Source organism: Notothenia rossii, assembly GCF_949606895.1.
Source record: "Notothenia rossii genome assembly, chromosome: 4".
NCBI lineage: Eukaryota > Metazoa > Chordata > Actinopteri > Perciformes > Nototheniidae > Notothenia > Notothenia rossii.
This window is the reverse complement of record NC_136902.1, coordinates 21,358,237-21,620,861: the sequence shown is the minus strand read 5'-3', so window position 1 is coordinate 21,620,861 and position 262,625 is coordinate 21,358,237. Positions and strand designations below refer to the sequence as shown.

Below are 262,625 nucleotides of genomic sequence, written 5' to 3'. Positions count from 1 at the left end.
GTTCCCTTAAATAGTTTCTACTTTTTACATTCTTTCTTTCTTTCAAAGCATATTTTTAGCTGCTATTGAGGAAACTGAGGTCATCTACTCAGTTGTTAACTGTGACTTTGCAATTAGCAACTTAGGGTTATAGTGTAAAATTAAAAACATACACATTGTGAATATCTTGTACTTTTCCTAGCATTTTTCCTCACATTTTTTAAATAGGGATTCATTTTGAGATACTTTTCAGATCAAGACATAATGACTTACAGTCTTTTCTTTCATCAAAAGGCTTTGCATTCTTCTCATTTCTTTTACTGGCACGAATGGGCTTCCATAACATTTGAACCAAAATAGAAACAAGTAAATGATGTGCTATCTAGGATTGAATTCTAATTTTGTGTGGAGAGGCTTGGAAACAGCAGGTTTACCATCATATTGGAACATAACATCTACAGAAACTATTTGAACATTTCACTTTAAAATAAATGACATTTCTTGAGGAGGTGTGCTGTGTATTTAGAGGCTGGAATCATGAGTCGAGCCTTTCTAAGACTCATTGCTACATGCCTGCTTTTAATTTGATGTTTTTAAACTGCACTCAAGTCATTTTGGAAAAGCACAGCAGTGACACATACGCCTGCAATTATGCTGTTATGTAAAGTTTGCTTTGAAGCTTGTTTTCCTTTAAAACAATGTCTATGTTTCTTATAAGGAAACCATCATTTGTACTTCTTGTAAGCAGCCCTTAATTGCACAGGGAGTGGTTGGGAGGGTATATTTATGTTTTATAATCTTTACAGTTATAACGCCACAGATGGATTTTTCAAGTATTCTTACATAAACTGAGGTGACATTTAAAATCAAGTACTTCATCTGAAATAGGACCGGGATTGGATTTACTCTCTGTGGGTCAAGAATGCGTTGAGGTTTGTGATGATCAGTCACAGCTCTACGGTCTAAACATGTCATTTTCCTTTTATTGTATTCTGCCTTTAGCAACATAAACCAACCAAAACGTTTTTCAACTCCCATGCTGACATAAAATCCCCAGTTTTTATGTGCGTGAATGTATTTGTATGATCACTTGTGGAAGCAGTCAATCAAATTACCATACAGTGAACCTGGGATGTTTGGGGCCCCTTGGCAGTTGCACACTCACATTCTATTCCAGGTTTAAGTTTGATATTCTAGTACTTTTTCCACCTTTGCTTGCTCTGGCGTTAGCTTTTAAAATACTTATTCAAATTCAAAGGCTTTATTGTCAGATGCACAGATGCTACAGTGTAGAAATGTCAATAAAGATCCACCAACATTGCATTAAATATAAGTTTACTCTCCTGTTTATTGTTCTTAACACTTATTTTACACATACAAATTGTCAGTAATAATAATAATAAACAATAAAATATTTGGTCGAGGTTTGCGTAGTTTTTAAAGAAACATGACCTTTGACCAATTCCACATAAATATTTATAACATAAAATAAAAACATACACAGATAAGGAAGAGAAATGGAAGGAAAAAACAACAGTGTAAACATAGAAATGTCTAAATAACTGGGTATCTATACATTTTCTCCAAAATAAAGATCAAGCATCCTTCTGGCCTGGAGCAGTCCAAAGTATATTAAGCATAACTAAAATTCCATCAGAGTTTTAAACCTACAGTAAAGTGTACCCCATGTTTGGCTCATTACCTGATGTAATATGATCTAAATATAAATATTCCTATATTTCTTATCTTTATAAATTGGAAGTTTACAAATAGCAAGACCTATTATTTTTTCTTTAGTAAATAAAAGAGATAAGATGATTTATGAAATATTTACCTATAAACTCTTTACCATCTGCAGTCCCTGTGCAGGAACACAACAACAAACAACAGAACAATCAGCACTAAAAACAAAGTGTTATTAGTCAAATGTGTGTTTCTGCCAGTCAGACACCAGGGGGAGCAACAGTTTCGGTGTGTGTGTTTTCCGGGATGCAGTTGAATTAACGTACAGGCGAGGTAAAGGCAGTCACGTGACAGCGGCTCGCTGCCGTCAGTGAGTTTTTCCCATTATGGCGGAGGGGCCAGCCGCACGGATGGACTGTCTCTCCCACTCTGAGGCTTGTTTTGTGTCTTGAGGGAGGGCGTTTTATATTTTTAATTTTTCTACACTTTACCTTCCTCTTTCACTGCACTGCACTCTGTGTGTTTATCGGCGGAATGATGGCGGACCGCAGCGTGAATGTGTCCGCCCTGCCGAAAGAGGCTCGGGACCAGCTGGCGGAGTTGGACCTGGAGCTGTCTGAAGGTAAAGCAGGGTGGGGGGATCCTTTAGCATTATTACAAGCTAGCTGTGTTTCTAAGGTGTCTGGGCTTACCAGCATCGATTAAACGGGTAATTTTCCAGTCTTTTGTTCCACTTTCCGTGTATAACACATTGAATGAGGGCTCACTGGAGCTAGCTTATTTGTGCTAATGAAGGATGTGGACACGCGAGCTAGCAGTTCTTGACAAGCAGCACGAGAGGGAAGAGAAAGGCTCCATCCATTTTTCCTCGTGCCTGCTATCTCAACCCGTATAGTGGTCAACATAGAGCTAAGCTGTCGATTCAAAGATATTTTCAATTGTCATGTCTCATCATTTTGCTGTGTGATTGAATGTCAAAGCCGTGTGTGTGTGTGTGTGTGTGTGTGTGTGTGTGTGTGTGTGTGTGTGTGTGTGTGTGTGTGTGTGTGTGTGTGTGTGTGTGTGTGTGTGTGTGTGTGTGTGTGTGTGTGTGTGTGTGTGTGTGTGTGTCTGACTAGGGTGGCCAGAGGTATGGTCTGGCTATCAGAGCTTGACCCTCTCATCTTTAGTTATACTTCTTCATATGGTAGGAATTTGATTTTTCTGTTCCCACATGGCTTCACATCATTAGGTCGCCCTGTGCTTCTTCTTGCCATCTGCGTTCAGGTTTCAGCTGAAAAAAGCAGTAAAACTGTGAGTCACTGTGACTAGCGTTGACATGTAATGACACGGCCTACAGTCATCCTCCTGTGTCATAGGAAGACACAGACTTACACATTAGTGTTAGTAATTAACAAACGTAGTGTATGACCTCAGTGACCAACAAGATGCACATACAGAGCCTACCACCTGTGTAAACCTGCTATTACTGCAATTATAGGTTTAACTGTGTGCCTTGCTCATCAAGGGTTTCACTACCCACAATCTTGTGGTGAAATGTTGTGAGATCTGTGTCAGGTGAATGCTATGTGTGTCCTACTCATCACTAGTTCTATGAAAATACAACATTATCTTGATTCTCAGGACAACCATATACTGGTGTCAGAAAGTTTATACAATTCAGGTGTATGCAATGATATCATGTGCCTATTTTACATAGCTATTCTTTGTATAATAATACAAATATACCTTCTCTAGTTCACTTTAAAGTGCCACATTCTCATGTTTGGAACTGTTTAAATGTTAGGAAGTAGGTGCGCTAATACAGAAATGTTGATGCAGACGTGCTATTGAAAAATAATAATAATAGTGTATCTGAAAGCCAATGATATGTATCACTGTTTTTATTTGCATTAATGATATTTGATCCTTGAACATTGTATTGATCCTAATCGATTGGTATCGTTACACCTTAACTGTTGTAAATGTAGGTGGGTGATAGATTTGTAAATATTTCATTGATTGTATTTCACTAATATCTCCACCATTTATTCATCCAAAAGCAAAGTACAAATCACCCCCTCCCCCAGAGCAGCTGTTAGCTCCTGTCCTCTCCACACACATTGAAACACACTGTCACACACTGTCACATCCCAGTGAAAGTCCCCCCCTTGTCCTGCCTCACGCACCTGGGAGACGTTCTCCAGCTGAGGTGACTGACTCTGTCGTCCATTGTGGGCAGTGACCACTCTATCTATCCATGCTGAGATTCTAGGTGGTGTGATATTGACTGACACTGATTACCTGTATTTGTTATGACTACTCTTAATACAGATGCAGGTCAACCATTTCAGTCGCTCTAGTAATACAAACGTATTGCGATATTAGCATATACCCCATCGTTCCAAAACAATCAATATGAATATTGTATTGTGATAAAATAAATTTATACCCCTATAAAATCACCTTGGCAATATAGTTTGTATGCACGTGACACTTATATTACTTCATATTCCAATAAAGAAGAACTCATTAACAACCTAATTACTGTTAATCTATATGGAGTGGGACTGTTGACACATTATAAGAGCTCGTATCAGCCAGTGTTGAAAGTAGGTTGATATATTTGTGAATCTGATGGTATGCCAAGAGCAGACTGACCTCTAAGGTTAATGTGTTGTCTATTGTGTTGGCCTAGAAAGAAATATGTTTGCTGAGATTTTGCCATTTTTTTTATAAATAATTTATACTCTGGTAACTATCCCCTTCAGCATTTTTTCGGCATATTATGGCCAATGTTATAAATCAATGATTAGGACTGTTCTAAAGCAATATGACTTTGCTTCACTGGGATGGAGTCATCTTCTTTTAAGATTTCAGATATTTATATGCTGAATTAGCCAGAAAAATACATTTCTTTCAGATTTTTTTTAAAGGTCACCTAGTATGCAAAATCCACTTCTCCATGTCTTCTATACATAAACATGTGTCCCCTCTGTGTAAAGAGATTCTGAAAGTTTCAGGAAAAAAGATTCTCTCTCCTTTTGTCCTGATCCATTTATATAAAAACCTGTCTGAAAATGAGCTTTTGGCCACTTTATGATGTCATACTGATTTTTTGGCTTGTAACCAGTAGCCAATCACCAACCAAGGTAACCCCCCCCGTACCTTATCACCTGAATCTCCTCCTAGAGCACCATTGTGTTCTTTTAACCAAATATCTCTCAGAGGGGCGTGGGGAGGGGCTCCTTATTTTCATCTAAAGTAACAGACAGAGAATCAGAACTTTGGAAACAGGGCTGAGACAGAGGGGTTTATGGGATGCAACAATGCATGATCTGTTTGGTGTTTGGAGCCAAACACTCCAGAGACATGTTTAGTATATATCTGAGACCTATTATATATTGATGAAAAACAGTATAATAGGGAACCTTTTTTAAATGAGAAATGTCTCAATTAATTTTCTAAGGAAATATATGACATGTGGTGGTGATGGATTACAGTGAAAAAAAAATCACCTTTATTTCTGGTCACTTTCCTGTGGTAATACTTTGAACAAGAACTGTTCTGATGTCTCTTCCTTGTTTGTGCACTCACGTGCTTGTGAGTAACATGCTTGTTGTGAGGCTTTAAACTTGCACAAAAAAAAATCATATTCAAATGATCCTGGCGGCCATGTTTACTCATTGTCTTCCACATATTGGTTAGCTGGGAACATAGCTGGTGGATCTCACGTAGCTAGCTCCTTCATGACTGGATGCTTGCGGCATGTCATCACTTTCTAGGCTGTTTTTCTTTAGTCCATAACAAGCATTCCTCTGAAGTGAAAATGCCTGTTCCTGCGTTGCTCGGATAAGAAAACAGGCCTGATAAATGGCCTCTTAAAAATCAGCCCGGTTCTTGTAGCCCCCTGTGACCGTGGGACACAATGAGGACCATTCAGCGGGTCTGAGCCGCCGAGACCAGGAGTTCTGCTGCAATTTAGGCCATTCAGCTGAACCCTGCCTTTGTGTGCACGTTGGAATGAGCTGCCTGCATAGGAAGAGCAGGGAGGGGCTGTTGACTGGTTGCACTTGAGAAGATGACGTGTTGTGTGCACTGCTTAGGGGAGGGGTCCATCTCTCAGCTGAGCCGGGGGTACGAGGTCATGTCTGCTTCTTCCCAGGAACTGGCCTACCTGGCTGTCATCCCCCGCCGCCTGTCAAGTACTTTGTACAGAAGTTGTTAAACAAACCAAAATTCCACAAGGATTCTGTCTTCACCCGTGAGTTAGTAGCTGGGGTTCCAGGCCAAAGTGGCATTTTTGACATTGAAATACAAATGGAAATTATTTGCATAACTTCCCTGTCTTAAGTTTTGAAAAGGGTGCACTCACCTGACTTTTTCAGACCTATACTGATGCCTTGGATCCTAGTATCGACCAATACCGAGTACTGACCCAATACTACTGTTTAATTAATGATTTAGTCATTTTGATCCCAGGCTTTGAAAGAGTATCTGAGGGACTAAACCTCTGTGGACTTAAAAAAAAGAAACTTTAAGACAGATCTTTTTAGTCTGGCTTTTACTTTACATGCTCTACTGTGTTTATGTGCGATCACTCAGTATGTGCAGACTGAGAGCTCAGATGATTGCCAGTTGCTTCCTCTCAAGGCCAATCATACAGTTAAGCATCCATCCAGCATTCAGATGCAGCCGAAGCAGGCTCTGTTTTCACATGAGATTGAGGGGCCCTCAACAGGGATGACAGCACTGATATGGACCAGGTCTATATCAGCCGTCCATCTTCTTGACCCCAGCCATCAGTGACAGCGTGTAGGGCAAAGCCTGATGGATCCTTGTGTAAGACTCTCCTCCTGATCGCTGTGGAAAGGGATCAGTACTCTCTGTGCTATGTTTGAACAAGATACTCAGCAAACTGTTGTTTTTGTTAAAAGTCAGGAAAAGTGCTTATTTTGAGTCAAATCAGAGACGTGTGATAGACTTCCTCAAACTCAGACTCATGTGATGCAGAGCTCTTGTTTACAAGGTGGAGGTCTGCACTCACCAAAAGAGGAATTAGTGCTTTACACACTGATTGTGAATCTGAAATCTCTATCCAGTTTCACAGCTTTTTACTCCCTCAGGCCCGACGCAGCGTGCTTTGGTAACACCTTTACCAAATGTTACAGCACTGCAAATACGATTAGGCAATATGTTCAAAATGATCCCAGCTTCATCCCATCAGTATGCTAATAATAATTAGAATTTTTAAACACCATTTAGAGCAAAAAGGTTTTACTTCACTGGACAATTAACAGTCTTGAAACAGGGGACGATAAAATGCATTATATATCCTCCTCAGCCAAAGCAAATTGGGAACATCGCAATGACGTCTTCATACTGTGAATCTATAGTGATTCTTATGCAACACAATGCTATCATGTGCGACATAGCAGCAACTGTGGGCCATCATACGTCAGCGTTCTGTAACAATATCATTTTTGTGAAGATGGATTGTAAACCTTTAAACCTTCCACCATCATTTCTCACTAGAGCAGGGCTATTCAATTACACATTCAGTTGGGCCAGATTTTATATATCAAAATTCAGCTGGGCCAGACATTCAGCGGCCTGTAAAAGGCGGGTAGTGACACATTTTAAACCAACACATATTACTGCGATGAAAAACATGCAATTTGTATTCATTGTTCATCTAACAAAGGTACGTCAAAAAGTGCATAAAAACAAAACAAATTAGCATTCATTTAACAGAATCTGAAAAAAGTGCACATTTGTAGCATTACATTTGTTTGCTTTAGAAGTCAAATATTCAGGTTATTTTCTTTTAACCAGGCACATCACGAAGTGCATTTACTGAATACAATAAAGCAGTCTTAATGAATGTCCTCACATACAAAAAAAACAGCTAAAGAGCATTTGACCCAGACACATTACAAAGTGCATTTAAATGAATACAGAAAGAACCGTCAAACCCTTCAGTGCACAAACCCATAACAAGGGATACGGGTAACTATATGAATGAATACTACACTACACGCCTACTATAGTAAACTAGGTGCTCACTATCACCTCATTTGTGATTTGTCATCGCTGACTTTCTCAATGGGAGAAGGGACATTTTTACTTTTGAACAAGAGCAGTGATTTTTGGCTCATAGGATGTCAATGCAATCCTAAGACATTGGACCTTGTGCTGTCAGTCAGGGAGCAGCGAGTGCTACTTTTGATTGAGTCATGTGTGAAAAGCTTGATTCACATGTGTATGTTGATCCAAACATACTGAGCACACAGATCGCTACTTTCTGAACGTTAGGGAATGTTTGCTGTTTTTTGACATCGCTCCAAAACTTCGCTGGCCCGTTAGTGCGCTGCATGTCAATAAGTTCCAGTGTATATTTCCCCTTGTCCATGCAGGGGAGGGGACCACTTCCTTTGCTCTGGTTGATACGTCCCCCTCTATTGCAACAGTGAAGGGGTTTCTGGCAAAGCCCATCATCACCTCTGTGGGCAGAGCAAGTCCATCCAATCGACCGGCAAAGTTCTCTTTCAACCTCGCAATGAAATCTGTCATCACATCCGTGATTTGTGCCGGAGAGGTGATGTGTTCGGGGAGCGTCGGAAAATGCAGCATCCGACCCGTGCTCAAGTCGGTCGCGAAAAGGTCCAGCTTGACTTGGATCTGCTCCACAAGATCAATGACCGTTTTGTCTCTGTTTCCGCTTCAGAGTTGAGAGAGACATGTTTTAGAGTTGCTATCATAGGACCACCGTTACTAGCACCACAAGATGCACTTTCAAAAAACGTGCTGCGTTGTGGTTTCGTTGTTTCTATGCAAGGCGGAGTGTTGCGTTCATGGTCTGTACTAGTGTAGGAATTTGGCTACGGGAGTCTGGGCCACTCGGGAGTTGGTTCTGGGCCGCATCCGGCCCGCGGGCCGCCAGTTGAATAGGCCTGCACTAGAGTCTAATAGCTTTTCATATGTATTGTATTTCTCTTGTTAGATATCTGGGTAGTATATGCTTCTGTTTCGTGCTCAATAGGTCAGAATCTAAAATGCACAGATCATCTTCCTCGTAGCTGCGGAGCCAAGGCCTCCGGTCCGAGCAGATGGTTGGGTACTCTTGGCAAAGGTCTCTATGCGTGTTTGTGTGTCACATAGTATGTTTGCACGCACAATTGTGTGTGTGTGTCATAATACTGTTTTACTGTGAATAGTTAATGATGGCTGAAGTCCTGTTTCCTCTTCCAGACCTGTACTGTAGTAGGCTGAATTATTCACACGCTCTCATTAAATATCAGGACTTCCTCACGTAAGGGTGGAGGTGTGTGTTGTTGTTTGTGTGCTTGACTTCTTTACACTACCCAGGTAGAATTTGAGGCATGCATCGGGAAAGAAAGACAACCTTTTGAATTAATGCAGGAGGTTTTGACGTCCCACTCATCAAACCTACAGACCTGCACATGTAGAAGATGCTCGACTTGTTGAGCAAGATCACATTTGATGTCAGGTAGGGCTGGGCGATATGTCAACAATGGTAGTTGATTAATAGTCCATAAAAAACATTCACATTGTTATTTAAGTGTTATGTATTCCAGTACATCTGACAAAACAACACTATCACAATTCCCATGCAAGACAGATGACTGCATTTTGTCAACAATAAAACAACGTCATCATATTGTCACAATATTTGCCCCCAGCGTGAGGACTCATCCTCAGTGTTACTCTGTTATTAAAGTTGACTCATGTAAGTTATGAAATAATGGAACAGTGTCTGTAGTGTCATAACGGGCCTTGCTTGAAGCATCCTCTCTTCTGAAGTGCCCTTGAGCAGGACTCTGAAATGCTGCTGACCTTGTGATCTGACCTTCCTCTGGAGGTGGGCAAGTTAATGGAGAATTTTCCTACAGTTTACAAATAGAAGTGAACCATCACATCACAATAAACTACAGCTGCAACGATTAGTTGACTAATCGATTAGTTGCCATTCAGAAAAATAATCGATAACTATTCTGATAAACGATATATCCTTATAATATTGTTAATCCAAAAATGGCAGGAAATGCAGTTTCAGGTATTCAAATATGGAGTTATTTTTACTTTCTCGGTTTTAATAGACTTCTTCTTACATTTTCTAAACCAAACAAATCATTTTAAATGTCATTATGTTCTTAAGCAAAAACCCATCAGTATCCAGGCCTGTTTCCTGCCTGTTGTAAATCTGAGTCACTGCAATAAGGCGCGTCCTCCTTCGGGGCACATCCATCCACCTCGAAGTGAGAGAACCTGTTTTAACCTCCTGCCTCCCCGGGCTGTTAACTGATTTGAAAGCAAACTGTGACTCAGAAGTTTGGTACATCAGACCCCTTTCTCCCAGTCTGTACAACTCCCATCTTCCTTAATCCCCCGCTCTGTTGAACAACCTGTAATCTCAATGGGACTGACGCCACATTTTGAACGTTCTGAAGTTGCATTGCACAATCCATGTGGCTTTTTGAGCCTGCGGTCATTCAGTCGGGCTGTGTCACACCATTAAGCTCACTGATTCTCACGATGATTTATAGCTTGTTGGCTGAACAATGAACTGACTGATTGCAACACAAAAATATAGCCTTGTTGTGTCTCTTGCTGTTGTCAGACTCAGTCGGAGCTGATGCTGCCCCTCCGATGTATCGCCAGGCTATATCCACTGGCCGGCGAGCCATGTGACTGGGCTAATGCTGAAGAATGCTCTTGTGAATATAAATAGACCTGGCTGGCAAGACACATTTGCTTTCATGCCTGAGGAGGAGAAAACAAGCATCTCTTTGACACAAAAGCTCCCCCATTATTGCATCGGAGGCCACCCTCTAAAAGTCCAAGAGTCAGTCCTAATTTTGTTTATATCAGCCAGGAGCAAATACTTCCATCCAACCAACTAGCTGGCTGGCTGCTACATGTGGGTCACTGTTATGCCCATGGGTGGTGTGTGAAATACTGCAGCCTGTTGAGAGCTGCCCTTCTCAGCCTGCTGTCTGACCCATGGAGAAAGATGCTATAGGTATGCTAATTGTTAAAGCATCATACCAGTACATTTTTGGGGTTTTATGCAACCTACAAATTGTGCATACTTCAAAATGATTGGTGAATAAACGATGCTTTTAGAGTGATTTCCCGTCTTACAGGCAACTATTGATTTAACTTCATTATCAAGTACTTAATCAGAGTTAATACTGCGCCTTGGCACACTGGAAAAACTAGCCAACAAGCATCTTTACAGGAAAGTTCGACTGATAATGTCTTTAATGTTGTTGAGCAGTTCAGACATGTACCTGTCAACATAATGCGTCTTAGACTGCCTTAAGACTTGGAGGCTTGAGGTATTTCTGATATTTGAAAGATATCGTTTTGTATACATTTATATTAACAATGGATAAAAAAATCTTGCTTCCACGTCATTTTTTAATGCAAAAAGGGATGATTTTGGTAACTATGATCAGGTACTTACTCTTGAAATGACCGTAGCTCTGACCATAAAGCAGCTCTTTGTTGTTTCCCATGTCATTCACAGACCCTGTCTCTCTCATTGTCTCTGACCCTCACTCTCCCTTCAGCTGATGGACCACAGCTGATCATTACAGCCTTTTGAAGAGGGTGTGTGGAGCACAGGGTATTTTCTCGGCAACTGGTCAGTTTCTATATATGAAATGGCAGGCCTGCGTCACAGGAAGGGCTGATGGGAAACCACAGCTCAGGGGCACAGCAGTCCTGCTCTATATGTACAATGAAAGTTTCCAAAAGGTCACCTGCTTTCTTTGTCAGTGACTCGTTGGGTTGGTGTATTATGTTTTTGGAGTCATGCCTTCCATTTGATTAGGTCTCTATTAATTCTCGTGCGGTGCCAAAGGGTTATCGGAATATACCAGTGAGTAGAAGTCCTCAGGAAGCCCCTCTACAGGCCGATGTGTATCTCCCCTCTTGGCCCCTCAGAGCACATTGTGCTGCAGCTTGGCCTGTAGTCATGGACCCCTTCAATTCAACTCCTCAGAGAAAGAGGTAAAACAAAGGCTGTGAACACACATTGGCTTGGTGGGGCTTCAACCTCTTAATCTTTCAACAGTCGATAGTTCACATGCACTGTTGTATGTAATGCATTTGTACAGTCATGGTCTTTAATGGAAGCATTAGGGTTAATACTTTTGCACTCTTTAGTGTCGTTTCCTGGAGATTTCCTTTTTTTGTTTGAAGTTGTTTGCGGTTAAACCCTGATATGTGTTGCTTTAACTATTTGTATCAGTGCACTAGATGTTACAATGCTACAGTGAATTGGACTCATTAGATGGTTTGTGGAAGATAAGCCACATGTCAGTGTGAGTAGTGACAGCATGTCATCACAGTATTTCTCACACTGCTGTCAGTGGGAGGCCCTCATCCTACAGCAGCTTAGTGTCATTCTCCAGTGACGACACGCAGTGAGTCGGCTGTTATTGTGAACAAATAAGCACTAAAGCTATATCTTAAGATTATCCAACTAAACTGTTCTACACTATATGGCCTGTAGATAGTATTGTGAAATAGCAAAGAAAATATGTGGTATCATCTATTTAGAAAGTCAAGCCCGGCTCTGCAAATGTCCATACTAAGAGAGGCAGGTGTTTGTTGATAGTTTGTAATTGTGATTTTCAGGTAGTTCTTTAACATCTACCTACATTAGTAAATATTAAAGGTCACCTATTATGCAAAATCCACTTATCCATGTCTTTTATTCATAAACATGTATCCCCTCTGCGTAAAGAGATTCTGAAAGTTTCAGGAAAAAAGATTCTCTCTCTTTTTGTCCTGATCCATTTATATAAAACCTGTCTGAAAATGAGCTGATCAGATTTTGGCCACTTTATGATGTCATAATGATTTTTTGGCTTGTGTAACCATTAACCCCCCCCCCCATCACCTGAATCTCCTCCTAGAGCACCATTGTGTTCTTATAACCTCAGAGGGGCGTGGGGAGTGACTCATTATTTTCATCTAAAGTAACAGACCCAGAATCAGCACTTTTGAAACAGGGCTAAAACAGAGGCGTATGAGACATGGCTAGAATGGGTGATCTGTTTGATATTTCGAGTCAAACACTTCAGAGACGTGTTTTTTATATATCTGAGACCTATAATATATTGATGAAAAACAGTATAATAGGGGACCTTTAAGACTTTTAAGCTGTGTCAGGATCAAACCAGGTTTCATTGCTGCGCTGTCAAGTCTGTCATCTCTTCCTTAGTCACTGCACTGTCATCTAACCCCCTACCTATCTGTGTACCATTGAGTAGCACTCACCTCACCACTACGGCCGTCTGACCTTGCACTTCAATGTGAATGGAAATGTTTCTGCTGACACAAAGGTTCTTGTATGTAGAGATCTACAGGCATTAATACAGCCTATTCTCCCCTCATTGCTTTTTATTTGACACATTCCTCTAGTGTGGCCCCTTGTTGAACATCCCCACACATTCACAGCGCGTCGATGGATTCCCAGCGTGATGACAGGCGGTGTCATGACTGTGAGCAGTGGGTGGTGGGTGGTCAGGACCATGAACTGTCCGCAGAGGGGAGCGTAGGCAATAAGGCCGCTCAACACCTCGGGATGAGAGTGATTCTTAAGGCTACTCCAGCCACCTTATGAGCTCATAATATTGATTAAATAAAATCCACTGCCTGGTTAACGCTTCTCCTTCCACACTAATGTCCTCTTTTAACTCACAATCCAAAAGCAATAAGGCAGAGTCAGGGAGCATATTATTGGTACATTTGTCTTCTAGAGATGGGAGGATGTTACAAAGCCAAGCACAGTTCAAACGCTACGGGTTGGGATGAGTTTTTTGGGCTCCAGATGACGCTTCAATTGATGTACCAGTGTCAGTGAACCTCAGGTCAGGCAGCCCCCTCACTCCTGACTCCTGTGAGAATGTCTTAACTACAACATCACAGCAGTGACACTGGATACCTCTGGCTCACTTTCACCGCTCCGTACACACTTCTTACAACCCGGTGTATCATGCAGAATTCAGGCAAGGATGCTTTTCTTTAGAGGACTGTTATTGTTCCTTACAGAGGTTGAAATTAAATCAGTCAACCTACTGACCTGGTTTCACTGCCCTTATATTTGGAATAAATGAGCTGGAGGAGAAGCCACGAAACTACTCACAAATCAGTTTATACAGCAGAACAGGCCTCTTTCAGTGCAGTTTGTCATAGTATAACAACACAGGTGTTACTGATAATGATGACTGCTTAATTCAAGTGTCCCAGTGAGCCATGATTGACAGTCAGCCAATATAAAGAATACCAACATTTCTTCATTTTAAGATAGCAACACATTATTCAATCTTGAATGTTATATTTCAAGAAGGTTGAATGATTTTTTTACATATAAACAAATATATTTGTAGATGTTCTTACTGGCTTTTTTGGCAACTTGCAGACCTTTTTTAGACAGCGGACATTTAGCATAAAACCCAGGTGTTACATTAACAATGACTCAGTTTTATTATGTGCCTCAGTGACACCTGGAGCTGATTGACTGTAAATGAAATGCAGCCACTAGAGCACAGGTGTTATTAATCACATTAATACACCTGTGCTTCAACCTCTATGACAAGGCAAAATGTCTCCTATGAAAATTGGTTATTAATAATGCACACACTGGTGTGATAGCCCCATGTCAATATAATTTAGTTTAGCATTTTGTGCATTAGCTGGTTGGTTATCCAGGACAGTGGCAGTTAGTAGCTAGATAATCTGGCCAGATATCAACATGAGACTTGATCTCACCTCAACTGAAACGCCTGTTAGTAAACGGCACAGTGCTGTTACAGTGTGCTTAAAGGCAGCTTGACTGGAGAATAAACTACATTAACCTTTAACTGTTACTAACACACAACCCACATGTGGCTGTCTGACGTCAGTTTGTGACTCAGCAATAAAACATCTACAGTCGTTCACCAATCTTATCTCTTTGAAGTAATGTGCTATGAGTTTTTAAAGCAGATTGAGTTTAACCAGCAAGATTATACAACTCTTATTGTCTTCAGGCAAATACTGTAGATTAACAGAAGCTCAGATAAGAGACAAGTGTCATCTTTTGATGGAATTTAAGTTGAGAAATCAGTGATTTGGCTTTTGTAAGAAAAAATAAAGAATTGTTTTCTCGACTTTTTGGTCTGAGTGCTTTTGGCTTCCTCACGCTGTAACGTTGCCCAGCTCAGAACTTCTCTCTCAGCTTGCCCAAGAGTGCCGTCTCTGCCAATATAAAATGCTCTGGGTAATAGAAGTAATGGAGGAAGTAGGGCAATACCCACTCTGCACTCAAACTGAATATGAATGCTTTAAAAGCTTGGAAGGAGCATTAGTTTGATTTCTTTGGCAAAAACAACTTCAGGATGCTGACTCTCCAGTCTGATTGATACATGTTTCTTTAAAACCGTAGTGGGAATAATCTTTTTATGTTGAGCCCAGTAGAGCCAACACAATCGAGCTGAAGTGGTTTTACCCCGACAGGAAAGTCTGATCTGAAGAAATGATTTGGTCTTTGAGTCAGGGAGGAGGGAATGTAAAACCGGCCAACTTATGTTTGTGCTTGTGAATTTGAATGTGTGTCCTTTACAACTATGAAGGTCCTTGAATGTGAGGAGAAAGCCCTTTTCCTCAGCTTACATGACCTAACATGACGTGATGTGTATCATGTACACTGTGCGTTGCTTCGTTTTAAAATGTTTCGCTCTAGTCTCCTATAAACCCCACGTGCTGCGGTCGTACCAACGCCACATGGTTTCATTTTCAGTTTTTAATAATGGTCACACCTTTTCAACATCCTCTGTGCTGTTCACTCCCTAAAGTCATTACCTTCTGTTATTAGAAAACACAGGTGTTACACCTCTTTCGTCGCCGGAAGACAAAAATAGATTTGTACCGATCTCTGCTAACACGCATATCTCAGTGTGCTTATTCTTCTCTTTTGAATTATTGAGCTTTTCTACAAGAATATGCCTCAAGGAGCTGCCACACCAAGCTAGAGAAGAAACACATAGACATGATTCAGAATGCCAAATAATTACTCATCGTTATACTACAAATGATTAAATACCACAAACAGCCTTCTGATATCAGCATATGTCATAGTTTCTGATAAGGAAGAGAAGAACTAGTTGTCTCTTTCCTGAAGTACTTTGAACTGTACTGAATGGTAGTGTGGAATCAACCGGGACCGTCACTACCTCTTCTTATCAGGTATTCTTCAGAAAAATGACTTGTACTTATTTTTGATAACCTCCTGATCCCTAATATTCATAGTGCCCCCTTTGAATCTATAATCTTTTAGCTTCAACATTTGAATTAAACATACTCCTTCCTAGCCTAATCAAGCACTTTCATTTTGTGACTGGAATAATTGAAAAACCTTATGCGTCTGGTTTTGCGTACATTTTTCCACCATTAAAGAACTATTAAAGTGATGAAGGATAACTAACTCAGTTAACTGTCAACACCTGCTGGCTCCACGAGCCCAAAACGTATCTCTGTCTCAATGGAGATTCTGTCGGGAGAGATGACAACCCCCCCCCCCCTTTTTCTCAGCTGGCCGGCAGATTTCTTCGTCCGTCCAGTGATCACTTCATCCCCCCCGTCTGCCGGAAAGCCCCACAAGACCCCCAGGTCCCACAGGGATCGTAGGCCTGCTTCTTTTGGAGTGGAAAACATTGGTCCTGGAGTTAAGAGGCCTTTGTAAAAATATTACAATCTTTTCCCAGACGTGAACCAAAAACCCAGCGAGTGAGCAGTACTGCACATTTCAACTAATTATGATTCAGATGCTGACACTGAGAAAAAAGTACCCGCAGAATTTCTCATAGTCCTAAGGGTGTGAATGCTTATTCAGTTTTCTGGGGATTGTTGTTCTACCTTAACCAACCTAAAACAGATAAGTCCTAATATGTTCCACAAGGAATGAATGACTTAGTTAAGTTAAGTTAAGATAAGTCTATAGATTCTCTGTATTTTTTTTTGTTACTGTTAGGAGACAATTTACCTACATTTTCTTTTTTAATTAAAGGTGGGGTAGGTAAGTTTGAGAACCCGGCTCGAGTGCGCTAGAATTTGAAAATACACAACCGGAAAAAATCGGCCACTTCCTTACATCCCGGGGCCGGGCCGGCTAAAATGATTGGTTGTGCTTTTTACAGTACTACGGCTTCCACAGATTACATTTTTTTATGGATTTTTTTGTCAAAGCACTTAAGATATTCATTGCTATCGGGATGTTAAGAGCATCCCATGGAATATAACAAAATATAGTATATTTATTAACTCTGTGCGGTCTTCATCTAAAAGCCCAAATAAAATATTAAAGGGTGTAAATGTAAATTCAATATTTGCCGCCAAATAATTTGCAAAACATTATGATTTGTGGAAACATTTTCATTATTAAGATTTTATTTTATTTTAACCTCTTTTCCTTTCTCTTTCTTGATCCTCCTTAGCAACCGTCATTACAGTCCTTGACAGCGGTCTGTTCTACTGGATTTACAGCGTGTCACATGTTCTGAATTGACCAATCAGAACTTTATTTAGCCTCCGTATTGTTTATGGTTGAATGTGGGCCGCAAAACATTTTGTGATTCTTCAGTGGGCCCTGAGTTGAAAAAGGTTGGGAACCGCTGGACATTGATAAGCAGCATATTTAAATACCCTAAATGATGATCAGAATCGTTGCCATTTATTTTTCCGTGTCTTGACTAATTGTTTCGGCTTGATTATCAAATTGAAAGTACGAGTATGGGAATGAAAATCCAGACTGTCGATTTACTACATTTCTTCTTGCCTAACTGCTTTGGTTATAGAGCATGAGCTATGCAAATAAGCTTCTTACATCTCCTTTAACTAACGACCAGGTGCCAATAAATGGTCTTAGTGTCAGGCTCATTCATTTGCATTTCTTGCTGAGTGCTATTTACCTATGTTCTCGACACAATCTGCCTGTTGTTTTTGGGTTTCTGCTCTATAAATAAGATCCTGTGGGTGACGTGAGTTCCTCTCTCAGCCCCTGTGTTTATGTCTGTATTTACATGTAAATGTGCAATACTGTGGCTGTTTGTGTGAGTATTTCTGTTTGTGGTTGTGCTCTGTGTGTCACCGTCCTCGCTGTCATCTGCTCACCAAGACCCTATGGGAGACTAGCTTTCTTTTGTCTTCTATTTCTCGTGAGCTTGAGTTATAACAGTGTTGCATTTTTGCTTCTCTTTTAAAACAAACCTCTGATAAACAAAGAGGTCTCTGTGCAGATCAAACCAGTATCGCCGGCTTTGAGCCCAAAAATGACCTCACCTACGGATTTGGATTTTTTTTTTCATCCATCCTTTTAACAGGTCCACAAAAATGTCCAGACAGAGCTATGTAATCTGTTCGGTTAGATGTAATCTCAGATTACAGATTAGGGTAGAGCCCAAAATGTTGACGCTGGATAACTCTCACACACTGTAAAAGGAAGGTTTTATTCACCACATTCGGTGTAATGTAGGTAGTTTACCTCAGTGTCTGTTTCTAAACAGTCATGTGTTTGTCAGTAACCTGTGTGTGCATGCAGAGAGGAACTGATACTGTGAGACAAGAGGAAATTGTGGGTGAAAGAAACTTACATGTTGCTTCCTCCCAGAGCTGGATGTCACCAGGCTAATCTGCCCACAGTAATTACAGAGCTCTAACAGTGGGGGGGATAAATACGTCTGTGTGTGTGTGTGTGTGAGGGGGTGGCAGTGGCCTGTACAAAAAGTATTGATGTGTTTACAGCATCAACAGAAAAATGACACAAACCATATTTAATGAGAATATCACTGTTGCCACATCCTCCATAGAGAAGTGACTCAATGTCTTTTGTCCATACACGATCTTAGTGCTGCGTGTAGATGGGTTGGTTCGGAGGTTAATCAGCTGATTTCTAGCCATGAAGCGCCAACCCCCATCACATGGACGTAACACAAGTGTCGTACCTCTGCAGTGGACTGACTTTGATCTGATAGTTCCTGTGTATGTCGACCACAGCCCGATTCTTCTGGTTGCTCGTTTCCACTATTAGCTCATCATTCTGACTAAAGCGTGGTTAGTGCTCGCCGCAGTCTCCCCGGCGCGAGGGTGCACAAGGCAAAAGTGACGTTATAACGTATTGTGTGTAAAGTGCAAGGCTCTGCAAGCTTTTGAGACGCTTGGTGACGCACCGCTGAAGTTTAAGAACAAGGTTTACTCTGCTCGCTTTTCAGAAATGACTGCCACAATAACTTACTGCTGAAAGAAGTGAAATTAACTTTCACTATTTAATACGTCTCAGGAAAAAACTGCCAATTAGTTTTTTAAGGCTTCAGAAAGCAACAATCTTAAAATCTACATTTAAGTAAAAATGTTGTCAGCCGAATCAAATTGTTAACGGGGTATTCAACCTTTCAACCTTCATTTCATTTCAATTTTATTTGCAAAAATGTGCCTTATATATAATGTAAACATGGCGGTAGCACTAATTGACTTCTTACTTCTTCACAAAATGTTTTCTTTGTACGCCACCTGCCTTTTCAGAGAGAACTGCAATGGACAACGCCTTGACCTTAAATTCCTTTTTCTATACTCCTGGCTTGTAGAGTGTGAACAAGCTTCATCAGAGGAAACATTAGCCCCGACTGTTTTCATCATCTGGGCCCTGGGTAGCTGGCAGAAACATGTTTTCATCCTGCCATATTCATCTACTACCCAGGATGCTTTCTTTAAACTTCAAATACAACTGAAGGCACTTTCATTCTTACTTTGTCAAACTGCCAGAGGGTTTTTCATTAAGTAGAAGTGATCTGACCACAAAACAGATGGAAAACGTTGGCACTAAAAGAGCTTCACTGGGCCTTTCAGGAAGAGGAGCATTTTGTAAATTGAAAATTGTTTCCACTAGCCAAGTAATATCAGTTAAGTAAAAGGTGCGTCGCTGTGTAAAAGTAGCAGCAGCAGGTGGTTCTCTGATGAAGGAATTGCCGCAGAGCACACCGGCTTTGTTGTTGGAGTTTTATGTAGACGTCTAAGCAAAGTGCTGTTTGCCGATAGTGGCAGCTTGAATTAAACTCTTTCTAACTCTCATAATAACGTTACCCATTGAATGCAGTCTTGCATAATGCTTAAGGTGCTTCAGGTGAGGATTTGTCCCAGTTTATCTGAGTTCATTGTATTGTCCCCCCCCCACACAGCATGTGCTTATAATCACACCCTGAGCATTTCATTCCCAGCGCTCTCTGACTGCGCGGTGTTTATTACTCATCATTCATTCACCATTGATGTGGCATTAGTGCTACTCTTAACATTTGTTTGAGGAGGCCAATTATTAAGTCTATTGTTAATAATGACCCTGAAAAATACATTTCAAGTGATTCAGATACAGTCAGTCAATCAGATGATTCAACATATCAGCAGCTTGGAAAGAACCCATGGAAAGGACTATCACGATATGAAGTGGCCTTGAAGTACTCCTGCATTTGGACTGCTCATATCTTTCTTGGATTCATTTCACATAAGCCACAATTCTGAGTGTAATGCACGACTAATACTACAGACCAATCAGCACCAGTTTACTCGATCTCCGTAAATCTGGAAAATGAATCTTTCAAAGGCAAAGTTTTCTCTTTTTAGAACAAACATCAAGCTGCATATAAACTTAAATCACACCATGACGAGGATAGCTGTAATTCATTTTAGATTCGAACCAGAGTTTGTCATTTGAAGAAACATTATGATATGTATGTGATGGCTTTAACCATAATGCAGTGCACACTGTTGCACAAACTAGGGATGTCCCGATCACCTTTTTTTGCTTCCGATCATTTCATTTTGACAATCTGCCGATACCGATTTTTCCCGATCCGACCTTTATGCAATGCATTAAGAGAAAAAAAAGGTGTTCTTTCCACCACGCGGAACCTCTGCCTTGCAAACATTGCATCTGGTTGTTACACTGCCTTTGGCTTTCAATTTTATAGTACTTCCAAACTCCTGACATTTTTTCTCTGTCCCGACTCCCGAGTCACCAGCCTCTTGTTAGCTTACTGCTACTATTGGACACTGCGCCCTGCCCACTCTGTTGCCAGATTTGAGAGAAATAAGCAACCAGGTCTATGAAAACAAGCCCAAAAAAAGCAACACATACATGATGTTGTGTAATTTTAAACCAAAACTAAGGCCTCAGGATGACTTTAAGATGTGAACATGGTCATTTTTGTTTTGTAACATTAAATAAAATAATAAAAAATATTTTATAAAAAAATAATAATAATTCACGTGATCAGATCGGGACATCTCTAGCACAAACACAAAAGGCTCTTATGTGCCAGTGCAGATTACAAACTAAAGTGGTTCACTAATGCCGGGATGCACAACTTCTACAGTAAAATCCCTTCATGTCAGAACGTGGCTCGCTGTTATTATTGGTTTAAGTGGGAATGCTGTTTATGTGTGTGTGTATCCCCTCTGTGACCCTGTGTGTCAGCTGTGAGAGGATCAGCCCTCCGTCTGACTCGACCTGAGGTCAGAGGTCAACAGCAGCAGTTTAAAGGAAAAGTCGACTTCACTTGAATGAGCTCTTCAGTATTGGCCTGTTTACACACAGACGAACTGTAAAACCCCTAGATGACAGGAGGGAGGATTATGACAGTCGCTTAAAGATGACCTCAGTCACTGGATCATTCATACGTCTAAAGCCCTATTAGCACTAACCACGTCTCTGATCTTAATCCTATGCACATGGCCCAGTACCTCAATTATCTACCATATTTCACTGACACAGGAATTATTTGATTATTTCAGTCCCGTGTGAATCAGCATCTCAGGGATTTGTGGTTGAATGTGTAATATCTTTGCAAGGTGTTTTGTTTTCTCGCCTTTCCAAATTCTGGAGGCTCATCTCTCTACACAGCATGAAAACCTGTCTCTACTGTAACTTTTATGAATATGTCAATGATATGCATGGCCGACAACACACATCCTGGTTTGACACACTGACACACATCTCACAGAGAAGGCCTGTGATACAGCTCTGCTCCTGTCAGCATTCGTTGCTCTGTGTACTGTAGCACCCCTTAACCTGCACCAGCTGTGCACACACACCAATACATTCGCTTCCTGCACCTCAGGGGAGCTTTTGGCCAATGGGCTCGCTCTCCTGGCCAGTTGGCCCTCGCCGTTAGCACCGTGTTCTCCAATCAGCACATTCCTCTTTCTCTAGACAGCACATGGAGACGATTTTTTGGCAGCGCACACAGGGTGGGGTAACGCTCATATCCTGTCCCCTGACCTCAGATTACACGCACGCACGCATGCACGCACGCACGCACGCACACACACACACACACACACACACACACACACACACAGTCACTTTACTGTTTTGCTCATGCTCGCACTCAAAACACCACATTCTTGCTCTCAAAACACACAGCTTTCCCTCTGTCTTAAAGCAGCTGCTCTCTTTCAGTGCAGACCCTCGCTGTCTCTACCCACTGACAGCCACAGAGCCGCTGTGGTCGTGCCAGTCTTCGCCCGTTGTTATGCCTTCACCCTAATACAGACTCTGCTCTGTCTGCGTTAATGACCCTCCATCTTTCCATGCCTCCCTTCCTCCCTGCGGGCACCACTTGGACACCAGCACTGGGCTGGACAGAACCCAGTCTCCAACAACAATGACGTTCCAGTCCACGACAATCAATTTGCTGCTGATTGCTGCGCTTCCATGTCTGTCTGAGTGTTTATCTCCACATTAACAAGCCTGTAGCGTCCAGACGTGGAAGAAGCACTCAGATCCTTCGCTTAAGACGAAGTGACCATACAAAAAGTGTAGGAATAATCTGTTACAAGAAAAAGTCCAGCACTCAAAATCTTTTATCAATCCCAATTAAAAGTGCAACATTTTAAGCATGAAAATATATTTACATTTCCAAAAGTGTAGGCCACATCATTATGTAAACGGCTCATTTCGAGATAATGATGAATTAATGTGTTGGTAAAAGTACATACTGCTGGGTTGCTTGACTTGTACTATTAAGTAACATCATAAATAATTCGTTTTTGATTTATATTTTGAATCTGCAAAGTAACTTATAGCTTAAATTGGAAGATAAATGTATTGAAGCAAAAAGGACACAATTGGCTTACAAAATCGAGTCGCGTAGAAGTATATCGATGCATAAAATACTCAAGTAAAGTAAATATACTTAGTTATACTCATCACTGGTATCGCGCCAAACAAAAAGAGAATCGACTGTAACACATTACTGCTCTGTCTTTCATCACAAGTCCATTTCAGGCCAGTGTGTGCACCCAGGCATGAAATCACTGCCCCCCCCCCCCCCCCCCATTCAAATCTTTCTTACGCCGCAGAGAAAGACAAAGCACTCCACACTCAATCACACACCCACTCCCTCTTAAACTCCGACTTTGTTCCGCTGTTCTCCGTCCCTCTACTCCCTCTTTCTCCCCCCGTTCCTTGTGATTTCTCAGTGTTGTGAAACCTCACTTCCCTGCTTGGGAAAGGATCAGGAATAAAAGTATACAAATCCACAAACTCAACCCTTTGGGGAGCTTTCTTCTTAATTCAGTGGTTTTTCTGGCAAAACAGCGGAGTGTGTGAAAGCTTAAAGACACACAGAAACTGAGTCACACTCGGGACTCCCCACCCTGTGTCGGTTTAACCAGCCCACCTCCCTCCAATCTGCTGCTGAACTCTGTCTCCCCTGATCTCTCTCTCTCTCCTCATTTTCTCTCTACACACACACACACACACACACACACACACACACACACACACACACACACACACACACACACACACACACACACACACACACACACACACACACACACACACACACACACACACACACACACACACACACACACACACACACACACACACACACATCTTCCCACTCAAATCTGCCAGTGCCTCCTGCCATGTGTTTATCACCTCACCCCCTACAACCTCCCCCTGTCAGTCGGCTGGACGAGGGTTTCCGAGTTGTCACAGTGTGGAGGAGGGATTGAGGCTAAGCAGTCTGTTGGCACTATTGCACTTGACATAGCATTCGGTGTTATCACTGGACACGGCAGAGGGGAATAACAGAGAGTTTGCAGTACTGGGATTGTTTGTGTGTACAAGGGGAGTGTGTATGTATGTAAGTGGACTGTAAAGGGTGTGCCCTGCATGCTTGTTTGCTGCGCTGTGTGTTTTGGGGGTCCCAGTTAAACGGACTTTGCCTCTTTTGCTCTCCGACAAACTTTGTTAGCGGCCTGTGAGAGTCCGGCCAGTCCAAGGCCAAGGGGAAGGGCTGGGTGTACAGTGGGGAAAAAGAAGGGGGACTGGGACGGGGGAGATAAACTGTTGAGTCCCACTGAAATGGCTTCCTTTTTGCTCTGCTAACTATCCCTTCTTCCCGATAGCCTTCAGTGTTGCCATTGTTCCTGCCACGCTCGGTTATCTTTGGGTTTCAAATCATATTTGGGTTTCGTAGCCTGGAGGAGGCTTTTGTACACTCATCATGTTTATTCCCCGGGGCTAATGTAAGGCCAAACAATGGCGCTATCTCCTTACCTCGTTGTAAATGGACTGAGCCGTCAACATTTAGAGTTCAGTAGATTTGTTTTAAAGAGGATTATTATTATGACTCAACCCTGTGTGTGTGTGTGTGTGTGTGTGTGTGTGTGTGTGTGTGTGTGTGTGTGTGTGTGTGTGTGTGTGTGTGTGTGTGTGTGTGTGTGTGTGTGTGTGTGTGTGTGTGTGTGTGTGTGTGTGTGTGTGTGTGTGTGTGTGTGTGTGTGTGTGTGTGTGTGTGTGTGTGTGTGTGTGTGTGTGTGTACATCTGGCTCATCTGTGTGTGTGTGGTAATTATGACTAACCTAACGGTGTGGTGTCGCTGTCCTCTCTTCTAGGTGACATCACACAGAAGGGATATGAGAAGAAGAAATCCAAGCTGATGGCCTCCTGCATCCCACACATGCCGAGTAAGACAAACTCTTCTTCTGCTCTTGCTTTTCCTTATTTCACTTCTTACCTTTCTCTATTTCTTTCTTTCTTTACTTGAGTTGTTACCTCCTCTTCCAGCATTGTTGGTGCTAGTCACTCTGGCATGGGGAAACTTAAAGTAATTTCTTCAAATCTTGACTTAAGTATGCTTGATGTTTCATCTACGCAAAGATTCTTCTTCACCATCTGTACAGGGAACTAACAATAAAATAAAATATATATATATCTTCTTCAGCTCAATAAAAAGTAGCTTCACTGAGTATACAGTGTGATTGTAATTCTCTTTGTCCAAGTTGTCAAAGAGAATTTCTGGCTTTTTGTGGCCCTCTAGTGGCCAACATGCAAATTACACAATGATAACAAAGCATACAGTAACAACTTCTCTTATATCTGCACAGCTGTAGAACATCTCCAGAATAAAGTCACAGAATGAGTTAACCTTTCAACACACTTTGCTTCACACTTTACTATCAGAAGTAGGGGAGTACCAGAGTTTCACTGTACTACAGTCACCTCTGTTCTCGCTGGTAAGATGATCTGTTCACTTTTCTCGGTCAGCTGACTCACATGAGGGTGTGGTGTTTCCTCAGGAAGAAATGCACCACATTAGCATCGGCATGAAGAAATCCTTCTCGCGGAGTCACTGTAAACTCATTTAAAAAGATAGGAACATTTCACTTCCTTTCAACCTAGTTTAACCTTGGCCTGTTTGGGCTTGCGCTACCACATGACACATGTGACGTGATTACGCACACAGAGAATTGAAAAGCACTGCCGGAATCTAAATCTCATATGGATCATTTCTATATTTAGTTCTTGAATTACATTCCCATGGTTGTTAGAGGGTTCTGCTTTGTAATGGGCAGCTTGCCCTGAATGTCAAAGCTGGTTTGAAACTCCAGAGGTCACCGCCTGCTCCGGCACTCGTCCCATTGGGCCTCCTTATCCCTCTGAACCATCATCTGCACCGGGACTCTGGGAGGAGTTTACTAAAAATATATTTAGCTTGAATCTAGCCTAGTTTTATGTACTGCGTTAACAGTACAAGTCACATCAGTTGAGTACATGTCCCTAATTCACTTCATGCTCAGAGGCTCTGTAGTCAGGCTACATTTAGAGAGCATAATATAATATTAATGCCTACATATAAGCGTTATGGCATTATGTAAAGCAGGAAGCCTTATGTTTGTTTGTTTGTTTATTAATGTTGCCCTACATGTGTTTGACTTACCCGCTGTGTCCTGCAGATGTGGATCTGTCTCTGCCAGATGTACAGCTTACCCCAGGCCACAGTGCTGACCCCAGCCCCAGCCCAGAGGCCCCGGGCCCCTCCACATCTTCAGCCGCCAGACACCACCGTGCACACCGCAGTGGAGGGGCCAGGGACGACCGCTACAGATCAGGTACACAGCATACACACAGAGATACTTTAAAGAGTCATTAAACACAAGAATTAAGCAGCCTTAACAAGCGTGGCAACCCTCTATGTTTTATTCCTCTGATTCTGAATACTTCACTTGTTTCTCTCTCCGTTATCTTGGCTGTTTATGTAGACATCCACACGGAGGCTGTGCAGGCAGCCCTGGCCAAACACAAGGAGGAGAAGATGGCGCTACCCATGCCGACCAAGAGACGCTCAGCCTTTGTCCAGTCTCCCATAGAGAACTGCACACCTCCAGGTAAAAACTAGATCCACACACTGAATAGTAGTCTCTGGATCAAGACCCTGTGGCTACATCCACACTGATAGGATTTAAACAAAAAAATAAACACAACATTTAAAACGTTTATGCCTAGTGTTGACACTACTCTGGGGATTTTAAGCTGTTCAATTAATTGAATCAATCTACTCCTTCCTTCATGTGCAGGATGTCATATTTTATTTGAGCAATGTGTGTTTAGTTTTTATGCGTGTTAATATTAACAGAGATTATTTATGAAATGGTGCTTAGCGCTTGTTTGCACGGTGATCCTTTGTGTTTAATGTGGCTTTAGCCTGTATCCCAGCCTGTGCTTCTCCGTAGCTGACTCCACCTTTTTAAAGAAAGATGTCAAGCCACATTATAGCTGTATATTTTGGGGTAAAATACTTTAAAGACAACCATCTAAATATTCAAGATTTTCTCTTTCCATCAGACACATCCTCTGCATCAGAGGATGATGGCTCACTGCGCAAAAAGGCAGCTCTCAGTGCAGTGCTCGCCCAGAGCCTGCAGAGCCCCGATTACTGGATCAACCGCTCCGTACAAAGCTCCTCCACGTCCTCGTCTGCGTCCTCCACCCTCTCCCATGGAGAGCCCAAGCCCCAGCCACAGCCCCAGCCACAGCCCCAGCCCCAGCCCCAGCCCCAGCCCCAGTCCCAGTCCCAGTCCCAGTCCCAGTCCCAACCCCAAGCCCAACTTGTTGCTTCCGTGTTGGCCGATGTGCTGGCCCACACTCGCATAGGTACACATAATTAATAAACCTTTAATGTAACAAGATACATAGCAGTGACGGCTAGCTGTTGTTTCCATGTATGACCTCCTCCTTTTGTCTCTCTAGAAAACAGCGTCCCCCCAGATGTGACATCCTCCACTCCCCAGGAGAGGGGGTCCAGGGTGGACCTGCCTCCAGCCGTCAGAGGCATGAGCCGCGGACAGAGCCGCTCCAGCATGATGGATACTGCTGACGGTAGACTCACACAAGAAAAAGATGTTTACAAATACCTATATGTGGTTTGAATGTTTTAACAAGGGTTAGCATTTCCTCTAATTTGCATAGAAAATATCACAGTAGTTTTCTATTCCCTGAAATGTGTTGAATTTGATATCGGTCATCTGATGATGGATCTTGAGATTGGGAGGTCAAACCATTTGCATGTGCTAATCATGGCAGTTGAGTGACGTTCTCTGTTTTGCATTGACCCTATGGTTCACAGCATTGCAGTGACGAAGCTGATTAGAGTGCTTTCAAATCAATAAACCATCAGGCCATGTTCACCCAGAATCATCTTCAACATATCCTCATTCCACTGTGTGGTGAACGCCGCTAATCCCAGATATCTGTGTTCTTTCTTTTGGGTCCATTAATCCTGTCCCTGTGTTGACTTTCATTTAAAAAAGGAAAAAGAAAAGGTAATATAAACTAAATCGGGGGAAAGGGTGGGATGCTGAAGAGCCCCAAATCAGCTTGCTTTCCAGCCTGGTGTCTTTCTCTCTGTCTCTATGTTTGTCTCGTGTCTTAGGCTTAGACATAGAGAACCTCCTTGTATATAGTAGATTTTCCTAAATATTGTCCAATCTGTGTCCTACCAATTTCCCTCGACTCCTTCCTGCTGCTGATTCTGATCCCGCCTGCTTGCTAGTGCCATTGTTTCTGCCTGTGTGAGAGTGTGCGATATATGACATTAGCATTTGTGTTACAATAGAATTGCGTGTGTGGGTGTGTCCTTGTGTTATTTTGGTTGATTGTTTCCATGTGTTTGTGACAGTGGCTGTTGTCTTGGTGTTTGTGCAGGCGTGCCTGTCAACAGCAGAGTGTCCACTAAGATCCAGCAGCTGTTGAACACACTCAAACGGCCGAAGAGACCACCACTCAGCGAATTCTTCCTCGATGACTCTGAGGAAATTGTAGAAGGTGAGATAACAAGTGTGCATTCATTTTGTCAACAACAAATGGGTTGAACTGAAATCACCCGAGGAACAAGCCCTCACTTTTCATTCATATATGCACATTAGTGTGTGCATTTCCCCCTTCTTCCTTTTCAAATTCAACATACCAACTTGTAATTGGATTTTGCGTGCTTGACTCTTATACAAAAGCATTCCCCCTTGCGTTACTTCCTCTAGCTTTTAAGTTGGACTTTGAATAGTTTGCAAGACTAAGGTTTTAATCTTCATGTGACTTCATGTGGTTTAACTAAAATTTATACATCGTATTTATTAACATATTTCAGGCATCTGACTAAACCTTTCTAAGAAACCTGCTGACTTCAAGATGAGGAAGTGCTTAGGACTGATTCCCACACCACTTATGCATTATTAATGGACATGAGAAAGAATTGGCTAAAACAATTATGCAATTATTATAAATATAAAAACATTAATAAACCTTTAAGGAATAAATGTCACATGCTGTCGGCTTCTCGTAATCAACTCCTGCCTCTGCTCTCCTCCGGTCCAGTGCCCCAGCCGGACCCCAACACCCCGAAGCCAGAGGGACGCCAAATCATCCCGGTGAAGGGGGAGCCCCTCGGAGTCGTTAGTAACTGGCCCCCCGCCCTGCAGGCTGCCCTGGCCCGCTGGGGGGCCACGCAGGCCAAGAGCCCCGCTCTCACTGCTCTGGACGTCACCGGCAAACCGCTCTACACTGTCACATACGGTCAGCAGCACTCACAGAAACATCTGTACAGCCCAGAGCTAACATTTATGTCATTGTGTCTGCTAAATGTAAATGTGAGATTTATGTCTTGCATATGAGCAATCATTTCTGGCTTGAGCAGATAACAGCTACATGTATGTTTCCTACTGGAGCTGCAGTGGGTTGTGGAGTTGAGCTATCCTTGATCTGTTATACAACACAGATAATAAACGACAAACAGGACGAGCTAAAACCATCAATTGCTCTTTTTATCCACAGGAAAACTATGGAGTCGCAGTCTGAAGCTGGCCTACACACTGCTGAATAAACTGGGCACCAAGACAGAACCTGTCCTACAACCTGGAGATCGGGTAAGAGTCTGTCAGTCTCCTCTCAGTTTGCAAAACGATAAAGGAACACGGAGTAATAACCTTTTCCTGATCCTCAGGTGGCCCTGGTGTATCCCAACAGCGACCCTGGTATGTTTTGGGTGGCTTTCTATGGCTGCCTGTTAGCCGAGGTCATCCCTGTGCCCATTGAGGTCCCACTGTCACGACAGGTAACAACATCAATGTTGTCAAGTGAATTCCTCTGGTTATCACAGAGAAATACCAAATCTGATTTTATTATTGATTATCTTAAGGAGCAGAACCTACTGTATGCACACCTGCAGATCAACAGAGAGGACAAAAAGGCAGAACGTTTGTAGTTGGCTGCATTTAAAATAAAATGTTGCTTCAAGTCATAATAAAGACAAGTTCTAATCAATCACGTATTTGATATAACACCATCATGGCATCATAGGCCAAGCATTTAATCCCTAAGCAATTTATAACATCATATTTTTAAAAGGTGTGTTACATTTTAAGTGAACATAGCCATAATAAAGAAAAGCTTTTATACCAGGATACATGTTTCAAAATATGGGATTTAAGTTTGAGTGTAGAATATGATGACGATGAAGATAATTAGTTGCCTTGATTGTTTGGCACTAAAACCAGATCAATTGTAACTGAGTAGCTATTTTATTTTACAAGACTACAATTCCTGATACATGTATTTGTTTCTTCTTGGTACATATAATGCCTCGTTGCTCATATCACCTTAAATACATATTTATTTATAGACCAATGTTTTGACAGCTACAGTACACAGCATGTGTGTTGTGAGTCTCATGACACTTCCCTCTGTCCACAGGACGCAGGCAGCCAGCAGATCGGCTTCCTGCTGGGCAGCTGTGGGGTCAGTCTGGCTCTGACCAGCGAGGTGTGCCTCAAAGGGCTGCCTAAGTCTCCAAACGGAGAGATCATCCAGTTCAAAGGTCAGTCTGCGCAAATACACTACTTTTAATGCTGCCTCAGTCTGTATCAGTCTTTTTGGGAGCCAGGAATATACAATGTGATATCAAATGTAGGGTCATATTGTTTAAACGGATATATCTGTAATCACTCTGCTTGTTAAGTCTGTTCACCTTTGGCCTTAAAACCAGCAGTTTGCAAAGTGAACACTGTTCATTTAGTCAGGCTTCAATTATACAAACTTTGTTTTTGCTTTCTGTGTTTATATATATATTATTATTTTTTGTTCACCAGGATGGCCAAGGATGAAATGGGTAGTGACGGACACAAAGTATCTGACCAAACCATCCAAAGACTGGCAGCCTCACATCCCCACTGCCAACACCGACACTGCCTACATAGAGGTAACCACAAAACAATTTGGTGATATCAAAAACAAAAATGGTTACATTGCGATCAACTCACAAATGCAACTCAAATATTACCTGCCAATTTTACGGCTCTTTCAGACATACAAATCTATCTATATTTAAAAAGGAATAGAGACAAATAGACAACCTGACAATAAAGGGCCAGTTTTCTCATGTTCATGTTCAAATGCTCTTTGTTTGTGTGTATGTCCCTTCCAGTACAAAGCAAGTAAGGAGGGGACAGTGATGGGAGTTGCTGTGTCGAAGATCTCCATGCTGACCCACTGTCAGGCTCTGACGCAGGCCTGTAACTACTGTGAAGGTCAGAGACTGTTACTTCTCTTACACTCACTAAACATAAACAAATGGTGAATCTTTTACCAAGTTAGCAAGTGATTTCCAAATCCTCACTTGTGTGTCTTTGTGTTTTTTCTCTTAGGGGAGACACTGGTCAATGTGTTGGACTGTAAGAAGGATATGGGCATGTGGCATGGCGTCTTAACGGTAAGATTTAGTGAATATTTTGTACGGTCTGTTGTGCTGTGCACAATGTTACAATGACACTATGTATTTGTTTTTCAGAGTGTGATGAACAGAATCCACACCATCACAGTGCCATATGCTGTCATGAAAGCATGTCCCATGTCCTGGGTGCAGAGAGTCCACCTTCACAAAGGTTCAGCCAATGTCTCTTTTATATTATTATACATTTGTAAAGTTTACATCTTATATTGCTTACGTAATTATATGTTCCGATAAAGGGTATTTTTTTTCAAACTGGCACAGACCTACAACAAGGTCAAAACCCCAATTGTGCAGGAAACTAAAAAATAATATGTGTATCTGCTCTTTGCTTTGTTCCACTCCAAAATATTAAATCCAATAAACAAATAGACATAAACAAAAACGTGACCCCCTTGATTTTAAAGTAGAAACATAATCATGGAGATGACCTACAAGACTACTAAATTGAATAGAATTGGAAAACTTGCAGCTAAAGCCATGGAAACAGTAAATGCAAAATGTGCACATAATTAATAAAACAAATACAGCTTGTAAGTGCCCCATATATGACCTCTTCCTCTTCCTCTCTGTTAGCACGTATTGCCTTGGTGAAATGCCGTGACCTCCACTGGGCCATGATGGCCCACAAGGACCAGAGGGACACCAACCTGTCCTCCATACGTATGCTTATTGTGGCTGATGGAGCGAACCCATGTGAGTCTCAAACATGGTGTCTTTGTAATGTAGAACTACTATGTTATGAACAACATGTATGACTATTTCTATCCTGTTTTGGTCATTTTATTATCCCATTATTTGTCACCAGGGTCCGTTTCGTCGTGTGACGCCTTCCTGAATGTGTTCCAGTCTCATGGTCTGAAGCCAGAGGCAATCTGTCCATGTGCCACGTCTCCTGAGGCCCTCACGGTGGCCATCCGCAGGTAACGCATCTGATACAGGGAGTTCAATGCTACTGCCTAACTAGTTTTGCCTGCAAAGAATAGTTACTTTTGTCCACAAACTTACATTTATTTAAAATAAGCACATTTAGTGATTTTTGAATGTGTTTGTTTTATATTGAAATTACGCACTTTTCTTAGTTAAAATATGTCTAGTTCAAGAATTGTAACATTATTTTTTTTATAATAATAACTGTAATTGATATAGCGCCTTTCATCAACCCAAGGTCTCTTAACAAAGAAACATATAAGGACAAGACATAGAACAGGGCAGAAATGGAAGTGTTACATTGCAGGGGGGGAGAGTGAGTTAATGTTCGAAGGCTTCGTTGAACAGATGAGATTTCAGGGTTGATTTGAAGATGTTCAGAGAAGGGGCGTTACGGATTTCAGCAGGGAGGGAGTTCCAGAGGGTGAGGGGGGCAGCGACACTGAAGGCACGGTCCCTGAAGGTGCGGAGGCGTGAATGGGGAATGGAGAGCAGGCCGGAGTCTGAGGATTGAAGGGTGCGGGACGGGATGTATGGGTGGAGGAGATCTGTGAGGTACTGAGGGAGAGGGCATGGAGGGACTTGTAGGTGAGGAGGAGGAGTTTGTAGGTGATGCAGGACTTGAGCTGGAGCCAGTGGAGGTTGAAGAGAGCAGGGGTGATGTGCTGCCAGGGCTTGGTGCGTGTGAGAACCCTGGCAGCTGAGTTCTGGATGTACTGGAGCCTGTCCAGGGTTTTGCTGGGAACCCCAGACAGGAGTCCGTTGCAATAGTCCAGGCGGGAGCTAATGAAACAGTGAATGAGCTTCTCTGCAACTGAGTTGGAGAGTGATGGCCGGAGTCTGGATATGTTTCTGAGGTGGAAGAATGCCAAGGAGTACATTCACTTAAAGCTCAAACCAAACCCAAGCATGTGGTATTCCTCACTTCTACATAGTTCAAGATGAACAATGCTGCTGCCTCGCTCTCTGAGCCGTTATGATTACCTCACACCGCCCCCTCTCTTTGTGTCTCCCCTGCAGGCCCGGTGCACGAGGCGCTCCGCTGCCAGCCAGGGCCATCCTGTCCATGGGCGGGCTGAGCCACGGGGTGATCAGAGTGAACACAGAGGACAAGAACTCGGCTCTCACTGTGCAGGATGTGGGACACATCATGCCTGGAGGTTAGCCACTAGAGTTGGTTTTAATTGGCTCTGCAGCTGCACCACTTACTTATTCCTTTATCTTTCAGGTAAACATATGTAATCTTGTGACTTGTGTGTGTGTTTCAGCTCTGATGTGCATTGTGAAACCGGACGGGCCTCCTCAGCTTTGCAAGACAGATGAAATAGGAGAAATCGTGATCAACTCTCGGGCCGGAGGCACCATGTACTACGGTCTGCCTGGGGTCACCAAGAACACATTCGAGGTCCGTCAAAGTTCAAAATGAGTGTTTAAAACACTGCCTAAATGACTCATTCCATATCTGGTCTAGTGAGGTGCTGTGGCTTATAAATAAACCTTTGGCCTGAGACAAGAAATAACCTCTTTAAAAAGTAATGTTAACACTTGAGAGTTAACTTCCTGGCTACTTGTACGGGGTGTCCCCATCCTCTTGTTGAGTGTGTGATAGCATGAGCTCCACCCTGCACATAAGCTTGTAAGCAGAAGTGAAATAAGCTGGTTTAGAAATGGTTGGATGGGAAAAGAATCACAGGTTAATATGATCTACTAGATGGAGCCACAGTCATCTTGAAACTGTTGCATTGCATTTATTCCCATATACTCCTTAAGTGTGTTCTTGTCCAGTTTTATATTTATTTAAATATGTAAAAGCAACAAACCACCTCTCAACTATACATTTACCTGCTTTCACAATGATGTTGGAATATATTTGTAATATAATGCCAGGGTGAGATGTAAACTGTTTTTCTCATATGATCTTTGCCACAATACCAGGATAATCACTTCTGCCCATTGTCCGCAGTTTCCTTTCACACATGTAGCAAATAACAGGAGATCTGTCTGAGTAAGAAGAGTTACTTCAGTTTTCTTCCATTTTCACGCCCGCCACAATAGAATCGTTTTCGAAACAGGGAAAAAAAGCAGCTTTATTCAAACACAGGATGTAAAGTTCAAATGGCGTTTACATTATCACATACATCTCCTCTGGGTAATGCTAGGATATTTACAGGGTTCCAATGCATATGATGAAGAGGATTTAGTGTGTGTATGCACTGAACTCCAACTTATTATTCCTCTGTAAATCTGCAGGTGATCCCCGTCAACCAAGCCGGAGCACCCATAGGAGAAATACCTTTCACTCGGACCGGTCTGCTTGGATTTGTTGGACCCGTAAGGCAGAAACATCCAACTTCACTAAAATACTATATAATAATTTCACTGAAAATGTTCCTTGCTGAGTGAAACCGTTTGCTCCACAGGGCAGTCTGGTGTTTGTTGTGGGGAAGTTTGAGGGGCTGCTGATGGTGAGCGGGCGACGCCACAACGCTGACGACCTTGTGGCCACCGCGCTGGCAGTGGAGCCGGTCAAAACTGTTTACAGGGGGAGGTGAGACACGGAGCGCTTCTGTGAGCCAGTGCTCTACAGGGTGCATGGACGCACATTTCTATATCATTTATTGCTAAACAGCCCCTGTACAACCCCCCCGAACGGGTTCATCTCTTTAATATTCTGCAGCCTCTCCATGTGTGCGAGTACTCATTTCTTTTTTCATTCATGCAGGATCGCTGTGTTCTCTGTGACCGTGTTCTATGATGAGAGGATAGTGATTGTGGCAGAGCAGAGGCCGGACGCTAGTGAGGAAGACAGCTTCCAGTGGATGAGTCGAGTCCTGCAGGTAAAATCACATCTGTCATGTCCCCTAGGGTATATTTTCAGATTATATTATGACTTTTTTTCTGTGACAGATTCTTCTTTTCATACTTTTAGTTATTTGTATTTCAAAGTCATGATGGGTACATTTAGAGTACAGCTTTTTGAGGGAAGGAAAAGGGTTTGAACAAAGTCTTTAAAGTTTGGAAAACATTTGGTTTTCTCTTACACCAGGCATATAGCAAAGTAGAGCAAGCAATAACGAATATCAAAACATACAATCAAAGTCAATATGAACAGCTGATTAAATGAACATGTCATTTTCTTCCCAGGCCATCGACAGCATCCACCAGGTGGGCCTGTACTGCCTGGCGCTCGTCCCGGCCAACACCCTCCCAAAGACGCCCCTCGGAGGCATCCACATCTGTGAAACCAAGCAGAACTTCCTGGAGGGAAACCTGCACCCCTGCAACATCCTGCTGTGCCCTCACACTTGCGTGACCAACATGCCCAAGCCCCGGCAGAAACAGCCAGGTAGACCGCCGTAGACCACAGCTACTGATGCTTAATACATAACATAAGACAAACACTCATTTAGTGTTGGAAGCGTTACTTAACACACTCTGATTGACTCTGTTCAGTGGACGTCGGCCCGGCTTCCATGCTGGTCGGTAACTTGGTGGCAGGGAAGCGGATCGCTCAGGCAACCGGCAGAGAGCTGGGCGTGGTGGAGGACCAGGACCTGATCCGAAAGGTACTGTTCACCACACAGACCCAGAACCACACTTTAACCACACTGACACCTGAATATCTATCAGATGATTAATAACAGTTTGTATTTCCCGAAATGTTTACATCAAGTTATATCAATCTACTGTATATCTAAGACTCCAACATTGACACCTGGATGATGAGACAGAAATGTATAAAGAATTTATACTGTTGCTATGCTCATTCAATGTTTATAACATAAGATTAGAGCTTCAGTGACTAGTAAATGAATAATCTATTTTAAAAGTATGTGTTTGTATTAGTCCTAACATAATTGTTAGCTGAATATCTTTCAGCTGTTTGTCAAAAAACAAGACATTTGATAATGTAACCTCTATGAATATCAACTAAGAAAAACATCAGCGTATGCATTTATAAGTTTCAGCCTTAGACAATATATGAAACACTTATTTTCTAATTTGACTGATGTATGAACTGTGAAGGCTCTGAATGTGTTAACCAAGTTAAACCCTGTCACATTTAGGGGAGGATTGATTCTCCTGTCTGATGCTAAATCTCTCTTGTTCTGCCTTTAACTTTGCTTGGGTTGGGCTTTAGCTCTGTATGTGGCCCGTCATGATGGTAAGGCTCTGGCCTTCCCCCCCAACCGTCTTTGCTTCTGCTGCTTCTGTCGGTCAGATGTGCTTTGCAGCCTCGACGGCCTCTCAGCCTGCAGCAGCTTTTGCCCGACGCAGAAATATGACTGTCCAGGCTGGTTCCTTAGCCAGCAGGGGTCCACACACCTCATGTAACATACAGAATAAAACAGACCCTCTGCAATCACCTTTTAAACTAGAGTTTCCAGCAGCCTACTAGTTCCCCCAAACCAAAAGCTCATCAATAAATTGAGGTGTTATTTAGACATCTTTAAAATGTTCCTCCCTAATTATTTTCAATTTGTGTTTCCACTTTAATAGACAACAGCATCGCTTCCAGTTTTCCTCAGAACATACCACTAGCTACAAATGTAGCATCTTATTCCCAACATCATGGGGAATAGCAAGATATATATTCAAACGTAATTCATTCCCAATAATGCTCAAAGTAATCGTGTCCAGAGTCTTTTCCTCTTGCACCACTCTGCGACTAAACTTAGTGCAAACAAAAACGCAATGACTAATAGTTAATAATATAATAATAATAATATTTAAATAGGCATCATTAACACATCTAAAAGTACATTGTCTCATGACTATGAAGAACTGGCAACCTGGCAATCAACATCTACTTCATAATGATAATGTAAAATGGAGACTTTGAGTAGGTAACAATCAACAGTCTCTTAACATTTGTGACCTTTTAAAGATGATGTAATTAAAATATCTTTTAATCACCCCCTAAAATAAAACGGTCAGTGTGCACCTCTGCTGGCAGTGTTCACTGTGATGCTCCATGTGTAGCATAGCCTGATGGACAGGCAGCCGGTCTGCATGATGTGACTCCTGATCAATGTTGACCTGTTGTCTGAGAGAGAGAGAGAGAGAGAGAGAGAGAGAGAGAGAGAGAGAGAGAGAGAGAGAGAGAGAGAGAGAGAGAGAGAGAGAGAGAGAGAGAGAGAGAGAGAGAGAGAGAGAGAGAGAGAGAGAGAGAGAGAGAGAGAGAGAGAGAGAGAGAGAGAGAGAGAGAAAGAGAGAGAGAGAGAGAGAGAGAGAGAGAGAGAGAGAGAGAGAGAGAGAGAGAGAGAGAGAGAGAGAGAGAGAGAGAGAGAGAGAGAGAGAGAGAGAGAGAGAGAGAGAGAGAGAGAGAGAGAGAGAGAGAGAGAGAGAGAGAGAGAGAGAGAGAGAGAGAGAGAGAGAGACACACACACACACACACACACACACACACACACACACACACACCACACACACACACACACACACACACACACACACACACACAACACACACACACACACACACACACACACACACACACACACACACACACACACACACACACACACACACACACACACACACACACACACACACACACAGAGACACAAAGGATGACTTTGGCCAGAGATTTAAACATGACAATGCTGACGCTTATATCTGTTCGTCCAGTGAGTCAATGTGTGAGCTTTATTTGTTACTTTACATGTTGCCTGATGGTCACTTGCCGTCTGCCTTAACGGCCTTCCTTTGCTTTCACGTCTTGTCTTGTTTGATCCCGTGCTCTGGCCAGTTCCTCCGTTTATTGACACTATTTGGTCTTATAATATCCGTGTTTGTGACTGGATTGTTACTTTGCTTGAGAAACATTACAATGTTTTTAAAAAAAATGCTTTTTAAAGTTGGTGTAACCCTGTGTTTAAAAGGTCCATAGCTTGTTAGTGGCTGCAGGTGCAGATGGTCTCAGCATGACCCCTACCGGGCAGAAAAAAGGAAATGGACCTGTTGTGCGCTTGGTTTTCCCTCTGTGTGAGAGGTTCAAACCCTCACAGAATATGTTTTCTCCTCTCAAAGTCTGCTGTTGTCCCTGAGAGCCGTTCTATTTTTGGCTGTTGGTTGGATGATATATGTGGACAAGCTTTTGTTTGTATCCATCTGTTGAACCATGTTTTAAATGGGTTATTATTTGCCATGGATGCAGCTTTTAAGTGTGCAATTTTATGAATGAAGTCAATCCATCATTAATGTTTTTGTGATGACACTCTTTCTTTACCAGCACCAGTTCCTGTCTGATGCTCTGCAATGGAGGGCTCAAACCGACCCAGACCATGTCCTGTATGTGCTGCTCAATGCAAAGGTAGATAAAACACACACTGGAAGTCCATAGTAACACATAAAGGGCATACTTTTCTTTATTTTCTACTGGTAGTATTGGATTTGCATGTTGTTGGGTTTAAGCTAGCTGTACTTCCTCTCTTTCCTCTGTAGGGGGTGGCGGTGTGCACAGCCACTTGTGCTCAGCTGCACAAGAGAGCAGAGAAAATCACAGCTACCCTAATGGAGAGAGGCGGCCTCAACACAGGAGACAATGTGGTGCTGCTTTATCCCCCAGGTACACACTTACTTACTTACTTACTTACTTACTTATATTACTTTTCTGAGTTATGTACTTGCATTATTCCAAATGTTTCCGCCCACTTTCAAACCTAAAGATGTCTTGTCTGTCTGTTCTCTCTGCAGGTATTGACCTGATAGCTGCCTTCTACGGCTGCCTCTATGCGGGGGTCATCCCTGTGACGGTGAGGCCGCCTCACCCACAGAACCTGGCTGCTACCCTCCCCACTGTGCGCATGATCATCGACGTGAGTGTACACCACTGATATTTCTAATTAAAGGCGTTTTAACACAATGTTTTTCAATCAAACATTACCAGAGCATTATAGAGTAATCTCCTTGAATGGAGGATTTGTTGCAGCAATGAATAAACGCCTTTGTTTGTGTGTATGGTGCACCAGGTGAGCAAAGCAGCCTGCATCCTCACCACTCAGCCTCTCATGAGGATCCTCAGGTCCAGGGAGGCTGCTGCCAGCGTCAACGTCAAGACGTGGCCCACTATCATCGATACAGGTGCTGGAGATCTATATGTTCAAATGATAACAGCTAAGAGACATTAGACATTGTGAACTTTGCTACCCTAACGATACAACTCTAGGAGTGCATGGATTAGGCAGAAAAACGTGCAACTTAGAAAAGTGTTCCCCATTTGGCCACAAGGTGTCCTGTTTGCTCCACAATAGCAAACAATAACTACAATTATGTTCCTTCTTCTCTCAGATGATCTCCCCAGAAAGCGGCCTCCACACATTTATAAACCCCCCACAGCCGAGATGCTGGCCTACCTGGACTTCAGTGTGTCCACCACAGGCATGTTGACTGGAGTCAAGGTAAAGTACTCACAGCGTTGAAGTATGACAGTATATTTTGTATTTTATTTATTACATTTTCATTTTCTAATTTATTTTTATATTTCCTTTTTTTAGTATCAGTATTGTTCTCTTTTTATTTTATTTTAATTCATTTCTATTTGTATCTCTTTATTTATGATTACTACTGTTTATCTAACAAAATATTTTCTAATTAATATTTATTGTCATTATTTCTATCGCTCAATGGGTAGAGGGATCTACTTATTCATTAACAGGAATTTGCATTGATATAACATTTTTTGAATTGATTAGATTTGTATGCCCTCAAAAAATATAAAAATATATATACGGTATATATATTCATATTTCTATATGATAACATGAAGGGACAAATCGATTGATTTGCTCCTACTTTGTCGTTTTTGTTGACAGCATAGAGCATTTTTTAATGGTTCATGTCTATTTCCTGTCAGATGTCTCACGCTGCAGTCAGCACTCTGTGTCGCTCCATCAAGCTGCAGTGTGAGCTCTACTCCTCACGCCAAATAGCCATCTGCCTCGACCCGTACTGTGGCCTGGGCTTCGTCCTGTGGTGCCTCTCCAGGTAATACACACACACACACACGCTGAATATCATATTCTATACAACATGCTGTTCCTGTAAACGTTGTTGCTGTAGCGAGTGTGTGTTTTTTGCCCAGTGTTTACTCAGGTCACCAGTCCATCCTTATTCCCCCCCTGGAGCTGGAGAGCTCGCTGCCTCTGTGGCTGAGCACGCTGAGTCAGTACAAGATCAGAGACACCTTCTGCTCCTACTCCGTCATGGAGCTCTGCACCAAAGGCCTGGGCACGCAGACAGAGATGCTGAAGGTCAGAATCACACACATACACACCCAATGATGTGGTACCCTGTCTCTACTCTACAATAACAACACTGTTACACATTGGTTGCACATGATCATATCTGCTCCCAAGGCAACCAATTAACACCCGTCTGATTTAATCAATAAAAAACAATATATAGGCCCTTTTTAAGCCTATTAGTTAGTGTGAGTCAATTCTGCTACATTGTCAAAACTTTCAGACCTTTCAAACTAAAGCATATCAATTGCTTACCTATTAAATGATCTCTAAGTTAACATCTATTTTCATAAGTCAAGTAAATTCATTTGTCATAAATCTGGTTCTTGTGGTTCAGTGTCACTCAATATCTAAAAGCACTTTGGATTAAAACGTCCACTAATGCTGAGTTCATGTTGGTGCCAGGCTCAGCCTTCACTTTACTGTTCAAAGTGTGATAACCTCTTCCTGTGTGTCTCCAGGCGCGGGGTCTGAATCTGTCGTGCGTGCGGAGCTGTGTGGTGATCGCAGAGGAGCGTCCTCGCCTCGCTCTCACGCAGTCCTTCTCCAAGCTCTTCAAAGATCTCGGCCTGTCGCCGCGTGCCGTCAGCACCGCCTTCGGCTCCAGGGTCAACCTTGCCATCTGCCTGCAGGTTGGAGTCACACGGACACACACTGAATTGTTGTTATACGTATACATTTTCCCTGTTTCATCTTGAACAATTTAAGTCATTCACTGCTTACCCTCCATTCAAATGTGTTGAGCCAAAAGGCTTCATGTTCAGATGGATTTCTTTGATGTTAGAGTATTTATTTTCCTCTCTGCTTCCTCAGGGCACTGCTGGACCAGACCCCTCCACCGTGTATGTGGACATGAAGTCTCTGCGCCACGACAGGTAAGACTGGAAACCCCTGACTGCCCCATGATCCTCTGGTGAAAACAAACATCGCTTGTTGTTCAGATCAAACAGAATGATTGACAGGTCCGTCTTTTGTCTGTGTCACTCAGGGTGAGGCTGGTGGAGCGAGGAGCGCCACAGAGTCTTCCTCTCATGGAGTCAGGCACTGTAAGTATTGATTGTTGTTAAAACCCTGATGAGTGCGAGGCTCTCACTGGCCACAGACCCACAGGAAGTAGAGGAGCTGGTTTTATCTGTGAAGCTAAAGTCCCACTTTGTGTTTCCTCTTAGATGCTTCCAGGAGTGAGGGTCATCATAGTGAACCCGGAGACCAGAGGCCCGCTGGGAGATTCACATCTCGGAGAGGTGAGTGAACAGAGAGGATCATGGGATGCTGATGTTTACGCCATTTCTCCTTTTGTTTTAATATTCCTCTTATGATTCTGCAACAAAGTGGTTCCACCCATACCGAGCTAAGTGAGCAAAGCTATTTAAACAGAATCATTCTTTTGAATTGGAGCTGCAATGATAATCTGCATCTATTCCGATCATTGATTCATCGTTAACATAATTGATCATACTTAACAAAAGCACTATGCTGTTTTTTAGCCTCTCAAATATTGAGATTCTCTGTTTTATAACACATTAAAGTGAATATCTTTGTTTCGAGCGGACAAAACAAGACACTTAAAGACTTCCCTTTGGACTTCACGGATCTAGGATTGACATTTTCACAATTTGCTGACATTTTATAAACCAAATGATTGATTGAAACTTGATTGTAAGATTATTCATAATGAAATCAAGCCCTTTTTTATTTCTCATTATTGTTAAAAATGACCTCATTCACCTTTTGTGCGGCAGATCTGGGTGAGCAGCACTCACAGTGCCAGTGGCTACTACACCATCTACGGGGAGGAGAGCCTGCAGGCGGACCACTTCAACACCAAACTCACCTTCGGGGAGCCCCACACCCTGTGGGCCAGGACGGGGTACCTGGGCTTCATCAAGAGGACGGAGCTGCTGGACGCCAGCGGAGGTGAGAGGACATTTACAAACAGCTGACCTCATTCACCACATCAACATGTATCCTTTTGTTGCCAAGCTTCTGAAACTCTTCTCTGCTGCAGATCGTCATGATGCCTTGTTCGTGGTGGGCTCTCTTGATGAAACGCTGGAGTTGAGGGGGCTGCGCTATCACCCGATCGACATCGAGACGTCTGTCTCACGAGCCCACCGCTGCATCGCAGAAAGGTGAGGCTCTTTATTGGAGATATATTTAGAATTATATATTTGCTCTTTACATCTCACTGAGAAAGACAGCATCACAATGACATAACTGGGCCATTGTAGGTGTAAAAATAAAATGACGAAACCCGGAGGATGATGTAATATTTAATAAAAACGTTGATATACTTTAAGATTCAAGTGGTAAATGAAGTATAAAATAGGATTTAGCTATAAGCTATAAGCTTTTCATACCTATTTAGAAGAAAGAAAAACACATTTTAATTTCAAATGATGTGATAGCTTTTGTAAATCAGGACTCTCAAAAGAATCGACAGATGCAATACATGTTCTGTATTTCCTTATTTAAGAGAACATTCCCATTAGCTCTTTCCATCTCAGAAAATATCAAAAGGTTTGTATCGTAAATGTATGACTTGAATCTTAGAAAATATATATTTTCTCTTCTGATAATACCCTCTTCTCACAACATTGTTTTTATTAGATGTATCTATAATATTTCTTACACACCGCTGTACGATAGCCTTTAGTTCACACACTAACAGAGGTCACATGACCCCTCTCCCCTCAGCGCTGTGTTTACGTGGACCAACCTGCTGGTGGTGGTAGCGGAGCTGAGCGGCTCGGAGCAGGAGGCCTTGGACCTGGTGCCCCTGGTCACCAACGTGGTCCTGGAGGAGCACCACCTCATCGTGGGGGTGGTGGTCATCGTGGACCCCGGGGTGATCCCCATCAACTCCAGGGGGGAGAAGCAGAGGATGCATCTGCGAGACTCCTTCCTGGCCGACCAACTGGACCCTATCTACGTGGCCTACAACATGTGATCCACCAACCGATGGAAATGTAGAAAAACTGATCCGGGCCCTGAGAACAGACGTGAGGGAGGAGGACTGGGGGGGGGTGCGTTCAGTAGCAGCCCCCATTTTAAAGCTCACACACACATTCAAAACAACAGACAATGTGGGAATGCAAATACAGCTCGAGTACTGTCAGCAGAACGTGCTTCCCTCTCAGAAACTGAAATCGATCTTCATCCCACTTCACGCAAATTCATGTTTTTTAAAGACATTTTAATTACACGCTTTCCACCAAGAGGCAAATCCTCCCCTCCTTCCATTCCTTGGTTTTATCCTGATCCATTTATCATCGTGTGCTTCTCTTGTTTTTTTGAACCCCTCGATTCTTGAGGGCAGGAACTGCTGAGAGGAGCTGGAACTTTCCCCCTCTTGCACTTTAAGTCCTCGCGCCTCTAAGTCCACTTCCTGTCTCGCCTGCCTCAAGAGACACCCCCCCCCCCATGTTTGCTGCTTTCATGAGAGCAAATCCGCATCAGTATTAAAAAGTGCCACCAGCGGGTGCAGTAAACCACCAGATGCCCCGTGGCTCTCACCGCCCATCACATACTGGGTTTTTTAGCAGACATGCTGCCGGCATTCACACGTTACAAAATGTTCTAAAACAAATACACTTGAATTGTTTGTTGGTGTGGGAAAAGAAAGACGTTCTTCTTAGACGTGCAAACCTCGATATTAGGGGTGATCTTTGACGGGCAGAAAACAAAAGGAGAAACTTTTGGTGCGAGTCGGTCCGTTAGATAGTTCTGATGATTGTGAAGTGCTTATGCATTTTTTTTAAAGCAACACTTTTCTAAAGAAGAGCTTAAGTGTGCATGCTTATTTGAAATGCAATCAATGTTAACATGCAGGTTGACAAAAGAAAACAAAACAACTGTTAGCTGTGGGCTCTGTAGGTCAGTCCTCATTAGAGTGTAATATAATAGAAAGCTCCAGAACAAAGTGGACCTTAAGTTGAGATTTTCTTCCGGTCAACAGGATAACAGCAGTTTGCGGGCCATAAGAGAGCCGCTAGCTTGCAGTCGGTGTGTAGTTTCTCGTGATAGAGCAAGGAGCATCCTTCACCACATGTTAGCGTTACAGCCGGTTACACTCATCTTCAGAAGGCAAGTCAGTGCCTTTTACTGTCTAAAAAAGAAAATATCAGAACTTTGCCTTACTAAACCTGTGGAACTTCAGTACTTTTTTATGTTGAATCCCTCATTTCTAGCAGTGCTATTAGTGTATTTAAAGGACTGTTCCAACTTTTTCACATGTGGAATCTGACGGCAGTTTATAACTCATATCATTTTTCTTCTTAGAGGAAGGGGGAGGCGCGCTTTCTTCTTGTTCTTTTTGCTGAGACGTTTGCGGTCATGCCTTTCTCATTTCATATCATGATCATTGAAACCAATTCTGAATGTCTGTAACACTGAAAAAAAACGAATTAGGAATGAACAACAATCAGTAAGCAAACCGTGATAAAAAAAGAAAAAAATGGCAGGACCCTCCTTTTATAAAAAAAATTCAAATCGAGGCAATAAATGAGGGTAAGGATGTTGTCTGTATACTGTATTTTAGAGGTCAAATATTACTGGTGTTGATGTGTACATGGATATGAACGTTGTCGAAAATACTTGACTGATCTTTCATACTTGACAGCATTTTTCTGCATTGTTAATTTAAAGGTTTCACATTGCAAGAGAGAAGAAAAGGTTTCAGCTGACTTTGGCAGGAACAATGTGCACTTTCCCAGTATCATTTGAATGTGTGTGTGCGTGCGTGCATGAGAGAATGTGTGTGTTTCCGGCTTACTCAGTGATATTTGGCTTATCTGGTGCAACAACCTTTGTTTTTTGTAACAAGAATATTGAACATTTCCTTTTTTTTTAATGTCGCCACCACTGTATTGTTTTTCATTCCAATCAAGATTGGAATCGGATATAGTTATTAGCAGTTTCTTCAATATTTTACTGATTTTTTTTGTTTACTCTTTCTAATACTTTAAAACTGCACAACTTCTGCAAACAGCTGGTTTGATTTTGAAGCAGCTTGGCATTCAGCACAAAAAACATGAACCACTTTTCATTCAGTGACGGACACTGAGGACTTGTATGCGAGCCAGTACGTGTGGCACGTTAGAATAACTCATAAATAACAAAGTGAAGCTTCTGAGCTGCTGTGTGAAAATTGCTTTGTTGCTACTGTTTAACTCCGACAAGTTTTAATAAAGTTTTATAATGTCATGTTGGCCTTCAAGCCTTTTCAATAGACATCGGTGCTATTCAATAAGGGAAGGTTGACTGGCTTCTGTCCTCCAATGTCGTAACAAACAAGGTCTCTTCCTGGATGCCCTTTATGTGTGAAAATCAGTCATTCTTTTTCCATGCCAACATCTCACTCCATTGTTCATCATCACCAGTTTTCGTTGAGATCTGATGAAAACGTTCTCAACAGGCAACAACTCAACACGAACAATGCAACCCGACATATCCACCGTTTCCATTTTAATATTTATTTCAGTTTTCAAGGTGTCGTGTTGTGAAGAATAGCGTTTCATTTCAAACCTCCAAAGTTATTCTAAGCACAAATGTACATGTGAGGTAATGAAATTAGAATCTTTCACACAAAAGAAAACTCAAGGGCCCACAATGTATACCTCAGCGACTGTCTGTTCACTATGCATCGTCGAGCTGCAGCAGAGACATTCTCAACTAGTCAATGGTGCGATAACTTCTAACAATATGTCTTACTTGACAAAAAACACTGTCACATTGTCATTGGATGTGTTTCATGTCAAATAAAAAAAAAATCCTTTGTCAGAACTTTCTGGTGCTTTCTTCTTTTTCACATCTTCTGGAAGTTTCACGAAGCAGGTGCTGTATTAAAGTGAAATAGCATCTTCCTTCCACCAGGGGGCAGGCTAATTGCTCACTTTCTGATATGCCATGCAGGCTGCTGTTGTAAATGTAAATAGACGGTCCAGCTTAATAAAAAGGATAAACACCAGCCAGAGAGATTTAACAGTACAGACTTGCATGTTAAAATAAGGTTGCTTTCATATGAATGGCTTATAGCTGACTTCTGCTTAAAGGCTTATGAACCCTCAAATCCTTTTTGAAGAAGGCCTTATTAGGAAGTGTAATGTATTAAACTACACATACATATATAAATTCATGTTAATTTTAAAGCTGAACTAACTGACTTTTTGAATTATCTTATCACACTACCACAAATATTGCCACTTAAACATTAAAGTCTTCATTTCAAACCTTAATTGACCCGATTTCTTAATTCTCGCATTCAACCTAATCAGTTCTTGATATATGGAAAGCCCTGTTCTCATGTTTTTCTTACTTATCCCCTTTTTAACTTTTTATGCAATTTAATGTAATATTTTATTCTATAATATTTTTTAATTATGTGTTTTACAAATGATTGGATAACTGTTGGTCCAGAGGGGCATTTGGTTTTCAAAACAGTAATACAGCCAATCAAAATCATCCAATAAATAAACAACGTAAATAAATACATAAAACATACAGTTACATCATAATCTCTCGTGAAACAAGAAAACATGTTTGTCACAGAACACAGTTGCCACTTCAGTAAAAGGTTGATTAAGAAATGTTGTGTTCAAGGCAATTGAGAAAGCTTGTGTAGAATAAACAGGCTGGTCATGCTAACTCATAATGATTGTAAAGTAAAAGATGTCATGAGTCAGAGAAACGTCTCATGTTCAAAATGTGAACAGTCGGATATAAAGCAGTGATGTTTATTGCTGTCAGACAGTGAGGAGCAGCATCAGAGCGACACTGAGCAGCTCTGGGATCAGTCTCATATTCAGTCTGTGTGCAGCTGATTCTGTCTGATCCTGAATCCAATCTGCAAACCTGCTGGTCCTGGCGTACACCCCCGGCTTGTGAGGGCGTCCACACTCGTGACCGAAGCTCGTCACTCCGACCACATAGAACTTGTCCTCGTCCTCACTGTAGCACTGCAGCGGCCCCCCGCTGTCCCCCTGAGGCACACACAGAGAGCAGTCATGTCTTACTGACATTAAACCTGAATGAAGTTTTGGAAATGTTTCAAAGAATAATCACCTGGCAGGCATCAGCCGCCCCGCTCTCCAGTCCAGCGCAGATCATGTTTTCAGTGATGAAGCCGCTGTACCAGCTGATCCTGTTACATGTCCTCCTGTCAATGAGCTCCACCTCCACTTCCTGCAATCTGTTCATCAGCCTGCCTGCAGTCATTAACACCAGAGACGGATGATGACACATTATTTGCACCTGGGCACATGTAGAAGGCCCCCCACTCTGTCTGACCAACATGTCATTAAGACATGCAATGGTTACGGTATATGTTACATTTTTTTGAACAAGTTACTGATTCACAAAACATCCAAACATCTGGAAATACTGCCGTGAATACAAAAATGACATATGCCTGCTGTCATCACAGGTTACTTTAATTAGATCTTGTAAGTATGGTTACTTTTACACATTTGTACTCATGCTAATCTTGAACCAGGTCTTTTGGGGAGTGCTACTGCATGTATGGTGTGGCTTCAGAGGAATTGGAATACAGTCTGATCATTTTAATAATAGTTGAGCATTACATTTTTATATTTGTATGTGTGTTTTTTTTTTAAAATGTATATGTTTCTAGTTATTGTGCTTTTTATCATGTTTTTAATTATTGTTTTATTATTGTACTCCCATTGTGTTACTTAATATTGTAGTTATTGCCTGTACAGCACTTTGGTCAGCTGAAGGTCGTTTTAAATGTGCTATATAAATAAATAAAGATTGAGATTGATAAAGTGATGTTTAGTGTCAGCTAGGTCTACAAAATTAAAAAATATTATACCGATTATGATCCGTCTGTTAAGACTGTACATCGTGAGTAAAAAACAAATCCTTTTGCAATGATTCAGGATCATCATCAGACCCTTTAAAATAACAAATTGAGTTTTTAAACCAACCTTTGAAATAGGGGCTCCCCCATCCGCTGATGAAGCAGTGGCTGAAGTTGAGGAATGACTCCTGGGCGTCGTATAGAGGGGTGCAGACCGGCTGGACGTGGTCGGTGAAGTTGAAGGGAGCGCTGAGCAGCAGGAGAGTCACATCATTGTCAGCCGTGACGTTGTTGTAGTCCTTGTGTATTCTCACTTCCCTGATGGAGCGGATCTGGGTTCCATCTCCTGGAGCAGATAACACATTAAGTCCAGCCACCACACTGAAATAACTTCTGCGGACCCTTCTGGACACAGAACAGAGACAGCAATACATGTCATTTGAAACATTTTAATGTTCATGATGCTGATGATGCTTTTCCCTTTACAAACAGAGACAGCTGTTCACTATCCCATTCTACATACATATTGTCTCTTTTTGAACAACAACTCAGAGGTGGGTCAAACTAGGCCGAATCATAGCAGCATTTCTCAAACTATAATCAAGGATGAATGTATGGGCCACTATTTCCAAGAGCCCCAAAACTGTAACTGTGCTGTTAGTTTTGTGTAATTTGGGATTTGGAAACAATCTTCTAACCGGCTAGCATAACATTAAACACAAGTAGTAATGCTTCTTCACAACCTATAAAACCTGTATTGGTGAAGCGCAAATAAAGAAAGCAAAATAGTGACATCTATAGACCCCTGCTCATACGGACCTTTGGTTGCATTCAGGACACCCTGATGGTAAATACTGATGCACCTCTCAGAATCAGAATCAGATACAGGTATATTACCAGGTACTTTGACACGTAATTAGGAACAAGGAACTTGATGTCATGGTGCATAAATAAAAGTAAAACAAAAATTAAAAACACAGACAGAGAACAATTTTAAGAAAACTATAATAACATAATAAAATAATAAAAATAATAAAAAATATAGTAGTATTTATATAGAAATAGAATGGAATAAAAATATGTGCAGTAAAAAAAAAACTGATATTGTGTACATTGTGTGCACTACACTCTGTATGATGTATGTTTGGTTTTAACTTCTGACCATTGCTATTTATAGATGTGTTGGTGTATGGCTTCTTATTTTTTCCACATATTAAATAGAATATATTCTCAAAAGCTGTGCACATACACCTTGGTCACAGATGATGTGGCCTCTTTAAATTGTTTTTTTGAGTCACATATAACATTGTTGGGTCCCGGACATCATTAAATAAAAAAAAATAAAAAAAATCTTATTTTATTGAATAGAGCTCCTTTTTGGTCAACGGTACCTGATCGAACTTTTTGAGTCAGACACCCAAAAACTGTGAATTCCTCGTTATGAATTCACTTCAGACTCAAAGTCTCCATAGTGTGTTTACATTATTTTGTGTAATCCATGGGCACACATGTAGAGTGAGTTATGTACATGTGAGTGCAGCTCAGTGAGGTGTGTCAGTTATACTCACAGGTATCTCTTGAAGCAGTGTGCTGCAGTGAGCACCAAGAGTCTGCTGATGATGGTCCCGCCGCAGTGATGCCTGGACCTGATCTGTATGCTGACCTGCCAGGGCCAAGCCCCCTCAAGTGCCTCCCAGCCACCCACTATACGAGACTCACCAGGGGGACTGACCAGGGGCCGCTGCCCACAGCCTCAAAAACACACAAAGTTTACATGTCATTTATGATTACACACTTGCTAATGGTTCTGATACAATTAGCCAAAAAACTGAAAATCAGTCCACAACTAAAGTATATTGATGATAAGAACCATTTCAATGATTTATCTAGCAAAATTAGATTTATTTGGGTTTAGACTTAACGTCGGTCTGTACAGCAGCACTGCGCTAAAACAGCTGATCACAACGTTCACACGCTTTGTGGTCACGAAGCTCTGCACTCCACTGCCCCTACTAGTATTGCTAGTTAACGTCACTTTTTTTTGGAAGACAGTTGGCACCATTTAGCTGGAGTTTTCTGTTGCATCATTTAAAAAGTAGCTAACTATTGCTGTCCTACCCAAGCTGCAACGATATATGCTAAAATGAAGAGTGATGATAGTACAAATATAGTCATAAAGATAGCAAAATGAGCCACTAATCTTAACCTACACAACAATGGGTTTTTCTACGTTACGTTTGTTAACAGCAAGCATCGCCGTAAAAGCAAAACTCCTGCCTCAAAGAAACTGAGCAAGTGAGTGTTATGTTTCTTATGAATTAAAAATGTTTTTAGTAGCTTTCAATATTATGTTAACTATTTTACCAAAAGTAAGCTACATACTGTTGATGTAAATATTACCTTCTCAGGTAGAAGAAAATCAAGTTTGTAAATGTTAGTTTATGGATCCTTTTATGGTCAACTTCACATTTGGACTTTATAGCCATTTGTCTAACAAGAGGCCTACATCTAATTGAGTATTATTGGAGTGTCTACAATAGCTAACTGTTGGCTCTTCCAATGGTCGCCCTTTCAGAAGGAGCTGACTTGTTTTCATGAAAAAGTGACATGTTATTCGTTAAAATATATTTTTGTATAGTTACTTCCACATTTCCCTCTCCTGATCCTGGCGGTACTCACTGTCCTCTGGTAAAGTTGGATAATCTAAACACAGCGTAGTCCCAAGCAGCAGCAGCAGCAGCAGCAGTAGCAGTTTGAACTCCATTTAGTTTAGTTTAACTCCTGGACACTTTTTTTTGACCACCTTCCAGCCAATGACGTCATGTGCAGGTGCGTAACGTTTTTAAATAACAACATTATTATATTAAACATTAAAATAAAATATTAAAAATAATAATAATAATATTTTGTACAATGTAGCTGAAATTATGTAACACACACACACACACACACACACACACACACACACACACACACACACACACACACACACACACACACACACACACACACATTTTTTTAATCGGTCATTTGAATAAAGTTATCACACACATAATGTAGTCCCCAACCTATCGAGAAATAATAGAGGAAAAAGGTTTTAAACTATTTTTACACACTGATTTCATGATATGTGCACTTATTTTCTTGCTTATTTAGATTATTGCATGCCATAAAATAATCTATTTATTACGTACGTATCGAGCATGTTTCACATCGAAACACTTTTATAGTTATGTTATTTGGCCTTTTATAAAATATGTTTATTAAGGCTTTCAGAGGGTCACAAGGACAAACGCCTGATAATCATCACGGCTTTACATAATGCATTTATCACCAGGCAATGTTCAATTTGCGACGTGAACACAGCTCAAAATCACCCGACTTTGAGGTCGTACAGATTCGCCATACTTTGACGTAGAAAGAAGATTACAAGTTTAACCTGCTCTCCAGACTCTCCACTTTATTGGACTGAAAGGATGTTTTGATAGATGGAACAGTTTTCCTCAAATCACAGTTTAAGTTTGGTGAACATTTCTGACTTTTTCAGATTTTATATGGGGCGGAATGTTCAGAGTGATGACATCATCAGGTTAGAGAGGCTTTAAAATCTCCTGAAAAAAACATTTTAAACCTGTTTTTAATCCCATAATATCCACACTTTTCATATAATTGTGGAGGATTTGAGTAGAAAAATGAGTCAGCGTTGTCTCGATGGCTTTAAAGGTCCCATGTCATGGCCATTTCCACTGATCATTGTTGAGGTCTACTAGAATAGATTTGCAGAGAGAATTTCGCTGCGATCCCAACTGTCTGTTACCTACGGTGGCCCTGAGAGGCCAGGGTGCGGCAAATAAAAGAACGCTGCAAATAAAAAAAACGCTGCAAATAAAAAGAAACAGAAACGGCGCGCAAATAAAAACGCCGCGATGCAAATAAAAAAGCCACAACGGGAGTGAATTACCGGGGACTATTATTGCTGATGCACATGCGTTTTTTTATGCGAGAGAAGAAGAAGTCTGGGGGATCTCCAGGAAACATCTCATGGGTAAGTTTATAATGTTAAAGTTACACAGGATGTAGATAATATCTGTTGCTGCCGTATTTATGACTTTAAATGACGTTATTTTGTGTGTGGGAGCAGATTATGTGTTTAGTGTATAATGTTAGTAGAACATAGCTACTTTTATCTACTAACGTTAGCTGTTTTCTAAACAAACGGATCTGAGCCGACCGGGACTTAAAGATGATGCTAAGACACACAAAGTAAGTTGAATATGCCTTTATTCAACAGACGAGCTCGGGTCCTCTCCTCAACATGCTCTAGAGCAGGGGTCACCAACCTTTTTGTCACCGAGGGCTACTTCAAGGGTACTGAGTAATACGAAGGGCTACTTGTTTGATACAAACTTCCTGAATAACATAATTGCACGGTTCACCTTTAATGATAATATTATTATTAATAATAATCAGAATACATATTAATTTACTGTATGTGAAGGACTGTCTGATCACATGTTAATGTTAATTATTCCTCACAATAATTATTAACAATGATTTACCATTGCTATAGCAACCCCATTGTTTTGTTATGAAAATGTATCTATATTTATACACATTCTCGCGAGATCTATCAGGGGTCGTTGTAATGCTGCGTTCACACCGGACGCGACTTCGCTCTAATCGCTCGAGTTTCACCGCTGCTGCCAGCTGTGTTTACTCGCATCATTCAAACAAGACGCGCTGGCTCGGGAGCTACAACTACAAAAATGAACATATTTTACCGTGATTAAATTGTAATACACGTTTCTAAATGATGCCGAAGTAACAACATACCTGTTAGAAAAAACCATGAATTAATGCTTGATAAGTCTGCAGACAAGACGGCAGGCGAAAAACCTTTTAAAATGCTTGTTTTCTGAATGGAGATTGGGTCGACCAGGCTAAGCTAACGTTGTATATGCTCATTCCACACTCACAACAACGGCCTACAGACATAAATAAACCAGCGACTGTATTCCCCATGACACAGACAGTCTGTGGTTTGTACTTGTTTAACTTTTGTCCAGTTTCTGAAAAGATGAGGAGCTGTGATCTCTGTTTGCTAACTGCTAACAGCTAACTGCTGATGTTTTCTGGTTGAACGTCAGTGGCAGGCTGAGATCCTCACCACTGCTGTGTGTGTGTGTGTGTGTGTGTGTGTGTGTGTGTGTGTGTGTGTGTGTGTGTGTGTGTGTGTGTGTGTGTGTGTGTGTGTGTGTGGGGGGTGATGAGGCCCATGATCGTAGCTGCTCATGCTAGCTTGTCTCAGCTAAAGGTGGAACGGAGATTTGGTGCGTGGAGTTAAACTCTGAACCTATCTGGGGGTCAGAGTTCAATTTCACGCACCAAATCTCCATTTCACTTTTCACACATATGTACATACAAAATGTGTGATTTTAAAATGTTATATTCAATATTGTCATTTTAAAAATAAAAATGTATTCATTAAGTTTTTTAGACGGAGCTCCATGGTGACTTGTGCTATTTTTAGAACATGCACGCGGGCGACCAATTTCCCCCCTGCGGGCGACTTAGTGCCCGCGGGCACCGCGTTGGCTACCCCTGCTCTAGAGGGAACAACTTTTACTGAATTAGGGCTGGGCAAGTTAACGTGTTATAATCGTTGCCCAGCCCTATATTGAATACATGCAAGTATAGATCTTCACTAACATCCTGTAGTCAATCTTGACTCCATCAACATGTCATCTAAATGTGCCTGTCTAGAGATAAATGAGGGTCTCTTATCCTGCTTAGAGATAGAGAAGGGTCTCTCTATCCTCCAAGACGTGCTTCCTTTGAGAAGTTTACTGGCTTTAAATCTTTCTTTTTAAAAAAAATGTATTTTGACATTGTAGAGGCACGGTTCAGATATTAAGTGATTGCAGCTGATATCTGCTGTTAAATTAGTGTCGGATGTTTGCAGGTAACATTACCTGCTGCAATAGCTTACCAAGTAGCTGTTACTTCATTGCAAATGAATAACATTCACATTGCTCCTTTTCCACAGGCAATGTATTGTCCATATTGTGGGACTGGTGGGTGTTTTGGGAGGTTTTGCGGCTCCTGTGGCAGCAACATTGAATGTTTGGCTCCCTTTCTCGAAGATGGTAAGCTCCTCCTTAAAAGTCAAGAATTTCACCAGTACGGTGATAATGTCTTATTTGTATATGATTTGTTGCCATTTTAATATATGCTATACACATATTATTGTCAGTCATGGCAATTTCAACATGATTTAGAACTACTGATAAAAAGAAATGCCAACAAGTACAAAAATCAGGTGAAATACCAAAGTTGAGCAATTATGTGCTCCTTCATGTGCTGAGGGTTGAGCCTTCTGATGCGTTTATGCACAAATACAGGCATTAAAAGGGTACCTTTTTGTTCGCTACCTCTAGATTGATATGTATTTTTATCCTTACCAATTATGTAAGTATCTCAATATTTTGTCCTTTGCCTGTTTATTTCTCTTAGTTTTTGCTCCTCATGTCTGGAATTGTTCACGCATTGAACATAATGAAAACATACACTTATGCATCAAACATTTCAGGTATTTTCCTCATTACTGATACATTTTCATTTTTTTCTTAATAGGTTTTTTGTTATTAAGTTTCATTCCTAATGACACTGTTGTCTTTTCCCTTCAGTCACAGAATCTAATGAAGGAATCGAGGCAGGCCTCATCCACAAGTACTTCACGGAGGGACACGCTTATGAAGTGATACTTGATTTTCTAGAAAAAAGACACAACAGAACGCTGGCTTAACAAGGACAGACTACACTCCCATTGGCACTGTACACCAAACTGTTGCACATGAACTGAGAGGCTCGGGTTGGGTTACAGAGCTATGTGGCAGACATTGCAACAAAAGTATCACCTGACAGTAAAAAGGGAGGATGTTAGACAGACGATTTCCAGACTAGATCCATCTGGTGTTCAACTTCGTTCCAGGCGAAGGTTTGTCCGAAGGGGATACGTCACAGCAGGACCAAACCAAGTGTGGCACGCTGATGGATATGATAAACTTAAACCCTTTGGTATTGCCATCAGTGGCTGCATCGACGGCTTTTCAAGGAAAGTTATGTGGCTCAGGAGTGGCAGCACTAACAACGATCCGGGCATCATTGCGCAGTATTACCTGCAGTGTGTATCGGAGTTTGGACTACTTCCAGCCCGCCTTCGCACTGACTGTGGAACTGAAAACGGCACTATGGCAGCCATTAACTGCAGATTACGATCTCAACACACAGATGATTTTGCAGGAGCCCTCAGTCACATGTATGGTACCTCAACTGCAAACCAGCGCATCGAGAGTTGGTGGTCTTTCTTCAGAAAGCAAAGGTATAGCTTTTTAAGGTCAGGTCCAAGAATGTATGTGTGTGTGTGTGTGTGTGTGTGTGTGTGTGTGTGTGTGTGTGTGTGTGTGTGTGTGTGTGTGTGTGTGTGTGTGTGTGTGTGTGTGTGTGTGTGTGTGTGTGTGTGTGTGTGTGTGTGTGTGTGTGTGCAGTACAGTACAGTACAGTACAGAGGTGCCCAAATACTTTAAATCTATCTGGATGAAAAAAATTGTGACATTACATTAGAGCTGTACACTAACATTTTCCCAAGGGAGTTTATGTGCTCCCAAATGAAATAATGTAGGAGCGCACCAAGAAATGTACAACATTTCTAGAAATATTGTGACTTTTTAGCAAAATATTGTGACTTTTTACTTGAAGTTGTCTTTTTTTCATGAAATACAAAAGTTTTGAATTCCACCATTAGGACTCAGTTCTGGATCGAGCTCTTCAGTGACCTTAGAGAGAGGCACCTCTTCAATGGGAGCCATGAGCACAAGTGTCTGCTGCGATATGTGTTTTTGGGCATCTTACAAAAAGACCTCGAAGAGTACAGACAGCTGTGGAACAACCACACCATCCGACCTGTTCGCCTGTCTCAGTGTCCATCAGGTAAACCTGATGCCATGTGATGCCTCACAGGTTTGTATTCAAATTGTTTGGTAATATTACTTTAAAATATATCTGACTTCATATAATTTGGTGTATCAGCCCAATATGACAAGTTTGTCACTTGATAAATATCGTGATTCATTTAGTCGGAAAACTCATTGTTTCAAAAATTATTTCAAGTCTTAAACGACTAAAAATGGATTCAAACACAAAACCTAAATCAGAAAATATCCAAAGCTATTCTGTCGATTTATCTTACTCAATCCCAAAAAGTACCTTGTGTTAGAAAGTGAGTAGAATGACCATATTTGACTGAAAGAGCTGCTGTCAACCTGAGATTAACTTCTCATGTCAAAGCTCTTTGTTTAGGATTTAATTAACGAAAAACTGACTCAATGGAGTTTTAGTTATAATGCTTATCTAGCATGTTTGGGGGGTTAAATGATCCATTTGTAATCACTTGACTCATTATGTTTCAATTTATGACTGGTCTTAGGTTTGGCGTAAGGGAGTGTGGATTTCCAGTGTCCTGGGAAGCCCTACACCACTTTGATAGCATCATGCAAGCATCATCCCAGTACAATTTGTGTGGTGATGAGAATCTGGAGATGCATTTTGTGGACTTGCAAAGACGGAGTGGGTTGGCTCCACCAGTGAACTGGACAGCTGCTGTTCAGAATTACATTTCCATGAAAAACATGTCTGGAGTGTAGAATACATTGGCCCACCAGCCCCCCAGAACCTTTTTTGTGTGTACAAGTTTCCAATGTAGGTTGAATATTATTTAGAATGCTGCAATTCTGAGTAGATAAGTCCAGTGAAATATTCAGCTTGTATCTTTGCATAAGTCATTAGACTGAAACCTTTCTTTGTTTAAATAAACATACAGCATATTCATGTATTTTGTAAAACATGTTTAGTGTTACATCCGTGTTATCAGTTGAATGGTCGATCGTCAGAAAATTATTTTGTTTTGAATATAAGCAGGTTCCAGCCTCTAAAATGTGAATATTTGCTGGATTAATTTGTTCTCTGGCGTGTCTGAAATCACTCTCATTCACTACTCCCTACTCCCTATATAGGGAATTCTATATAGGGAGTATTGAGTGATTTCAGACACAGCCCATAACAAATTGATGAATCAACAATAACATTCATTCATTGCATCAGTCACATATGCTACTGTTATTTCTGTTTTCACAGTGGATCTAAGAATAAAATCTTGTGAACCAGCTACAGCCGTGTCATCTTTGTAGCGAGTGTGTAACATATATGCTATACGTAGAAAAACAAGTCCTCACTGTACGTTAAAATGAAACACTTTTAAACCATTTAATGAAGAGTCATTCAGCTTTACTCTTTCACAAAGTCCATGTAAAAACATGTTGATAAAATGGCCAAAACAAAATTGGCACATTTGCACGACAAGGTGCCTTTTGCAGTCTTTATTCACTGTTTATGTAAATATTTGTAAAACATCTTAACACATGTTCTGAACTCTTGATTTAACCACGGTCTACCTTACCTACCTAACGAGAATACAATAACAATACAATACAAATGTGTGGTGTTGTTCACATGTTAGATATGAAATAGGACAAATCTGCCATGAAAAATACTCACATCTCTATTACGTCACAACATTTTGGTCTGACAGACCGCAACATTAAAACAACGGACTGTGTACTGTGTGTGGCAACAATAACTTTTACCACAAGTTATTTAATTGTTTAAAGGCACCAAAAGCCGGGAGAATTATTAATGCCAAAGTTCATGTTGGCTTTGAAGGCACCATAAGTGTCCAAAAGAGGAAGCTTTAAAATGTTGGCACAGGTATTTGCCATTGGGAATGTTGACGATGTAGAACATAGGAACTGAAGGCGTGGCAGAGGACTCATATCAGCAGGAGGCACACATGGCACACCTGTAGCGAACATTAACACCTCCTCCAAGGTCACTGAGCTGTCATTTTCTAAAAAGTAGAGAACATTGGAATCAATTGACAGTAAATACTATCTACATCAACACCAGAACTTTTTATAATCTGTGTGTATAAAAATCAGACAAGAGCAAATTGACTAACCTTCACAATCGAGAAGATAGTCTGCCCAGTAACTCATAGCTTTCTCTTCCTGAGCCCTTCTGTTGCTTCCCTGTTGACTAAATTCAGGCCGGAACAGATTTTCCATCTCTGCAGCAGACAGCTTCACATCGGCATGACAGAGAGCAGGGGTCAGGACCGTCGGATGCTGCTGCAGAGCTGTCAGAAACTGCAAACTTTCAAGTCCAGCCTTGAATCTAAAATACAATTAAAAGATGAATGCAAAGATACATGTGCATCATGTAGAAGTAAGTAAGCAAGAAAATGGGACAACAGCAACACGTTTTTCATAATTATTTTAGCAATAACAATGAAATACAAAAACCTACCTTTCGATTGCAGTGTTGTTCCTGTGGATTATGTACCACTTCAGGTAATCCTCTACAATCATTTTTATTTCTTCACATGACCTGACATGTCTGAAGCACCCAGCAGTCTGCAACATGGCACTGTTCCGTATCATCAAGTCCTGAAGGATCTCCACTGAGGGTGAATTCTGAATCTAAAAGAAGAGATAACAGAGTCCCACACATTTCAAATATGACACGTAATTATAAAAAATAGTAATGCCAGAAGTATATCTTGAAAGAATGGTTTAAGTGGACAAAGCTCTCTCTTTACCTATTCTAGAATTTCACACCCTTCTCATACCTCTTGTAGGACTTTCCCTATCTCCTCATCTGTAATGTCTCCGACAGATGCCTTGAAACTGCTCTGCCCTGAGATGTAGCTGAGAAAATTAGGACCAGGTCCAACATGCACAATGGACAAAGCAATCATCTTGCCTGCTAAATAATACTCATCCTCTCTGATAGCTGTCCAAGATAATGCAGAATAAAGAAATATTAAATCAGTTTCCATATTTGAAAACACTGCAAGGTTGAAATATGGGTTCTTTTAAAACATTATACACAAAACAGAACCTGTTGAATTGTAGACCAGGTAGCGGCTCTCCACAGGTCCATCAAATATGGGCTGTTTGTTCAGCTCTTTCATGAGAAGGGAGAGGAATTCTCTCTTGGGGCCACCTGTATCGAGACCTTCCTCAAACCTCCCTTCATCGTCAGAGAATTTCAGCAGGATGTCTTTTTTTTCTGAGAATGTTGCCCTTTTGAATCCTCTGACTGCTCCATCCCAGATGTTCGAGCGACAGATGTTAAATCTGCTGACAGCTCGATGGTCAATCTCTAGGGCCAGGTTTGCAGTTATCTCAGAAAGTGATTGCTGGTCCACCCTGTCATCAGATAAATAAATTATGACCATGTTAAATGGTACACCATAGCACACATTTTTGATCAGGAAAAATAACAACCACAGTTGAAGTAAGGGTAACTTTTCTCTTACTTTGTATCCTCTGGAATGTCATGACTGCACTCAACACTGTCTGAGTCATCCTTATCCTCTATTACAATGGGCGCATACAGCTGAGTATATTTGCTGAGAAATTGACATACACAAGTATACATTGTTTCATATAAAACATACTTGAATTGTAGAAAGGAAAGTATAATACCTATAGCACGCAGTTTCCAGCATACCTCCTGATGTTCCTGGGCCCTCTTGTGAGTCAGAAAATAAGACCTGAATCACAAACCTAAATCACAGGTAAGTTGAAGTATTTTAAATCATGGCTATCTGAGGGCTGATTTAGAAAGAAAAGACTATTCTAATGTACACAAACGTGGATCTCTGGGTCAGTCTGACACATTATTTCATGTAGTTTAAGACATTAATTGTGTGACAATATTTTCAGACAAGGCTAAATGTGAACAATAGACAATGTTTAGGAGCCACAATTACCGGAGCTGCTGAATCAGTGCCTGACTCTCCATCTGCAGGTTCCCATACCTGGAAGTAAAAAACAATATATCAGTGTGACACTTCAAATTTGACAGAACTAGAGCTTAACACATTTGAACATAAATATTGAATTCTATTATTCTGATTGATAGTGTATGTATGTGATTTGCGACATGGGGAATGATCCTTCTTACATTATTACTTTCAGTGAAAAACATACAAATTATTATGGTGTGATTTTGCAGGGATCTGCACTAAATAAAGTTGTTTTCTTAAGTTTGTAAAATATGTGTAGGCCAGGACGCTGCAACATTTACCGCAATTTAAAATGCTATTTTGGGACATGTTTCATCGTAAAAATATGCCGTCTACTGTATGTGAAATCTAGAAACATTTTCACTTCCAGATAGAATTTACAATATAAGCGATCTAGGATACAGCAAATGTAGTACTCACTAATGTATCAGCTGCATTGAATTCTGCAGAAGTTGGACTCATGATGATCACCTCTGAATCCGATGAGTTGGATTCAGAGCTGGTTTCCTGAGCTGTGAAATACAAGAACAGGTATAAGAGGATTTTAGACTACTCAGAACAACAGAGTGCTTTCCTTTACAAACAAATCAATTTAAAAAGCTCTTCTTGGTTGGTAATTCATTTCACAATTACTTACAAGATGTAAAGAAATCTTCAGCTGTACAAATGTACAGTGTGATATATTGGTAGGCCTTCCCCACTACCTCTTTGTACTCGTTTAGAGTGAAGGGTACTTCTGTTCCTGGTATATTAGTTATCTTTGTACCGTCAGGGTAGAGCAGTACGTAGAGACCGCCATGTAAATTTCTGTCGAAGGTCTTCATTTTTTGCTCAGCAGCTCTCTGCAATTCGTCCGCATCCGACTCTGGTCGCATCAAAAGGGGAAGTACTGTTCCTCTTACAGTCTTCAGTACACCATCTTTCAGCCTCATAAGGCCTACTGAAATCTACAGAGAAACAATGAAATAGGTGACTGTTAACTAGTTCAGTGACACTATAAATACATGACAGAATGGACTGTCGGCAAATTATTAGTATATCTCAGCAAAAAAATGTACCTTCTTTTGATGGTGTTTTTTTTTTCTTAAAACCTGCTCGTCTCTCCTTCTCTTTTACACTCCGGAAAGTCCGAAATAACTCCAGTGTGCTTTTTCCTGTAGCCTCTGCTTGAAATAAGAGTCCAATCAATCGTCAATGACAAAGAACAGAGAGACATATTGTGTTCTCACCCATACTCATAAGATATAGAGTGTACATTGTACATCTAAGCCTAATTAAAATTAAAAAAAAAAAAAAAATTACCTCCACTTGGGCCTGTTTTATCAACATCACACAGGAATTTGATGTCCTTGCCACATGAACAGCAAAAGGCTGATTTAGAAACCTGCTGCTGTCCACAAAAAGGACAATACATTATGACCTGCAACAAAACAAAAAAAGTATCATTAGGTTGCTTTGCGCTTCAATTGCATGAACATCTATCTATCTATCTATCTATCTATCTATCTATCTATCTATAAAGCAAGAAATGTCTGTGTGTGTGTGTGTGTCTGTGGGTCGCATATCTCTCTGACTGTTTGTCAGATCGACCTAAGCTTTCGGATATGGCTTGCGGATTGCACGATGATGTGCATCCTTCATTTAGAATTTTTTGTGATTCATTTTTCTAAACCTTTATGTTTGACGAATCTACGCGCTCCGATCGGGTACGCCCCCCGGACAACATTGCAAGCAGCAATTATGGGAGCCAAACAATCGGTCCGCTTAGTACGGGCACAAGCTCTGAACGGCCATGCCCCGAACGGGCACTGCACTAGTTTTTAAATAACACTAACACATTTGGAAAGACTAATCAGTACTACTTTCAACGCTGGCTTAATACAAGGAATATCCCAACATGGATTGCAAGTGTGTCTTAATCACGACATTCCCCACTGACAAGGGCAAGACAAGCCTCAGGCAGTTAAACACGCAAGAATACTGTGTGTGTGTGTGTGTGTGTGTGTGTGTGTGTGTGTGTGTGTGTGTGTGTGTGTGTGTGGGGTAGTCTAGATTTAAAACGGTTCAAGCTGCACGGATAAATCGAGCAGAATGTTCTACTAATATTATACACTACACACATAATCTGCTCCAACACACAAAATAACGTCATTTAAAGTCATAAATACGGCAGCGACAGATATTATCTACATCCTGTGTAACTTTAACATTATAAACTTACCCATGCAATGTTTCCTGGAGATCCCCCAGCCTTCTTCTTCGCATGTGCATCAGCAATAATAGTCCCCGGTAATTCACTTCCGTTGTATCCGTTTTATTTGCATCGCGGCGTTTTTATTTGCGTGGCGTTTCTGTTTCTTTTTATTTGCAGCGTTTTTTGTATTTGCAGCGTTCTTTTATTTGCAGCACCCTGGCCTCTCAGGGCCACCGTAGTTATCAGCCTGCAGCAGGGAGGAGAGATCAGCAGAGCTGCCTGCACTGAGTGTGTGTGTGAGGAAGTCCGTGGATTGGTCAATTTGGACCAATGAGCTTAACGTAACGGTTCCGCGGACGTAACGTAGCGGCTCCACGGATTGGTCCATTTGGTTCCGGGTAACGCATGACATCATGAGTTACCCGGAAGAATCAATGGACAGTGGCGTATCTCCAACGACGCGTTTTGGGAGGTATTTTCTGTGTTAGAGTTTTACTCGCTACAGGGTGTACTTTGAGGGTTTTGACTCTGCAGACCGTTTACATGCATAAAAAACGTCATAACACACAAGGGGACGGGTAATAACCGGAAAAGCATGACATGGGACCTTTAAGTTACCAAATGTACCTATAAATCTGGCCTAAAAGTGTCCTTGTGTGACAGAAACTCCAGTTGCCTCGCCTATAGACAAAGCAGGTCATCAGGGTAACTTTGTTGCTCGGCAGATGTCGTCATCAGAGCAGACACACCCTACCACACACACACACACACACACACACACACACACACACACACACACACACACACACACACACACACACACACACACACACACACACACACACACACACACACACACACACACACACACACACACACACACACACACACACACACACACACACACACACACACACACACACCACCTGAATCTCCTCCGAGAGCACCATTGAGTTATTTTTAACCAAATATCTCTCAGAGGGGCGTGGGGAGTGGCTCCTTATTTTCATCTAAAGTAACAGACAGATAATCAGCACTTTGGAAACAGGGCTGAAACATAGGGGATTATGGGATGCTGCAATGATCTGTTTGGTGTTTCAGCCAATCAGAGACAGGCTCTGGATATATCTGAGACCTGTGATATATTAATGAAACACAGTATAATAGGGACCTTTAAGTCCAGTTAAAAAGTATGCATGATATTTGCAGGAGTTTACATAAAGAAAAACCCTCAAACCTGATATTTATCTTATGGTATTAAGTCTTTTTAGGAACAGATTACATGAAGTATGGTTGCCCTCACACAGGTATAAAATGCGGTGTTGAGTAAAAAACACCTTGAAAACAGCGAGTCAGCAGGTTTTTTAGAGCTTGTGGTAGAACAAGTTTATTACAGTTAGGTCCAAAATTAACTTTAATAAAATCAGAAGGGTTTGGATTCTTAACTCAAGTAAAGATTGTACAACTACACTGTAAGTAAAAGTCCTGCATTGGAATTGTTACTTAAGTAAAAGTAAGTATAATGAGCTAAATGTACTAAAGGTCTGCAGACATGTTTTAAATAATAACAAAAACACCCAAAAAACTACATAATTAGAAAAATGGAATACATGTTGTTGGCCATGCTGCATTACAATGAACACACCACCACCTTAGTGTTTTACACAGGAGGAGGAGTTCATACATCTATATTTAGTTAAATAACCCTGATTTAAAATCTCATGCAGGTTGACATCCTGCAAGGTACCTTAAGTATATTTAGATTCAAGTAGTTTGTTCGAGAGATAGAAGAGTGGGGATCGTTCACAGCTGCCATTATCGTTATCGTACCTGCTGACAGAAAACCAGACAAACGAGTTCTGACTGATATCCGACTGATAGTCTGATAGTAAAGGCTGTTAAAGGTTAGCGGGCATTTAAGGACGCCTTCTGAAGGATACTCACCAGATAATGACACTGATATGTTTCATTATGGGGCAGGAAGACCCATGCGAAAGCTCCCACCACCACATAAATACAAATACAGACACTTAGTAGTAGTTGTATCTCTTTCTGTCGTAATTTCTAGTCTCTGTAGTTGTATTTTTATCATGGAGTCTCTTCCTGGTTCATGTTTCTTTGAGGGACTTTAGATGGTGACGCCCTGAGTATTAATCTATCAGGACAACATATATTATTACAGCAGCTAGGATTTAACGAGAACATACATTTCCTGCAGAACAGGTTCTCCATCAGCTTCGTACGGCACCTTGGACATCATACAAGAAGAACATCCTTTTTTAGTTTCTCCTTTATTCATTATCCAAGCATTTCATTTGATCACACATCCCATCAGTAATGTCTGTTCAATGACTATTGATCAATGATTTCATGATCACTTTCACTTTATCCACACCATAAATGTGTTTCATCTCAGCTCTTTCAAACAGAATGATACATGATTTACTTATTGATTATGATCATGACAGGAAGTAATATTATTTTAAATAAACATGTTATGATTAAATAATTGTTATAACCATCTGGATTTAATTTGTTAGTTAATTTGGGCAGCAACAATAACATTTAATCTGTCAAAGTAATACATGTGATTATAAATGTCTCTGAAGACTCGTGCATTACAAGAGAAACGACAACATGAATGAAAAGAAACATCCAGCAAATATTTAGAGCAAAGTTTACAGATGAACAAGGATCCTCCTGAGCAGTGACAGCCTCCATGGCTTAACAGACACAGGAAGGAGCCGGAAGAAAGTCCAACATCTACAGAACAACTCATGAGAAGATGTTCAAGCCCCAACCATAATGTTAGATTGACAGCTGATCTCTGCGCAGTGAAGACATGAACAATCAGCTCTGATGGACACACGGTGAGTTTAAGAAGTAGAAGAGTTCCTCCAATGACTTCAGGCTATTTGAGTTTACAAAACTCAACAGTGGCTCCACAACTAGCATAAAGACAAAATCCAGCATGTAGCGGCTGAGTGAATGTGGTCTGCACTCTGTGGAGGAGAGTCATGGTTTCAGAGACGCTGTAGAAGGACAGAACACCTGCTCTGTGTTCCATTTCATTTCATTTCATTTCAAACCTTTATTTAGACAGATTGGTCCCTTGAGATCATCGATCTCATTTACAAGGGAGACCTGCATCATTTAGTTCCACATGAAACATAAAAACAACATACAAACAACAGAGAATATCATATTTACATATTCAACATTTACAAATACCCAGAGTGTCAGAAAGCATTTCATTTAGACATGCCTTAAATACATTCAGAGAAATAAAAATGCTCAATTTCAATTTTGCCTGTAGACTGTTCCAAGCAAGTGGAGCTGCGCACATAAAAGCTGTCTTACCTAAGACAGTCCTTACTCTTGGCACATCTAACAAGACTATATCCTGTGATCGCAGACAATAGCTGCTTGCAACTTTCTGCTTTATCAATGAACAGATATAATATGGGAGTTTGCCCAACATAGCTTTATAGATAAAAGTGTACCAGTGACTGAGCCTCCGTACAGTGAGTGATGGTAAACCTGCCTTGGTATACAATGTACAGTGATGAGTAAGTGCTTTACAGTTTGTGACAAATCTCAGAGCACTATGATACGCAGCATCTAGTTTGCTCAGGTAGTTGGCAGGTGCATTCATATACATCAGATCACCATAGTCCAGCACAGGTAAAAAGGTCACAGTGACTAGCCTTTTCCTGAACTCAAGTGAGAAACAGGACTTATTCCTGAAAAAGAAACCTAGCCTAACCCTCAGTTTTTTAAGCAGGTTATTGACATGAAGTTTAAAAGAGAGACAGTCATCAAGCAAGATACCAAGGTATTTGTAACAGGCAACAACTTCAAGTTTTGTTCCTTGCGTTGATACAATATCTAAAACAGGCTCTGGTGTCTTTTTAGCTTTTGAAAAGAGCATTATCTTGGTTTTATCCACATTTAAAAGAAGCTTTAGTTCAGAGAGCTGAGTCTGAATAATGTTAAAAACAGCCTGTAATTTAACAACCGCCTCCTGAATGGAGGGACCTGCACAATACATCACGGTATCGTCCGCATAAAAATGTAAAGTAGCTTCATCCACATTTTCACCTAAACTGTTGATATATATGGAGAATAAAAGTGGACCTAAAACAGAACCTTGAAGAACACCATTAGCAATGTTTAACCACTCAGAAGACAGCCCATCAAAGTGAACACATTGGGACCTTTCAGAGAGGTAGTTCACAAACCACCCCACTGCATGGCTGGATATGCCAGTACTGAGTAGCCTCTGTTTTAAGACGCGATGATCAACGGTGTCAAACGCTTTGGAAAGGTCAATAAACAGAGCTGCACAACTCTGTTTATTATCTAGCATACTAGTAATATCATTTACCACTTTCATTGTTGCAGTGATGGTGCTATGTTTCTTCCTGAAGCCTGACTGATGTTTAGACAGGATATCATTTATACATAAAAACTCCTTTACTTGTTCACTCACAAGTCGTTCGAGCACCTTAGCCAAAACTGACAATTTAGAGATTGGCCTATAGTTATTTAAAATAGTTGCCTCCCCTCCTTTCAGTAGAGGCAGGACATAAGCAGACTTCCATACTTTAGGAATTGTATTTGTGCTGAGGGAGAGGTTAAAAAGAGAAGTAAGAGGTGGAGCAATAAAATCTGCAGCTATCTTTAAAAAGAAAGGTTCTACGTTGTCCGGGCCAGCCGGTTTCTTAGGATCTAACTTGGATAAAGCTTCATGGACAATACCAACAGTTAAAGGAGTAAAACTGAAAGGGTTTTCCAGACCACATTGTTCAGAGTCAAGGACTGGAGCGTTCACAGAAGCAGAAGCACAGTCAGTGACAGAATCAAACAGAGAGCCACAAGAGACGAAATGCTTATTAAAGCAATTTAGCATGGTGGCCCTGTCTGATATAATGCCAGATGCTGTGGTGAGGTACGGAGGTAGCTCATTTGGGATATCACCAGTGGAAATCGATTTTATGGCTTTCCAAAATTTCCTAGGATTATTCAGGTTTTCTGTGGTAACTGACAAATAGTACTTTGACTTAGCACTTTTGACATTTGAAGTAAAGCTATTCCTTAGCTGCCTAAAGCGTAGCCATTCTACCTCTGAGCCTGATTTCCTAGCCTTTGCCCAGGCATTGTTTCTCTCATGAAGGAGACTGGACAGTTCAGCAGAAAACCAGGGATTGTTTCGTCCCTTCACTCTAAATTTACGCAGAGGTGCATGTTTATCTATAATTTTTATAAAACCAAGATAAAAATAAGACCATGCAGTTTCTACATCAGCACACAGATCGATTTTTCCCCAATCAAAATCAAACAGATCATGTAAAACACCCTGCTCCACTAAGTGTTTTTTATCTCTCTTTGTGATGATGCGTGGTTTAACTTTTTGGACCTTAGTGTCCCTAATTGTGGCTACAACACAGTGGTCACTCACATCATTAGCAAATACTCCCACAGATGAGTATTTATATGGAACATTTGTTAAAATTAGATCAATTAAGGAGGATTTATTTGGGGACTTAATATTTGGGCGAGTAGGACTGTCTATAATCTGAGTAATGTTCAAAGAGGTACACAGGTTTTTAAAATCCTCTGACACAGAAGTTAACCAGTCCCAATTAAAATCACCAAGCAGCACTATTTCCTTGTAGGAAAGTTGAGATAACAGTTTTGCCAATGAAGATAAGGAGTCCTTGACAGCCGAGGGGGCCCTGTAGCAACCCACCACCATGACCTGTTGACCCTTTGTTACTTCGACATTCACAGCTAAAAATTCTAGTTGTTTACTAACAGATTTGGAAACCATTTTTGTTACACAAAACTTATTTTTCACATAAATGGCAACGCAACCACCTTTTTTAGGACGGTCAGTGCGATATACATTGTAACCATTTATGTAAATGTCAGAGGCCAAGATCGATTTGTCTAGCCACGTTTCTGATAAGACAATGACATCAGCATCAGTTGAACTCGCCCAAATACGGAAAAAATCTAATTTAGGTAACAGACTGCGCACATTTAAATGAATTAAACCTAACCCCGATCTAGAAATAAAATCAGCAGGAGTAGCTATTTGACTAAAACTACCAGGTGGACCCGGATTTGGCTGTACATTTCCTGATAGTAACAACAATAAAAATACCAAGCACCTTTTCCTCTTAATCAACACACATACATTTTCAGCTGTTCTAGAGTCACCAGCAAACTTCGCAAAAGTGAGATTAGAGTTCAAAAAACAATTCTGAAGGACCATTGTGGCAGGCATGTGAGAAAGACAGACATTTGACGAAATGAATGTCCGCGACAGTGCAACTAGCAATTGTTTGTGCAACCCATCCGAACCTGTACAGGGGATGTCCACTGCGGGCGGCAGAACAGACCCGCATCCAGCAGAATTTTCAGGATGACTAGCGGACTAGCGAACTTCTCCTTGTCCAGCACAGTCAAAAAAAGGCACAGCAGAAACACGACATTTGCCATTTTCCCAGTCCAGCTCAACAGCATCCACGATGTTCCCGAAGCAAAACCACGTCAGGACAGCAGCAAGGAAATAGGCAAGCAGCAGTGTGGCAACACTCCGGTTTCTCCGCGGTATCTCCAGACCAGGCCTACCCCGCACAGTAGCACCCAACAGGTGGGAGTAGGCCTCTAACAGCAGGTGGATAGCAGCCTTCAGCCGTGGGAACCACCACCAGCAGAAGCAGAAATGGGTGGACGGCAGGCCCTCAAACCGCGGCAGATCCTCCACAGATCAATGGCGTTAATCTTAATCTTTCAACGAGAAGAAGATTTTGAAGATCATCCATGAGTGATCTCCCACTGAAAGGTACACTCCTACTCTGGAGGACGGAGGACCTGAGAGGGGAGTGTTTATATTGTTGGAACAAAATGTAAAAATGTTTTTGTAACAATCTAACAACCCAAGATTTGTCATTGTGTCCAAATCCACTTTCCTTCCCTGCTCTGCTGATATTCTTGTATGCGACTGCTACAAACACTCTGGTCCCTCTCCACTCCAACTCCCAGTAACAACGTCCAGTCAGACTCTCTACTCAGGACCTGAGGATAAGTGAATCTGTCTGGGTGACTAGAATAAGACTGATGTTGTTTCATGAATGTTGCTTTTCTGCTCCCCTCAGAAAACAACAGCTGTGTGCATGCTGTGTTTTGATCCAGAGTGATCTCCTGTGAATATTTTAAGAATCCAGCTCTGGTGGTGGGCTCTGCTGCTGACGGTAAAACATCCACCTCAGTGGATGAGACGTGTGTCCATTCCTCTCTCAGGACGTCTTGTAGTTTGTCTCTGACTGCTGACAGGGCCGCCGTCACGTCCTCAAAGTAGCTCAGAGGACGGATGTTGATGCTGGAGGAGTGTATAGCTTCACTGAGGGCTGGCAGTGAGGAGGGGGAGCTGAGCAGAAACTGGTTGTGATCCTCTGTGTGAGACAGCAGCTTCAGCACTGCGTCTCTCCTCTTCAGCTCAGCCATCTCCTGCTCCAGCTTCTCCTGAAGCTCTCTGACTCGACTCACTTCTCTCTTCTGCTGGGATCTGAGCTGCTGCTTCACATCAGAGCTTCTTTTCTCCATGAGACGGATCAGCTCAGTGAACATCTTCTCACTGTCCTCCACTGCTTTATCAGCAGAGCCATTGACGTCCTCCACCTCCTGCTGAAGCAGCTTCACCTCCTTCTCTCTGTCCTGGATTCTCTGCTGGATGTTCTGTCGACTCCCCTCCAGCTCTCTCTGCCTCTCAAACCTCTCTGCTGCAGCTGACACCGTGTCGTGGCCTTTGTGTTCGTCCACAGAGCAGAGATAACAGATACTCTGCTGATCAGTGCGGCAGAACATCTTCTTCACCTCGTTGTGACGAGAGCAGATGTTCTCCTGGAGCTTCTTGGAGGGCTACACCAGCTTGTTTTTTTTTAATTGAGCTGTGTCATAATGAGGCTGGAGGTGTTTGTCACAATAAGAGGCCAGACAAGCGAGGCAGGCCTTACAGGCTCTCAGTTTCCTGAAATCACAGGCCACATCTTCAGCTCCAGCATAGCAGTGATCAGCAGGAGCAGGTGGGGGTCCAGTCTTCTTCAGCTCCTCCACTAAAGCTGCTAACATGGTGTGTTTCAGAAGGACAGGCCTCAGTGTGAAGCTCTGCCTGCACTGAGGTCAGCTGTGGATCTTCTTCTCATCCTCTCCGTCCCAGAAGCCTTTAATACACTTCATGCAGTAGCTGTGTCCACAGGAAGTGGTCACCGGATCCTTCAGTAGATCCAGACAGATGGGACAAGATGCACACTTGCTAGCCTGTTCCACTCTTCGTTTTACGAATGCCAAGAAGGATTCTTGTCTAGCTTCTGAAGGAAGACATGTGCTACCAAGCAAGCGTACTCGCGATTGAGAAACACCCAGAGCCTCGGTTACACTGCTCTTCATTTCAAAAGAGCTTTTAGTTGTAAAATAAGTGGGTAAACTTACAAAATCTGAAGGGGGTTAAAAACTTGTTTCCTCCACTGTCAATGTATAGAAGGCCTCTTTACCAAGCTCCAAACTAAGTTAAATATCTTAAAAAGTGTAACAAAAATATCAAAAATCTGTAAAACATGTTTTATAGCAGAATGTCTTGTGATCATCTTAAAGTTGGAATGAAGTCTCTAGCTGACAGTATGTGGAAGGAGAAGCATTTGGCACAAGGTGTAATAAAAAAAAAGGATTTGAAGGTTCCTCCCATTGAGTTAAATGTTTAAAAAAAACAGTTTAAAAAGCTGAATATTTTAAAAAGTATAACATATTTTGAAAAAGTTGAAAGTTTCCCATCATGTGCTGAAAAAGCTGAATCTTGTGATATCTGAATGGTTGCTGTAGCTGAAAGTATGGTTGCACAGCATTCCACTGAGAAACTAATGAAGTGTGCACCAAACAGCTCTCTGGTGTGATTGTGTATGAAACCTATTACCTACAGCTTCAAGTCAACATGAAGTCATGGAGCAGGCAACACAATCCAGCTCTAAAGGCATTTCTGTGGTCAATTTCTGTCACTTTGTATTCATTTTGGGAAACTTTGTACACATGTTATGTCTCTTTTTGGCTATTTGGAGTTTTTATCTTTGAAACTCTAGATATTTAGCCTCTTTGTGTTTTCTTTAATCCCTTTTGTTTGTCCCAATGTGGCCATTAATGTCTCCCTGGTTCATCAAATGGAGACGCCCTGATCAGTAAACTATGGACAACAGATTTTGATAACCCAAAAGCAGCAGGTTTTCACTGGGCATATCTAATTAAAATATAAAAGCGTTTACTGCTTAACAAAGCTCTTACACTGTCAAAAAAACACTTTTATAGTTATGTTATTTGGCCTTTTATAAAATATGTTTATTTAGGCTTTCAGACGGTCACAAGGACAAACGCCTGATTGTCATCACGGCGTTACATAATGCCTTTATCACCAGGCAAAGTTCAATTTGACAAATGTTCTCAGTCAGTTTCAGTAAATCAATAAAGTACATGAGTATCAAAAGAGTTTGATTATTCTGAAATGCAATAAAGTCCCAGTTCCTGACGCACATGCACACGCGCACACACACACACACACACACACACACACACACACACACACACACACACACACACACACACACACACACACACATAGGGGGCAGCTTTCCAGATGGGGAGCTGGCAATTTGCATATTAATTTGTTTTATTTAACAGCAGAGTGCAGGGGGAGGCAGCAATCTGAGGCAGAGGTTATTAATAAAGATAGTTTTAAAAATATGTGCATGTGAGGATAAACCGGATCACTTTTAGGTAACTAAGTGTCTTAATTAATGTATTTCCCAAAGCAAATGGTCATTTTATGTGAGGTAAACGATGCATGATTTTGGCATTTTCACATGAATTTAAACATGTGTATCACAGATTTATCTCAGTGTCTTGTGGAAGCAGTTTCTGTGCCCAATGCCTGCCAGCAAATTACATTCCTGCACTACAAACTGCACACAAAGTGAGCCGATCTGTTTTGTCAGAAAAACCTTGTGCGCATTTTCTTTCCACAATCTCACACAGGCTCATCTCCGAGCCCGGTGAGCTGTTTCTGGTGAACCACACAGTGATGTTTAGAGGCTGCAGACCTAAATGACCTTTAGGATTTCACCAAACGCACTTGCAGACACTCCCTTACATTCAGCTGAGAGTCATCAATTATGGACTGCTCGCGCTGAGGGGGGAAGATAGCGGCAACAATATGGCGACAACCGCAGTTTCTCCCCAATCTTTTCCACATCTGCACTCCTGCCACGGCTTCCCGGATTCATTGTAACGCTTACAAAGTGAGTATCCTTCATTTCTAACCATTTGAGAAGACGGTGCATATGCTGTTTGGTGAGGGGAGGTTTTTCTCGCTGTCGGTATCCTTGCGTAAATGTCGCAGAGCTGCACACTGCCCCGCATCTTTTTTTGGAGCTGGGAGAGGGTGTCTGAGCTTGGTGAGCATCTATTGGCTGGACCAGGGCACGCAAAAAGAAATGTGTCAATCAGTTTATGTCTTTCGCAAGGAATTAATCGGATTGTTGATTTCATCGAGCATCCGAGGCGTTCATTAAACCTTTGTGAGAGAAAATGTCCCGCAGGTTAGGCATCAGGTAGGGCGCCGTCTGACTGATCCAGCCCCCCAAAAAACGAAAAAGGAGATGTATTTCAAATGTTTGCCCTTTTATACCCTCCGGACTACAGGATGGGGCTCATGAATCACCATACGGCTTCGATGCTATGTGAGTAGCCTGATCGTTTCACCAGAAATACCCAACACATTTACATTCCTCCAGGTGATTTTGGTGTGGCAGCCTCCTCTGTTCTCTAATCGTTTTATTTGTTATGTTTAACGCAATATTCCAGACTGTAAGTGTGAGTGTCAAGCTGCTGTTTAGCTTCATGCACTGGGCTATCTTGTGCACAGATAGAGCCCTTATTGATTTGGCACTCGACATGGCTTCACGGGTGTGGTGCAGATCCTGCAAGGCAACGCGCAAAAAACCCCACCATATCCCCGAAAAGGAAAAAATGAATCGTGATTTGCTTGGTGTGGTTCATTGACATCAGGGACATATTGCTGTGATTTATTGTGATACATCGACATAACCCCTGTTCCTTTGACACATCCACGTTTGCGGGACATTTCAAACATACAAACCTCCCACTGCAGCAATATTGCTTTGGTTAATTTGTTTGAGAGCACCGTGTACCTTAATGCTTCTCACTTTACTATGCAATGCAATACATTTGAATGCACACAATGGCGTCCAGAGCCCTCCTTCTTATTTAACAGGTTTAGGGAACAAGTGTTCATTTGGTCTCTAAAATTAGGAACTGAGACGATACCAAAATGTGTCGGTTTTTTCTGTGGAAATTAAAAACCTGGATGTAAGCAATGTGCAACTCTCGAAACTGAGACACAAGACGAGTGTTGTCAACATGACTTAGCCTACTAACATTGGAGAGAATTGAAGGATCATCTGCAGGCCTTTTACAAGCGTCGAGGGGATAGCACAGCTAGAAAACAGAAAAACGGGTTTTCCCTGTCAGATCGGCTATGATTTTGTTCTCTCTATCAACCCTGCATGTATGCATTCGTGCATGTGTGTTTGCGCGCACCCGTGTGGTGCTGAAGCGGACAGCGCCAACAGAGCAGCTGAAGGCTCAGAGACAGTGAGGTTCCGGGGTCCATTTTAAAACAGACGTCTTGGCTCACAGGCTGAATGTTTTTATGTGTGGAGCCTTTGCTGTGTGATATCTGCTTTACACGTCGAGCATGTTTAATGATGCTGTGTTATGCAAGAGGGGAGCAGGGAAGTGACAGGCCACCAGATGGGTGGATAGTGATCTCCATATTAAGGCTGCTTTGCTTCCACGATATGATAGTGTTCTCTATATTAAGGCTGCTTTGCCTCCACCATTTAGACTGAAAAACAGCTTTGTGTGAAATGACAGTGGGATTGACGTTGAAATGTAGATGTAAAAACCCAATTATTCCAGCCATCTTCCAAATGTCTCTGTTCAGGTGTGGCTCTGTTTGTGAACTCCTCTCAGCTCCCTCGTGTTTCCTCCAGCTCTGTTTCACTTAAGTGTATTGACCCTGACATGTCCTGCAGCTCAAAACAGTTGTCATGTTACCAGCATAGCCTTTTACATTTAAGTGAGCTGCAAAAAGGCTTGAGTCATGCAGCCATTAAGTGCTCTGGATTTCCTGTTAGCGTTTTCACAGCTATTAAAAAAATAATTGGGAGTAAAATCATTAAATGGGTCTTTGTTGGGAGAGGAAAGACACAGTACTTCAGATATTAAAATGATAAGACACTCTTATTGGTGCTTACTTGGTGAGATTTCTGACAGGGAATGCAGAGCCTGCTCACCTTTAGTACCTTTTTGAAAGCTCCATTGTTGCCACTACTTTTGTGTAGATTCAGTTTTCATGTAAAATAATACTTTGTTTTAAGGTTCCAGTTTCCTCTGTTGACGTTAACTGATTATTGAACACAACTCTGTTCATGTTTACACCTCCCCTAACTGGGAAAAGGGAGGAAGATAATGAATAGCTTAATAGGTAGCTTAATATCCTTAAAAGGATATAATTACTGTGGCTTTGGCAGCCATCTGCTTTGTTTTGACTGTTCAAAATGATACCTGTGAACATATGATAAAAGGTGTTATAAAACATCAAATATAAACAGATCTATTTATATCTATAGTTATTTAAAGAGAGACATAAATACTTGTCCATAGGCAGCGAGTGTTGAAGAGGGTTGAGGTAAACATCTCTTTAGCTGCTGAACAGTCTTGTTCTCCCTAAGTGTGCATTGACAGCTGTGCAAACATTGTGTGTAATATATAGTTGCATACAATATATATAAACTACTATCATGGAGCATCAAATGCCCTGTACAATCTTGTCTCCTTGTTGTAGTCTTCTGTTTTCGGGCAAATGCTTTTATTTATTGTTAAATTGTTAAAAAAGGAAAGGGAATATTACAAATATACAAGGTTGCAAAGGATGCATCATAAGGGCAGACATTTTTGTAGTATCTTATCCAATAGTAATTTCTTCCATTCTAAAACCAGTGTACAAAAATAATAATAATTTATAGTGTTTGTTTTTGCATTTCCTCTATTTGGATCTAGTTGTTTTTAATTAATATTACATTGAACTTCCAAACAAGTGTGTTTTCATAAACATGCATGTTTGTGACCTTTAATCTATTTTGGTCCCTTATGGTTCCAAATCAAAGTGTTTAGGATTATTGCTGAAAAGTAAAATGAGCTATTTGGATAAATAACTAATAGTATCCAGTTGGACAACATCAACAAGCTCTTTACAAGGAAAGTGTTTTGAATGTTTGTCTAACCTCTCCGCTCCGTCTGCTCCACCTGCAGAGCTGCTACTGTGGATGGTACAAACCTAAAGACCAGGTAGCTGCAGGATGAAAACATGGCTGCACCCCTTATTGCACCGCCAGGACCTGATAGCTTCAAGAAGTTTACTTTGGAATCTTTGGCGATTATTGAGCTGCGCATCAATGAGGAGAAAAACAGGAAGCCTCCCAAGCAGGACAGCAGCTACCGCGACGATGATGACGAGAACAAGCCCAGACCCAACACTGACCTGGAGGCTGGGCGGAGCCTGCCCTACATCTACGGGGACATCCCTAAGGGAATGGTGGCAGTACCACTGGAGGACCTGGACCCATACTACCTGAATTCTCAGAAAGTGAGTATACCAACAAAGGCACACCAACACATGTTTAGTGATGCTGTCATTTGACATAAATGAGAGCTGATTTAGCCAAAGGATGTTTCTGAATATGGCTGGGTATCGAGCTTTATAGACCAGAAAAGTAGCATCCAAAATGTGAAAACGGTTTTAAAAACTGGCATCTGATCCGAGGTCTTCTTTCCTTATTCCTTGATCAGTTTCATTCTCAAGTATTGGTTATAGGTCCTGAAACATTGGTTTCCCAAAATGAATATTTTAAGCAATACCAGGTCTAATTCACAAAATGGTAATCGTCCCACTACCTCAGGTGCCTCTTTTTGCAAGCCAGAACATGTAGGATTACATTACATCACTGCGCATCTCTCAGTATCTCAGTCTTTTGAGGTGTTGTTATTCAGATTTGGACATTTCTGTAGCATTATTAAAATGAAACTTATTTGGTTCAAACATTCAAAGTGTGAGGTATCTTGATGGATAAGCATTACTATGAAACATTTTATGATTGAGATAATTGTTGTTTAAATGTGGTGTTTAAAAATTATTTTCCCTAAATGATCAGCATTACTCTCCGGTATTGTTGCTTACGTATACAGCATAGAAAGGACGTTGTTGTACATCAGCCGAATCCAATTATACATATTAACATCTCAGATAATTGTTAGTATGAGTGGCCTCATGACGTAGAGGTGAGTCATATGATGGCTAGAAGTTACTCAGAGGAGGAGTGACGTGTGGTTTGCGACTGTTGGCTTCCTGGTGTGCTGTGTTTACAGTGATTTGAATTTTATAATAAGAGTACAGAATATAATTATCTAATCCTCCTTGAAGATCTTTGGGGACTGTGAGAGTCCAGCTCTCGAGTCGTTGAGTGGTCCGTATCTCCGATTTGCTTGCAGGGCTTTGGGAAAAAGGTCAGAAGCAGCAACTGATGAAAGACGGTTGTTCCACATGACAGACATTCCTAATTGTTCAAAAATGAATTTGTGGCAGGAGCGAAAGGCGGCAGCAACAGTAGGGTGAGAGCAGTCTGGTTGTCTTAGAGGAGAGACGTGTCTCTCTGGGGTATCTGTCCTCCCTGACGCCGTGTGAGGACGGACAGGTGACCTTGAGAGTCCCTTAACATCCCATCATGTGTCCCTGTCAACCAGAACTGTTATAGCAGACTGCATTCATGTCAGATGGCTGTGTCTTGCTCTTGATGGAGCAATTGGCCTCTAAATACAAATGTTTAAAGACGTAACATCCATTACTCCAGGATGTTGATGAAGGGTGAAATGGAGGCTATGGAAAATTCCAAACTTTCATAGCCTTCATTTCCGCCATTTTGTAAAATACCAGCCATGTATGCACTCAAGTGTTGCTGTATTGTGTTTTACAATGTCAACATGTTACTTTAAAAAAAGCAAGAATACCTAATCATAAAATGGCTGTCTTTAAATGATTGACCTAAGGTCAGTCTAAAGCTGGTGTGTTTATAAACACACTGAAGAGTTAGGCCAAAATCCTCTACCATGGTAATTTTATTTGTTGTCTATTTATAACAAAGAATTATGTAACAAAATTGGCATTTCTATTCAAAATGGTCTCTTCAAATCAGATATCTTTTAAATACTGTTTCACTTTTGTGATGTTGTATAACTCAGTGCCTGTCCACACAGTGTTCTTTAAATATAACAAGTCCTGCCTGAACCACTCCCCCCCCTATAATATCCGTTTAGTCATCATCATTATTTTGTTTTAGACATTGTGTGTGTGCATTCAGGTGCACAGTATCTGAGTCTCAGTCTGTCTCTGTCTCATTCCTCCCTGTCTTTACACCGTGCACGCTCACTGTTATGTAACACGCCAGCCCAGTGCACAAGGATGAGACACGACTCAGATGGCACGTGGCAAACACATCGATCGATTCGAGGGACTGTTGATAAAAAAAAAAAGCATGACTGTCACAGATGCATTCCAGTCTTCAGGCTTGTTGTTGCTTCTTGTGTTTAGTTGGTTGTCCCTGAACCTGCCCTTACCAGCAGTCCTGTCAGTTCTCTTCTTCAGGCAAATCTAATTATGGCCCTCAATCTAGTCTCCCTCTTATACCAAAGGGGGCCGATGGTCCTTTGGTTCTGGCAGCTTCCAGCAGCTCTGACGTCAGATCAGGTGGTGACCTTGACGGGAGGACACTGCTCCGTATGTCACTCTCACTGAGGGCGGCGGGCCGGTTTTTGAAACATTGTTTGCAGGGAAGGGGTGAATGACTGTAAGGGAAAGCAGTTAATCTTCTGCATGTAAAATCTTAAGCTGAGGGTCCTCTTAGATGGTGTCATATTTGGGACAGAGGGCTGACAGGCTGAGCTACGTCAAGCTGGGTGTCAGTGTACAAGGCCGGGGAAACAGATCGTTTTCAAGGAGAGGGGAACGAGACATAGAGATAGGAGGGAAGGAGAGAGGAAGTGAGGACAGGGATGAAATGGGCGACATGTGCAAGGATGCATGAGCACACTTGCTCTCCTTCTTGCTGCAGCTGGGCTTTCTCAAATGTGTTTTTGCTGAGGGAAGACCTAAAGATGCAAAATCAGAAATACTACAGAGCTAATATTCTTTTTTCGAAGTCAAATCAGGCAAAGATAAAATGATTTCCCTGTACCACACCTGTGTATGTGTAATATAAGCAACATCTGTTCATTTGTTTGTGTGGAGCAAAGATAAACAATAAACAGAGACAAACAAATAAACAGCCATATTAACTCAAAAGTCACAGATGGCTTGTGAAGGACCATGGTATAAAGTAAATATATTCTTAAAGAGCACAGATTACTGTGTAAGGTAGGGCTGTACCCAAATGCTTCATTCATAACGTCGACATTCAAATTCTAAATGCTGCACTCTCTTTTCCTGCATGTGAATTTTGCATTTCTTATAACTCCTCAGAGAAAATACACCGATTAGATTTAATTAAAAAAAGACTAACTTTGGCTGCCGGATGGCTCAGTGGTTAGAGTTGGAGGCCCAATTGCAGTGTCTGTTGCCTAGTAAAACGGTTTGAATCCCGACCCACCCGAAAACATTTCATTTTTTAAGGTCATTATCCCAAGACATACAGTAAGGACATACTCTCAAGATGAATTCCAAAACCTTATTACAAAAGAGGGCATTGGACACATGCACCGTCACAGAAAATTCATGTCCTCCCACAAAGATCAGAGCTTTTCCTTTAGGAATGTAAACCTAATCTTTTGGATGTAAAATGGAACAAACTGAATATAAGCATGGTGAGGAATTCATGAGCAGGTTAGCAGATAGCATGGAGGTTGAGCCCCATGCCAATTGTGTGTGTGTGTGTGTGTGTGTGTGTGTGTGTGTGTGTGTGTGTGTGTGTGTGTGTGTGTGTGTGTGTGTGTGTGTGTGTGTGTGTGTGTGTGTGTGTGTGTGTGTGTGTGTGTGTGTGTGTGTGTGTGTGTGTGTGTGTGTGTGTGTGTGTGTGTGTGTGTGTGTGTGTGTGTGTGTGTGTGTGTGTGTGTGTGTGTGTGTGTGTGTGTGTGTGTGAAACACTAAGGTGATGGTGTGTTCATTGTAATGCAACATGGCCAACAACATGTATTCCATTTTTCTAATTATGTAGTTTTTTGGGTGTTTTTGTTATTATTTAAAACATGTCTGCAGACCTTTAGTACATTTAGCTCATTATACTTACTTTTACTTAAGTAACAATTCCAATGCAGGACTTTTACTTACAGTGTAGTTGTACAATCTTTACTTGAGTTAAGAATCCAAACCCTTCTGATTTTATTAAAGTTAATTTTGGACCTAACTGTAATAAACTTGTTCTACCACAAGCTCTAAAAAACCTGCTGACTCGCTGTTTTCAAGGTGTTTTTTACTCAACACCGCATTTTATACCTGTGTGAGGGCAACCATACTTCATGTAATCTGTTCCTAAAAAGACTTAAATAAAATAAATATCATGTTTGAGGGTTTGAGGGTTTTTCTTTATGTAAACTCCTGCAAATATCATGCATACTTTTTAACTGGACTTAAAGGTCCCTATTATACTGTGTTTCATTAATATATCACAGGTCTCAGATATATCCAGAGCCTGTCTCTGATTGGCTGAAACACCAAACAGATCATTGCAGCATCCCATAATCCCCTATGTTTCAGCCCTGTTTCCAAAGTGCTGATTATCTGTCTGTTACTTTAGATGAAAATAAGGAGCCACTCCCCACGCCCCTCTGAGAGATATTTGGTTAAAAATAACTCAATGGTGCTCTCGGAGGAGATTCAGGTGGTGTGTGTGTGTGTGTGTGTGTGTGTGTGTGTGTGTGTGTGTGTGTGTGTGTGTGTGTGTGTGTGTGTGTGTGTGTGTGTGTGTGTGTGTGTGTGTGTGTGTGTGTGTGTGTGTGTGTGTGTGTGTGTGTGTGTGTGTGTGTGTGTGTGTGTGTGTGTGTGTGTGTGTGTGTGTGTGTGTGTGTGTGTTATCCATTTACCAGAAGGGTTGAAAGAAGGGGGCTCTTTGAATGGCTGCTGTGGCCCTCACGGATGCAGCCGCCCTGCCTGATGGCTGGAGCTTCTGTGTTGAAGTGACTCTCCCCCTCTCGCTTTGCCTCCCGCCCATCACCCCTCCCACCCTGCTTCCTGCCCCTCTCCCTGGCTGTGCTGCCTCTGCGCTGCTTCTCCTCGGCCTGCTGCTGCCACAGTTGCTGCCTGCCTGCTTCATGCGCTCTCCATCTCCCTTCGCTTTCTGCCTTTCCTCTCCTCTGCTCTCCTCTTTGCTCAGCTCCAGATTATGAAATGTTCAGTAGCTTTGCAGCAGTTTAGTCATGCATAAAAAGGAAAAAGACTTCCAGTCCCTACATATATAGCAGGCATGTGTGGATGTCAACCTTGCTTGCTCTTTTTTTTAGCTTTGTGCATTCTGCTCATGTGTGTGCTTGTGCATTAGGGCTATGTGTATTTGTTATGCATATGCAAACAACATATGTGTGTAATGGCTGTCATGCTACCAATAACTGTGAGGATTCCATGTGTGTCATTCTGACTGACAATACTGGGAATGTTTACAGAACATATATATAAGATATGAACATTAGGGTGAGGCTGCGGCTCTGACCTATAATAGTATCTGGGGAGTAAGATTATCTAATCGTGTCTAACTGTGCTGGCTTGTTCCGAGTTGTCTTCAGATCTCAATCAAATTAATATCAGTGAGGTCATGTGACAGAACTGTGTCTCGTCCTCTGGGAAGTAAGGCTCTATAATCAGTGCGATGTTCCTCTGAGATTTGTATGTTTTGTGTTAACATTTTACACAAGCACCTTCTCTCTGTTAGAAGTGTGCAATTAACCTGCAGCCATGTGATCACTGTACGTCTCCCTCCCCCCCTTTTCCTCCCCCCTTGTCCTCCCCCTTCTGACTCCACTGTCTCCAGCCTTCAGCCCTTAGCCGCCAGCTCGGCAGCGCTTAATGTAGTGAGGGCTGCCTTGTTAAAAGCACAAGGGCCCATATCACTGTATGGAGTCTCATTAAAGTTTCAAGCAAAGCGCCATGTTTTATTTAATCAATTATGAGGTTATCCACAGAAAGAGGCTTGCCGGTCTTTCTGGGTTCGGCGTTTCCTTCTCTTGAAACCACCAAAGCCGTTATGTACAGGATGGTGCTGCTGGGTGACTGGGACAACATATGAACATTTGAAACATCCTGGCAGCTATTTCCACTCTGTTCCTCTGTGTTTCAGATAATTTAATGGGACAGAAAGTGCACAACTCACAAATGAACTAATGCACAAAATCTTAACATAGTGTCTATATATGTATACAAGTTATGTATGCTGAAATATATGTATGCAGAGAATATACTTGCAATAGATAAAATATGATGACATTTGTTTTTGATATGTATTTGTATGTAATTCAGTTCAGTTGGTAAATGTGTTAATCTTATATACAATGTGCATTTGGTTAATTTTTTATTTTTGTCTGATTAAGCCATTAATACTCTCTCTCCCTCTCTTTTCTTCTTTCCACAGACATTTATAGTACTAAATTCAGGGAAGACAATCTTCCGTTTTAGTGCCACATCTGCCTTGTACTTCATAAATCCTTTAAACCCGTTTAGGCGAGTAGCTATTAAAATTTTGATACATTCATATCCTTTGAAATGGTGTCTTAACAGCAGAGACAAAAGAGTTTCGTATTCAGTATTCATGATATGTTCTGTCGTTCTGCTATTGGTGTTGTCTGTGACTGTAACTTCTGGAGGGGATAGATACAACTGCTGTATGGATGGAAACTAATAGCATGTCATTATAGAAAATAGCATACAGGAAGCCATTTTATCATTGGAAGGGAAGGCTAGCACAAATGATCCTTATCAGTAAACCAGGCGGGACCTCCTTAACATCCTATTAGGATTTAGCACTGTGCCATCCATCACTGTACCCAGACCAGGTATTTGGAGGTCTTACCTGTTCTTATAAAAAGAGACAGAGCTGTCAAGTTACTCAAGAGGTGGAAGGAAGTCTGTTTTAGAAAACAAGCTGCTGCGGATTGAAGCAGAATTTCCATAAAGTGGTTCAAGTATTGATTTACCTCATCGTCAAACCATTACAACAGGCTGCTCAGACACAAGTATAAAAGAGCCCTCCCCCGACTAAGCCCTGCATTAATATGGGATACAAATGTCAGCCCCATGTAAAACAATTTAGGTAAATCTATTATTAAGAGCGACTTTTGTTTCTCCATATTATTAAATGTTAAAAATTCTCTTTAGCTCTAATGTTTGATAACTAAAAAGTTTTGTATTTCCACTATAAATGTACCATATCAATATTTCATTGGTGCGAGCACACCAAACAACCTCCTCTTAAGTGCTATAAGTAGGTGTCATGACATTAACAGTTTACAAAGAGGGCTCTTAAGCTTCAATGGACCACAGCAATCACATTAATACATACTTAAGCTACTGGCAATGTATTTCATTGTGTTTTACTTCTAAATCAAGGTTTATAATGTTATTGTTTGCCTGTTTTATCAATATTTTCCTTAACTTGACCCTCACTCTTTTCAGCATGATCATTATGTTTACTATTTTGACCAACTGTATATTCATGACCTTTAGTGATCCTCCCGAGTGGTCAAAACAAGTAGAGTAAGTACCCATTTATTATATTTGCTCCATTGTATGAATGCATGATAACTGCTAGCCCCAGTTTGTTCCCCTGTAATCTTACATTGTAGCACAGAGCTGAACATCCAATTTGACATGAAGAAATACTGAATGATCTTTGAAAAACCCAGAAGATACAAACTGGATTTGCCAAATACTATCTCTAGAGAAACTGTTATAATTGTCTGTGATATACACGTGTTAATTAAAAATGATATATTTGACAATTTACCTTACTCTAGCATCCCAAATGTATCCTGTGCCCGACGCTCCACTTTTTCATTACCTGCATGTGTCATCCGCTAATGGTGCAGAGAAGTGAGTGAGCTTTGATGCAGCCTGCTGAACTGATTCTGTCAACACGTTTTCCTTTCAGGTACACATTCACAGGAATTTATACATTTGAGTCTCTTGTAAAAATCTGCGCACGTGGATTCTGTATAGACGGGTTTACATTCCTCAGAGACCCATGGAACTGGTTGGATTTCATGGTCATTTCGATGGCGTAAGTATTTCTCTTATCATTATTATTATTAGTATTATGTTATTCTGACTTTCACTTGATGATGAAATGAAGTTACAGTATGTGAACACATATTTGCATTGTTTTGTTAAAGAGGGTGGGTTAAGAAAGTGAGTGTTCAGTGCTACAGACGATTGCTCATCCTTCTGTCTTTTCTTACTCTCTGTCTGATGATAACTCATCTTCTGTGTTTTCAACGTTGATCCGAGACCTCTCTGGTCTTTCTCTTTGGGAGTTTAAGGTTTCCATCCGACACTCTGCGGCCTCCCTGATAACAACACACCCCAGTCCCTTTCTTAGGATTTATCTTCCTCCTGTCATCTCACTCTCCCTCTCATTCACCTTTTCTCTTTCAGTCTGCAACATTCAATTTAAGGCCCCCGTCTACTGTTCATCACCCCCTATTTCTACTACAGATTTACCTGCCTCTACATTACAGTACCTCATTCATAAATACCCATTAATGATAAGCATCATGCAAATTACATCTTCATTGTTTGTAGAGCGGTCACATATGTGTCAACTTACCTTCCCACCTCATACTTTCATGTAAATAACGAGCTGTTGTTACTGTGGTTTGATCCTGCAGGTATATAACAGAGTTTGTAAACCTAGGCAATGTCTCAGCTCTGCGCACGTTCAGGGTGTTGAGGGCATTGAAAACTATTTCTGTTATTCCAGGTAAGACAGGATGGGGCGGGTGATGGTTGGGCGGGGTTGGTGTTAGGTGTGTGTGTCTTTCTTTCCTTTACCTTCCACCCTTCTCCTCAGTGGACAGGCTCTGTGAGTGGCGTCGTTTCCTCCTGGTTCGGTGGTGTTGTGCTCTTGGCGTTTGTGGTTATTGTCATCGTGTTTGTTCTGTGTGTGATCCTTCCCCTGTTTCAGATATATAACAGAGTTTGTGGACCTGGGCAATGTATCTGCGCTGAGAACATTCAGAGTTCTCCGAGCATTGAAAACTATCTCAGTCATTCCAGGTGAGACTCAGTTTAAACACTAAGGCTGATCCTCTCACCCTTTCTTTTCTACTCACTATTATTATGATTACAATTATGATTTAAGCAACAACTAAATAATTGGAGACAACCATTTTTTGATTTATTTTTCCTCCAAAATTATCAAAAATGGTACTAATACATTTTTGATAGGCTTTGCAGTCTCCTCTAGTGTCTGCACTCTCTTCTGCCCCAGTAGCATTCTCATTACGAGGCTTGTCTCCAAAGCAGCTGATGTGATTCCCTTCAGAAATAGTTTTAACCCACTCCGCTCTTACCAGCTTTAGAAAAAACCCTGCTCTGTTAAAAAGTAAATTATTGATAGAGTATTCAGACTTGATGTTGAAAACCAGGTCATTATACATGGTATATTAATCAGCTAAGAAAAGATCATGGCTTTTCAAATTTCCCAAAAATGTCTAGTTATTCTATTACAGAAGTGCAAGGAAAATTAAAACATCAATCATAGTTTGTCACATTTTTATAACTAGTGATTGAATTGGATATAAAGGATTCCATGTTTTTGGGATCAAAAACAAACTTTGTATGTTCATTTGAGAATTAGCTCTTAGGGAGATCTCACAGAATTCACCGATTATTTATGTCTGAAGACTGCCAAGCCTAGTTTGTGAACATATCTCTTATGCTGCATGATGCTTTTCAGTCACTTGCTTTTACAATATTAGCCTACTAAGAGCTTTGCTGACAAATGGCATTGAAAGTTTGATTTGCCTTCTTTCGTTTTTAGTTTGATTATTGATTTTCTTTCCTCTCTCTTTTTTACAACCTCCTTGAATGATATACCACACCGAAAAAAGAGACGTTGTGCTTACATTTTAGAGGTTGGGCACACAGATGGGATGGTCGAATGACCTCTTGACCTTTTTTGAGTGACACTGACCACACATCCATCTATCTTTTGATAGAGGATGTGGAACAGATGTCGTGTTTACTCAAAAGAACTGCTGTGAATGGCTTTTTTAAAACCGCATATTCATTTGGAAATATGAAAAAGGAAATCCTGCAAGTGCAAACAAAAAGGGATGATTTGGATTGAAATTGTATTTAAAGGAATAGTTCAACATGTGCAAAATGAAATATGCTTACTCATTTTCTGGCAGATAGATGAAAAATATTGATACCTCTCTCATGTCTAATTGGTTAATATGAAGCTACAGCACATAGCTGTTTAGCTTAGCTTAACACAAAGTGTGAAACCAGAGGGAACAGTTAACCTTTTTTTAACATTTAGTTATGAATACCTATTTTGTTTGATTTTTGCTTGACTAAAGCGCCAAATGTCAGTTTACAAGGGGTTACATGCTGGTCCATTTCTTGGCACCAAGCCATTGGGGGGGGGGGGGGGGGGGGCTCCAGAAATGTACTGGTCCACCTGTAAAACGTAGAACTGTTGTTTTCACACTTTAGTCATTGTAAAGGTTAAACAAACAAAATATAGCTTGTTAATAATTGAGCTTGAGGTGCTGATGGGTGGATTTTCATACCTTTTGGCTTAGCCAAGCTTACTGTTACAGTCCAGTCTTTGTGCTAAGCTAAGCTAACCAGCTGCTGGCTGTATCTTTATATTCAAACAGCTGGACATCAATATCAGTATCAATCCTCTCATCCAACTCTGTGCCAGAAATTGAATAAGCGTATTTCTCTAAATGTCGAACTATCCCTTTAATAATAATGAATGAAGGCCTGTAGCACTGGAGTGGGGAAAATGTAGCTCTTATAGTGTTGGTTTAATTTAGCTGAAAACAATCAAAGTGCAGTTGAGGGCATGATTTCGGAAGATGAAGATATTTTTTACCATACCCTACCTAAACTGAAATTGAAATAGTTTCTTAATGAGACTTAATGAGATAATTGTTAGACACTGCAAAGTAATTGGAGTTTTTAGTAAGATGTGTTAGCCTACATTTAGAGCATATTTAACAAACAGTGTATACAGCTGGTAAAGCCCACTGTACCTGTAGAGAACAAACAGAAAAGACGGTGCTGGTCATCCTGCTTCCATGTTTGAGGTCCTTGTGGACTCATGTGAACGCTGCCAGAGGATGCCTGCTCAAGAAGGTAAACAGCTTTTATCTTTAGTGAAGGTGTGGATGAGACACACTGCAGGGTCACGGTATGGGGATTCAGTGCTTTCCTGTTGACACCTTATACATACAGTTCAAGAAAGTGCCCACTCTGGCACTGGCATTGAATTGCTCCTGTTCAGCCTTGGAGTTTAAATGACCTGCATGTGGTTTCCAGCCCCTTGCCTGTGCCTCTGTCCTTTCATGGCCCCTCTTTGTGCTGCTGTGCTCTCCTTATGGATTTCCTCTCACTTTTCTACAGTCTTCTCCCTCTTATTCACTTTGTCCATCATTGGCAATGAAATACAAATTCCTCCCATTCAAAAACAGTCTCTCTGATATTTGATTTGACTTTTGAAAAAAATTGATGTCTGGATTAATCTGAAAAGAGTGGGAATGCTCCTAAATATTTCCTGTTTGTTTTGTTTCTAGAGATGTTATGTATGTCATCTGTCAAAGTGTATTACTAGCTAGATCTTAAAAAACAAATCTTGTCTATTTATTTGAATAAATAAAACCCCTTTTTGTTGGATGTTTAGCACAGAAAATCAATGCAATATATATTAACTGTTAGATGTATTATAACATTTTTAATTGACTTATTTAGTAACAAGATATTCATTAAATAGTTCAAAAACAATTGAATATTAAAGTACAGTCTTGCCACTCCCGGCTTTCGACCTTAATCTAGTCAAAAGCTTGATATTTCACAATGAATAAAAAGGATCTAAAAGGATTACTAGATTAGCAGTATTAGTTTAAAAAACAGAACATTTGCAATAGAAGTAGATTCTCCAAATATTGATATCTGGGGCGCTTCTTCTCCTGCATCAGCTGTTTGTTTTGCTTACTTGTGTGTAAGGCCTGAAGACCATTGTGGGCGCCCTGATCCAGTCTGTGAAGAAGCTTTCGGATGTGATGATCCTGACCGTCTTCTGCCTGAGCGTCTTTGCCCTCATCGGTCTCCAGCTCTTCATGGGAAACCTGCGCCACAAGTGTGTGTTCTGGCCAATCAACATGACCAAGAGCTTCGATTGGACGGATTACATCCTGAATGATAGTGAGTAGAGGCTAGGCTTCGCCAACGGTGAGCTGGCAGCAATCTAGGGGTATGAGTAAGCCCATATGCTACAACGACCAAACAATATGTCCTTTTGGCTGGTGACAGAACAAACAAAAATGATTGTAAATGAAACTGCACATAATTGTACATATTGTATGTATGAGCAGAAATTTGAATACATATACAGATCATTTCAGAATAAACGACTGTAGCCGCGAAGGTATGCTAGAAAAACGACTCATTATGCCTTTTTGTTTTTGCTTCAGCCAACTACTACTTCCTGCCTGGCCAGTTGGACGCTCTTCTCTGTGGGAACAGCTCCGACTCTGGGTGAGTTGCCTTCTCTGCCCTTCTCTGAATGTTGCTGGTCCTCACAGAGACCTGCTGTAGTTTCTTTATCTGCCTTAAAGGTCACCTATTATGCAAAATCCACATTTTCATGTCTTTTATAAAGAAACATGTGTCCCCTCTGTGTAAAGAGATTCTGAAAGTTTCAGGAAAAAATATTCGCTAACTTTTTGTCCTGATCCATTTATATGAAAACCTGTCTGAAAATGAGCTTTTGGTAACTTTATGATGTCATAATGTTTTTTTGGCTTGTGTAACCATTAGCCAATGATCAACCAAGGTAACCCCCCCTCCCCCCCTCACCTTATCACCTGAATCTCCTCCTAGAGCACCATTGTGTTCTTCTTAACCAAATATCTCTCAGAGGGGAGTGGGGAGTGGCTCCTTATTTTCATCTAAAGTAAAAGACAGAGAATCAGCACTTTTGAAATAGGGCTGAAACAGAGGGGATTATGGGATGCTTCAATAGAGTGCCACAGTGACGCGTCCTAAAACCCGGAAGTAAACTCCTTCCGCTTCCTTCGACAAAAAACAATTGCAATTTCTAGGACGCGTCACTGTGGCACTCTATTGGTGATCTGTTTGGTATTTAGAGCCAAACACTTCAGAGCATGTTTTGCATATATCTGAGACCTATAATATATTGATGAAAAACAGTATAATAGCGGAAGTCAGATTACATTATTAAATATACAGTGCTGACAAAAAATTTGGGCCGCGTGCCCCTCTCTCTCTTCCTCTCTCATTCTCTCTCTTTTTTCTCCCTCCGCCCCTCAGGCGCTGCCCGGAGGGCTTCACATGCTTGAAAGCTGGGAGGAATCCAAACTACGGCTACACCAGCTTTGACAGCTTCGGCTGGGCCTTCCTGGCTCTCTTCCGCCTCATGACACAGGACTTCTGGGAAAACCTTTACATGCTGGTAAAGCTGATTTGTCAACGAGTTCAGCTTGTAACATAGGCTACAGCATATACAACACATACAACTTATCAAATATTACTTTCTAGAAACAGTAAAATAACATAGTGCTGCCACAATAATTAGTCCCTTCATTAATTGGTTATCATTCTTGATAGATTTCTCAGTCATATAAATTATAAATATTGCGTCAGTGCAGCCCTGTTGGAAGCAGATATCCTGTGAGACTTTGGTGCCCCTGCAGTGAAGCCTGAAACATGCTGAGCTTCTCCACTGTTTCCTCGTTCTAGTGTGTTGTAACTCCAACTTTCAGACAGAAAATGGCGGATCATCCTGCCTTGATTCCCACTGTGACTAGGCTCATCTGCATACTGTAGCCAGGCCACTTCTTTCCTGTCTGTCAGCCTGTCCCACACAGAGCCTGTGGAGACACTCCTCCCTCCACAGGCGGAGGCTGAGTGGAAGGAAGGAGGCATGAAATATTAACGGCTCAGGATTACAGTATGGCCAAGAGGGAGATGAGATCTGATGGGAGCATTGCAGCTCATACTTCTATTTTTGCTCCCATCTTTGAAATTCAGCTTCTAGTTACAGGCTCGCACTGCTATTGTGTCCTGTGTCCTGAGATTAATGATAATGCAGCTTTGTTTAGAAAGGATGTTGAATTTTTACCTGTCAGATGTTCAGAAATGAAATGAAATTGATGTGTCAGAGCCGAGATCTTACTGTTCATACTTTAACCTGCCCACATGAGATTAGGTGATGTGTGGGACTAAAAGACAATGATTTGGACGGCTAATCGGTCTGTGCTTCTCGTTAGAAATGTTAAGTTTGTATTCACTTTCCAGAACTACATGTCAACAACATTCATAATTAATTTGTAATGGTATTTCACTTCTCTATCATAGGAGGCCCTGATGACAATAGTCTGCCTTTTTTAAAAGGACCAAAAGAGGTTATTTAGTGAGAACATAACTTTGAAATTTGAGGTCCTTCTGCCTCTTGAATACCTATGGGGAATAAAACAAAATAAGAAATACCCTTTCAAATGAAGGATGACACTATGTTCTAAAAAAACAAATTCAAGATAAACCCCAAGTAGTCTCATTTGTTCTGCTGTGCCTCTGAAGCTCAGGCTCCTCACTTCCTGTCTCCACGGGGGATAGCATCCCCTCCCATTTGAATACATAGTTTGGCTGTGTGCTGGTTGATTGAGTGTGCAGAGAAAGTAGGTCAAAATGCATATCTCATGACTCTCCCAGATGAAACCTTGGGCTCATGCTGAGAACCGGATATGAGATTATTCCTGTATATCTATTCATCAATGAATGAGATGATGGTAGAACTGATTTGAGCATGTTGGTACCTCTTCAGACATTTACATTTTTTTTGCAATTCAGCCTTTCCCCCACAAACAGCTGACTGTTTATTTCTAATGAGTCACTGTCAGAGATGTGAGCCTGACTCTTGATGTTATGTATCAGATGTCATGATGTCTCTCCCCCTCTCACCTCTGCTGCGCTGCCTCCCCACAGACGCTGAGGGCGGCAGGGAAGACCTACATGCTCTTCTTTGTGCTGGTGATCTTTGTGGGCTCGTTCTACTTGGTGAATCTGATCTTGGCTGTGGTGGCCATGGCTTACGAGGAGCAGAACCAGGCCACCATGGAAGAGGCTATTCGGAAGGAGGAGGAATTCAAGGCCATGCTGGATCAGCTCAAGAGACATCAGGAAGACGTCCAGGTCAGCCCTCCGCACGGACGGAGCACCACATTATTCCTTCCTAATGTTGTATGATTGGTGACTTCCTTGGTGTGTTTTTTTTGCAGATGGCTGCCATGGCAACCTCTGCGGGGACAGTGTCAGAGGACGCGGTAGAGGACGATGGAGGAGGGCGTCTGTCATGCAGTTCCTCTGAGATGTCAAAGCTCAGCTCCAAGAGTGCAAAAGAGCGGCGCAATCGTAAGAAGAAGTGGCGGCAGAAAGAGCAGGACAAGGAGAAAGGCGACAGCGAGAAGTTTGTCAAGTCAGAGTCGGATGACGGCAGCAAGAGGAGCCGATTCCGGTTCCCTGATAATCGCCTCGGTCGAAAGTCTTCCATTATGAACCAGGTGAGGAAAATAAGTATTAATGGCTGGATGCATTTTGATAATCCTCCAATTTAGCAGAATTTAAAGGGGTAGATTTGCATTTCTGTGTCTGACTTTTTTGTCAATATGATAAGAGAGGTTCATGGATTCTCTTGAATCACTCTGACATTTCTGTGGAGGAACAACTTTTTAGTTTTTTAAAGGTCCCATGTCATGGCCATTTCTACTGATCATAATTCCACTATTGAGGTATACTAAAATAGATTTATACTGTGCAATTTTCCAAAATCACATTGGTTTCTCATACAGCATCTCTGTATAGTATGTGTTTTCACTCTCTGTCCCAAACGGCTTGTTGGAGCTCCTGCCCCCACACACACACACACACCCGCAGCCTGGCTGGGAGTTTGTGTGTGTGCTCACATTACATTACATTACATTGCATTTAGCTGACGCTTTTATCCAAAGCGACTTACAATAAGTGCGTTCGACCAACAAAATACAAACTTGAAGAAAACAGAATCATATAAGTACATCAGGTTTCATAGAGCTAAAACATTTCAAGTGCTACTCAACTAGCTTTAGATAAGCCAGTCCTCTATTAGTATATAAGTGCTTTGTTAATAGTTCTATCGCTCGAAGTGGAGTCGAAAGAGATGAGTTTTCAGTCTGCGCTGGAAGATGTGTAAGCTTTCTGCTGTCCTGATTTCAATGGGGAGCTCATTCCACCATTTTGGAGCAAGGATAGCAAACCCACGTGTTTTTGCTGATGGGAACTTGGGTCCCCCTCGCAGTGCGGGTGCAGCGAGCTGTTTGGCTGATGCAGAGCGGCGTGCACGTGCTGGGGTGTAGTATGGTTTAACCATGTCCTGGATGTAGGAAGGGCCAGATCCATTTGCAGCATGGTACGCAAGTACCAGTGTCTTGAAGTGGATTCTAGCAGTTACCGGAAGCCAGTGAAGGGAGCGGAGGAGCGGTGTGCAGTGGGAAAATGTTGGAAGGTTGAAGACCAGACGAGCAGCTGCATTCTGGATGAGCTGCAGAGGTCGGATGGCACATGCAGGGAGACCAGCCAGGAGGGAGTTGCAGTAGTCTAGGCGTGAGATGACGAGAGCCTGGACCAGAACCTGCGCTGTTTTCTGGGTCAGCTGGGGACGTATTCTCCTGATGTTGTAAAGAGTGTATCTGCAGCAGCGGGTTGTAGCAGCGATGTTTGCAGTGAAGGATAGTTTGTTATCTAGGGTCACACCCAGATTCCTTGCAGTCTGAGTCGGGGAAACAACAGAGGTGCCGATGTTGATTGTTAGGTCAAGAGTGGGACAATCTTTTCCAGGAAGGAAAAGCAGTTCAGTCTTGTCAAGGTTGAGCTTGAGGTGGTGAGCAGACATCCACTGAGAGATGTCTGCTAGGCAAGCAGAGATGCGTGTGATGACCTGGGTCTCTGAGCGGGGAAAGGACAGAATTAATTGGGTGTCGTCAGCGTAGGAGTGGTCACATACAGACTCACAGCCGTGCCGCATCCCGCCGTCTCAGGGAGGACAAATCGGCGGAGCTGCAGCTGAGAAAAGATTGAGTGTGGCCGTAATGTAACGGCTCCACGGATTGGTCCATTTGGGTATGGGCACGTCACTGTACTCAGGAAGAAAACAATGGAAAAAGAGAAATCTCCAACGAGGCGTTCTGGGGCAGCATAGACAGGTATTTTCTGTGTTAGAGTTTTACTCGCTACAGGGTGTACTTTGAGGGTTTGTGACTCTGCAGACCGTTTACATGCATAATAATAACCGGAAAATCATGACATGGGACCTTTAAGAGGACTATAATTGACTGATTTAAGCTTAGAAATTCTACTGTAGTATCTCCATTGTTATAGGTTCGTGGCAGACATCTCACAGACACAAATCCAACATATAAAAGTGTAACTGTGCATTTCTTGATAACACGTGGGTAAACTGACCCTTTAAGCTTTTTGAGGCTCATTGATAATTACTAAATCAAACCTTAAAAACAAACATCTATAAAATCAGAGGCACATAATTAGAAGAGATGTGTTTTTTATACCCATTAATAAAATATAGATGCCAGTGAAAAAAAATATGCTTTATTAAATGTGGCTGTGTCGGTTTTGACTGTCAGGTGAGGAACTTTTCCAATTAAGAGTTCCCCTCTATTGGTCAGTACATCATGGTGTTGCATGAACTCGCATATAGAGGGGCATAAAGTGTCCAGAGATATAGAAACACATGTCCAGGTACTGAATTATTCACGGTGAACACACAAATGTTTCAAAGGGAGCAATCCTGCAGCTGTGCCTAGGCCTCACGAGGGCTCCACCCGCTCTTACTGTATGATGTGTTTTACAGTTTAGGATTACAAAATAAGATCAGGAGCACTGGCACAATGTAACAGAGGATTGTTCTAACAAAAATGGGATTCCAGTTGAGATAGCATACCCTGTGTGCACTTTTAATAATATTTGGATCAATACTAGCAGCAGCCCAGATTGATGTTGTTGTGACTCAGGTTCCTCTCTACAGTATGTTATTTCAGCTGCCTACATCTCTGTCCTGTATGTGTGACCTTGAATGTGTAGGGAATCAGTGACCTAATTATGTAATTCCCTCCATTTATTAAGTCACATGACTGCTCCGGCAGAATATGCCTCCTTCGGGAAAAGCGTCCTGGTTGCATTACATTTCTCACACCCCACAGATGTTGCTTTCATCATGACCTCCGTAACTGATGACAAACAGCAGAGGAATGACGCTGCAATCAATTGTAATTCAGAAACGCCCTCTGCTACATCAATTACACAAATGTCTCCTCTCCATGTCCTTCTTTTACCTCCAGTCCCTCCTCAGTATACCCGGCTCGCCTTTCCTGTCCCGCCACAACAGCAAGAGCAGCATCTTCAGCTTCAAGGGCCGTGGTAAGGATGTGGGCTCAGAGAACGAGTTTGCAGACGACGAGCACAGCACGGTGGAGGAGTGTGAGGAGCGCCGGGGCTCGCTGTTCAGCCCCTATCGACGGAACAGCTACAGCGGCTTCCACGGGAAGAGGAACAGCACGGTGGACTGCAACGGCGTTGTGTCGCTCATCGGCCGTGGGCCCGGTGGACGCCTTCTGCCTGAGGTGAAAATAGATAAGGCAGCTACTGACGACAGTGTAAGGAAGTCTATGAGTAGTCCTATCTAGGCATGGCTCCTCTCTCGTCCGTTTCTTTTCTTCTTGCTCTCTATCTACTAGTCTGTCATCTTTGCAAGTTCGTATGTATCTCTTGGCTAAGCGCTCGCGCCTCCCCTCCCCCTGCAGTGTATGCTGCCCTCCAACAGTAGGCAAAGGATGGAGAAATAAATACATTTGAATAGTGAATATGCTATAGCCAACCCTGTATCTGATAGGTTAGTGAAACTGGGTCTATCAGTGAATTCCAGGCAATTTTGTTGTTTGATTTGATCGATGAATGTCAATGCTTTGAATGTTGATATCAAATTATTCATATATATATACACCTTACCCACACTATTTTACAGGCACTAGTCATACAGACACGATTCGATTATTATTCTGCTCCCCATTTGACCGTAAGATTTTGGCACATATACAGAAGCCTGATTAATATTTAATGCACAAACTAAAGCTTTGTGGGATGTCATTAAGTTCCTGTTTAACACACTCTAGTAATAAGACTCGATATGTGATAACAAACAGCATATAACGATGCTCTAGTGTGTTGATGTGTTCCTCCTCCAGGCATCCTGGTCCTATGCTAGCCTGTGTGGGTAGATCTTCAGTAGGAGGCGGAGGGAACAGAGGAGACCAGCATTAAAGCAACAGACATTTTTTAACTGCTTCCCTAATACACTGTTAATATCCTAAAGCAGATACAGAAGTTACACTTACTATCCTATCAGGCCTTCCTTATTAATATGTAATTTAAGAAAGAAGGAGGGCTGCTGTCCTTGTGTGTCTTAACCTTTCTCTGTTTTCCAAAAACTCCCTGGTCAACATTAGTGAATTAGTTGTGTCTTATTCTAGTTAGCATGGTGAATCTAAACCCTAAATTAGAACAAGCATGATCAAGTAGAACAATGGCTATGGTGTCTGTAATTTCCTCTCCTTCTCTTTGACTTGGAGCATGCTCATGCATGACAACCGGATTGATCTGAACTCTTTAGAAACTATTAACAATGCTCCTCACTTGATTGTTGCAATATAAGTTGTATGGTTTCAAAGTAGGAAGATAAAGTAACATCAATTTGCAAGTCACTTAAAAAATTGCCAGATTTGGGAGACATCTTGTAAATAAATAACCTAATGATTATATTGCAATGGCAGCAAAGCCTCCATTATTGCATGACAGGACTGAAAATGCATTCATGCAGAAGCAATTCTCCTTGCACAATATTGCACAATCCATTTATGATTTAATCTGGATGAGCTAATTACATTCAAACACAATTAGGTCAAGTAGCCCTAGACCACTGCTCCCACTTTGGCTGAGACCTGCATGCCTTTACAGCATACACACATATTCCTTGAAACCAGCATTGATATAGAAAAGACTGAAACATAACCCTCACTTCAAAAATCTGATCATCTACTACTTTTTCCTGCCAATGCTGTTGCGCTTCCCTCCGCCGACCACCGGTGGTGATGTGGGATGGTGTTCATGTCCTCTCCATGGGTGCTTGATTCTTCCTCTCCCCCTGACAGCCGACCACTGAGGTTGAGGTGAAGAAGAAAATGTCGGGCTCCCTGATGGTGTCTGTGGACCAGCTCAATACCTCCTTTGGGCGGAAAGAGCGGGCCAACAGTGTCATGAGCGTCATTACCAACACACTAGTGGAGGGTACTGCCACTTTAACCCAGCTATTTAACATGCTCTCTCATTATTCTTTAACTAGGGCTGCTCTCATTGGTTGATTAGTTTGACATGAATTTCCTGCTTATCTGCTTTGCATATCCAATAGTACCAGATACATACAATGCATACAATTTCATTATCATTTTATACCATTGCATGTGTTATGCTCATGCACGCAAGTATGTTTGGTTTTGATGTGTGATCCGCGCTATGTCTTTAGAACTGGAGGAGTCTCAGCGCAAGTGTCCGCCATGCTGGTATAAGTTTGCTAACACATTCCTGATCTGGGAGTGCTCCCCCAACTGGATTAAGATCAAGGAGATTATGAACTTGATTGTCATGGACCCCTTCGTGGATTTAGCCATCACCATCTGTATCGTCCTCAACACCCTCTTCATGGCCATGGAGCACTACCCCATGACCCCCGACTTTGAACACATGCTGTCTGTAGGCAATCTGGTGAGTGGCGTCTTTTTGTTCTTTTTAAAAGGATACTATTTTTTGCAGGTTAAGAATCGCCTCTGCTTCTTCTTTGCAGCTCATAGAGATATTATTTTTGGAACTGTAATTGGCAGCTCTTTCATTGCAGATTCAGAGATGAAAGGATGGGGAAAAAAACATTCTCTACACCCTACTGTGACCTTGTATCTATGAATTTCTCATTCTTCCCATGCACATGTTCCCTGTCTACTCCTGTTATCTCTCTTTCTCTCCTCTGCTTGTGTGGAGCTTCTGTTTGCTTCAGTGGGACCAGCCTGCCTCTGCAAGTTGGCTGACTGGTGGGAGGCCTGCATTCATATTTCATGCAGCCTGATCGATGAGCTCTGAAAGAGTGCCGGAATAATGGCTTGGATAACTCGACCTGGCCATTTTAGCTATGAGCCTTTTCAAGGAACCTGATTAAACTTGAACTCTGGCACTGTGATTATTGTTTTACTTTTCAGTATCACTTTTGTTGTCTCTGTTAGAAAAATGTCACTCGTCACCGGCTTGAGCTTCAATATCAGGATACATGTATTTATTATCCTTGCAAGAATGGAAGAAGTCATCACATACAGAGCTGCTTGGGACAAAATAGTTCCCCGAATATTGTCCTTCACATGCCTTACATACAAGACAGGGTGTTACAGTGACAAGATGCAAGAATACCAGTTCAAAGCTGTGTTCTGGCCTTAGTTCAGATTAGCTAAGGCCTGCGTTAGCAATAAACACGACAGTCATGTGCCTATCTCCATAGAGGCTGAATCCTCATGTTAATCGTTGTCACATAGCTATCATATGCCTAAAACAGTGTGTCCTGACGCTCTTCTAGGTAATCATACATCCAGTTACGTACACAGAGCGTAGGGCCTTTGTTATCATGTGCTACTCTGATATTAGAAGAGTACATTCAGTATTTTCCCAACAGTCTCAAACTGAGATGTATCACAAATGACAGTAATTACAAAATTGTAGATCCATGTACAATGTGAGACAGTTATTACTCTGAACAGCATTGGGAATTAATTACAGTACGATGTATTTTATTTTTTATTTTTTTCACTGATCTGTATTAGTCCATGCCACATGAGTCAAAGCATGCACAAAAGAGTTTATGCTTAACTTGTTATTTGTTGCATTATTTCCGTAATACCAGAGAGCAAACCATTACCAGTGGGCTCCATATTGAGATCTGTGTGGAGTTAATCCCTCTGCTCTGTATTTAGAACCAATAACCTTTTAACATCCAAAATGCACAACTCACTAGTAGATATTAATAGATATCACCCACCATGCTTCAAATCCATTTTTGTTCCAATCTGTTCCCTTTCCTTCTTTCCAGGTATTCACAGGGATCTTTGCAGGAGAGATGCTTTTCAAGCTGATGGCTATGGATCCGTATTACTACTTCCAGGAGGCCTGGAACTGTTTTGACGGTTTCATTGTGACGCTGAGTTTAGTGGAGCTGGCTCTGGCCGACGTGGAAGGCTTGTCTGTGCTGCGGTCATTCCGATTGGTAAATACTCATTGTAGTTCGTTGAGTCAGCATCTTGTAAATGTTGTTGTTCAAGTTAACTTGATTTACTGTGTGTTCTTGCAGGATTCAAAGCTGTATATACTGTTTTTACTTCACAAGATTGAAGCAACAAGTAAGTTAAGCTTAAATGTTGTGACTAGATTTATTCTCCTCTTTCCATCAACCCCATTTCTAGCTGAGAGTGTTTAAGCTGGCCAAGTCATGGCCCACCCTCAACATGCTGATCAAGATCATTGGTAACTCGGTGGGAGCCTTGGGAAACTTGACTCTGGTGCTGGCCATCATCGTCTTCATCTTTGCCGTGGTGGGTATGCAGCTGTTTGGCAAGAGCTACAAAGACTGTGTGTGTAAGATCTCTATTGAATGCGAGTTGCCCCGCTGGCACATGAACGACTTCTTCCACTCCTTCCTGATTGTCTTCCGGGTGCTGTGCGGTGAATGGATTGAGACCATGTGGGACTGCATGGAGGTCGCGGGTCAGGGCATGTGTCTCCTCGTCTTCATGATGGTCATGGTCATCGGTAACCTGGTGGTAAGTGTCCATATTGGGTGTGCAGGTCTTTCTTTTGTTTTCTTAAAGGTCACCTATTATGCAAAGTCCACTTGTTCATGTCTTTTATACATAAACATGTGTCCCCTCTGTGTAAAGAGATTCTGAAAGTTTCAGGAAAAAATAATCGCTCTCTTTTGGTCCTGATCCATATAAAAACCTGTCTGAAAATTAGCTGATCAGATTTTGGCCACTTTATGATGTCATAACGATTTTTTGGCTTGTGTAGCCATTAGCCAATCAGCAACCAAGGTAACCCCGCCCACCTTATCACCTGAATCTCCTCCTAGAGCACCATTGTGTTATTTTTAACCAAATATCTCGCAGAGGGGCGTGGGGAGTGGCTCCTTATTTTCATCTAAAGTAACAGACAGAGAATCAGCACTTTTGGAACAGAGGGGTTTATGGGATGCTACAGTGCACAATCTGTTTGGTTTTTCGAGCCAAACACTTCAGAGACATGTTTTGTATATACCTATAATATATTGATGAAAAACAGTATAATATGGGACCTTTAAACCCTTTTTTCAGGGATATAATGTGGTCAGATATGTAAAACTTGGCACTCTACTTCCAGTTACTGATTCTCATCTTCTCATTTAAAGGTGTTGAACCTGTTTCTTGCCTTGCTGCTGAGCTCTTTCAGCGCTGACAACTTGGCTGCAACAGATGACGACGGTGAGCCCAACAACTTGCAGATTTCCGTAAAGCGTATCAAGATAGGCATTGCATGGTTTAAAGCAAAGATGGGCATAGTGGTGGCCAGTGTGCTGAAGAAACCACGGATGGAGGACGAGCAGAAGCCTTTGGACGACATGTATAACAAGAAGCTGAACTGCATTGCTAACCACAGCGGGGTGGACATCAACCGTGACCTGGACTACGCCAAGAATGGTAACGGCACAACCAGCGGTATAGGCAGCAGCGTTGGGAAGTACATGATCGATGACGACCACATGTCATTCATCCACAACCCGAACCTGACCGTCTGCGTGCCCATCGCTGTGGGAGAGTCTGACTTTGAGAACCTGAACACAGAGGACTTCAGCAGCGAGTCGGAGAATGAGAACAGCAAAGAGGTCAGTTCCAAGAATACATATATATTATTTAATTCCAATAGTTTCCACTGTAATTGAGGCAAGGATAAGAATACAACTACAGTAGCATTTCTAAGAATTAATTAAATCCTTAACTTTTGCTTTTAAAATAACAAAATGTAAATACTGAATGTGCCACGTGTTGTTTTTTTATTCCTCAGTTACTCTACACCGTGTAAGCTCTCAGGGCTATAAATCTATGAGTGTTGCTAAATTATCTGCAGTGTTCAGAAACTAACATAACTCCATTATTCAATAAATTCATCTAGAGTGGCTGGAGCAGGCAGGCAATGTGGATGAAATGGATATATCTGCTGACTTTGTCTTTTGACAAAATTGCATTTAGAAGAGTTTCAGAGGCGATGATCTGCCATTTGATATTCCATTTCAGTGTTCATGTGGATGATAAATGATGTTCAGGATTGTTTTATTGTCCATCTCAATATGGGAAAAACCCTCTGAGATCAAAAAGTAATCAAAGATGTTTCCGCTTTTAAGAACTCAGCTAAAAGAATTTGGAAATAAAATATAATGGACATTTCCAGTTGTGTCCAGACCGGTTTAGCTTAGATTCCTTAGCCGTGCAAGGAAACTGAAACGTTGTTCAAGTGTTTCTGTATGTGTCTGGATCTGTGTGTGTAAATGTGTGCTCACATGTCTGTGTCTCTGCAGATGGATGACACCAGTTCTTCAGAGGGCAGCACCATCGACATCAAGCCAGATGTGGTGGAAGAGGTGGTGGTGGAAACTGTGGAGGAATACTTGGATCCAGAGGCATGTTGGACAGATGGTGAGACCAGTGCTCACATGACACACATTACCCCCACAGCACAGACACTCCCGTGGGGTCATTGAGAACGATAGGGGGGGGTGATAGGGGGGGAAGGACAGTTTCATTATGAAGAGTCACTCAGCCATGAAGACTCAATCTATTTATCAGTCTGTTCGTCTATTTATTTATGACACACACTCTTATACATAACTACATAGAACTTTACATATTTTATCTCTTTATTCATAGATAAAGCTTAGTTTTTTTTGTTTAGTTTACGAAGATCATGAATATTATTTATTTTTTATAGGGGCAAGAAAACATTTTTTGATAATAATTCAGTATTGAAGATGTATATGATGCATAATAGAAATCTTAGGATATGATACCAAAACATTTGAGCTACGTAAGCTTGATTAACCAAGCCACTTATTCAACCTTCAAAACAAGAATTAGACTTAACTGCTTGAAGAGGTATAGAAAATACTTCCATTCTGAGTAAGCAGAAAAATGGTGTTCTCAAAAACCCAAATATCCATTTAAAGACTGGACTTTGAACAACATTCTAGACATAGGGCTGTAATTTATCTAACTGTATCAAATGTTGTCTTTCCTTCTGTGTGCCCCCAGGTTGTTTGGCCAAGTTTAAGTGCTGTGAGGTTGACATTTCTACGGGCTGGTGGAAAAAGTGGTGGTACCTGAGAAAAACCTGCTACCTGATAGTGGAGCACAACTGGTTTGAGACCGTCATCATCTTCATGATCCTCCTCAGTAGCGGTGCCCTGGTAAGGAGGCCTAAAGGCCTATATCTTAAAAAATTAATCAACATAAACAGTTATAAAAATGTAAGAGCGTGAATGATAAGAAACGTGTAAAAATATTATTTTAAAAAGCAATGCATTCTACACAAAGAAGTGGCTAAAATAAGAGCCACGTTAGAAATACTTAATGATATTTTATGGAAATGTTTAATTTTCTTGCAAAGTCAAATGAGATTTTTTTTCTCCATATTTGGAACAACTGAGTACATTTATAATATAAATTCAGACTTAAAATTACTAGAGTAAATGATTGAGAATATAATGGGATTTTCTGGATTTCTATCACATCTAACTGTTTATTTGTATTTTTTTGAGGGGGGTGTAATATCTACATTGAAAGCTTCCAATGTTCAATTATAAATTATTGAACTCTTACTGACACTACTGGCAGTAATACTGATAATTATGACAGCACAAATTATATTAAAATTCAAACGAAACACACATTTTACTGACGGGAGAAAACCAAAACTGTATTAAGACTGAATGAAGATGATTAATTTAAAATAGAGGTGTGTATCTTTAGTATATCGGTGGTGCGGTCAGTTTGGTTTCTCTGTCTCAGTGCTGCTGGGTTGGGGGAGGGGCCAGGAGCGCCTGTGATTAATGGGCTGTACCATTTATGAAACAGGGGTTTTATTTCTGGGGATGGAGTGGGTTCTCAAGCATGTCAAATGCTACAAAAAAAGAGCTGCAAATCTACAACAGCTGTGTAGTTTATATATCATACAGAAAATATTTATTTTGTATCCAGTAAATCAATGTTAGTGATCAGCGATGAGCAGGCTGTAGTGGTGAATACAATTTCATTAGTGGAATCATAAATCATTAGGAGTGTTTTTTCCTTTGAATCGTTTGTCATGGCTGATGCATGGATCTGTTTCTTCACAGGCTTTTGAAGATGTGTACATCGAGCAGAGGAAGACCATTCGGATCATTTTGGAGTATGCTGACAGGGTTTTCACCTACATCTTCATCCTGGAGATGTTGTTGAAATGGGTCGCCTACGGTTTTGTCAAGTATTTCACCAATGCTTGGTGTTGGCTAGACTTCTTCATTGTGGATGTAAGTCCAGCTCTTGTTTCCTTTACCTTGTGATGTAGACTTAAGTAGAAACAATTAATCGGTCCTCAACCACGCCCTGGTCCAACAGCAATACAAGATAAACAAAGTCTATTAAGCAGCAGAGCTTAGGCTAATTTATGCTGTAACAATTGGATTATAATACATGATGTTTTTATTTATTTTATTGTTGTCTGTTGGGTGTGGTTAGGTTTAATTGGTCAGTTTATTAAATGAGTACCTGCTGAATGGCATGCATTAGGTGAGTGGGGCATGTTGTCTACAATACATTCTCTCTATATTTTGATTTATTCTTGCTATTAGGACAGTGTTTTGCAAGACTCTTCTGCGGTCTGTCCATTTACAGTTCACACATGCCCAAATCACCTTTTACATTTCCATCAAGCAAACTCCCTGTTTTTCTTTCTTGGTGTATCCCTCTGAGATGCTTGAGTATGTACAACAATGGTTTCCTTGTGAATTAAAGCACTTTCTCTGGTGCGCCACAAGCAACAATCTGTCTATTTACCTTGGTGGTGCAGACACCAGTTGTACGTTTTTAGGCAGATTTAGAAGAAATTGGTAACATTTGAACAACAAGCTATTCAAGCATGAATGCTAACACCTATTAGAATCAGCAAACCAATAACTACGCTCATTGTTTATATTGAAGTCATGCTCAGAGCAATGGGACGTGCCAAAGATGTGCCTATGTGTCTTCGCCTGTGTCTCTAAACCTGTATGATGTTTGATATTTGCCTTTGTCCTCTCTCTCTGTGCACTTCTCTGCTCCTTGTGTCAGTCAAGATTGAAAGACTGAAACAGGGGAATTTCTTTAATCTATTCTTTGGTAGTTATATATATTACCAGGTTCAGTCTTGTTTACTATAAACACGACATGACCTTAAACTGTGAGCGATTTCAGTGTGGATTCAATGTGGGGAAGACATGAGGGAACCATTTTCATAGATAGAAGGGTTACACATTTGAATTTTTTTACAAAAGCTGAATAAAGGAGTAATCTGCATTGAGTGGCAGAATTTGGATAGAATAAGAATTCCCCTGATTTCTGACTTTCTCCTTGAACTAACCACCTTTCTGCAGTGTCCAGCCAATACCCGTGAATGGACTCCTATCAATGGCTAAAGGTTGCCATGTTGAACCATTAACAGCTCCTTTATCTCAGATCTCTTGCAACAAACATACATTAATGATATGCCATAAACAATATACAATTAGTTTTCTACATTCACTGTTTGTACAGCTCAAAATTACACATAATTATATTAAGACACTTCCAAAAGATTCAGTGTACAGCTATTTTTAAACCATATTTTAAAGGTAACAGTACACATAGAGTTTATCATACCACATTGTACTGATTCTGGTTGTTGCCATTGTAGCCTCCCTCCCTGTAGGTGTGTTGTGAAGCCCAACACTTGGGACGGTGCGGGGCGCCACTTTCCCCAGGTTGTGAACATGTCACAGAGAGTGGCATCCCTTCTCCCCTCCTTCCCCTCCTCCCCTCCTCCTCTCGTTCCCTCTTGAAATTGTAACCTCAGGAATGTGGTGATATTGTGCTGAGATGTAATGATGGTGGGTGACAGGCGCCCAGCGGTAAGTTTGGTCTTCACTAACGCTCCCCCTCCAAAAACAAAAGAGACTTGTTGAGTCTGGGTTGTGTTGTGGCCTGATTTTGCCTCGTGTGTTGTGGGGTGAAACCATTGCCATGGACTCAGAAAGGGGGGGCACCATCATTAGACCGGCCTGTTTTTCTCTCTGTGTGTATGCGCCCCACTCTTTGTGTGAGTGTGTTTCTCCTCATTTCCCTTTTGTTACTGCATCTTTCTGTTGCCCATCTGATTAGTCTTCCTGATTTCTTTATAAGAATGTTTTGTATATTGTTATGTTTTTATAATGTAATGTTAATAATTTTTTGAAGATGAGTTTATTAAAAACAAACACAAGGCATAGCTATTTAAGCACAACATCTGCTATTTAAAAGGAACATTATTATATATTTAATAATTACCTCACATTGTACAAACAAGTATTCATATTGTAGAGGGAATAACCCATAAGCATTTCATATTAGCTGTTTGAAGTGATGACGCAGCTAGGGTTAGTAAGTATTGTTTAATAGTGTTTATGGTGTTTTGTGTGGATGTGAGGATGATAGCTGTCATACTCCATTCATTTTTCTTTTTACTCAGATTATTATCATTGTTTTGTTGTGTTTTTCCCTTTTTTCTTTTTAGTTTGGTTTTATTTCTGTTTGGTTTGTGCTGTCGTCATCATGGGATGACAGCCCCAGATGTCATTGGCCTTGCCTTGCAGAGCTCTGTGAGAAGGACGTTGAGGTGCTGACGTCGCTTCCCTACAGCTGGCCCAGCAGGAGGCCAGAGGCCAGGCGCCCCAAAAGGGGGCTCTCCAAGGGGTCAGGCTGAAGGTGACAATTACCCCAAACACTGTAGTGTAGATCAAGGCAAAATCTTTATTTTACTGTCTCCCCAACCAGAAATTCTGTTAATTTATATAAATGGTAATGATTTAAATATTTCCCTGGTGCCAGAGAGAATCTAAATAAAGGCCCTTTCTGATGTTTGATCATGGCCCAACATGCCCATGCACAGTGAGGAGTCTGAATCCATGCTGCCACCCTTTCTGCTGTTCCCACCATCCACGATTAGTTGTTTAAAAGTTAGAGCCAGATCCATGTTGATAATGGCATCAGTCAAAATGAAGATTTTGCCCGTTACCAACCTCCCGCCGTGACTTTGGTAAGCTTTGGATGTTGTGTACTTCTTGCGGTGAGTTTGACCGGTTGATGCTGGTGGGAGGTGCTTTTCACATTTGTTCACTGTTGATATTTTTTCTTATTTGTGAGGAACTGGTACTTCCCCTGTTTCCGTCCCTCCAGCAACCAGACCCGGATTGCATTTTTTTTTTTAAAGAGCCTTAAATCATGTTCTAATTCTTGAACTAAACCATTTGTCTGTATTTGGCATAATTCGGATATAGCTACCTACTCTTGCGTTTTGCATCTAGAATAATCTGCATTCAGCCAAAGAATCCTTCATTACAAAGCCGCCCTACGCAGCCAGCAGCCTGGAACAGGGCCTTCTTAGCACACGTGAGGTGACTTCATCAATACTTTCCTGCACTTCTCATACCTCTTAAGAACCATTAGGGAAGATTATTGTCCGCAATTCCCATTGCTCATATTGCCATTTGATAACAAAACATTACTGTATGTCTAATTAGCCTAGATGAGCTTGATGGCCCAGAGCTGAAAGGGATTCATAACTGTCCAACCATAATTTCTTATTTTACATGTGTTTAGTTCTGTACATCTACTATGTTCCTGTTAATAGTGTTATATGAAGCTTTAGTAAGTGCATCTAACTAATACTAAAACTCTATGACTGGTTCTTGGGCTGCTGCCGGACGTGAGAGGGGCCGCACCAGTTTCTTTGAGGTTATGTGCTGATATTGTTAACCATTAACTGGGTGTAACTCAACTGTGTATTTCTGTCCTTTCAGTGCCATCCAGTGCTAATAACTATATCCAGTCTGCCCTTAACCTCCATCCCTGTTTCTTGTGCGTGGTTCATGTGACTGTGGCTCTCCTATTTGACTCTAAATGCTGTGTGACAATTTGATTTAATGGAAAAATGACACACTTGTACATGTTTACTTGTATTCTTTCTCTTAGGTCCCATTAGTTTGTCTTTCTTAAATTATATGGGATTTTATGCCTCAGCCCAAGAGCGACATGGAGAGACAATGTTAGAGGGGCAAGGGTAAGGCTTTCAAGTCTGTTGGGTTTTTGTCAGCTTCTAAGGGGTAACCTCTCTCCTTCCCTCCCTCCCCCACTCCTGTTCTTCTGCTCTCCCTTTCCCTTTGCTTGTATCTCTACTAAATCGTGTAGCACTCTGTTCTGCCTAATTTATCCTCTATTTGAGTCTTATGTCTCTATCTTCTCTCTTTCTCTCTCAACTTCACATTTCTTTGCAGGTACAAAGGACTTTTCACATCTCGTCTACTGCCCCAAAATAACAGAAAAAACAATCCCTATGGTGCACTGCTACTAAAAATACTACGCACATAAGTCCTTTACTAAACCTTGACCTTCTTTCTCAGTGTATATACATGTATAAATGCAATATTATACATGTATATACATGGATAGATTTATGTGTGTATGTAAAGCAACTCTCCGCCTATGCCAGGGCCGTCTCTCTTCCCTAGTGAATATTCTCACTTCTAACAGTTTGGAACCTCTTTTGCTTCTCTGTTTTTGTGTAGGTGTCTATAGTCAGCCTTGTAGCTAATGCGCTGGGCTACTCCGATCTAGGGCCCATTAAATCACTCAGGACACTAAGGGCCTTGAGACCCCTCAGAGCCTTGTCACGTTTTGAAGGGATGAGGGTAAGATCCAAAGCTAAGCAGCTGATCCTTTCGCATGCCCATTCAACAGTTTAAAGCATGCTAGAACTGAACTAAAAACGAAAAGCTATGAGGACAAAAAACTCCAAAACATTTGGGGGATTTGTTTTCAAAACCAGGAAATGAAAGCTAAGTAGTCACCTTTTCCTGCGCAATCCTATCCTGTACCATGCCTTTGTTAGAGCGAAAGAACAAGTCATGATGCAGCTGGGAGAGTAAAGTAACCGTAAAGTTGTATAGTCAGCAGAACAACATGCATTTCAATTGAATTTCTTAAAAAACAAAACAAATTACCCAAAGAGCAACATAAATATTTTTTTCACAAAGCTGCCTCATCACATAAGTGATAATCTAGATATTTTTGACTTTGTTTCTTTTTGATTGGCCAAAGGGAATACAAAATTGATCAAAGCAAACCTACATGCCATTTCATAGACCATCAAGTCAACATTTAGCTCTTCATCGGCCTGATTCTCAACCACTGCTTTCAATTTAGAACCCCCCACCTTCACCCATGCTCCCATAACCCCTTCCTTCCCTCCCGCCCTCCCTACCTGCCCTCCCCAGCTCACACCATCCCACAATGCATCTGGCATCGAGAACAACCAGCAGGAACCAGGAAGTTGTCGGACCCCAAAACCTCTGCCCAGCCTGTCACACCAAAACTCTGCATGCATTACAGAGCAGATTTACCTCTGGTTGTTTCAGCCTTCCATTCCTAAAATATCTTATTGGGTGTCTACGACTGGTGGTAGCGATGGGTTGCACCTGGTTGTTCTCACCTGTAGTCCCCCCTCTGTCTTTCAAACACTCCTGATCTTACTCTCTTACTACTCACTACTAAAGGACTGGCTACTTTTTTCTTCTAGTTTGATATTTTCCTCTTCAACATAGCCTGACATGTTCAGCATCTACCCCACCCCACTCTCCCCCCCACCTCTTCCACACCCTCTAATCCCTCCACTACTCACTTCACCTCGCCCCGGATCAGCTGGGCAGAACCGCTGGAGGGTCACCACACTCTCCTGCTTGTCCAGGATCCTTTTTGCATCAGGGACTGAGAGAGAAAGCACACACTCAGTGTTGTGGCTTTGGGAGGAATATATTTGTTAAGCTTCTGCTAGCGTCAGCACTTTGGGTCGTACCATCTGACCGACGGGTCTGCTAACAGTCCATTTCGGTGGCAGAACAGTATATTTTTGTAAACATTGTCTTTATTAAATAGTTAATTTATAATAAGATATTGTGCCTTCCCTCTGGAACGCAGGCAGAAGCTTAGCTAATATGCTAGGCTGCCATTTCACACAAGGCACTGCTGTCATGTCATGGCACCACATACCTGTTGCCTTCCTCTCCCACAGGAAGTGAAACTGGGAGGCAACAAGGGGCCCAGTATAACTCTGACTTTAAGTTCTGGGTTGATAGCTTGAGTAGTACTGCAGCGCTCGGACAACACTCTCAACCCTAGACAGACAATGTGTCGCCCCTTTTATAACGTCCCAACAATGACAGACTAGCAGGAGGAGAAGGCCTGCAGTATTATAGTGGGTGGATCTATCTTACATTTTTTATTAATCTCATTCTCACACTCTAAAATGTGTTGCCGTTGCACATGAGCAGACATCAATTTGTGTAGGCCCTGGATAGGCTTTATGGATGCTGTCATTAATTTTTTCTTTGACATTTTATAGGTTTAATTATTAATTCTGGGATGGGAAATAGACCTCCTAATTATTTTTGTCATTTTTGGGGTGGAAATAATGCCAATGCCATTGCCCATATAAATGACCCAAGTCACTGCAAGTGCATGTAGGCAGACAGGTGAGGGTGGCCCAGTCACACCAAGGGGAACAAACAAAGGACTTTGATCCTGCTGTATCAATTTTTCACTATGATGTAAATGTTCATCAATTGAGTTACCATTTTGTTTGAAAAAGGAAAATTGAAGGTCAAACCAATACTCAAATGAATAGGGAAGTACATGAATGGAGAGATGACACCGTAAGAAAGACATTCTGGAGAGTTAGAACGATGAGAACTTTTATATCCCGCTGGTTGAGTATTACGGCACGACGCATCGCACACATTGCACTGCTTAACATGCAATGATTATGGGCTGCTCTGACTATACTTTGCTCCCTCGTTCTCTTGATGCTGCTTTGTAATCTGTAAATGCATTGTACAGGAATGGCAATATCTCTAGCCATCTTTAGCCCACTGTCATTAAATCCTCCTTGTCCTGAAGACCCTCCTGATGTTAAAGTTACACCAAACTACTTTTGAAAGGATTTTGATAGTTTTATCTTTGCCAGCAATTAAATGCACAAGTCGTCATGGGGCCTTTATATAAAACCTGTAAAGCCCAATATCTTTAATGGCTTGTGGCCAACACATATTATATAGGAGGCGTGTGGTGCAGTGCATAGAGCGTTGGTGTTCGGATCAAGGGGGCACAGGTTCAAACCCCACTGCAGTCAGCATGTCGTTGTGTCCCTGGGCAAGACACTTCACCCCAAATCGCTCCTGTGTGGATTGCCCACAGTATTGAGTATGTAAGTAGCTTTGGATAAAAGCGTCTAACATGTAATGTAAATTCACAGCCATATTGTCCTTTAGATATTTGTCATTCAAACATTCAAACATTCAAATGGCTCGTCAGACGCAAAAGCAAGCAAAGCTTTAACATTAATATATGTAGCAGCTATCTCTCTATCCACACATTTCTCTATTTATTGATTTATTGATTTGAGCGGATTTTGAGATTGCACAATGCCATGTAACACGCATGTACTATAACTGCCGATGCACATTATGCATTTTTGAAAGCCATTTTCCCTCTTTCTGAGAATGCTTTCCACACAGCATGGCCTAATTCTTTTGTTTAAACACAAAGTTTTTGAAAGCGGTTCAATTTGATCTCAGCTCGAGCAAAGAGTCATTCTCTCAGCCAGTGCATTGCGAAGGAAGAAGTGATTTTTAGGTCTCTAATTGTATTTGGAACATGATTCTAAAACCACTTTCTTTTAGCATTTTGCATCAGAAACATTATTTTACAGTGTGCACGCTGTACAGCACAAATTTAAGAATCACTGTCATCACGAGTCAGCCTGTGAAGGTTGTGCACACACTGAGAGAATCGTGCTCTGCAGCTCCTCCCTCCCTGTCTGATGAGGAGGGAATATGGCTCCATAAAACGAGTCTGTCAAAGACATGCATGCTCAGCTGTCTGCCTGAGAGCTGCTGATCGGCCTGCCTAGCACTGGTAGTGAGCGGCTCAATGTGTGCTGAGCTGTTTAAAAGCTATGATAAATCTACGGTAAATCATTGGATTGGATTGCTAGAAAAGTATAGCTCTTGGGATGGTGGTGGTAATTATTATACTTCAATTTATTTTACTTTACTGCTATAGCGTTAATATATTGTTTGGTTTAGTTATTGTAAACAATCAGTACGAATTCAGTATTGAATGTCTAAGGTTGGGGTGGTAAAAATGTACACTACATAATGGTATGGCAAACCCTTGTGATTCATTTATTTATGACATTTAGGCTTTAAAAAGTACATTTGTAGAAACATCCACACATATATGTCCTCCAAATATTATAAACTGTAGTTATCACTATCATCTGCTCTCATAATTATTTCATGTTATTCTGTCAAAGACAAATTATAAAGAAGCATTTAACTTGGGTATGTATATACCTGAGTGTAGGCTTTATGTATATGTGTATATTTAAAAAAAATACTAGGATGAAATATGTGAACTGTAAGTTGCTATTATAATTAACATAACATTAACTCAATATATGTCTGTTTTTTATAAAGTATTTTAAGCAACTGTCATGCAAATGTGCTACAATACTCTTTAGTATAAAACACAGCACACTGCATATCAATGACATATATTGCAATATAATACTACTATTCTACCATCCAGAAACATAAGAGTTTTCTGAGTTGTGGCTGTATTCATGAATACACAACATGCTCCCAAATTATTATGTTTTACATACAAAGTCTACAGGCTGTACATTTTACATCATAAACATTCTTTAAAAAAATGTTAATCATAATTTTTCTTGGTGGAAGTGTAAGTGTGTGTATGTTTGTGCTTGAGTGTCCCTTAAGCACTTCTAGCCGCATGCTTCGACAGATCAAAGAGCATCCCAGTGCTGTGCAGTGCTTTTTTTTCAACTACATTAAATCCTAATAGATTTTAAAATGCTACTCCTAACATCACCTTTAACAAAGGGTTGAACAGCTTTAAGTACTCAGTGTAACGCCATAACAGTATGTAGTGTCTTGTCGGAGGAGTTGAAAGAGATGCGTTTGATTCCTGGTTCTCATGTCATATCCTGTCTTCCCTGCTCTCGTCTAGGTGGTAGTCAACGCCTTGGTGGGTGCCATCCCTTCCATTATGAATGTGTTGCTGGTTTGCCTCATCTTTTGGCTGATTTTCAGTATCATGGGGGTCAACTTGTTTGCGGGCAAGTACTACTACTGTTGGAATCTTACAGCTGAGGAGTACTTTCCCGTCGACGTGGTCAACAACAAGACCCAGTGTGAGGCCCTCATTAGTCAAAACTCTTCCGAGGTCAGGTGGAGGAACGTCAAGATCAACTTTGACAATGTGGGCGCCGGATACCTCGCCCTGCTGCAAGTGGTGAGAGAGTCACTCCTCCTGGCTTCTCTCTCTTACCCCATTTCTTATTTCTCCAACACACTTTCTTTTTCAAATTTTCCGATGCACTTTTCTGTCTTTTCTTTCTCTTCGCCTGAGTCTGTTGTTACTTTAAGTTCAGTTTGCGTTAACAGTACTCTGAGGCGTTCTGTCGTTGCTCATTTTCTATAGTGTGTTTGTTATTTCTCCATGCCCGTTTTCTTCATCTACTTGTTTCTTTTCATGCACAAGCTGTTCCACAGGACAGGCATCTTCGGTTTGAGTTTTTTTTATTACAAAATACAATATTGGGTTTCTACATATATATTAATTCCTGTATCTCTTTTGAAAGGCCACATTCAAAGGTTGGATGGACATTATGTACGCAGCTGTGGATTCGAGAAATGTATGTTCATTGCTTTTTCAATAAATATGAATGCATATTTCTCTCTCTGTATGCCATACTTTTAACGAACTTTAAGGAAGTGTTTGACATTCTTGCTGATCAAATCAGGCTTCTCATTGACTCAAGGAATTGAATAAAATTGTCCCTTCTTCCAAGGTGGAAGACCAGCCCAGCTATGAAGTCAACATCTACATGTACATCTACTTCGTCGTTTTCATCATTTTTGGCTCCTTCTTCACCCTGAACCTCTTCATTGGTGTGATCATTGACAACTTCAACCAGCAGAAGAAAAAGATAAGACCCGTTCTGTTTTAACACCATTTTTTCTTTAGGAGTTCCCATTAAAGTGTCATGAATGTGATTATAACAAAACCTTTTTTTATCCCTTTACTTTGGAGGCCAGGATATATTCATGACAGAAGAACAGAAAAAATATTACAATGCCATGAAAAAACTTGGGTCCAAAAAGCCACAGAAACCTATTCCTCGACCACAGGTAAGTAAGGGTTTTCCTCTGGGTTATTCCTTTTGTGATCAGATTACTCAATGACGATGCTTTTGGTTGAATCTTCAGTTCATTTCACTTCATCCCTCTTTGTGTCCTATGTGCTTGTAGAACCCGGTCCAAGGCATGGTATTTGACTTTGTGACACAGCAAGTCTTTGACATCTCCATCATGATCCTCATCTGCCTCAACATGGTCACCATGATGGTGGAAACTGACGATCAGTCAGATGAAACAGAGAATGTCCTCTACTGGGTCAACTTCATCTTTATTTTCGTCTTCACCACGGAGTTCCTGCTAAAGCTGTTTGCCCTTCGCCACTATTACTTCACCAATGGCTGGAATATCTTCGACGTGGTGGTTGTCATCCTGTCTATTGTTGGTGAGTAAGGAAGATGGAAGACGCAAAGCAATTCATAAGTACATTGAGAGTCTGTTGCATTCTCATCTATTTGCCTCTGCTTTTCTCCCAGGTATGTTCCTGGCTGATATCATTGAGAAGTATTTTGTGTCACCGACCCTGTTCAGGGTGATCAGGTTGGCCCGTATCGGCCGTATCCTCCGTCTGATCAAAAGTGCTAAGGGTATTCGGACTTTGCTGTTTGCTCTGATGATGTCACTGCCGGCCCTGTTCAACATTGGCCTACTGCTTTTTCTGGTCATGTTCATCTTCTCCATCTTCGGAATGTCCAACTTTGGCTACGTAAGACACGGAGCGGGAGTTGATGACTTGTACAACTTTGAGACTTTTGGCAACAGTATGATCATTCTGTTCATGATCACCACGTCAGGTGGATGGGACGGACTGCTGCTGCCGATCCTCAACTACCCACCAGACTGTGATCCACTTTTGGAGAACCCTGGTACATCCGTAAAGGGCGACTGTGGAAACCCCTCAGTGGGAATCTTCTTTTTTGTAATGTATATCATCATTTCTTTCCTGATTGTGGTCAACATGTACATTGCCATCATCCTGGAGAACTTCAGCGTAGCCACAGAGGAAAGTGCTGATCCGCTCAGTGAAGACGACTTTGAGACCTTCTACGAGATCTGGGAGAAGTTTGACCCCACTGCCTCGCAATTTATTACTTTTGCCAAGCTGGCTGACTTTGCCGACACACTTGAGCACCCACTTCGTGTGCCAAAGCCCAACGCTATAGAGCTAATTGCCATGGACCTGCCCATGGTGAGTGGCGATCGCATTCACTGCCTGGACATCCTGTTTGCCTTCACAAAGCGAGTGCTGGGTGACAGTGGAGAGTTGGACATGCTGAGGCAACAGATGGAGGAGCGTTTTGTGGCAGCCAACCCCTCGAAGGTGTCGTATGAACCCATCACCACCACGCTTCGCCGCAAACAGGAGGATGTCTCTGCCAGAATTATCCAGAATGCCTACCGCATCCACCTCATCCGGCGAGGTATCATCTTCAAGCGCCGTACTTTTTCTAACAATAAGTATGAGAATGGAGGGACCAACCAAGAGAAGAAGGAGAGCACACCATCTACAGCCTCTCTGCCTTCCTACGACAGCGTGACCAAACCTGACAAGGAGAAGCAGGACGAAAACAAGGAGGAGTGGGCCAGAAAAGAGAAGGACAAAAACCAAAAAGACGAGTGGGAATCTAAGTGTTAGGGTTCAGTGACTCTCAAAGTCCATTAAACACACCAAGACGAGATTCTGAGCCCAGACTCAACAAATGTAGAAAAAGGGATCATTTGCTAGTAAGAAAAAAAAAACGTTTACAGACTGAATACTGCCGAGGCAATGTGGTTTCTTATGTCGTCATAGACAGCTGAACCAAACACAATCAGTTTACCACGAAACTTTGCTGCATAGTGACCAAGTTCATAGAAATGAGCAACAAACACAAAATGACTTGCAGTGTGCTGGCCGATCACACTCACTTTTTGGGACCAACTGCCACGGCACAGATATGTCTGCTAGATTATCGAAGAATTGCAAATTCCCTGCCACCACCTGAGTGTGGACCCCGCAGCAACGCTCCAATGCTACGGGACTGGATACAGATCCAACTAGAACTGTGTTAGCAGTCTAAAGGAGGCTCTGTAAACCAGTGTTTCTCATCTTTACCAAGAAGAAAACAATAATCTTCCTAGAAAAAATTCAGCTAGGAAGGAAACACTAGCGAGAGTGGGGGAAACCCAGAAATGTAGACAAAGATTTTGTTTTTGTTTGTATGTGCTGAGTGAACTTCTATCTTAATATTATTTGAGCAGCAAAAAAAAACAACATTAAGCCCATGTCACTCGTCTTTTCATCTCCTGTTTGTTTTACTGACATTGAAAAAGAAATGTTCTACATGGGCTTTCACACTGACTGGGTAGGGGGTTATTAGTCATTGTTTTGACTTGAGCTGAAGGAGCCTTGCTCAGGCCGAGTTCCAGATGATTAATAATTATTGTGCTCGTTAAATGCATAGAAATGACTTGCATGAAGGTATGTTTTGATCAGGAATCATGCATGAGTAATCATAGTCCACAAGACACAAATTATCAGACCACTGCAGTGGCTAGACTTTAGTTTAAGGATGTCCACTGGGGAATTGATTATAACTTAAAAATTAGGATTTGGGATATAAAATATTGGGGGAATGATAGTCATACATTCCTGCCCTTCATTATTTTTTCTTTAATACGTGATAGATATTTACTTCAGCCCTTGATTAACAGTTCAGGTGAATGAAGAATGTAAGCCCTCAGAGGCAAAGTCTCAGTGAGATCTGCCAACAACACAAACTAGAAAATAGTTTTTTTTGCTGCTCTGAATTTTAGTAGTGTTGAAAATGTGAATATGAGGAAGCAGATAATCCTCCCGATGAGGATGCACAGATTTGGAGAGCCATGCCAGTTTCCCTGAACCAACTCTGGGGCTAACATCTCTTTGTTTACTTACATCCATCATACAGTCACTCTCCTACTTACCTGTGGTCCCTGTAACGGCAATGAGAGCAGGTGAATGTCACGCCAAGGAATCCATAGCTGGCACCAGAAAGGGTCTGGTGCTCAAGTGTCAAAAGGTATTCCCTCTACTGCTGTAGTTCCAGAAGTAGGGACAGAAATATGATTTTATTTTTTATTTCCCCTTTCGATACTGTTTTAATTGTTTTTTTTGGGCTAGTGAAAACTGAAAAACACATTTTGATAGATACATGTAAATTGGACAGTAATCTTACTGTTTCCTTCATTTCAAGTTCCTATTTTGTACTCCGTCGGACCCACATCAGAATTTTGTGGGATGTTTTAGGTAATGCTTTTCGGACAATTTGAGTTGCCAGCTTTAGATAAAAAAAAAAAGCCTTGAAGTCCTTCTCTGATGTCCTTGTGATGCAATCATTCTCAGAAAAAGGATTTGATCAGTGCGAGTAACACTGACCATCTGAAACAGCAGAGTGAGCAGAGAATTGTCACAAGGACAAGCCTTGTCGTGCCTAGCATGAATGGAAGGTGGTTTGGACTGTAGAATTAAATGGAATTTGTCTGATATTTCAGGGAGGTGGATGAGTGATAAATAACACAAACTTGGACCAATACATAAGTAGAGCCCCTCCCTTCAGGGTTTTGGACAGACTGCCATGAGGACAAGAGAGAAATGGAAGAGCTGAAGAAGTGAATATTGTTTGGTCTGAGTCAGAGTGCTGAAAGTCCCATGTTTGTCAGTGTATCATTGTGCTTTTGTGGGACCTCTTAAACACTGTGTGGTGTTGGACCCAGGCTCGCACCATCTTTTCACATACCTGCAGGCTTTTAAAGTACTATAACCCGCTTCAAAAACAACTAGCCAGAGATGGAGGTAGTAAAGCGAACACTCGCCAAGATTTAACATCAGCAGGCCTCACATCAACGCAGCTTTGTTGTATAATGAGCTTGTGGGTGTTTTTCATAAAAATAAAACCTGAGGCTTTGTCAAGTGGTAGACAAGACACAACTGCCTACTTAGGTGTTCCTGCCATTTATTTTCTACACAGGAGTGATGGTCCTATTTATAATTGGATGACTGGACATACATCTGGCATCCTTTGTCACACCACTAATGCCATTTGGTGTGTTTAACACTGCCTGTACCTGAACCCCCTGTCTTTAACAATAACTGAAGTCTGTTTACAATATGAGGTCTCCAAATCAGTTTGGCTGCTGCACACTGAAACCAAATACATTCCCAATGAGAACCACACGAGAAGTGAGTAATGTCATCCAATGTATCCACGTTCATCTTTGATGTAATGTTTTAGAATGATACATTCACACTTGAAAAAAACAAGAAAAAAACAAGCAAAAAACAAATAAAACACAAAAACCTATTATGTACAGTGCAGGCTATGATGTAAATGGCACAATCGCTGAAAAGAACAAACTTTTTGAGCGAAACTATAAATATTGTATTATATTCTTTTATTTTATCGGCATGCTTTGTTGTGTTTTTTGTAAATATGGAATAAAAAAGAATATTACTAGTAATAATCAAAAAATGAATAATAACAATAATATAGAATGGCTTCCAGCTATGCCCTTTGTCACATTTGTTACCTTTTTGGATTTTTGAGAAACTTTTCACTTTGTTGACGGAAATTGAATGAAATATAGATATTATATAATACAAAAGATATATACATGTATACATATATGTCTATATGTAGATACATAAAACAGAACAACACTGTCACATTTGATTTATGTGCAACACGTTCAGTGGATGTCTAAAAACTGGTTGTTTCCAGCACCCTTCTATGTTGGGGGATAGCTCATGTGCGATGTTACTGGAGCTGCTTGCCATGGATTGTAGCCTGATCATGATGAAAGGATAATGTTACCAGCACATTTCTCACTTACTGTCATATCTCTCCCTTTCACCGAGTATACAGGACACACCCACAGTCACGGACACTAAAACACACACTGGTGACTCCTTACTGCCAACCAATGTTACCAGTGATCTCCCTGAGACGGTACCTACACCCAGGGCCTTTTCCCATACCCACACATCAGTGCCATTACAGGTCAACATGCATACAACCATGTACTTGCTTCTCATCCTCAAATGTATTTTTGTTGAATGGTTTGTCTCTAATGTTCCACTCAATGGCATGTGCCTTTTTCTGCTTTTTCTGGAAATTTGGATGTCAATTACACACTGGAAAAAAAAAGAAACGGTCCAAACTGTGGAGGGTGGAGGTTTGGGGGTGAGCACAACATTTATCAGGGATGTCGAGTCAGAACTACTGCCGGAGGATCATCCAGAGACAACCCACTTCATCTTAATATTCAACAGTTTGTGATGTTAACAGAAAACAGCTAAATGTCCTGTTCTTAGTGCTATGTGTGTCACCCACTTGGCTTGTGAAAAAGCAGCTTGCCTTCTATATTTCCGTTGTATTTCTTCAATGTTTCTGTTTCCATCTGAAATTTATTTTTGTACCAATATTTGACAATATTCTTTTTTAGCATGGTTTATTATGGGCGTTTTTTTTCTTTTTGCTGACATTTTTAAAAGTGCTTTTCAAACTGTTGTTATCATTTGACACCGTGATAAAGGAGGATATACAGTACTGATCGTGTGTTGCATAACCACTTGGAATCATGGTAAGAATATATGAAAGATTGTCTTCATTTGAGTACAAACCTTTTTATTACCAATAAAGCAGCCTTCCAGTTACGAATCGTGTGTTGGTTTTCCTTTCTCCTTCAGGCTCTTTTCAGATTAATTGGGTCCACTTTAAGTAATGGTCACCATTTTGTGCAGATTATTTAACTTTTGTGGTGATTTATGAGGACCCAAGTGGATTGCAAAACATCCTGTGAAAGGGAGCTGAGTGGTGCTGTGGTAACGGGGTCATGAAAGGCAGCCTTTTAAGTGTAATGGACTTATTGAATTTGTTAAGAGCGCTGTGTTAACATCCCACTCACAGGCAGAAGATGGACTATAGCTCCATTTGTATGCAGCCCATCTGTACCGTGATGCTCTTGTTTGTGGTCCACCATAAAGTAAATAGCCTAGAGGTATGATATTACATTCATTGCCCTCGTAACCTCAAAACCTCACCAGATCAGGGCTGAGATGTTGGGGAATATTGATCTGTTATTGCTTCTCAGGGAGGAGAAGGGTAAGAAACCCTTTTTGGAGAGTGGGTGGAATTGTAATGTAAATGATGCATCGAGTTTTCACCAAACCCTGAATTGATGGCAAATTCTCCATGGACTACCCTTCCTTTCTCTCCTCCCTTTCCCTTTGGTCCCATTACAAAATGCTGCGTCCTTTCCTTCCCTCAAGTCACGTGGAGTCTTTTCGACTTCCCCTCCTCCCCCGCCTTTCCTCCGGCCCCCTGGATTTTTAGTATGATATTTTCAACTGTCCCTCTCTGTTATCTATCATCTACACATGTTGGCAATGGGAACATGCGCCTTATTGACAATCGACCCTCTCCCTCTCCAACTCGTGTCACTGCCTGCCATACTCCAGCATTTGAGAGTGCAGTGGGGTGGGGTGGCGAGGAGAGGAGAGGAGAGGAGAGGAGAGGAGAGGAGAAGAGAAGAGAGAGAATCGGGAAGGGAGGGGGGAGGTAAGGAAAAGAGAAGGCGAAGGGAGGTGGTGGTGCACCGCAGTGCAGATAAATTAATGCAGCAGTCGAGGCTGAGTCAGCAGCACCCTCCCAGTTTGGCCCAGTGCCTCCATCACTTTTAGCCCATGCACGGCTCCCTAAACTGCTCCTACACCCATACAAAAAATCCCACCAAAAAAAGGCATTTAATCCCAAAATTAGGCTCGTTTACGAGGAGGTAAAGTGCCGACGGGAGCAGGTGCGCTGAAAAGAAGCTGTTCGCCTCGGTGCTGGAGGTGGAGCCGGGAACAGCGAACATCCTCTGCCCGGCTCTGAGGCTCCTCGTCTGGGGTCGGATGATAAAATGACAGCGCTGTTTGTCGTGAAGCTAAACACAGCCATACAATTTGTTTTTAGTGTGAGGAGCAGCTCGACCTAATTCTAACAGCCACACCTACACTCCCCCTCAGCTCGCCTTGCTCTCATCCCCCGCCCTTCCTCTGAAGCATGTTGCCACATATTATGTGGTGGTTTCTCTGTGGGTAGATGTGAACGTGACTAAATATAACAATTAAACGTGTAACAGTATTTCCTTTGACAGGATTAGCCTTTTTTAAGGAGAGGCTTTGGCTTGTTATACGCGATATTAAACACTGAATATTATCATGTAGCCTATTACTAATGATATTGATACATCATTGACACTGTCCATCCCAATTGCAATCAAATGCTGGGAAACCTTTTGAAGCAATCTTGCTGGTAAATGTCAGACAGGCGGTAAGTGCAAGTAGCCAGCAGTAAAAGGGGGTTTTCCTACTAGGCTATATGATCCCATTTCAACCCTTGACTGAGATCAGAGGGTTGTGTGCTGTGCTTCCAGTGTTCGAATTACCCATTTGCTTTCGGGGGAGCATTTATTTGGCAATCATATAGGCAGACCTGAAAGATGTATATGTTTCCTGCATTAGATCCACATTGATTGCCAATATGCCAATAGGCCTATCTTGTTTGTTGTGCCTGGCTCTTAAGGTGCTTATAAATATTTTCCCGCAGGTTATTCTGTTGATCACTGCTGACTTTTCCCTGAATCCATTCTTGTGAAAGGTGCATGCACTCAGGTGGATTTTTTTGCGAGCGGCAGGGAGATCAATATACTTTTTGCCTCTTTGCAAATCTCACATCAACATTTTTTATTTTTGTTTGAAAAGCCATGGATACCTTGCATTCCACTCACTCCATCTTTTCTGTGTCCAGTTAAAAGGCACCGTTCACGTTGTCATTTTTAGACTCCTTCGTTTGTGAATCCAAAAGCTGCGAGTCTTGGCTGTTTTCGTTTCGCAATATTTTTTATTACAAAGCCAGAGTTAAAAAGAATATCAGTATGAAAATATCAAATACCGCGCCAGCATCTCCTGCCGTAACCATAGCAACGTAAGTAGCGTAGAATGCAGTGCCGCCACGTAGCTACAGATGCCAACACCCAGAAATATTCACAAATATAAAACAAATATTCAGAAACTGTAATGAACAGTGACTATTATTTATTTCAAGAACTTTTATTTACAGAAACTCAGCATTTCTAATCTGTGTGACACAAATATGCACGATATTTTTGGGCTCCCCCTATTTATTTCAAAGTCGGCCTTCAGGGGAGCTCCCTCCCTCTTCGGGGGAGCCGAGCTCCCTCCCTCTTCGGGGGAGCCGAGCTCCCTCCCTCTTCGGGGGAGCCGAGCTCGGCTCCCTCTTCGGGGGAGCCGAGCTCGGCTCCCTCTTCGGGGGAGCCGAGCTCCCCCCCCCCCACACTTCGAACAGTGCTTTCCTCCCTCCCCCTCTTCCCCAGGTCTCCCTTTCTCCCCAGAGAGTCAGACTGAGGAGGGAGGATGGAGCCCAAAGAGGGAGCTCTCCATCATGGCTATACAGTATGGCCAGAAGCCAAGAGCCACCACAGCTTCACCCCCATACATTACATTCCTCAATGAGGCAGACATATAACTAACCTCCCACCAATCCATTACCAGCGCACACATATACATAACAAATCCCAAGCAGTTACAACAGTTTCTCTCCAGCTATCTAAAATACACCTGCCCTACTATCCAATACAATGTTAACTCTGTTACTTACTATATTTTTCTGACAGCCTAATTGCATAACCTCATTGTGCAACAATGTAAATGTGTGTGAACAAAGTGCACGCTATATACAGCATCCACTGTAAAAGCAAACAAAGCAGATGCATGCCTTCACACCACAGTCTATGCTTCACACCCATTGCCTTTATCAGCTTGCATTGAGAGATGTTTGGCTGCTTGTTTTATTCTGATTTGCTGAACAACAGCACCCACGCCTGGTCATCCCTGTGCATGCATCAAATGTGCCATATTTTTAGACCAATCACTACTGCCTTGTCTATTCATTCATTCGGTACTAAGCTATTTAAAAGACAGTACTTATATTCAATGTCAATATAAAACACATTATTTAACCTTTTAATTATTGTCATTGTGTGCATCACAACGGCATACAGGTAAAAGCCACAACGCATTCAGAAAAAAAGTTTGAAAAAAGTTCAAAAATCAAAAGTGGCAAAAACAGAATCAGTGGTCAGTATTTCAACATGATTACAATTGAAAAAACATTAAGTCGGTCGACGTGTATTTCAAAACAAAAAGTATTCATATAAAAAACACATTACATTTTTTTCTTCAACATTTGGAAACAGCAATGTGCGAAATGCACCTTTAATTAAAAAATATATATAGCATAAATAAACTCACAACAATATTCTATGTTGGTGCAGAGGATTCATCTTCTTTCATGCAGCTGGATGATGTAAAGCAGTATCAAGCATACTGCAAATGTAATCTGAGCTGTATTAGACTTCTGCTGCAAGGCCGAGCAGTTCATTATGGCAGCTGTAAGTAAAATATAAGGAGTTGAAGTCGAGGTTACATCCAAAAAAATAATAATTACACAACCTGTGAACCGTTTTTGGATCCAAAATTATAATAATATCTTTAATCAGTCCACACAACTGGTAAAAGAGGGATTATTTTACTCTTATCACATCTCAATGATTTAAAACAGTTTTAAAGTATATTTTGGTTTAAATGTTTCTTTCAGCTCACCATTGTTTGGTGCTGCTCAGCCATTCTACAAAATTTTTCGCTTTCATTTTATCAAGGTATTGGGTCAAGTCGCTGCCGAATGTCCCATCTGAATGCCTTTTGAAGTTCCGGATGATGAGATTTTCTCCTTTTTCCATCCGATATGAATGCCATCTAAGAAAAGTGGAGTTGATTAAGGGATGTTTTTTTACTTACAGTCAATTTCAATGCTAAACATCATGTTACATTTTTCAAATACAGTAGCTTTCACAACAGACATGAAATGTATCTAGACTGTGCTGCAACTAACGATTATGTTTTATATATATAAATATATTTAATCTGCTGATGTTTTCTTTATCAATCTCTATAAATGACAATTTAATTACATTGTTTTAGATTTTTCTGTAAAATGTACTACAAAAATGTATACATTTATCAAACTGCTGCTAAAAGTCTGAAAATGCCACACAGAAAGAGACTGAATACACACCTCGACATTCTTTTTTTGTCGACAACCATCTCATCAGTGCTCGGACAGAGAAACAGGACCAGCACACACAACACTTGAAGGCTCATCCTCAGGTCGCCTGGTAAACACATGACTAAGAGCATAAACACACAGTTTATCCTGCTAAATAAGTTCATTTATAAAACCCAAGAAAATCAAAAACTCACCTTCGAGGGAATTTGATAATGTGTTCAACAAAGTACTGTCCTTGCTTGTCTCTAGAACATGCAGTGAAATAGTGATAAAGCCACAGAGAAGCCCCCCCTTGCCTTTAAACAACACCTTGAAGACACACACTTGAAGAGAGAACCAACGTTCAAGTTCTGATACCTGTCATTTTATAAAGGCAGCAGGTGTTCCAGGGACACATTTGATGACTGTTTTCCTCATTAAGGTGGTCTGGATCCGAGCATATCTGAACTATGATGACATGTGGCATGTCCCCTCAACAAAGTTCAAAGGTCAGAGCCCACTCACACCTCCAGAGAGTAGCAGGTGTGAAGAAATGTTGTTCCGGTGTATGACATCAATGATATGACTCCTAAACTGCATTATTCACTCCTCTAATATTTGAAAACCATTAAGTACATTTAGCTGTAGTCCCTTATGGACTCCATGCCAATATTTGGAGGAAAATTGAAGAAGCAGCAACGATACTCTCCAAAAGTTCTCTTATTATACAGCCATTGTTGGATGCGCAAGTGAAGGAGACAAAAGAGAAGAAAAAAAACATAAACCTTTTACTCCAGCCTCTTCTCCTCCACATATATCCTCCACTACCTTTATCCATTCAATAGTCAAGGTTTTCTGCATTCGTAAAGTCCTCTGAGACAGAAATGACCGAAGTTGTTCTGCAACATGTGACAACATCAAATTCAAACAAAACATTATATGCCCGGTCACCAAAGTAAGTTATTGCTTTGTTAATAATTGAGTCCTTCCAATATTGTCCACCATGATAAAGGACCATTATTAGGTCTTGAGCTTTGTTTGTTATCCCACAGACACTGTTGGGAACTAATCTATTTTTGCAACACACCACAAGGACACATTTAACGTTAAGTATTTAAACATTAATTTACTTTGTTTCGTTTACTTTAGTTGTTGGAGAATGTCTTATTTCGTGAAATATTTGATTGCAATGACAATGCAAGCAAATATTGCTACAGCTAGCCAAGGAAGGACTATTTACTTCGCTAAACTTGCTACAGTGAGCTAAAGTTATAGTGATATAGAGTTAATGTTAGTTGAGCTACAGTCACAGAGTAATGCGGACTATCCCTTTAGGGAGAGCGCGGAGGGACATGGAAACTATGCAGGGCCGGCCCTAGACTTTTGGAGGCCCTAAGCGAGCTTTGGCTTGGGGGCCCCCCTCACTCTAGCGTGTTCTCACTACACACAACACGGAACCAACTTTTGTCTCATGATGTTAGCATAATCACTAGGGCCGGGACTCGATTAAAAAAATTAATCTAATTAATTACAGGCTTTGTAATTAATTAATCGCAATTAATCGCATTTTTAATCACATATAAATATTTGATCTGAGAACAGTGCGAAGCAATTTTTTTCACATGGATTTTAGAATACCATTGAATAATGACTGAATACATAAGCTTAAGCAACAAAACATTGTTTATTTTTTTCAAGGTGGTTCTTAACCAAGACCAACAGAAAAGTGCAATTTTTGCCATAAAGTGTAGCAATAGCATATTTAGGAATATAGTACATTTCAGAGATTCAGGAAGCCTATAGGTAGGTAGACCTTCTGTAAACTTTAACACTTTGTTTTTTAAGTATAACACAATACTTTCAAGTACATTCAGAACATTGGAAACCCTGACTATTAGAAAACATCTCTCTGTTGCTTCAGAGGCCATAACAGACTTTGTTGATTTACCAACAGTTGATTTAAAAAATCTAATACATTTCAGTCCAACTCTCTCAATAACCTTGGCCAAAACAATAAACAGTTCAACATAAAGTGCCAGTTGCACCAACAGCATAATAAATAGTTCAACATAAAGTGTACTGTACCATTTAAAAAAAAAAAAAAAAGTGCCAGTGATTGACCTCAATCCCTCCTATTCTTCCAATATCCTGATGAAAAATAAAATCTCTCTGTTGCATAGGCCACTGTTTGATCAACACGAATTGGGTGTGGGTCCTTGTACTCCGAGTCGGGCTAACGTCCACGCTAGCTTCCACGCTAGCTGCTATAGGTTTTGCATTGAGGTGATACTTGAGGCTTGATGTGCTGCGGTGATATGCAAATTCCTTTTTGCATAATTTGCAAACAACCGTGCTCTTATCGATGCTTCCATCCGTCCGTTTTTTTTAAAACAAAATGTCCCATCCACAGGGCCAACCAAAGCGGTCTCATCAGCTTGTTCGTTCATGTTTGACTATTGTTCACTGTGGTTTGTTGTTTGAAGTCATGAACGTTAGTTGGTGCTCCAGTATAATCGGTACCGCTGAAACTCATCCAGTGAGAAACGTTCCGCGGTGCAAAAATAAGTGCGATTAAAATGCTTAAATTTTTTTAACACGTTAATTTTTGTGTAATTAATTAATCTTAATTAACGCGTTAAAGTCCCGGCCCTAATAATCACACATATTGTATAAATAAGCATGTAAACACAGTGTGGGGGGGGGGGGGGGGGGTAATTAAAGTTTAAAAGTCTAAAAAATGCTACAACTACTGCCACAAACTAGATGAATGTGAAGTATTTTGCTAAAGGAGGATGAAAGCGTAATTAAGGAGCACTATTGGAGTGACTTTGATGGTTATTGGACTCAGGATTAATTCATTTGGATTGCCGCTGTATGGAGAAATTAAAGGTCGGCGGGGAAGTGGAAACAATTCACAAAGGGATTAAACTGTTTAAAACACACGTGCTCAAAGTAAGCCGGATTTTGCCCATGTGTTTATGTGGATTCAAAAGTCGTAAATAATCTACAAAATGGAGGAGACCAATCTGATCGGAGCAACTGTGACAAATAATCCAACTGAAACCGGCATGGACAATGACAATTCTTTAAAAATGCGCTTATCCAGAAAAGCCCGGTATGGACACTTTACGGGCAGAAGAAACATTTCTATTAAAGAAAGAATTATACATTTCTGTCTTTTGCCTTTAATAGCTACTAACTTGAATTGTTATTCAAATTAATTAATCAAATATTTTTTATATTTTATTGTAATGTAGAGACAAGGCCTTGTGACAATCATGTATTACTTTAAAAAAAAAGAGAAAAAAGTCAATTATGAAAACTATGACATCAGGACACCACTTATGCGACTCTGGGATTGGTAGTCTTTCTAGTTGCGTATTTTTCATAATAGAGCTTTAGTGTCTCCCTTAGGAGAAATGTGTCTTGGGCATCGAGATAAACAAAATATTCAGGTCAATCAGTCATAGATACAGAACAGAGATCACATATCACATGGCAAAGAAACAAACATACAGGTACAGCACTTTCCTTATTGCACATACATAATCAAATATTGCACCTTCTCTACTGTATTCATACACAAATCAATATTGCACTGTCCCTATTGCACCTATGCATAGTGTCCGTCAAATTGCACATATCCCCATTTACACATAATGCACTTTCCCTATTTAACCTTCTCGATTGCACAAACTACACTGTAAACATTGCACCTCCCAACAACTCCTAACACAGCATAATCACAATTGTTTCTGACTGTTCAGCAGCTTGATTGACAGCGGAACAAAGGAAAACTTATACCTGTTCAATCTATAGTTTGTTTAATCTATACCTTCTGCCTGAGGGCAGCAACTCAAACTCTCTATACAGGATGTGTTTGGGGTCGCATGTAATTTTACGGCCTTGCTTTCTCACCATCTCCTGAAGAGAGGATGGTGGAAGCATGCCAATTATTTTTCCAGCCCTTTTTATCAAGCTCTGGAGTTGTGATTTCGATTTAACTGACAAGTTACCAAACCATGTTGTGATGCCATAACGAATAATAGACTCAATTGCTGCCCTGTAGAACATTAACATGATACATTTATCCACTCCATGAACCCTGAGCATACGCAGAAAATGCAGGCGCTGGCTTATCTTTGAGCATACCTGTCACAGTTTGTGAAGGAAGCAGGACCCAAATGCAGATATAAACTGAAAAAACTCCTTTATTTCAAGGCTATGATATAAACAATGACAAAACAGAACACTCACCGAAGAACTAGTCATGGCACAAGACGAACCGAAAACCCAGAACTTAAATACACACAAGACTAATCACACAACAAGACACAGGTGAGGAGGGAGGAGAAAACACAGGGGCCACAGGTGAACATAATCAGACAATTAGACACACCAGGGAAACTAATGACAAGAGGAAAAACACAGGGAAAAGGACCAGACAATAACCCAGAGGAAAACATGACAGGGAAAACAGCAAAAACACCCAAACCAACAAAACTATAAACGTGACATAACATGAGAATCGTGACAATACCTGATCCACCTGATGGGCCCAGCCTAACTGAGCATCAAAATAAATCCCTAAATATTTAAAACGTGAAACCTGCTCAACTCCCTCCCTGTTGATAAGGACGGGGCTGTGATCACCTGAAACTTATATTTCAACAGTTTTACGACAAACTGTGACTTTTTTTGATATGGAAATTATTTTTTAAGATTGACAACCATCATATGTGTAATTCATGGCACAATTCAAATGGGATCGAAAGATACGTTTTCTCTCGCCATTGACTTCAATACATAATTTTTACGGAATAAGGTCCCATGAGGTCCACCGGAAAGGGAGGGACTTCGCCTCTCTATTGAAATTCTGATTCCATAGATGTGTCTCCCATCCCCCAAAACCCCTGACTATTCTTTCAACTCAGTATTTACATTCTCATATTCAAAGAAAATCTGTAATATCTTTAAAAGTCCATTTCTATCAGCTGTGCACCGTTATGGTGTAAATATAACCTATCTACCAATTGGATCAAATATAAAAGTCAGCCCAATTAATGTTGATACTGCAAGGAGACGTATTGTGTGAAGAGAAATTGAAGATGTTGTGTAATTGCTGATATATTTATGATCCACGTCACGTATTCAGTTTTGGTGGCAGTTCTTCCAGTTTGTCTAGAAATCTTCTAATCAGGGCTCTATAAATAAATAACTAGGGCAGATGTGTAATATTTAATGCAGCCGAACCGTGTATTACAATGCCGTTATGTGATGACTTACAAAGAGAAAAACAAGCACACGCGGAATAAAGTATTATTTTAAGGTTTTCGGATTTCATATTGCATTAACACCATATCCCAACGTGCATTGCGGCTAAACAATCCAATCACCGAGCTTCAACCATTGCTGAAGATCTTGGGTAATCAGTTCAGTGGGTGTGTATCATGGTGTGTATCATGGATGTATAATAAGAACTGGATACAGCGTCGGAGGCAGGGTCTCGTTCTTTCCTATGAGAGCTGCTCATTGGCGCATGATGACAAAATGGCTCAACTTTTGAGAGAGCGAAATGTCACAGATTACCCGTCATGCCTAGCTTTCAAAGCAGAAGAACCCGTATGTGCGCTCACAGAGCATGCGCCCCTTAAGCCCCGCCCCCCGAGCTCCCATTCTCAGCTCAGTAGAATGGATGGAGACAGAAAATAAATCTAGATTTGGCTTTTAGTGCATTTTACAATTCTAACCTGTTAGGCCCCAAGCCTGTTTTTCAGGTTTCAGGCTCGAAAATGACATTCCCAGAACAAATGACCATATCTTCCCTTCTAAAAGGGTTAAATTAATAATCTTTTTTTTTCAAAGTAATGATAAACCTGTGAGTTGGATGGAGAGAATCAATATAGATGTTTTTTATTTTAAAGAAAATTGAGATTGAACATGGTAAAAAACTGTAAATTAGAGTGTCCGTCCCAAAAAAATGTTGTACTTATAGTGAAAAAACTAACCTTGGATGATGGGTTAGTAGACTAAAAGCTTTAGGAATCCAAAGTACAATAGATAATAAGTACCCTGTATCAAGATTGATGCAAAACAAGATATATTTAACCTTTCTAGACAGATTTAGCAAAAAAAAACCTCTTCTGGGGCCATTGGGGTGGATTTTCCATATCTCTGACCCCCCTTGTTCGATTTTGACATCTCTTCCTGACCGTTAGAGCCAATAGAATCAAAGGGAAATCATCCCATAGACTCTCATGTTAAAAAAAGGTGGCGTTTTTCCGCATGCAAGCTTCTTATCCCTGCTCTGATATCTGGAAACGGAAAAGCTGTTTTATTGCTTATGGATTATCAGAACATTTCAAAGGGGACACAGACACATTGGATTAACCTATGGATTAACTACACCATCGTTTTTATCGTTTTAATGCCATTGAAGACCAGTTTTTACCAGACAAAGACCAAGGTAAACCATGTTAGCTATTTTGGCTACCTAGCGCGACATGTTTTGATGTAGGTTTTTGTTATTTTCTCCACTAATTTGTAATCTTTGAGTGTTGAAATGGGTACCAATAGATTCTGTGTCTCCTTACGATCATAAACAATGTGTTGGATGTGCAGCTAAGATAAGTAATAAGGGTGCTAGGAGTGATTTTCAGTGCAGTAATAGGTTAGCATTTTTCGCTCGGGGCTAATTCAGAGGGTCAGTGTTAGCATTCTGAGTTTCTTTTTTTTTTTTTTAAGAAAAAGATCAGTTAAATGAGTTTTTCCCCGTTATATGGATATAAAGCATTTATAGTTTATTAAATATGAAGGTTCCTTAGACGTTGTTTCCTGCAAATGACGCGATTTCGGCCCCGGATACGGGTCCGTGGAGCTTAAGTTAAGGACCTAATGATTATAATAAGGGCTATAAAATAGTTCATTCTGGGTAGTTTATTTAGTTTAAAAAAAATTATCCACTGATTTACAGACGTTTCTTTCCCAATGTTAGTCAATGGGGAAAAGTCTTTCTGGGTCCAATGACGTCACGGACTGATACGGAAATTGTAGTATCGCCGTTTGGACCATAGATATATATATATATATATATTATATCACTGTCACTACCCGATCCGTCACCCTGCCCGATCTGTACTGCGCATGTGCGAGATTGTCCGCCATATTGGACAACTCCGGACGGCAACCCAGGAAGGACACTTGACACAGTGTCTTTTAGCAAAGCTCAAAAATAAAACGAGAGAGAGATGAGTTATTGTTATTACAACGTGACTTCACTATTATTTAACAACTCTTTTTATTGGGTTCTTTTATTTGGGGTTAAGTACATTCTCAGAATAAGTGAGAAATTAATTTAACTTCTGTTAGACAGCTATCATACTGAATAAATATTTACTGTGAATTTATGCAAAAATGTATGGCATATGGCTATGCTATCTGCACAAATGGTTAACATTGAACATTAAAAAGATCAGCCAGTTCAGGGAGAATTGAAGGAAGGCAGGCAGGCATGCAGCTTTGCATGACATTCTTCTGGACGTTTTTCATTGTGGTAATACTGAGGGTAGTCAATCCCTTTTTTGGCAAGACAGTAGTGACGGCCATCTTGGTGACGTGTGTTGTTGTGTGAGACCCTTTATATATACAGTCTATGTGCGAGACCGCGAGACCAGAGATGTAGTTCATTGAAGGAAGCAGGACCCAAATGCAGATATAAACTGAAAAAACTCCTTTATTTCAAGGCTATGATATAAACAATGACAAAACAGAACACTCACCGAAGAACTAGTCATGGCACAAGACGAACCGAAAACCCAGAACTTAAATACACACAAGACTAATCACACAACAAGACACAGGTGAGAAGGGAGGAGAAAACACAGGGGCCACAGGTGAACATAATCAGACAATTAGACACACCAGGGAAACTAATGACAAGAGGAAAAACACAGGGAAAAGGACCAGACAATAACCCAGAGGAAAACATGACAGGGAAAACAGCAAAAACACCCAAACCAACAAAACTATAAACGTGACATAACATGAGAATCGTGACAATACCTGATCCACCTGATGGGCCCAGCCTAACTGAGCATCAAAATAAATCCCTAAATATTTAAAACGTGAAACCTGCTCAACTCCCTCCCTGTTGATAAGGACGGGGCTGTGATCACCTGAAACTTATATTTCAACAGTTTTACGACAAACTGTGACTTTTTTTGATATGGAAATTATTTTTTAAGATTGACAACCATCATATGTGTAATTCATGGCACAATTCAAATGGGATCGAAAGATACGTTTTCTCTCGCCATTGACTTCAATACATAATTTTTACGGAATAAGGTCCCATGAGGTCCACCGGAAAGGGAGGGACTTCGCCTCTCTATTGAAATTCTGATTCCATAGATGTGTCTCCCATCCCCCAAAACCCCTGACTATTCTTTCAACTCAGTATTTACATTCTCATATTCAAAGAAAATCTGTAATATCTTTAAAAGTCAATTTCTATCAGCTGTGCACCGTTATGGTGTAAATATAACCTATCTACCAATTGGATCAAATATAAAAGTCAGCCCAATTAATGTTGATACTGCAAGGAGACGTATTGTGTGAAGAGAAATTGAAGATGTTGTGTAATTGCTGATATATTTATGATCCACGTCACGTATTCAGTTTTGGTGGCAGTTCTTCCAGTTTGTCTAGAAATCTTCTAATCAGGGCTCTATAAATAAATAACTAGGGCAGATGTGTAATATTTAATGCAGCCGAACCGTGTATTACAATGCCGTTATGTGATGACTTACAAAGAGAAAAACAAGCACACGCGGAATAAAGTATTATTTTAAGGTTTTCGGATTTCATATCGCATTAACACCATATCCCAACGTGCATTGCGGCTAAACAATCCAATCACCGAGCTTCAACCATTGCTGAGGATCTTGGGTAATCAGTTCAGTGGGTGTGTATCATGGTGTGTATCATGGATGTATAATAAGAACTGGATACAGCGTCGGAGGCAGGGTCTCGTTCTTTCCTATGAGAGCTGCTCATTGGCGCATGATGACAAAATGGCTCAACTTTTGAGAGAGCGAAATGTCACAGATTACCCGTCATGCCTAGCTTTCAAAGCAGAAGAACCCGTATGTGCGCTCACAGAGCATGCGCCCCTTAAGCCCCGCCCCCCGAGCTCCCATTCTCAGCTCAGTAGAATGAATGGAGACAGAAAATAAATCTAGATTTGGCTTTTAGTGCATTTTACAATTCTAACCTGTTAGGCCCCAAGCCTGTTTTTCAGGTTTCAGGCTCGAAAATGACATTCCCAGAACAAATGACCATATCTTCCCTTCTAAAAGGGTTAAATTAATAATCTTTTTTTTTCAAAGTAATGATAAACCTGTGAGTTGGATGGAGAGAATCAATATAGATGTTTTTTATTTTAAAGAAAATTGAGATTGAACATGGTAAAAAACTGTAAATTAGAGTGTCCGTCCCAAAAAAATGTTGTACTTATAGTGAAAAAACTAACCTTGGATGATGGGTTAGTAGACTAAAAGCTTTAGGAATCCAAAGTACAATAGATAATAAGTACCCTGTATCAAGATTGATGCAAAACAAGATATATTTAACCTTTCTAGACAGATTTAGCAAAAAAAAACCTCTTCTGGGGCCATTGGGGTGGATTTTCCATATCTCTGACTCCCCTTGTTCGATTTTGACATCTCTTCCTGACCGTTAGAGCCAATAGAATCAAAGGGAAATCATCCCATAGACTCTCATGTTAAAAAAAGGTGGCGTTTTTCCGCATGCAAGCTTCTTATCCCTGCTCTGATATCTGGAAACGGAAAAGCTGTTTTATTGCTTATGGATTATCAGAACATTTCAAAGGGGACACAGACACATTGGATTAACCTATGGATTAACTACACCATCGTTTTTATCGTTTTAATGCCATTGAAGACCAGTTTTTACCAGACAAAGACCAAGGTAAACCATGTTAGCTATTTTGGCTACCTAGCGCGACATGTTTTGATGTAGGTTTTTGTTATTTTCTCCACTAATTTGTAATCTTTGAGTGTTGAAGTGGGTACCAATAGATTCTGTGTCTCCTTACGATCATAAACAATGTGTTGGATGTGCAGCTAAGATAAGTAATAAGGGTGCTAGGAGTGATTTTCAGTGCAGTAATAGGTTAGCATTTTTCGCTCGGGGCTAATTCAGAGGGTCAGTGTTAGCATTCTGAGTTTCTTTTTTTTTTTTTTAAGAAAAAGATCAGTTAAATGAGTTTTTCCCCGTTATATGGATATAAAGCATTTATAGTTTATTAAATATGAAGGTTCCTTAGACGTTGTTTCCTGCAAATGACGCGATTTCGGCCCCTGATACGGGTCCGTGGAGCTTAAGTTAAGGACCTAATGATTATAATAAGGGCTATAAAATAGTTCATTCTGGGTAGTTTATTTAGTTAAAAAAAAATTATCCACTGATTTACAGACGTTTCTTTCCCAATGTTAGTCAATGGGGAAAAGTCTTTCTGGGTCCAATGACGTCACGGACTGATACGGAAATTGTAGTATCGCCGTTTGGACCATAGATATATATATATATATATTATATCACTGTCACTACCCGATCCGTCACCCTGCCCGATCTGTACTGCGCATGTGCGAGATTGTCCGCCATATTGGACAACTCCGGACGGCAACCCAGGAAGGACACTTGACACAGTGTCTTTTAGCAAAGCTCAAAAATAAAACGAGAGAGAGATGAGTTATTGTTATTACAACGTGACTTCACTATTATTTAACAACTATTTTTATTGGGTTCTTTTATTTGGGGTTAAGTACATTCTCAGAATAAGTGAGAAATTAATTTAACTTCTGTTAGACAGCTATCATACTGAATAAATATTTACTGTGAATTTATGCAAAAATGTATGGCATATGGCTATGCTATCTGCACAAATGGTTAACATTGAACATTAAAAAGATCAGCCAGTTCAGGGAGAATTGAAGGAAGGCAGGCAGGCATGCAGCTTTGCATGACATTCTTCTGGACGTTTTTCATTGTGGTAATACTGAGGGTAGTCAATCCCTTTTTTGGCAAGACAGTAGTGACGGCCATCTTGGTGACGTCTGTTGTTGTGTGAGACCCTTTATATATACAGTCTATGTGCGAGACCGCGAGACCAGAGATGTAGTTCATTGAGCGGTTTCATATAAAAAAAGTCTTTCTTCACAGTTTTACGGCAAAACATTTTTTTTTAAACTTGCAAAATTATCTTTTAAATTGACAAACATCATATGTGTAATTCGTGGCACAATTCAAACGGGATCGAAAGATAACTTTTCTCTCGCCATTGACTTCAATACATGTTTTTTCCGAAATAAGGTCCCATGGAGGTCCACCGAAAAGGGAGGGACTTCGGCTCTCAAACCCGGAAGTAAACTCCTTCCGGTTCCTTTGACAAAAACCAATGCAATTTCTCCATAGGATTTTGGAAAATAGCGTTTTATCTATCGATTAGATTTATGATTCGAAAATTATAAAAGTAGGGTTGCTTTGCTTTTAAAATCGTTCTGTGTGACACGAAAAAAAGGGGGAAATCGTGTTGGTGAATATTAATCACTAGATTAAATGTCGCGACTATAACACGAAATGCTGTGAGACTGGGTTGCCTGTAATGGATGAAAAAGCCAACACAATGGTACACACAGCAGATAAAAGAAAGGGGGATAGTTCATTATAAACGTATCTACGAGATCTAAAGACCGCATTGTGGGATCTGGGAAACTGTGGTGAACATTTTGCCTTTCTGAACTTAAAGCTAAAGCGTTTAATGAGGAATACAATAGGTTAGAGCTTTATTGTAAATAATCATTATTTGCGGCCCTATTGTGGTCCTAGCAGGTGCCTGCTAACACATGAACCAACTCGACGTGATGGATATGCAAATTGGAGTTGTTTTTAGTATTTAAATATCGTGTTGAACAAGTGTGTGACTGTGCTTGTGTTGTTGCCTTTACAACACAAATCCAAAAGGAAATCATTTTTTATTATTGTGTCCTGCATTATCTGTAGACATGGGCCTACAATACATCATACATTCATATATAAACATTTCCAGACTGACAGAACAGACAGAGAAACTCAAACGCAACTAAAGCATCTTTCACATTTAAATCTTCAGTCCATTATTGTCGACTACAAAACGTATAAATATTCAGTATATTTGCTCCTTTGTACTCAAGTAGATGTTTATACTGTTGCTGTTGTATTCTTGTTTTGGAAGGTAGGCTAATTGTTTTAACTTTAAAAAATGTTTGATGGTTACAAAATGTCTAAGTGAACGACACTAAGAGATTATATAGGCATATATTATTTTCTTGCTAAAGACAAAGAAACACCTCTTTGTTTTGGACGTGACTGTATGTATATTTGCATTTGAAGCTTTTGAAGTTTAACCCCACTCCCATGTATGAATCTATCTCTACCAACTGCATAGTTAGATAAGATAAACCCTACCCGATCGACTTTGTGTCAACAACTGCCTTGCTGATTTAAAACCGCCTGTTGAGGCATTCAAACCCATGCAATTCAGATCCTTTTTTATTTAGTAAGAAATGTCAATGTTAACACTAGCCTTCTTGCTGCTCATCCCAGTACAGTCATTTAATTTGAATGTAAACTCATAAAACAAGTATAAGTGTGCAGTACCTCTTTAGTTTAATTCCCATTTCTGTATGTAGCGTATTTCTAGGCATCGACCACTAGGTGTCAGTCTTGGTCTCCTGTTGATAAACCTCTCATTGTTTCCTCCAGTGAGCTGCTCAACCTTTTCCAGATTAAGACCTTCTTTTATAGAGTTCAAATTTGTTTAATGTCGGCTATCTTTACAATTTGTTAAGTCTTTGTCAATGATCTCAGACATATTGGTTTCAATATTTGTTCGGGAAATTAAGTTGGATTATATAAAAAATGTAGAAATACATTTTTAACATTTAATTTACTTTTATTACAAATAAAATACATACATACAGACACAAGAAATTCTGTCAATCTTGCTAGCTTTTCTATCAAATTAATGTTGGTCTCAAAGCTGAAGCATAAAAATATCTAATTTTGTGTCTTAAAAACTGAAAAAGTGAAAGGATCCTCCTTCTACTGATGTCTATTTGGACTATTAGATGCCTGTCATAGAAAGATAAAGTCGCTGAAAAGGCAAATATTTGATCGGTAAAGTCTGTTAAAGAAGCTCTGGAAGCGTGTTGGGATTGGACAGTCATAAAGTATTAATAGAGAAAATGTTGGATCCTAGGAGAAACAACCACATACCAGCCTCACAAGTCATTCTCACTATTCTCCCCCGGCATTACCCCTGGGGAGGAGGGCTATAAATGTTTGAGTCTATATTCAATATATGTTATCACTAGCAGATAGGGAGTTCTGTGCCGGGATCATATAGTCGAGGGTCATGCTTACAGGGGCTGCACTGCTGTTCTCTCCTGCAGCTGGATAACTTGGAGCTGATTGATACATTAATATTGCATTGATCCGTGACTACTCTTTCACATGGGGGCATTACTTTATACACTATGATATATACACACAAGTATTGGGGTTGGCCTAGGCCCCTTAGATCCAGGGAAGGGGATTCTTAATGCTTCATCTTACAAAGTCATTTTTGACAATTCTATGCTTCCAACTTTGTGGAAACAGTTTGGGGAAGCACCTTTTCTGTTCCAGCATGACTGTGACCCAGTGCACAAAGCAAGGTTCATAAGGCATGGTTGGATGAGTTTGGTGTGGTAGAACTTGACTGGCCCGCACAGAGCCCTGACCTCAACCCCATTGAACAGCTTTGGGATGAACTAGAACAGAGATTGTGAGCCAGTCCCTCTCGTCCAACATCAGTGTCAGACCTTACAAATGCTTTTCTGGATGAATGGACAAAAATTCCCAAAGACGAGAAGAGTGGAAGCTGGTATAGCTGCCAAGTGGGGACCAACTTCATATTAATGCTTAAGAATTTGAAATGGGATGCCATAAAAGCTCCCGTAGGTAGGTGACCCAATACTTTTTCCATATAGTGTGTATATAGACAAAAGTATTGGGACACTACTCATAATCAGTGAATTATGGTGTTTGTAATGTGTTTCTTCTCTCCTATTTGGACACTCGTCTTAATCATTGAGGTCAGGGCTCTTGCTTTGTGCACTGGGGCACAGTCATGGAACAGAAAAGGGCCAACCCCAAACCCCAGAAAACAACCCCATAGCATTATCCCTCCTCCACCAAAATGTACAGTTGGCACAATGCAGTCAGGCAGGTAACGTTCGCCTGGCATTCACCGAACCCAGACTCGTCCATCAGACTGCCAGATAGAGAAGCGTGATTCGTCACTCCACAGAACACATTTCCACTGCGCCAGAGTCCAGTGGTGCTTTACACCACTCCATCCGACGCTTGGCATTGTGCTTGGTGACGTAATTAAGGCTTGCATGCAGCTGCTCTGCCATGAAAACCCAAGCCATGAAGTTGTTTTGGTGCTGATATTAGTTCCAGAGCTGGTTTGGAACTCTGTAGTTATTGAGTCAGCAGAGCTTTGGCAACTCTTACGCACTATACGCCTCAGCACTCGGCAACTTCGCTCTGTAACTTTACGTGGTCTACCATTTCGTGGCTGAGTTGCTGTGGTTCCTAAATGTTTCCACTTTGCAATAATATCACTTACAGTTGATCGTGGAATATCCAGGAGAGAATACATTCCACAAACTGACTTGTTGCAACGGTGGCATCCTATCACAGTACCACGTTTGAATTCAGTGAGCTCTTTAGAACGACCCATTATTTCACAAATGTTTGTAAAGGCAGACCGCATGGCTCGATTTGATACATGTGGCAATGGGACTGAATGAAATACCTGAATTCAACGACAAAGAAGAGTGTCCCAATACTTTTGTCTATAGGTGAGGTTGAAATATGTAATGAGTGTATGTGAGTTTGAGGGTTATTATGGACACAAGGAAACCAATTATTTGTAGCAATTACTATTATTATAACATTTTTGCTTGGGATTTTCAAAAACTCATGAAAATTGGCACAAACATCAAAACTGCTAGAAATACAGTAATATAGATTGGGAATGCCAAAAGAGCTCCAAAGCGACACACAAACACACACCAGGTTTGGGATAAAGTTCCTTTCGATCTTTGCTAATTTTGTAAAAGGTCACCTATTATGCAAAAATATGTTATACATAAACATGTGTCCCCTCTGTGTAAAGGGATTCTGAAAGTTTCAGGAAAAAATATTTGCTCACTTTTTCTCCTGATCCATTTATATTAAAAACCTGTCTGAAAATAAGCTGATCAGATTTTGGCCACTTTATGATGTCATAACGATTTTTTGGCTTGTGTAACCATTAGCCAATAACCAACCAAGGTAACACCCGCCCACCTTATCACCTGAATCTCCTCCTATAGCACCATTGTGTTATTTTTAACCAAATATCTCTCAGAGGGGTGTTGCGTTGGGAGTGGCCGTGGTCGGTGATATCCAAAGACCCTTATATGACTGAATCAAGAAGCTTTAGGGCGTTTCATGGAATGCCCTCGATGTGGGGCGGCTGTGAATTTTGCCCTAAATATGAAAGAAAGTTGATTTTGTTTTATGTATTCCAAATTTCACTTACTGGAAAAGGGTCCAAGCTTGAATGCATCTATATGCCAACATTGGGTCGAGGGCTTTTTCAACAGTGCTGGCTGCTTTAATTTTGTGTTTGTTCCTTGATCGTACAGAACAGCATCTTTTCTTAGACTCCTTTACTCATCCTCCGTTACCCACATTAAAAAAAGATTTTTTTATTGTTTACCATGAAGGTAAAATGTTGGTATTATTCAAACTCCTAAAATGAACCTTGAACATTGATTTAAATTAATTTCCTGGAAAAATACAGTTTGACATGGTTACCAAAGTCAACGCTAAATAAAAAGCTAATAATTAAAGATGTCATTACTCATTATTCTCAGCTTCGTCTGACTGAAAAGACAAAGAATACACTCAGTGTAATGTAAGTAATGAGGGTGGATGTTACACAAGATGATAGATTAGTTTACATTGAAGACAAGCTTGCACACAGAGCTCCTCCATGGCTCGTGCTTCAGCCTGACTTTGAGGGCTACGTCTGTGAATCACAGTGGACGCTGCACATTAGACGACTTATCTGCAACAACAAACACCTTCTCTGGCGAGGCATAACAGGTCTTTGAAACGCCACAGGAGACAAAACAAAAAGACTATCACCTAAACATCACGACTGAGGGCAGTGGTCTAGCCTGAGATTTCTCCTTCCATTTATTTGGGCTGTTAATGATAGGCTATCAGATTCCTATCTCCCTTTCCTGCTCTCTCCCCTCCTCTGCTCCCTGCTATAGCCTGGAGGAGTGTTTTGGCAAGCATCTGGAGGCAGTCTGTTGAATAGGCTTCTTTCTTGTAGGGTCCTGTGCTCCAGGGAGCGCACTCAGGGCATGCACGCTCGGCCATGGTTGACAGAGAGCCGTTAGCGGGGGTGGGGAGGAGAGAGAGAGAGGAAAGGATATCTGCAAGAACGCAGCAGCTTACGATAGTTGTGAATATTTCTCTCAGTGCTTTATTTGCATCCACAAAATGTTGCCTCCAATTCTGCTTTTCCTTTCCTCCATCTCTTGCGCTCTCTTATATGTCCAAATGAGAATTACGTTTGGGAGACATGCCTGGTGGTCTTGTCATAGTGATCAGAAGAGGAGTGGTTTCTTGTTTTTTTGTATTGAACACTGAGTATGAGTAATGCTCTGCAGCATGGAGTCAGGCCTTTCCTTTATAGGGGGAATAGGTGGAGGGGGTGCATGGTGTAGCAGTCAGCTTGGGTGAATATGGTTGTGGAGCAGCTGAAGAAGTCTATTTACAGATGATTTGGAGGATATTCGTGGACAACTGTGGTCTCAAACGTCAGCCACCAAGTCTTTACTAGCCTTGTGCCATTTATTTGCAGTGGAGAATGTTTCAAGTTTCCTTTTGTATAATGTTGTCACTGAATTTCACAGATGATTTATTATATTAAATCAGTCTCTATCATTTCAGGATTTGCAAAAATCTGTTTGTCATGACAGGAGTGGCCAGAGATTTAGTTGATTCTGTGTCATTCATTCACGACACCAATTATGGCAGAAACATTTCTGTCTGTCAATCATACGTTAGATGTTCTTGTGACACTTAATTTGACTAATGTAACTTGTCCCCTCGTCATTTGTTTAGTGCACTTCCTTCACTATTGATTGTGTTGCTGTGAATCTGGGATTTCTTATGTCTGCCCTTGCTGTTTGCTGGTTCAGTTGTTGGATCAATGTGTTTGTGTCTGTGTGAGAGGCTCTGGCTCGGGCTGGAGCTGAGCTGTAGAAGGTAATGGGATTGTAAGTGTCTGGCAGTGGGGAGGAGTGGTAATGAAATGAGGGGCCAGGGCTGTCAGAGCGAGACATTTTAACTGACAGCCGCCCACACCAGAGGATCCACACCATCTAGCATGCTGTTTGCGTATATTTTTTCACACGTGTGGGGGAACGTGTGCATATGATTATGCATGTTTATGCCCATTCAGACACAGTGCTTTCACAGAGTCACTGTTCATGCTGACGGTCAGACAGGATCACAGGAGTTGATGTTTGCTAACTGTCCTTAGCGCCGTGGGTCTGTCGCTCTGCTGCAGAGATAGATTGAAACCTCAGCATGACAACATAACTGCAGCGCGTTACAACAGGGAAAGCGTGACCAGCTCCTGCATTTCCTACTCTGCTGATAGCTCTTATCTCAGAGGGCAGTGAAATATAGTAGTGCTGTCCCTGCAGCTGTCATAACAGTCATTCTCTGGCTGTATGTTAACTTCATGCATGTTCCTGGCAGATATAGCCTAGCTAAGCTTTTAGAAAGGGGTTATTGATTGTCATAGTTCAATATTTGCTGGACTCTCATGAGCCTGCGCTGGTGACCATTTGAGTTATCTAAACTAAACTAAACTATCTGATTTTGATGTTACATTACATTCCTGCCAAATCCTTGCAAATACTCTGTACCCTGGCCTTTCTGTGAGTCACCCTCCTGTCCATGTTTTTGAAATCATCATATCAGTGCATAAGCCCTACATGTATCCTATTGTGATTTGATTCAGACAACAGAAATGGCAGATTAGTCTTCAATCCGCCCAAGTAGATTATCCACTCATCTCTAAAGCTCATGCATTGAGGGTTCCTCATAATAGCCGATGCGTTTGAGGGGGCAGGAGTGCCCAGCTTACCCTCAACCAGGAGAACAGAACCGACCTGCTTCCACAATGCCATGCGCATCCGCTTATTAAACGTGCGCTTGACCCCGGGTTTTTCCCCCGTGTGCCTCTTCCCATTGTGTTTTGTCTGATTGATGTTGACCGGGGTCACCTAAGCCCGTGCAGGGGATCACAGCACAGTACGAAGGGGGCTAAATGTTTACATGCATTCATTTGACTTTACCCAGGGGTCTTATGGCCCAATCCAGGGTCGTCCTGTGCATGGGCAGACTAGGCCATATGCCATGCTTTTCTTTGCCGCTGGTTTGAAGGTCAGACCCACCAGGTTATGGAGGCTAGTCAGGAAGAATAAACACTCTTTGTGGTTAGAACCCTCCCTTGTGTTTTGAATCTGAGCTTTCAGCTGTGACACCAGACATGACTTTTAACATGAGTGGGTTGAGAAACATGCATGACACTAATGTTGCTTCTCCGTTGACATTAACCTGACAATCATGACAGAAAAATAGGCCCAGTATGCTATGTGCAGTGTTTTAGTCATGCACTTATCTGGAGCGATGTGTGACAGTGAATAACAGAGATTGACAACTGCTAAATAGTTAAGCTTGAAATAGAAAATAAAAAGAGCCTGAGGGATAAATAGTTAGACTATGAAACAACAGGACTGACAAAAACAGATGTGTTTTCAGAGGTGAGGGCAGAGGTGAACAGACAGTAGACGGTCTTGCTGAAATCACTGTCATATTTAACCTGTAAATAATTGAGTCGAAGAACAACAATTGGAAGAAAATGAGTTGTGTTTTTATGAAAATGCAAGCATACGAATTCATTGCATATTTTACAATTTTTTTTTAATTTGCTTGTTATTTCTTAAGTTGCATTGTATTTAGTTAATTGTCTGAAACTTCAACCCATTCCATTCAGGGATACTTTCCACATCTGATAATATCCACACTATACAAATTAAAAATGAACTTCTGCTTTTAATGTTCGATGTAGGAAAACATTTATAGTTTTAAATGAATTTTCAATATATTTAAATGTTCTATCTCTTGTTAGATAATTTGACACATTAAACCACATCAAAGCAATCATTCTGATATATTTAACTATATATTGCATTGATAGCAGTGTCTCCTTTTTGAGGGTAAACGTTTGGCCAGGGACCTTTGCTGCATGTCAACTCTACTCTTCCCTAATTTCCTGTCAGTTCTCTAATATTGCTATCACAAAAGAAAAAATGCCCCTAAATATTAAAAATTGTTTTGTTGGTACAAAGATAAAATCATGTTTGGGAAAAGAAGAGGATACAAATCGTGCAACAGTACCACAGATATTGTCTTGAATATTCTGACTATTTTTCTACATTGTAATTTTGCACCCATGATACCTTTATTAAAAGTTGTGTTGGATATTTGTGTGTGTTCTTTTAGTAGTAGCTAATGTAGCCTCTGGCCTTAAACAGAGATGAGGATAACAAGGGTAACGCAGAGTTTTTCATCTTCAATCTTCACGGTCTTCAACCCTAACCGACATTAGGGTTTGTGACAAAACTCGAGGCAATTGATCAGATTTCATGCAGCTTCCTGTGGAGCCACAAAATACTTTAATTTGTTCACATATGCAGAACTCCCCATGACCTCTAAAGACACGTTGAGGTGTAGACTTTTCTGCTCATATGTGGAAGTTGAGTGTGTATTCCTTACTGTATAATTACCTGTAAGTGTCTCCCACTTGGGGCAAAGTTAGCAGTTTTGTGCTGACGCAGTGTTCAGTTGGGGGTCAGTGCAGCAAGGCTTCGGACATTAAGGCAAACAGTTCCGCGGTGTTGCAGCTGCAGCTCCTCCTTTAGCACTGTTATAATTCCCCAAATGATTTAACAGGCAGCCATTGATCCACCTGGTAAACATTCATTGCTTCCAAACAGATTTTCCACTCCGTTTGGAGATCTCTCTCTCTCTCTGACACTCTCTCATGCTTATGCATTGGAATGCGCCTGTGTGTGTGGTGTGTGTTTTTGAAATGAATGTTAACAGGCGGGCGGGGGTGGGGTAGCTGATTGGAGACTGAGTGAGCGAGTTTTTGGTAGAATGTGGTTACTATTAAGAGAAGAATAGGGACAGAACAGACAGTGTGGTAGTAAGGTATAGAAACCAAGGATTGTCTGTTATTTCTCTCACCCATTAACCAGACACGGCCATTGTTGCGTTCACTTCCCACTGGCACACAGTTGCTGTGAGTGACAGCCCGACACGCCGCCTCTATAGGTCTGCCACATGGTGGGCCGCTGAATGGGGAATGCAAAACATCACTTCTTTGTAAAAACAGCTTACCTCAACTCTTTATGTAGCTAAAAGCTTTCACCTGAGCTTCACTTAACATTTTGGTAACTGCTTTTGCTTCACATCCCTGAGGCTGAAATAAAAATGTCAGTGTTGTTTTTTGATACCACACATGGGGCGAAGCCTGCGAGCTAGTTCAGGCAGTCAACTCGAGCACCAATGATACATTAACACGTGACGCACCTCGTCCCTCTTACAACCAACCAAACACATTCTCCTAAACATGCCGCTCTATTTAAGCTGCCAGGTCTTCCTGCCTCTGCCCAGTGGCATAACTATCGACTGTGCAGCCGGTGCAACCCTTTTTTTTATTTTTTTATTTTTTTGGAGCCCCAATGGCATTGACCGGTTCACGCAGTCTTCAAAGTAACCAAGCAACCTAAATTAATTTGTAATTTGTCTGTCCAATGACCTTGCTCCCTTTCATGTCATGTGTGCCGAGCGAACCGTTTAATCAACCTGTACTGTGCTGTATAGCAGCAGCAAGTCCGGTAGCATTATAAAAAATATAATAGCTTGCATCTATAATGTACAGCAAACCAAAGCCCAAGAGCAGCGCTCAAAAGAGAAAGGACAAGAGAGAACAAGGAGATGTAACAGCTAAACTGACAAAATTAGACCGTTTTTTTTTGTCATACATCGTCCTCGAAATCGAGCGCTAATGTTAGCAATGTTGACGTGCTGCCGCAGCCGGAGGCTAACGATAGCTCACCTGCCTCACCACCATCATTGCCATCTAGCTCCATAAGTGAAGCTGTATCCGTGGCCGTGGCTGTGTAACCTTCTTCTCCAGCCAGCCAGGAGGAGAGGCTGGCTTTGGATGTGCCTGGCGGTAGTCCAACAGTTCCCCCAAGGGCCCCAACCAATAAGGGACTCTATGGCGCTATTGAGACCCCCAACACCAAGATCAAAAGCTATATTATAGCAACCGGTTTATATAGGCCTACCGGGCCATTCCCCAGAGACAAATATCATGGAAACAGGTATAATCCACTTCTTAGTTCGCTGTGACGTTGTCAGGCTGTGGTGGTCTGAGGCAAGGGCAGGCTGTTGTTGATAGTCTATACATGTGGTGCTTCTGAGCGGTTGTGTATGTCCGTGCGTGTCTGTGTGAGCGAATCATCGTGCGTTTATGTTTGGGGCGATGGGGGGGGAAGGGCAAAACAATATTTGCACCGGGGCCAATCACAACCTTTTTACACCACTGCCTCGCTATGCTGCTGCTGCCACTGCTGTGTTCACTTGCTATTGCTACTTTCATATTCCTGCTGTGTGTCATGTTGCTGCTACTTGCCTGCCCCACCACCACCCCAGCTCTACCCCAGCTTCCACCTGTAGGCTCGGGGGATAGTTATCTAATCATCACTCAATGTTCTTTGTAAATCTGTGGAGTGATGAGGCCCGAGCCTAGACGCCAAACTCAAACTATATGCTGCTTAAAATAAACATATTAAGAACACGTGAGTTGTCTGACTAAAATGTGATAATCAATTAAATGAAACTTTATTGATTTCTACACCGCTGAATGTCAGATCTCATGTCTTATTAACTTATGTAGTACAAGTGAATAGCTTTTTCTGTGCATAGCTGCTGCGTTTCTAGTAATGACTAGGATGGCCTGTATGTTTGTCAACTCACACGCACGCGTCTTGGTAAGTGCAGTAGCATGAATGACGGGCTGATGGGAAAAGCAGCGTCTAGTGAGGATAACCTCTGGTACCACACTGTGAACCCCTCCTGAGATGTGTAGCCCCATCCCCACCTTGAGAGTCTCTGAATACACCCATTGCGATCGGCCGGGACGGCGGCTGGGAACGAGAGACGAGGTGCGTTGAGCGACTCTCACAGGCGGAGGCCATCTCATGGAATTCCAGAGTCGGAGCAGGAGGCAGAGAGGAGGCTGCTTGGGAAACAATGAGCAGGGACATCTGTCATGCGTGGCTGCACTACCCTTTGCTTACAATGGGTCCGGGGGAACAGCCAGTGGTGGCTTTCTTTTCACTCCCCTCCTTTCCGGGGACACTTCTGGCCCTTACAATGGTCCTTTTGTCCCCTCCCCGCTTTTTGCCAACGTTTAACCCTTCGAGTCTGCTCCTTTTTCTGCCTCTTCTTTCTGTGTCCGCTGCAAAACAAAACACGGTTGAAATTCTGACTATTCATTGGCCTCCCTCTGCTTCTGTTTTTTCATTATGACTTTTGGCTCTGTCTCTAGCTGTGCGCTGCATGAATGTGTTGAGACCCTCTTTATGCGTGAATGTTTGTTACAGAAATCAGAGACACAGGATGGAAATTATGCATGCTCTTCTTATACCCTTCTTCATGCAGGAATAAAATAAAAGCTGCACAGTCCAGTGCTCTGATTTTGCGTATATATATGAGTCAATTTTCTCCGACAACATGGCAGTAGCCTCTGGCACTTGAGACTCCATCCCGGCTCAATGTCCTCCTTAACCTCAGTGGTGTCCTCTTCCCACCAGCCCCATTGTGTTTCAGCCAGGTAGCTACATTACCAGGAAGCCAGGCCACTAACAGGTTGTCATCACACACTTACTGCCCGTTGATGCAACACAAATCATTTCCTCTGGGTGATATCTGGCAGTGTGGGGAGCCGTCTGTGCACATGAATGGCGGGAGTTTACTGTGAGTTTATTCTCGGCACCCCAGTGATGTTTTGCTTTGCTCTGGCTAGGATGTAATTATACTTGGATCCTTGAAGCTTTCTCAGTGTTTTCAACACTCATCAGCCTGATGTAAATTGCAAATTGATTTCCCCCCCAGCCTCTCATTCTTAGGGACTTAAGGGGTTCAAGCTGGTCTACCATTGATTGGTCAGATCGCAATTTATTATTGCTGTCAGCAACAAGACTTTTCAAGGGGAAACTTGGCAGTCCACTGAGTAAACTGAACTCATCACCTCTGCTGTGCCAATTTGACAAAGCAAAACATATACTGTATAAAGACTTAAATATCAACTAGTATACAAAATCCCTTGGAGCATGCTCCGGGTTTGAGTAAACATGTAAGTGACATGGTTTGGGAATGACCCGTCTTCAAAAGTCTCCAAGTTAGCTGTGTATGATTAGGGAGTACAGCATCTATCACCCAATTTACAGCTGCTGGTGCTTGTGATTCTACTCCCATGCTTCACCCTGCTTCACCATAATGGACTGACTGGCAAGCTGGACTGCTGTGTCCCGTCCTGGCAGCTAATTGCTGCCAGCTGCCAGGGGTCGGGGAACAAAGGGCCGTTTGAAAAGGTGATCTGTTAATTGGAGAAGCTGTCCACCCTCCTTTTAATGGGATGTGCATCACATGAGATGTGGCATCTGTGTACAGTGCAGCCTCATTCTCGTGCACATGTCCCTGGGGCCAAGCGTGCTGTAACACCGGCCCATCTGTGTTGTGTAAGTGGAGATCCAAATGAACCCAGAGAGCGAACAACAGGACAGAGTGTGCCTGAATAAAGAGAAGGTGGTGCAGGTAATTTCAAGTGGTTGGAGAGATGAGCTCCAAGGTGTGATTTACATTTTTATTAGTGTGATTATTCCTGCCTTGACATTTTTGCAATCGTTTCATAACATAGCTAGATGATTTTTAATATTCAAAGCACCCGATGAAAGCAGCTTCATACATGATTACGGGCCATCTTATCTGGCTTCTCAATCTTTACACCGGTGCACATACCTTTTCTTAACAAGCTCTAAGTGAAGGTGCGGGGGTCGTTGGAAGCAACTGTTTCATGTGAGTGGCTGAGTCAGAGCATGTGTTGATATGGAAGCACGTCTTGGTGGAGATAACATTCTTGTCTTCACCCTGTCAGCATAAATATTTAAGTAGACCTGTCAGTGGTGCTCCCTCCCTCCCAGTGCTCCCTTTGAGGAAAATTAAATGAGAGAAATAGGGGAAAAGGCAGAGAAAGATAAAGGCCCCTGAGTGATGTCTGTCTGTCAGCAAGGCTGTACTGTGGGGCTATAACAGGACCTATCACAGGCAGGCAGGTCCTGTGTGTGTGTCTAACACCTCTCCGAGCTGTCTGTCCGATCGAACGGCCCTCCAGGCGTCCTGTTATGACAGCTTTCTCCCGCCTTGAGAGACCTCATCTGGGGCGTGTTCTGACAGGGCGACCGCTTGGAATAGCTCTGATGAGAGGCAAGCGCTGAGATTCATCATTCTGCGGCTACTCCCTGTCACTCTTACTTTTTGTCTTTGTTTCTGTGTGTTCATGCTTGTCTGTTGCGTGTGATAGCATCTGGAAAATATGCTGTGATATAGCTGTTACAATAAACTTTTCACTGCAGTTAATAATATGTTGTTTTAAAAAACGAGGCAAATTATAGCTGAACTGTGCTGATCTGATGCCGATATTGGATATCCGGCTAATACTGACTCAAATGGCGCGATCAGGTATTGGAGAAAATAGAGACCCTTTTAAAAATCTAAAACCACGTTTACATCTAATTACAAGCTCTACTGGTATTTTCATGTCTACAATTAAAACATTATGGATTTTTGTATACAAATGGAAAGGCATATTCAATCCTGATGCTACATTACACATAAAATAAGGATCCGCAATTTCCCACATTGAGGCCAGGGTTTTGCGACTGAAAGGGTTGAAATGGTATCCCTTACTTTATGTGTAACTCTATATTAAAAACATAATAATATAAAATCCACCTTACCATGATTAAACAAGATTATGTGGCTGTTTAAGATGTTGGTCCATTTGATTTGAAATGTTTGCTATTTCACAAGACATATTAATTTGGTGTCACTGCTCTGCAAAATATTACTACACTACACATAAAGTCATACCTTTGCAGGACTTGTTCAGATTGACATTGTGTTGCTGAGATAAGGAGATCAGAGCAGTAAAAATGTCCCTGACAGAGCTCTAGCCTGGTCATAGTTAACAGATCAACCAGCACCATCTGTGAGAACCCCAGAAGCAATTATCCCCTATCACAGCCTGGCTGACCATCTATATTAAAACCTCCTCACAACACCTGAGATTAACCCACACCCACACCTATCCTGCCATAATCTTGCCTTTCCTCCAGCCCTCGTTCCTCTCTCACACGGCCGAGCCAATAGTGTGGGGGCTGGTTCAGGGTCAGCCTGCACCTTGTTCTACGTGTTCAGCCATTCTGCTGCTGCTGCCACTGGCCCGGTCTACAATCATAGCTAAGGCTGTCATAAAATGTCCTAGCTGAAAATTACTACGAGCCATGCTATTACAGGCAGAGGTAGAGGAGGGAGGGAGGGGGGGGGAGGGGGGGGGGGGCTTTGGCTGTAAAAGTAGCATCATAGACTTGTCCCTCAAATGGCACATGAAGGTCAGTGGCCATCCATGGCGATTCGGCTGTGCTCCAACCCTCTCTCAGACAACCGTCTATGCATTCCCCTTTATGATAGATTAATCCCCTTGTCCCTTTACATGTTATTCAATGTCAAACACTTGTATGAATCTTAAATTCACCACTTCATTCAACCAAATTTCCTCTGACGTCCATCTATTGTGGACTACCAGGGGGCTATTTGAGCGATTTAAATATATTTAACATTAGTCATAGCGGTTTGACTTTCCTTGACCATAATGCCAGTTATGATGTTGTGAACAGTTGCACAAAACGGTTATGGGTTAATACGTGGACTAAGTTGTTAAGGAGTAGAGGTAGGTGACATCAGGTTGGCTCTTTTTCTATGAGATGTTTAGCCGTAGTCTACTGCTCACCCTTAAGAAATGATAGCCACAAATCCAAAATACCAACTGTATTTTGGATTTGTGGCTTTCATTTCTTGGATGGGTTGACGAACAAAGGTAAGAACTATTATCAGAGTTGTAACATGCAGGGCCGTATATAATACAGCATCACTATATTTTGCGGATCTTTACATACATATTTTCACATATTTCATCCTACAATGATACAATATTCTATTCATTTTGAAGCACAGCAAAACACTTATTGTCAGGAGGCAAAGATCATTGTGTGCTGGGCCTTCAGCCTAGAAAATGAACAGACCTTCAAAGTGCAGAGGGCCACAAATATGACGTGCATGACGTCTTGTGATGATGTCAAAGGGACAGAAGTGAAACGTCTCTGACAAAGAGCAGAGCTGCCATGGCTCAATGAGAATTGGAGGTTAATAGGGAGATGGAATTGAGTTCAGGCTCATGCACATGGCTTGATTGTGTGAGATGTTTTTTGGTCCGCTGCTGGGCAAGGCTCAGGGCTGCTCTCTCATTGTGAGCTGTCCTTGTGTTCATAACTGCAGCCTGTGAAAGGTACAGCCAGGCCAGCCTGCTGAATAATACAGACTCGGATGGAAAAGGAGTCAACACTCTCCTTCAACAAATGGAAAGCGCTATTGCACATTGCTTCTCAGTGTCAAGCATGCCCACACAACATAATTAAGTCTTTGACTTTATTGTGGTGGATACGACTTAGAAGCTCCCTGTCTCTCAGTGCATGTTCTCCTCTTTGCAGGGGCCATTAAGCTATCAAAGCTGTGGCCTGTGAAGAAATGAAACATTGTCCAGAGCTGGAGAATTCCTCTGAGCTGGGGGAGGTTAGGGAGAGAGAGAGAGTGGTGTGTGTGTGTGTGTGTGTGTGTGTGTGTGTGTGTGTGTGTGTGTGTGTGTGTGTGTGTGTGTGTGTGTGTGTGTGTGTGTGTGTGTGTGTGTGTGTGTGTGTGTGTGTGTGTGTGTGTGTGTGTGTGTGTGTGTGTGTGTGTGGGTGGGTGGGTGGGTGGGTGGGAGGGTGTGTGCGTGGGGGGGGATTAGAGGAGGTTTGGAGGTGGAGGAGAGGGGGGAGACGATGATGATGGACAGACACGGGAGAGCCCCCCCAGTATCAAAGCAGCAGGAATGTACAGCGGGCTGGTAGGACCTGGAACGCTCTTCCAACCCTCTGATCTGATGTGATGTGTGAAGTGGAGGGGTGAGTCAGAGCTTAGCACTGCACACAGCAGCACCGAGATACAGACCAGGGCCACAGGCATACAGCTGGTTACCAGACTTGAAGCAGCATGAGGGAGAACAAGAGTGGACACTTTCATGGAGAGCAATCATCGAGGATTTGCTATCTGGATGTGTTTTGTTATATGAGCATTTTCTTGTGCTTTGATGGATGCCCTCCTTTTTGTATTTTTGCAAAAAAGCACAAACCGCTTCAGAACGTCAATAAATCTTTTAACCTTGTGATACCTCGTGCAAAAACCAAATCCCATATCTATTAAGACAGAAAAAACAACCGCTGGTCAATTATATTTTCTATTTAACCTGGTGTGGATCAATGGGCGCTACCTTCTGTGTCCCACTGGTGATGGTGATTAATATGTATGGAGGAATCAGAGCTCTGCTGCTTAATTGACCAGGGCAGCTCTCCATCACTGCATGAGGTCGCGGGCCGGCTGAGGAGATAGGTGACTCCAAACCATTTTTATTTCCCACTAATAGACAAAGCCCAACCCTTTTCAAGTGTTCGTTCACAATGGAAAACATGTTGTGTTTTGTTTGACCTGACTCATATCCCCTGTCTCATACCCCACATGGGCAGAGACAGACAGAGAGAGGGAGGACGGTTGTCTATGTTCGGCCATTATAGAGATGCCGAAGCTTTTACAGTATCTGTCCAATTATGGCTCTACATCCGCATCTGCTTAAGTCCATTTGCCTTTACTTAATGCCTCGACTATTCCCTGAAGCTTTTGTTCTTTACTCTAAATACAAATCTCTATCCAACTCTTTTTCTCCCCCCCCCCTTATCGTCTCCAGGCTGAGTGGCTCCTTGCCCTCTCTCTCCACCTCCCCGCTGAACATGTAAGCTGCTTCTCAACACAGGCTGCAGGGTCATTAGCCCGTCGGAAATGTTGGCTTTGTTTCTCTTGCCTTTTTCTGCCTTTTTTTTCTTCCCTTTGCCTGGAACAAAGGGAGAAACATTCAATAGTTATTGATTTGGAGACATACAACTTTTACTGGAGATCCCATTTAATCACAAAAGCTGATTTATTGTAGACCCTCTGACAATCCCATTAAATTGCTGTCTAGCTAATCAAGTCCATTCTTTCTCCTCGAGGACTAATCTTTTATAGGGCCAGCAGAACAAATCCCGGCAGTAACAGGATTGGTGGAGAAACGGGTGGTTCAGGGTTGCCTCACCTTACCGTAAAAAGGAGAAATCACACAATTAGATGAAAAATATGCACCCTCAGTTTGGTACCGTTTATCCACTCTGCTGGAAAAATGTTTTTACTGGTAAAACGAACGCAATATTGGTCTTTCTATTTAGATAAAGACGTTATTTCGAGAGGTGAAAAGTTCACAAAATGTCTTAAAAAACCTCAGTTAACAAGTTTATTTATGTCATGGGTTATCCAGTGTCTCAGAGGCAAATCGAAAATGCTACCAACGATTCAAGGATAATTTATTGTCAATCTGCAACACAGGGTTACTCAACAAAATCCAGTTGCAGTGATTTATTTTTTCATTTTTTATCCAATACAACTGCATTTAAAAGAAATGAAGGTGCTATATTTTTCTGCAGGTGTTCTTTTTATGTGCGTCTTGTGTGAACCTACTCTTGAGATTTGAATGAGATGATCCCAGACACAGCAGGCCTCAAAGCCTCTCATAATTAAATTGTTCTAGTAAACCTTTATGTCCCCCCCCCTGTATGTGGAGTGTGTACATCCTTTCTTTATGAGTCACTTGCTCATTGGACTCCAACCCATCCACTAAATGAAGTGGAAACCCAAAATAAATGATGATGGAAACCTGGAGACACATGACTGAATTTTATGACGTGCTGATACAATTTCACTAGCTCTTGTCTCATTGGATAACTCCAGAACAGATACAACTGAAGCATGTTATTGCCTTTCCCCCCTTTATTTCAATTTGACACATCCACCCTTTTGTTGTTTTATGTCAAACTTTGCGTATTTGAGACATAAGATTGTTCTGTTATTTTGTCTGTTGAGGCAAATGTCAGTTTTAACGTTTCCATTTCTGCAGAGTTATGTTATTTCAAATTGTATGTGATAGAGAGCTGTAATTGCTTGCTGTTGCAGTTCCTTTAGGAATTCAATACTGTCAATAGAGTGCCTTTCTGTGTCATTTACTGTTAGTCCGCTGAGCATGTTCCTTTGATTGTCGGCAGTGAAACACTAACAGGGCTGCAGGGTATTCGTCTTTTTGTATTTTCATCTATTCTGCTGTCCATTCACTATGATGAATTTCTATGTAGCCCCATCTTTGTGTTTAAGAATAAGCAAACAGGGAAATGTACTAAAGCGACACATCCATCCCAAGGTTAGAGGGACAATGTGGCTCTTTTTCACAAATAATTCTATATCCATACTCCTATTTGAGTCCTTGAATAAAGTGTAACTAGGGTCAGGGGTTTCACTATTTGGAAGCATACTGTCAAGGACGATCCTTGGCCTTAATACAAATATATTTAGTGTAGATTGAGGCCTGGCTCACTGACACACAGGACAGTGCGCTGCCTCTGCAGGCTGCTGCATAAGTCCAGCTCAGCACCTCTGGACCTCAGCGCAGCGACCATTGATTTGATCTCCCCACTTATTCCTCCATTGACATAGATATACTGTGTCAGAGCTTCCTGACAGAATACATCTTAGTCAGTCTAAACAGGCTTATTGTCAGCAGACATTGTAAGGTTTTCCTTTGGTGTTTATGGAGATTTTCAGTTCCTAATTCAATAGCACCACTGCTTAGCTTTAGATAGGGAATGCATTTCTCCTCTCTCATTTACATACTAAGAGTGGGTTCCCACTGGAAAGATCAAGGCAATCTATGTGTGGCCAATGCTGGGCTGCTGCCCGGAGACTCTGTCGATTCCATTAAAGGTGGGGCCAGATGTTTGTCATTACCTTTATTGATAACCACAGGGTCAATACTGTGATTTATTCTGCTGGGATAGGACTAAGCTTTAGTCACAAGTTTCAGCAGGTCCTGATCAATAGTTCACAATGGACAAGTACAACATGACCACACACAAACTGAGAGCATCAGCAAAGGTGTAAATCTATCGGAAGTTTTCTGGTCAGGTGCTCATATCCACTGCAGAAGAAATATACGGTAATTTTACTTCAAAAGTCCACAACCATAGACTAATAACACAGCCTGTGAAATATCCAAACACAGTGTGTGAGGAGGACACGTGCAATCACATCATCACTCAATACTCTTTCAGTGCTGGGGCTCTTCCAAAAAAAGAATCAAACACTGTTGGATTGCGTCAAACTTTCTCGCCATTGTATCATTCTCTGTCATGAGACCGATCTGTTAACTTGTGACTGTTAATTGCAAAAGAGCTGCCTTAAAGACTCATATGCCTGCCAGTGAGAGACTGATATAGTAGTTTGGTTTTGTGAATGGCAATCGTTATATCTTATGGGACTGCAATGTAATTATTTCCTTTTGGCCGGTCATATATAAGGTTATAGATAGTATACTGGATATTAAGGTTATGTTAGATGTACTTGACCTCAGCCATCTGTAGAGTGGACGATTGTCACGTAATTGTTAATAAGATGAATGTTATTTTCTATTTTTGCACTATGAATACCAGTAGTAGTAGTCATACATGTTACCAGTAGTGGTTACATGTAAAGCTTTTAATATCTAAACTTCGATTTCTGACAAATGTGATAATTTTTTTTTGTTTAAGCATGAAAAGTCTATATTTTGTAGTCTGTAAACTGTAGAAGCGCACTACTAAACTTTACAGACTACACAATACGCACAATGTTTGCGTTCAGTGAGCTGTTTGTCCAAAGCACTGTGTCCAGAGCCGGACATTTCTCTGGTGGCCGCAGCCTTTAAGAGGGGGGCACTGACAGCACCTTCTGAATAGACGCTGAGTCGCCGGACTGGACCAAAATGTAATTACCTCTCCCTCACAATGTCACACTGCAGACCTGAGCCTGACAGCAGCCTCAAAATGGAAGGCGCTGGGATTGAATTAACCTCCAGCTGGGAACGGTGTTGTTTTGTGTGTTTGTGTGTGGTGTGTGAACGACACCTACGCCTTTTCCATGCCTGCAATTCACAGAATGTTCTTGAACCCATGCTGTCACACTATTATGCAGCACAGAATGGGTTTTCTGAAATTGCTTGGGCAAGCAGCGTTGTTTTGTGGCATTTTGTGACTTTTGGCCCAACCAGCCAACCAAAGGAATCTGTTCAGCCCACTGAGTAGTGAAATACACTCTCACACTGACATACTTGGCTTTCAGGTTGTACAAATCTGGTATTAGAAAACAACACGAATATTCCCCCTTCCTGAGCTTCATATCCTCATTGCTATAATAAGCCAGTATCTCCAGAGCTCCAGAGCTATTAGAGTCAATGTATTCCTGTGACTGACAGTAATTTGTTGCTCTGAGTATAAACCTTTGTCATAGTCTTAAACATCAAACAGATTATGTGCAGTCACTTATTGAGATTGATTAATATTTTCATGATGTGATTTATTTGCTCCGGAGTCTACAGTGTGCGCTGGCTAATGTAATGTAATGGGGACTTAAATGAGCCATTAATCTGGCAGACCCAAGGGTAAAGGGACAGCGCTACTGGGATCTTTGGGAGCGTGATGTAACCGTGATGTGGGGAGCCGCGGATGATCACAAAATGTGATTTCATACTTTTCAAATAATTACTGACATTTATTGAAGTCGATTTATGTCATGAGACAAAAATATTCCCTCCAAAGTTTAATAACACAACTGCATCACTACTGGAAAGAGATTTCTTTCTCAAAATGATTGAAAGCAGTTTATCCATAATGCAAAAGCAGGGGCGAACTGAGGCTTGAAAAGAGGATATCAGGTGCTCCAGGATCGGAAATTGAAAATAGAGATAACACTGTGGAGGTGGTGATAGACAATTATCTACGGGAGGCATTAGATATTATGAATGACCCTGTGAGACCAGGGAGGGATGTGGGAGCCAGCGAGCTGTCGGGGGCTTCCTGGCTGTATAATTGAAAATCATTCAGACAGCTGTACAGTTTAACCTTGGAGGACCATGGTCTTAGTCACTAATTGATGGGTTGGCATGCTTCGGAGAAGTGAGAAGTATGTGGGTGGACTTTAAACATGTGGTTGTGTGTTTACGGACAGTCTGCATTTCACGAAGGCTTTACAAAACACCATAGGTGGCTTTATTAAAGTGCTTCAATGTGTCTCTTGAAATTCTCCTTGAATCTTTTCTACCATTCGACCACACAACGTATTGCTATTGGTTCTGATTCATTGCATTGTGATGTTTGTAACATTGATGCGTAGGCTGATTTCTAAACAGCTCCTCTTGAACAACTCTTTCAGTTTGCAAACCACCCACCTAGATACTGTCTGATATAACATGTACATCAGGAGCAATGATAACAGAGATGATTAAAAAGTATTTAAATGTATATCCACATTGTTCACAATAGAATAATTAGAAAAATGTGTTTTCTTTTGGTGATAAGCTCGCATCTTGACGTCATCTTTTAATAAGTAGTGTGTAGAGGCCATTAGCTGTACAGTAATGTCTCCACATCAAGTCTAGACACTGGTGAAGAGCAATGGCTGAACATCAGGATGGATGAGATATGGATCAGGATTTCTGATAAGCTCGCTAGAAGAGCAACTGGGAAGACTGGTTGTGATGAAGATGAATGGGAGGTGAAGAGGTTGGAGGCGGGTTGCATCGATCCGAACAGTTTTTAACTTGAGTTTAAAAGTGAGATGTCAGCTGATTGGAGTTGAAAGCAGAAACAAACAGAGAGGGAGATTAAAGAGTAAATGAATAGAGTAAGCAGAGACGTGTTCAGTCTTTCTGATTAAACGTATGCTTATATTTATAATAATCCCATTTCTGAAGTTGCTTTTTTTGTTGATTGATACAAGCCAGAGAGCCTAGTGATTTACAGGAAGTAATAGATCTCTCTGGCCACTCGCGCAGAATCCTGTCTCCTCTCCTCATTCGGAGGGCTCGAGCAGTGTGGCCGTCTCTCTCCTCATGGAACCAGATGTATTATTGATGGATGGCTGATTGGGAACTCAATTACACAGAGATTACTGGACTGGCAGACACTGGGACACCGCTACCCTGTCAGAACGATTGAATTAGAGCACAGGAGAGGAGGGAAAGTGTCCTTCAGAGACAGCTCTCCTCTCTCTGCATACCTCCTGGGGATGCCAAACGGCCACAGCCTAGTTCATTCTCTGACAGATGACCTTCCCAACAACTGTAGAGTAGCTGGGCAGCCAGCTGGCCATGCCTTGCTGCACAAAGCAGAGAGGAGAAGCTCATTTCAGGCTAACCTGTGTCTGTAAGGTGAGCTGTGGTTGTTTATTCTGTGGCTGTGGTTCATGCATATCTTTGTGTATTCCACGGTATAATTTGATGTATCAAATGACAGCTGCTCTTCCTTTTAATACTGAAGAAGATGCAATGATGAGAAAGGCTGGGAATGCGAATGTATGTGCATAAATATTGGCATTTCACAAAATCTCATTCATATAACATGGCCCACCTGAATGAGAATCGTGCCTTGCAGGGTCGTATGCTATTACAAGTTTAATGTGAAAATCTGGATCGAAGAAGATGAGAGAACGGGGCCTCGGCGTCTGAAATGGAAGCATTCATCTTCCTTTTCTGTTGGTCAGCAAATATGTTGAGAGGAAAGGGAAAAAGCAAGGCGAGAAAAGCTGATCTCGAAGAAGAGAAATCATTTGATACAAGACCGCATGTTGAAGCCTATTTCACCCTTTGGTCTAGTACAAGTGGCGATCGCAGGCTTCCATTTATTGCATTTATCAGTGGAGATATGGAAGACCAATCTTTGGTGCCTGTGGCTTCACGTTTCTGCCTCACAGAGCTTTCTTTTTTTTAGAGGAAAACTCTATTTATTTTAGACTGTCATTTACAGATGCATTTTTTTCCTGTATCATCTGTGTTAAGAATGTGTGATCATGGACAAGGATTTCCATTCCTTTAAGTGTCTTCTTGTATTGTTGCTGTGTCAGTGTGTCGGTGAAGAGAACGACTCTTGAAAGAGACCATTGTTCAGGTTTGCGTTGTCAATGGAGACAGGGCCACAGCTTGGATTAGGTGGACAACAGGCAGCTTTCACCAGGCTCCTGCTTTGTCCAGGTCTCCTCCAACAGTTTGGACACTTTAGAAAAGACACCCCGGTGAGCCCTGTCCCGCTCCATTGCCCCTGTATCCCTGAACACTGAGCACGAGTTAGACCCTGGAGAAAAGGTTTAATAAGGAGTGGAGAATAGCCATTAGCTCCCTACTAACCTCTGTTGATTGAGAAGAAAATAGATCAACAAGAACCATTGGAGTCTGTGACAATCACGTAAGGGGAAACTAATTCCTTTTTCTGAGTTTGAGCCTGAATTGTCCACTGATTCTGAGCTGAAAGTATACTACATCTACCACTCAGCCATTACAAAATGTAAGAAGCCAAAGTGAAAAGAAAATTGGTTACACATTACCTGATTGAGTCCCTAACTTTCTAGAAAGTGTGTGTGTGTGTGTGTGTGTGTGTGTGTGTGTGTGTGTGTGTGTGTGTGTGTGTGTGTGTGTGTGTGTGTGTGTGTGCCTCTTGATAATGTGCCTTCTGTTTATCTCTCTGCCATGCTCTGTTTGGTCTGGGTTGAGCCCCTCTCCTCTCTCTATTACCGCACTTTATTGCACTCAACCATCCATGTATATGCAGTATGAACATTGTACAAATTACAATTCTTATTAATAAAACTCATATATCCAATATATCCTCCCAATGAAGTCATTGTATTACAGGATGCACTCGCTCACACTCATTGGACACATTGATTTCCTTCATGCCTGCCCTGAATATATAAATTGTCTTTTCCAAATTGAATCCATTTCAATCAATTTTTCGAGAAGTCTCTCATGCCGAGAACCACTCTATCAATAGTTGCTAGTTTTAGAGGATGGCGTCCGAGCCATGATTAAGTGAGATTGTATTAAACATAACAGTACCACACTACAGGCCAAATAGAGATTTGATACATTTCCTATAAGTTATAGAACACAAAGCCACAGGATTATCGCAGTTCACTGAGAGGTTCTTCCTGGTGATAATTGACAAATAAGTGTGGTATCAATCAATGTCTGCTGGTGCTTAAAACCAGTCTCTTTTTATCTGGTATTTTTCAGTACCAGCTTGTGTTTCTGCTATTTGCAACATTTTGGTGGCTGTGGATAAACTCCAAGGATAAAGTTTCTTTCATCCCGCTGACCAGGCTGAAACTGCACAGCGTGCTCTGCGACTTGTTTTCTCATGCCAAAGGAGCAAATCCATTGGAAGATATTTGAAATAATGAATACATTCATGCAATTTGCAGCTGACCTATTCACAGTGAATAAATGCATGCCATTATTTAAGGAAATCATCTTCATTAAGTAAGCATTTTTGCAAATTAATGTCAGTGACTTGTAGCATCAAGTTACAACTTGCCTTAGTAAGCAAGGTTCTGTTTTGCATCAGTTATCCTTTTTGATCAACCTGCCCTCATTTGTAGGACAAGAAGAGAGGATTGCCTCCAGTATATGTCATTAGATATATCAGCATTTTTTTTAATTTGATTTAAAACATACGTCTGTAGATTCAAGAGGAAATGGTAGCTATGCACTACATCAGTGTGTGTGTGTGTGTGTGTGTGTGCGTGCGTGCGTGCATGCCTGTGTGTGTGTGTGTGTGTGTGTGTGTGTGTGTGTGTGTGCGCGCTGACACAGTTTAGTGTTTAGTAAATGCATAAGGGAACTCTGAGGTTTAATTACTTTTAGTTTCTTATTTATAGTAACTAATGTGTTAGCTCTTCCCGCTAGTGGATTAGCTCAGTCTCTTTAATAGGTACTCCATATTTAATTGCTTTTTCTTTGCCCAGGATTTAAGCAGTTTTTATTGTAAAGCAACATAGAGGCATTAATAGCTGTAGTCTAAATGCCAACACACACTATGACTGATCCACAGAGCTGATGTGAAGACCTCCACATCTGGAGTTAATGTTTGGCTGCATAAGGATTGAGTGTTTCAGAACCTCTCTCTTTATCTCCCCTAGTTTGTCTGATAGCCTACCTAGTTTCTCAGTGCCGAAAGCAAACCACAGAGACAGAAACACAAAACAAAATACTTTCATAGAGAGAAAGGTCTTGAGTAAATTGAACTAATTAGGTGCAGCTTTTAACAACAGCCAAACTATATCAAACCGTCTGTTTACAAACTCTCACAAAACTCTCACAACCCCCAGCATTTTTGCTAAAACCTTCGTATTTCATACACTCCAAACTCGTCCGGACGTGTAGTGTGCATGATCAAGCGTGAGACTGTTTATGCAGAGGTGAAAAGTTTAGTTTTAGAAAGTGAGCTTATGACTGCTTAAATTAGACTTGTATTATTCTAAACAGGAGGTTGTGTGAGAGAATTAAACAAATATTTTGATATAGTGGTGTTGTTATTTGCTTCCCCATTTCCTTCTATTCATCTATTGATTTTTCTTTCATTGTTGAGGCATGTGAAAAGAGGAGAAATGTATATTCAAATAGTCATTTACAGAGGGAAGTATTCCTTTAAAATCTAAATTAAACTCACAGATCTCGCATATGTTTAAAAGACTGTGCCTTCAGACTGCATGCCTACATGGCGTGGAAAGTTCAGGTTTCACAGTTCCCAGTGTCACATGTGCTTTAGCAACATGCATGGACGTGACCAGAGATCCTCAGACACTCCAGGCTCACACCAACAGTGTAGGTGACAGAGAATGTGCAGTGATGTACGGAGAGTCGGTCGATGTGTTGCAGAATTTTCAAGAGTGTGTTCGGCTTGCTTTCTCTGAAGTTCCTCTATGGTCAGAGGTCAGGATCATCAGCATAAAGAAAAGAGTTTCTCTAAAAAATGCTTCAAATGACAGAATCAAGAGACCTTAATTTGTGTTTGGTGCTTTGCAGACACTTCGCTATAGCTTGAAAGGCGAAACTCAATAGAATTTCTGAAGCTATTAGCAGCTGACTAACACAGCTATATGCTTTTCAAACAGTCACCCACGTCTGAAGTGTGAAGCTATTCATCGACCTGTGAAGTCTTTGAGTGTCTTATCACTTCAGAGCGGTAAATCTGATGTGTCTGTTAAGTTTTGTGAATGACCTCTGTGGTGTGTTTATGTGCTGCGTCAGTATCTGTGAGCGCTGTCAGTGTGTGGAGCCTTGCCACAGGGTTTAACCCCTCTGCATTGATCCCCAGGTTGCTCAGGGCTGCTGCCTAATTCTCCAATTTTCAGCTGTTAGAGATAGAATTGGAATAATAAACAGCTGAACCTCCCACTAATAATCCCGCAGACCCCCCGTCCGTCCCTCCGTCCATCTCTTTCTTACACACACACAGACACACACACACACACACACACACACACACACACACACACACACACACACACACACACACACACACACACACACACACACACACACACACACACACACACACACACACACACACACACTTACTTTGTCCCTTCCTCCACTGCTCGGCCAGCCCTCTTCGGGGCAACTGGGGCCGGGGTAGAGTTTCTCACTCTGCCCTAATCCCGGTTAAAGCCTCGGCACTCGCTCCTCTGCGCTAATGAAATGATATCGGCAAACCTTGGAAGTCTGGAAGTGATTATCACAACTAACACACCACACTTGTGGATTGTTTATTGTCTATTATTGATACATTACTGTGAATGTACAATCCTGACCATAGGTTTTGTGCACATCACACAACTTCAACACCTCACAGTTTTTTCATGCTTTATTCAGGTTTAAAGGGGGAAACAGAAAATGACATGTAATATGTGTTTTCAAAACAAAAAGTACAACATTTGTCTGGGAACGTTATCTGCTTACAGGCCTTGGTGTTTGAAAAAATAGGTTTCGTTCCCCTGAAGTAGTGCTTCAATCGGGAAGTCCACACAGTCCTGGTAACAATTAGTGTTCTGAGGTCAGCCATTATGTCTCTAACCTGAGGCCTCGTCCACTCTGTTAATATGGCTGTTCACAGTATCAACATCCCTAAGGCTCTAACCCCAATGGTTAATGTCAATTGATAGCGGTGTCTATGGGAAATTAAATAACACAGGCTGCATTTGTTTTAATTTAGGTTTGCTTTGCAAATAATTCCCTTCCAACGGTAATTAATGAATAATCTTGTTATTTTCTGGAAGTTACAAACATTTCTGATGTTTTTTTTAAAATGAGTCACACTGAAAACACTTTACGGGTAATCATTTCAATAAAAATACTTTTATTTTTGTTAAATTAGGCAGCTTTAACTTAACACCACTGTAAAAGAGACTTTTTTTTTATAGTGAAAGTCTGACTTTGTAATTAACATGTTTATGTAACCTGTGTATGTAGCTGAATAACCTGAACATCAGCTGATAGGCCAAAATGTTTTGGAAGGAATTACTTGATTTGTTGATAATGCGCAGCAAAAAGCTTGATATGATAAAGAACATATTTTCATATGAGATGCTACTAAGACAATCATTATCACCTCATACATTTCTACATAAATACGTGTAAGACCGTTTCTATCGAGTTTTTGGAGTGGTATCAGAAATGATTGGCTGAAAAATATATTAACCACTTCACCCATTTTTTTTATATATATTGCACTTTACCGGGCCTCACTGCATGCATACAGTATGAAAGCTGTAGTAAACCTTCACTTTCCTTACACACATGGCCATTGTGTTTTTGCAGGTATATACAGGACTGTCTCAGAAAATTAGAATATTGTGATAAAGTTCTTTATTTTCTGTAATGCAATTAAAAAAACAAAAATGTCATACATTCTGGATTCATTACAAATCAACTGAAATATTGCAAGCCTTTTATTATTTTAATATTGCTGATTATGGCATACAGCTTAAGAAAACTCAAAAATCCTATCTCAAAAAATTAGAATAGTTCCTCAGACCAAGTAAAAAAAAAAAGATTTATAACAGCAAAACACAATCAAACATTTGAAAATGTCCATTAATGCACTCAGTACTTGGTTGGGAATCCTTTTGCACGGATTACTGCATCAATGCGGCGTGGCATGGAGGCAATCAGCCTGTGGCATTGCTGAGGTGTTATGGATGCCCAGGATGCTTCAATAGCGGCCTTTAGCTCATTAGCATTGTTGGGTCTGGTGTCTTTCAGCTTCTTCTTCACAATACCCCACATATTCTCTATGGGGTTCAGGTCAGGGGAATTTGCAGGCCAATCGAGGACAGTAATGCCATGGTCAGTACACCAGTTACTGGTGGTTTTGGCACTGTGGGCAGGTGCCAGATCATGCTGGAAAATGAATTCCTCATCTCCATAGAGCTTTTCAGCAGACGGAAGCATGTAGTGCTCTAAAATCTCTTGGTACACAGCTGCATTTACTCTGGGCTTGATGAAACACAGTGGACCAACACCAGCAGCTGACATGGCTCCCCAAACCATCGCTGACTGTGGGAACTTCACACTGGATTTCAAGCAACTTGGATTTTGCTCCTCTCCAGCCTTTCTCCAGACTCTGGCGCCTTGACTTCCAAATGAAATACAAAACTTGCTTTCGTCTGAAAAGAGGACTTTGGACCACTGTGCAACTGTCCAGTGCTTCTTTTCCTTAGCCCAAGTCAGACGCCTCTTCCGTTGTCTTGAGTTCAGAAGTGGCTTGACCATGGGAATACGGCTATTGTAGCCCATTTCCCGGACACGTCTGTGAACAGTGACTTTTGATACCTGGACTCCAGCTTCAGTCCACTGTCTTTGAAGCTCCCCCAAATTCTGGAAGCGACTCTTCTTCACAATGCTGTTAAGGCTGCGGTCATCTCTCTTGGTTGTGCAGCGTTTCCTGCCACATTTCCCCCTTCCAACAGACTTTTTGTGGATGTGCTTTGAAACTGCACTCTGTGAACAGCTTGCTCTTTGAGAAATTTATTTTTGTGTCTTACCCTCCTGATGGAGGGTGTCAATGACGGTCCTCTGGACAGCAGTCAGATCAGCAGTCTTCCCCATACTTGTGATTTAGTTTACTGAACCAAGCTGAGTGTTTTTCAAGGCTCAGGAAACCCTTGCAGGTGTTTCGAGTTAATTAGACGATTCAAGTGATTCGTTGAACACCCTACTAGTATACTTTTTCATGATATTCTAATATTTAGAGATAGGATATTTGAGTTTTCTTAAGCTGTATGCCATAATCAGCAATATTAAAATAATAAAAGGCTTGCAATATTTCAGTTGATTTGTAATGAATCCAGAATGTATGACATTTTTGTTTTTTTAATTGCATTACAGAAAATAAAGAACTTTATCACAATATTCTAATTTTCTGAGACAGTCCTGTATTTATACTTGGCTAATTTTCCAATGAATGGTGTGATCGTGTACAGGAGGAGGTTATACTGTATTTTCATAAGGAGCAAAACTTCAACAACCTCCTTCTTAGCTGAGGACTTTATGTCTATTCAGCCACAAGGCAGGATATATTTTTGCTTAGCTAATCACCCTGTGGGGCTGTGCTGCATGCATATTTTCATTTAATCTAATTAAATATAGGCCTGATTCATCATTTTGTCTTGATGAAACCAGATGACCTGCTAACATAGTTCATTATATGGCGAACAACCTGCTGAATGGAGGTGTTGAGTTGACGTGCCCCGGAGTATGAGGTCAAACAATAGCGTGCTGACCTGTACCCTCTTTCCATTCAGTAGTCATTTTCCGCCTGCCATGGCTCTTTGACTGCCTCTAATATCTCTCATTTAACCTCCAGGCACTAGGCACCTATACACTACCTCCCATGCCTGACAGTAGCCCATGTCCAACATTGTCTTCTGAAAGTTAAAGAGCCTGAGCTGTCAACAATGTGCTTAAACTTCTAAAGCCGAATGTACCAGCTAGGAATGTATTACTTTAATTTGACCATATGGCCTTATTGTGTTCAAATTTTAAATGGAATCAAACGGTGATCAGTAGCGTGGCGTGGTGGGGAAAAAATTAGGGGAAGCCAATAATACGTCCTTTCTTTTGGGGGGGGGGGGGGGGGGTGTTCAATGTAATAACGTAACCAGATGAGTGATTACAGCGCCCGGTATCATTTTACACACATTTGTATCATACAGATGCAGGACTTACACACGCCTGTTATCTGACCGACAGGTCCGCACGCATTCTCCATCCGAAACTCTAATAAGCATTCATTCACAAACTAAATCAGGAGACCTTTAACGTTTTACGTCCGGTTCGCTCCTTTGTTCCTCGCTGTACACAGCTCCAGTTTGGGCATTGGGCATTGTCATCAGATTGTATTTGCTGTTGCTGCTGCAGCGGAAGTTTAGTACAATTATTTTTGATTAAATATTCCAAATCTCCACCCTCCATAATTGCACTTGCTTCAGTTGCTTGCTACTTTCTAACGGCGGTTAGAGTGGTGCAGTGACGCTATCTATCTTCTATTGATTAGATTTATGATTCGAAAATTATAAAAGTAGGGTAGACATGTGGATATTATCCGAATGAACAAAACGTGCATTTACCAGGTTCGTTTTCCACTGACCTTTTTTCGAGCTATTTTCCAAAATCCTATGGAGAAATCCCATTGCTATTTTGTCTAGGGAAACCGTGCGCAGCTTACTTCCGCTTTTTGGGACGCGTCACTGCACCACTAAGTTGATGCGATTTGATTGGATTTTGAGACAAGGGAAGCCAGCCGCCTCTGGCTTCCCTTGGCATGGCCCTGACCAATCACAGGTTGGCAGGGGCATGACGTGAGCCTCATCTGATTGGTCAATCCCTCCCTTTTTTTTCACAAAGGGAAGCAAATTTCGGCTGGCCTCCTCTCGCAACAGAGAGTGCAATCTACTGTTTCACCATAACATCTAGAGGGGCGCTGTTTCACTCTTTGTAAAATACTCAATGAGAATGGGGGAGAGACGGGCCGGCAGCAACACACAACAAAAAAAATCCGAAACTAAACGAAGTGTTTTTATTTATTTATTAAAATGATAACTACTGTACAATCCGAAAAAACAGGGGAAGCCTGACTTCCCTTGGCATCCAGGAGAAAACGCCACTGACGGTGATTTCGAAAAGAGGGTCAAATTTAATCATAGGTTTGGAGAATCATGACAACCCTATTTAATATAGCATGGTTACAAAATGTCAGAAACTTTTAGAAGCACTGTCAAGTATGTGCAATCTATGACCTCCCAACAACAAGCAGTGTGAAATATTGTTCCAATGTAAAACATTTACGAAACACAATGTTTGGGTGCTTTTTCTGCTAAACAGAACAAATATTATGGCCACTTTCCCCTTCTCATAAAATATCTACATGTTTTTGAGAGTTTGGGGTGGGATCTCCAAGTGACACCTGTCAGATCACTCTGGAACTAATCTTTGCGTGCGTTCATGCTCTGTCTCTTTCAAACTCTCAGTCTTATTTTTCTCTGTTTTTGGCCCGTCTCGTGTCCTGGGGCCCTGAAGTCTTTGTGCTTCAGTAGTGCTGGGCTCAGCAGGCTGCCTGTGTCTACACACTGCTGCCTCAGCACTAATAAGGCAATAGAGTGATGGAGAGAGCACCAGAGTTGTCTGCTTTCAACATCCCTACTCAACCGTACCCTCACCTAACCCCCCACAGAGACACCATTAGCAAATCTATTGAGAGTCCCATATTAGGGAAAACATTAAGGAGTCTAATTGTGGTTCTGAACTGGGACTCACCAGGTGTGTTAAGTTTTGTAACTACTCTAATGAGTTGCAGCGTTTCCTCCAAAGGGTTTATTGCCCTACATTCCAATTTGAGCCATGTCACTGACCACTGGGGCATCTACTGAAATAGCTCAACCCACATGTCTTCGCACTTTCAAAGGCCATGTGTTTGGATAGGATAATTACAGTTTATTACAACCTGGATTTTATTTCTTTGCTTTTCCCCAATCAGTTATATGTTATTACTCACTCAAGTACCCAGGAACCCATGAGAGTCTGCCAAGGAAAAGAAACAGCTGTCAGACAGTCACAGGTTATTAACTTCCAAACATTGTACAGGAAGCTGCACAGTAGCGATGAGTAAACACTGCGTCAAGGTAGGCCAAAGTTGAACCAGGAAGATGGTCGGCAAACTGATGGATGTTTATAATGTATAGTTTGGGTAGTAAATGTATAGTTTTTGGTGTTTTTCCTCTTTCATAGTTTCGTCAAGTTTGACTAACATAAGGTTGAGTAAGCTGTCTGATAGCTGTCTATTCTGTGTATTGGCTGAAAAAACATCTGGTGTTCATACAGAGACCTGGCTCTGTAAACGGAAACAAACAAACAAAGCGACTCGGACTGGCCAACACAATATTATCCCAGCCAGGACAGGGTAAAGACCGAGGATGTATAATTAGAAAAGCAGTGAATGAAAGAGAGAAGGTAAATATGGGACATGCTAATGTTCGTAAATATTGTTGACCAGTGGAGTTTGGTATTGTTTGGATTTTAACCATTCTGATTCTGCTTATTGAAAACGGCCATTAGCTGTTATTGTTGTTATTTAGCCACTCAGGACAGTGCTGCCCACAAGCTCATAAACATCAACGTTAACCTCCGATGGGGTGTTTTCAGCGAAAAGTAAATGCCTGTTTATTGAATATTACCACAAAAATATGCTCTGTGTATAGCAAATGTTTGAGCTAAATATGTGGTTTAGGAACAAACTGATGTGGTTTAGGAACCGATAAGAGAATACTGAAATAATTGAAATTACGATTCCTTTGTATTCTTACTTTTCATAATTTGGATCTGGCTCTCAATGCCCAACCCCACTGACATGAGGGTTATTTTGATTGGGTATTGAGTTCCAATATCAACAATCTTTCTCTAGAATCGCAGACTCTAGACTCGGCAAGTTACTTACCGTTAACAAATTACTTGTACAATCTTAATATTATGGATATGAATGATAGCCAAATGACACATGTTGTAATAAACCAAAAAGTAAAAGTTAGTACAACATCATGGGAGATTGGACGATCGACAATAAAGTTGACTTTGATAAGGTCTTTGATCAAGTATAGCTACAGTAGAGGGGCATTCATTTCATGTCAGCTAGCCTCCAGGAGCAAACACTTTCAATAATACGGTCACATGATGAGGTACAAGAGATGCTCTGGACCCGAAACATATGATCACAAGGTCCCTCTCTATTTTCAGCTGGTCCGCCTACTCTATGTGCTCACTATAGGAATACTTGAGGTGGACGGGGTGTGTGTTTGTGTGGTGTCCTGTAGCTAGTGCGGCAGCGCACCATGGAAGCCTGACTGGAGCGCCGGCACCGTGTAACAGGAGGAGAGGACTTGGCCATATGGCCCTCAGTGTGGCGCTAAAAACAGCCCGGCAGCTGGGTGTGAAGAGTGACTAAATGAAGCTGAAGCAGCACATGACCATGACATGCATGAAGTTTGGAAGCACTTCTGACATAAACATTGGTTCATGAACTTGCAACATTTTTGAAACGCTATTTTATTTGAGTGTTTAGTGTGATGGAAACTTCTGAAGCAATGGAGACGAGACTCAGAGAGACACAGGGAGAGCAGGAACTTTGATGGTAAACACTGATGGAGCTTCGGCCAGAGAATTCGCAAGACCTGTGCTCTGCCACGAGTTGACACAGTAGATGCCAAACCAGTTCTGAAGATCTCTACCCCAGACCCCTGTATTTAGCTGGTTCTGAGAGAATAATCAACATTGTGCATATAAGATAAAACAGGAGGAGCAATATAACACCTCTATCAGCTGACGCCAACAGGCAGTAATAGTGAGACATAACACTGAGAGCACAGCAGCCCAAGGTTGCAGGCCTTTGCTCACTGAGGGCAGTACAAACTGATCAACTGGGTCAAAGGTATGGGCCTATAGGAGAATATTTCCCCAACATTTAGTGTTGCATGCTAAGCTTTAAGAGTTTGTTCTCTTAAAAAGGTTTTACTGAGAAATCTTGAAACCTACTAACTAATAAGAAACAATGTTATACGACGTCTGGAACCCTTTGTTTCAAATTTGTTCATTTATCGTTGGTCTCATCATTGTGACAGTAATCACTAGTTTTTGTGCCTTAGTTGGCTGTGAAGCCAGTAGCTGTAGTTTAAGGACTAGCCCTAATCGCCATGTCTTGGGACGGTTTCATTGTGATTTTTTTTTTTTTTTAAACTCATCACATCGCAGGCAACCTTTTAATAAGTAGGTAAACAAATGACCAGAACCAAGACGGGTCTCTTTCATGAAAGTCGGGGCAAAACATTGAAAATAAAAAATGCGAAATTATTTCCACACTCAGCTGTGCTCTTAGTGCTGCCACAAGACCCACATGTTAAAATGGCCAACTTTACAGCAGAAATACTCAAATGCACACCCTGGTACAAAAAGGTGTTGGTCTCTATACAGTAGCTAGTTTCTTTACTCATAACAAAACATGAGATTAATGTTTATATTATTAATATGTTTGTTGTATTAAGGCTTATGAATGGGCGCCATCTCAGGTTGTTAGCTGATTGCCCTGCTCAGTCACCTGGGCTCCTCAATTCTACCCATTATGCCCGTTTTGATATTAGTTAGTCGGCAGCATCACTGCCAAGATGACGGCCACCGTAGGCACGCACTTTGAGGTTTACAACGGCTCCTCAGAAACCTATGGCTGACGTCACAGTCTACATAGAACATCCTTCTTGGTATGAATTTTATGATTCGCTGAGGGACTCAAATGTCAGGGTTCTGGGAGAAGACCACCTTGAAGCCTGATATGTTGTATAGCCGTCCTCCAATTAGGGCCCCGTGAGGACAGGACTGCTGTAGTGCTAGTGACTAAAGAGTAGTCACCAGGAGTTAATCAGTAAATACCTCAAACCGTAGGCTGGCTGCTTGCTAAACCACATTGTCTTGTTTTCTATTTGAAAAGACGTTACATTGAGAATATGTGGTGTGTGGGTGTGGCAGCTGGGGAGTTGTTGAGCGATTATCTACAAAAAAAGTGATGTATCAAGTAAGGTGACATTTTTTCTCCCTCTTAGTAATTAGTTTGGTTGTGTAGTCGTTTTTAATAAGAAATAAGTCAATGATCACATTGTTTTAGTAACTTGAACCATTTAAGCTACGCAGAGAAGGAACAGGAGATTGCTGCTTGTTGTGTTTTCACCACAATCTCACCACTGTTCCTCCAGCTCCTTCTTAATCCTCCTGGGGCAAACCACATTTACCCTGGTCATTTCCCTCCAACCAAAACTCTTTCTCTCTCTCCCCCCCACGCTCTCCCTCTCTCCACTGTCCTCTGTATCCAAGCTTCAGTGTGGTCGCCCTCTCTCTCCTCCAGAGCACCATTGGTCAGTCCCCCCGCCCTCTCTTTCCTCCCTTCCTTCTCTCTCTCTCTCCCTACTTAAATACTTTTAGCATAAAGAGAGAGAAGGAAGGGAGGGAGAGGGGGATGGGATATCCATGGGGGAGGGGAGCTGAGTGCACGCTCTGTTGTCACTGGAGAGAGAGAGAGAGAGAGAGAGAGAGAGAGGTAGAGTGAGTGGTAGAGTGAGTGAGGGAGGGAGTGAGAGCAGAGTTGTGTCCCATATGTGGAAAAGGCATAGCGGTGCACACACGACTCCGGTCTGCACCAGGGATTATAGTAGCGCTCTCAGATCTGATGGAGGACATGCAGGCATGAATAGGTAAGGCTGCCTGTCTTCTCAGCGTCTCTGTGTTGATCTGCTGTCATTTGCTCTCCTGCTGTTTCACTTGGCTCCACTGACTGGAGCTCAGCGTGTTGGAGCAGCTCTCTTCTTTGGCCACTGACCATGAAGCAAACTAAACTTCACAACGATGTCTTCTCCTCTCAGCCGCTCCCCGAGCTGTGCGAGGACAGAGCTGTGTTTGTTTTTTAAGTGGAAGCTATGGTTTGCTGCCGGAGCGCAGTTAGTTATTCTGGGCAAAGTGTTAAAAGTTGGCTGTCAGTTAGAGCAGGAGGGGTCTTGGTCAGTGGCAGCGTTGAACGTGAAGCCTAGTGTCCAGGGACAGCCGTGTGGTCATTGCGTAATTTCTCTTCCATGTGAAATGGTAAACGAGTGAATATAAATGTGTCATTACTTGTTCGTTTTTATAATAAGGAAGATAGAGTCTCTGTGAAAAATGTAATAATGTGTTAAACATTAAATGTCCTAATAATGTCACTAATGTTGAATAAATTAAAGTTATTTTATAGAATTTTGTTTGTATCATACCATTTCCATAAATACATTTTCATAGACATTTTATATGTGTTATACATTGACTGCATATTTATGAAAAATATTTAAATATAATTGTGGGATAAAAACATTTTCAGATAAAAACAAAACTGGGAAACAATTTCTCAATCCTCTATTGGTTTTACACTATATTTGATTAAGCAACGTAGCAGTAATGCGCGTAAAAATATCATTTGGTTTCCACTTATTTGAGAAAGGGCCCAAATATTGTTGTTGTGAAAAAAAAAACATTTTCAAAGTTGAAATAATATATAATAATATATTAATATATATAATATAATATCTCATGAGTTTTCTCAGAAAGTGGCCTCATATCAGAATAAAACGATGAAACAGGAACTATGCATTTTTGCAATCTGTGCACGATTACAATATGAAATGTAATACCCAAACCCAAATAGAGATGGATAGTACTTTATTTTTGATGGATCTTTGCAATTAGACAAACAATGTTAGTTGATTAAAGTTGTTTTTAATCAACATCATTTCCAAGTACAACTCAAATAGAGGTTTATACATTTCTTTTAAAATACCTTTCCTTATCATTTTGCTTATGCAGCTCCAAACGTGTTTGGTGTCCTACAATGCAGTTTTATTGCCCCAGTGCACAGAGCAATGGTATGCATGAGTCTTTTTGTGAGGCAGATTTAGAAAGCCCTCTTTAGAGGCTGAACGCAGCTTCACAATCAGATTAATGCCTGCCTATAATGAATACCCTTGTGTGTGTCAATTTGGCTGTGTGTGTGTGTGTTTGTGTGTGTGTGTGTGTGTGTGTGTGTGTGTGTGTGTGTGTGTGTGTGTGTGTGTGTGTGTGTGTGTGTGTGTGTGTGTGTGTGTGTGTGTGTGTGTGTGTGTGTGTGTGTGTGTGTGTGTGTGTGTGTGTGTGTGTGTGTGTGTGTGAGAGAGAGAGAGAGAACAGTGTTTGTGTTACACTGATAGGGTTCTCAGGTTGGTCAGTAATTCTATCATTCTCTGGGTGACTTCTGCTCTGTGTGTTTGTGTGTGTGTTTAGGTGTGTGTTGCTGTGCGAGCTTTTGTGAAAGGCTTGGTTGACATGTGAGTGTTTGTCCAGACATTGTGCAGCAGCCTATAACTCCCTCTCTCTCTCTCTCTCTCTCTCTCTCTCTCTCTCTCTCTCTCTCTCTCTCTCTCTCTCTCTCTCTCTCTCTCTCTCTCTCGCTTTCTCGCTCTCTCTCTCTCTCTCCCCCCCTCTTTCTCAGGGCTGTTGGGTTGTCAGTGCGAGCTCATGCTAGTGATGGACTACAGCCGGACGGACGCTAACCTTAGCTGGCATTCACAAAACAGCATTCCTCCTAACTGAGACCAGCTCCACAGAATGCTGAGTCCTATTGTCCCCTATAGTGAGTACACTACCTTTTATACCTCTCTTCTTCTCTGCATGTCACAGCCCCAGTTGACTAAGTTGGACTTTGCCTGAATCAATGAGCCCCCGCTGCCAAAGTAAGCGGGACAGGACACTATGTTCTGTAGTTTTGCAAACAGAAGGGAAAATGCACAGGTAGCTGTTAAAATGTGCAAGCCTCACAGCAGAAACCTGACTTTTTCCTTGACGTGCGCTGTGGAAATGCTAAACCCCGGGCATCGACCCTGCCTGAATGTTTCATCACAAGGCGGAAGACACCAACGGTGGAAGGAAGAGAAACAGAGGGAGGTTGTAGGGCTGATGGTTAAAGCAGCAGAAACCCCTCGGTTCTGCCAGTGTCATTTTACCAATACAGCTAAGGACTACACAAGCTGCCCCCTGCCTCCCCCCTTCTTCCCTGCTCTCTCTTTTCCCCCTTGAATGCTGACCTAATAACTGACGTGTCCAGTTTTGGGCTCCCCCCCTTTGCACCCACCCACCCACCCACCAGGTTTCATTTGAGTCCAGTGCTCTGGCTCTCCAAAACAGCATTGTTTCCCAGCCAGCATGGGGCTGCCTCCGTGGCCTCGGCATCAAGAGCCCCTTCTTCCCAGCTCTTTGACACGCCTCAAAGGAGCATTAACAGCATTTTCAGCCTGACAGTTACAACAAAAGAGGTAGAAAATGTACAGGTTGATTAAAAAATGATACTTCATAAATAATGGGAAAAACTTTATTTTTCAAACATTCCAAAAATGGATTACACAATCTCTGTATTGCAAGTGTGTGGGTGTGAGAAAAAATACTCGACAAGACCACTTGATAAAAGCATCAGAGTCCGATGTTTAATAGTCACCATGACAATTTGTTTGCTTTTTGTAAATGTTTATATTCAACCGCTCATAAGTGGACTTTCAAATTGCCGCCTGCCAAATAAGTAGTTAACCTTATGTGTTGTTATGAAAGTGACACAAGTGGCTCTTGATGATGTTAAATTAATGCCTCTTCTCCTAGAACATTTCATTTTTTCCCTTTGAAATATGTGAAGCTTTAAACTCAATTGACATTGACACATTGGCATGACTTGTATAAATAAAACTGATGGACCATTCACTTGCAAGAACATGCAACAGTGCTTCCCATCCAGGTCTGCTTCAGCTGTTGTTCCATCAGCTCCCTGCACCCTGCTAGTCCACACGAACACACTCTCCCTGCTGCTAAAGTAGACAGCACGTCCAAGAATGTCACAAACTGCTGGTAGAATAGTTAGCATGCCTTCAGAGCCGGCACACTGCTGGTCCTTCATGGGCATCTTCCAGTTCCCTACGTTCTTGCCTTTTTGTGTGAGTTACTTTTACTGTCGGGATGCACAATGCTGGTTTTCATCTGCTCTGTCCAAAAGTTTCATGGTCCTTCATGTACAGAGTGGCTCTGTTCTGCTGAGCTTCTGCAATCCGGACATCGTTTCAGAACAGCTTACACGTGTGTGTGTGTGTGTGTGTGTGTGTGTGTGTGTGTGTGTGTGTGTGTGTGTGTGTGTGTGTGTGTGTGTGTGTGTGTGTGTGTGTGTGTGTGTGTGTGTGTGTGTGTGTGTGTGTGTGTGTGTGTGTGTGTGTGTGTGTGTGTGTGTGTGTGTGTGTGTGTGTGTGTGTGTGTGTGTGTGTGTACACACAGCAGTGTTAGGTAGTCACGTTGTTTACTCTCAGATCAGTGACACACAAACACACCCCTTTGCTTGCTGGTGACACTGCAGCTCACTGTCTTTTACTTAAAGACTGTAGTCATGAATCCGACAATGAGGCACTTTGCACATGTGCAGGACATGCGAAGACTCTCACCTTCATGTTGGAATCCCCTTTGTGGGAATGTGGAGCATTCCTGCTTCCCAATACTACCTCTGTAGGCATACTCTCAGGACAGGTACACCCACAAACACACTTAAGTCTTTGTTATCAAGCCTGCTCTTACAAATCCAGTCCAAAGGTTTAGCCAGTGTGTGGGTGTCTCATTTTCCCCCGGCGCGTCCGGCCCTGGCCCTTGTCTCCGGCCAGTCCCTTGGACTTCAAGCTGGGGCGAGAAGCCATGGCAAGACATGAGGAGAAACCTGAGAGAGATTCCAGGGGCCATGGATACTCCTGGAGGGATTTGGTGCAAAGAATCTGTAATCTGCACTTCAAACACACTCTTAAATCAGTCCCAGGCCGCCAACCCAGGAGTGCCCTAACTCTTGTTGCTGGGGCCCCTGCTGGTGTAGCGATACCTTTTATTTTAAAGTAGCACACACACACACACACACACACACACACACACACACACACACACACACACACACACACACACACACACACACACACACACACACACACACACACACACACACACACACACACACACAGAGCAACTACACACATGAGTCCAGATCTGGCAGTTTTTATAGCTCTCCTCTGACTGACCCCTCTTCTTTCTCTCCCTGGCTCTGTTTTTATGTTTTGTGCAAGTGTCTTTGTGAATGGCCTGCCTAAGTCATGGGGTAGTTTGTATAGAAAAAAAAAAGAGTAGATCTCATCCCGGCCCCTGAGGAGCAGGTTGGAGGGCCGCGCCGGCGCCTAGCTCTTTGTAGGCAGAGTGGTACAAGTGCGGCAGTGGAGGGGCCTGTGACGCCCTTTGGTAAACACACAGCCTGCTCAAGTGTGTGTGAATAATAGCTGGGATCATTAGTGTGGGGTGTGAATGGGCTTTAATTAGCCCACAGTATGTGTGTGTGTGTGTGTGTGTGTGTGTGTGTGTGTGTGTGTGTGTGTGTGTGTGTGTGTGTGTGTGTGTGTGTGTGTGTGTGTGTGTGTGTGTGTGTGTGTGTGTGTGTGTGTGTGTGTGTGTGTGTGTGTGTGTGTGTGTGTGTGTGTGTGTGTGTGTGTGTGTGTGTGTGTGTGTGTGTGTGTGTGTGTGAGTGCGTGTGAGTGCGTGCGTGTGTCCACAAGAAAAGAAGGTTAGGGACCCAGGGCCCTGTGAGTCCACTGGCCCCGTGCTCTGTCTCTCTGAGGGATCATCAGCTCATTAAGGAGACCAACGCTCTCGTTAAGGGCCCAATTAAGGTGCAAGGCGTCGAGGCTCACTTGGATGGCCACACTTCACTGGATTCCTGAGGCAGCGCAATTCAGAGCTCAACAATCACACACAACTTATTTCACACCAGCACAGCTAATTAGTAAATGACCACGCTTTAGAAATACTTTCATCGTTATGCCGTTATGTGCTTGTAATGCAATGATCATAACATATACTGGGTGGCTATTTAACTCCCTTTTATTTGCAGGGATGGGATATTTCCAGATTTTCCGACTTCAGTGTTTAAGCATCTGCAGGTGTACTAGAGCAGAGAAAATAAAAACATTAAGCAGTTAGGTTAGTTTAGGATATTATTTGTATAAATATAATAAAATGTTTTTTAATAACTTTAATAACCCTTTTTTAATTATTGATCAATCTTTACTTAAACATCTTCTGAATCTTCTCTTTTGCTTTACTGAGTACAATTATCAAACATTGCAAGAATAATTATTTAACTTCATTAAGTTTTGTCTTAAAGCTTTTTAGGCCAACATGATATGAAATTGCACAGTTGCAAGTCCCACCTCTTAAACCAACACAAAGCCATATATATATATATGTATATATGAGGGTGGTATATGATCAGGGCATGATGGTGTTTAGTGCCTGGCGTGGGAGGATCTGGACGCTCCGTATTGTTTTCTTCTTTTTGGACGTTCGCCTGTGTTTGTGAGTGTACTAACAGAATACACCAAATCCCAGAGCTGTCCATGTGCTGAGAGTTTAAGCTGGGAGCACAGAGGAGCCAGGGGATTTGGACAGAAAGGAGGGAATGAAACATGCTCACTTGTGAAAGGAGGGAGTAAGGGAGGTGGAGAAGCAGAGAATAAGGGAAAGAAGGAGATTGCAAGACTAAGATAGAGCAGAGGAGGAGGAGATAGAGCAGAGATTGGGTGAGTGAGACAGATGGAAGGGGTGATTGGTCATCACAGAGCCTTAGGACAGCTGTTCTTTGATATATTAGTGGACACAATGACCTAAAGCCAGCCTGCAGTCACAGAAAATAGGGACCCTGTTTTTCTTGAAGGGGAGGGGGAGGATAGGGTTCTGCCATTTGTGGACGTGCCGTGCGCAGTCACGGGGGATGGGGGAGTTGTTTCTAAAATTACGAGCACGAAGTGACGCTTCCAACAATTATTCTGGAGGCCTTTTACTTTTGGAGAGTGCTAAGGAAAGGGCTGTAAAATGAGAAGGCTTTAGGATGGGAGTTTTTGCTGCACTATCATTAGCAATTCTAAACACGTCTGTCAATTAATCAATGTTTAACAAATACCAATCAAGCAGTTTGGCTACTGCTCCGTTCCATCCACTCTGCAAATATTTTTAATGACCCTCTTAATATTCGTCCACTGCTGACATTTTGGAGATTTATCAAATTGAAGCTTGTTTTATTCAGATAAAAGACAACAATAATTGTCTTTTATCCTAATTATATATGTGTTATATAGACAAGTGCAGTATTATTTTATTAATCCTTTCAAAATACTCCGGACAACATGGCCTTACTGTCTTTCTCTTCTAATAAAAGCCACTTTATCTGCACACACTGACAAAAACTGTTCTGACAGCTGGCGTGAAACATTCCCAAAGGGGGAAGAAACAAAAAATAAAGTGTCACTGATGCATGCAGTACAGATAGCTCCATCCACAGAGAGATGGAGGGATAGAGAGATATACACAGAGGACATCCCTCAATGCCACTGCAGGAGAGGGGCTCCTTCCTCCTGGGATTGAACTGGCGAGGCGTGTTTGAAAAGAGCTGCGTCTGCTCGTGTGCTGGGCAGCAGGTGTGAAGCTCCCCAGCAGAGCTCCCGCACTCTCCTATTATTACATCTTTTTAGGGCCGGGAAAGAGGGAGCCAAAGGGTGCTTTTTTTTAGATTGATAGCAGCCCTGTGACACATAGATTACTAACAAAAATCATTTCCCTTTAGCAATGCCCAATTATGCATGTCGGATAAATTATGATCCCTGTTGTCCGGTGTGCGTATTATCTCTGTCTTTAGGCGTTGTAAGAAGGGCCTCTCACACTGACCTCCAACTTTTTACAGCTTTTTGACAATAGCCCACACAACAAGCATCTGTAGAGTGAAATTGTAGGAGGTTACTTGACATGACCAACATACATCATCCACATTATATGCCAGGAATTCATCATAGTATGTACGAACCGCAAGAGCTGATAAAATGTGTTTCATACCAAAGTGAGAAAACATCTACAGACAATTTTCCACTGTCTCCACCTGCCACGCTGTGAAATGTGGCCGGCCTCTCAGATTGGAGTTTTTACGACAGACCAGGTAGTATGCACCCGAGTGTCCTGCTTGATATTACTGTCATAAATCACAGTGAACTTGAGAACAGAGGACTTAGGGGGCTTCAAGAGTGAACAACAAATCAAAATTACAAACACTGATAAATAACAGATTCAGAGTGTTTCTTCCTTTTCAAACCAAACTCAGTTCTTGATTATTCAAAGCAATTTTTTGGATATGGGTGTTTAAAAGCACAAAAGTGTTTAAGGATTAAGATTCCTGAAGAACGGCTTAATTTCCTTTACATATTTATGTCCAGCGCGCAGGAGTTTCATCCAATAAGTCATTGATCAGCCTGTGCTTGTTGAATACATAACAAGTGATGCAGTCATCAGAGCATCAAGTTTGTGATTAATCAGCACAAAGATGGTGTCTGTCACACTCTGCCCTCCTCTCCACTATCTGCCTGTCATTAGCCTTTAGGGAAGGCTCTGTGCTTTGTTTTCTGACTGCATTCATTTGAAACATTTCTCTGAAGTTATCTTAAAACAGCAAGGGCAGCATTCTCTCAAACAATGGACACCTCAATTTTCATTTTAGAAATATGGAAGGTATTTAGTTGTTCTGCATGAAGTGACTTTGCATCCTACAAATGTACCAGATATAACCTCCAAATTGGGAAAATTGTCAGCAAAACACATTTTCACATGTCTGCATAATTATAGTTTTTATTAGGTTTTAAGGTTTAATAGGAAATTAGGAATAGAGGATTACATCATGTATAGTTCTTTGTACATTGTACAAGCAGGCAAGTGTATGGAGGTGTACGATGAAGTGGGGATGTTGGTCGTTTTTTTCTGGTTGGGGGGGGGGGGGGACGGGACTCAACCCTTGAATAGAGCCCTGATTGGATTGATCCACGGTGCTGTTGTTTACAAGCGGCCTCTTCACAATCGGCACAGTTTAATAGCACACTGTCCCAGAAGGGTTGTTGCATCCGTGTCCGTTTTGTTCCTCAGGGCAGAGAAAACAAAAGTGCGGGGAAGGGAGAAAGGGAAGGCAACCTCAGGGGAGCTGTGAAGCGGCTCTGGAGCCCTCCGTCTCCAGGCTTCTTGCCAATATAGCATTTCACCTCAACCAGTAATACTTATTTTATAGAAAACCACAGCACAGTCTAGAGTAGTACCAGCCTTTATAGGCCAACAACTACTAATCCATTCAGTGACTTTGTAGATGGCAGATTGAAGCATTTGAGGGCAGAAATCACAGATGAACCTAGCACACTCCCCCTGAGCCATAAGTGGTCTCATTCTAATTTTAGGGCCTCCTCAAAGTAAATCTGAATTCTGCTGAAGAGAGCTGTGCCACTGTCTTCATCACGCACGCCTACAATAGGATGCAGCTCACACAGGTCCCTCAATAAATCCCAGGCTGACACAAAAGCTGTCAGTGGACTGCTGCTGAATAGATTAATAAGATTTCCATAATTAGACAGGCCCCTGACAAAAGGATCCTTCAGGCTTTGTCTCAGCGCCAACTGGATTGTCCGAGCAGCGCACGTCTGCTGGACGGACATCCACCACAATGGCCGCACAGACAGTAAGGCCGTCAGCAGGAGAACATCTGTCTCTCCTGGGGCCACAAACACACACTCACACAGTGGACAGTTTCATATGCATACACACACAGTTCTTATCAACCTCCTTGCAGCCAAGTAAGGCCATAGGTCAACAGCGAAGCAGTCTCCCCACATATTTATGTATCCTTAACCTAAACCCATTTCTGTTCTCGATCAATTCAACATCACAACTGATAAATGATAACAAATATTAACTTCTAACCCCTTTTTGAAGAGATTACAAAGCAGCTTTACCTAAATTAACAACAGCAAGAACATTTTGAAATGATTGAATCTGAACAGGGTTCCCATTTTAAACATGCTGAGGTTATTTTCATAATTCTCTATTAATATGACTTAGATAGAGTTGAGTTGTGGCAGTTGAGAGAAATATCACAGCATTGGAGCTGAAAATGAGTTAACCAAATATGTTAACAGTTTTCTGTGTTGTGAAGGATAATTACAATCTTGCTAGTACTGAACAATATATTGTCATTAATCTGATGGTTGCACTGCCACCCACAGTGCATCCACATTGTCCTGATTCCGACTCTAATCTTAGCTTTCTTCCTGCCCCTCCAGTGAATTAATCTACATGCTTGCTCTGATTTAAGCAGAAGTGTAGATTAGAGTTTGCTCAGTTCATTGTGGAGTGCTGCTGCTCTAAAAACCACAATCCTGCCGAGGCCAAGATCTAATTACATGGAGAGGGCTAAACTGCTCAGCAACCCTGCTGTGTTCATCAGGGAAGTGAATGGCGGCCTATCACTCATCCAACTCTCTGTTTACATGCAGAAAGAATTATCGAGTGTTATGCGATTTTCCTTTAGATAGTAATTACTCTCAGATTTAACAGTGAATTGGATCTTCAGGTAGGGGCAGCTGGTCAATACATTGGTCCAGGGGGTAGTGTTAGAGAAGTCCATTCTGTGTTGGTGCTACTCCGATGATGGAGTGGACAGCAGTTAGGCCGCCTCACTGAGTCCTCTAATGTCCGCTCCAGTCCGCTTAGAGAGGACGAAGCGCCTGCTGTCCACTCCTTCCCCTCCCTCCTCCATCCCTCCCTCCCTGCTGCAGGTTTTATGAGCTCCCCTGGGCTCTCATCCATCTCTGTCACACACAGGCCCCATTATTGGGGCTACTCACTGGCCGGGCTGCAGATGGGAAGGGCCTGCAGGACATATACGGTTTCTGCAGCCGGACAAAGACAGGTCTGCGAGTAAGACCACATAAATATGTGGTCAGCTGGGTGTGGACAATACAATGTCTTCAGCATGTTTGTGAAAAGTGTGAGAATGTCCCTGTGCATCGCGCATGTGTGGGTTGACTGAAGCTTAGCAAATTACTTGAACTGGTTTGGCTATTGGGAACTTAAGACTGTGGATTTGAATATGAAGGACATGATAATCCAACGGCCATCTGGTCTGCTGGTCTCATCTGACTGAATAAATAACGTTGGACGTAATCTGAAAACACACACGGGGAGGTTTGGAAAGCGGTTAAAGAAAGAGGGCAAAGTTAAGGAGTGAGATAGAGAGAGAGCAGCACAATCGCAGGCTGTGGATATTAAGTTTTGATTTAAATGGCAATAAGAAGCCCAGGCTCCACAACTGCAGACAGCCATGAATAATGAATCATCAGCATCCACTGAAGGGAAGGCAGAGAGGCCAGTAATGACGGCTTTTGCCATATTCCTTTTTACCTCCTCGTTTCTGGCTCGTCTTCACCTCAGGGTAAATCGTGACAGTTCAATAATGCAAAGCTATGTCTGGAATGTCAAACTAATGCCTGAGCAAGAGGCAGCGCTAGTCACCATGAAATACACAATTCTATAACTAACCTATTGTTAAAAACACACATTGACATATACTCTTTAGATGTGAACATTCACAGTTGAACATAGACAAACTATAACATTGGCTTGAGAGGGTAAACAGAATAGTGTGCATTGGGGAAAAGAAATATGAGGAAAAAGGTGATATGCAATAACTTTGCAATTCACAATAAATACATTTCTTAGGATAAATAGACAGACATTAAAGTGTTCTCAGTTCTGCCTTTATTCTGCTTTCAGTCACTGCTTGGAAACAACAATAATTAAATAATAGTTTTAGAATAAAAAAATTCAATTGAACACAGAATAATAATGTTCCACTTAAAAGTGCTGTTTTGTACTGATACTTACTTTCAACTAACTGAAAGAAATCCCTAAGTGCTTTCGCCATGTGTTTATCGCACAAGTTGACATTGCAATGAAGATTAAAGAAGAGGGATATATTGTGCGGGCTATTATACATTTGACCAAAGGAGTTTTTAGACTCCCGAACATTTGAATGCGCGACTCATTTCAGATACAATTCCAGTCATATGTTTTACTGGAAAACAAGATCTTTCCATGAAGGAACATGAAGGGAAACAATTCACGGAACAAAAGCTCTCTTTGGACTGCCCTCTGTGCTGGTGCAGAGCAGCCATGATCAATCAGAGCCCGGCCGGTGCTGAAGTCAGCCAGAGGAACAGACATTCCACTTTCCCAATGTTCCATGGGAGACTGTGCTGATGAATAGCACACTATGCTGCAATCCAAAACCCAACCCCCCTCTTTCTTTCTTTCGTTCTTTCTCGCTCTCTCTCTACACACACACACACACACACACACACACACACACACACACACACACACACACACACACACACACACACACACACACACACACACACACACACACACACACACACACACACACACACACACACACACACACACACACACACACACACACACACACACACACACACACACACACACACACACACACTCTCTCTTTCTCCCTCCCTCTGTCCAGCCGGCCACTGAGCCTTTGGAGCTCTGGTGTACGGTGGGTGGGTGGATTGGTGGGTGGTAGGTGGGGGTGCAGGGCGGAGAGAGCAGGCATTCAGAGCAACATGCACGGGGGAAGATAACAATAGCTCCTCTGGGACACTGCAGATGTTAGCAGTACAGGGAAAAGTAGCGGGATCTTATCGCTACCCCAACATAAGCTGGGAAACTACAAAACAACACATCCACCCCACCGATCTGCTTTCACGCTCTTTCTTTCTGCAGGTTTCTCTTTCCCTCTTCACCTCCCATTCACCTTCCTCTCTCTCTCTGGGATATGTGAGCCCCTTCTGCTAACATGCATGGAAACACTGAAGAAGATTCCTTTCCAAACAGCAGAAAGGCCATTTGTTGTTACTGGCTGCTTGGTGGAAAGGAGGGTTGAAACAGTCAAGGACGCGTGTAGTTGACTATTGGATGTTGACTTTTTTTGTGTGTTTATTTATTTTTGGGAAATTAATTATTGTCCTTTGTGTGTGCTGCATTGGGGTAGTAAGGAAAAAGCAACAAGAGAAAGAAAAGGAAATAATTCAAGGACACTGGATTATGTATACAATCTTAATACATGCTGTTTGCATTTTAAGTACATTTTGGCTTTGAGAATTATTAAATCTAATCAATAAAAGCTAATTCCTGGAAATGTTTTTCTCTTTTCCATTGACAGGATGCAATCAGTTGTCAATGATGCCACATGGACCCACATTGATTCATATCATGACCACAAAGCAAAAATGTTCTACTACTGTTTAGTTTTGTATTATTACTTCTACACCGCCCCACTATACTATTTTCTAATATTATTGTCATTAAAGGAAAATGTCTAACCTGATGTCCCTGTGTTTCTTTTTCCAGGCCTATTAAAGATGCACTGGAATCCAGAGCATGCCCAGTCCCTCAGCCAGTGGCCCGAGCAGCACCTGGACGTCTCCTCCACCACCTCCTCTCCGGCCCACAAGTCGGAGCTATACGCCGGTCGCGGGCGCGGTGGCTATAACCACGCCTGGGCCAATGACGACATATCCGCTCTCACGGCCTCCAACCTGTTGAAGCGCTACGCTGAAAAGTATTCTGGCGTGCTGGACTCACCATATGACCGGCCACCCAATGTTGGCACATACCCAGAGCCAGTGGGCTTCGGGGGCCTCAGTGTCCCAAAGACTGAGCTGGAGCCCTGGCCACTGACACACAGCACTGATGCCTCCTATTCCCTGGTGCCCCCTGGAGGCCATGACAGCCTCTCAGGTTCCAAGGCCCAGTCCGCAGGCCCGCCAGGGGTTAGTATAGTCTCTGTGAACAGTAACCTCTCAGACTCGGGCTACAGCGGCAGCAGCTCCTGCAGTGGCTCCGGAGAGTATCCCTCAGGCTACAATGGCACCTATCTTTCCTCAGGCTACTGTCCCCAACCTGGTGCAGCACTTCCTCCTGCTTCCCTCCACACTCTCCAAACCAGCACTACCCTAGTCCCCAGCTACAGCCCTACCACACCTGTCTATAACTACCCCCCCAGCACGTACCCTCCCCAGACCAGCCTTGCCCAAAGCTACAGCCACCCCTCTGCAACTTACCTTTCCTCAGGCCTATCAGCCCTAACCCCCGTTCCTTCGAGGCCCACAGTGGTAGGAGGCAGCTACAGTTACCAGAGCACTAACCATGGGACATCTGAGTCTGGAGGGACATTAATAAAGAGAAAGGCATTTGAGATGAGTCTAGAAGAGGATGAGAGTGGGGACGGGTCTCGTTACAGGAAGTATGGCTATGACTCATTGAAGGCCGGGGGACACTCACCCTACAGTGTGAATGATAAAACAGAGTGTCGGGGAAACGGCTTCAGCAGTTCAGGCAGCACAGACCCTCAAACCTTTAAGCCCAGTAAGCCTTCCTCGCAGCCACTGGTGTCTCCTCAGTATGGGGCAGCAGGGGAGTACAGCCCCCCAGCAGGCATGACGGGGGAGAACGGTGTGTCAGAGCAGGGCTTCATCCAGCAGCACCGCTCCCACAAACGCCTTCCACTGTGTGCTCCGACTGCAGACCCTATGAAGAGTCCAGACCCCCGCATGTTGGACCTTGTCAATGGGGAGTTACTAGACTGCAGCCCGGCGCTGGGCTGGGGCGAGCTGGCCGGGCTCACACATGTCAAAGCTGCCCTGGAGGAGGACCTGCTGTGGCCCGTGTTGAGGCCCAGTCAAATGATTCAGCCACCAAGAACCGTCCTGCTGTTCGGCCCCCGGGGAGGGGGGAAGACCACGTTGACTCGTTCTCTGGCTTCACAGTTAGGGGCATCGTTCTACCGGTTGAGTGGAGCCATGCTGGCGTCCAAAGGGAAGGCTGAGGCCGAGCACATTCTGGGATCTCTTCTGCAGTTGGCGGGGGCACGGCAGCCCTCGGTGGTGCTGCTCAGCCAGGTGGAGGCCATGGAGGAGGAGGGGCTGATGCAGACCCTGCTGAGCACCCTGGAGAAAGCCCAGGTGGGGACCCCAGGTCTGGTTATTCTTGTCTGTGCCACTGGAAGGCCAGATCTGCTGCAGGATGCGGTCCATCGGAGCTTTGCCAAGCGATATCACGTGGGCCTGCCTGATGTGGGTATGCGCAGGCAGGTGCTGCTCCAGGCCCTGGCGACTCAGGGCTGCAGTCTGAGCGAGCGGGAGCTGAGCACCGTGCTGCAGCGTACAGAGGGCTTCTCAGTGTGGGAGGTGCTGCAACTCACCCAGCAGGCCCTCACCTCAGCCTCCTCCCCCACCAGGGCCATGCACGGCCACCCCACATCCTCAAAACCCCCAGCCTTCACAGACTTTGAGAGTGCCTTCTGCAAGGTGCGCCCACACACCACTGCGAAAGAACTGGACACTTGTACAGAGTGGAGCAAGATGTATAACCACTGAGAAGAGCAGCTAGTCTCTGCACTCGGACTGCATTACGACCCTGTCTTTGCTTCGACATGGAAAGCCTTGGGAATGTTTAGTTGTTGTTTTGTAATTACAGATTATGCAGCCAAAAGAGCCAGAGAAGCTCAACGCTAAGGGAGAGCTGACAGAGGTGTTTTAATGGCAGAAGCATGCCATGGTGTGCTGTTTTCATTTTCGTATGAATATCCGCAATATTTTAGTTTTCCCAAAGAAAGAAAAGGGCCTTCTTGAGTGGGGTAGTGTATTAGTCTTTTGGCCAATGGGAAAATCAGATTATAAACTATTTGGATACTCTCAGAGATCCTGATTAGCCTTGGTCCGGGACAAAATCAATTATGTGTTGCTAGGTGACGTGGTCCAAGATTATGGATGGATAATCAGGGTTTGGAAAATCCCCCTTTGACTGCTACTCTCAGGATCCTATTTATTGCCAGTCCACTTCATGTTGATTTAGTCATTGGATTGTCTCTAACTATTCAGAACAAAGGGCTTAGGATCAGCAACAATTCAGCAAACCACAGTTTTTGACCAAAAATACGTCAAACCAAATGCATAATCAGCAGTTCTGCAATATTTCAAAAAATAGACTGATACTTATAATCACAATAGATTATTCCAAACGTGCTGCTGTCCTTCCCGGGGGTCAAGTTGTCACTCGTCTTGTTTGGTTATAATAATACTTCACATGCATCTTATTGAACTTACAAATAGTAGTATCCTATCACTTAATAGTACAATACATACATTTTTCTTGATCTCACATTCCTCATCGTCTGCAGTTTTCCTGAGAATCCTCACTTACCAAAACATGTACCTACAGCGTGTCTGTTGTCCCTTTCACTTACCCCTTTTGTTTTCTTAGTATGTAGTATTGTTTGAAATGCTCAGGAACAATTTCTTTACCTCAGAAATATGATATAAAGAATGTATGTAATCTTAGGGTCTTAGTAGAGTGGAGGAGCGAGGAGAAACCTGACAGTCTTGTAATCCCCACTACAGCTGGGCTTTTACCTCGGGAGAGAAACTTGAATATGCTACAAAGAGTAACATTGAATGTAATTCAGGTATTTCAAAGGATATTTGATGCCATAAATCCATGTATTATTATATATGAATATATAAATATGTTTTCTTTTCTGTTCTTCTTCCCTTTATTTGTATTGTAGTTTATGGTGGAGTGATGATTGTCTTCAACAAATGCTATGTAGAATACAGAAAATCCTATTTTTTGTTGGACAAACTGTTTTCAAATCCCTGTGTTATTAAGTGATTACATATTCTGTATATGCATGCGTGCTTTATACTTTTACAGCTTCAAAAAACCATTTATACAATGTACATAATCATAAATGTGTGAAACAGTGAACATCTGAGCACAAAATAACTTCCAAAAAGAGAAAATATTAAGCTTTCAGCAAATCCCAAAGTTTAAGAATACACAGTTTATGTGTACATCTTGAGAATGAACCAAACAAGTAGACATACCAGAAAAATCTCCTTTTTCCACCAGTCCTTTTTTAACAAGCTGGAAAAAGCCTGTCAGTGGACTGCTGGTGCAGAGGTCATATGTGTTAGACTGTTGCCATGGTCCTGAGGAGGTATACACAGAATGATGTAATATTTCCCACTGCCCTTTCCTTACACTCTCCTTCCCTCCCTCCCTCCCCTCCCTCATCATTATTTTTCTCTTTTTCTCTCCCCAGTGCAATCTCATTAGATTGGATTGCCCCCTGGCCACGAGCCCCAGTGGCCATGTGGCGATGTATCCTCTCCCCACACCCCCCCTCCTCCCTCCCTTTTCCCTAATACCGATTCCTCTGGAGTGGAAGTGTCTGATTGATGTCCAGCAAACCTATATCACAGTGCAGCCGTCCCTCTCCAGCTGGTGGCTTCAGTCATGCCGTACAGCCAGATCAATCAGAGTGACCCCCGCTGTGCATACTGATCACTGTCTCAGAAACCAAAAACACGTCTACAACTTACAGAACAACCCCTGCCTGAGCGTCTACATAAGGCTAGACATTTTTCAGATGTTATCAACGAGACTAAATAGTAACGATGACTTAAGCTACAACATTTTGATTTGTTGTTTCCACTTCCTTAAAGAGTTTGTCCAACAAAACAGGCGTTTATCTTTTACATGTTTTGATCTGTTATGACGGTAACTTTGTTCTTGGTTATTGTACATTTTCTGTAACCATTTCTACCTCATTTTTGCGGCATATTGTACATGAAAGTATTTATTTCATGTCTCTTGTGATGTCTGTTTTTAAAATGATAATAATGTTCTTGAACTGTAATGGTCTACCTCAGAAAAGACTGTATTTTAAGAGAAGAGTATCACACAATATTAAACAGAATTTGTCAATATTGCATTGCTGTTATTTCTTTGTTTTTTTGGGACTCCAATCGACCAGAGTGCATAAATAACATGATGGTGCTTAACATCACTATCTGTAGCTTTGCTTGACCCCAATGTTGAGGTCAACAAATGTACTTAAAAAGATTGGTAAATCGTTAATCTTTGACACACACAACACTATATCACAAGGTTTTGATTTGACTTCACACAGTAGTTGGTAAAGTCAGTGAACAAGAAAATAAATTGGTAGATTGTGGGTTAATGCAAAGGTGTGCAGTTCTAAAACAGCGGTTTCTAAGACTCTTTGACAATTAAAGACAAAATATTTTTACGTTCCTAGTGTTTCTACATGCACATAAGTTTGCCAGCCTGCACGTGTGTGTGTTTCTATGTGTGTTGCAGCGTCCAGAGCAGCAACAGAAGCACCCCCCCCCCCCCCCCCCCCCCCCCCCCCAAAGAGGCTTCAGGCCCAGTACCAGAGCACAGAGGTCCTTCATCCCTGTCACTGTCTGTAAACAACTGCCCGTCCCAGCGGCCCGCCCTATGCTATTCCTGGCCTTTCCTGACATCTTTCAAAGACTCAAAACTAACTGAGAGTAGAAGTAAATCTGAGCAACGCTGTGCAAGTGGAAGAATAGTCAAGCTCGGAAACAAGTTATGAATAGTGGTGCCAAAGCTGAGTTTGAACATCTGCCACTGAGTCCCAGTAGAACAGTAATGCTGCCGGTGTTGATGACAGAGTAATTAATTGTCTAATAATGATGCATAGCTCTGTTATAAAAACAACCTTGTGCTGCGGCTGCCCTTCATCCTCTGATGAAGGATAATCGTTTTTGCAGCTGTTTAAAAATTATTTCCTATCTGTTTCTATTACAATCGCAATAACATGATCCACACAACAACCTTGCAAAGTAGACTAAGTGGAAATGTGGTGCATGAGTATATGATATACTGCGCACCAATTTCAAACTACAGGATTGACACCTTTTCACAAGTAAAATAAGTGATTTAAACTGCCTGGTGTTGTTTTTGTTGTTATTCTTTTATCCAAGTACCGTTGAAAATGCTCTGCCTCTTTAGTGTATAAGTTGTTTAGTAATAATTAAACAAAGACAGTAGCTTCTGGCTTTTATGAACTTCCACAGTCTGAGTCACTTTCCATCCAGTAAGATGAAAACCACTTTGTCCTTTTTGTCCTGAGTGATTCCTGTCCTCCAGGAAGTCAATCATTTTCTTCTCCCTGCTGATTGGAGGTAATTAGGCGAGCCGAGTTTGTAATTGGATAATAAAAGATGTTAATGAGCCGCTGTCCTATTAACTCATTCTGTGGCAGTGAATAGCAGGACACGGCTTTGCCACACTTCTGCGATACAACTCTAATAAAAACCGATACATTTCACAATAATAACAAGATGTACATGTTAATTATATCAGAATAATCCGCCCTATCAAGTTAGGATAATAGGATACTTAAGGCCTTATAGCACATTTTAAATAATCTGATGACCTCAAAGGTGTGTAAATGTAAAGGAATCCAAATATTTTTGTGAGTACATTGCACTCATGCATGCATTTATGACTATTTTGAGCTTTAGTGTTTATATTTATTTCGTGTTGATTGTTATTGAAGAATACGTTTCCTGCATGAACTCATCTCTTTTTTTAATGTTTAATTAATGTACATTTTCAGCTTCACCCAGAGGTGGCTTGACAAAAACTAAGAAAGTTATTTATGGTAACAACCTTCACAGAAAAGGGTCATTCTCTGAATCTCATTTCACACAGTCCTCCTCTCTACCTTTAGTGTGCTGCTGCTCTTCCATTGTCCGGGCCTTGATACTGACAAGGTTGACATCAGAGGAGAGCTCTGACACCGGGTGAGTTAGGACTGCCAGCTGTTAGCAATCAAGTCTATTTTGAAGTCAGGGACACATGGACCCCCAGGGCCAAAGCAGCAACTAGCCCAACCCCTCGTCCCCCCAACCCAGCCTACAACCTCCGAGCCCCCTGGTCCCACAGATAGCCAGCCCAGCTGTATTGGTTCCAGATGTTGCAAAGCTGCAGTAAGGGCCGTTTACCTAAGAGGACCCCAAAAAGGATGACGGACCTGCACAGAGCGTAGTAAGGCTGCAAACACTGAGCTGAAGCCTATTTCCAACAATAAGACAGCAGACAGCTAAAAAGATTTGAATAAAATATATTATAAGGTTTAACATAATATTCTCATACTCTTCTCCTTGACAGAGGATGTGCTGTATGCTGTGACAGAGAAGGCATTACCTCTGCAAACTGCTTTTAGAGAATGTCAGTTAATATTAGACATTGGCTTCTTCCTGGGCGAACTTGCTGTCATCAAAAATATTGGCCTGAATACTAAAGAGTCTAATCTTTATGGAAACTAGGCCCTGAAACATTTTCGTGTTTTTTAGTAGCAAGACCTAAAGAGAAAACATGTTCAAATGATATACAATAATCAGTATGCAGCTCCAGGCCACATAAAACACATTTGAAATCTGGATAGAGTGAGAAGGGACTGGCTCAGGTTGTTTGAAAGGAAATGATCAAATCTTTGCAGCTGCATTGTTTCTGTGTCGAACAGGTCAATCAAAACTCTCAGGAAATTGGTTTTGACAGGTGGAATGTCCCGGTAAAATGTCTTGGCCTGCTCTCTCTCTCTGCTTAAATGTGATCAAAGAATAACATAATAGTAAATATGTAAACATGAGACTAATTTAAACTATCTGTTAACATATGTGAGAGAGTGGCATTAGAGTCTGACATTAATAGAAACAGATGAGGGTCTAACATGAATATCTTCATGTCAAGTTTTCTTTCTGTTGCATAGTCTGCAGGGCCCAGGAGTTCAAAACTTTTAATCCCTATCTGATCAGATCAGATTTGGATTTTGGGGAGCTCAAAACCAAAAAAACAGGATTAGGATCACTTTGATATCCGATCAGATCAGGAAATCCAATCCAAGCTTTAATCTGGATCAAATCTTCAAAATGGGTAGTTCAAACCGACAACACAGGATTGGGATCAGTTTGATCCCAAAAAACTGGATTACCCTGATCCCACCAGAAGGGGTGGATTTCCAGTGGATTACCAGAGCAAAAAGAACTCTACAATTTATTTTAAAATATGTTTTAATTTAAATAAGATGGCAACGTTTGTTAACTAAAATAATACACACTTTTTAGCCTTGATGGGAAATACGTTTTATTTTTTCGATTTTTGCTCACGTTTCTGGTGGCCTATTTTGTTTTCAACCAAATGTTGACGACATAAATGTTTATGCTCATACAAGTATCACAGCAAATATTGTCAATCACAAATGTAATTTAGATTAAAGTAAAAATATCTTCAACAAAAAAAAAGTCGATCATCTGTCATCACCTTTCAAATAAAAAAATATAATTAGACATTATAGATGTCTCTGCAATGTGGTCTCTTGTCTTCCTTGTATTATTTTTCATGTCCACTAGATGGCGATCGGTAGGATTAAAGCACTGATATTCAGGATCTAGTCATCTTGAAAAATCGTAATCTGGATCAGGCTGATCCCAGCGCCGTATAGACTTCTATCTATACGGCGCCTAATCCTATCCTGAATTGCTTTGAACTCCAGGGACAACATTTGGCCGACTTGTCTGATCCTGGATCACAAAAAATGGAATTTCAAAATCTGATCGGATCTGATTGAGATTAAAAGTTTTGAACTCCTGGGCCCTGATGATCATGTGTGATCTTGCTTTGATGGCACCTAATCTCAAACAGACCATCGAACACATTGAAAGGGAGGCAGACATGTTTACTGCAGGTCTGTAGCGCCCTCATGTGGCCCAACGATGAACATATAGGACCAGATGAATGAGCCAGATGGTGCCATAAACCCATTCAGATTAGACCCATAAAGATAGACATATTTTAACTGTAAACTGTAGACATACTGTTTATGTAATATTCAGTCTATTGTGAAATCAAAGTGCAAATACTACAATATTACTGCAGTTGATGTTAAAATGAACATTTTCGAAATGAGACAGCAGAACACATTTTCACAGCCATAACAAATCCACAAATAGAACAATTACAGCTTCAAAATGTCAGACAGTAAAACAGTAGTTGAACGGAACCAAACACAGCGACCCCTGGTGGCTCTACTCTGGAAACAAGTTAAAATACGGCCTTTTTTCATCAAAGGTGATCAGAACCGAAAGACTATCTTCCTTAATCCCATTGCAGTTTGCTTTCATGCGTTTGACATCACTTGTTTTTGCATTTGTTATATTCCCTTTCACAATCACACAGGGTTCCTGTCACAACTCCCCTGACTAGCTTTCTACCACTGAACAGTGAACATTCCACTTTCTTACACACCACGGTACTCATCTCTATTGATCTCCCCTGTTGCTCTCTATCCCTACATTTGATCAACATTGATCCATTCCTCAATACTTTAGCACTCATTACCTCCCCGATGATGGATTTAGTTAACCGTATAGGGTTCCACACGCCGAACGAAGCTCCCTCTTGCGCAAGTTTCACAACCACCATGAACTCCTGTTGCCTATTTCCGACTACTCTTTCTCTCCTTTCACCCTCACTATTGCTCTCATCCGAATTAGTATTTCCTCCCTTTTTATGTGTATTTCCCCTCACCATATCCGATTTTCCGTTTTCATAACTCTATTTCTCCTAACTCGCTTCCTGCCTCGTCACTTCCCTCTGCCATCTCTCGTCCAGTCTCTCAGGCCGTTTCTCAATCGCGAGGAAACTGGCTTTCAAGCCAATATTTCAAGGATACTACGTCATCGAGTGCCGCCAAAGGACTGTTCCAATCTCCAGCATACTTGGAATTCCACCGAGGCCGCGTCCTTGGTTTGGGGGTAATTTCGAGGCTGCACATGGGTAGACTTCGCGTCCTTAAAATCCCCACAATGCTTTGCGCACGGACCAATTTCCCCAAGCAAGCATCCTCGCAATTGAGAAACGGCCACAGTCCAGTGTTGCCACCGCCGTCTACCAGTCAGCTACCTCTCCCGGCCAGAGATATATATAAGCACAGGGGGTGTTTCTCAATCGCGAGAATGCTGGCTTGGTAGTCGCGTACTTCCAAGTCACTTCCTTCAGAAACAAAGCAAGTATACTTCCAAGCCACGGCTTCGGAAAACGAAGAAGAATGGAATAGGCTAACAAGTGTGCCACTCTCTCTAACGGTTTCAACATAAACTGTACCGAAAATAAATACCTCACGATGTCTATCTAATTATGAACTTGCTTTACTTTCACGAATAACATTTTTGGTGATAACAAACAAATGTAACAAAGTAACATATTTACCAACACATGTTCTACGCCACTACATACTTACATTTAAATGTGTGCTGCGTCGGTTCAGCAATTCTCCGCAAGGGTTTTGGAAATTGGTCCGTGCGCAAAGCATTGTGGGGATTTTAAGGACGCAAAGTACCCATGTGCAGCCTCGAAATTTCCCCCAAACCAAGGACGCGGCCTCGGTGGAATTCAAAGTATGCTGGAGATTGGAACAGCGGCACTCGATGACGTAGCATCCTTGAAATATTGGCTTGGAAGCCAGAATCCTCGAGATTGAGAAACGGCCAGGGTGTTTCTCAATGTCGAGTAAGCTTGCTTGGTAGCACATGTCTTCCGAGCGTCTTCCTGGTATTCGGAAAACAAAGAGTGGAACAGGCTAGCAAGTGTGCAGGTGTGCTTCATATGAGAGGCCCCGCCTTACATTTTCCGCCACAGATTTGGGGATATTGCAAAAAAAAAAAAAAAAAAATTATATTTAATTAATTTTTTTATTTTATTTTTTTGGGGCCCCAATGGCATTGACCGGTTCACGCAGTCTTCAAAGTAACCAAGCAACCTAAATTAATTTGTAATTTGTCTGTCCAATGACGTTGCTCCCTTTCATGACATGTGATACCTTGGGTGACGAGCGAACCGTTTAATCAACCTGCACTATTTACACACGGCATGCATCTATTGCACGTCTGTCCGTCCTGGGAGAGGGATCCCTCCTCTGTTGCTCTCCCTGAGGTTTCTCCCATTTTTCCCCTTTAAACTGTGGGTTTTCTCTGGAGGTTTTTCCTTGTACGATGTCTAAGGACAGAGGGTGTCGTATTGTCATACTGATATTCTGTACAAACTGTGAAGTCCACTGAGACAAATGTAACATTTGTGATATTGGGCTATATAAATAAACATTGATTGATTGATTGATTGATTGATTGATTGATTGGTTGGTTGATTGATTGATTGATTGATTGATATTGCAGCTAACCGCATATCCAACGAACGACCCAAACATTGTTGTTTTTAATATTATTACCACTGCCTCTTTTAATTGTATTATCATCACACTTGAGAAATAGCCTTATCGTGGCTGGAGAACGGAACATGTAACTTAATGCCTGCATTTAAGGACGATGAATAGCGCAGTCAATGCTTTAGTGACAAGGAAATTATTTGTTTAAATATTAGATATGACGTTATCTGTGACTTCACTGAAAATTAAACTTATCCATTGCATTGCATTTGTTAAATAGGTTTGTGTCTTACCCTTACGTGTGTGATACATATGAATATGGCATATGAAAACAAATTAATTTGACTGACTCGTGAAAAACTCATCCAAAGTAACAGTAAAATAAAAAGGACCTACACAATAATACTCAATCAAACTGATACAGTATAAGGACTGTGATATCCAGCAATTTCTTATAACAATAAGATTATGACCTGTTTTTAAAAGAAGATAAAAAGTTGTTTGCATGTAAAGAAGTCTGTAACCCACGCATGTAACTTTACATCTGTTTGTTCAAAGTCTCCTTAAGGTGATCCAGACAGACTGGACCAGAGGAGGAGAGAAAGATCTGGGGCTGTATTCACAAAGCATTTTTATCTTACTGCTAGGAGTGCTCCTAACTCGCGCTAAAACATTTTACGTAGGAGTTTTTTCTTAAAAGTTATTCACAAAGCCGCTGAGACCTACTCATACTAAGGATAAATCACTAAGAGTGAACTAAGAGTGACGCGCCGTTGCTATGGATTACGTCGATTCTCGTGCATGAGTTTAGAAGCGGTCAGTACGGTGATTGGTTGTTCAGAGTGGGCGGTCTCGGTGAAACTCATCCGCAACATCCCACAAACGAGCCCACTAAATCACCGAAAAACAAGGAAATAGCCTAGGCTAGAAATGTATTCCTATCAAATAGTTATGGACAGTGCAGTTAGCAGAATACACGCATGATGACAAGTTTGTGCAGACCACGATAATGACGTTGTATATGCACGTTAAAGAGAGAGAGCAAACAATAAAAATACGTAAATTGCATTAAATCGAGGAGGCAATTAAAAGCACCCTGCAAACTATTATCCAATGAGCATATTTCAAGCACTTTAAACACCTTCAATAACAGCCCATACCACCGTTCAAGTCCCCCTATCATGATGAATGAAAACAATCTGCGTGTTGATGGAATGTACTTTCTTTCTATTGACGAACACGTCCTCATCTTTTGATGGCGCAATTATTTTTATGTGCGTCCCGTCAATAGCACCGACCACACCGGGCATACCTGCATTGCCATGAAGTTGGCTTTGATCCTGTGTATTTGTTGATTGTCCAAAGGAAACCGGATAAACTGTTGGATGATATGTGGTCTAGAGAGCGCGTTGATGGTTTGGTTTATGGCACAGCTGACTGATGGTTGCGATATTCCTAAATCGTCGGCATTGCAAAGTTGCATTTTCCCTGTTGCTAAATATTGTAGTGTTGCCAAACGTTTTATTTCCGGACTAATCGGGTTATTCCTGTTAGTCGGGGATGTTATTGCATCCCGCATTAATTCCACAACAAGTTTGATACCCTCACGATTTAGCCTATATCTCTTGATCAATTCACAGTCTTCCATTGTCTCCAAAACATTTCGTCTCTCAGCCATTTTCAGATTCTTTGTGAATAGGTCTTACTGAGTTAGGAGTCCTCTCGAGGACTTTTAAGTTCTCCCAGACTTAGGTGCTACTTTTAGGCCTAAAATACTTTGTGAATTGCTCTTAGTGAATAAAATTAGGACTCCTAAATGTAAGACTGACACGCCCATTATGCTTAGGAGTTTCTCCTAAATTCGCCAGTTAGGAGCTACTTTTAGCCCTAAAATCCTTTGTGAATACGGCCCCTGGACTCCTAACAGCCAGTGGCGTTTTCTCCTGGAGGCCAAGGGAAGCCAGGCTTCCCCTGTTTTTTCGGATTGTAGTTATCATTTTAATAAATAAATAAAAACACTTCGTTTAGTTTCGGAATTTTTTTGTTGTGTGTTGCTGCCGGCCCGTCTCTCCCCCATTCTCATTGAGTATTTTACAAAGAGTGAAACAGCGCCCCTCTAGATGTTATGGTGAAACAGTAGATTGCACTCTCTGTTGCGAGAGGAGGCCAGCCGAAATTTGCTTCCCTTGGTGAAAAAAAATGGAGGGATTGACCAATCAGATGAGGCTCACGTCATGCCCCTGCCAACCTGTGATTGGTCAGGGCCATGCCAAGGGAAGCCAGAGGCGGCTGGCTTCCCTTGCCTCACAATCCAATCAAATCGCATCAACTTAGTGGTGCAGTGACGCGTCCCAAAAAGCGGAAGTAAGCTGCGCACGGTTTCCCTAGACAAAATAGCAATGGGATTTCTCCATAGGATTTTGGAAAATAGCTCGAAAAAGGTCAGTGGAAAACGAACCTGTTAGGTAAATGCACGTTTTGTTCATTCGGATAATATCCACATGTCTACCCTACTTTTATAATTTTCGAATCATAAATCTAATCGATAGAAGATAGATAGCGTCACTGCACCACTCTAACCGCCGTTAGAAAGTAGCAAGCAACTGAAGCAAGTGCAATTATGGAGGGTGGAGATTTGGAATATTTAATCAAAAATAATTGTACTAAACTTCCGCTGCAGCAGCAACAGCAAATACAATCTGATGACAATGCCCAATGCCCAAACTGGAGCTGTGTACAGCGAGGAACAAAGGAGCGAACCGGACGTAAAACGTTAAAGGTCTCCTGATTTAGTTTGTGAATGAATGCTTATTAGAGTTTCGGCTGGAGAGTGCGTGCGGACCTGTCGGTCAGATAACAGGCGTGTGTAAGTCCTGCATCTGTATGATACAAATGTGTGTAAAATGAGACCGGGCGCTGTAATCACTCATCTGGTTACGTTATTACATTGAACACCACACCCCCCCCCCCCAAAAGAAAGGACGTATTATTGGCTTCCCCTAATTTTTTCCCCACGCCACGCTACTGCTAACAGCAGAAAACTTCAGCACGGATTCCAAGGTACATATACCTTTTTCATACTTTAGAAAAGAATGCATAAAGTAATGACTCCAATACACTGATATACATGCCATTAAACATGACTAAATACTAGATCACCTCACATCATTGATGTTGAGTGTACTTTCTTAGCAAAAGGTCACATTTACATTTTACCAAGCAACATAACTTTTTTGTTGAACTTTCACATTTCAATGTATTTAAGGCAAATATTATTGAACATAGTGAGAACTACGACCCTTTGTCTCTGCATATTGACTGTAAAAAAACATTAAAAGTGATTATTTCAGTGAGACAACCGAACAGAGCACGCTTCTACAGTTGCACTAAGTTTTGATAACAGTTCAATATTATTTTAATAATACATTTATTTCAATGTTGATGAATTTAGAACGGTTTATTCATAATCTGATTATCTTTGTAGTACACTGTTGGATTTAAAAAACACATTCAAGTATATATTTTTTTAAATATTTATAGCCCCTGAACAAAGAAACAAACACACCTCTATCTTAAATAACACACTTGCTGTGCAATAATGTGTTTTTTGATATTTCTGTTAGGAAAGGACATGCCTGAGAGACATGACTGCTTCACCATTTTCTTTCTCCGAGGGTCCAGAAGAACATCCAAGATGGAAAGGAAAATCTGATGAAATGAGATTTAAGAGCAGTACAGGATATTCACTAAGAGACACTTATATTGTAACACAAAGACATGCACACTGACTAGTTTTGTAGTCTAACAGGAACTTCATTTTTGTGTTGTTTTGTGTTTTACGTTGCACCTCAGAGACAGTGTGATTATTGTCAGGCCTATAAAGTTTGGCAAAAAAAAAAAGTCAGCTGATCAAATGCATTTGCCTCACTTTATGAGCTTCACAATACTTGTGACTTGTACCGCAGAGTTTGCAACGTCACAAATAAATGGTGCCAATCTTCAGTCAGATGTGAATGTGTAATTTAACATTTTCAGTAGGAATAACGGACAAAAGGAGTGCAAATACAAATACAATTTATTGAAATGTGAACCAAAAGTTATCAAGCATGAACCATCACCATTTTTTTTTAAATAAAAACGAAATAAGTTACACTAAATGTTAATCTGTTAATTGACAGGCTAGGCCTGTGCAGGTGGTAACAGCTATGTCCAGCATGGGCTAAGTTATGTAGGTGCAGCTGGTGCAGGTCCTTCTCCCTCAGGCCTGGTCCTCCTCGCAGGGAAAGACCCTCAGCCCTCTCTGGCCAAACCAACAGACAGGACGTTCATAAAGCTGAGGTTTCCCCCAAAGTCTCTAATCATCCATCCTGTGAATATGAGAGGGGAAAACATAGTGTAATAGATGCTTTGGACAATAAGAAATATAAAGTTAACTGTTGAGTTGCTCAGTTTTTTAGATTGACAGGGTTTAATAATACAAACAAACATAAAGATTGGTCTTTCAATAAATTGTGTTGATTTTGTCTTTTGAATTGTTTGTCTAAAGTCAAGTAGCTAGAACTGTTACTTATAATTTGAATGAGACAGTCTGGTTATAATGTGTGGAGGAGGCATCACAGGTAAGAGCACCATTTGTTGTGTTCCCTCCACAACAAATGCACACAGATTGATGTGTGTGTATTTATTTATCTGCTATTTCTTGAATCATTACTGTCAGTCCAAAACAAGAGATTTTGTTTTGGTAACATGTTTTTAAAACATTATCTCTTTTCCACTACACTATCTTGAATATTTTAGTTTTTACATCACTACATTTATCTAACAGCTTTAACATCGTAAAGGTGTCACTTCGGACTCTGGGTAATTATGACAGCATGTCCTACTATTTTGAGGGTTTGAACAAACCAGACCTTCATCTATTAATGTATAAAATAGTCAGCACATTAAACCAGCTGTTAGTTCATTGTTCAAAATGAGCTCCAACTACAACAGTTAAGTCAACTCGTGCATCGGTAATAACAATAAAACAAATGATATAATATAATAGTATAACTTGTGTCTACTTTAAATACTTTAACAACACTTTCCTAATTATGCTAGTGTAGTGCCGAGAGACGGGAGTCGGAGGCGTGGTATCAAAGGTACAAGCTAGACTTTTATTTAGCATCTGCAAACACATGTAAACACTTCATGCCCGGGAAGCGAAGACCGGCGGAAACAGGAAGTCCGGTTCACTAAAATGTCGTTGCAGAACAATACCCCAACCCATAGATCCGTGGGTGAATGTGAGCCTCTCCGCTCACACAGGGTTCAAATAGGGACGGAAAGAGCAGGCTGGTTGAACACAGGCGTTTATTAACTCCAAACAAAAATATACACGGGTCTCAAACGTTGGCCGGGGGGGAACCTTCACAGGTCCTTTGGCGACCTTCCAGGATCCCGCCTACTGCAAAACAGACCAGAACCAGGTTACGACATGCTTTTATTCCGGCACTGATTACCTGATTCCGATCAGCTGTCTGGCCTCCGGCCGAGCCACTCCCTTCACTCCAGCAGCCGGCGCCCTAACCACACCCCGCTGCCACAGTGAATAATGTCAATCACCACACAAGCCCCCCCAGTATTCACCCATAGTCAGAATCTCCGTGCCTTGGAGGAAGCACCACCCGACCCCGGCGCGTACGGACCACAGGGGCCGAGGAGGGCGAGGGCAGGGGCGCCAACGAGGGCGAGGGCATCCCCACAGGGGGCGGGCCATGGGAGGGCGGCCCCGACGTGGGTGCAGAGCCAACTCCAACGGCCTGGAAACGTCCACGTGAGCAGGCTTAATCCGATCAACGGACACAGTCTCAGGCCTGCCACCAACGTCCACCACCAGGTTCTTGTCCCCGTGACGTATGACCCTGAACGGACCGTCGTAAGGGGGCCGCAGTGGGCGTCGTGGCGAATAAAAACGAAATCCGCCGACCGTAATCCGGGGGACACCCGGAAAGCTGGGTTGCTGTGCTGCGACGTGGGGACGGGCGAGAATGTCCCGGCGGTCTCCAGCAGGGAGGAGCGCTGCCCGGCCGCAGACCAGGGCACAGTGTCGGTGGGAATGAATTCCCCGGGGACCCGTAGCATCTGGCCCTAGATGAGCTCCGCAGAGGACTGCAGGTCTTCTTTGGGGGCACACCTGAGGCCGAGCATAACCCAGGGGAGCTTATCCACCCAGTTGCTGTCTGTCAAGCCGGCACGCAGTGACGCCTTCATGGACCGGTGAAACCGCTCACACAATCCGTTAGCCTGGGGGTGATATGACCAGGCGCCGTCGACCCATTGTTCATGCACCGCGCCCACTGTGTAGTCAGACGCGTCGGTGGTGATAGCGATGGGGGCCCTGTGTGACGGGTGAGCCAACATGGCGGCTTCGCTCAGGGCGGCTTTGGTTGCGTTGAAAGCGACCTCCCTTTCAGCCGTCCAGTCTATGGCCTGGCCGGGGAACTTGTCCTTGAGGGCCTCGTACAGCGGGCGCATGGTGTGGGCCGCCCGGCGGATGAACCGGTGATAAATCGTCACCATCCCGAGGAACTCTCGGAGCGCCCGAGCTGTAGGCGGTCGTGGAGAGGCGGACACGGCCTCCACTTTCGACGGGAGGGGGGCGGCCCCATCCTTGCGGATGAGGTGCCCGAGGAAATGGATGGAGGAAAACCCGAACTGACACTTCGCCGGGTTGATAATCAGGCCGTGTTGGTTGAGCCTCACGAAAAGGACCCGGAGATGTGCCTGGTGCTCTTCGGAGGAGGAGCTGGCGACCAGGATGTCGTCTAAATAGACGAAGATGAATGGCATGCCTCTGAGCGCTGAATCCATCAGCCGCTGAAAGGACTGAGCTGCGTTCTTAAGTCCAAACAGCATACGCAGGAACTCGAAAAGCCCAAACGGCGTAATTACTGCAGTTTTGGGGACGTCCGAGGGGTGCACCGGAACCTGGTGGTAGCCCCGCACCAGATCCACCTTGGAGAAAACCAGCTTGCCCGCCAGGTGTGCAGAGAAGTCCTGGATGTGAGGGACCGGGTAGCGGTCTGGCGTAGTGGCGTCATTAAGGCGGCGGTAGTCACCACACGGTCGCCAGCCACCGGCTGATTTAGGGACCATGTGAAGCGGGGAAGCCCAAGGGCTGTCTGAGCGGCGAACCATGCAGTCGCAGATGTCTCCCAAAACTCCGGCAGTTTGAAAAAAACAGCGTTACTTTCCATGCTCGGTTCAGTCTCGGATCCTTCAAAGAGACTTATGTCGGGGTCACCAATGTAGTGCCGAGAGACGGGAGTCGGAGGCGGGGTATCGTAGGTACAAGCTAGTAAACACTCCATGCCCGGGAAGCGAAGACCGGCGGAAACAGGAAGTCCGGTTCACTAAAATGTCCGTGCAGAACAATACCCCAGCCCATAGATCCGTGGGTGAATAATGTCAATCCCCACACTAGCATACTTTTACTAAAGTAACATTAACAGCTTTTGTAAGAGAGTATTTGTATAGTGTAACATGGTCTACTAGACTTGATCTAACCGAAGTGATCATAACGTTACTTTGCAAAACGTCACCCCCCCCCCCCCCCCCCACACACACACACACACACACACAAAAGGACACGGTAACGTTGTGATTCACTTAAATTAATAATGAATACGGAGCTTGCTAACATCAAGGCACACGGCTACTTCACTCATTTAGATACAAATGCTGTCGAGCCCTCACTGCTTGTAAAATAAAGAGCACAAACTGACTACTTACCCGAGCCCCACAGTTCTCCGTCATTTTTCTCCCGGGTTGTTGTGATCACATGACTGACAAAGCCGTGCTCTGATAGGCCAGAAGTCGGTTTGATTGCATTCGGGCTCGATTGCTTATCCTGTCTGAGTAGCCCGGATAATGCTGCATTGCAATTTTGAACATCGAATGTTATACACCGACATTTTTGACGTCGAATTTTTTAACACCGAAATTGTGCGTTCAAACTTTTTTCACTTGAATTTTTGGGATCTGAATTTGAACATTCAATTTTTTTTTACTTGAATTTTTACATTTTTATTTCACATAAGTAAATTCGGAGCAAAACAATTCAGATACATGATTTTCAAAGTAATTATTTTCAATGCTATAAATTTGGTGTCTAATACAATTCAAATACTTCTGTCTCTTGTTTGCTTCCATACTGATCGCAAAAAGTCATTATATTTTTGCTTTCTTCAGTGTCTGGAAAAGCACATTTCTCTGAGTATTATATTTCCTGCAATGCAGTAAAACATGTTCCACAGTTTCTGGCTGGCTACAGTGTATACACTTTCCGGTTGGATGCTTTCCTATTATACTTAATTTATGATTGAGACCTGTATGACCTATTCTCATCCGAGAAATTACATTTTCTTCCCTTCTTTTAAACCCCACCTTCCTTCCATCCCCCACATACCTTTGAATGTTATAAAGATTTCTTCCTGTATCATTAATGTTCCAATGTTCTTGCCATGTTGTTTGTGCATATTTCTGTATGAATGTTTTAACCTCCGCTTTGCTAAGTGGAACTTCTATGTCCATGTTCCTAATTCTGAGTGTTTGTTTGGCCAGAATATCCACCTGTTCATTACCCTCCACACCTACATGAGCAGGAACTCAGATGAAAGGAGTTGCTATGCCTTTGATTTGCATTTGATATCAAATTAGAAATATTTCATTTATTATGTCCATTCTAAATGAAGGTCTGCCTGATCGTATACTCGATAATGCTGAAAATCTGTCAGATGCAATTACACTGTTATGTATTTCTTTCTCCTCTAACCATTTCAATGAGAATACCAATGCCAACAACTCTGTGGTGTATACTGACACATGGTCTGTTACCCTTTTGTTTATATGTCCATACTTTTAAATCCAGGCTGAACACTTATCTTTTGCCGCTGCTTTTAATTGAAAGTCAGCGGTTGTGTTTCGTTTTTGATTAATGAACATTTGGGGCTAGTAACCCCGGGGAATCAGTGTCCTGGCTGATTTTCTCTGTGTATGCTGCTCGGGACGTAGTCCTTCCTTCCAGAGCATGTCATAAGCTTTTTCAATATCAAAGAAGACTGCAATAGCTGCGTTCACACCGCAGTACTTTTCCCACTTTAGTTCCGATATAGTTCCGAAATGTCGCGTTCACACCAAAAAGAGCCGGAACTAAAATTAGTTAATCAGAACCTTTTTTACCCCCTTTTGCAGGTACTTTCGTGGGAGAAAAAGGTTCCTATGTCTGATTGGCTGGGCGGAATGCAAACCACGCCCCTTAAAACTCCCAAAACGTTTTGTGAAGCCGCCATTTTATTATCCTCGCATTAGCATTATTAGCATTAGCCCAGCACAAAAACGCAGAGAGACTAACTTATGGGAACACAAAAGAAAATATGGGAGCGGTGGAGATGAGGAGGTGTCGGCATTCTGGCGATTTACTCGGGGGACTTCCGGCCGGGGACTTCGGGTGGCAGTATACGCCGTGAAGTTGTTTGCAGCCTGCCAGTAAACCAAAAGCAGAAGAAGAAGAAGAAGAAGTGACATCAGCGGCTTCATTTGCCTAATCCTTCCCCAGGAATTTATTCCGGTGTGAACGCGATCTGTACTTAGTTCACGAGAACTAAAGAGTTCTCGTGAACTAAGGCCGAATATCCATTACTGCTAATTCTTGTAATACAATAGCTGAATCACTTGGATACAAAAAAACGCGAGGGAACTTTTGTCTTTAACCTCACACGTCACACACACACACGTCACAACATGCGACTGCTCAAACAAAACATGATATTATTCAGATTTGTATTGTAACAATCATTTTATTACATCTATTAAAATATAATACGAAATATTTGTATGGGAACAGTTTTAGACTTAGTAATGCTGTAACATATTTCAGCCAACAGGGGGGGCAATGCCCCCGCCCCCCCCCCCCCCCGCAAAATCCGCCTATTAACACGTGTCATGATATGTCATTATCATACTGTATATTATTTGTGTGTTTTTGTTAATATAATAATTGACATGGTGAAAAATGTTATATCTGGAATACATGTGCTGTATGCATACAAGATGTACAATCCGGATAGGGAATCTTTTTCCATATTTTCATATCCTAAATATCATCCTACTTATATAAGAAGAATGAATCTGCTTGAGGTCACAGAGGTAAAATCATAATGTGTGGGCCTGTGGATTGTTGTACAATGGATGCCGTTGGGAAAACGTCTGCCACGAATTAAGGCACTGCCATCTGCAGATAGGGTATCATGTGTCACAGCAGATATTTACTGGAAATTACCACATCTGGTGAAATGACTCAACATTACTCCGCCTACATCTCCTTCTCTGGAAGTTTGCCAACTAACAGTCCACCACCAGACTCGACTTTCGTTTCATAGGGAGGAGATAAATACCGTACGTATATTAATATGCTCTATTTTCTGTCGTTTCATGCATGAGATTGCATTATTTCAGGGCAGTGTAATCTTGGTAGTGATGTACTAATGTAAAACACACACGGCGCATTTTTAGACATAGTTTATGTTTCTGTGCATGAACCCGCCTACATGCACACATCATCATCATATTAAACAGCAGCCGTGATGTTTGAATGGCAGACATAACTTGGTCATGTGTGAACTTGAATGTGCACGGGCAGGAAATAAAGCTCGCCTCTGATCGTGTGTAACAGGGAAGTAAGACTTATACGTTGGTTGAAGTTTTCGGTGTTCAAATGCTCGGTACTCTAAGTTAATTTGCCCTCGGTTAAAAAGACAGCAACTGTGCAGATTTTAATGGACAAATGTGAGCATTAAAGTGAGATGGAGGCAGGAAATGTTCAGTAGGGTGTTCGATCCAGCGGAATACTTATAAGACAGCGGAGGACGAAGAGGAAACGGACCACAGCCTTTTTCAATGTTTTGAAATCAATATTTAACTGAAGGTAAGTGTCCTTGTTGTTTGTTTTTTCGTAGGAATATCATTCTGGTAAATGTATGCGGCCTGCAGCTGAGAAGGCCTTGTCAATAGTAACAATGTTGCGTAATAAAGGAGGTAGTCTATGTCATGTTTAGTTAAAAAAAAACGTGCAGAATGTTTTGTCGGATTTATATTATGTTACAGTCATGCGATCTTTTATAGGGATTATCTCAGGATTTATTTCAACTTTAACCAGCTACAGAGAGTACTGCTAATCATTGTTTTTGCTTATGCAATGATCGAAAGAACAACCCTCTTGATCAACTCCTTCACCCTGCGTTTATAAGCTGAATAGGATTCATTGTTTTCTGTTAAAGCCTTACGTCTTTTTTATGTTTGGCATTAACACTGGAACTGGTTATACAGTACAGTTCATATAATGTTATTAAACATAACATTTAGAAAATACCATATCAGGCCACACGTATGCAGCTGGGCTTTGTCATCAAGTACATGCTTATTTAATTATTTAAGATGTTTAATGATATATAACTAACCTTAAAAGAGAGCAATGTATAAGTACAATAGGCTACAGTCCAACAATACTAATAATGAAAATAATAAAAACACATTTTATTTGTATAGCACCTACCCATACATAATAACAAAGTGCTTCAAAACAGAATACAAAATAATCCAATCCAATAACACTAAAATAACATAATTATATAAAACCATTAATGTAGGAATAAATCAAAATAGAGTATACAATAAGATATTAAAATAACAAAACAATATACTTTTTTATTAGCCCAGCAATGACTTAATTAAATTAAAATGTGTGCATTTATTTTAAATTGCTGGATATTTAAAAGAGGACAGGATGTCGCTCGCCTAATGTCTTCCTGAGTCACCCACATTACATTTTTTAGAAATACACGTATTCATATCTTCGTAGGACTGGGATTAATGTTGATAGTATCCAACCTGCATAAACAAGTGAAGTGTTTATCAGACTTGATGTAGAGTTAGTTACACTCCTTTTGTGTCTCAGTTTTGAAACGCATCCAGGTTCAGCAGTGTACACCAGGGAAAGGAAGACTGTCCAGCTGATCCTAACAATCAGACTGAACTTCTTGAAAACCTTTTAACAACAAGGTGAGGACAATCATGATCCAACTAAGTTAGATCAGCTGCTACTTCCACAGCATGAGGGGTTAAGTGAAAGAAAACATAAGAGGCAGATGATCTTCATACACAATCCAATGGAGACACTCCTGGAAGACGGAGCTTCAAAATAAAGGCCCACACACTATAGGGACAAACAGACACCAAGCAGATAGTACTTAGAATATATGTATACTCAAACATTGTCTTGATTTGAAAATGTGTATCTTTTATACAGTAATATTAACAACCTACAAAACTACAGTAAGGCTGACCCTAAACCCTAGATACTAAATACCAAATGATCCTTATAGATTACACTACATTGCATTTAGCTGACGCTGTTATCCAAAGCAACTTACAATAAGTGCATTCATTACATTACATTGCATTTAGCTGACGCTTTTATCCAAAGGGACTTACAATGAGTTCGTTCGACCAACAAAATACAACCTTGAAGAAAACAGAATCATATAAGTACATCAGGTTTCATAGAGCTAAAACATTTCAAGTGCTACTCAACTGGCTTTAGATAAGCCAGTCCTTTATTAGTATATATAAGTGCTTTGTTAGTAATTCTATTGCTCGTAGTGGAATCAAAAGAGATGAGTTTTTTGTCTGCGCCAGAAGATGTGCAAGCTATCTGATGTCCTGATTTCAATGAGGAGCTATACATGTTTTCCATCAGTCTGTATACCAGTGCATTTTATTTAAAGATTTCAGATTAAAGTCAATAGTTTACAGGTAGTATATTCTAGCTTTATCATATTTTAGTAGTAACTGCTGTGTTATAATCTTTTTTTGAAAAATGTGCCATAAAAATGATAATATGACATAATAGGCTACTTAAATGATGCTAATGCTTATTGTACAAACAATAAAAGCTCATATTGAGCCTCTGGTTTCCTCAGTGTCTCGACCTTGAAAGATCCATTTTGAGGTCCTTACCACACTGTACTGTACACTTGCTTTCTCTTTCACATCAAATTGAATAGTTTAAATTGGTATGCATGTTGAACCTGCAAATCACAGATGAATTCAAGAAAGCACTTTTTGCAGATCTCACCCATAATGTATAGATGTTCAGCTTCACTTATTGGATTAAGATATTTCGGCAGTTGACTTGTACGATGCGTTCTGTCAGATAAGTAAACTTTGGGCTTTCTCTGAGGAAGTGAAGCAGTTTACAGTGTCAGTTGGCAGCCAGATTTCAAAGGCTCAGCTTTTCTGTAATTTTCAGGGTTTTGAAGCTCATTGTTGGCATTAGAGGAAGGCTGCTGGAGTCCAATAACACTTAGGCTTGTGTTTTTGAAAGACAATTGTTTGTATTTCAAGTCAAGTCAAATCAGGTTTTATTTATATAGCACAGTTTTAAACGATTTTTGGTCGAGCCAAAGTGCTGTACATATAATAATTACCTTACAGTAAGGACACTATACAGTAAATACAACAGCACAATTTGTGCAGAATAACAGTATGAGAAAAATGACACCCTCTGACCTTAGACCCTCACATCGTACCAGGAAAAACTTCCGGAGAGAAACCCACAGTTTAAAGGGGGAAAAAATGGGAGAAACCTCAGGGAGAGCAACAGAGGAGGGATCCCTCTCCCAGGATGGTCAGACGTGCAATAGATGCCGTGTGTAAATCGAAAATATAATACATTTTACAGCATAGGTAGACCAAATGTTTGGAAATGCATGTGTCTATAATAATAAGATGAATCCACGGGGATGTCAACAATCCTGTGGAAGCCATCAGGGAAGCAGCATGACGAGACCCAGGCAGGACCGCAGAGACAGGCCCAGCCACGGAGTCCACGACTTAATCCAGAACTCAGGATAGAGGATCCAGGGCACACGACCACAGCAGGAGGATCAGCCTCGACTCCGGATCCCGGCGTAGATATAGACACTAAAGAAAAATAAAGTTTGGGGGAGGCTCGGTTAATCGGAACATGCAAATACACACAGACATCATTCCATTGTGTTCTGTTCCTCTGAGGCCCCTTAAAGGAGTTTGCATTTGTAGTATTTACAACTTGTTGTGTGTGTATTGATATTATGGGACTTTTGTACCATTACAAATTCTAAATGATCACACAATGATTGTCGAATTCCCCCAAATTAATTTCTGAGAATGCTAGTAGAAAGCGCCCAGTATTGGTATGACTTCCCATTATGCAGTGTCTTCAACAACACCACGACATGTGATTTTTATTTCTCTAACAGATAGGATCATAGTTATACAGTCTATCATCTTCAACAAGAAATGTAGCTAAAGTTGAAAATATATTTTTATTTTGTGTATCAACAGCTTGCAGAAGGTGTCTCTGTTTTTATTACTCAATTTAAGTCCTCATAGAAAGATTTGGGATTTTGGGCTTTAAAAATGAGTCTGTTTAGAGTGCCACCTCTGACGTTTGACTCCCCCCCTGTGTTACGGTCCTTTATTTCTGCACGTAATATTTTGTAAACTTCCTGGTTGGACTTACCAAGGCAATGTGCCAATAATGTAGTCACTGTACCAAATGTAGAAAAAAAACAAATGATAAGAGAAAATAAAAACTAACATACACGTATTTAGAAGGACCTTGTACCTGATTTTGTCTTAAATTGAAAACGCTCCTGATCTGCCACTGAATTCCATTTTTGCCTATTTTAGACATTGTTTTATTTACACGCACTGTTGGACGAGGGAGAAGAATGACCTTAGGGAATTTGTTGCATTTTGTGTTTTATCTGGGCCTGGGATGTTTCTGGCAGTACACAAAGCCCCCCAGGAATTATTGCAAAAACAAGAAGATGTATATTCTTGTCCCTGCTTGTGAGGAAATATTTGTACGCTATAGGAACTCGAAAACATTGGGTTTCTTGTGTAACACATCCAACATATGTAGGAAAATATCGAAGAAAATCAGCCTTTTTTAAATTGTCAGCACTAAGTGTGCAGACTCTCAGTACATTAGATAGAAAAGCTTCATCAGGGGAATATATTGCTGACCCTGTTTCAAGTCAATTTGATTTATTTAGAACCAGCAATATGACACATTTCACTCATGGGCTTTACACTCTGCGCAGCATACAACATCGTCTTTTATCCAAAAAAGGTTTCCCTCAAAACATTTGAACTGGGATAAAATAGTCAAAACCTCAGGTAGAGCAGCTGGGGAGGGATCCCTCTCACTGGACGGATGTATAGGAATAGGATGTACAGTGAGTACAGAATAACCAACACAATGAAATGTTTGAGTCTTATTGCTTCTGACCGTGATTTGATTCCGAGCTGTGTTCGTTAAACTCTTTCCCTCCCACTTTCCAGTCTGTTCTCTTTATGAAAAAGGGAAAGTAAAAAGAAAAAACGTTATACAACACAACTAAAGTTGGTTTTCTGTGTTAAATACGAGTAACATTAGTTGTCTTATTCACTGGGTATTTTGAATACTTGTACTGTATATGAGTAGTTGTAATTCAAAGTGTTAGCCAACATTATAGACATTCAACACTGTTTGAAGAAAGTATGTAAACAGTGGCTAAAGAGGCAGACATACAGTATGTCCTGTACCTTGGCCATGGTTTTACTGTTGATTCCAGAGTAACAGTGTGGACTTATGAAGCAACCTTACTGAGGTGCTGCCGCAACATGTGAACACAACTTCAACTGCAAGAGACCAAGATGGCTGCAAGAGGATGACAGGATCATTGTGTGTTTATTCTTCTAAACTCTCAATACTAAGAGTTCATACTGATACTTGTGTTCAAGCCAAAACACATTGAATAGCCATCTGTGGAACAAGTCTAAATTCCTTTGCTCTTACTGTAGTTGTTTGTTGTTTACTGTTGAAGCTTCTCTGCAGTACTGACTTGCTCGTTTACACTTTCTAATGCTTTGAAGTTGTGTTGGGTGGTGTTGTCCAGAGTTTTATACTATATCCGATCAATGAATGGAAACTGAGAGGGAGTAAACTGCAATGAAACCAAACCATCAAATGAAAGTATGATGTTACATTTATCATTCTAGACTTCAAAAAGCAGCAAAGTGGAAGAGCAACCTGTTGATATTATCTTTAGAAATTCAATGTTCGCCCGATTTCAGACAAAACAAAGGAGACCACACAGATATTCAAGATTTAAAGTTAAACAAATGTATTCAACCCACAATAAACAATAAACAAAAATATGATGAAATATGTAAATTGTTCTGATCGGCAATGTAGTCTAGAGCGTAGAGTTTAGAGCTTAGGGAGTTGGCAGCGTGGAGTGTAGGTAAAGTGTGGAAAGCAAATCGAACAGTTATAAAAACACAAACAAACTAAATCCATCTAGTTTAAAGGATATAGATCATTAACATGTTGTGCCATTCCATAAAGCAGTTCGGAGAAGTTCATTTTTGGCTTATCTTGAAACACATCTGCTATTCAGACTGCTTGCTAACATAGACAATCCCCTAAGCTACAAGCAGTGTCTTTGAGATAACTTAAAGCACAAGTCAGCATTTAATAATTAACAAACAGCCAGATAGAGGTTGACATAAAAAGCCTCAGGTGTGATAAACATTCATTCACAATTGCAACTAGAGAATGCAATTCCTGAAGAAATTGCTAGCGGGAATGCTTTATGCTGAAAAGCTGACGCTGAATTGCTATGCTGAAATGTAATGTGTAAGAAGAAAGTGAATCATTTAGATTGAAATGATACATGAACACTGGGGCCTTGAATGTGTGATGAGAGAAGAAAAGAAAGTAAAAAGGCTTGGAAAAGCAACAGAAACTTTCGAACTAACTTGATGGCGAATGATCTGTCGCCATGGCAACGGCATTTGATGACACTCCATAACATGCTTAGATGTGTTGATGGCTGCATCGTTACCAAACCTGTGAAGTTTTGGGCCATTTCGAGAATTTGAACTGAAGTCTTGATGAGACTTTGAAATACAACACTCACTGATCTGTAGGGTTTCTACACGGACCACTATTGCGGTAAGCATGTTGTAACTTCCGGTTGTTGTTGTCATCTCCGGGTATCCCGTGTGCCTGTTCTGTTGCTGATAGCTTGTTATCTTAACTTAATCGATCGTTTTAAAACTCTTGATCACGGCAACTGCCTGACGTTGTAATCACACGTTACTACAGCTTAAGCACTCACAAACTCTCCTTCTCTTAGCGACTGTAACTCCACAGTTGCCTACACTCTTTTCGGGTTTGCTAACGGTAGCTACTTTAGCTTGATAGCTAGCCATGGCTCTTTCCCCACCCTCGGGTGCTATTTCCTGCTCTAACTGTCTCATGTTTGGTTACTCCCCTACCTCCTTTACTGGTACCGATACATGTGTTAAATGTAGTATAGTTGTTAGGTTGGAGGCGGGAATCATAGCCATAGAAGCCCGGCTCCGCATCTTAGAAAATAACTCAGCTACAGTAAAGCCCATGTTAGCCGGTGCGGACCGGCAAAAGGTAGCTCCTCTTAGCCGTCCCCCGGCAACTCCCGAGCAGCAGGGAGAATGGGTGACTGTTCAGAAGGGGCATAACGCGAAACCCGCAGGTCCCCACCAACCCGTTCACGTATCTAACAGATATTCCCCACTCAGCGAGACACCCGCTGAGAAGCCAACTCTGGTTATTGGTAGCTCTATTATGAGACACGTGAATTTAGAGACCGATGCCTCCACAGTCACATGCATTCCGGGGGCCAGAGCGGGCGACGTTGAGGCGCATCTTAAACTGCTGGCTAAAAATAAACGTAAATACAGTAGGATTGTTATTCACGTCGGTGGTAATGATGTTCGTTTACGCCAATCAGAATGCACCAAACTTAATGTGGCGTCGGTGTGTAGTTATGCTAAAACAATGTCGGACACCGTAATCTTCTCTGGTCCCCTCCCCAATCTGATCAATGATGACATGTATAGCCGCATGTCATCATTTCAGCGCTGGTTGTCTTGGTGGTGCCCAGCAAACAATGTGGGCTTCGTGAATAATTGGACAGCCTTCTGGGGAAAACCTGGTCTGATTAAGAGAGACGGCATTCATCCTACTTTGGAAGGTGCAAATCTCATTTCGGCAAACATTTCAGGGCTCTGTGGACTTAATCCATGACAAACTGGAGTTGAGACCAGGAGGCAGAGTCGCAGTCTTACACGCTTCTCTGCGCTCTCTCCTAGGCAGTCATCCATAGGAATCCCGACCCCAATAAAATACCCAATATTAACGGTGTGTGTGTCTGCCCAAGGACAATTTAAGGTAAAACCTAATAGAGGTGTCATACATAATAACCTAATAAAAGTAAATGTAACAACTACTACAGTGCAACAAAACAGGAAGATTAAATGTGGTCTCTTAAACATAAGATCTCTAGCATCTAAAGCAATACTGGTAAATGATTTAATATCAGATTATAATATTGATATATGCTGTCTCACTGAAACTTGGTTGAGACATGAAGAATATGTCAGCATAAATGAGGCCACTCCACCCAGCCATATCAATACTCATATTGCCCGAGGCACGGGCCGAGGAGGTGGAGTTGCAGCAATCTTTGACTCAAGTTTACTTATCAATACTAAACAAAAATTAAATTATACCTCCTTTGAAAGCCTCATTTTCAGTCTTACGCATCCGACCTGGAAAACTTTGCAGCCAATCTTATTTGTTACAGTGTACCGTGCACCAGGTCCTTATTCAGAATTCTTATCAGAATTCTCTGAGTTTTTATCAGCTTTGGTACTTAAAACAGATAAAGTAATTATCGTAGGTGACTTTAATATTCATGTTGACGATGATAAAAATAGCCTTACTGTTGCATTTAACTCTATATTAGATTCTGTTGGTTTCTGTCAGAGTGTAAATAAACCAACCCACTGCTATAATCACACTCTTGACCTTGTTCTGACTTATGGTATTGAAATTGAGCAACTATTAGTCGAACCGCATAATCCTGCTTTATCTGACCATTTCTTAGTAACTTTTGAAGTACTGTTACTAGACTACAAAGCATTAGCCAAAAGCTCCTGCAGCAGAAACCTATCTGTTAGTGCTATAGCCAAATTTAAGGAAGAGATTCCACCAATACTTAACTCGATAGCATGTCTGCATGTAGGGGAGGAAACTTATACAAAATGTACACCACCCCAAATTGATCATGTTGTTGATAGTGCTACAGATGCGCTGCGAATAAAATTAGACTCTGTTGCTCCTTTGAAAAAGAAGAAAATAAAACAACATAGATTAGCTCCATGGCATAATGCCGAAACCCGCAAAATAAAGCAAAAGTCGAGACAACTTGAAAGGATATGGCGTTCCACTAAACTTGAAGAATCTCGTTTAATTTGGCATATTACTCTCAATGAATATAAGAAAGCACTGCGTAAAGCGAGAGCAGCATACTACTCTTCATTAATAGATGAGAATAAGAATAATGCAAGATTTCTTTTCAGCACTGTAGCCAGGCTGACAGAGAGCCACAGCTCGACTGAGCCTTCTATTCCCATAGCACTCAGTAGTAATGATTTTATGTGCTTTTTTAACGATAAAATTGTTACTCTTAGAAACAAAATCAATGACCTCTTGCCTTTGACCAGTATAGTGTTATCAACAGCTCCCGGAAACGTAAGTTCTAATAATATTACACTAGATAGTAAACTAGAATGCTTTTCAGCCATAAACCTTGAACAATTAAATTCAATGATTCTCTCTTCTAAACCATCAACGTGTATCTTAGACCCGATTCCAACTAAGCTGTTAAAAGAAGTTTTTCCATTAATTAGCACTTCTTTATTAAATATTATGAATATGTCTTTATTATCAGGCTATGTTCCAAAATCATTCAAAGTAGCAGTGATAAAACCGCTTCTTAAAAAGCACAACCTCGATCCAGAGGTTTTAGCCAACTATAGACCTATTTCTAATCTTCCGTTCCTCTCAAAAATTCTTGAGAAAGCAGTCGCAAAACAGCTGTGTGATTACTTAAGAAACTATGATTTATTTGAAGATTTTCAGTCTGGCTTTAGAACACAACATAGCACAGAGACAGCTCTGGTTAAAGTCACAAATGACATTCTAATAGCCTCTGACAAGGGACTTGTCTCTATTCTTGTCTTACTCGATCTTAGTGCTGCATTTGATACTATCGACCATGATATCCTATTGCAAAGACTAGAGCACTTAGTTGGCATACAGGGAACTGCTTTAGGCTGGTTTAGGTCTTATCTATCTGAACGCTCTCAGTTTGTACGTGTCAACGATGAATCTTCCATGCAAACCAAAGTTAGCCATGGAGTGCCACAGGGCTCAGTGCTTGGACCTATTTTGTTCACCCTATATATGCTTCCGTTAGGCAATATTATAAGGAATCATTCTGTAAACTTTCATTGTTATGCGGATGATACTCAACTATATTTATCAATCAAGCCTGATGAAATTAATCATCTAAATAAAATTCAAGACTGCCTCAAGGACTTAAAAACGTGGATGACCTTAAATTTTTTGATGTTAAACACGACCAAAACTGAAGTTATTGTACTTGGCCCGAAGAATCTACGAAACAAATTATCTAAAGATATATTAACTATGGATGGCATTAATTTGGCCTCCAGTGAGACTGTAAGGAATCTTGGTGTTATATTTGATCAGGATTTATCCTTTAACGCCCACATAAAATCAATTTCAAGGACCGCCTACTTCCATCTACGTAACATTGCAAAAATCAGGCATATCTTGCCTCAAAACGATGCAGAGAAACTAGTCCATGCATTTGTTACTTCAAGGCTGGATTATTGTAACTCCTTATTATCAGGGTGTACCAAGAAGTCAGTCAAGTCGCTTCAGCTGATTCAAAATGCTGCAGCTCGTGTACTAACCAGAGTTAGGAAAAGGGACCACATTACTCCTGTTCTGGCTGCCTTACACTGGCTCCCTATAGAACACAGGATAGAATTTAAAATTCTTCTTCTCGCCTACAAAGCCCTTAATGGGCAGGCGCCATCTTACCTTAAAGAACTCATTATACCCTATTGTCCTACTAGGGCATTGCGTTCCAAGAATGCAGGGTTGTTGGTTGTTCCTAGAGTCTCTAAAAGTACAATGGGAGCCAGAGCCTTTTCTTATCAAGCTCCACTTTTGTGGAATCAGCTTCCAGTTTGTGTTCGGACGGCAGACACCCTATCCGTTTTTAAGAGTGCGCTTAAGACTTTCCTTTTTGATAAAGCTTATAGTTAGGGCTGATTAGATTCAGCCCCTAGTTTTGCTGATATAGGCTTAGTTTGTCGGGGGACATCTTACTTCTTCCTTCTCTCTGTCTATACCTGTGTACTCTCATGTTCCGATTAACCCAGCTTCCCCAAATTTCTTTCTTTTTGGTGTCTATATACGCCGGGATCCGGAGTCATGGATGATCCTGCGGTCCTGTGTCATGGATTGCGAGTCCTGGATCTTGAGTCGTGGCTGCGGTCCTGGATCATAAGTCCTGGATGGATATCCTCGTGGATTCATCTTCTTATTATACACACATGCATTTCAAAACATTTGGACTACCTATGTTGCAAATGTATTATCTTTTCAATTTACACACGGCATCTATTGCACGTCTGTCCGTCCTGGGAGAGGGATCCCTCCTCTGTTGCTCTCCCTGAGGTTTCTCCCATTTTTCCCTTTAAACTGTGGGGTTTTCTCTGGAAGTTTTTCCTTGTACGATGTGAGGGTCTAAGGACAGAGGGTGTCGTATTGTCATACTGATATTTTGTACAAACTGTGAAGTCCACTGAGACAAATGTAACATTTGTGATATTGGGCTATATAAATAAACATTGATTGATTGATTGATTGAAGTTGTGAGAAAACCGTGTTGCATAGTGAGCATTGTGTTGCCAAGGCAAGAAATCTTAAAACTGTCAAATAGATGTCTTCACGGCTGGACTGTTAGCACACATGTGACGTTTGAGCACTTTTTGACAATTTTCATAGGAGCTATAGAATATCGTGTTTTACGGTGAGGGATTCGTAGCCATGGTAACAGCTTTTGAGGAAAACTCACTAATGGCACATAGACATGTTGAAGGCTGGACCATTAACCATTATCTGAAGTCTGCTGCTCTGAGCATGTCAGTTGGAGTTATGACATCATCGTGTTCCATGACATAGACGTTTATATTTGAGATAACGACGTGTCCAGAGATCAAAGGTAATCAGTGAGAGGAGAGCCTTTTCATTGTTCTGAATGAGAGATAAACCTCTTACATGTGAACGTTTTGTTGAAGAACCGTAACAGATATCGGTGAGATTTCAACGCGTGAAGCATCTGTAGGAAGTTGAGCATCTGAAGTGTGCTTTTTGTGTACCTTCGAGTCGAGTTAATAATGTGGCCTTTTTGGCAGATTAACAAAAGGTGTGCGGCTAATGCTGAGAGTAAAGAGGCATTTTGTTGAATTATTTTTTGCTTAAATTCTTTTCATTTTTCAAGCTACGAGATGTTTTCCTACATTTGTCATGACAAATTATGTCTCAGGAGTGTAGGGTTTGGGAATTATGGCAGGTTTAAAAAAATATATAAAGGCGAATTTCAAGCTGTCCTCCACTCTAGCTTTGAGATCACACACCTTAACGAGCTGCTGTTAAAATCTGAAGAAGGCCTCTTTACCAAGGTCTGAACAATGTTTAATATTTCTAAAAGTATGAATCAGATTTAAAAGTTGTTTAACATGAATAATGTCAGAAAGGTGTGTAACATTTTAAAGTTGGAATGGGGTTTCTGAGTGAAAGTATGAAGGAACAGATGAAGATTTTTCAAGTCTGAAGAGTTTCTCCATTGACTTCAATGTTAAAAATGTGATGAATTATGGGATGTATCTCTGGAATTATGAAAGTTATGAATGAGAAAAGTAATAACCATCAATTCCCGACCGAGCTGAACGTTTTGATGTTTGAACGGAGTTTCTGCGATGTGGAATGTGGGAGAAGAAGAGGCGCAAAATAACCCGGCGGAATAATAAAGAATTTTGTGCGTCGAATAACAGATTAGTTGGAATGCTGCATCAGAATAAATTAGGGGTTCAATATCTTTCAAGGACACTTACCAAAGAAAGTTCTGCCGAGATAATTTCAACGCATCAGCTGCCCAACGCGCTATCAAACACAAGTACGGGCATGAGCAAAAAATAGGATTCAAGACCACAAACAGGCAAAAAAGGTTTTAGTCAAGCGTTTAATCCAAAAGGCAAAATAATACAGGCAAAGATTAAAAAAATGACAGACTGGAAGCAACGAAAAACAACCAACTGAGTTGATGGAAAAATAGTAATGCAGCAACAAAAAAAACAGCTAAAACTATAGCTTACTTTAGGAGAGTATCTTGGAGCACTTCGTGCTAGACAGGCAAGACGAACTGGCACTGACCAAGGCAACAGCAAAGACTAAATACACAGGAAAGGAGTAATGATTAGGGACAGCGGAGGCTCATTGAGGCCAGGCAGGTGATTAACAGGGAAGGAAAACACACCAGGGTATGACACGCGCGGGGGAAACATACTGGACCATGTTTATTCGCCTTTTCAACATGGATATAAGGCTCTCCTTCGCCCTCCCTTCGGCAAATCCGACCACATCTCACTGCTGCTGCTGCTGCTGCTGCTTGCTTACAGGCAGAAACCTAAACTGGACAGACCGATAACAAGGACAGTACAGCGATGGAGTGAGGAATCAGATTCAGCACTGCAGGATTGCTTTGCATTTACGGATTGGAGTGTGTTTGAGGACAACAACTTCAACACACACACACACGGACACGGTCATCTGCTACATTGGGAAGTGCATTGATGACGTGGTACCGAAGGTTTCAGTACGAACATTCCCTGATCAAAAGCCCTGGATAAACGGTGAGGTGCGTGGCAAGCTGAAAGTGAGCACTATCGCGCACAAAACTGGAGATTTGGACGATTACAGGAATTCTAGGTATGAACTCCGGAGAGCTATCAGCAGTGCAAAGAGATACAACACAGTCTCACGGCATTTCGTGTTATAGTCACAAAATTAATCAATTGATTCGTGTTCACCAACATGATTTCCCCATTTTTTTCGTGTCACACAGAACAATTTTAAAAGTTATGTAAATAATAACAAATTAGAAGGAAAAAGAGATTAAAAAAAATACAGATTTCAGTATTCTGACACAGAACGATTTTAGAAGCAATGTATTTATATTGGTAGTATGTTTCGTGCCTGCACCAAATAATAACAAATTAGAAGGAAAGAAATATTTTAAAAATACAGATTTCAGTTTTCTGAGGCTCCGGGCCCCATTTTTTTTCCTAGCGGACGGCAAAAAAACACCGACATTATACTATTTAAAATAAAAGGGTTAGGGTTAGGCTTAGGGTAAGATATTGAGTAAGAAAATGTTTTTATGAACAACACAGCTTCCGGTCTTCCAAGACCCGACTGGACAGAAAGACGTGGTGCAGGCACGAAACATACTACCAATAGAAATACATTGCTTTTAAAATCGTTCTGTGTGACACGAAAAAAATGCTAAAATCGTGTTGGTGAACACGAATCAATACAGTAGATTCAATTAATTTTGTGACTATAACACGAAATGCCGTGAGACTGGGTTGAGAGACAATACAAAGACAAGGTGGAATCTGACTTCAAAGGCTGTAACACCTGGAACATGTGGGCGGGACTAAGAACAATGACAGACTACAAAGGAGCAGCGGGGGGTGCTGTGGGAGTGTCTGCATGCGTTTCTCTCCCAGATGAGCTGAACTGTTTTTTTGCACGATTTGAGAGCAGCCAGGCTGTGGAGGCACAGAAGGATCATGAGCCCTTCCCTTTTGTTTTAAACAGGGCAGATGTGTGCAAATCCTTTAAAAGGGTTAACCCACACAAGGCTCCTGGACCTGATGGCATCCCTGGCCGTGTTCTCAGGGCGTGTGCAGTTCAGATGGCAGAGGTGTTCACAGACATCTTCATCAGGTCCCTGCTGCAGTCTGTAGTCCCCACATGTTTTAAACACTCCATTATCGTTCCTGTCCCCAAAAAGACAAAAATCACCAGCCTCAACAACTACCGCCCAGTAGCACTCACCTCCATCATAATGAAGCGCTTTGAGCGGTTAATCAAAACCTTCATCACCTCCTCCCTCCCTGAATCTCTGGACTCCCTGCAGTTTGCCTACAGAGCAAACAGCTCCTCCATAGCCCTCACCATCCACACTGCCCTCTCACACCTTGACCAGAGGAACACATATGTGAGAATGCTGTTCATTGATTACAGTTCAGCCTTCAACACCATTATGCCCTCCAAGCTGGTCATCAAGCTCAGAGACCTCGGGCTCAACAGCACCCTCTGTGACTGGATCCTGAACTTCCTGACGGGCAGACCCCAGGCAGTGCGGGTGGGAAACATCACATCCTCCACCCTGATCCTCAACACCGGAGCCCCTCAAGGCTGCATTCTCAGCCCTCTCCTCTACTCCCTATTCACACAAGACTGCGTGGCCAGTGCACACACAGCTCCAACACCATCGTGAAGTTTGCTGACGACACAACCGTCATCGGCCAAATCACCGACGGCGACGAGACCTGACATCTTGGTGCCAGGATAACCTCCAACCTCCATCTCAACGTCAGCAAAACCAAGGAGCTGATTGATACAGGAAGCAGCAGAGAGAGGGACACGCCCCCATCGCCATCAATGGGACTACGGTGGAGAGAGTCAGCAGCTTCAGGTTCCTCTGTGTCCACATCACTGAGGACCTGAGATGGACTCTTCACACCACCACCACCACCAAAAAAGCTCGACAGCGGCTCTTCTTCCTCCGCAGGCTGAGGAGATTCAACATGGACTCCAGGATACTCTGCAATTTCTACAGGTGCACCATAGAGAGTATCCTAACGGGCTGCATCACGGCCTGGTACGGCAGCTGCACCAACCTCAATTGTAAGGCTTTACAGAGGGTGGTGAAAACTGCACAGAACATCGCCAGGACGGAGCTGCCATCCATGGGGGACCTTTACTCCCAGCGACTCAGGAAGAAATCCCTCCGGATTATAAAAGACCTCCATCACTTCAGCCACAAACTGTTCTGTCTGCTGCCGTCTGGCAGGCGATACCGCAGCATCCGGACTAAAACCACCAGATTCAGAGACAGTTTCATCCCACAGGCAATAAGACTGTTAAACACCTGAACAGTTGAAACAACATCCCTAATATTCATCTGGCTGCTACTTACAAATTATTTTAAAATTATTTATCTATTTACCTATATCCCATTTCAATAACTTGCATATACTCTTATTGCACTATTTCACTTTTTTAAAACTATTTTTCTTTTTGTATTACTATTTACTTACACTATATTTTTTCTGTTTATCTGTGTTTTGTGTTGCTCTGTTGGAGAAGCCTGTGACACAAGATTTTCATCGGCATAACTACACTGTAGCTATGTTCGTATGACTAAATAAAGAACCTTGAACCTTGAACAATTGTGCTGTCTGACACCTCAGGAGGGGGAAGCAGGGAACCATCCACGCTATGTACAGTAATGATGGGACGCTGTTGACCTCAACTGATGGAATGTTAGGGCGTTGGAAGGAACACTTTGAGGAACTCCTGAACCCGACAACTCTGCCCTCTATGGTAGAGGCAGAGCTGGAGTATGACGGGGGTCGGGGGATCAACACCAATCTCCCGGGAGGAGGTCAGTGAGGTTGTCAAACAACTCCACAGTGGCAAAGCCCCAGGGGTGGATGAGATCTTCCCAGAAATGCTGAAAGCTCTGGGTCTTGAGGGACTGTCATGGTTGACACGTCCCATCAACGTTGCGTGGAAGTCGGAAACAGTACCGAAGGAGTGGCAGACCGGGGTGGTGGTTCCCCTTTTCAAAAAGGGGGGTCAGAGGGTGTTTGCCAATTATAGAAGCATCACACTACTCAGCCTTCCCGGGAAAGTTTACTCAAAGGTACTTGAAAGGAGGGTCAGGCCGATTGTCGAGCCTCAGATTGAGGAGGAACAATGCGGATTCCGTCCTGGAAAGACGGATCAGCTTTTTACTCTCTCAAGGATCCTGGAGGGGGCCTGGGAGTACGCGTATCCGCTCTACATGTGTTTTGTAGATTTGGAGAAGGCGTATGACCGGGTTCCCAGGGAGTTACTGTGGGAGGTGCTCCAGGAGTATGGGGTGAGGGGGTCTCTACTCAGGGCCATCCAATCTCTGTACTCCCAAAGCGTGAGCTGTGTCCGGGTCCTCGGCAGTAAGTCGGACCCATTTCCGGTGAGGGTTGGCCTCCGCCAGGGCTGCGCTTTGTCACCAATCCTGTTTGTAATATTCATGACGGGATTTCGAGGCGTAGTCGTGGGGGAGGGGAACTGCAGTTCGGTGGACTAAGGATTGCACCACTGCTTTTTGCAGATGATGTGGTTCTAATGGCTTCATCGGTCTGCAACCTTCAGCACTCACTGGATCGGTTCGCAACCGAGTGTGAAGCGGCTGGGATGAGGATCAGCACCTCCAAATCTGAGGCCTAGGTTCTCGGCAGGAAACCGATGGACTGTCCACTCCAAGTGGGGAATGAGTCCTTACCGCAAGTGAAGGAGTTCAAGTATCTCGGGGTCTTGTTCTCGAGTGAGGGAACAATGGAGCAAGAGATGGGCCGGAGAATCGGAGCAGCGGGAGCGGTACTGCAGTCGCTTTACCGCACCGTTGTGATGAAAAGAGAGCTGAGCCAGAAGGCAAAGCTCTCTGTCTACCGCGCCATTTTCGTTCCTACCCTCACCTATGGTCATGAAGGATGGGTCATGACCGAAAGAACGAGATCATGGATACAGGCGGCCGAGATGGGTTTTCTCCGCAGGGTGGCTGGTGTCTCCCTTAAGGATAAGGTGAGAAGTTCAGTCATCCAGGAGGGACTCGGAGTTGAACCGCTCCTCCTTTGCGTCAAAAGGAGCCAGTTGAGGTGGTTCGGGCACCTAGTAAGGATGCCACCTGGGCGCCTCCCTAGGGAGGTGTTCTAGGCACGTCCAGCTGGGAAGAGGCCGAGGGCTAGACCTAGGACCAGGTGGAGGGATTATATCTCTTCACTGGCCAGGGAGCGCCTTGGAATCCCCCAGTCAGAGCTGGTTGATGTGGCCAGGGATAGGAAAGTTTGGGGCTCTCTACTGGAACTGCTACCTCCGCGACCCGAACACGGATAAGCGGGAGAAGATGGATGGATGGATTTACCATTGTTGGACGACCACTCTGAATCCTGAGCTCAGTTTATCACTTTATGATAAATTACTGTGATATTTCTATGGCATTTCTTTATGATCAACCATACAATTACTTTAAAAAATATTTTTAAGGCATAACATGTTTTTATTATTTGATTAATTATGTACTTCTATTTTATTTTACTGTACATTTATTTTAATAAACTATTATAGTATGACCTTTTATGAAATGTTTCAGTAGTGAGATGGCCGTACAGCATTTGGATGGTAAATGCTTTGAGCCCTGTTCCCTTTATTCTATGTTGTCCATAGGCAAGATACTTAACCCCCATACTGTACATAATGACATATTAACTTTTTAAGATTACATTTTATGACTTACACTGCTATAGCTTTTAACAACATACTTTGATATTTAACGAGACTTACTTTATGACATACTGAACAATGACTTTGTACGCCCCTGGCCCTATTTGGCCGGATGTTCTCTTTCTGGCTAAATTAAAGATACTTTAGACATAACAGAGATCACCAAATAAACAGAAAGTCATTTTCAGCATACACATGACAAAACACAAAACTCAGACTGCAGACAGATATCAAGCTTTCAGATGGTTTGAGTTTGAACAGTGTGTGGTTCTCCCCCCATGTTGGAAGCCGATAAGGCTCACAGGGCATACTGTATATGTGCTTGTTGCCAACAACATACTAAAGGCATCTATCTCTGTCTCCTCAAAGCTATGGTGTTTTACAAACCTTTGTTTGATCTACTGTACATGCAGTGGTTTTGAACTACATTTATTTTACTGACAAAAATCCCTTTGCAAAGACTAAAACCAATGTTTTCTGTGAATCCTGACGAAGAGTAATACTCTCTGGCAAATAACTTAATTGATCTCCCAAAACGTTTTAAACAGATAAATGAGCTAGGGTGTTTCTCAAACCGTTATCATGGGAACTGTAGTTTGAATCCCACATTGGCCATGCTAGTGGTGTAAAAAATATATTTTATTCAACATTGTTTGAACGTATCACAGCGTATCAGCTTGTTCCAGCTTGAAGTGACCTATTTTAATGCAATACTTTTTAATTGGCTGCTTCATTTCATGAAATGGAAATACTCTACTTGTCCTTTTTGTTTTTTGAAACCTTGCACATCGGGAGAATATTGAAATAAAACATTAACTTTTAAATTGTTAGCAGTCTTTAAAGATTCACATCTTCGGGAGGAATACATTTGCTTGGTATTGTTGCAAAAGGGTAGGAAAGTAGGAAAGCATACAGTTTTCATGGGATTTGTTGATAATAAGAAAAACATAGAATCACGCCTGCCTTATCTGTTGATGCCAGTGTGGTGAGTTTTATCAAAACACATCCTGTTTGTTTACACTGAAAAGTTATACATAATGTACTCTACTTTGACCTGTGTAGCCCTGCTTGATCATGGCCCAGTGGATACACATGTCCCAGATGATCCAACGCCTGTCTGATGACACGGTCAACAACCTCTATCCCCCAACCGCCTTTCCCATTGAAGTCAGACATTTTTTAGCTGAATGGATTGAGAGCCAAAGATGGTATGACACAAACACATGTGCACACACTTTATAAAGTAACATGAACATGCTTGCAGATGTACACAATATTCATGCGTATGCTTAATGTTTCTTTCTTAGTCTGTGGCCTTGTGTTTGTGGTTTGTGTGGATCTATATGCATTTGTGTGTGTGTGTGTGTGTGTGTGTGTGTGTGTGTGTGTGTGTGTGTGTGTGTGTGTGTGTGTGTGTGTGTGTGTGTGTGTGTGTGTGTGTGTGTGTGTGTGTGTGTGTGTGTGTGTGTGTGTGTGTGTGTGTGTGTGTGTGTGTGTGTGTGTGTGTGTGTGTGTGTGTGTGTTCTTCTCCCAGGGACGACTTTGCACTGGAACAGGTGGAGCTGGAGAGCCAGGCTCAGACTCTATTGGACCAGACCATCAGCATGCTGCAATCCATTTCGCAGCAGAATGCCAACGTGGTGGACAGATTGAAGTTGATGCAGATCAGCAGGAACATGGTAGGGGAACAGAAACCCTCAATAACACAGTGTTAGTCTCCATGCTGTTTGCAATCTAGATTGAATGCAGTTGTGGTCTACATTCTTCACATGTCTAATTCTGAGTAGATGCCAGTGGTTGCAGCAGATTTGTGTCGCTCATATGGCTGAAACCACAAAGATGGTGTCATATGTAGGGGAATACTGTGTTTGTTGGGTAGAAATCGTTACAGATGCCCACAACATTCTTTAAATAGTTCTTGTAAACATAAAAACCCACGTACTGCACACTATACTGACAAGATAGCTAAGGGGGAAAAAAGGTTTTGTCAGTGACATTACCTGAATACTAGTACCCACACAGTGGTATTTTGGATTGTTTTTAAGGATTTGTAATATGCTTGCTTTACAGACCATGCTTAATCAGCAGCCTCTACAATTTGCAGTAATGGTCAAAGAAATCCTGACAAAGGAGAGGGCTCTGCTCGGCACGGTAAGATCTTTCAAATAAGAAATACGCTCTGTGTTTAGTTTAACTACAGCCCTCTTCTTAGTGTGTGAAAGGCAAACTACTACAAACTATTTTACAGCCTTCTTTCAAGACATTTTCAAGGGAAATGTGTGCATTTTAGTATGCAAGTAACAGTCACCAGTTGGAAATGTCTCTTTAGTGTTTATTGTTCTGTTCTGAGATTCGTGAAAATAACGATTAATCTGTTTTTGAAATCAATTCCACTTTTAATTTAATATAACTATTGGAAGCATCATTTTGTTAAATCGTTCTGATCCCACAAACAATACTGTATGTGTATTAAGTGCACTTCTATGTTTCTAGCTTCCTCAGACGCCCAGCAGTACTCCACAGTACCAACAGCACCAGAATAGAGAGAAATCGTTTCCCAGCATGCAGGATGTAGACTGCCTGGTTCTAAAGGTGCTGGAGGTCCAGGACATTCGGCAGAAGATGCACCAGCTGCAAGAAGAGCTCAACTGGGAAAGGCAGAACTTTGAAGGTTTACAAGGTGAGAGACACAAACACTGAACACAGAGATTCTCTTTAGTAACGCCCTTCTTCATCTTCGCGTAATGCATGGTTGCATTTATTTGTTTGTCTGCTTTTTAATTTCTGTTTGTTTGGACTCAACATATGATGTTATTGATTGTTTGCAAAGGGCCGATCCAACAGAATGGAATGGATCCCAAGAATTCAGAAATCCAGAAACTCCAGAATCACATCCAACAGCTGGAGTACAACGTGAAAGCACTGGCCACGGTGAGTTTGGAAATGGCTTCAGACTTTTTCTTAGGGATATTGCTTGATTATTATTTCAGTCTGAGGCTACTTATCTTTCTAAAATAGATTCATTGATGTCTTTTGTCTATTTTATGAAAGAATACTGATTATACTGAGGTGTCAAATGTGTGTATATTCTGACCAGTATAGTATAATATTTGCAGATTTACTTTGTGTTTGTTTTCAAATTTACATTTGGAGATTTTAAAAGGTTCAGTTTCATACGTTTATTAGAATATAAATGTAACAGTTGATGCATAAATGCAGTCTTGGATAGGTGTATTTACTATGTCTGTGTTTGTATGCATGATGTGTTTGTATGCATGAATCAATGTGTTTGCCCATGTGCGAAAGTGTAATGTGTTTGGATGTGGGTTGTTGTAGAAGCGTTTCCAGCTGCTGAAGGAGTGTGTGGACTGTTTGGATCAATGTCAGACCCGACTGATCAGCAGGCTGAAGGCATGGCAGTGGGAACAGCACAAGGCAACCATCGGACATCCTTTTGACGAGAACCTCCACCCTCTGCAGACCTGGTGAGGCTCACCCCACTGGGAAAATACCAACCAGTTTGATAATTTTTGGTTTTACGCTTTAAAACATCATATCCTTTGGGAAACACATCATGGGGGAAATACTGTAGGTTGTGACAATCATATGAGTTTACGTTTTTGTGTTTGTTCTTTCTTTATTGCTCCCTGACTATCTTTTAACTTTTTATCTGTTAGGTGTGAGCAGCTGCTTGGCGTGAATGGGAAGCTGAGACAGGAGTTAATGCTGATAGGGGAACCAATCCCAGAGCTCCAGGAGAGGCTGGGGAAACTTCTGCAGGTTCTGATCCAAAGGTAGCTCAGTCACATGGCTTTCTTTTTTTATATATTTATATTTCCTTTTACATTGGAGAACTATGAAGAAAGTACATTTACTTATCTTAAAATGTTCCCTTGCTTTTTACTCTACTTTTAACACTTGTTTCCAAACAGGAAGCATTTTTCCTCACTCCTTTAACTGATTTCTCTTTCAGCTCTCTCATGGTGGAAAAGCAGCCGCCTCAGGTCATTAAGACCCAGTCAAAGTTTTGTACAACAGTGCGATATTTGCTGGGGGAAAAAGTTGCTTCTGGGAAGCCTGTTGTGCTGAAGGCGCAGATCATGAATGAAATGCAGGCCAGGAATCTGGGCAGTGTACCCGGGTGAGTCAAAATGTACACAACATGGAAGACTGCACACTGCAAACAGATCTTCTATACCTCTGCTATCTTTAACAAATATTTGATTTATAATAATATAATATCATTTCAGAATGGGTTCTATTAATGAATGGACATTGACACTCTTTGTTTTGTTACCTGCAGCGATAATGTTGGGGAACTGATCAACAATACAGCCATCCTGGAACACAACGCAGTCAGCAAGAGCACGTGTGCCACCTTCAGGAACATGGTATTATTCAATCCTAATTTCTCAGCCTAGATTAGATCATTGTTTATTTGTCAGGAAATTCAAACCCTCATTTTGCTTCAACAGTCCATCAAGAAGATCAAGAGGGCCGACAGAAGGGGATCGGAGTCTGTGACAGAGGAGAAATTTGCTCTCCTTTTCTCGGCAGAGATCACCATCACAGGCTGTGAGACTCCCTACAGGATACAGGTTTGACATATCAATTGTTCTGTCGGTTTTAAACTGTTCTATATGTCCTGTTTCTCTTCGAAAGTATGGGATTTGGGCCTTTAGATAATCATGCTTTTTCCTGTTTGAAATTCCATTTAACATTTGGCATCCAATTTTCTGGCATGTCATTTGTCAGCAGACACACATTAAAGCAGTGATACAATGAGCTGACAACAATAATGTCATAAAACTAACAACTGGCATTGATTTTAGATGATCTCACTGCCGGTGGTAGTCATTGTCCATGGTAGTCAAGACAACAACGCTCTGGCCACCATCATATGGGACTGTGCTTTTTCCGAATCAGTAAGTGTAAAATGTGTAATTTATTTTTATTGCTTTTATGTCCCTTCACTTTATTCTCGGTTATTTAGTCCCTGACATCAATGTAAATGAATATGAGTGTTCTCGCCTTGTCAGCCTCTTTGTTATTGTCATCAGGACAGAGTGCCGTTCATGGTGCCGGAGCGCGTGCCCTGGAGGATGATGTACAGCACTCTCAACAGTAAATTCACCTCTGAGGTCCAGACCAACCACAATCTGGACCATTACAACCAGCACTTCTTGGCCCAGAAGATATTTGACAAGCCTGATTTTGCCGAAGACTTCAGCAACATTTTGGTTTCCTGGGGCCAGTTCAATAAGGTAAACGCAGGTGTATGTCCTCTTGCACAGACATACAGGCTCACACACACTGACATCTCATGATGCAGTTTCAATCTCACAGGAGGTGCTCCCGGGCCGAACATTCACCTTCTGGCAGTGGTTTGAAGGAGTGATGGACCTGAGCAAGAAGCACCTAAAGACCTACTGGAGCGAAGGGTGATGACACCTCCCTTGCTGTTTAGATATTTAGATATTAGATAGTATCAACCTGCTACAGTCTGTTAATATTTACAAGTGTGTGTTCCACTAGGCTCATATTTGGCTTCATTGGGAAGCAGCATCTACACCTGATTCTCAAAGACAGGCCCAACGGGACCTTCTTGCTTCGCTTTAGTGACTCTGAGATCGGAGGCATCACCATTGCATATGTGTCTGCTACTGAGAGTAAGTTTCTGTTTGGGCTGTCATTATGCTAAGGTGCACACTGTAAATAAAGTGTTGGCATACATACAGTATGTCCTTTATATATTTTATTTTAGTATTTGATTCTTTCAAACCCTCCCTTATTTTGTGGTCGGTCCTCCGGAACTCTCCTAAATCCTGGATCAAAACAGATCGGACATTGATTTTAGACTCTTACCATACATTTGGACCTAATTTCTTCTAGATGGGGGACAGAAAATCCAGAACATCCAGCCCTTCACCAAGAGAGATCTTGATATCCGTAACCTTGGTGACCGCATCCGGGACATCAACGACATAACATACTTGTATCCTGCATTTCCTAAAGATGAAGTATTCAAAAGATTCTACTCAGGTAATGGTCTTCATGCACACATCAGGTGTTTATTCTTCAGCTTAAGTGAGAGGTATAACTGATTGTTTTTTCCTGCTAACAGAGCCTCGAGCCTCACCCCCCGGGGGCTACATCCCTGTGTCTCTCCAGACTAGAGTTGGCACGTAAGGGACTATTTTATAAGTTAACCATATCATTTGATGCACTTAGAGTAAAATGGCTGTAAGGTCACTTGTTTGTGTGTGCAGAGAGGGCAGAGAGGGCAGCTCAGCCATCCCCCTGACTCCCAGTATGACTCCCATCGCTGTAAGCCCAGCAAGTAATATCTACCCTGTGTAAGTGGCACTTCTCTTTTCTTTCTCTCTTTCAATGTATTTACATATTACCGACTAACTTCCTCTCATTCATATTCCCTGGTTTTAAATTATTTTCATTTTAAGGAGTTTTAGGAGTTGATGTCTTCCATTTAAATATTTTAGTGATGTCTGTGAATGTTATGTTGCAAGAGTAGGTGGTAAACTTGCTTCTTTATGTAATTTGTTCTTGTGCTTGTGTTTTGGTCATTTGTCTCATTATGTACTTATCTTACATATTAGTTATGCAACACCATCTACCATAAAGTCTCATGGAAAAGAAAATACTTTGCAAATACTAGTCCTTTGATTAAGTGACTGAAGGAACCTTTTCCAATTGGCCATAGTTAGCGTACTGTTAATGATAACAGTTATTATTGATTGTTAAAAGCACTTTTTTTAACCTATTTTTTTCAGGAATCAGTTCCAGCAGCCTTTAGGCCAGCAGGAGCAAGACATGGAAGGTGGACCTAGTGGGGAGTTCTCTGGCTTCAATGAGTAAGTAGGTTTTAATTTTTCCGTCTATGCATACAATCTATTTCTATGTTGCTTTTACAGTGTTTAATGGTCATAATGTGTGTATTTCTGTCTTCTAGTCAGGCATCTGCCAATATGGAAATAGATTTCGAAAGTCTTTTAGAGAATCTGCCGGAATGAGGATTTCCCAGTGTTTTTGGAGTGCAAAGCAGACATTAGGAAGAGACCAGGGCCAAACTCGTCTGTCTCACCTTCAAATGAAAAAAAGGGCATTCTGACTTTCTTCCTCCCTATCATCCTCCAGATAAATCCAACCTTTGAGTAAAAATGTATGAGATATCTCTGTAATAGAACTTGTTGAGCTGATGCTACGTGACAGCAGGAAATCCTTTTATGGACAAAGTCAAACGGAGAACTAAGGAACAGAAAGAATCGTCGCTGTCCGCTGGCTCTTCTTTTTGTACACCTATACATTGGTGGTTTTGGGATGTTGTTGATTGCATCAGTGGACATCAGTATGTGTGTTTTTAGCCATGATGAGGCAAGTATTTCCCTCTTGTATATAACCCTTCCTAAGCCTCAGCTCAAGAATGCTATAATGTTATACACCCCTCCTACAGTATGCATGGTAAGGATTTCCTAACTTAGACAATGTTATTAAGCCTAACGTGTTTTATGATATAGTAAAGATAAGTTACATTAAAGGGACAATAAGCTTTTCCATAACCATGCACTGTGAAACTATACAACATTGATGGACACTTACAATTCACTTATAAATAGCAGAAGTGGCAGTGTTGATGGTGGTGGGAGATGTTTATATTATATCTGCCTTCTTAAATACTCTATAATGTCTATTTTCGTCACTATCAGCCAATAATGCATGACCTTGTGTGCAAACAAATGATTGGTATCTGTCTACAGTCTTTGGAGTGATACAAATCATAAATAAATGACCAGTGTATGTCCAGACCTTTATTCCGATGCAAATTCTCGAATTAGATGTTATTTTATGTCTTATGTGACATTTGAATGTTTCTTGGTGTTGGAGAGTAAACACATGTTTGCTCATGGGATACAGAATAAAGTGATTAGCATTGCAGTTAATATGATGCATTGCAGGGTGAAGAACAATATTAGTCTGAAAGAGGAAGCCGTTTCTTTACTTTGTGGGAACTTTAAATCCTAATGTGTTCTCATATTAGCAGCCTTTATCCGCAGCAGAATGTACGTCAAATCCATCTTCCTCATAAACCAACTTTTGGATTTCAAAGTCAATGTTGTGCACGTGTTGCTATAATGATGTGTTTGAAGTACAGTGTTGCATGTTTGTTTTCCAGAGGAGAACCCTTTTATCTTTAGATTTACTTTTAGATGAATAGTTTTGGAGCTACTACTATAATCTATTTACATGTTTAATTGTGTGACCAATAAAGTATCAGTGTTTCTCAATAAAGAAACTTGTGAAATATATTTGCAATAACTCAGTTATCTCCATTAAGCAAAACGTTACTGATATCACAGCTGTGTTGCACTTATTGATGCCCTGCTGATAGAGGAATATGTCCTAGAAGTGGTTTCAGGCTGATTCTTAACTTTAACTGCCCCGTACTATCACACAAATAGCCTTATCTTATTGGGAAATGTTTGAGTTAATAAAATGTGTTACTTTGTTAAGTTCTCAGAAGCAACAAATGTCAAATATGACGATTGTTGCCTACATCTAAGATTATATTTTCTTCATATATCATCTATTTAAAGCACATAGAAAATATTGTCAATCTTAAATAAAAACAGACAAAGAAATGATTGGAAACATAAGAATTTTCTGATTTTTTTGACATATAAAAATGATAAATCAATGGCACTGTGATCGGGAAGGTGTGCCTGCTACCAAAAAGGCTGTCCATTCAGTGAAAGCATATTGGTGTATGACATAAACGGCATCACTTCCATAAGCCAAAGAGGAGACATTGCATTACTAGCATTGTATATTTCCTATCCATCCAGTTTCAACAATCATGAAATGATTTTAAAAAAGAAAGAAAACTTTACACTGTACATCACAAAGCTTTTCCATTAGAACAATAAATCTAATTTTAACATGTCACTAAAATGTAAATTCTAATCAACCACTGCCAGGGAAATCACACTGAAAAAAAAGGTTATGTAGAGGAAGCAGAAAGCAAATCAGCTTACATGTCTGGTTAAAATACTGCTCTGGGGAAATGTGTCAAAATGCTAACATATCTCAGTGACCTGTCCCCTTCCCTCCATCCCAGCAGTTAGATGTCCCCTCATTAGAGCAGAACAAGATGGCTGCCTTGTAAATAAAGGGAGGAGGTAGGGTGAATGAAGGAGGGATGGAAGAGAGAGGGGATGCCAGGCCAATGTAGAGCTTCAACTTCCAAGTCAGTTCTCTTCAGTCCATTGTATGAAAATAAAGGAGTACAGTTATCACACTACAAAACACACTAATGATTTCATCATCTTGCGGTGACCTTCTCTCTTCACCCAGATATCAGAGAGGGGCTTGTCCAATAAAACGATCTCACTCCGTAAGAGCCACCAAGCTGAGCGTAGAAAAGAGAAGGCACCAGGTGTTTGCCAACACCAGCAACAAGCCACCACACCTCATGCAATCTTTCATTTCTAACCTCGAATTGATGTAACAAAGACCCTCCAGTTGTGTCAAACAACACAATTCAACTAGAACAAACGCGTGTTCCTCATGACAGCTTGTCAGATTTGCTTGTATTGTTTTTCCATGGCAGACACGCAAAAGTAAAAGCAAACCAACTATCACACACCTATACATGAATCTGTGATAAGCCCTGCTCTAAAAGCAGAAAAGAATCATTTAAAAATGTAACCCAAAACAAATATTCTTAAAGTTATCTAAAGTAGTACAAACCTGCAGATTTCCCAATATAAGGCAATGGGTAACACATTTGGTGGCAATTATACCAGTGTTTGTAATGTAACCTAGCTGAAGACTGAGCTCAGAAACGACCAGGTAGCGTTATGTTTTGTGGTCATTTTAATGTAAATATGTGTGCATGCTTCACTCGATGAAACACAATCTCCAAACTGAATAAATGTGGCTTTCAGAATTGACTCAAAGGCATGATTTATTTGTATCTGATATAAAAAGAGGATCTCTCTAAACATGTTGAAATGATGCAGTATCAGAATGGAAAAGGCTGCATTTTCCCCTAAAATATGTTGTCATGCTTAAAAGAAAAAATCATGATACAGACAAAGGGATTTGGCAATGAAAAGTGAAAAATTAAAATGATCAATTAAAACAAGCACACACACATACTCATGCACAGAGATATGCATGCACACCCACCTTCTGTCTCAAACAATCACACACGTAAAACTAAAACTAAAAGCCAAATAAATACTGGTAAAGTACAATACGTACATGTAATTTATCCAAAGTTCATTAAACAAAATGGAGAGATCACACCGGATCAAAATGGAAAAGCATGCAGAAGTCCACTGCTCTACTGTAGCTTCACTCCTAGCAGACTACAAAATAGTGAAAAAAAACAAAAAGAGAAAGAAAGGGAAAGAAAAATAGCGAGAGAGGCCCCTGTCCTGAGCAGTTATAGCCACCTGGTCAGCCAGGAGAGACTGGATCCCCACACCATAGGGCGCAGGGTGCTTCCTTCAGTGGCAAGTCTTCTTCTAACCCTCCATCTTTGTCTTGCAGTCCAAAGGGGAAGAGGAGGAGGAGGAGGAGGAGGAGGAGGAGGATGAAAAGGAAGAGGAGGAAGGGTGGGTGGAGGTGAAATCAGGCGAGATTGTCAGGGCTTCGGGTTCTGCTTCACTGTAATTCAGTAGGTCCAGTTCTGGATGCAGAACAAGGATAACAAAGGTGTTTGGGATGCGTGTGAGCATGTGTGAAGGCGGGGAGGAGGTAAGTGCGTGGAAATGCTGAATGGGCTAAGGATGGACCGGGAACTGAGGGTGCAGATATTGGGGTGAGGGGTGAGGAGGTCAGAAAGCCAATCTTCTTCTCCAGGCTTATAGGGCCTGTGTCTTGAGCTCGATGGGATCCCCCCTGGTCTCCTGCTGGCCCTCAGCCTCTGGGGGCCGGATGCCCTTCAGTGTAGCGAGCCTTTCGGAGAGGTTGCGCACACGGGGGAAGAGGATGAAGTCGTACACCAGAGCACCCAAGGCAGCTCCAATCATAGGTCCAACCCAGTACACCTGCAATTAACAGCAAAGACAACATGTATTAATGTTTTTGTAGATGTCACATTAAGTGTATATGTGTAAGATTTACAGATCATCTTACCCAGTGGTTAACAAAGTTCCTGACCATGACAGCAGGGGCGAAGGACCTTGCTGGGTTCATTCCTGCTCCAGTGTAGTACATCTAAGTGAAAGACAGCAAGAGTAGTTTAGAGTTAGGACTTCTTGTGTGAAAGGATACAACAGTCCCATTCTTGGATGAACTCAGTGAGTCTCCCTGTTGGTGCTTACCCCGAGAAGATGGCCCAGGAGCACAGAGAAGCCGATGGCCAGGGCAGCAGAGCCCAGGCGTCCATTGCGCCTCTCATCAGTCACAGAAAAGACGCACACGACAAGCTGCAGGGTGAGGAACACCTCCATCGTGGTGGCCATGCCCAGGCTGATTCCTGGCTGCAGCTGAAAGACCAGAGGAATAAAAGGTAACATTTATGTGTGCATACATTAAAAATACTTATGTTCTTTGTTCCATCAGATACTATTACATTATTTTATACACATTATGATTGGTCGACCTTGTATTACATTTTCAGGCAGAATTGGCAAATATGTTCTGTGTACAAGCAATACTTAAATTGTCATAAATAATTAATTATCTTAATATTTAAGTGTATGTGAACATTTGTTTGTAAAGATTTGTAATACAGGAGTCAGAACCTATAATTAATGTGGTGTTACAGTGGCAGGTGATCGTACCGTGTTGAGGGCCAGGTTGCCCCTCATGTTGGTCGGGGTGACCCCGTAGAGCACGGCAGCACCGGCCAGTGCGCCGAGACACTGGGCCACGATGTAGAAGAAAGCGCGGAACAGCGACATCTGAGAGCCAATCAGGTAGGCAAAGGTAACAGCTGGGTTGATGTGTCCTCCACTGATGTGGCCGATGGACTGGATGAGGGTGGCAGCCGCCAGCCCAAAGCAAAAGGCAACATGAAGAACATTAAGGGGCCCCGTGGTCCAGCGGAGGGCTGCCCCCAGCCCAAAGAATACGAAGAACATGGTGCCATAGAACTCGGCAAATACAGCGCGCCAGAATGACATGGACCTGAACTCCCACATGGTGGCAAAGGTTCAAAAAGCGACCTCTAAGCAATGGAGGGATGAAAAGTCAGGAGAAAATCTACCTCGTCACCTAAAAGGAGAGGATCTCTCTCCAAAACAGTGACTGTGTTTGAAATCTATAAAAAACAGAGCAAATGAAAATAATTTGCTCTCAAACTGAAGCTGCCTTGCTAAAGCTAAATGCAACAACAAGTTAACTGCTCAACATGTAACTGTGAACAATCTGCTGTTTTGAATTCAGATTTCTGTCATAGAGAGCTCCTGAGTGAAGCAATGTGCCAGTCTCTGCATCTATGGGCCAACCCCGCTGGTTTTAGTAGAAGAACATAGACAGACAGACGTTAAGCATGTCCTGCAGACATTCAGCCTCTTTACCAGAGCAGGGTGAGCTCAGAGGCCTTTTTATAACAGCCCAGGGGCCACAGCAGCCCCACCAGGGCCAGGGGAGGGGCATGCACACAATACTACAGATCAAAACAAAATCATTTAACCCTTCGTCTGCCTCAACGGGTCACAGGTTTAAAAGGAAATAGTCAACACTTGATAATGTCATTAATCTATAAAGATAAAGCTATAACATACTGCAGTTTAAGGGGTACTTCTGAAATTGAGATGTCAGGTTGATGTTGTATGCGGGACGGGAGGACAGAGAAGAAAGCAAAAGGTCAAATGCTTTGACTCATCTCATTATTTTTTCTTGGGCCTTTCAAATCCAATAGAGTACCATCGATGGTATTTTTGAATTGATTGATTTATGTCAGGATTAAAGGTCAGTGGTAGAAAACCCTTATTCATAACACCACTGAACACTTGCCCTGGACGGACCTTGAAACCTGAAAATATAAGAGCAGTGGGCATGTGCGTAACCTGCGAGCTGGTAGAAGTTGAGTGCAGAGGAAGTTTTGCTTAATTTCCACTAATTTTTTATATTTTTACAAGCACAGGATTGATGTCAAGGCCCAACTACTGATTTTCCATGGATTTTCTTTTTATTGTTTTCTCTGCAATGAACAGTTCACATTTACTCCAATAAAAACGGTGATCACCAAAGTACAAGCAAAGTGTTGTGCTCTCGATTGGTACAAATGAGGTCGGTGGCAGCAGAACTGATTAGGCACAGTTTTACTTTGTTTGTGTGTGTGCTGAACAGGTTCGGAAGCTCAGGTCGGATAAAGCGCTGGAAAATCCACGTTTGGAGAGGAAGAAGGGAGAGCTGGCCTAGCATTGAGCTTCTGCACTGGAGCATCCTGCTGACCAGGGCCGGCCACAGCCCTCTGAAAGGAATATGCTGAGCTCACACTGCTTTTCTCCTTTCACGCATAGAGACAAAACGCTGGCAGCAACCATTTCTGCTGGTTTCTATGGTCTGTTTGTCTTGCAATCACTATTGAATCGGTGTTGTGATTTAATGGTATCAGAAGACTATACAAATACTTTATATGATATATCCCAACAAAGATGTAAGTCAATTTGGAAGTTGTAATATAATGTGCTTTCTCAATTCACTCTCATGGCAGCCTGACGTTTGAAAGATTTCTCAAACAACATGGAAACAAAGTAAACAAAATGTACCACCATCATATTATAAGCACTTTATAGAGAAAGAAATAGCGTTTTTGATAATAGTGTTTATCCTGTTGTCCTTATTCTGACAGTTTATTGGTTTGCCAGTTGGTGCAGGTGCACCTCTATTGTGATGAGTATTATGTCCTTCTCATGACTCCCGCAGTCAGTGGTAAACCACCTTTTGTGGGTTTAATCCCACAGTTCAGTTTTACAGGGGAGGATGTTGAAAAGGGGCTTGCATTGTATTTTCCTGTTCCCTGGGTCCAGACTGCTGACTACACGATAACATAAAGCCCCTAAACATCTCAATCTGAGGTAGAAGCTCTCGCCTCACAGTGGGGAAAACATGTATTGCAGAAAACACATAGTATTAACCAGACTTCAGAGGGGTCGATGTAAAAACGCTCAGCAAGTGATATTTATGTTCAACTCTTTAAATTGACGAAGCATCTTCTCCACCACCTAGTTCTCCTGCTCATGAATAATGATCACCTTTATGGATGGATTAACTCTTAATACCAGATCCAAAAAGCATCCCCAAATTAAGAGGTGGCCTTTTCGCTTTCGAGGGAATTATCTTCTACCGATGCGATGTTTAGAAAAATTACAAAACAAAACACACGGACAATCCTAACCATAAAGGAAATTCATGCTTCCCTTTCCCTACGTTTGGAAATACTCTGTGTAACACTAAAGAGAAGTGAGAGTGGCACTCCCAAGTCGTTACACACGGTTTCATGGCAATTTGTCTGAAGACTATTCATGTACAGTATTGCTCACATTGTCTTACGTATATTGAAGAAGCTGTTTGTAATTGTATACAATAAGTAATTTTCCCTTTTTATACTGGCTTCAACTGGAGTTACTCCAAAGCAAGAATGAGAGGCACAGTTGAATATTTCATTTGAAAGTGAATACAAGGTTTCAGCAGACCAAACAGTTAGACAGATTAAGTGGAAATATTAAGGCTTTGTGTTCAACAATCTGAAACTGTTTATTAGAAATGTATACCAAAACTCCCAAGCCTAAAAGTAATACAAATGCACTGCACGTTTTCAATCAAACACACACGCCTCCAAAGCAAAGATCTAGTCTATCTTATAAACAAACATTCAGAACCTGTATTGTTTTAAGTAATTAGGGAAACCCTTGGTAGACTACATAGGATTTCTGCCCTCACCTCAGTATGCATATGGAAGAAAGTTAATATTGTATCAGCTACAATGTGCAATGTACTTACACTGGCATAGAAAACTCTTAGCTAAGATTTGATCATTTGCAAAAATGCACCACTCTACTATTATTATCTCAACACAAGCTTTTAGTTGCACCAACATCTGTGTTTTTTTTATATATTCTGAATATGTTTTAAAATGTAATTGTTAAATATTTGCAGATATTGGCATACATTAGTAAACCCATTTGAAGCAGAACTCCTGCTTCTTAAATTAACAAATGAAATAACTGCATTTTACAAATCAAACATTACAAGGGAGATTCTATCATTTAAAAAAATCTAGGTTTTGGAAAATAGGTATTTTTTCTTTTTCTTCATTACAAATCACAATTCACAGCCCCACGCTAATAAACAGAGAGAGAAAGTGTAAGACATCAGCAAATCCCATTACAGTCATTTAAGAACAATAACAATGTCATTTGAACAGAATTGTCCATGCAGAACAGAACAGCAAAGCACAGCACTGAATGTCACCATGGACTCCTGTGCATGTCAGAATCCAACCATCGCTACCTGGAGGGGCTTCACTTTGGAAACTGCGTTAAGAGAGGAGGTCCCTTCTCCAACATGGCTGCCAACTTATGTCTAGTCTCTCTCTCTCTTCAACAGACTTTAAACTTGCTTTGATAGCTACTGAGGTGGCGGCCATATTCTTCTACTCAAGGTCAGGCATTTCTGGAAAAGAGACAACATTTTGATCAGATTTTAATCTTAAACTCAACTATTTATGATTGTAGTATACAACAAACGCAGAACAAAATTAAGTTATAACAGGAAGTACTTAAGAAATTAAATACAAACGATGACACCATGACAATATTACGTCTTATTTTTTGGATGGAGTTCGGGATATTCAAACTCACTAAACATACCAATTTCGGAATTCATGCAAAAGTCACCTCTTACGTAACTCCTAATAGAAGCCATGTTGATTGAATACAATTCATACTCCAGTAAGAACAGCAATCAAAATTAAAGCTTGTCGAAACTTAATAACATCCTACATTGGCTTTCATATCATTTCCCCCCGAAACATTTTATAGCCTACTTAACAGATACATGACAGTAATATTTGTTATCCGACCTATGGGATAAGTGACTACCGATTACAATTGAACAGATAGCTCTTTCAGAATAGTACTTACTTTCATCGTCGCTGTCTTCAGATTCATGCTGCAAAACAAAAACATTGAAAGACAATTTGTCATACACTGCAGATGGTACATTTCACTTTGCTAAAATTACTTTAAACAAAACATCTGTCGCTGTAATAGATATGAAGCATATAAAAAGTACTCTGTGTAATAACATACATACCTCTTCTGCACCATCTAAATCAGGTATATCATCTCCTCCCATTGTGTTCATCATCTAGGGAATTGCACAGGAGACAGAAATCATTATGTCACCACCACAGTAAATCTGGACGTACTCCCACTTTATTCACTGTGCACGTTCACTGTGCTTACCTCTGAGAATTTGTCAAAACTTGACAAGTCCACATCTGATTCCTCCTCCCAGTCTTTCCAATTATTGAAGTCCACACTCAGCCAGTTGCACTAAGATAAGATATATAAAGTACTGCAATGTTCATAACAGGTAATCATTTTTATTATCTCCTCCAAGGCAGTTTGTTTTTGATTATGTTTGTTTGTCAACAGGGTCACAAACTACTGGTTGTGTCTACATTGATCCGAATCAAGGTGCGGTTCCTCACATTTCTTTTCACAAAAAAAGTGTCTGCCAGATGTCTGTGCGCTCCAAGTAGCATTGTAGCCATTTATTTATTATGTTGATATTAAACAAGCTTTTAACTCAGTGCTATATTATTGTTAGAATGAAGAATTGCCATGCTTGAACTATTTTAACAGTGTTTACACACCTTCTTAAACATCAAATTCAAGACTTTTAAAGGACATTTCAGGAGAACAGATTGAAAGATTGCATCAAAGTTGGATTCTAACCCAGGCCCATGCAGTGAGGACGCTTCATGGGTCGCTGCCCCAACAGGTGAGCTACCGTATTGCCACAAGTTTTTTTCTTTCGTTTTTCTAAAGAATGAAAGTTACCTTTGACTTTTCTTTTGTAAGACGTGGCCATGATTTCCCAGCCTCCACTTTTCGTAAACAACACAACACAGACCTGTCAGTGCGCCTGTATTTAGACTCCTGTGTGGAACAGACAGTTTGATGAAGGCTTTGAAAGAATCAGATATGTAGGGAACTGCAACTACGTCTACTGCTGACAAACTTACTTTGGGGTCAATCTCCCCGAACAGGTCCACTGAGTTCTGTTGTTTGATATTATCTGTTCCACTGACGCAGCTGTAAGGTGAAAAGAGTTCATGAGATTTCCTTTAAAAACACCAACAATTCTGATTGTCATCATGAATACACTACAGTACAGATCAAGGACGTGATTCCAAAAAGCATCTTAAACCTCATAGGAATATTTTTGTACTTACTTGAATTCAAATTTGGACTTTTTAAAATGTATTTTTACATCTTTACTGTCCTCTACGCAGAAGTCTACAAACACAGATTCACGTCTGTCATACCACTTGGCTGCTGCAGGCTGCCTGAAGACAACGAGAAAAAAAGACGGAATAGTTGTCAATGATATAAACCAATTTCACCCATGATTCTTCTAATTCTTGGTAATCAATAAAACAGTTAAAGCGCGTAGTTTATTGAAAAAGTAGGTCGGTGTCGTATTTCACGGCCAGAGGGTGGCCCACATGTACATTTAAGATCACGTTGACGAAAGCGACACTCATTCATTCCAGATTAGCATAAGAGTCTCTGTACACTTCACTTTACATTAATGACTGCTTCCTAAAAAACAAACTAAATGATATTCCCTTCAATCAAAAATGGCGTTATGGTTTATTATTAAAACCAGTGAGGACATCATTTGATTCGAAGAAGGCAGCGTGTGTTAAACGTTTCGCTGACAGGTGTTTTTAAAGTGGTGTTAGCTTAAATTAGCTCAAGTAAAGTCTTCAGAGATAATCGTGACACTACGCTTTTCCAGAGCTAACATTCACATTTCCTTGGTTGACATTAGCCTGCTAGCTTACGGTTTGGCTTTAAGCGCATTAAGACAAACTTAACTAGAGGTTTATATATTCTGGAACACAATGATGCCACCTAACACAAGGCTTGATAAAGTTAGCTGTCGTTGGATTTAACGATGTCTTGACAGTCATCTAGTAGCCCGGCTGAGGCTAACTCGTGTTATTAGCTGTTAGCTTTAATAATAGCTGATTACCAAGACTGTTAAGCTACTTAGCAACACCGTTGACGACTAAATATTAAGCCCAAGACTTACATCTCCACTGTTTTTAGCAATGTATCTTCCTCGTCGGACCGCAGTATATATTATAATGTAACCTAGCTGTGGAGCCACGTAAAATTATAAATGAAACCGAAACAGTTAACTCTAACGTTCAAACCGCAGTTTGAGTCTCGCGTGATTTGCTTACTGCTGGTGACACGTCGCCGACTGTCCACGGTACGGGCGCGTGCACGGGGCTTCAGACCGAAGCCGTTTGAGACAGTTCTAGAACGGGAGAGCTCCACTGCCACCACCAGAAGATGACTACTACAGTCTAACACAAATTATCCTCATAGCTGTGTAACGGGTGCAAGCAATTTCAGGCCACGAATCATTCGACCTTCGTTGACTAGACTAAGGGGGAGTATTAAGATCCTTTAAATAAGTCCCTGCATTGAAAAGTGTACTACCAAATGCACTCATCAAGTAAAATCAGGCCTTAGGCAGAGGAGGAAGAAGTACTCTTGGGGTTCCCAAAGTGGGGGCTCGCGAGACTCCGAGTGGGGGTCGCGAGATGATTACAAAATAAAAATGGAAAATAAAAAAGTTATAAATTAATTTTTTTAATAATTTAAAAAATGTTTTTATTATTAATAATAACGTTTGCATAGACATTTACAGGGGCGGACTAGCCATCTATATAATTTCCCCGCAACGAGGCTCTGTTTCTCAAACTTTACAGACAAATTAATTGAAGTTTGGGAACCCCTAGTACAGTGCTTCTCAACTGGTTAGGCCTCGGGACCCACTTTTTCCTTTTTGAACCACTCATCTATTCAACAAAAAAGTGTGCTGTAATATATTATACGCCTTTCAGCAGAAAATATTAATTAAAGTGAAGTACAGTGCATATATCCCTTCACAGAACTAAAGTATGCTTTTAAAAAAGGTACACAAGCTGAAAAAGGGGGGTCTGGGGGGATTCTCCCACACGAGATTTTTAGAAATACTAACATATAAACTACGCACTCTGAAAAGAAAAGAAATACATCTATTAGACCTACTACCGACATATTAATAAAATGTTATGCCTTTGTTTGTTTTTCACTTTGTTCTGACTGAACTTGCTGCTCCACACAGAGATAAGAGCAAAGAGGGGATAGTCTGTGTGAATTACTTTAAATTGTGGATAAGGGTAGATAGCTCCCATTGTTCTGTGACCTGTCAATCATCAAACCGGGGGTCATATTTCATTATGTGTTCATTTTTATCTGAAGTTGTACCCATGCATGTATACAGAGCAGAATTAGAAGTACCAGAGTGTAGTAATACTCTGTTGTTACAAGCACAAGTCCTGCATTGCAAATGTTGCTAAAGTAAAAGTACAACAGTGTTAGCATCAACATACAGTATACTAAAAGTACCAAAAGTAAAAGTACTCATTATGTATATTTGCCCATTTCAGAACAATATATCAAATGTATGATTATAATTATTAATGTGTTTATCAAAGCTTCTTAAAGGTGCAGCTAGTTTGAATTACTTTGCTGCAGGGTAGCTTGTGAATGTAACTCCAGGTGTAGAGTAACTAAAGTCTTATTTAAGTGTTGTCTATATTTCACATTAATATCCAAATCTGCGAAGTAACTAGAGCTATTAATTAAATGTAGTGGAGTTAAAGTACACTATTTACCTCTGAATTGTAGTGGGGTAGAAGAACAAAGTATAGCAACAAATTGAAATACTCAAGTAAAGACCAAGTCACTCAAAATGTTACTTAAGAGTACAGTACTTGAGTAAATGTAGTTACTTTACACCACTGGCATTAGGCTTTTTGTAAGCATTACTTACACGTCTACTTGGTCGACAAGGGGGGGCTTGCTTTATAATTTTTAAGTAGCTATCAAAAATGTTGTTGAGCAAATGTAGCAATATTTGCCTAATTGAGAGGGGTTTAAGAATAATGTGGTATGGATCAAAAATATTAAGTAAAATACATGACTTCAAGTATTGTGGATATTAAGTTCAAACCACAAAGGAAATGATCTTTGACCCCAAGTCAGTAGGTGATCACAGCCCAGTCCTTATCAACAGGGAGGGAGTTGAGCAGGTTACACGTTTTAAATATTTGAGGATTTATTTTGATGCTCAGTTAGGCTGGGCCCATCAGGTGGATCAGGTATGCTCAAAGATAAGCCAGCGCCTGCATTTTCTGCGTAGGCTCAGGGTTCATGGAGTGGATAAATGTATTATGTTAATGTTCTACAGGGCAGCAATTGAGTCTATTATTCGTCATGGCATCACAACATGGTTTGGTAACTTGTCAGTTAAATATAAATCACAACTCCAGAGCTTGATAAAAAGGGCTGGAAAAATAATTGGCATGCTTCCACCATCCTCTCTTCAGGAGATATTTGAGGAGATGGTGAGGAAGCAAGGCCGCAAAATCACATGCGACCCCAAACACATCCTGTATAGAGAGCTTGAGTTGCTGCCGGGCAGAAGGTATAGATTACCAAACTGTAAATTGAACAGGTATAAGTTTTCCTTTGTTCCGCTGTCAATCAAGCTGCTGAACAGTCAGAAACAATTGTGATTATGCTGTGTTAGGAGTTGTTGGGAGGCGCAATGTTTACAGTGTAGTTTGTGCAATCAAGAAGGTTAAATAGGAGAAGTGCATAATGTGTAAATAGGTATGGACACAATAGGGATATGTGCAATTTGACGGACACTATGCATAGGTGCAATAGGGAAAGTGCAATATTGATTTGTGTATGAATACAGTAGGGAAGGTGCAATATTTGATTTATGTATAAATACAATAGGGAAAAGTGCAATTTCATTATGTATGTTCAATAGGGATATGTGCAATAGGGAAAGTGCTGTACTGTTTCTTGTTTGTTTCTTTGCCATGTGATATGTGATCTCTGTTCTGTATCTATGACTGATTGACCTGAATTTTTTATGTGTATTATCTCGATGCCCAAGGCCAAGTTCTCCTAAGGGGGACAATAAAGCTCTATCTTATCTTATCTTAAACCGTAGGCAGCTAGAATTGCATTGTGAAATTGAAGCTTATCTAAACACAGATGGTGTCTTAGCCATTACACTGTATTGTGCATTCAATGTTAACTTCATCATGATGCGTCATTGGATCCCCTGCAAGATCCTCCAAAGTGAATAAGACTAAGGTTAATGTTGTGTAATGAGTCCAGGACGTCACAGACACCATCCCCCAAAAAGATTCTGCTGATCATATGCGCAGAGCACAGTTAGTGCATTTCTGCATTGGGAGATATTAAAAGAAGACGTAGGACTTGGCTTGTTGTTAATGTCTTAACAGAGGCAGGCACACATGCAGTATTGAGAGCCAAAGTATTTCACTTCACAGCTTGCTTCTCAGTCAGCTTAATAACAGATGCCTCTTTAGCATAGCACTCCATGATGTCAGAGTGAAGCTTTATCAGTTTAAGTCCCCCATGGAGGCTGTCAGATGCACCTGCTTAGCGGTGGTGTTTGACTTGTAGTGGTTGTGTTAGTAGGCCAAAGCACTCAAGCAGCAGAAAAAGACATGTAAACTGACAGATGACTTTAAAGGCAAACATGGTCAATTTGGGAGCAGCTTCAAGCCGTTGGACTCAGACAGGATAGTCTGAGAGGCAGTTTCACTGAGGCTGCAGCTCTCGATAAAACAAGCGAACAATAGCGTGAAGGCAGGGAATGAGAGAGCCGCTGGGATAGAATACCATTGCCAGGGAGCTGCCGAATGTGTGGGACAATGGAGATGAAAATATTTGACAGAATAGGTGTTTTACACAGACTTGATTGGCACATTATAGTGAAGGGCTTGGTGGATATGGTGACAAAACAATCATTTTTTTCTTTCCAACTCTCCACCTAGTGCCAGACATGTGCTTTTAAATGGATAAAAGTGGAGCCAAAACCATGTCAGGCCTTATGGGGGACGTGGACACTGGGGAAGTAGACACTTTGGAGATGAGAGGCTGGAGGTAGGAGTTTATATTGGTCACGGAAAAAGCTGTAGTTAGAGTACACAGCATAACTGTTCAATCCTAATTTTAGCCCATTTAGTGGAGGAGAAATTAAGGCCAGATGAGAGGAATTTATACGCTTTCAAGTTGAAAGACATTGTCAGCAATGGATTTTAGGTTTATAAATCTCTTTGAAGCAAACTAATCAATCTGTAATTTTAATAGATTTGAGTAATGCAACAATTTCACATTTCTATAGCAACATTATCTTCTCTGTAATGTTTTAAAAAATAAGTAAATTGTGTTTTATTGGGTTATTTTTGTTCATTTACAATGTTAATTAATTAATTAATTATCATTTAAGAAAAAATACATCAGTGTAACCAGAATTTCTCCAAGAGCTTTCTGCAGCTAGAACGTTACATAAAGAGGGAATTAGTAATAGCTTGCTCTGCTGCTGTCTTTTTTAAAAGTTACTAATTTGGATGGATTTTTCTGATCTGAAAAAATAATATCATACATTACTGTGGTCCAGTTGACAAACATTTCCCCACCAGCCTTACTTTAATCTTGCCATTTATATAATTTGTCAAGCTGCTGAAACTCCGGATGTGGTAAAGATCGTTTATAGCTCCAGATATGATAACGGCAAAGAAAAGTTTTGGTATAACAGATTTGTGATGATGATTCATACATTTACATAATTTCTTGCAGATAGTCAAAGAGGGATTTGTTAACATGCTGGTATTAGTTGTAAATTCAAATGTTAACTGAATTATAAAAATTACTTTGTTACAACAGGAAAGTGTCAAAAGCCAAAAACAAGAAAATACTATTTTTTACTAATTTCAAGTTTAATTTAATAAAATAGCAGAAAGCAAAGAAAAGGAAAACCCTCTATTCTCTCAGCCTTTTTTTGTCTTTGTCAGAACCTTAAAATAGAATTTCTATCATTTGAATACAACTTTCCAACTCTTGATAACACGGTTTAATTTATGACACCTTTCCTATAAATAGCAAGGGACAAGACAGTGATGACGTCAGCTAGATGAAAATGCTAGAGCTGCTCCATATACAATAAATAATGCAACAACCCCCCCGGTACACTATGTCATGTAAGGCTTTACCGGCATATGAGTACATTTTGTGATACATAGCTGGAAGACCTACATTCATGTAAAACTCATTTGACACAAAATCTACACACACAAAAAAAAGATCTGTTTTAATGAACTGACTACAACAGTGTTATGAGGACATGTGCTGGGATCTGAGGGAGGTATTTGTGTGTAATAATAAGTTCACCTTATTCTCCAATATCAATAGAATACACAATGTAAAATATGTATTGGGTTGGATTCTCCTTCTGTTTGGCTATAATTTTAATATAACATGCTTCAGTGGAGGTATAATTAGGGAAATGTACTCAGGTATTGTATTTAAGTGAACATTCAAGTATTTCCATTTTCAGTATGTTACTTTATATACTAGTATAAAGTATATCAAACACTTTACTCCAAATTATTTTTACGACAGCTTTAGATTCAGATGAAAACCATGAATCTCAAAATGTTGGTGAACTCCTTAGGTTAATTAAACTATTTAAAAACCTGCTTGGATCAGTTGGAACATGCATTGTTACACATCTGAAAAGAGGGATCTTACTTGAGCTTGGGAAAAGTAGACTTTTTACAGATATGCTATGTCGACAGCGTCGCTACAAGCATTTTATGATTTAATAAATATTAGCATCATTAAAGTAAATCATTACTTCAACAGACAAAATATGTCCTATCCTATGAGCTCAGTTGCAGATACTGGAGATCACATCCTTTTTTTAAATGTATTTTATTTGGAAAGCTTACTAAAATGAATTTCTAGATAGGTAGATAGATAGAGAGAGATAGCACTTTATTTATTCAAGGGACACTTGTGGAGATGGGTTTTTTTTTTAAAAAGAGAAAACTAGTACATTCTGAAAACGTAAACTGAAAACTGGGAACAGCTCAATGTGTAGACTATTGTTTGCTCACATAGAAAGCTATGTCCAAACAATACATCTTGTCAAAAGTATCAAAAATTACATAATTGCTGTCAATACGTCGGTGTACCCTGAGAGATAGCTTAATTTGCATTATAATTGAATGAGTGGGTATTCCCTCGATGGAGCGTAGGCTGACTCTTGTGTGAACTAAGCGTGTATTCTGCGTTATGATTAAAGCTTGTAATCACGACAAAATAAATGATTCAGTCACAGCATGAAGGAGGAAAAACACAAACCACCACAGCCAGCCAATCATGTCAGCTCAGTGACGAACTTCCTGGTCACACTTTCTCGTAAGTCCCAGTCCCCTTATTAATGGGTATGTTTGCTCCTGCACAGTCAACAGAGAGGAGGACGCGGTGTGAACGCACAGGCACACACTCAACATGAGAAGAAAGAGCAAATTATCTGCCTGGACAAAGCTGACACACAGCTAGCATGGTTGAAGCCAGATAAGAAGAGTAACTACAAATGCTATACTCTGTGATACGCCTAGCCCAAGGACGTACGAGGAAGGCAAACACAGGAGAGACTGGGGACTAGGTGCAGGCTTTGGCTGGCATTTGTCAGAGCCAGGATAAGGATCTAAAGAGATTTGAACTGGATATACTTTGGGATATCATGTCTTAACTACAAAAAGGAATTATTTGCGGATTAGCTGCAGCGGCACGTCAGAAATAAAGGCCTACTCTGATGGAGCACTGTTTAATCCACTAAACCTCCCTGACAGACCGCGACGAGCTACGGCAGAGGGTGACGTACGGAAGAAATCAAAGGGGAAAACCACTTAGCTAACTGTTGACGATACATGTATCAAAGGCTAAAGCTAACGTTGCGAAATCGCTGAATTTCCCTTTGCTCCTGCGGAGGATGGCTCAGTCAAAATATCGCCGAGCAGCTGCGATAACGTTTGTTCCAGCCCTTCAGTTTTTCTTCCTCTCTTTTTCTGTTCAACAGGACGCTTTATTCACAATTGAAGGGATTTATGGGATCACAAGGTAACCTCTCAACCTAAAGAAGTATAAATCTTGTTTTTGCATGTGGCTGTCGGTGGACTTTCATGTTTTCCGCGTACAGTATGACGGGTTTAGTTTCCTTTGTTTACAGTCTGAATCTCTGAACAGCTGATGCGTCCCCAGCAATGCTGTGATGCTGCCTGTTGTATATTTCGTGCTACATCCACTGTTAACAGCTGCCCATGTAGAGCTATTAGATTCACTTGCACTGTCATGCACACTACAAACAAAACAAACTAAATTGATGTTGCTTAACATTTGCGTTTTGCGAGCTTATAGGCCATGTAGACATACAAGTAAAGCCCCTAGTCAGCAGAAACCAAAACACTATTGTTACAAGATCTGAGCAAAATATAGCATATTTTCCTATAATGCCTTTGAAAATAGCCTCATGTGTTAGCACTTAACCTGAGGGAGCAACTTCTGTAACTTGATGTAGGCTTGATCAAACAAGTGAGTTGTGTTTTTGTTCATATAATAATGTGCTGATTACTTTTATGTGCCTCTCCTTGCAGTTTCCTCTGATGAGATGAGTGTGCGTCCTGGCCAGGGCAGTGATGAGGTGCTGGTTTCACAGGCAGTGTGGGATTACCTGGCTGCAGCTGGGCGGCCCTGGCTCATTGACTTCCAGCATAAGCAGGGGATGAACGCTGGTATCGTCAGGCGAGGAGAGAGGGGGGGATGCTGCGCTGTGAGGCTGCAGCCTGTAGAAGGCTCCAGGAACGGTGGAGCTGGGGTGATTGATGGACCCATCTCCAGCGAGACACGAAAAGCTTTCATTGACTTATGCCGCTGTGCCCGCAAAGAAATGAGCAAACAGGATGGGGGACCCAAGAGGAAGAGGGCTTTGCTGCCTTGTGTGGGACTCCTGGAACCAAATGGGGAGGGGAGCCTGCTCCAGCCTCCACCTCCCCAGCCTCGGCGCTCCCAGAGACAGCAGCAGAAGTTCAGGAAGCCTGTAGATGAGGAGGCATGTGCCATGCTCCACGAGGCAGCCCAGAGAAAGGACATTGACTCCAGCTTGGCGTCTCGTAGTGAGGCGGAGGACAATGGTACATGTTCAATATGCATGGGGGACATAGTGGAGAAGACTACCTTGGAGAGGTGTGGCCATTCATTCTGTCGCTCTTGCCTGGATCAAGCCTTTAAGGTGAAGAAAGCGTGTCCTGTTTGTAGGCTTGTGTATGGCCAGTTGATTGGGAACCAGCCTGCTAACGGTACAATGATCGTAGAGAGAGATCCTCATCTGGAGCTTCCTGGCCAAGACGGCTACGGGTGTATCTGCATCATCTACAGCTTCCCTCCTGGCCTACAGGCAGTGAGTAGACCATGTGAAGATGCAGACATTAAGTCTCATTGATATATTCATCTATGGGTTTATAAAATGTTAGCAAAATGTGCTCAAGTTGCCTTGGGGATTTAGCCAGATAAAAGGACAACCACATTCGTAACAAAAACCGTGACTTAAGGCTCAATATACCTCGCTTACCTGCTAATCTCACTTTGTAGTACAGCCCACTGAACCAGCTTTCACTCTCAAATGGATTGACCTGTATTTTGTGATACAAAGAAGAAAACTAGATTCATCAAAATTGATTGTTTTCTGAAGCTGGTTTAGTATCTGTACATTCTTTCTGGCCCATTGCAGCACATCTTGGCACTTTACCGCCACTTTATGATCTGTGAAACAGCAGGAAACCATGCAAAGAACTGTGCATTCTCTATTGCATCTTCGATGATTTTATAAATGTTATGGGTCGAACTTGTCTATTTGCCCGATCCTCAATTTCATATGAAGTCATAGAAAAATATTTTTTCTTTAGCTCCTGACTCGTAATTGCAAACATATTTCAACTCTATCAAGGACAACATAACCCCTGATGACATCACCACTTTTTAGTCTTGGACTTTACGATGCACTTCCCCAAGACCAAATGAAACTCTATTACAGGCTGATTAGTAATTCCCCGAGAAGTTCTACAAACTGACCGTTTTGTGAATAATCAGTGGAGTTCCCCTTCCTCACGAAATAGATTCAGATAAATAGTTTTGGATTAAAAGGAAATGCTGCATTCAAAAAAGGCATTGTCACAAACGATTCTTAAAAAATAACACACTTGCAAACATAGTTCTTACAAAAGCATGTAGCAAATGCAGTTAAAAATACTATACAAGACATGACCTTGGCAAAACAATCACTGTAGAGACAAAGAGCCCCAGATCCAAGTAGACAGACCATTTATTTTTAAGCCATTCATTTAAACTGATCCTGTTTTCTACACCTCCTCAACAGCCAGAACACCCCAACCCAGGTGTTCGGTACCCAGGAACTGACCGTGTGGCCTACCTCCCTGACAGCCCTGAGGGGAACCGTGTGCTGGGCATGCTGCGCCGGGCCTTCGAACAGCGCCTTATCTTCACCATCGGTACCTCCATGACTACGGGCATGCAAAATGTCATCACCTGGAATGACATTCACCACAAGACCTCATTATGGGGCGGGCCCCGCTGGTATGTATGGGCTTTTAGCTGGAGGCAAATGGCCACTGAGATTAGATTTGGTAATATTCTCAACAACCTCCCCAACAGGTAGCAGGGAAAGAGGCTCAGATGTGACTGACAGATGTAATTCAAGTTCCTGACAAGGAAATGCTTTCAGTTGATGTCCTTGGCTAGATGGCACTATTGCTGCCTGAGCTCATTCAGATGAAGTGATGGCTTTTTTATTTCTCCTGACAGTTTTGGCTACCCAGACCCCACTTACCTGGTGCGAGTGACAGAGGAGCTCAGAGAGAAAGGCATCACGGCCGACTGACAGCAGGAAAAAGACTCTTCCAGGACTATGTAAGACTTTCCGAGTGTCCTTGCGGTGGACATGACTCAGCTCCAGGTTGTGCTCTGAGACCGCCCGTTCCTTAACGGATGGCTGAAGACGAGGCCCTCAGCAAACAGGCGTCTAATGCTGCAGCAGAGCCCACTTCCCTCCACTACTTGTTCCTCTGTTTGTTCATCTTTCCTCCATAATTCAGCTTAACCTAGTGCTACAGTTGGAGGAAAGTAGTTTGAGTGCAGTGCATTCTTGTATTACACAATCCTCCACCTGTCACTGTTCGCAACAGGGCCCGTATCTGATGCACTTATTTAAGAGCATCGTGGCGTGTTGCAAATCATGGTACTTATATATTATTTAGGCCATCTAAGTTTAATGTTATAAAGACAGGCGATGTTATATTAATGTTCATTTCTACTCTGGGGATAACAATCTTTTTTCCTACAAGCACACATACTTCGTTTTATCTCCTCAGAAATGTTTAAGTTGATTGTTACTAATTATCTGTTGTAATGAAAGTACTTGTGTTATAAGGCAGAATAGCACTGCTTCAATAGAAATAATTTATTTTCAAGGGTTATTGCAATCTTAAGCAGTCACAGGCACTTTTGTAAGAGAGTCTTTTTTCTCAGTGAAGTCAGTCATAGTTTTTCTTCTACGTGGAAGAGTGCTCAGAGCAAACAGGTCTGTGCGGCTATCGGCTCTAAGCTCGGTGGCTACAAGTTGATGTCAATTGCTTGGAACTCTTCATTTGCATTCAATTTACTTCTCCACTTCCGCTTTACTTAAATAGGAAGAATGTTCCATTTTCTCAATGCAGCACCTTTTTTTTCTCCATGTGCATTTGGACTTCGCCCTGGGTTTTTGCCATTGCTCACTCCTGTTTTTTCAAGATGTCTCCCAGGTGTTGAGCACATTACCTTTATTGTGGGTATTGAGTTCATCCAATTACCAGATTTATGACGATGTCAAAGATAAAAGGGCATATAGACCAGTCAAACCAAATCAAAGGCACAAAAGCTCTTTAATTATGTATGCCTCTTTCCCTGTCAAACTGGGAGATTCGCCAGCTAATCTTCTCATTTAACAGAGAACTGTTGTAAATTCTAAAACGATAATCTACGATACAGAAAAAAAGGAAAAATGTATCTGGTTTAGGGTGGGGTTTTGATCTCATTTTGTTGTGCCTTTCCTTCATTCACTTTTGATAAAAATCTAGCATGATGTTACTACTGAATAGTAAGCAATTTGGGCATATATTTCAGCGTTAATTGATAGGTAAACGGCATTATGTTTGTAACTACACTATCTGCCTTTAAGTACAAATACAAGACAGTTCATGAAAATATGTATACTAATGTGTATTTTCAATAAGCTTCTCTATAAAAAAACATAATGCTGAAAAGCCGTCAGACTGGAACAGCTGTATGTGCGAAAATGCTTTGCTAAGTGCAGTAACCTGCTTGGCTAGTGGTACATCTGTCATTCATTTGCCCTTTTAGATCTATACATAGAAGACCCCTTTTTTCCATTTTCAGACCCTTTGTATTTAAGTTATGGGACCAACTGAAATATTTTTGGGACACAGGATTGTAGTTCACTAAAGCTACTGTGCAAACATTTCTATGCATTACGTGACTGAGGAGGAGCCAGCAGAATGGATCGTAGGAGAGATTACACATATTACAAGTTGATTGTTGAGGAGAAGTTGGAGTTTTGCTTTTTCTAATTGTGTTGATTCGTACTTTGTTGATATTCAGAAAATGTGCTTTACATTTTAATACTTGAATAAAAAGTTATGTTTGGGTTTGTTTTGGATATTCAATGTAGGACCTAAATAAAGCAGGTGCATCACGAGCAACCGAATATCAAACTTGTGTCCATTTGGAAAGAGTTTGGGTTGTCCCCTATAGTCAATAATTTATTTGAACTCCTACTGTAAGTACATTTACCAAAGTACAATACTTCAGTACAATTTTGATTAAAATAATTTTAGCATATTTTCATATTACATTATAATTCTCCTTGCAGTATAATTCACTCACACTTCTAATGATCATATAGATATAATTAACAAATAAACAATGATGTATTCGTTATAAATTAAATTACCCAGTGGTATAAACAGTAATTAAATAAGTGCCACCTTTAGCAGCTGAATCATTAACTTGATAGACATTAATTCATCACTAATTACAATTCAGATATACAATTTAAACAGACTTAAAATTGACCATTGTGCTTTAATTTAGAGTAAATTAAAAAAGCCCAACAATCCAATACAAATAGGTGTCTTATTTGGCCAGGGTAGTAACAGTTTTTGTAAAAAATCAATCCATAACACATCAGTAACAAAAACGTGTGTCACCTAACTAGTATTTGAATACTTTTAGCATCATTTTCTAATCAGAGGAAGTTAGAATAAAAAGTTGTTGAAAATAACATTAGCGCCGTGTTATTTAATGTATTGACCTTAGAGGTGGGGTATGTAATTTTGGAGAAATTTGAATTTGAAACTACGCAGCCGAAAAAAATCTGCCTCTTCCTTCAGACTTGCTTATGTATGAATTGGTACTTTCCTTAGCTTGACGTCACATTATTTCCGACACACACATACAAGGAAAGACAACACTTCTCGTCACACCGGAAAATAATGACAATCACACTAAACAACCACTCCGGTTGTCCCTAAAAGTATGGAAGACTGCGCGATTTGCTTGGACACAGTTCATGAGAGGAAAACGTTAAAGTGCTCTCACTCTTTTTGCTCTGCTTGTATCGACTCGGTTTTTAAGTTGAAGCCTGCTTGTCCGATATGCAATACCTACTACGGAGAGTACACGGGGAACCAGCCGGAGGGCAGCATGACGGACATGCGCAGCTGTCTGCGCCTGCCCGGCTTCGAGCACTGCGGATCTATCGTCATACAGTACACTTTCCCAGCGGGGACACAAGGGGTAAGACTGACACTAAGCTACAAGCTACCAGAGGAGGCTACATATCAACACAACAGAGCTCTTGTTTGTTTGACTTCATCAGCAGTTTGTGATTGTACATATGTCCACTAGATGGCGCTGTTGTTTTTTATTGATAACAAGTACACAGCATGCCTGTATTATTTTTTTCTTATTGTTTAACAAACATTTTTGTAATTATAACAAAAGTCTAACAATAATGTGATACAGTAGACGAAGGTAGACATATGAAAAAGTATAAAAAGGTAATCTAGTTCCATGAAGATACAATAAAAGTGAAACAAAAATAACACATGTATAAGTATTAAAGAAACTTCTAAAATGTTATTAATATAGTTTTGTCTGCTTTGCTGTATTCCTTTTAAATGTAATATCAAATGGTAATTTATGCAAAAACGTTATTGTAACAATGTTTTAGTTGGCTGAAGTAAAAATATAGATTTTGGAGCTGAAAGTTGCTAAACATAAAATGCCAGGTGACCTTGCAGTGATTGCAGTATTACACTCATGCTAGGAACCAGGAATACTTTCTCTATAAAATGTTATTTTAAAAATACAGTCCTTCCCATTTAAATAGCTGTTTCACAAGGTGTCACACACATTATTCACCAAAAAAAAAAAAATAATAATATTCAGGTTTGGGTGTAATCACAAGTTGGACACAGTTGTCAATCATCTTTGTAATATATATGCTTGCTCTTGTTTACCTTATTACAGCCTGAACATCCAAACCCCGGGAAGAGGTACGGCAGCACGTCTCGTACGGCCTTCCTGCCAGACAGCGAGGAAGGGGAGAAAGTCCTGAAGCTGCTGAGGAAGGCCTTCGACAGGAGACTCGTCTTCACCGTTGGTCGATCCGTCACCACAGGCCTCAACAACGTCATCACCTGGAACGACATTCATCATAAGACCAACATAGATGGTGGTCCACAAAGGTATGCACATCATTACAGTAAAGTAATCCATTGTTGTCAACCGTACAGTAAGTGTACAGAAATCTCTCTTGTTGGCACATGGGGAAAAAAGTAATGTATGTAATATAAATTAGAGGTGCTTCTACTTTACTTCTATTCTATTAAATCCAACAGGGAAATAGTTGACTTATTACTCCACACATGGGCGTAATTTCCACTGGGGACAGGGGGGACATGTCCCCCCTACTTTTCAAAATCCTATTTGTGTCCCCCCCACTTTTAAAATGTGTTTATTATTTTTTTTTTACGCAAACGGTCCTCGTCAAGGAGGAGCGTCTGTGTGTGTGTGGCACGAGCGCATCTTGTGGGAGAGAGATAGAAAGAGAGCGAGACAGAGAGAGAGAGAGACTGAGAGAGTTACGGGTTGTTGTTAGCATCTGGTGCTAGCTCGGAGCTAAGGGAGATTAGAAGCTGTTTCAACAATAAGGAGAGGGAGAGTCCTCTCCTGTCGGACTGAGAGAGATAACGTCAGCTCAGGGAGGTAACGGACTCTGAGTGATTAGGTTGTAAACTTTAGTCTAAGTTATCTCAGTGGGTCTCAAACGGTTTGGTCATATATGTAAACAAATATTTCCATCTATGTAATATTAGTTGTATATAAAATAAGTTAAGAAATCCTTCCAATGTGTACTATAGGTCAGTACAAAAATAAAAAACACAGTTTGAAAGGGGAGTGATTAGTCAAATATTCATAAATAAAAAGAAAGAATGCAGTAAGATAAAGATAGGAGAGAGGAGTTTATCAATGATTTGTTATTGCTTGTGAGCATATTCTAATGGCTTTTTGATTATTGAAATATATACAGTTCTGTTTCATATGAGTGTTGAGAGCTGTATCCATGCTTTTAACTTCAATTCAAAGAAAATATCTTCCCGGGTGCATGCCCCCAGACCCCCCTAGAGGATGTGAGGTCATCACAAATAAGACAGGTTCACATGGATATGATACTAGATAAGTGTACACACTCATTATATATACTACACATTTTTCTTGGATTTATTAAGGCAGGAAATGGAATTAAATTGAGAAAATGTTTATTTGCGGAAGACCCCCTGTTTTGTGTCCCCCCCACTTCTCAAACCAAAGTTACACCCTTGACTCCACATTTTTGGACTGCTTAAGCTACCTTTCAGATTCAGAAGCAATTTAAATCCCTGTTCGGTCCGAAGAAAACTATACAATATATATTTTGTATTTATATTTTTATTCAAACTCATAGACAGATTAGCCTGCTGGGAAAGGTGAGGAATTGGTTACAGACACAACTATTTAATACATTAAAAAAGCTGATCTGAAGATGGCTCTATATATTTAAGTGGAGAGATCGACAAAGTAAAACAACAAAGTTAACATGTCTAGCAAATTTGACATTTGGTGGGATAAGTTGTATAACCCTATGTTGCAAAGCCTTTTCAAGATACATTTCAATGGATACATTAAAAATCCAGGTTCAGTAAATTTAAGGTACAGTCTTTATCCTGAAGATTTACTTACTGCAGCTTGTCTTTTTCCATTGCAGTTTTGGATATCCAGATCCAGATTATTTGTCCAGAGTTCAAGAGGAGCTTTGTCTTAAAGGAGTCACACCGGATGATTGATGAGTAAAGACAATGAGAAGACATCCTTCAAATTAACTTGACTCTTTGTATTGTTACAAAGTCTCTGATTTTAAGTTCAAGGCTTGTGCAGAACTCCCTGAGGGATGGAGATGAATGCCGCTTAAGTTTTTACTCTATGAAGTCGATACATGGAACTATTATCTTGAGAAATGAAGGTTAGTGGCTGTCTATGCAAATAAACCCTATAACCACAACCTGTACAGTATGTGATCCAACAAAACAAAGATTACAGTTAAGTGAATGGGGTTGTACCAATCATCAGATTTTGTTATTCCTAATATCTTTAGAAACCTGGATCACAGGTCTGGACATTGGACACAGATCACGTGGTACAATTACTTACCTAGCAAACTGATAGTTAAAGCTTGCTAGAGAAATAAGATGATAATGTATTTGGTATCGTCAACGTTTTTTATGTTTAAATGCTGATATGATATTCACTTATGCCGTGGCTTAACATAACCCCCAACAAATGCACTATTTACTAGCTGTTTGAGGACATAATTTAGCAGTTTACAAAAAACATATTTCTCCTATTTTTGGTACAGTTTAAAACATGTCAGGCCAGGAAAGTCAGAAAGTATTGATGGGTAAACGTATGCCTTGTTGCTTTTGGCAGGGTATTTTGGCATTATTTTAAGACGCTTTTAGAATATCCCCAGTCTTATCCTATAGCACCTCTAATACCATAATAACACATTTTGTGCTGACTACATCAGTCAATGCACTAGTGTCAAACAAGAGTATATGGAGTCCAGAACTGTCTTTAAATCTCAAAACATTTCTGATTTTTCCTCTGAATTCCTGCCTTTTGCCTGTGGATACACTAGAGGGCGATGCTCTCCTTTTTAGAAAGAAATGTTATGTGGAGTCTGCTTCGTATGCAGCTGTATCATCATCACAAACCCTCAGCCCTGCAGCACCTCCCAAACCTCATAGCCCAAAGTCAGTCAGATAGCCGAGCATCTGCTATAGATGATGAGTCATGTGTTTCTATGGGGCTCGGGGCAGTTTTAGCAGCAACGTATTCACAGTGTGACGGAGAGAACTGCTATCACCTTTTGTTTGACCACATTGAACTGATCCGCTCCTCATCTCAGTCAGGTGCTTAATGGTTAAAGCTGAGTTGTGGTAGTTACATGCACAGACACACACATTCCATTTAAGAAATCATGGTGATGATAAAATAATTAAATGCTCATCTATTGTTGATTTAAGTGGTACATTTGTAACAAGTGCCCTACCCATCACTAGCACAAAAACACCTGAAAACATTGTAATCAGAGGAGCTATATATCTCTTCATGCAGGAACACTGGATACACAATCTATGATTTTTTTTTTTTGGGCATGCAGTAAACCGATTTACAACTGAATCTGAAACATTTCCAGCTGATCATCTTAGTGGCAGTAGCATGGAGTTATGTGATGAGGAAACGGCTTTAACCCATATTTCAGTATCAGGAAGAGTGCACATGTGACAGGCTTACAGTAACTGGGCTCTGGTGTTGAGCGGCTGGGGGCGTTGCTGTGGCCTCGGATCTCAGGGCATCTGCTGCCCTCACAGAGCAGACCAGAACCCATCTGGTCAAACGTACCACCCCCCCTCGCCTTTTCTCCCACAATTCATCAGTCATCCATTTGTCCTCAGCTTTTCATCTCTTGTCCTCTTATCAGGTTTCCATTAACTGTATGTTTTTTTTAATCTGCTAATCATTTTCCTTTTTTCTTTCCTTCGTTTTATGTGAAAAAACACATTCCTTACTGCATTCTTTAGTTTTGTTGTTGTCTATTATAATGTATATATTCTATGACTGTGGGATATGCCTTTAACATGAGACTGGCTTACAGTGACAGTTTGAGCTTTCTAAATAGTGGAGCAGATTGTGACATCAAAAGAAAAATGGAGCACTGAACCAAATATACAGAGAAACACTGTAGGAAATGTAAGCTACATTTGAATATAAGATAGAAAGCTTAAGATGGGTTCCAGAAGAACACATCATACCATCTGACTGTATTTCTTTAGGCATTATTGTTCAAATGCAAATTATATGACTTAAAATAAAATGGCATGGTATCAGTATTTTGTCCGCACTTTTAAATTGGGCTATCTTTCGCAAAAATGTGTACTTGAATTGAATGACTCTTTGCCCTTCTCTGCAGGTATTTCCCGTTCCTGTCATTGTCCATCTGGACATCTGGTATTAGGGACAAGGAATTACAGAAATGTTACCAGAGATATAAATATGTATCAATGATTATGCAGAGCAATGATGTGGGCGGATTATACTTGCATCAATGCAAATGGCCAGTGACAAGCCTCCACTACGAAATGGATTGATGACAGAGTGAAAACAAGCTCTCAGGGTATGGATTAAGACCGATACATCTGTAACTGCTTACATTCATTTCCATCAAACGTGGCTCTGCTCTGTTGTGGCAGGAGGACTTGAATTTCCTCCCTCTCAGGCGCTGAAATTAGCACCATGGCTTTGGTGATTTTTGGTTTCTAGGTGTGAGTAGACAGCTCATGAAAAGGCTCCCAAGAAACACACAGACGTGCACAAACATCAGAGCAGCGATGTGCGATGTTTCCTGTACTAGAGATGATAAGAAAACCATTATGTGACAATGCAGAGCTGTTGTTCTCGCCCCCTCTCCCCACTGTGCTCCTTAATTAGAGTGTCTCTGGCTGTGGGGAGAACCCTGGCACTGCGCCTGCCTCCTCTTCCTCTGGTGCCCATAACACTCAATCACAGACATACCTGTCTATCCGGGTGCAGATTGCATGTATCTCCCTTCACAAGTCACTCCTGTACACGCCCTACATATTCATGCCTTTGAAGTTCCTTTTTTACTTTAACCTAGTTTCCTCTTTCACTTCCAACGTTGACAGAGAAAAAGATTCTCCGTCTTTCCTGAATTTTGAAGTATCTTTATCCAAATCACGAAGGAAAAACGAGGATATATCAGGCAGTGTTTGTATATTAGGTAAATGGACAGGAGGAGGCTGAGGAGGCATCTGTCTCCATACACAGTCTTCATGTGACAGTATGTCAGCCCACACTGCTGACATGCTCATTCACTGAGCCTAAGGTTGTTTGCTTAAGAACAGCAAAGTGAAGGTGGGTGTGTAGGTGCTTCCATGGCTTTTGTCTGTGTGCCCTTGACTGCATCTGTGCATACAGTATGTACGAATATGCACTAGTGATTACTTATGTGTGTGTTTATTGAGGCAGTTTCTCACATTCTGTTCTCTGATTCATAGCCGCAGCTACACAGCTTTTTGTCTGCCTGATTTAGCAGAACAGACCCCTCTGCTTTTCTTAGCAATGCTGACAGATTTACTGACTTACCTCACAGACAGGACACAACAGCCGAGCTGGCAACTATAAGGATCTTTGGCTTGGTTGTCAGCGTCACAGATTGAAGGCTCTGCTCAAGCTGTTCTTCATTAGCAACAGCCGGGGTTCTCCCCAATAAGAGAATAGCAGGTCTATCATCTATCTGAGAGAGATTGATGTCCAGTAATTAGCTCTTTAAAATTAAACATAGGAATGGTATACAGTTATGTATAAAAGTGTCTCGAGTCATATCAAAAATGTACACAATATCCAACGTGACATCTCAATCGTGTAAAACTGTAAAAACAGGCTGTGCATCGACATGAAAACATTCAATACAAGCTGAACAAAACCAACTACAAATACGGTCCAGAAAATATTTTCTGGGTGCATCTAGTGCCGCCAAACTTCTTTTGTTGTCTTTCCTGTCTGCATCCTCAGCCTTGGCCATCCACTCTCAGACTGACTTGTGTAAGAGCAATTAGCTGTGGCTGTCATGGCAACTAGCATGACCTTTGTCACTTTAAAAACGAAAAATCTCAACCAAGGCCCCTCTTTCTTCTGAAGAGCTGCAACATGTATGGAGCTTTTTACACATTCATGGACTTTTTTTCTTTATATTACAAAAAAGCATACTGAGGCAGGCAGAAATCGTTGCAGTTGGACACTGCACCCATGTCTTCACAGATGATCTGTTTGTTAAGTGATAGTCGTTTTAATCACGTTTATTGCAGCCTAGTATTCAGTATAAGGAGATGGTTCCGGAAATGTTCTGTGATTTCAACAAAGGTTTATTTTATATTCCCATATAGTTAAAGAGCAAGACATCAATATGAAACAAAACAAAGACATGATAAGATCTCAAAACAAATTTAAAAAAGGCTCACCATCTTTAGGAAATAAGCACCTATTGACATGAACTAAGTGAATGAACGCAGTGGTTCTCAACTGGTCAGGCCTCGGGACCCACTTTTTCCTTTGTCAATACATCGCGACCCACATTTTTAACCACTCAAATCTATTCAACAAAAAATCGTGCTGTAATATACGCTTTTCAGCATACAATATTAATTAAAGTGAAGTACAGTGCATATATCCCTTCACAGAACCAAAATATGCTTTTAAAAAAGGTTTAATGAGATGATGGAATCAAAGCTGAACTGTATTATGAAAAGGCACACATTCTGAAAACCCAACCCCAGCAGGGGGTCTAGGGGGATTTTTTGAAATACTAACATATAAACTAAGCATTCTGGTACACTCTGAGAAGAACATAAATACATCTATTACTACCCGACATATTAATAATATTTTATGCCATTGTTTGTTTTTCACTTTGTTCTGAAAGCTGCACTTGCTGCTCCACACAGAGAGAAGAGCAAAGAGGAGATACTCTACATTGTGGGTAGGGTAGATAGCCCCCATTGTTCTGTGACCTGTCAATCATCAAACCAGGGGTCATATCTGAAGTTGTACCCATGGATTTCTTTATACATCCATGGGTAGTGCTACCGTAGTTATTCTCCGTGGGGACTTCCGGCAACAATCTTGATTCTGATAGGCCAGAAGACTTGAAAAAACATCAGCAAACATGTTTTATTGAGAAAATGATCACTACGTGACAGAAGTTTTCAACACTGTTTATGGTACTTCCAGTCCAACGCCTACTGCATGCACAGTGTTAGAAAATTGGGCCTTCAATATAAAAGTTTGACTTTTTTCCCCAAAAAAAAAAAAGATATATATTATTTTCAAGTTTTTTTTCCTTCACTCACACATCTGCGACATACTCGAAACGTGTGTGGGGTTTTTGAGACTCCCCTGACGGTCAGCCGATTCGTACTTGTAATTTGTTCTATCTATAGCCAATCAGATGTCTCCTTCATTCTAAGCCAATCACATGAGCACGCCCCCACGAGGGTATGATTTATTGCGTTCATGGCGTAGCGCATCATGTACGCATTTTGCGCTGTCCGGTCAGCTCGCTAAACAGAGGGCGGAGCATCAGGTGATCATGCAGAGCTGCGTGTCTCCATCAGACTCAGCAGCTGATCTCTCTCTCTCGTGAGGTTATACTTCACTCGCGTTTATGTCGATATCGATCAGATCCAGCTCTCCTGATCGGCCTTTATAGAGAGCACCGATCAAACTATTAAGAGTGAATATCGGCCGATAATGACCGACGGGGCTCCCCCCGTTGACAGTTCACTGTCTAGCACTGTCTTCGTAGTGCACTGATCAATTAGGCTAAGCTAACCTGTAGCTGCTCCCTCCACACTCACAACAACTTCATACAGACATAAATAAAGCAGCTGTATTCGCCATACAGGAAACACACATCTAAAACGGTTTTGCCTGCCGTTTTTGTGTACACACAAGCATTCATCAATGGTTCGGAAAGTGGCGCTGTGCCTTAATAATATAAAGGCTTGTATTTGCGTGCATTTCCTGTTCGGAAAGTGGCAATGTACTACTGAGAGTGGTGTCCTGAGATTAGCACCTGCAGGCAGGCTCCATGGACCTGTCAGCTCCGGACAGCACAAAATGCGTACATGAAGCGCTACGTCATGAACGCAAGAAATCTACCCTCGTGGGGGCGCGCTCATGTGATTGGCTTAGAATGAAGGAGACATCTGATTGGCTATAGATAGAAACAATTACAAGTACGAATCGGCTTACTGTCAGGGGAGTCTCAAAAAACCCACACACGAATCCACAGCGATCCATGCACAGAAAGCGTTGTGTTTGCAGGTTCAGGGGATTTAAACGGAAAACAAATATGTGAGGATCAAAAAATACATATGTAAAACTTTTTTCTGTATTTGGGGATTTTATTTACATGTATATGAAACGGAACACATTTGTGTGTGCATTCGAAAAACACAAGTGTGGATCCGGAAATACAAGTGTGAATCCTTTTGCGGATCATGAAATACAAGTGTGAATCCTTCTGTGTGCATGTGTGTATTATGAGACTGTTCTGAGCCCATACGACTGTTGTGTCTCCTGCGTCTCCTGTGTCTTCTTGGCCATGTGTCGCACTGGAACACACCGCAAAGACTTCAGCCGAAGGCCAAGTAGCACGTACGAACTGCGCATGCGTGAGTGGCAATAACTCTCCTTACCAGCAGGTAGCGGTAGTGTGTATTCGTCATTCAAAAGAGGCAACAACCGGAAGACAGACTCCGTGATAACCGAGAGAAGAAGAACAGACTGCGTGATATAAACAAACAAAAAATAGCGTGTGCGTTCCATTTTCACTCTCCTCCATCGAAAACTATTTAAAGTGGACCTATCATGCTATATTTTTTGAAAAATATATTTTAGGGCCATACCTATATAAAACATGTCTGTGAAGTTTTTTTTTAAAACAGATCACCCATTGTAGCCATGCCTCATATTGCTCAAACCCCTCTTTTGCAGCCCTGTCAGAGAAACGCGGATC

The 262,625-nt window shown here is 41.4% G+C and overlaps 11 protein-coding genes, 1 long non-coding RNA gene and 1 pseudogene across 28 annotated transcripts; 7 read left to right on the top strand and 6 right to left on the bottom strand.

Moving 5' to 3' along the window:
- The first annotated feature begins 2,008 nt into the window (after window positions 1-2,008).
- dip2ba (disco-interacting protein 2 homolog Ba) lies at window positions 2,009-46,234 on the top strand. Its single transcript, XM_079678081.1, has 38 exons — window positions 2,009-2,284; window positions 24,613-24,684; window positions 25,954-26,109; window positions 26,260-26,385; window positions 26,843-27,151; window positions 27,248-27,376; window positions 28,202-28,321; window positions 28,868-29,065; window positions 29,324-29,415; window positions 29,493-29,603; window positions 30,242-30,365; window positions 30,637-30,746; window positions 30,972-31,074; window positions 31,192-31,256; window positions 31,335-31,428; window positions 31,851-31,970; window positions 32,083-32,197; window positions 33,225-33,364; window positions 33,473-33,609; window positions 34,455-34,535; window positions 34,625-34,752; window positions 34,927-35,041; window positions 35,349-35,550; window positions 35,658-35,770; window positions 38,440-38,520; window positions 38,652-38,775; window positions 38,904-39,025; window positions 39,179-39,290; window positions 39,498-39,607; window positions 40,063-40,193; window positions 40,291-40,459; window positions 40,912-41,082; window positions 41,264-41,325; window positions 41,439-41,496; window positions 41,620-41,694; window positions 42,193-42,367; window positions 42,459-42,582; window positions 43,148-46,234. The coding sequence occupies exons 1-38, from the start codon at window positions 2,197-2,199 to the stop codon at window positions 43,398-43,400; spliced, it is 4,815 nt and encodes a 1,604-aa protein (XP_079534207.1). The 5' UTR covers window positions 2,009-2,196; the 3' UTR covers window positions 43,401-46,234.
- Window positions 45,844-51,042, bottom strand: LOC307037315 (transmembrane protease serine 11D-like). Of its 2 annotated transcripts, none has more exons than XM_079678098.1 (5): window positions 50,949-51,042; window positions 49,838-50,021; window positions 48,397-48,674; window positions 47,513-47,655; window positions 45,844-47,430 (listed from the first exon to the last, which is right to left on the bottom strand). In XM_079678098.1, exons 1-5 carry the CDS (start codon window positions 51,031-51,033, stop codon window positions 47,194-47,196), a joined length of 927 nt encoding a protein of 308 aa, XP_079534224.1. In that variant the 5' UTR covers window positions 51,034-51,042; the 3' UTR covers window positions 45,844-47,193. The 2 variants fall into 2 exon arrangements, with proteins under 2 accessions (XP_079534224.1, XP_079534225.1); XM_079678099.1 differs by having other exon boundaries at window positions 48,397-48,671.
- Window positions 51,043-52,254: 1,212 nt separating this feature from the next.
- On the top strand, window positions 52,255-57,171 carry LOC307037319 (uncharacterized protein). Of its 4 annotated transcripts, none has more exons than XM_079678106.1 (5): window positions 52,282-52,314; window positions 54,316-54,415; window positions 54,956-55,650; window positions 56,074-56,258; window positions 56,755-57,171. In XM_079678106.1, the coding sequence occupies exons 3-5, from the start codon at window positions 55,157-55,159 to the stop codon at window positions 56,763-56,765; spliced, it is 690 nt and encodes a 229-aa protein (XP_079534232.1). In that variant the 5' UTR covers window positions 52,282-52,314; window positions 54,316-54,415; window positions 54,956-55,156; the 3' UTR covers window positions 56,766-57,171. The 4 variants fall into 4 exon arrangements, with proteins under 4 accessions (XP_079534231.1, XP_079534232.1, XP_079534229.1 ...); XM_079678103.1 differs by having other exon boundaries at window positions 56,074-56,288; XM_079678105.1 differs by lacking the exon at window positions 54,316-54,415 and having other exon boundaries at window positions 52,255-52,314; window positions 56,074-56,288.
- Window positions 57,172-57,313: 142 nt separating this feature from the next.
- LOC307037310 (G2/M phase-specific E3 ubiquitin-protein ligase-like) lies at window positions 57,314-62,659 on the bottom strand. 3 transcript variants are annotated; one of them, XM_079678090.1, is made up of 13 exons: window positions 62,417-62,659; window positions 61,498-61,615; window positions 61,254-61,361; window positions 60,833-61,142; window positions 60,616-60,707; window positions 60,160-60,207; window positions 59,873-59,940; window positions 59,704-59,796; window positions 59,283-59,593; window positions 59,011-59,174; window positions 58,689-58,861; window positions 58,342-58,556; window positions 57,314-58,230 (listed from the first exon to the last, which is right to left on the bottom strand). In XM_079678090.1, exons 4-13 carry the CDS (start codon window positions 61,125-61,127, stop codon window positions 57,989-57,991), a joined length of 1,701 nt encoding a protein of 566 aa, XP_079534216.1. In that variant the 5' UTR covers window positions 61,128-61,142; window positions 61,254-61,361; window positions 61,498-61,615; window positions 62,417-62,659; the 3' UTR covers window positions 57,314-57,988. The 3 variants fall into 3 exon arrangements, with proteins under 3 accessions (XP_079534216.1, XP_079534215.1, XP_079534217.1); XM_079678089.1 differs by having other exon boundaries at window positions 61,254-61,358; XM_079678091.1 differs by having other exon boundaries at window positions 60,900-61,142; window positions 61,254-61,358.
- Window positions 62,660-69,346: 6,687 nt separating this feature from the next.
- LOC307034732 (E3 ubiquitin-protein ligase TRIM21-like) lies at window positions 69,347-72,902 on the bottom strand (annotated as a pseudogene). Its single transcript has 4 exons — window positions 72,761-72,902; window positions 70,493-70,767; window positions 70,173-70,318; window positions 69,347-69,965 (listed from the first exon to the last, which is right to left on the bottom strand). The product of its transcript is annotated as an E3 ubiquitin-protein ligase TRIM21-like (transcript).
- Window positions 72,582-116,867, top strand: scn8aa (sodium channel, voltage gated, type VIII, alpha subunit a). Of its 6 annotated transcripts, none has more exons than XM_079678078.1 (27): window positions 72,582-72,738; window positions 75,836-76,169; window positions 82,189-82,307; window positions 83,220-83,309; window positions 83,704-83,832; window positions 84,736-84,827; window positions 87,792-87,989; window positions 88,259-88,322; window positions 89,118-89,259; window positions 90,792-90,998; window positions 91,085-91,366; window positions 94,196-94,477; window positions 96,062-96,197; window positions 96,433-96,671; window positions 98,035-98,208; window positions 98,405-98,761; window positions 99,385-99,858; window positions 100,549-100,666; window positions 101,279-101,433; window positions 102,361-102,534; window positions 106,840-106,962; window positions 111,359-111,643; window positions 111,993-112,046; window positions 112,203-112,340; window positions 112,438-112,542; window positions 112,663-112,933; window positions 113,025-116,867. In XM_079678078.1, exons 2-27 carry the CDS (start codon window positions 75,891-75,893, stop codon window positions 114,182-114,184), a joined length of 5,847 nt encoding a protein of 1,948 aa, XP_079534204.1. In that variant the 5' UTR covers window positions 72,582-72,738; window positions 75,836-75,890; the 3' UTR covers window positions 114,185-116,867. The 6 variants fall into 6 exon arrangements, with proteins under 6 accessions (XP_079534204.1, XP_079534201.1, XP_079534203.1 ...); XM_079678075.1 differs by having other exon boundaries at window positions 94,196-94,510; XM_079678077.1 differs by lacking the exon at window positions 84,736-84,827 and adding an exon at window positions 84,440-84,531 and having other exon boundaries at window positions 94,196-94,510.
- Window positions 116,868-120,887: 4,020 nt separating this feature from the next.
- Window positions 120,888-127,201, bottom strand: LOC307037323. The gene is made up of 4 exons (XR_013807651.1): window positions 126,828-127,201; window positions 122,706-122,802; window positions 122,234-122,386; window positions 120,888-122,020 (listed from the first exon to the last, which is right to left on the bottom strand). It is a non-coding gene; the product is annotated as an uncharacterized lncRNA (long non-coding RNA).
- Window positions 127,202-132,521: 5,320 nt separating this feature from the next.
- On the top strand, window positions 132,522-187,172 carry fignl2 (fidgetin like 2). Of its 2 annotated transcripts, none has more exons than XM_079678088.1 (3): window positions 132,522-132,662; window positions 171,893-172,033; window positions 182,749-187,172. In XM_079678088.1, exons 2-3 carry the CDS (start codon window positions 172,009-172,011, stop codon window positions 184,773-184,775), a joined length of 2,052 nt encoding a protein of 683 aa, XP_079534214.1. In that variant the 5' UTR covers window positions 132,522-132,662; window positions 171,893-172,008; the 3' UTR covers window positions 184,776-187,172. The 2 variants fall into 2 exon arrangements, with proteins under 2 accessions (XP_079534214.1, XP_079534213.1); XM_079678087.1 differs by lacking the exon at window positions 132,522-132,662 and adding an exon at window positions 169,968-170,096.
- A 16,597-nt stretch (window positions 187,173-203,769) lies between these two features.
- On the top strand, window positions 203,770-229,952 carry stat6 (signal transducer and activator of transcription 6, interleukin-4 induced). Of its 3 annotated transcripts, XM_079678085.1 has the most exons (21): window positions 203,909-204,422; window positions 205,452-205,555; window positions 223,194-223,339; window positions 223,666-223,810; window positions 224,202-224,282; window positions 224,625-224,811; window positions 224,962-225,062; window positions 225,468-225,616; window positions 225,809-225,925; window positions 226,105-226,272; window positions 226,435-226,522; window positions 226,607-226,729; window positions 226,964-227,056; window positions 227,192-227,395; window positions 227,478-227,572; window positions 227,667-227,800; window positions 228,024-228,173; window positions 228,256-228,316; window positions 228,401-228,487; window positions 228,923-229,003; window positions 229,102-229,952. In XM_079678085.1, the coding sequence occupies exons 3-21, from the start codon at window positions 223,206-223,208 to the stop codon at window positions 229,160-229,162; spliced, it is 2,259 nt and encodes a 752-aa protein (XP_079534211.1). In that variant the 5' UTR covers window positions 203,909-204,422; window positions 205,452-205,555; window positions 223,194-223,205; the 3' UTR covers window positions 229,163-229,952. The 3 variants fall into 3 exon arrangements, with proteins under 3 accessions (XP_079534212.1, XP_079534211.1, XP_079534210.1); XM_079678086.1 differs by lacking the exons at window positions 203,909-204,422; window positions 205,452-205,555 and adding an exon at window positions 203,770-203,893; XM_079678084.1 differs by lacking the exon at window positions 205,452-205,555 and having other exon boundaries at window positions 203,910-204,422.
- Window positions 229,714-234,301, bottom strand: mipa (major intrinsic protein of lens fiber a; the record flags this gene model as incomplete). The annotated part of the gene is made up of 4 exons (XM_079678101.1): window positions 229,714-233,203; window positions 233,292-233,372; window positions 233,480-233,644; window positions 233,942-234,301. 4 exons carry the CDS (start codon window positions 234,299-234,301, stop codon window positions 233,018-233,020), a joined length of 792 nt encoding a protein of 263 aa, XP_079534227.1. The 3' UTR covers window positions 229,714-233,017.
- A 2,531-nt stretch (window positions 234,302-236,832) lies between these two features.
- On the bottom strand, window positions 236,833-240,583 carry ptges3a (prostaglandin E synthase 3a (cytosolic)). Its single transcript, XM_079678109.1, has 8 exons — window positions 240,438-240,583; window positions 239,572-239,685; window positions 239,362-239,431; window positions 239,177-239,275; window positions 238,577-238,666; window positions 238,425-238,478; window positions 238,253-238,280; window positions 236,833-237,782 (listed from the first exon to the last, which is right to left on the bottom strand). Coding segments are annotated over exons 1-8 (477 nt in total). The 5' UTR covers window positions 240,440-240,583; the 3' UTR covers window positions 236,833-237,762.
- Window positions 240,584-246,716: 6,133 nt separating this feature from the next.
- Window positions 246,717-252,071, top strand: dtx3 (deltex E3 ubiquitin ligase 3). 2 transcript variants are annotated; one of them, XM_079678096.1, is made up of 4 exons: window positions 246,717-247,417; window positions 247,951-248,753; window positions 249,729-249,946; window positions 250,175-252,071. In XM_079678096.1, exons 1-4 carry the CDS (start codon window positions 247,405-247,407, stop codon window positions 250,248-250,250), a joined length of 1,110 nt encoding a protein of 369 aa, XP_079534222.1. In that variant the 5' UTR covers window positions 246,717-247,404; the 3' UTR covers window positions 250,251-252,071. The 2 variants fall into 2 exon arrangements, with proteins under 2 accessions (XP_079534222.1, XP_079534223.1); XM_079678097.1 differs by having other exon boundaries at window positions 246,720-246,880.
- A 769-nt stretch (window positions 252,072-252,840) lies between these two features.
- Window positions 252,841-257,919, top strand: LOC307037321 (putative E3 ubiquitin-protein ligase DTX3). The gene is made up of 3 exons (XM_079678108.1): window positions 252,841-253,222; window positions 253,958-254,175; window positions 255,735-257,919. The coding sequence occupies exons 1-3, from the start codon at window positions 252,962-252,964 to the stop codon at window positions 255,811-255,813; spliced, it is 558 nt and encodes a 185-aa protein (XP_079534234.1). The 5' UTR covers window positions 252,841-252,961; the 3' UTR covers window positions 255,814-257,919.
- Window positions 257,920-262,625: the final 4,706 nt, after the last annotated feature.

Coding starts and splice junctions, on each gene's coding strand:
- dip2ba (XM_079678081.1), top strand. CDS start 2,197: ATGATGGCGGACCGCAGCGTGAATGTGTCCGCCCTGCCGAAAGAGGCT. Junction 39,026..39,178: donor CTGTGCGCATGATCATCGAC/GTGAGTGTACAC, acceptor ATGGTGCACCAG/GTGAGCAAAGCAGCCTGCAT. Junction 41,695..42,192: donor GAGATTCACATCTCGGAGAG/GTGAGTGAACAG, acceptor TTTGTGCGGCAG/ATCTGGGTGAGCAGCACTCA.
- LOC307037315 (XM_079678098.1), bottom strand. CDS start 51,033: ATGGAGTTCAAACTGCTACTGCTGCTGCTGCTGCTGCTGCTTGGGACT. Junction 48,675..49,837: donor CACTGCTTCAAGAGATACCT/GTGAGTATAACT, acceptor TTCTGTGTCCAG/AAGGGTCCGCAGAAGTTATT. Junction 47,431..47,512: donor GGGCGGCTGATGCCTGCCAG/GTGATTATTCTT, acceptor TGTGTGCCTCAG/GGGGACAGCGGGGGGCCGCT.
- LOC307037319 (XM_079678105.1), top strand. CDS start 55,157: ATGTGGCAGACATTGCAACAAAAGTATCACCTGACAGTAAAAAGGGAG. Junction 55,651..56,073: donor TCTTTCTTCAGAAAGCAAAG/GTATAGCTTTTT, acceptor TTCCACCATTAG/GACTCAGTTCTGGATCGAGC.
- LOC307037310 (XM_079678090.1), bottom strand. CDS start 61,127: ATGAGGCTGAAAGATGGTGTACTGAAGACTGTAAGAGGAACAGTACTT. Junction 60,708..60,832: donor TGAAGATTTCTTTACATCTT/GTAAGTAATTGT, acceptor TGTATTTCACAG/CTCAGGAAACCAGCTCTGAA. Junction 59,175..59,282: donor CCTGGTCTACAATTCAACAG/GTTCTGTTTTGT, acceptor TATCTTGGACAG/CTATCAGAGAGGATGAGTAT.
- scn8aa (XM_079678075.1), top strand. CDS start 75,891: ATGGCTGCACCCCTTATTGCACCGCCAGGACCTGATAGCTTCAAGAAG. Junction 87,990..88,258: donor GGATTACATCCTGAATGATA/GTGAGTAGAGGC, acceptor TTTTTGCTTCAG/CCAACTACTACTTCCTGCCT. Junction 90,999..91,084: donor GACATCAGGAAGACGTCCAG/GTCAGCCCTCCG, acceptor TTTTTTTTGCAG/ATGGCTGCCATGGCAACCTC.
- fignl2 (XM_079678088.1), top strand. CDS start 172,009: ATGCTGAGTCCTATTGTCCCCTATA. Junction 172,034..182,748: donor GAGTCCTATTGTCCCCTATA/GTGAGTACACTA, acceptor TTCTTTTTCCAG/GCCTATTAAAGATGCACTGG.
- stat6 (XM_079678086.1), top strand. CDS start 223,206: ATGGCCCAGTGGATACACATGTCCCAGATGATCCAACGCCTGTCTGAT. Junction 224,812..224,961: donor GAACTTTGAAGGTTTACAAG/GTGAGAGACACA, acceptor TTGTTTGCAAAG/GGCCGATCCAACAGAATGGA. Junction 227,801..228,023: donor ATATGTGTCTGCTACTGAGA/GTAAGTTTCTGT, acceptor AATTTCTTCTAG/ATGGGGGACAGAAAATCCAG.
- ptges3a (XM_079678109.1), bottom strand. Junction 238,479..238,576: donor GTTTTGACAAATTCTCAGAG/GTAAGCACAGTG, acceptor GCAATTCCCTAG/ATGATGAACACAATGGGAGG. Junction 237,783..238,252: donor TGAAGACAGCGACGATGAAA/GTAAGTACTATT, acceptor TCTCTTTTCCAG/AAATGCCTGACCTTGAGTAG.
- dtx3 (XM_079678096.1), top strand. Junction 248,754..249,728: donor TCCCTCCTGGCCTACAGGCA/GTGAGTAGACCA, acceptor CCTCCTCAACAG/CCAGAACACCCCAACCCAGG. Junction 249,947..250,174: donor TTATGGGGCGGGCCCCGCTG/GTATGTATGGGC, acceptor TTCTCCTGACAG/TTTTGGCTACCCAGACCCCA.
- LOC307037321 (XM_079678108.1), top strand. CDS start 252,962: ATGGAAGACTGCGCGATTTGCTTGGACACAGTTCATGAGAGGAAAACG. Junction 253,223..253,957: donor TCCCAGCGGGGACACAAGGG/GTAAGACTGACA, acceptor ACCTTATTACAG/CCTGAACATCCAAACCCCGG. Junction 254,176..255,734: donor ATAGATGGTGGTCCACAAAG/GTATGCACATCA, acceptor TTTCCATTGCAG/TTTTGGATATCCAGATCCAG.